Source organism: Prinia subflava, chromosome 1 (assembly GCF_021018805.1).
Source record: "Prinia subflava isolate CZ2003 ecotype Zambia chromosome 1, Cam_Psub_1.2, whole genome shotgun sequence".
NCBI lineage: Eukaryota > Metazoa > Chordata > Aves > Passeriformes > Cisticolidae > Prinia > Prinia subflava.
Window position 1 is genome coordinate 43,737,839 of NC_086247.1, and position 269,315 is coordinate 44,007,153.

General features: G+C 40.9%; 4 protein-coding genes and 1 long non-coding RNA gene across 14 annotated transcripts; 3 read left to right on the top strand and 2 right to left on the bottom strand.

Moving 5' to 3' along the window:
• The first annotated feature begins 24,284 nt into the window (after positions 1-24,284).
• LOC134549259 (ras-related protein Rab-10-like) lies at positions 24,285-56,609 on the top strand. 6 transcript variants are annotated; one of them, XM_063394828.1, is made up of 7 exons: positions 24,285-24,612; positions 30,564-30,624; positions 33,768-33,906; positions 42,118-42,207; positions 47,028-47,129; positions 48,424-48,474; positions 56,228-56,609. In XM_063394828.1, exons 1-7 carry the CDS (start codon positions 24,441-24,443, stop codon positions 56,300-56,302), a joined length of 690 nt encoding a protein of 229 aa, XP_063250898.1. In that variant the 5' UTR covers positions 24,285-24,440; the 3' UTR covers positions 56,303-56,609. The 6 variants fall into 6 exon arrangements, with proteins under 6 accessions (XP_063250898.1, XP_063250921.1, XP_063250914.1 ...); XM_063394851.1 differs by lacking the exons at positions 48,424-48,474; positions 56,228-56,609 and adding an exon at positions 49,700-50,622 and having other exon boundaries at positions 24,294-24,612; XM_063394844.1 differs by lacking the exon at positions 42,118-42,207 and having other exon boundaries at positions 24,295-24,612.
• A 7,939-nt stretch (positions 56,610-64,548) lies between these two features.
• Positions 64,549-167,093, top strand: GAREM1 (GRB2 associated regulator of MAPK1 subtype 1). Of its 2 annotated transcripts, XM_063394870.1 has the most exons (6): positions 64,549-65,120; positions 87,742-87,882; positions 142,323-142,453; positions 151,835-153,013; positions 158,044-158,210; positions 161,618-167,093. In XM_063394870.1, exons 1-6 carry the CDS (start codon positions 65,000-65,002, stop codon positions 162,528-162,530), a joined length of 2,652 nt encoding a protein of 883 aa, XP_063250940.1. In that variant the 5' UTR covers positions 64,549-64,999; the 3' UTR covers positions 162,531-167,093. The 2 variants fall into 2 exon arrangements, with proteins under 2 accessions (XP_063250940.1, XP_063250947.1); XM_063394877.1 differs by lacking the exons at positions 64,549-65,120; positions 142,323-142,453 and having other exon boundaries at positions 87,745-87,882.
• Positions 167,094-178,903: 11,810 nt separating this feature from the next.
• LOC134562269 (uncharacterized) lies at positions 178,904-180,246 on the top strand. Its single transcript, XR_010083137.1, has 3 exons — positions 178,904-178,984; positions 179,088-179,183; positions 180,090-180,246. It is a non-coding gene; the product is annotated as an uncharacterized LOC134562269 (long non-coding RNA).
• A 5,702-nt stretch (positions 180,247-185,948) lies between these two features.
• On the bottom strand, positions 185,949-211,093 carry MEP1B (meprin A subunit beta). Its single transcript, XM_063396988.1, has 15 exons — positions 211,031-211,093; positions 206,364-206,382; positions 206,128-206,178; positions 205,988-206,031; positions 204,919-204,991; positions 203,876-203,993; positions 199,734-199,912; positions 198,051-198,269; positions 194,877-195,029; positions 193,918-194,133; positions 191,163-191,630; positions 189,461-189,643; positions 188,778-189,015; positions 186,920-187,121; positions 185,949-185,966 (listed from the first exon to the last, which is right to left on the bottom strand). Exons 1-15 carry the CDS (start codon positions 211,091-211,093, stop codon positions 185,949-185,951), a joined length of 2,244 nt encoding a protein of 747 aa, XP_063253058.1.
• A 16,248-nt stretch (positions 211,094-227,341) lies between these two features.
• Positions 227,342-239,096, bottom strand: RNF138 (ring finger protein 138). Of its 4 annotated transcripts, none has more exons than XM_063394903.1 (8): positions 238,637-239,096; positions 238,313-238,459; positions 237,600-237,765; positions 235,958-236,073; positions 233,046-233,114; positions 232,448-232,553; positions 231,562-231,669; positions 227,342-230,176 (listed from the first exon to the last, which is right to left on the bottom strand). In XM_063394903.1, exons 2-8 carry the CDS (start codon positions 238,348-238,350, stop codon positions 230,108-230,110), a joined length of 672 nt encoding a protein of 223 aa, XP_063250973.1. In that variant the 5' UTR covers positions 238,351-238,459; positions 238,637-239,096; the 3' UTR covers positions 227,342-230,107. The 4 variants fall into 4 exon arrangements, with proteins under 4 accessions (XP_063250973.1, XP_063250966.1, XP_063250971.1 ...); XM_063394896.1 differs by lacking the exon at positions 238,313-238,459 and having other exon boundaries at positions 227,342-228,370; positions 230,076-230,176; positions 238,637-239,085; XM_063394901.1 differs by lacking the exon at positions 238,313-238,459 and having other exon boundaries at positions 233,046-233,111; positions 238,637-239,093.
• Between the last annotated feature and the right edge of the window lie 30,219 nt (positions 239,097-269,315).

The window sequence follows — 269,315 nt, forward strand, 5'->3', positions numbered from 1 at the left end:
AAACCACCAGCAGTTCTGGTTTTCCCTTTTTAGCTGATCTCCAGCTGGCCCACATCTTCACCTGCACAGTACCAGGAGATTTCTGTCTGACTTACAGCAATGCAGCCCAGGGTTGCAATGGACTGAAGCTTTGCAATGAGGTCTTTCCATCCCTAGGAAACTTCCCTGTAACGCCCAGGTCACAACAGATCAGACTGATATTTTGGCACTATGCAAGACAAAACATCCCCTTACCAGCACTTCCACTGAAGATAAGGATGAAAGCTGTCATGTGGCTGTGCGAGATTCAGGTAAGGAATCCAATAAATTAGTAAGTGGAGCTTACAGGACTGTGTAAAGATTAATTAAGCTCCTGTAGGAAAGTGTGGCACTTTAGTCAGTGGCTGGGCACTCAGAAAAAAAAATAATACTGATGTCTTTTAATCTCTTTTGCTTCTCCTAGTGTAATAAAATGAAAGATATTGGTGAAGAATTATGTCTGGCACATCATCACCTCTTGTGAAATATTCTCGAAGCATTCACTTTTGCCATGATATATTCCACTGGTTTCAAGAGCTGCTGAGCACTTCCAGTACCTGAACTAAAAAGATATATTTCTCAACAATGATCTGTTTTGACTAGCACAAGGGTGTCATGCTCTGGATCACCTCCTCTTGTTTTTAGGCAGTTGCTCAGAGCAATTATTTCTACAGATAGATGTATTCATGCTTCTGAAAAACACCAGCTCTTTGTCTAGTAAAAAATGTCACTGGACATCAACTTCAGTTGATTTCAGTGTGGATACTTACTCCATCCCTGGCCCTACAGTTTATTCAGAAAACCTTTTGTTGCAATCCTTAGTGATACTGGATCTAGTAACTAAGTCTTTGCATTCTGAGTTGCAATAACACTGGCCATTCCTCTTACAGTGAGGAAAAAACCCAAAGAGTTGTAGCTTTGGTCTGTAAAGTGAACTGTGTATTAGACTCCATGCCTAGCCCAACCCAAAGCATCACTGAATGAAGTCTTGGACTAGCCCACACCCCAAGTCACTACAAACATCACATTTCCATGCCAGCCCATCGGGCAGGCCACAGGCTGTGTGGCTTCACTCCCTCCTCTCTCCTCCATTCCCTGGAGATACACGAGAGCTCTTCCAAATGCCCCCTCCCTGGTGTCACTCCTGGTATTGCCCAGGCTGTGCTCAGCCCTGCAGGACCTGCCGTCACTCACGGATGAGCAGCAGGGCTGGCATTGGCCATGTGTCAGGGACTGCCACTGTGCCCTGACCGTGTCCCTGTTTCAGATGAAGTAATTAAACTTCGTTGCTTTGGGGAATTAACTGTGCAGACATTTTAGGACCCAGATGCAGAACAGAATTTACATCCTCGTAGTTCACCAGAGGGCACTTACTGATAGTTATGGAGAGAACTCACAAAATAATTTTTAAGACCTGAACAACACTTAACAGATGAGAAAAAGAGTTGTCATTCTGTACTTATTGGTTCCAATTAGAGGATGAACTGTCCTCTGTTTTCCAAAGCATGTTTAATTTTGAATGGGTTTCTCATGACCAGTGGGCTACCATAGGCAAATCTCATTTTGACAAGTACTAATTATGGACAACGCAGTGGCAGACTGTAATCTCTGTCATGAGAGCTATCAACAGGGATGCAGCGAAGGCTTTAACAGTGGGTGGCAGTACTCTGGGTCAAATTAATCACCACCATAATGACAATGAAATCAGTAGAGCTTTGGGATGTTAAGTTTGATAAAAGAAGCCATTCTGTTCTCTGTCTGGCTATTTACATTAAAGCCTGGCCTCAGTTTGAGCTAATCCTTTGTCACAGTGTTCAGGGCTGGATTTTTTGGCATGGGGGAGAGAACAAAGAGCAGTCCTCCTTGCAGAAGAAATGTTTTCATGTCCAGATCTGAGTGGCTGAAAATGGATTACCTAAGTGTGAAGGCGACAGCCCCAGATTTGAACAGGCTGCTGTTTTGAGGCACATGAAAGGACTCAAAAATATAAGTGGGATTTTTGGGGGTGCAGCATTGGAAGTGCTGATGTGCTTGAAGTCATCACCATTTGGCTTTGGATTCTTGTGAAAGAGCTTTAGGAAGGTCGGCTTTCCTCCTTTGCCTCCCTTTGCCACAGCCACAGGTTGAGGTCTGAACAAGTAACCCCCTGGAGCACGATGTAGGCAACTGCCAGACAAAGAGAGATGTAGTGAGTACAGACACAGCTGAACAAAAAGAAGATGCTAGGAATAACCAGGTGAGACAATTCTGCATGTAATGATGCTACACTAAACTGTGTCAAATCTAAACCCAAGTCAGCCTTGTCCTACAGCTATGGACTTGCTCACCATGAGTGCTTCATAGTGCTTAATTCTCCTTTAGATACATGTTTCATGCTCTGCTGCTAATGGCAGTTTCTATACCAAGCCTTGGAACATTCCCTAGCAATGTTCCATGTACCAAGACGCTGGTCAGTGCATTCCAACAGCTCCGTGTGGACACAGACACGGCGAAGGGCTGTGCTGCTTGGGTTCTGCTGTGGCACAAACATAGAACACCTCCTTGTTTAGCCACACAGGCCTCCCCCATCCCCTGTCCTACCCCCCCTCAGGGTTATTGCTCCATGTTCTCTGCATCTTCTGGCAACTTAACAAATACTGCTTTGATGAGGGTGGTGTAGCCCAGCTTTTTGTCTGGGGCTAAAATAGAGAATTTTCATTCCTATATCCACAGTCCCATATAAATGGAAGAATCAAATGTAGAACCGTGTCTTTCCATTCACCTATTTAGTACCAGACTGGTTACAGAAATATATAAGTACCCTAAAATCCAAATAAACTGCCAACCATCCGGTTTTGATCCATTTGGTAACTGTGCAGAATAATCTGTTATTTTATTAGAGTGGTTAAAGGAGATTTAGAGGGAGGAAAGAGCATGGTGACTTCCAAGGGAAGAGTGAGTGATTCAGTGCAAAAAGGGTAAATTTCATCTGCACATTCTTAACTGCGAGGACATTCTGCACATCTCAGGAGTGCACTAAGTGGTGCAGTAAACCAGTAAATTAGAAGAATGTAAATTCTTTAGTAGGAATTGCACGCAAGGGAAAAATGCTTCCTCATGCTCATATTTGTTTTCATGAAAATAATGTACATTCTTCCTAAAATCATACTGGTACAGAGCTGAGTAAGACATCAAAACCAGTAACAGATATTACACTGGACTAAGAAATGGCAATGACACAATTATCTTCTGTGTTTCTGATGATCACCGTGATAAAGCCAGGAGCTGGAGTACTTAGAGCCAGCTTGTAGCCTTGTAGCTCCCTTTCCCTCTCGCTCTGTCTGTCTTATTTATCTCTCATTAAACTAAATTGTATTCTTATTGGCTGACTGACCTCTGATACTGTTATTAATTGATTTATATAGTGCCTTTTGCAAGCCTCAAGGCACTTCAGAGAATTGAAAATATATATAAGGATCACTTCACCAGTCACCTCAGTGCAGCCACCTCTGGGCTGGAAACTGGTGGCCACTGCAGTGGCACTGGGAAGAGTTTGGGTTAGAAAAGGAGGCAGGGTTGTGGAACCAGCACTTAGCAGTTCTACTGCCAAGCTGCTGCCTGCTATCAGACTTCAAGAGTCAAAAAAAGAAAAGAAGGAAAAGAATAGTCTTTTAAGAAAAAAGACTATTTCTGGCAAATAATGAGTCAACAGAATGTGTTCAAAAACAAGCTTGAGGCAAAATGTTTTCCTGGTGAATTCAGTGCCCAAGGGCAGTGGCAAGGCCTGTGCTTTTTCAGGAGGTCCTGAAGACCACAGAACTCCCCATGGCATCATTCCCTCAGAACTTCTGCCCAGCATCACCCTCCTTGCAGCACTGACTGACTTCCCCACTGGCCCCCATGTGCATGTGCAGCATGTCCCCACAAGCCTCACAGTGCCCCAAGGGCTGCTGCAGGTGCTGCCATGAATAAATGCCATGTGCAGGCTTGAACACTGAACAACTGCTGGCAGCCAGGTCTGCTGCTTCCTCCTCCCACCGTATCAGGCACTTGGGAAGCTAACAGGGATTTCAGAGCGGAGACTGGGGCTTCCTGCCTGTGTGAGCCCTGTTTAGCTCAGGACCTAAAGCACCCCAGGCAGTGTGGGATGGCTGCTGGCACTGCTGCCACATTTCCTTGATGCCTGCTGCAGTGTTAGGAGTAATGAAGAAAAAAAAGTAAAAATAGGTAAACACACTCATAGTGGGTGGCCACCCTGACAGGAAGGGATCACACACACTAAAAAAAGGATGCAGATCCTCTCCACAGAAGGGCACCCAGCCCTCTTTCCCTTACCCTCAGTGGTGAGTCCCAACACCACAGCAGAACCATACCTGTGGTCCCTGTCAGCACTGATGCCATTTGATTCTCAAATGTGGCAAGGCTGTAGTTTTTCTGTATAATAACTTGAGCATTCACAATAAACATTTTTAATACTTTCCCATCAATCACAGATGAGAAGGCTTTGTGTTTTTTCACAATATTATAGTTTTGTCTTCATTTGAAACATCTGAATGCCTCTAATTAAAAAAAAAAAGAAAAGAAAAAAGAAAGAAATCTTTCCAAAGGTGCAAACATAACAGAGAATATTAGAAATCTCCTTGATTATGTTAGGTCATTGAAGCTACTTAGCTAAATGCTTTATATAGATCTGAGTGTTTTGAACTCTTCCCCATTAAAATGAACCCTGAACATGAAAGTGTGCACCCCTTTCCAGAGCAGAATTAATTTTACTAACTCCATTAACAAGCAGGTCTGCTCTCCTCTTATCTTTCAAGAATTCTCTACCTGATTGCATTTATGTTCTCATTTAGCATCTCAAAATGGGCACTTTCTCTCAAGAAGGGTTAGTGCATGACTCACCCGCTTAGTTAATCTGACTAATTAGCATACAGTCACCCATTAACAGCATTAGAACAACAACTGTAGCTCTCACCACCTCGCTGTCTGGAAAACAGACCTCTTTTAGTTTGCAAGGACATTGGTTGCTCCCTGTCTTTTGACAAGTGTGGGGTTATTTATCACACCAGCACAGGATTTGCAGATAGCTCTGGAAGGGGTGATATAATTCTTAATATCCTGCAAAACCCTCAGCCCATAATCTTTCCTAGCAACTTATTGAAAATTATTCTAAAATTAAGTCCTTAACTCTGCAAAAAACCTCTCTGACATCCAAGTTGCTCCCATGCACCTCTTCCAACTTCAGTGAAAGAAACCAATGGTGGAAATTAAAAATTTTTTTCTGATGTGCGATAAGTCACAATAAATGTATCAATATTAAAATATTTTGTACTTCAACCATTCACAGTGGTCTTGGACTTACTTCCCACAGCTATTCTAGATATACCAAGACAGAAGTAAAATTTGTGGGCGCTTAGAAGCGTAATTTTCTGGGAAGCATGGCTTGCATACCAGGAACATTTTTATTCATGGAGGTTCTGCTGAGAACAGCAGGTTAAAGGACTGAACTAGGGAGGCAAAACCAGCAACTGCCAGAACTCCTTAAGAAAACGGCAGAGTGCCCAAGGTACTCATGGAGATTTACACACCCAATTTCAGCCTGCCCCAAATAGTCTGAAAAGCTGTAGGACCCAGATAGGTGTGAATTTCCTTTATTTATGTCAAAGGGTTGTTCACAGGAAGCCTAATTTTGGTCACTTAAATGCCAGGACAGTTAATCTTTCCACTGCTGCTCACCACACCAGAAATCCCTATCATCTAACAGACTTCCCCTGTGCCACCAGCACACAAGTGAAACCCAGCTGTGCCTTGACACACCTTCATACCCAAGGAATAAACCTGCAGCCGTCTCTGCTTCAGATGGTCCTCAAAGCATGAGGGGAAGTACTTAAACCCCCTTGCTGTTAGTATGAACGTGATGGGTGCTGGTGTTTGCCTGGGTTTTTAAAGGGCGGCTGGCTTTGTTGATGCCTTTCAGCCAGATCTGGTGCCTGCAATACCTTGAGGTTTTGTAACTCCTGTACCTTGCCTCCTCCTCAGCCAGCAGTGAGAAGCAGCAGACATAATAATTGAAAACATGGGTATTCAACACAGCATCACAAACTTTAGAAATCTGAAATGCTTAGTGGACCTGCAGGTTTTACCTGATGGCAATGTCACTGGTCACTGTCAACAGCAAACCCAAACTTTGAGTGGGCTCAGGCTGGACAGGGCCAGAAGTCGTGCTGAGTGAAGTTTCTAGCTGCTTTTGGCAAAAGCTGAGCCACAGATCCCCTGACCAAAGATCCCTCACAGGAGGTGAAGCTGCTTGTACCCCCCTCCTGCTGTGCAGCCATGCAGTGCCCCTTGTAATGACTGTCCCTGCCACAGCTGGGACCGAAAAGCAAAAGCTGCTCCTAGCACAGATGGAACACCACCAACGTCCCAGGAATCTGAGTCAAATTCTGGTTGCAAAGTGCCCCTGATGGCACCAACAAAGATTTTGTCCAACTCACATTATCAGTTAAACTAGTTTCAGGACCAGTGGAGGGCAATATTGCTTTGGCTTCCTTGAATAAAGGGATTGAGGCACCAGCTAGGGCACAGAGCTGCTGTTTGCATGGCAAAGCCCTTACTCAGGGCACAGGATGTCACTTTTTGCTCCACAAGAACCAGCCCCTAGTGTGTACAGCCTCTGGAGTACCAGCACTGCCTTGTGGAATGCCTCACTCGCTGAACTTGCTGGAGAAATTGATGCTTTTGAATAGACACCATTCCCCCAGACTCTTACACAGGGAAAGACAGAGGTGGAAGCAGCTCCAGAGTGAAATAGATTCTCTGCAAGTACCAGTCCTCTTACAACTTCTGTTGTTTTCCTCATTAGAAGCTTGACTCAGCATTCAAAAATTCCCCAGTTCTGCATTTACCACAAGTTCATGTCTCAGTATATATATAAAGGAGGTCAAAAAACAGTACTTAGGCTGTATTTTGTGGAAATAAAGTCTAGTTAAGGCAGGACAGCCTTGCTGAAGTCAAGCTGAGCACGCAGGCAGGATTCGTCCAACTCACCTGTGAAAGCTGAGAAAGAAAATATTCTTTTCTTCTATTGCATTTAGTGTTCCATTACCAAAAATATTGAATTAGACCTTTATTTATTGTGACAATTATTAATTGTCACATGGGTCTTTAGCTCATTTGTGCATACAATTATCTTCAATTCACAATCCTGTTGGCTTTTAATCCATGACCACAGGGAAGGACACCATACATCCTCAGGTTGTCCTCTGACATGTCTGTGTTCCTCAGACAAAGGTGACTCTAATGAAAGAATCACTAAACTTCTAGTGGCTAAGAAAGTCACAGAGAGAAAAGAATTTATCATTTATCAGGAATGGCATCTCACACTTCTGCAAAACTGGGAAAATCTTCTCAAAGAAGTGAGCTTTAGATCAAAAAAGCCTTGTTCCTTTAATCTTGTTTAGAGGAAAATAAAGAAAATTTCCAGATCCACCTTCCTTCCTTCACCTTCATCTTTAAGTGCTAAAAGTGTTCAAAATGGGACACCATTCTCCAGCTGAACATCACACCTGCACTGAGCAGAGGAAGAAAATTTCATTCACACTGCACACAAAGGGCATGGTTTAAGATACGTTTCGGTACAATATTTGCCTTTTTGCCATATCATTAACTCATATTCACTGTAACTTCCAGATCTTATGCATGGTTTTTATAGTGTTGCAGCTATTTCCAGGTTTGTGGGGTTCGAAATGCAGGTTCTCATTTCTGAGTGTGGAGTTTTTTGTTATGAACTCACACAGTGTTTTTTTCTTATCTCCTTCTTTAAGACACCAAGTATAATCTAGATCCTAAGTCTGTCCTGAAAACTGTGTGCAGCTCTCTTAGCTTGGTGTTTTCTGCGAATTTAATAAATATGCTATTTACTTCATCAGCCATGTTTCACTAAAATTTACTCTGAATGAATATTCAATGCTAACACCAGGTCCATGACAGATCTCTGGGACATTCTCTCTTGAAACCTGCCTCATTGTGACAGTGATCTACTAATTATTCCCTTTAGTTTTTGAAATGGCATAGGACTGATGTACCCAGAGTGTATTTTCCTTGCGTGCTTATGGGAATTCCATGTGTAACCATGACAAAAATCTCCCCGAAGTTGTGATTTACAGACTCTTACTCCTTCTTCCCTAATCCACAAGGTCTATTATCCTGTCACAGAGAGAAATTAGGCTGGTTTAATACAATTTGTACTTGACAAATCCCATTTGTCCTTGCAGCTTGTTTGATTATTTGTTCCTTTAGTCTCTGGCTCTTCCTTTCCCTGCTTTCTAAAGATAAGCTTTACGTTTATCATTTTCCAGGCTTATCCTGTGTAACTTATCTGGCACACATTTCATTACTTGTTTTCATCTCCAGCTTCCTCTGAAGGTGAGATTTGGTCAACTTCACCGGTCATCAAGCAGCACTCTTTTAAGCTGACACACTCCTGTGCACTTTGTAATGTGCATGATCAATGGCTCCAGAAGAGCTTTGGAGCACTCCTTCAGTGCTAACTATCCTTACTTCATAGAAGATATCAGTGCTCATGCTTGTGGATTAACTACAGCCACAGCTGCCTTAGTCTCCACAACCACAGCACCACTTGTCTGCTCTGCTTTGCTCAGCCACAGCCTGCAGTAGCCCACGGTAATTTTGTTCCTCTACCTTAACAACCACAAACTCCAAATTTCAAAGTCACCTTCAAGGCAGGTCACTTCTTGGATGTTGATTTAATTTAAGAAATGCCACTGGTACAGCACAAACAACTGTGGTTTGTAAAGGATGGAAGGGTCTAGTTTCACAGTCTGCTTCAATTTTCTAACAACTCACCAGACCCTGTGTCTCCCATTCTGGCTCCTCCATTTCACTAGACCCTACCTATGTCTTGTGAAGCACAATGTTGGAGAAATATGCAAGGTGGAAAACCCAGGAGGGTGTGGAAGATGATGGATGAGGCAGTGAGGAGAGCTGTATGCAACATCTGTGGTGGTGCATTCCACCCACAGGCCACCTCCACCTGCCTCCCATCCCCCCTATTCAATTTCTGTTGCAGCATGAAGCAGAATTTAGGAAGTCTCGGGTTGGTATTCCCGAGATATATTGGTTTAGAGTCTTTTTTCCTTTGAATGCCTGTGCCAGAAGCAGAAGAAAGAGTTGGAGTTTGCCAGCTCAGGTTTCTCAAGGTTGTTTATTGTTTCTTATCTTTAAGTTCCTTCTGTGCCCAGCAAAGGTCCTTGCTGCGGCAAGAGCATGAGGCAACTCTCCCCAGGTTGGGCATGCTGGACCTTTTGTACCCTTCCTCTGACCCAACCAATTTGCACAACGTATTTCTTATTTACAGTCTATTACCAATACCTACTACCTATACTAGACATGTCATTTCTGTCCTAAACCAATCCCTTGTGACCCACCACAGCAGAAGATGGAGGACACGGACAAGAAGAAAGAAGAACAGGGCCACACTCTGATTCCTCCATCTTGCCTTCTCCATTAGCACCTGGTGATTAGCTACTGTTTACATCAAACTCTTGGGGTCTGTAGATCTTGGTGCAATGCTGGTAATTTTTCCCATGGGCTGAGATCAAAGACTGTCACTTTGGGCCCTGTGCCAGGGTCTCAGATCTCCCTGCAAGGGTCCCAAACCCCCCTGTCGGGGTCCCAGACCCCTCTTCCAGGGTCCCGGACCATCCAGGGCAGCCAGAGGGATGCCCTGGACTCCAACAAGGAAGTTACAGTTGATTTGAAAAAATGACAGACTGTGTCCAGAACCATTGGTTTCATCAGTTCAAAAACAAGACAGGAGATGATGACTTGCTATGGATTACTGGTGCTTAAATGCCAGCATGGCCCCACTAAGAGCTGCAGTACCCAATGCTGCAGCTGCACTACAAGTAGCCACACAACCATGGATGGCAGCACTAGATAGAAAAATATGATCTTTATGGTCTCCTTACAGGAAGACAATAAAGAGAAATTTGCTTTTACTTGGGGAGGTGTGAAACGTACCTTTAGCAGACTCCCATGGGGGTATAAACATCCACCCACGATTGCTCATGCCATGCTTGCTGAACTTGCTGAACTTTTACAGACAGTCTCACTTCCTCAAGATACGAAATTTGGTTAATACAGATGATACTGTAATTGCAGGAGATTCGCCTGAAGAGATGGGAAAGCATCAGTAACAGTGCAAACCCTGCATAAAGAAGGTGAGATCCCACCAGAAAAAATATGTCAAGGGCCAAGTGAAGAAGCAAAGATTCTGGGTACTTGGTGGATAGCAGACAAGGCAGTAATTTTTCCAGACACCTTAAGAAAAGCAGAACAGCTGCAGCCATCCCAGTCTAGGAAAGAGTTACAAAAGCTAATGAGAACTCTAGGATATGGGGCAAAACAAGTACCTGGATTTTCTACCACTGCTTGCACATTATAATTGCTTTTATGAATGGGATAACCGCGGAGGTGGAATTCAGAACATGAAGACGCAATCAAAACCTTAATACAGGAATTAAAACCATCAATCACCAGGATCAGTATACCCCCACGACCCTGTCATAACAGAATGGGGATTTGCTGAACAGAGTACTTCCAGTAACCTATTTCAAAGTGTTTCACTGATGCTTCAGCAAAAAAGATAAATGGTAAGTGACAATGTAAGGCTGCTGCACTAAACATTAACACTAGCAAACAAACAACAGAAGAAGGTGAAGGTAGTACACAAGCAGGAAAATTGAGGGCAGTTATTTTGGTAGCAGAAAATGGAGGAAAATTATATATGTGGAGTCCTATGCTGTGTAGATAGACATCACACAATGGTCCATTCAATGGAAATGTCTGAACTGGGAAGTGGGCAGATCTTCAGTTTGAAGAACTCAAGGCTGGCAATTACTTCTTGATATAGACAGGAAAACATCATTCATAATGGGATGGGTGAAAGCTCATGCCAAAGGTAATAAACCAGCCACAAACTGTCATCAAAAGGTGAATGAATTGACTAAAATTAGGGAGATAAAAATAGGGAACTCTTTAAATCCTGAGTGGTATCAATCGATAGAATAGTCACATAAGAAATTAGGTCACACTGGCAAATCAGCACGTTATTTTGCTGCACAGAGCAAAGGCTGGAAAACTTGTGGAGCTACTCTTACAGAATGGCTGCAGTGCAGCTTAAAATACAATCAGATCACCCTGCTAAAGCATCGCCTTACACATATGTCAAGGGAAAACTTTATGGGAAATTGATTGTATCAGGCCATTCAAACCCTCTGTAGGATATCAACCTGTCCTCATAGATTGTAGCAGTAGTCTTCCAGCTTAGAGTGACTAAGTGCTGAAAGGCTGATGGATGAAAGTTAAGAGGTTATGATCTTAGTTCTTGAGTCTACTTACTCCCCATACCATTCAATGTGATACTGGCTCACACTTCTCATGTACAGAGGTGGAAGAATAGGCCAAGCAAGAAGAAATTCAATGGGTGTTACACACTCCAAATTACCCTAAATCAGATGGGATGGTAGAAAGACCTAAGGGATTATTGTAAAGAAGCGTTAGGACACACAATGTTCTGTGGGATACTTGACTTTTCAAAGTGCTTCATCAATTGAATAATCGGCAATCTGTGAGTCAAGCATTCTCTGCAAAAGCTGAACTTGATGCTTTACATTCCAGTGAAAGAAAATATCAGCATTACAATCATGACAACCCATTATGGTAAATTTACCACAAGTGGGGAACTGTGCCTATGACTCGGACTAAACCCTATGGCTTGTTTGCTTGGGAAGCTACCAATAGGAGTGTTGAAAAATACGGAATCAATGCACAGTGGATTTATTTTGCATCACAAAAGGGATTCACTTTCCTCATCAAAATCTTTTATTTCTTTTCTTTTACAGCAGAAAAAGAATCTATATTGATAGCAGTGAAAACAGCTGTATAGCCCCAACACAGTCTTGGTTTTCCTCTTCATTGAGAAAGTATAACCCCTCCAGATCAAACACGAAAGCCTTGGGATCATGCACTACATTATGCTGGAACATTGGGCAATCCTGCCAAAAGATAAGGCAAGCTTAAACATTGCTACTTTGTTTATACATTGAAATGAGGTATCTAGAAGATAAGTGAAGATAGAACATGTTACATGGAAAAAGAATTATAACAATAATAATTGTAATACTATTACTAGGAGAGGAGATAAATAATAAGAATAAAAATAGGGTACTGGGCAATCAACGGATCTACTCCAGAAAGTCCCATCAAGATTAATAAATACTATACTGATTTTTTTCAAGCCAAGAAATAACAAGAAATCCTTCTATAAATTCTCAGAATCAGACCGTTGGTTCAATTTTGCTTTTACACAACCCATACTCACATTTTGCCTCTGGATAAATGCAATGTAGAACTATTATTTGATTTTATTATTGTTAAGCACAAAATGTGGAATATGTGTACAACAGGGTGCCTATGGGTTGATGCATATGTAATTCTAAATGTAGCTATGCCTGATCTAAATACATCAGCAGTAGCACTACACAATAACATCTGCTTTTGTAGGCAGGAATGGATTTGTACAGATGAAAAGGATAACCAACAAATGTACATGGACCTACTGGAGACATTATTTTTACAATACTTTGGAATATACTATAAAAACAATCATTGTGATGGAATTAAATCACCATGAAACTATATCTGATAGACCATAGACTATAGGGCCAACAAAATTGGCACAAAGCTGTTGACGTTGGTGCATGTATTGTTCAGAAACAACAGGTATTTATTTGTGGAAGTAAAACCCTTACAACCCAAGACATTTGTTTGATACTGAACAACTTGTTTGTCATTTTGAAATGTATCCCGATGAAACCCCAAAATTGTACTTGTATATGTTGGAATTGGATTTTGGGTATTTTGAGAATACTTTGTGATTCTATACTTACAGATAACACCACTGTAGAGACAACCAATCAGTCAAATATCTGTGTCTGTAATTTTACCAAATTGGGATGCAATTTTAACCATTCAGGTCCTGTCACAATCCACCAATTATTGCAAATTCACTGCATCTCACATCAAGATTTACCACCTACCCCACTGGCATGAATTTCACCTTGGTGAAGAAACTACTAGAAAAGGACAACCTGAGTCAAAAACCACAACATACATGTCTAAAACCATGGACATAGAACTCTAAGCACTGTTCATTAAGACACAGAAGATACACACCCTGTCCTAGAAAGAGCAAAGAAGAACAGAGAACATCACTAGTGGGATACTTTATTTGGGTGGTTCTCATCACCAACAGGAGCCCTAAATTGAATCCCATCGTAATTTTATTTATTTATGTCATATTGTGCTTGTTATTTAACAGTGTGGAAGATAGCTAGATGGGTGGCACAGCTGCAAAGTCCTCCTTACATATGTAATACTACTCAATCATGTTTAATAAAACCTAAGTAATTATGTAACAACCAAAATTTCCCTCAAATTACAACTGGAATATGGCATTAATCTGTTTATAGGCCCAGAGGCAAGAGGTGACCCCAACACCACTGTGTGGAGCAAGACGAATTGATTTAAATCATGGGGTGGGTTGTGGTGGTGCATTTCCCACACCCTCACAGCCCCCTTGGACCTGCTCTGTGACTTCAGCAATTCCCATTAAGCCTTGACCATACCAGCTGGGTGGTGAAGTGTCCCTTGACTCTATGAGCTGCGCAGTGAAGCATTCCTTGACCATACCAGGAACTCTTGAATTGCACAGCTGGGAGTGGCACTGTTCCTACTCAGGACATCCATTTCCTGAACAAGGTGGAGAACAAGCGATAATCAATTATCCCCTGACAGCGTTGGAGCATTACTTAGCTGAACTGCAGCCCAAGTGGAATGGTACCATTGTTATCAGACTTCTGAAAAACTTCAGTAGTTACCGACCTGGGTTGTGGCCAGGATTATGGCCATATTGATTAAAGTCAGTCATTTTGTGACCCTGTAAACAAGGGACGTAGGTGAGGCTCTTTGATGGACTGTAGTGGACTGTGACAGCACCTCTATGTGAGGGGGATGCCTCTTAGTGCCCACAAACTCTCAAGTTTGTGATACTTGAGGGACCATCACCAAAAGCTGATGGGGCATGGGCTGATACCCTCCACTCTTCTGATGCTCAGCCCTCACCCTTTGAGAAATGCATAGACATTCAACAGGAGTATTTCAATGAACTCAAGGGGAATTTTTAGAAGGCACCTTTTTATATATATACACCTCTGCATCTGTGTGTATGCATTTGTGAATTGATCCAAATGCCCTCTACCAGGTATAGTATGAATGTTGCCATCCTCAGTCTATACTTAAAGTAGTTGTGAGTGTCGTAAATCCTGTTGGATCACTTTATAATCATTAATCAGTAATTGTGTGCTGCTAAGCCCTTTAGACATAAATCATTGGTCAGACATGGGATTTAGATTGGACTTGGCTACATCTAGGATCTCTCACGAGTTTAGAAAGCAAGGAGGTCCTCTTTGAACTTTGTGACTTAACAGAAGGGTCTCCCTTATCCTTTTGCACTATTACCCTTTTGCATCCTCAGTCTCAGTGGAAATCATTCTAAAGTAATTCTAAACTGACTTTCCTTTGTATTTTTCTTTTCTGTAGTGAGTAATAGAGTGAACCTTGCCATTGAACTCTGTTAAGCCACACCTTTGCAAATTCATATTAAAACCTGCTTTTGCTAATACCTTTGGTGATGATTTTTTTTTAGTGGCCTAAATGACTCATTTTCAAGAGTGGCACATGGGGAAAATGCTCTTTGTGGCATACCGGGCAGCACAACATCAGCTGCCTCAGCCATGCTCCTTTAAAAAGTCCTAGCAGTGACTTCAAAATTTCTGGTGTACAAAAAACCAGAGAAGGTTAGCACTAATAATATTGAGCAGAATGGTGCTCCCCAAGAAAGCACCAATTTCATATGGTTGGATTGTTCTGCAGCAATCTTAAAGGTTTCCAGGCAAACTGTGAACATGAAATATTCTGAAGTGCAAAACTGATAATGTGCTTTCTGTTGAAAAGGAAGAGAGCTTATTATGCAGGTGTACAACTTGTATGTCCCACTGCAAGAGTCTGTTTTGCCAAACAAGGCACATGCAGCCTTTCTTAACATTTTTTATTCTCTCTCCAAATAACTTTCAACTGCTGGATCAATACTTCAAATGATGTGCACAATCATTCCTTCACCTTTGTGTGTGGATAGGGACCTAGGTGAAAGTTTGGGGTTTAACTGTAAATCAAAGAAAATTTTCTTGATTTAAACATCACTTTTACTTAAGGGAAGCATACTTTTAAGAAGGTTAGACTGAGTTAGAAGTGAGCATTGATTATTTCATACCTTTGTGGCAAAACTGCACCTTCTGTTTTTTCTCTCTTCAAGAGGTATTAAGTATTCATATTTCATATAGCTTCCCTCCCTTGCATACCACCCTCAAGGCATTTTTAATTTTTTTTTTTAGACAGGAAGGGGAAGATGCCATCCCTGTTGCTTAGGAAGCTGTAGAGACCAAAAGTATATTTATTTATTCTTTCTTGTTTCACAGTTATTGTTCTAATAAGTCATCAGAGGGTGTGATTACATTAATTACATTTTACTTTCACCAAGTGTTTTATCTCAAAGAACAGAAGAATGCTAATCCCCAAAGAAAGGCTTGTGCACCAATGATGTCACCAAAAAAACCCCTATGAGATAAACCATCAAATTTTCTCAAATGCACCTACAGGTGCATTTCAGGCATTCTGTCTCCAGATTCCCAAGGAGCAGTACCAATGACAAACTGATACTGGGTTATCAGTGGTCAGCCTGTCAGCACTGCTGGCCTGACTTCTTGTGCAAAGTCCCCTAGCTCATACTAAACATCTTTAACTGTATCCAAATTTTCTTGGAAAAACAATCAAAATGTAAATGTTTTACGTGGCTTCATGTGGGCAAAAATCTTTTTTTTCCACCAGGGCAACATGGAAGCCATCTACTCCAGCAACAAGCAATTGCATCTGTGTAAGTGACAGCAAGTAGAAAAGGTGGTGTGACCACAGCAACCCTCTCAGCCTTTATAGGAGCACTATAGGGCTTGTCAGTCTGTGACCAGATCTGGGCCCCAAAGCCTTGGATCCTGACGAAAATTCCAAGCATCAGGAAATCCACTACACTTGTATTGCTCACTTGAGACAAAACATTACTATGCAAGATACAGAGAGCTAAATTAAATTTTTTAACCTCTCAACATATTTAAGATACTGTTAAGAAGTTGTAACCATAAGTTATATCATAAATTTAAAAAAAAAAATCTAAGGCAATAGCTTAATATTTTGAAGTTATCATTAAACAGTGAAAGTTTACAATTTTTAAACACTGTAATTTACTGAATAGTTTTATCTGCTTTCAAAAGTAGCCTTAAATAAAAGCTGCATAAGAGCTGAAAAATCACTAATGTTTCCCTGACGAAACAAAGTTGTTTCAGTCAAAATTTTATATAAGAAATAAATAGATTGCATTTGTTAATACTAAGAAAACACTGTATCAGAAACACTATTTGTCCAAATGGTGCAGGCAGCAATACCAGGGAAAGGGAGAACTTCCAACAGTCAGACTACATGGAAAATTATGGGGAAAGGAAAACAAGTTAAGAAAGAACTAAGGAATAAAATATGCCCCACAAAAATCCTGCATTTCAAGGGCTGAGGTTCTCATATTTAGAATCACTGCTTCAAACCTGTAAGGAACAAGTGAGGCATATAAGAGGGGGCTGCAGCAGTTAGTTTCTGTCTGTCTAGCATATTATTATTTCATTTTTACAGAACTGTCAGGTTCCTCAGCTTCTTCTCTGTTGACCAAATATACTTCCCTTCAGCTGAATCACGCAGTACAATCCCAATATGTCTTCTTTCCAAGGCTGTTTTCTGCAGCCAGTGCTTTTATGGGACTAAGATGAGGTTTTCGTGATTCATAGCACTTAAACTACTCAAGAGCACTTTTTCAATTGGAAAATTCACTTGAAGTAAATGCATCATCAGCATGATTGTTCATGCATGAAAGAACTACAAGCAAAACAATGAGCACCATTTTTTAAAACCTACACTTAAGCCAAGAAAAACAGTTATCATGAAAGATATTAAAAGATCTTATTTTTCAGTTTCCATGAATCTCTCATGGAAAACATGGGTTATCCTTGTCTCTGCATCTCCTATTCTGAGAATCCCAAATAGCAAATGAAAAGAAAATATAATATGCACATTGGTTTAGAGTCGTTAACATGATATATAGCAACATAAATTAGATTATCTACAACAGATTAGGGTACTACTGATTAAGCCTCGTTCTTCTACCAATCTTTTCCAGGAAAAAAGGCATATAGGATCTAGGCATCAAATAATCTTATTATTCCCTACTTTGCTTTCAAAAGGCTAAATATAAATAAAATGCAATTTAAATCTTTTTACAATTAGTGGAAGATGCTCTGGCATTGCCAAGCATTCTGCATTTGAAGAATATGTCAGATACTAAATGAAAATGGAAGCTTGAATTTTTTGACATTTATCCCAAGGAAAACATGCTCTCTGGGGTTATGTATGTTCAAGTGCCTATGTGGCATTTTCACAGATGATTTGGTAGCGGTACTTCCAAAATATTTCTACTCCTAATAGCATCAATGCAATCTTTCACTCTTACTCCATTCTGCAAGTGTTTATTTATTTATTCAATTAAATAGATTTATATGATACATAAAAAGGTCTGTCTGCAACTCTGAATGCTTTTGATATACAGGAAAATATTGCCAGGCTGGTGAAAACAAGTATAAACCCAGCAACATCCATTAAATCAGAAAAGAGTCACTGAAAAATAAATTAAGAACCACTGCCTGCTCCAGACAGTCATTCAGATAACCTCCACTAACCAAAACCATAAGGCCAATTGGAGAAGGTGGCTTCAAATCTTAAGAGCACTTAAAAAAGGAGGCTCACCAAGCCCCCAGCTCTGAGTGCACCCAACCCAGTCCCAGCTTTCCATAACTAGTGGGGACTGGAGATGAGGCCGTCAGATCTGAAGGTCAAAGGAATTAGGCGATTTCACAGGGGAATGGTACAGCCCAGATGAGAGACCTCCTCACCAGGATGAAAAGGAGAAGATACAAGTTCATGTTGCCCTTTGTGTATAGTTTTGGGGTAGCTGGGTCCTTTTGGACATGGATGGAGACTCCCACCGTGGAAAGCTGAATTGTCTGGAGAGCTGCCAGCTACTGTACAGTTTGCCAATCAAGGTTCAGAGGATTACACACCACCATCAGCAATTACCAACACCTCTTCTCTAAAAACACTGCTCCACCAAAGGCACTAGGGCTGTGGCCTCAACAGTCTGTGATGCTGTGACAGCCACCTCATAGCTGGAATAGCAAGTCTGGACATAGAGGAGGAGCATGTGGCATGTGATGAGTTTGCAGAACCAGCTGTGGCACAAGACATGGAGACAAGAGCAAGCCAGTGAGTGACAGCTAGGGGAAATGAGCTAATGCCTACAGGGCAGATGGAGCATTTTCACTGGTTTAGTCCTCCAGCAACTTTGCTTGGTGAACTTGAACTGAAATATGGATATTTCTACTGAAGGTGATACAGATGTAGCCTTTCTGTTCTCAGGCTCATCTATAAGCAGTCTGCTTGCATGGTTTCCTATTTGTTTCCATTTACTGGGTAAAAAAGTATTTGGAAGAGAACGTCAAAGCTTACCTTCAAAGATGACTGTCACAGCTGCCTGGCCTTTAGTTTGTGACCTCTCTAAGCCACACACTCCATTTAGATCCTCTAAAATTGCTGTAGGAAATCATTCCCATAAATTGTACCTAAAGGCCCCTGCAAGGATGAATTCAGTCCTTCACCTCTACATCTGCTCTAATTTTCTACTCTCCATCCCCCTGATCTGGAGATCAATCATCTCCCTCAGTCCACACTGCTCCTGAAATTTCAGGTGCCAACAAAAATCAGAATAAGCACATTTACTTAGTGTCTTCCTCCTAGTCTTAATGTCTTGATGATAACATACCTTTTCACTCCTATTAGAGGGCTCTTTTTGTGATGTTAAGAGGCTTCCCAAGTGGGGTTTTTTATAATAATAGAGATTCTTGTGGCAATTCCTGTGGATGCTATTTACCAAGATATCTTCTGTCATGTTTTTATATAGCCAGGTTTTTGTAGGTGGGGCAGGTCACATGGGTGGCTTCTGTAAGAAGATGCTAAAAGCTTCCCCCATGTCCAACAGAGTCAAAGCCAGCTTGCTCCAAAATGGACCTGCAGCTGGCAAAGGCTGAGCCCACCAGCAATAGTGGCAGCACACCTGGAACAGCGTTAATCACAGAACCACAGAATGGTTTGGGTTGGGGGCCTTAAGGATCATCTTGTTCCAAGCCCTGCCCTGGCATGGATGCCATTCATTACACCAGGTTGCTCCTGGCAATAATCCAACCTGGCCTTGAACACATTCATACATGGGCCATCCACAACTTCTCTGGACAACCTATTTCAACGCTTCACTATTGTCTTTTTCTTCCTAACATCTAAACTAAAGCAGCTTTCAACCAGTTTAAAACCATTGCCCCTTGTCCTGTCACTATCTGCTCATATAAAAAGTCCCTGTCTCTCCTTTTAATAAAGCCTCTTGAAGTACTAGACGGTCTCCATGAAGCCTCCACAGCTTCAGGAGGCTGAACAACCACAGCTCTCCCAAGTTTGTCCACATCAAGAAGGCACAGGGGGGAAACCCTGGGCAACCACAGGCAGAGAGAGGAGTGAGAATATGTGAGAGCAACAACTCTGCAGACACCAAGGTCAATGCAGAAGAATGGGTAGGAGGTGCTCCAGGCACCGCAAAGAGATTCCCCTGCAGCCCATGGTGCAAATCATGGTGAGGCAGCTGTGTCCCTGCAGCCCATGGGGATCCATGGCAGAGCAGAAATCCACCTACAGCCTGTGGAGGAACCCACGTGTCAGCAGGTGGATGCCTGATGGAGGCTGTGACTCTGTGAGAACCTGCACTGGAGCAGGCTTCTGGCAGGACTTGTGACCCTACTTCTTTCTTTGCTATGTATCAGAATACTTCTTACTTGTCTTTGTAATTAAAATATTTCTCTGAGCCTCAACTACCTCTCTCGCTGATTACAGAAATCATCACATCTTTCATTTATTCTCCTTACTGCTCTTCAATCAGCTGAAATTACCTGTTACTGTGACCACCGCACTGCCTCTTTAAAATATATTGAGAAACATGGCTTTGAATCCAGAGACATCAAGGGATACAAGAACTGAGGATAATTGAGCCAAGGCAGAATGTAGTGACAACTTCTGTTGTTGAAGAAAGTAAAATTAAAACCTATTGCAAATCCAAAGTGGATCATGAGCAGCCATAAACAATGGGTAGCTCATCACAATCACTTTTCAGCAGTTTTTATCAGTAACCACACATTTGAGTCATTCTGATGCAGAGAGAGATGTCCTGTTCTCTGATGAAACCTTAAAAGGTATATTCTGGTTTGACAGAGACTCTTGTCTTTTAAATAACTAAAATACTTTACAGTTGGCCCAGAAATTTCATTTAAGGATTAGTGAACCCTGTTTTGCCTATCATGAGTAATTTACCTCAATTTTGTCCACTCAGAAGTAGTTTTATCTTAACAGAAATGAAAGCAAAAAGTTCCACTTTGGCCACTTAAGAGAATTTATTCAGTAAGTAATCTTAACATGAGCAGAGACTTAGTACTGAGCATTTTAAATCCAAATTAAGCCTCGTTCTTTCTTCTCATTATAATTTTTAGCTTATATCTCCAGCTCAGGAAAACTTTCATGAATATGCTGCTAATATTTGTAATTGTATTAGTATTCTAATATTCCATCCAAATAATTTCAGATGGAAATACACTGAACCACTTTGCAATATTTTGTAAGTTTTACTTCATTAAGGAGGAAGCTTCATTTATTAAGGAGGTTTTGGCATCTGTAACAATACCATTATGTTTCAAAAGAATGTTTCTTCATCTTTGGTTCACATTTATGTTCTTTTCCTAACTTTTTTTTTTCTTTTTTTTTTTTTTTTATGATGGTTGCTTGCAAGTATGTGCAAAGCAGATTATGCTGCATGGTTTGCATGAAATATTTTGCTGAAGAATCTCTCTGGTTCCTTCCTGCATTCAGAGTACTTTACATTACTTTCTGTAACTGCAGTGAGGACTTGCCCACTTTTGTGGGGGTTTGGCTCTATAGAAAATTAGCTGCTGTATCAACTTATCAGGAGAGACTGGGGCCATATGCCACAGTAATGCAAACTAGGAGGTGTGAGCAGTTTGAAAATTAAAAATATGGCATTATCTGCTTTGCCCAAAGTATTCTGTACTCAAAGTAAATTAAGCAGTTATTTCTAAACGGAACATTTCGGGTAAGAAGCAAAAATGTAAGAATCATATGTATGAGAGCAACTGCAACAATTTACAAATATTGAAGAAAAATGAATGTGATGTTTTCATAATCTAACATTTTATAAAATTAAAATAATAATATAATAAATCTAGTCATTATAATAATAACAAATCTAGCAACTTTTCTATGTGAAAAGTCAAAGATCTCTTGCTAAAATTCCTTTTTAATTTGTGTCTTCTTTACTAGTACTATTCATCAAGTTTTTGTACAGAGTCAAGAAATTTAAGTGAACAATCCAAAAAGCTGAATGAGAAGAAAACACATTTTTTCCAAAGATACCTCAATAAACATAACGGAAACTTCATTTTGTGCTTTGCACTGATTATTTTGTAGCCACAGTCGTTATTTTCAAGTCATTAGCTTCATTAAACTAACTTTGCTTATGATTAACTCTGTAAGTACAGTAATATAATATATACAAAGAGCTGGAACTTTTTTCTAAAGCATGAAACGTATTTAAAGAAATAAATTTCATCCATTGAATGGTAGTTTTTCAAGGAGCTAACTTTTAAATGGTTTTAGTCGGTGGTAAGAGATGGAAAGACTGTCCCCTTGTGGATAGGAATATGAGGAAAAGTGATACTGTAAGACACCGAGAGCAGCAGTAACTCTGGGTATTTGGAGTCTCATTAGGAATTTGGCTAGAATCCTGCATTGCGCATGGCTCATAAATCAACACTCGAATGTACAAAACACTAAGGAGAGCCTTTTTATTTAAAATGGTTGGCCTGATAGACAGCAGAGGGTAAAGACTGAACTAATATAGCATCCTTATTAACACCATCAGTCCAGGCTAACACGTAAATCTAACTGCTGCAGGCAGCTGCAGCATTGCCTGCGTTTGAAGAAAGCTATTTTGAGAAGGACAGCCTCAGAGCAGACAGTCGAGAAGGCTCCACAGTAAAGACAAAGCCTTAAGGTGTATTTGTAAAGCAGTGTGCTACCCAACCCGTGCTACAGCACACAGGACACAAGAGACAGCACCATTGTCCTCACACCAGCAGCCACAGTGACAGAGGGACCAGAGCAGGACTGACACACAGCTGGCTGGAGACACTGCTGATATTACATTATCGATGTTGGAGTTTCCCCATACACATCATCGCCTCTGACCCATGGGAACTACTAGAAATGACAGCACCCTATCTTCCTTTAAATCCGGATTAAACAATGGTAACTTCAAATTTCTGCACGGGGAAGCAGAACTTCATAGGACTGCTGAGATAGCAGGGGATCTTTCTCACAGGAAGTGTTCTGGTTTATGAAATCTAGTCTTTCCCTATTGCAGGCAGTTACAGCCCCCCTAACACGTTCTTCTCATTTTGCCTTTATGAAGAATTTTCTCCCAATTACCTCAATTGCAAGAATTTTCCGAAATATCATTAGAACCCTCACAACTTTTGGCTTAGCCGTATTCACGGTCAGTGTATATCTATCTATTATCTATATTATTCTTTATTTTATGTGGCTTTTTTTGCTTCCTTTGAGTTGAATCCCTGGCAAAGAGTAACAATATTCTCTCCTAGCCTTTATTTTGTTGAACTAAGCAAGCCATATGCCTGTCACATGCCTGCTGCTTTAATTATTTGGGAGGCCAGGCTCCCAAAACATCTTCATATTGCAATGTCACCCAAAAGTGTCCTGTGGGCTCAACATTTCCCACTGAGAGTCGCTCAATAATGTATTCAGACTCATCAATACACAACCTTACTCTGTCCCTAATGGAAACACTTCAACTCATGCATTCTTTTCTAGTGTTGGGTTTTTTAGACAATCACATCTCAGAGGTCCCTCCTAAAAAGCCCACTGAATTCAGTAGTTGATTTCCTAATCATTATTTCTCAGCTTATAGCAGAAATTCTCATTTTTCCAGTTATGAAGAAAATTGCACTGATTGAAAAACAGGTTGATGACATCCTTTGGAGATTTTCCACCAGAGTCCTAAAGGTCACCAAGTCCAACACCGGCAAGCTGAGGTGCAGGTTGCCATGATGGATGAAGGGGACCTAAGCCTGAAATAATACTAGGCCTCTGATAAGAGGACATTTGTGGAGTCAGCATCCCTGGAGGTATTTAAAAGGTGTCTGGATCTGGTGCTGGTGATACAGTTTAGTGGTTTAAGGGTTACAGTGGCAGTGCTGGGTTGATAATGGGACTGGATGATCCCAAAGGGGTCTTCCAACCTTGATGGTCCTGATTCTGTAATTCTGAATCATGTTAGTGGAGCTCACTGAGTCATAAATTGTCCTCCACAAAAAGCTCTGTACATAAACTCATCAAGCTGTTGCTTGAAGGGTTGAAGGTTACAATGTCTAATCCCATGGGAAGTCACTGCAGGCGTAGATAAGACACAAATATTTTCAAATCTACATTAGCAGTTTTCATTCAAATATATCCTGTTCCCAAATTTACGACACTGGATGAGTTGTGTGTGCATGCTGGCTAAGGTCCATGGGCCTTATAATCTGGACAATGTGGGATTCTAGTAAAAACATCCAGACATACATGCAGCAAGCCTACACTGTAGATACAAGGGGTTTTGGTTTGGTGTTTTATGTTTGTTTTGGAGCGGTGGTTTGGATTTTTAGGGCTTTGGGGGGTTTTGGTGTGTATGTGTTACAGGTCACTTTGTCAGATGTCAGTAAAATCTGTTTCCTCTGCCTCTGACTTAACGCTAGGAAGCAATGTGAAACCAGACTGTTTATTTCTGTACTTCACCGGGGAAGCGTCATGGGGGTTGTGCAAGTTCCCCACTTCCTCTCTGGTGACGAAACTTGAAAAAAAGAAGCGTGTCCGTGCATAATTTCATAGCGCGGGCTCGGGGCACCGGCTGGCGCGGCGCTGAGGAGGCTCCGGGCCCGCTCCCGCCCCGCCCCGGCGCGGCCCGGCCCGGCCGGCACTGGGCGCCCGCCATGGCGGGGCTGGGGCCGCGGCCGGCCGGCGCAGGGGAGCCGCGGCCGCTGCTGGTCAAAATCGTGATGGCCGGAGAGTCCTGCGTGGGGAAGACCTCCATAGTGCGCAGGTACACGGATCCCGGCTCGCCTCCCGCCGGCTCTCCCTCCGCTTCGTACATGGCCACGATCGGTGAGTGCCCGCCGGCTCCGTGCGCCTCGGCCCGCCTCGCTGCCGCCCCTCGCCCTGCCCTCCCCGGTATCCGCGGCTGTCACACGGCCAGACCGGCGCTGTCAGCGCCGCACTGCCGGGCTGGGAGGTGTCAAACCTCCCTGCGCTGGGCTGTGCGTGTGTGCAGCCGCGAACAGCAGCTTAAACTTTGGCCGAGGTGTCGGGACACGTCACGCTGGCTCCAGAGCCACTGCAAAGTGCTGCCGTGTTACACTGTCCTTGCTGTTTGTGCGGGCATTGCGAACCTACTCCTGGTGTAAACTTGTGAAGACTTGTTTGTCACGGTTTCTTATTGTCCCCTGAGTCCCTGCTGCTGTGCATCGGTGCAGGTGCAGAGAAAACAATACAGAGCCTCAGATCAGCGAGGTTGGAAATGACGTCTGAGATCATCGAGTCCAACCTGTGACCAAACACTGCCATGTCAGATAGACCATTCACTGAGTGTCTTGTCTAGTCTTAAACACCTCCAGGGTGACTCCACCACCTCCCTGGGCAGCCTATGCCAATGTCTAATCACTCTTTTTGGGAAGAAATTCTTTCTAATGTCCAACCTAAACCTTCCCTTGCACACAGCTCGAGGCTAATTTCTCTTGTCCTGTCACTTTTTGCTGAGAGAAGAGGCTGATCCCCCCATTGGCTACAGCCTCCTTTCAGGTTCCAACCTCAGAGAGTTGTCAGATGTCAGTAAAAAGCCCAGTGCGTCAATATTTCAAGCTAGAAAGACCTTTAACTTTGTGTTTATACTTTTAATGGTATGAAGATATCTTCTACTGTAGTTAGTGGTGTGGGTGATGATTAAAGCAGAGCTGTTGCAATGATGGAAATCATTAACCCTGGCAGACCATGTCAGTTCTGCGCTGGCACCGCACGCTGCAGAGGACAGGTGATGGGGAACTCCCCACTGCCTTGGCACTCGCAGGCCCTCAGAGCCATGGGTGATGGCAGGATGACTGTCCACATGTTGAAAGCCTTGTCTCCAGCATGAAAATGTGTTTGATTTGAATTCTTGTGGACATTTTCCAAAATTCTCTTTGGGAAATTTTAATTTTTAAGAGTTCATGTGTAAGAATATTTTTTCTTTGATTTGATTTGACTTTATTTGATTTTGAAGAGAAAACTAAATTATGCCAGGAAACTGTGTATTCCTGCTTTTGGAATATGCATGGTTTTGGCATAACAGAATTAAATGCCAGACAGTAGCTGTGTCAGTAGTTGGTCCAGGGAATACTTAATGTACACGAGATGACTTGACCTGCCCACATTAAGAATGGCTGAACTTTAACTGCTTTTTATTTTCTTGCCCTTTCTTACAAAGCAGTTTCTGAAGCCAGCACAAAGAGGGAAGAACACAACTAACAGTAAGGCACAAAATTGATCCTAATAATAGGCAGCTTGTTACCAAACTTAGCCAGAAAGCCCAAGAATGGCTATAAAAATAAGTAACAGCTTTGCTGATGTGCTTTACATTGAGATTCCTGACCACTAGGTTATTATTTTGAGACATAATTTCTTTTACTCCTGATTCAGTCCACTGCAGACTCAAAAAACTTTAATATTGTGATGATACTAAGAATATATTTCCCGAGTTGTGACTTGTACTATTTCAAGGAATAGTGAAGATAATAGTTTATGTGACAGTTTATGGACTAAGATTAATCTCTTCAGTTTCATTATTGACACCTATTATTTAAAAACTTTTAAGAAAAGCGTATCTGAAATACAAATGCATAATCCAAACATGGTATTTGTTACTTGAATGTGTTTTTAAAGTTATTTCTGGAATACTGTGTTCCATTTACTTCCATTTTACCAGGTGTTTTAGAGCTTGGACTTTGAAAACAGATGGGACTATGAGTGGTATCTTCCAAAAGAGTAATGTTGGAAGTGGAAGGCTCCTTCTTCATGGAGGCAGCTCCAACAGAGGGATGCCCTAGAGATTGTGGCTCCTAGTGGTGTAAAGGAAGAAGACACATAGTGTTTTCTCTGTGATGTCTTCTTCCTCACTGTTGATAGCATCAGAACAAGTACCTGTTTTTATCTGGATGCCTGTTTCCTAAAAGTCCAGTCAAATGGTCCCTTTCTGTTGTAGAGCCTATTAAATGCTCATCTGCTGTCAGGTGATTTTTCACCTGTCCTATTGAAATGGTGATTTGAGTAGAGGGAAGATTATCCCGACTATGCAGTCTTGCAGCTTCCTGAGTTCCCTGACAAAATCATGTGCCATCATCTTCCTTGGTGGAAGAGGGTCATAGGCACAGAATTTAAAAGGTTGTTGGAAGTCTCATTTCTATGTCATCATGAATCACAGATTTGTGTTACTAGGAGAAATGCTAGTGTTATTGCGGAGGAAAAAAACCTGGGGAGCATTTTATAGTAGGCTCCAGTAGTAGTGAACTTTTCTAAAATTACATCATTTATGAGAAAATGCAAAAAATGAATCCACCGTAAATTTTCATTGAAAGGTTTTAATGCAGCACTTAAACACTCAAGGCCAGGTGCCCTTCCTCCTCTTCAATTACATAGTTTGGATAAATTATAAGCAGTTATACTTTTCTAATTAAACTTATACACATCGTAAGGCAGATGCATTGTGTTATGAATAGATTATAAAGAAAAAGTGTTTTTGTTTCAGCAATGGTAGGTATTGTGTATAAAGTCAAAGAGAAGGTTTATGAACAAAAAGACCTCCTTGTATACCAATGAACAGAACTGTGATCTCACAGGCTGTGAGGTTATTTTGCTGTATTACAGTTGCTGTGGTCCTTCAGCACGTGTTTCCTGTGAGAAATATTTTTGCAGAGCTGTGAGTCCTCCCAAATCTTTCATAGTTGAAAGTGGTACAACTTCAATATTAGGATTAAAAAGTCTGTGTAGATTCCCTGATATTAACTTTAGAAGGGAATAAAGTAATCAACAAAAATGAACCATATTGAAGGTAAATGTGTCCTGTGTTAAAAACACCAGTGGCAATCCACATCTTAATTTTTTGGTTTTTTAACAGGACTGGATTATTTTGCCACTCTTGTTTTCCTAATAAACCATCTTATCCCATGAGTTGCTTTTTTCAGCAAACTAGGAATTATCAGTACTTGTGACTGCTCAGACGCCTCTCAGCCTCAGACATTTCTTGACATGTTCAGAAAAGAATCTGCTGCAAGCAATGCACCAGCAGCTAGGAGGGGTTAAGTATGGGTTAGGAGTAACAGTGGAAACTCACCCACCACATCTCACTGGGCTCTTGCCCAGTTTAGGCACAGGAGCTGCTAGGAATTGCTTCCCTGTTTCTGGAGTTGAAGATACTGTATGACAGGCAGTGGGCTGGGTAATACCTGCTCAGGGGCATTCACCACCCTCTGTCCATGCTTTCACTGTTGCATCCTACTAAGCTACTCAAACTTGCATTTTCACTGGACAGACATATGGTTTTGAGCAGTTTCTGTCAGAACCCACCAGCTCTGTTTGGGTGAAAAGTGTGCTGTAATTTCCAGGCCAGCTGCAAGAGACCTCTTTGAAGAGGACTTCTGCAGATGGCCAAAGGGAGGGAAGAGAGGGGCATTTCACAGCTGAATTACCCTATGGCTGACTATTTTTATGCTTTTTAGACTTAATTGTCTTTCAGATGCCTCAGTCCTAATATGGGCATTATTTACTCCTTGAAATATAAAGAAAATAAATTTTCATGGCTCTAAAAGTTGGAAATAACAACCAGAATTCGAACTTGCACCCAGCATCTCCCTTCTTGGTTTTATTTGACTACTTAAAAGAAGCAAGTACATGCTGTTGCATTCCAATAACATTTATCTCAAGAGCTGTAATCAATGCTTGCTTTGTTATGTTGATCATGTTGTATACCAGGTAAGCCTAAAAGCATCTGAAATCCGTGAGCTGTCTTTGGTATTGTGTATCTCATTTTTCTTTTCTGTCTTTCCAATTTGCTAAGTTTGCTGGAAATTTCATATAAAGACATGAACGATTCATGCATGCAGAACATATTGACTTCTGTTTTCCACTAACATTCATTGACCTTTTAGGTCAATAAATTTTGAAGTTGACTTAAGAAGTCAATATGCCTGATTTTAATTTAGATTAAGTTTTAGTCTGATTCAGCACTCTGCTTCCCTTTTTACAATTTTTTTTTAAAGCTTATAGCAATTTATTATTAAAATGTATGTCAACTAAGAACTTTCCTCTATAGTTCTGGGAATCTCTGTCTGGAATGTAATTTTTTGCTGTGTTCCCAGTGCACCATTTGTAAGTGATGTTCCAGCCTCCCAGTGTATACTCTGTCCCTCTCAACTGCTCCAACATCACTTGTAGAAAATGATACAGATAATTAAACAAAACCATGTGAATTTCAGGAGCAAATATTTTCCATCACATTGGAATTTCATCTTACATGAGCAAATTTTACTTAAATTACATTTCCTTCTGACATTATTAATTCCATCAAGGAAGCTTTGTGTAATATTAATTACAGATACCAATTATATAATTCATCTTTCCTTTTCATTGAAGCTTCAATGAAAATTCATCAAGTGAAGGACATGATTATCATAATAATTTTTAAAATCCACCTCAACTCCCTTACCACATACACACAAAAAAATAGCATTGAAAGTGCATGTGAGTGCATGCATGTGGGACTGGGAGTGTACTTGTCAAAATTTTATGTACAATACATCTGTCAGTACAAAGGAAGGGAGCATTTCCTCTGCATTTTTGGTTTGCTGCCATGAGTACTTTCCTTTTATGAAGTAATTTGGCTTGCACATTCTTATGGAAATCACTACAGTGATATTAACTTCAAATATTTGTGATTTTTCAGTCTGTCTGGTTCTTTCCAATGGCATTACTACTGGTGAAAGACAGTGTCATTTTAAGTAGCTATAGTTCGATCTTACCGAATTTTGCCTATACAGTATGGTCAGCTTGTCACAATGTTACCTTAACTTCATTTACTATAATTGACAAAAAGAGACTAATTGTTTTGCAGTGGGGGGAAAAAAGCAATCATGGAAATTATCAAATGGTATTTCAGACTTCAGCAATGAAGTAATAGGGGAAACAATGCTTTACTCTGCAAAAATATGTCTTCTAAGATAGCAGCTGATAGCTGGCAGATTCTAATTTTAGAACTGGAACTTCAACAGCTCATAAATCTAGGTATCATCTAACACATCTGAAGCACTAATTTGACAGTTTAATAAAGGAAGGCACTATAAATCATAAGGAAAATATCTTTAAGGAAGGAAATGTAGGGTATATAGAGACAACATTCTGCATTGATTTTAAGTGTTAATACTTGCTTTTAGCATTGGCTGGATCTGATTTAGCCTGTAGAGCCAATCCTCTTCACTTTGAATTAAATCCCGTGTATGTTTGTCTTTGCCCTTACTGCATAGAGCCAATTCCTATTGCTGTTCATGTAACCCTGGATAAATTTTTTAGGGATTTGGAAATAAGGACAGAGAAATTGTGTTGCACATGTGACAGCTTTGTAAGCATTTGTACATTCCCATTCGTAGCTGCCATGCTCTTGAAAATCACCTCTGTATTTGCACAATGTACTGTTGTGCACAGGCTGTGAAACTGCTGTCACGTCCCTTGCCAATCCACATAGTCATACTTGTAGTTTCAGAGTATCTTCACCTTTGCTTTGACATGCCCCTTCTTTGTTTGGTGTTGGCATTGCTCTGCATTGTATTTGTGCAATGTATTGGCACTCAGCAGTGAATAATTTCCTTTTACAGCTTCCATTTTGAATGTATATGGTTGGCTAGTTATTCTTTCTGTGGTATTGTTCCTTTTCACTTTCTGTTTGAAATGGCATGATAACTAGAGCTGAGAAACAATCTTCAAAGGCAATCCGTGTTATTATGAGAAGTGTTACAGATTTTCCTTTTTTCTTCTAGGCATTGATTTTAAAGTAAAGCCAGTAATGTTTAATGATACAAGAGTGAAACTTCAAATATGGTAAGTTTTAATTAGTATCACAAAAGAAAACCAAATAAATTGCATTATTACATGAAAAATCTCATCTACTTTTAATTGTGTGTCTTCATAATGTGCAGGTGCTTCTACTAGATTATTTTAAAATTTGAATTTAGCATAGGAGAGGGGGTTTTTTCAGCAGTTAATGTAAGTTTAAAAAGAGAGTTATCACTGGGTTGCGTTAGCAATAAAACTTGCAGCATACAAACAAGTGCAGATCTGTGATCCATGTGAAGTATATTTAATTGTATAGGAACATTGAGGAAAGTGACAAAGCAAGATCTTATATTTCATTACCCATCAAATGTCTGTTCAAAAGAATCACCAAGAGAAATGACTGTTGATAAGATGAATCTTGGGAATGTACACTGTTTTTTGGTTTGGAAGTTTTTCTAAAGGTTATGTAGGGCTTCTGACACCTGGCACTCCAGGCACTTATACTGAAGATTATCTCCATTACTCCATTTATTTGACTTCTCAAGGAGTAAATCAGTAAATGAATTATCTGACCAGTATTGGATCTGCAGTTATTCCATCTCATTTTGCATTTAATGCAAAAATATTAGAGGGTTGTTTATAGCTTTCTTAAGGCATAATCCATAGAATCATAGAATATACTGAGTTGGAAGGGACTCATCAGGATCATTGAGTCTGACTTCTGCCCTTGCACAGAATACCCAGAATCACACCATGTGCCTGAGAGCATTTTCCAAACACTTCTTGAACTCTGTCAGGCTCAGTGCTATGACCACTTTCCTGGGGAGCCTGTTCCGGTGCCCAGCCACCCTCTGGGTGAAGAACCTTTTCCTGAGAGCCAACCTACCTGCCCCTGACTCAGCTTCAGGCCATGTCCTCAAGTCCTGTCACTGGTCATGAGAGTGAAGAGTTCAGCCCCTCTGATTCCCCTTGTGAGGAAGCTGTAACTGCAGTGAGGTCTCCTTCCAGTCTCCTCCAGGCTGAACAAACCAAGTCACCTCAGCCACTCCTTGCATGGCTTCTCCTGTTCTCATGGCCCTCCTTTGGGTGCTCTCTAAGAGCTTAATGCCTTTTTTATATTGTGGCACCCAAAACTGTGCCCAGCACTCGAGGTGAGGCTGCCCCAGTGCAGAGCAGAGCGGGACAATCCCCTTCCTTGCTGAGGTGGCAATGCTGTGCCTGATGAACCCCAGGACATGGGTGGCCCTCCTGGCTGCCAGGGCACTGCTGGCTCATGTTCAGCTTTCCACCAACCAGGACCCCCAGGTCTCTTTCTGCAGCCCTGCCTTCCAGCATCTCATTCCCCGGTCTGTGCACACAACCAGGATTGCCCCAGGCGCAGAATCGGGCATTTGCCCTTGTTAAACTTCATGCAGTTGGTGATTGCTCAGTCCTCTCACTTGTCAAGGTCTCTGCAGGGCCTTTTTGCCCTTGAGAGACTTAACAGCTCTTCCTAATTTAGTGTCATTGGCAAACTCATTGAGTATCCTTTGAATTCTGCATCCCAGTAGTTAATGAAGATGTTGAAGAGAACTGGGCCAAGGTTGGAGCCCTGCAGAACCCCACTAGTGCCCAGACCCCAGCCTGATGTCACTGTAACCCTTTGTGCCTGACCTGTGAGCCAGTTGCTCACCCATCATTCAGCATAGTCATCCAGCTGTGTGCTGGACATTTGGTCTGGAGGCTACTGTGGGAGACAGTATCAAAAGTTTTGCTGAAGTTCAATGAGATCATATCTAATGACTTTCCTAGATCAGCTAGGTGGATTACCATTGTATAGAAGGAAATCAGGTTCAACAAGCAGGACTTTGGCCTGCTGTGCTGGCTGTGACCAGTGACTGTGTTGTCATCCAGGTATAACTCCCAGAATAATATTTTTCATTATTTTACTGGGCACTGAAGTGAGACTGACAGGCCTGTAGTTTCCAGGGTCTTGCCCTTCTTGAAAACTGTGACAGCTTTACCCAGCTTCCAGTCCGCTGGGACCTCTCCAGACTCCCGAGACTGCTCAAAAACTGAGAGAGACTTTGTGATGACATCACCCAGCTTTTTGAGAATTCTCAGATTAATCCCATCAGGCCTCATGGATTTGTAGGGATCCAGCTGGAGAAGCAGATCCCACACAATTTCAGGGTCAACTGGAAGCTGATCATTCGCACAGTCATGGTCCCCCACCTCAGGGCATTGAGACCCCCTTGGTCTGTCATCTGTGTTGAAGACAGAGACAAAGAATGCATTAAACACCTCTGCCTTGTTCATGTCCTGTTTGGTGAGGTGACCATCCTCATCCTGCAACAGGCTGATATTTTTCCTACACTGCTTTTTGCCATTCATATATTTGAAAAATCTTTTTATTGTCTCCCATGTTTCTTTCAGCTTCAGTGTAGCTTTGACCACACAGACTTTTTTCCCTACGGTTGTGAACACACCCTCTGTATTCTTTCCATGTCACCTAACTTTGCTTCCACTGGGCATGCACGCACCTTATTCATTTTATTTCCCATCAGTTTTCACTTATGCCAGGGATGTCAAGTCTGGGACTGGGACAATGCATGGAGCTTATCTAGTTTGTTCCTCTTGCTTGGTATATTAGTGTAGAAACATTTCAGGTGTGGTATTTTGTAGCCAACATCTCCTGAAGCAGATTGAGGGATTCCATTTGTGTTTATTTCCTCAAGTTTTGGCATTATGTGTAAGAATCACTGTGTCAGTGTATTTTATGGCTTGTTCCCAAAAGCTGTTCTTCTATCTAAACCAGGTTGCTGTTCATATCATGGTTTACAAAGAGGCTGTCTGAATACGGGGATGTCATCTGGCATCTGAATTTTTTTATCACCTGCATTATTTATATAAAGAGGGAATGGTGGGCTTGACATTACTCTCAGGTTTCAGCCACTGGCTTGCCTTCCCTAGTAGGGCTGTATTATTCAGAAAAAATTTCCAATGTATTTCTCTTATTGCTGTATCTGGCACCCAAATTTTCTCTCATCTGTGATTTTTTTTTATTCCTTTCGTTTTAGAGTACATAATTTAAAATTTGGGCAATAGTCCTTAAAGTAAACTAATCTTTCTTGGGGATTCTGTCTGTTTGATCATCTCTTTTTTGTTTGTTTGTTTGTGTGTGTGTGATTTGCTACAATTTCCTTCAGGGATACTGCTGGCCAGGAGCGGTTCCATACACTTAGTACCAGCTATTTCCGTGGTGCACAAGGCTTTGTTCTCGTATATGACATCACAAATCTCAAGAGTTTTCAAAGCATAACAATCTGGATGAACGACATATATGAGGTAAATATATCTGTCAGTGGTTGATCACTTAATGAAGGAAATTAATGTGTCGTTTTAAATGACTGCATGAGATGTATTCTTGTTCCTGTATGTTTCTATCAGAATTTCTTACATTTAACTCAGCACGCAGTATGATAGTAGAATTACTGTCAACTGAAACTGGAACATGGTTTATATTTAGGCAAGCCCATGTTCATGGAGGAGTGTTTTCTTAAGTACTTCTAAAACATAGCTTCAAATCCCTCTTTGTGCGTGCTGAGTTATGGTGCTCTTGTCATTGGTGTGGCTATGCATGAATCAGTCTACATGAGCTCATCCTGGGATTTTAATTAGATTCCATATCAAAATTCCGTATCACAACCAGTGATTTCCCTTTCCTAATTTCATTGCTTCAGTGTAGTTACCTCATCCCAAGATCAAAGGAATTAAATATCGTCTTTGTCCTTGCTGGATATTCCTTGAGAGGATGATTTCAAGAGGAAGTGGGGTGGGAAGCTGTTTGGTTAGCCAGCTCCCATGGTGCTGCAGCCAGGAATACGTGCTTTCATGTGATGTAGGAAGTGATTCAAGGGCACATGGCTGCCAGACGGGGTATGTGTTCCCACTGGAGCTTGTCAGAGCCCTCTGTGCTTCACCCTGACTTCCTAATGTGGTAGAAAACTAACACAGCAAAAGAAGTTGAGTAGTTTTTCTGCTCTATCAGTGAGTTTGAGAGGCTCATGTGAAGGTCTGACACTTACTGGAGCTGGAGTAAGGTAAACAGGTAGGAGTAGGAAGGCCAGAAGAAGAATGTCTGGAAACAATGTGAAGAGAGGGAGGAATGAATAAGCCCTTAGACACAAGATCATTCAACTGACTGTAATCCTATATTCCAAGTCTTTTCTGGTAGGTCTCTCTTGATGTGTTCTCTCTTTGCTAGAGGCAAGTCAGTTTTAGAACGGAACGGAACGGAACGGAACGGAACGGAACGGAACGGAACGGAACAGAACAGAACAGAACAGAACAGAACAGAATAGAATAGAATAGAATAGAATAGAATAGAATAGAATAGAATAGAATAGAATAGAATAGAATAGAATAGAATAGAATAGAATAGAATAGAATAGAATAATTCAGCTGTAAGGAACCTTCAGTGATCATCTAGTCCAGCTGTCCAACCACGTAAGCACTGACCAAAAGTTAAAGTACATTATTAAGAGCATTGTCCAGATGCCTCTTAATTTGGTTTGGGGAGTTGACAATGCTGTAGGAAGCCTGTTCCAATGTTTGACCACTGGCTCAGTAAAGAAATTGTTCCCAGTGTCCAGTCTGAATATCCCTGGCACAGCTGGAGCCATTCCCATGTGTCGTGTCTCTTCATACCGGGGAAACAAGATCAGTGTCGTTCTCTCTACTTTCCCTCCTGGGGAGGCTGATATAGTAGGGAGCACTGATACTGCCCCTCAGCAGTAGCACAGCAGGTTGTAGTTAGTATGCTTGTGGAAGTTAGTGTAAGAATACAAGCAAGGTAGTGCTCTCATTGATCAAAATCAAGTAAAATTTCAGGCAGGTTTTTAAATACTCTTGTGATTTGGTGGGGATGGATGGGAGAGTTCATCTTTGGAAAGGGGGCTTGAAATAAAACCATCCAAGTGCATTATTTTCTCTCTTCACAGCTTCAGTATACAGCTGATATATGTATATGTGTGATCATATGTCCAATATCATACATGGGATATCATATACCCTTAGGAAGACATTATATTCACATTATCTCATTTTTAAAAACATTTCTCTGGTGGCCTAGTACATTATTGTTCTTGACCTTAGAGCCATCTTAAAAGTCTTAGTGGCAACAGAGCTGAACTTCAGTAATGTGTTATAAAGGAGATTCAATGACATGATATTCTTATTGGCTTGTCTGCACACACTTTAAACTAACACATCTGTTTTATCATTTTGTTACAGAAAATGTGCCTTTCCTCTGTTGGACAAAAAAAAGTCACAGCTAGATATGCCACTTGTTGTGCAGTTTCATGGTTAACAAAGATTTAGTTTGGCAAACAGTATGATAGGAGTTTATTGAAACTGTAAATTAAGCAGAAAATGTAAATTATCTGCATATATCCATTTATATCTATCTATCTATCTATCTGCCTATATATTTATATTTCAATATAAAATATCGCTGTGGCTTCACACAGTCTCCAAAGGGGTCACTTTGTTCTGTCATCTTCAATTAGATCAACAGTGTGGTTGATTCAGTGGGCTGCAATGCACAGCCATAAAAAGCAAGAAGGTATCAGGGCTGTATGGCTAGAGTGGAGGGAAGGATGGGACTTGCTCCTGTGGCCACCATGCAGGTTTAAATCTGCTTTAGTCAGTCAGGAAGTGACACCTGTACAAGCCTGCTCTCCATTTGTGACATTTTAAAAGCTTTCGTGTAAATGTGCTCAAGGTATTAATACTTTTACTGTTTAATCTTAACCCCTGAAGGTACTTCTGTTAAAGTTTTAAAAATGGAAAAATACTCAATCTAAAAGAATTTCTAGAAATGTAAATTGCATGATTGATTGTACCAATCTCAAAACTAGCAATTAGTGTTGTAATAGAGTTAGATAGTAATAAAAAATTTAATTTAGTCCTAGTGGGATATCAGTTTCTGAAGTGTCTTGGTGAAAATATATGGGGCCATTCATTGCAAAAGAAATGTTTTTAAGCAATAACTGTTAAAACACAGGGCATTTCATGAAAATTAATTACTTCCTGGAGGTCAGTGACATTACTTGCATTTGCTTTGCTCTGTGAATGCAAACCAGTATTTAATTCCCTTCAAGTACCCAGAATCAAAGTGACTGTTTCTACTGCACCATTTAAAATATGCAAGCATAGAAAAAATAAATAAGTTTTAAAAAGCGAAATGGAGAGAATACAGACTTCACTAAATATCAGACTAATAGGTGTAAAGCTTACACCTGAACCAGTCAAACAGGAATTTTTGAGGCAATCCAGTTATTCCATTATGCTCTCATTTTTTCGTTCTTTGCATATAAAGATTTTAAACAGAAAGTCTTTAAAAGATCTGTTCAGTTTGCTAAGCCATTTTTGCAACAGTTGAAAATAGCAATCCAAGCAATTTAGCATTCTTAAAAACTCCCATTGATTTTATAAAAACTGGCCAGTCGGTGCAATTACAATCAGATTACCAGTAATGTTCTCATTATATTTCAGTTAGTTTATGTGTGGAATACAGCAGCTTTACTATTAAAAATGAAGTATTGTCCAAGGAAGTACAAGACACAAATATGCTGCCATATCTGTACTGCTGTAGAATTTGAATTCAGAACTAGAGGAAACTAACATGACTGTACTTTTAAAAAGCTTACGTGAAAAATATACTCAAGTCACAGATTAATATCTTAGGACATTTTTGGCAAGTCCAATACAAGGATATTGGATTTGTAATGCATTCATTAGAAGCATAATAATTGCAGGAAGATAACTTCAGAACTTGAAATCATTCTTTATTTAATAGGATTGCAGGTTATGTCCAATTTATTAAAGTGTTCCTCCTGCTGACATGGCTTTTAGCTACTGGATACACCTGTTCTGAAAGGCTGGTGCTGTTTGGCCTTTGAAAATTAAGTAACTACAAGCAGCTGTGTACCAGATCCATTTGCAGAAAACAGTTTTTTCCAGGATGTTTTGAACAAGATTCCAACTAACCTTGGCAGAAGATTCCTCACAACAGAGTGGTTCAAATGGTCAAATAGGTGCCAGAGAGGATCACTTAAAGGAGACACTAAGAACTCCATTCAAGAGGGCCTTTAGCAACCTGACCTGATTTTGAAGTTGGCCCCTGTTTGAGCAGGGGAGTAGTCCAGCTGCCTTCTAAAAGTCTTTGCCAACCAAATCACGCAGTTATTCACAAACGGTGTCTGAGTCTCCAAAAATTGTTGACATAGAGGGTAGGTCTTAATTTACTTCTAAATACCTTGGACTGGTTTTAGTTGTGCTAGTCTCCTGGTATGGCCATGAAGGTGCCAATACCAGCTCCTGACAATTATCTCTGTGCTGGAAATTGTGTGCCATCACAGAATTTTCTGCATGAAGAAGATAATTTTCTTTTCTTGTAGAAGTCTTGGTGACAGTAGTTGAGTGTTTTTGAACACATTAACCTTCTATTTGTCCTACCTGAAGAAGTGACCCCTCAACCAGGATATGAACTGTAAGAATTGTTGAGTGGCTGCTATTTCTGCACAGTGCCCTTTTTTCGTTTGGTTCCTCTGGTGCATTTGGCAGACTAGACTGTCTTTCAGTGTTTCTGCATCATACTTAAGTAAAAGCAGCACAGCAAACTGCTTTACAAATGTAAATTAGTTTGACTTGAAACTCTTCTGAGTTTTTCTTCCTCAGATGGGAAAGCTTGATGTCAAAAGATCAAATTGTCCCAGTTCATAGATAGGTTTGTCATAATAGCTCTGATTAGAACTTAAAAATCTTGTTCTTGTAATTTTACTAAATTGATTTGTCTGTAGTCCTAGGTACGTTTTGGGAAAAATTGGTTTATATCTACTGTTACTATTCTAAATTTGCTAGTAGACAAATAGATTTTATCATTCATTTATTTCCATTGAAGTCCTGGAAAACAGGCATTTGTAACTGCAGTCTTAAGGTGGCACTTAGAAAAAATATGTGAAAAAAGGCATGTTTGGCAATCCTAATATAAACATTGCCCATGTGATGCTCTCAATGAGACTCTGAGGACAATCTAACAAATTTTTCTTCGGTATGACAAAGGATAGGTTTCTAGTGTCATTGTCCAATGAGTAAAAAGAAGAAGCTTCACAGTTTCATGGCTTCCTCCAGCTCTGCCTTCATCTTGATGTTTGACCATGTACATACTCAAATGTGAAAAACTGTATTAATGCTACGTCTTTGTCAAATACAGACTATTTAAGAATTCCCATAGTGTATTTATAAGGTATAGGTTCTCAATTTCACTGTTTGGACTTACAAAAACTTCCATTGCCTTTTCCATCTGTAATTAATGAGAATTGGTATCACACAGCACTTCACAGCTACACCCTGGAGGTGTGGTGAAGGGACAAGGTGGTGCTCTGGAAGATGTATCCCTGGATAGATAGCTTTATATGAGGAGTCTCAGTGAGCTCATAATCATCATGGTCAGTTTGATGCAGGGGAGGTTGGATCATTCTTGGTAGGCCTATGTTCACCATTTAAGAGGTGAAGGGGTGGTTTCTTCCAATAACCTGTAAGTACAGATGTGGTGTAGTTTTCTTAGAGAAAAGATATTTGCTACTTTTCATACTCACATAAATTCACAGCACTTCTGGAAAATAAAAACTGTAGAAAAAAGCAGAGCTAACATTTGGAAAGAAAACCCACCCAAATCCCCAAACAACTTACATACAAAAGGGAAGAGCAAGATGTTTTCGCTTTTGCATTTTTGATTTCTGTTAAGCAGCCTCATAGGTTGTGTATTTCCTTGGCTGGGTGGACATTAAGCAGTGGGGAGAAGGGCACAGGTGGGTGGCTCCTGTCAGCAGTGAGCTGCAGGGGCTGTGGTTCCGTGATGTGAGTGTCCAGTGTTCCAAGTCCAGCATGTGGCACCGCTGAGTTTGAGCCTCTGCTGCTGCTCCCTCCCGTGGCCACTGCTCATAGCAGCCTGGCTCCTGCTGCTGCCAGATCCCGCTGCCTGGGAACCCTTCTGCCAAAACCTGGTGGCTCCAAGCTGTGCCAAGCACTTGAGAAAACTTGGTCAGTCTCAGTAAATCTCTTGGCTCCCGTTTTTTCAGAGAAATACAGTGACGATGTTTTCCTTTTCAGAATAAAATAGTGTTGGTATTCTCCAGGTTCAGATTATATTTATTTTAACCTTCAGTAAAATGTGAACTTTGCAACCCAAAGAAAAACTGAGAGAGTGAACCAAAAATTGGCATTTTTGAGATACCAGAGCAAAACTTTATCTGGAAAAATAATTCTTTTTGCCTTGATGAAATTGATGACATTTTTAATAGTACTTCTCCATAATATGTGGTCAGAAATGTTTCCCGAGTCTATGAGCTTACTCAGTGCTGACTTGCATAATAGGATTTTAACAATTGTAAAATAACCTTTTATCTTCTTAGTTGTAGATTTTGCATTTGGAAAGCTTATTTCTGAGCTATAAATAACAGAGTATGAAAATACACAGTGAGCTTTTGAAAGCACTGAAAAGCCATATTTTTGGCCAGTTCAAATCAGTGTACCCATGCAGTTTTTATGCCAGCTTAGCGTACGGTCAAACTTCTGCCTAGTCGTATTTTTAAGACATCATACACAATCCATAATCAGTTTTCAGAATTTAAAATGGACATCATTTTGACTAACAATTTTCAGTGTTCTAAATGCAAGAAACTGCAAGATACAATCTTCAGGAAAGGAGAACTATAAGTGCTTTGATGGAGCATCCAGACAAATTGAAATACATGGACACATTATATTGATGTAGCAATAGTAGTTATTTGCAGAAGTAAATACTTTATGATTGGTAGTACTAATAAATACTTGCTGAAAAGCCTGGTACCTCAAACTTTATTTAAATTTTGTTATTGTTTGAAGCTGTTTAGATAGAACATACCTACTGCAAAAATTTGTACTATTTATACAGAAATTAGGTTACAGAATGAATTCAGTGGGTTTGTGCATGCAGTATGTATTTCCCTCTAACCTTTAACTGTAGAGTGAAGTCAAATGTCACTTGTAAAACCTTCATCAACATTCAGTCTTCTTCTAAATTAAAAGTTGATTATATAATTGTCTATTTACCCTGTTTTAGGACTGATGTATGTGATTTTATGTAGGAGAACCACTGATCTTAATGAGTGAAGCTTCAGTGCATTCTTAAACAGCCAACATTTTGGTCTGTAAGTCCAGGTTAGATTAACTCATTATTTTAGGCTTGTACTTCATACTCTTATGAAGTTTACTTCGTTTTATTAAACTGTGGGTATGAAAGAAGTCTAGATGACTCTAAGAGGAGAATAGATTAAAAAAAAAAAGAAATAGTGTTCCTTAATATTAAATTGTGTCTAGTGATGAAGACTTCAAATTGTTGTAAAAGTAGAAATAGACTAAAAACAGTGTTCTCCCATCCTTTAATGAATAGAAGTTTTTCTCTATATGGTTGTGATGGATTTTGCCTTATGGCAAAGTTACAAAAGTTAAGGATTTGACAGAGATCAGAGATTTCATCTGTCCCTGTAGAAAGATCTACAGCCTGAGACCAGGCTTTTTGAGTCATCAGGGAAGCTGTGGGAGCATCTACCTTCAGAAAAAGCCATGGCATCAGACTACAGTAGCTGCAATTCTTTGTAGATTGAGACCCTCAGTGTTGTCCATTTAAGCACCAAAAGTGGTTTTAAATATTACGATTTTCACAACGAATGTCAGTTTTCAAATTCCACATGCTGTTGCAGAACTATTCCCTTTCCTTGTCATTCCAATCACATAGTTACAGTGACTTATTTTAAGATAACATTGATGTTAAAAACCCAGTGCATTTCACAGTCAGTGTACATGTGAGTGGATTAGAGGAACAGAGAAGGAGACAAGGTCAAAAAGGTATATTTTTCTTCCTTTTGAAATCAATGAGGTTTTAAAATTTTACTTCATTAAAAATCTATTGCCTTCTTCCTAGTGTGTTGGAATAATCAGACTTTTATGTTGAGTTTGAGCACTTTAAAAGTAATTTTTCTGTCTATGTGGAAAAGTGAAGCACAGAGAGGTGCTCTTTCAGGTGCAGCAAATTCCTTCCCTTTTACTTGTGAGTGCTGGATGTAGACCAGAGTCATATGCTAATCCATGAATCTATTACTTTTAGGAGGGCAGTGTCTGTGAATTCCAGGGCATTTCCAGTCACTTTAGAGCCTCAAGCTGAAGCATTCATCAGAAGATGGTGCCTATGCACCATATACTTTATACCTTACAAAAGGGTTGGAAATTATATGTGGCTCTTTTAGGTCGCTTTTTTCTGCTCTTTGCATTCTTGCTGTTTTCCTCCAAATCCCAGTAACTGGTGGAAAATACTTGCACATATGAAGGTCATGACTGAATTTAGCCTTTACTAATGGAAATGGAGTGCTGAAGGTTAGTGTGAGCTGAAGGTGAAGGGCTTTTTTTGTTTGCTTTTTTCTTACTTGACACTTATTAATGCTGGTTCTCTTTTAGAAAGCAGGTGATGAAGTGGACGTAATACTGTTGGGCAACAAGTGTGATAAGGAGTCAGAACGGGTAGTTCCAAAACAGAAAGGAGAAAAGGTATCTTTGGTACTTTCTTTGGGTCCTCCTGAGTTTCTTAGTACGTGACTGAGCTGTTAAACTGAAAATGGTAAAAAGCTCCTGAATTCCAAAAATTCCATTAGGGCTTGCTCTAGAAGAACAGTTGCGGAGTTCTGGAGTGTTAGAAATACATTAAGTAATTCCTAGCTGATCTCTTCAGAATACTGATTTTTCTTTTAAAGGTTAAAATGTACTTTAAAAGCTTTAGCTGCTACAACAGAAATCTTTATATAAGACTGCATTTTCAGAGTACTGTTGTAATGTGAAATATTAAAATGTAATACATTCTGAACAATTTTTCTGATGCCACCCATCAGTGATATTTTTCCTACAGTCTGATCATAAAGAAGTATTCTGGCAGCCTATGAGAAGTGATCTGCAGTGTTTGTCAATGGCCTTAAATAAGACTAGACAGATAGGGAGCATCAGCTCCCCAAAATTGTGTATGTGATAGTTGAGGCTACAGTAGGGTTTCTAGCTGCTGACCATGGGTTCAGGAAGAACTTACTGAGTGGGGAGTGCTGTTCTGAAGAGAAGGGTAAATGTCTCTCACTGAGAGCCAGTGAGGAAATTCAGAAGCCATGCTATGAGAGAAGAAATTGGGATAATAATTAAATATTGCAGGAGAGCATGTCCTGTATGCTAGTATGTTTTGCTACTGCAAAATGTATGCATCTCTTCTCTGGAACTTGGAATTAGCCCTCCTGTTCTGCTTTCAGGCATGGTGAGTCAAGCAGGATGTCTCATGTTTAAAGAAAACACTAATAGCTTCTTGCCAATTATATAATCCCAGATTAGGGAACTTTTAAAAAAATAATATCACCTTTGGACAACATTACACTTCTGAAAGTTCATAGTTCACATGCAAGATGCTTTCAGTGTTAATTTACCATATCTGTGTACAAGTAATAAGGTTGCTGAAAAATACAAGTTGTAGTCTCACACAAAGGATGCACTGTCAGAAATCTAGAGAGTCACTGGATGCATGTGCACCAGAGGGCAGCAGTAGGATTTTGCTCAGGGTATTAAGCATGACATTTTCTGACTTCTGGGTTCTTAACCGTGCAACCAAAATTCCTCTTAATGTAGTTCTTTTTTTTCAGAAACAAATTATTACCTCCTCCCCAGTGAGTCTGCTTTCTAGATATCCCCTGTGTTTTGAGGCAAGGCAACTCTTTAGTTGTACTATTTCCTCTTTTAATATGATTTACATCTGCTAAAGGATCTGACTGAATGTCCTGGAGAAAGATTCCATTAGCAGAGACAGTAATTGTCCTCTCACTCTAAAGAAGAAAATATCCCTATTAAGAGGGGAAAACAGTTTGATTCTAACATTGACAGATAATAATTTGTAGTTATTTATTTCAAATTACCTGATAGTATGAGCTTTAAGTGTTATTCAGTCTCTTGCACAGAAGAATTCTAGATTTCCTGGAATCTCATCATCTATATTGGCATTTCTGTAAAAGTCTGTTATAACTGAGTGGCTGTCGTATATAATTTCATTTTATTTCAATTTAATGCTGAGAAATTTTTTTCTTATTTCTTTTTGTACAAAATCATGTAATAATTCATTTTGTACAATCTTATGTAATTGCAATCACTCAGAAATTGAGATATTTAATTTTAACACTAGGAAGTATAATTTTCTCGTATTAACTGCTTCTTATTCACTTTGATAAAAGTTTTAACTCAGCCTTCTTGGGCTCCTCTGTTCACCCCCCAATATCATTATCTTTTTCATTTAAAGATAAAAATGTTGAAGGTCATATGTCTTGGTAGAATGTGTGGTTGTTTTTCTCCTTTCAAATCTTTCCAACAGAAAAAGCCAGGTAAAATCTTTTTTTTTTTTTTGCTTTTGCTGTCTTCATAGCTGAAGCTGATTTATAGTTTCAAAGCTGATTTTTCACGTGTAATAGAACTCTGCACAGTTTCAGAATATTTCAGACATATCTCTCTGATTCAGCACTAAGAAATCATACCAGCACTTTGCTAGGAAGTAGTATTAGCATTACTTATTTTATTGTTGTTGGTAAGATACAAGCTTATTTCACACAAGATCGCCAAACTGTTACCAAGGATATTATAAAATATAATTCCTCAATAGTATAATTCCCACAGGTTTGTAAATGTATTTAGATATTTTATTTATGGATCTATTCAAGAGGCTTCTAAAGAAAAAAAAAGTAGTTCTTTGAATACACTTTCCTGTTGCCTTTCGGAGAGGGAGTTGCCAAATACATGTTCATACTTTCAACAGCTTTACCACTGGACAAGTGGGGTTTTTTCCACTGAGCTACATTTTTGGAGGACTTTCTTGCCACAGTGTTTAGCAGTATGCAGGGTAAAGTGAAAAAATACAATTATATTCTCTGACCAATAATGTGTTCATATAGAGAAAATGGGGGTGCACTGATAGATGTAGTAGGCAATGTAGTAACATGATACACAGCAGGCTCAAGTACTTGAGGTTTTTTTGTTTGATTTGATTTTTCTTTTCTTTGGTCTTCACGAATAGAGCTTGCTCCCAGGCCTCCGCAGGTACTGGCATGTTTTGGGAAGGAGCAGGTCAGCCAGGCAGTGGGAAAGCTTTGGATTAGATTTTTTTGCTTAGGAAAGTTGGATGCACCCATAGATGTGATGAAGTTTGCCCAGTTGTGCTTAAAGGGCTGGTCATTGTGATTTGAGCCATTGTCAGTCAGCTCTGAAAAATCATACTGGTTGGGAGAGATCCCTTTTGACTAGAAAGATGCCAGCATGACGTGTATCTTTTAAAAAGTCAAGGAAGAAGGTTCAGGGAACTATAGGCAGTCAGCCTTGCCTCAGTCATATTGTTTAGCATCTTCATGGGTGATGTGGTTGATGATAAAAGGAGAATTGCATGTGACATGAGATTAAGGGAGTGTGTGGCACACGACATTGGAGAACACAAATTCTGTGGGACCTTGATAGACTTGGGAACTGGGCCTGCAGAAACATTGTGAAGTTCAGGAAGTGCAGAGATTTGCAGCTGTGACGGAATAATCTAAGGCATGAGTCACTGCCTTACTATGAAAGACTGATGAGTTACAATAAACACCAGCTTGAATATAAGTCATCAGTGTTCCCTCATGGCTTTAAAGGTGCTGAGCTACAGTAGAAGGATAATGGATGGTAGATCTGGAGAGATTATTACCCCCCTTACTTAGTGTTGGCAGGGCCACATGGAATATCTTGTCCGGCTTTTGTTCTCCCGATTCAAGAAGAGTGTTGAGAAACTGCAGCTTGTCCAGCAGACAGGTATAAGGGTGACTGGGGTCTAGTACTGGTATTTCAGGAGGAGAGGGAGCTGGGTAAAGAGCAGGCTTAGGAGCAGTTGCTGGTCTACAGCAGCTGAAGTGGCACTAAAAAAATGACAGAGATAGACTCTTCTCAGTAGAGACAAAAACAGGGGAGTAGCAAACAAAAGTCCTGGCTTGGGAGGTTCAGGTTGGAGTTGAGGACAACCAGTTGCCCTAGAAGGTTGATGTAGCCATGGGAGAGAGTCCCATAAAGGCTATAGAATCTCCATCATTGGTGGATTTCAAGACTTTTGTAAACAAAGCAGTAGCTGACCCAATATTGTGTGGGCAGTAACTTCATTTCAAGTGGGGTTATCTTTCAAAATTATTTCTGTGATTCCACGAATAAAAGGGTGTGTTTGTGTTCAGAGTTTGTACATAGGTAACCTCTAGGAACCTGTTACATGATACAAGGAAGGAAAAGGGCTATTTAATAGTAGTTGCTGTGTACTTTATAATCAGCAAACCAGTTCTCTTAACTTTATTACCCCAGTATTCTTTTATTGCTTGTAGTTTTCTTGCTGAACCCTTATGCATTGTCGTTTTGTACTGGCAATAGTTGAATGATCTTAACTTTCTGTAACAGGTTGCTGCACTACCAAAAACAGTTCACAGCAGTCCACTGAGTTTCAGAATCCCTTACAAAGTTATGAAGTGGTCTCTGTCTAATGAATCAGTTAGATCTCATCTTTATTTTCAGAACTACATTTTCTTGTTGCATTTTGGAAAGGAAACCATTTTGCTTAGTTTGTTGTTTGTTTTTTTTTTTTTACCTTTAGTGTAACCTTTATTGTATTTTGACTAAAAGTTTGAAGTCTGTATATTGTATATGTATTGTGTTGGGGTTTTTTCTTCATGCCAACATAACTCAAAGCTTTCTGTATTGGAAATACACTGGAAATAAGACAAAGGAGTAAATTAAGTAAAACTGACCAATGTAAAGTCTATGCTGCTCTTCTGAGTATTTTCTCTCTTTGCCTTTTACCATAATATCTTTTTGCATGCATATATTTTCTTTCCTTGTCTGTTAACTCTGTGCTTCTCTCTGTCTAGCATAAAGGAGCATTTCATTTTTGTATTTCATCATGCCACCTTTTTTTAACAGTTTTTGTCATATTTTTATCTGTAGGCACTCCATTAATTTCCTCTAAATGATTGCTTAGGAGACAGCTCATTTTCCAGATAAATCAAAACACTGAGAACAGACCCAGTGGAGTTTATTCTTGTTATTTACAAGTAAAGATTGGTTAAAAAAGTTGTTTTGAAAACACAAAAATTTAAGAAGAATGTTTTAAGAAGTACCTCAGATTTATAAACTGAGGATGAATATAGAGTACTTTACTGAGCAGTCATGTACTTAATTAGTGTTTTTATAGTGTGTTAGCAGTCAGAACACCTCCATATTGCTTGCAACTAGTATAAGAACTGGGTTTTTTTCCCTGAATAATGTTCATCCCATTTCCTGCATTCGTTTTTCAGCTTGCTTGGGAATACGGAATGCCATTTTTTGAGACCAGTGCTAAAGACAATGTGAATATTGAGCATGCATTCTCTGTCTTGATTAAGGAAATCCTGGAAAAGGTAGGCTTCTTTTCTAAGGAGAAAGAAAACAGGAGATTTTTCTTGACAGGTTGGGTAAATAAGGTTGTAACTACAGAATAGTTTCAGCAGAGCACAGCTGATGCTGGTTTTGCATTGTGGAGTTAATATTTTGGGGGGATCCTATAGCTGCAGGCATACAGAGGAGGAACATGGGGGAGAAGAATTGTGGGAGAAGAGAAAAACAGAAGAGGCAAGCACGTATGATACAGTTCAGAGAGAAAGCAAAAATTCAGGAAGAATGCATTTGTGGCTTTATTTCCCATACTTTTCTTTAAGGGAGTGGTTAACAGCTCCAGAGTAGTTCCACTGTTGTGCCAGGAAGATTCCTTTTTCCTCTAGGTGTCTGCACAGTATGCACACAGTGAGGATGCTGCATGATGATGGAATCAGTGGAGCTCTTACATTCAGCAATCAAATGTTTTATCCTAGGTTCATAGCTGTTTGTTTGCCTGATTTACACTAGTGCTTTTGAAGTTATCAGGGCCTAAAGATTAGAGTTAATTAGTGGTAGAATCAATATTGTAGCTGTCAGAGCCAGCATCTCTAACTTGAGAGTGTTGGTTTAAAGGTCCTTACTCCTCAGAGTTGCAGTTCTTTTGTAGGGCTGAATTATTGTTCATTAGCTCCAAAAATGTTTTGCATTGCAATTTATTTTTAGGCAGTAGAATATTATTTTAGACATTAATAGATGTTCTTCATGCAACGTATTATCACTGCCATTCATCACCAATATTAGTTATACAAAACTAACCTTCCACTCCAAATACTCTTCAAGTCATAATAAAGACAAATGAGCAAAATTACTGACAAAGTCACAAGTAGCAGTGTTTTGATTAAGTAGCCATTGGGGATGGTCAGAATAATAGCTCAGGGTTGGACTGCTTCTAAATCAGAGTCCTGTCATACTACGTAGTAACACAAGCTGTAGTTGGTTATTGTGGGAGAGGAAAAAAAGGCAAAAATATTTTTTTGGTTACTTTATCATGAAAATGAAGCTCAGTAACTGAACAGTCAAATATTGTTTAGAACAGGAGAATAATAGCAGGCCCTTGAGTTACTGAGCTTGTTGTAAAAAAGTCTCAAGTAAGAGAACTGATTTTGTTGTAAATGAAAAATACATTGTCTACTATAAATAGAGAATTGTTAGTATGAAACACAAAAACTACAAAACAATAGCTAAGATCATAATTGATGCAAAGACAAATATGTGCAAAGTGAGCATTTCTGCAGAGTGTGTTTGGATGATATCTAAGAGAATTCTCTGCACATGCAGGAATTATGTTGGGGTATTTTTCACATTAAGATTGCCTACACTTATTTTATGGTAAGTGAAACTTCAGTATTCCTGCTGACCTTCATGAAAATTCATGGGATTTGTAGTGTGGACATGGCAAAAAAATTCAGACCACGATGAACATGTTATACTACTGCTTGGTTTTAATTAGAACTGCTTTGAACAGTTGTATGCTCGGCATGTATGTGTGCTTGGAAAATGTGCCCATGAGAATTTGTCATATTTGTCTGTAGTAACATTTCACCTTAGCTAAAAATATTTGGAATCCCGATGAGGCATCATGTACCATTACTTTGGTGTTATAATTTGCCATTTTTAGTAAAATGCATTTGTTGATTTAAACAAGAACCCCTTTAGGCCAATAGGTTTTACCACTGGCCTGATAAGAAAGAGTTTGCTGGGGAAAAAAATCTGCCATACCGTTTCATCATGGTTTTCAGGTTCAACAAAATAATTTGCCTGTTCACAAAACTGTGAAATCTGAATGTAGTGCTTGAATTTTAACCTCCTCTAACTGATGAAATTTTGGAGAATGGAAAATGCAGTAGCAAGTGTGACTAGTAGCTGTGAAAAATTACATGATAGATGCCAGTCTGAGATAATTTCAGTCATACACCCATTTGGTGAGATGAAATATGTATTTGCTGATTGTAAAAGGGAGATACAGCCTTGCACAGTGTTTTGGCCCAAGGCACCTGTGCCTGGGGATATGGGGCCTCCCTGTGCTCTGCAATGGACCATCTGTCCCAGACTGATGAGATGCTTCAATGGAAGCACATCTCTGCCTTCCCAGTCCCACAGAGAAAGGAACTCCCTAGAACAGTCTATTATGGCCATGCTTTTGGGAAGTGCGTGAAGCTTATTCAGAGGTAAGATAAACAAGCAGGACAGGCTGGCAGGCAGTAGACCATTCTCAGATGCATTGCAGTAGACTGTATTAATCTGAGGAAATCTAGGACTTCTTTTGTACGTTATTGCTTGCCATCTACTGTGGACATGTCCTTAGTAACTTAATTTTCACAAAACACTCCTGTAGATGGGGAAGATTGGTGTTCAGAGTACTTCATACAGAAGTACTAAGCTTCCTGATTCTTTGAAGTTTAGAACAAGTTGTCGTTCAGTGGTGGATTGAGGAAAAAAAAACATTAAAAAGTTTCATATTAAAGACATTTAAACAACACAAAACAAAAAAAGGCAAGTGTTTTAGCATATTGTCACTATTTTGTGCTGCGGTTTCCCGTCTCTTGTTTTGCAGTTTGTCTTGTAGTGGAGAGAGAAGACTTCTGTATCCCAGTGATCTGGATGACTGAAGTGCTGCTTGACCTTTCAGTTACTTTCCATCTCAGCCATTTCATGCTGTGTCTACAGATCTGAGTTAGATGGGCAGTCTCATTAAAACCATCAGATTTTTTTTGACATCTTACACTGGTAACAGCTAAGCAGTCATGCCATATTTCTGAGAACTTGAAATTTTCAAACCAATCAGTTAATAATAATTGAATGCAGTACTTGAGTTTTAACTTCCTCTGACTGATGGATTTTTGGAGAAGGGCAATAATAACCAATTTGATTGTATTTGAAAGGCTGCAGTGGAAATAAATGTTAATGACATAGATTATTACAGGAGTTTGCTTAGACATGTTGACAAATAACAGTATTTTATTTAGTCACAATACTCATGAATTTCAGATATGCCTAAACCTGTCATTAATAGATGACAGCTGTTCTTTGACAATGCTTCTGGTTGTCACTGAACTATTTGGATAAGTGAGTCAGTCCTCTAAAAACGACCGAAACCAAAAAATACCACCCAGAATGCAGTTAGCATTTGCTCTTTTGTGTTCTTTGGTTTCATGTCTGGCAAGCAGTAGTGTTCTCAAGTAGGTTTTCAAAAAAATATTACAAGCCTTTGTATATGTCCTTTTGGGCGTGATTGTTGGTTTTTGTCTAAACTAGGATCAGGAGAGAACTCCTTTAAAAAAAAAAAAAAGGATAATAAGAATGAAGTTATCACCTTTTTCTGAAAACTGCAATAAAACTAACCAAAACTTATATTCTGCCTACCTCCCAAGAGTGATTGACAACTAAGATTATTTTAATCATATTAAATAAACATATATCTGCTGAGCAGAGAACAGTGAAAATCCATTTAAGACCTTGCCCTGTTGTTGATAGTAATATTTAATGTTTAACAGCTGGATGTCATTTGAGATGAACATTCAGGAGTAGCAGGCCCCAATTTTGCTATTCCTTCATTTCTTTACATTTCTTTCCTATGGCAACAAGATTGTTGAGATCATACTGTCTTTTCTATTCCTTTGCTCTTGAAGTACCTTTGGAACTTGGTAGCTGATTTTAAACAAATTTAACAGATCAAACTAAAAGATAGTTAAGTTCCTGGGTAGTTCTTGAAAATAAGGTGAGAGGCAGAGTATTCTGCAGAAAGGAAGTCTCCAGGACTAGTTCATAGAATATCAGAGACCACTACACAGAAAGACTGAAAAATGCTTCAACCAGCTACTCCAGCTGGAGCTTGCATCACAGATACCAAATTTAATTCGCTTCAAGACCCAAATCCATAGGAAATCGGATTTCATTATTGCTGAGGTTCATGGAATTGTTAGTTTGTCTAAAAGATGCCTGTGTCTCCAGCAGTGCATACTCAGTGGTTCTTTATTATCCTTAGTCATGTATGGAGCCCCAGGCTTTATTTGCCCTTTTTCTATCTTGTACTGACCACAGAATAATAATTCCTTCAAGAGGTTTTTCATAATGCTCGTCCTGCTGTACTTTAGATCCATTTTAGATTTTTATCTCCTTAACTTTCTTAGTAACATTAGGTATATTCAGCATTGCACATGTGGGAACCGAGGTACAGAGATTAAAGCAAAGAGGATAAATGGTACCAACTCAGTGCTGGTGCAATGTAAGGCAAAATTTAACTATGCTATCTTATTTAATTTTATTTAAAAGTCTGTTCTGGACATTGAATGAGGCAGATATTCTTCTGGAAACAGTAGCATGTAATTAGGTCATGTAAATCAAAACTTAATCACAACCTCTGTTTATATGGGATGAGATTCATCTTAGCATGCAATCCCAGCCAGCTAAAATTTGCATGACTGGTCTGGTCGTCTGGAATCATCTCTATTCAATGGAAAGAGATGAGTCTTTAGGATAAAATTGTGTTTTGGAGGTACCTTTCTCCCTCCATTGATTACAGAGGCCTCCATATTTCAGCCTGTATGGTTTCATGTGATTCAAATTAAATAAATTAAACTCTAGGAGAACAAAAGAAAGTTACAGACTTGGCTTACTTCTGGCATTTGCTCCTTCTGCAGGATATTGACCTGGAACATATATATTGCTCTCTTAAATAAAGTTTTTATGATGCAACTATATTAAATCACCTAGATGATCTGTACGGTTGAGAAACCTCTCAGGAGATCCACAGCTGTCTTCTCAAGCTTGTGAATAACAGTATAATAATATAATATAATAATATAATAACAGAAAAACAGAATAATTGCAGTACATTGTTTCCGTCTACATGGTAGTAACAGGAGAGGGAGATAGAGCCCCGTGCTTTGCCAGTGGGTTAGATGTTTCAGACATGGTGGAATAGCAGGCTTTGGGAGCAAGACCTTCATCAACATTCCTTGAGGAATAGATGATAGAGCTATTAGATCTAGCAGATAGATCCTGCTGTGCCAGACCTCATATCCTCCGCTCCTGTGCCTGTTCCCACAGTGATTGCCTTCCTTGCTAACATATCCCTAGCCCTTGCTTAATACTGCTTGTGCCATGTCCAGCTGGTTGTGATTGTGAGACGACTCTCTTGCATTTGAACAGGTAATTTGAACTACAGAATATAGGGGAAATACATTAAAAGTGTCAGGACTATAAATTGGGATCTCTCCAATGGCAGGTCAGGCACTGAAGTCACATGGGACTTTGTTGCATGAAGTTCTCTGCCAGTCTTTGTCAACTATCGCTGTTAAATATAAACAAAATTATTGCAGTAATTAAATAGGATCGTTTTTTAATTAGAGTAAAAATCCTCGAAATTTAAAGAAGTTATAAATAACAGTAACCTCAGTTACAGTCTCTTTTGTTTGTTTCTCCAAAGCTTCTAATTTTTCAGCAAGCACTCCAGGTCTGACTTTGACTGGGAACATCATATGGATAAAGCAAAATCCTGTCATTCAAACTCACAGTGAGCCCCACTTTCAGAATAACTAGACCAGTATCAAAATACCAAAAACAGGTGCTAGAGAAGGTAGATCCACCATTAATCTGTGCAATGGACAGCTGAGCTTAATGAAGATTTATATATTTACTCCATTAGAAACTTTTCAAAGAGGTTGTTGGGATTTTTTTATTACATTTTCCTTCGTATCCTACCCTAGCTTTCTTGACTTGATGAAAACAAAAAATCGGTAACTGAGCCATCTCATCACAATTCCTGTGTCTAGGTATCTATTGATACAAATTCTGCTTAGAAGTGGGCAAGAGAGACAGCCAGAAAGGGAGTGTTAGGTGAGACGTCTGCTGTGCTATTTAACAGGAAAAACTAGTATTTGATAGCAGGAAGTTTCAACATCTCACTGAAATCACTGCAGGGTACAGTGGCGTCTGTGTTTGTGGCGGTATTTTCAAAACTTTGCCCAAGATACTGAAGTGGAAACTCCAACTTCTTGGTGCCATCTTGTTTCTTCTCACCTTTTTCACAGTTTTTTGCTGTTTGTTGGCTGACTTTTGGGGCAGTGAGTTACAACAAGCTGAGGTGAAATGTGAGCTGGAAGTGTTAGTTTTCATGGAGCCCTGGAGGAGGAATGCTGCCTGCCTTGTTCTCACAGGTGGGAGAGATTTGCATACCTCCCTGCTATAATTTCGGGAGAGGGGATGCCCCACCTCTTCCAAGGCTTGGCTGAGGCTTTTGAGATTGCCCAAATCTGATTGTCGCTTCAGCCCTTTATGCAGGACTTGTCATATTTCTTTAGATAAATGTGTGTGCAGCACATTTGCTTAAACGGATCCCAGACTCTAATTTGCTTCATAAAGACCCCACATTGAATAGTCTTACAAACTGAAGTAATTAATAGCCCTCAACTTTTAAATGGATTTTAAAATGGCAGTTCCTTATTTGTGGAGTGGTGGTTCTTGTCTGTCTGTCCTGGCTAGTTTGTAGATGAACTATCAAATAATGATTTTAGAGATTATAAGAACTGTTGCATTATCAAATATGTTTCAGCATCCTTAATCACTTAACAGTACTGAGGATTCTTGCAAAGGATATGTTAACAGCTTACTTACCATCTAAAAGTACTATTAAGTAGTAAAATGCTAAGGATGCAAATAAGTATCCTCAGTGTTTAAGGAAACGTAAGTTTCTCCCCTTTGACTGAAAGCATGAAGTTTGGTCTTGAAGTATAATCTGCAACATCTTCAAATGACCTGTTTCCTCTAAGCAAGTGAAACTTGAATTCTGAAACTGTTCAAACAGAGATTTTCCTAGAACTCTTTTACTGCTTAAACTGATTGTTTTCTTCTCAAGAAAAAGTACAGGTGAAACAAAACCTATTTAGCTGATGTTCACAACAATCAATGCTCAGTGTTATTTCTTGGTCTTAATTGAGTGAAATTACATTTCTTACTGTACTTCCAAAGCTTTTATTTTCTCTTCAGAATCTTATCTCTAAACTAGAGTGGTATCTTGTTCCTTGAGATGACAAGGTTATGTTTGTGTACTTTTGATTCTGCCTTGTTCCATTCTTTAAAAAGGTCTTCATACTTTTAATTTACTGTCTGTGCTTGCAGAATACCAAATACTGTCTCTGCCTAGCAGAAATCATAATAGCTACTGCCTGTACCCCCCACAACTGTGTAAAAAGTTAAAACTAATCAGAAGCTATAAAGCTGTATGTTGGTATTTGTCAGAATTCTCAAGGTTAGTAAAAATGTTATGTCTCTTGGTCCTTACCACTCAAAAAATAAATTAAAAAAAAAAGAAGAAAAAAACAAGTGAAAGTGCACCTGCTGTATTTCTTCATTATGTGGAGAATTCATTATGACAAAAAATTTCTAAAATCAGTAAGCCACAGCGTTCAGGTTTCCAGTCAGTCGGTATTTGCTAATAATTTTACTGATGACAGCTTCAGCATCCATCCTGGGGTTCAGACACTACAGTACATTTCCTGCCCTCTGATCCTTCCTCTATCCATCACTTCTGATCCCTTCTCAGATGTTTCATCTTCTCCACCCAGCATCAGGCACTGTGGAAGCCTCCCTGGGTCCCTGCTGCCTCAGGGAGGAATGAGCTCAGCCCCTCTCTTTCTGGGGACAGCTGTGGCACAGGGCAGCCAGCATTCTGGAAGAGCTGGAACTATGGCTACAGAAGGAAAAAGGAAACTAATTCCATAATCTTCTCCAGGTTTTTAAGTAGTGATGAATATTCTCAGCCAAAGAGGCATAAAGCTTATTTGTAGCACAGGGGAGACTTTATATTTTGCCCTCTGATGCAGCCAAGTAATTTTAGGTGAATCCTTCTGGATGGAATCAATGTTCAACTACCCTGTGACTTTGTATGTCTAAGTTTTCAATTCTGAATCATGATTAGTATTGTACTCCATGATGCCTTTTTTCCCTTCTTCCTTTATTTTTTTCTGCGCTTTGGATTTCATTCATTCCAGCTCAGAGAGCTGTTGTTTCTGGAAGCTTCTCTTTATTATCAGACATAGTTGTTTATGGCTGTTGGGTTTGGGTCGAGAGAGGAATGTGGTGAACCCAGTGGCTGCACTTATTTCTCTATGCTTAGTTGGTAAACCTGCCAAGATACAGGCAGAGTGGCAGGTAGAGAAGTTGGGGCTTTCATTTTCCTGAGCGTGTGACAATATTCTCTGTGTCTTTGTGCCCTAGTTCAGGGTTCAGTGTTCATAGTTTCAGAGAACAAGATTGTGACATGCTCTGCATTGCACAACTGGGTTTGATTGTTTCTCTGGTCAACATTAATTATCTAGTCGAGTTCATTGCTGAAAGGAAGAGTCCTGGTTTTGATGATTTTCATTTTTATAATCTGCTTTTAGAATCAGTACATAAATTTTTACTAAAGTGGAGTGCTATTTTGATAGTTTATCATGATAAAGACTGAACTGTTCCCATGTAGGGGTATTCCTGGTTATTAAATAGAGGCAAGAAAACGGAATTTTAGTGAATTTCACAAAAAAAAATATCATCTTTTGTAAGAGTTAATACCCTGTGCCATTTTTTAGTAAGTACTTACATTCTATATTTCCTGTTCCTTTCAATTGGACTTCTTCAACCATGCTCAGTACTTCAAAGATAAGCATAACTGAAAGGTAGCTAAAATGGGTATAGTCAGCAGGAGAACCTTACTTATAGAACAGGTCATGTGAGTAAAGATTTACAGGATTGGCACATACGGTTTGTAGTGACTCCTGGAAAGACACTTTCTGTCACCTTCAGACTTAGGAGAGATGTTTGAGGCAGCTAAAGAATGCAAAAATGCCAGATAGGACTTGTGTGGGCATCAGTATCCCTCTAGTTTATTAGAAAACATATATTTCATTAAACATATTTATATATTTATATATAAATATATAAATAAAGTATATAAATATAAGTATATATTTAATTAAATATTCAAAGGAAAAACATATCCTGTGACTGCACCGAATATTTTACATTAAAGTATGTGGAAAAGCAAACTTTTCAATAGTTGTGTTCTAGTCATTTTAATGAAGTGTTTGCTTTTGTTTTTCAGAAATCCTGTGCATTGCATGACTTAGACGTTGTGTCTCTAAATGAAACTAAGAAGAGAACCTGCTGTGCATTCTGAAATACTGTTTCTTACTCAGTTTTCTCTTCAGGAAATACTAAGTGTTACAAAGGAACATAAAAGATTTTATAAGTGAGCCTATAATCCAAAAACACAGTGTTTAGGCATCCTTTGTATTACACAGACTTTGTTGCCAAATTTTTTTATATGTTTATATTATATTTTCATATATTTAATGTGGAGATAAAACAGTTATCTGATTTTGGAATTATTAGATGCATCACAGGGTGACAGTGCTTGAATGCAGATGTTTGCAGAAATGAAGTCTACGTGTACTAATTTTCTGTTATTAAAAAAACACCCTTCACTTTTTTTGTGTGTGTTATTTATACCAGATTTGTAATACAGTGAGCACTGACATCATGACAGAAGCAACCTTCTGATATATGAAATCATATAACATCTCTTTAAGTACCTGATATCTACTGCAATCCCATAAGACAAGTCTCAGAGAATTTTTGGCTAAGTTTCTTTTATACCCATTTCAGACACATATGTGCTACTTCAGTACCCTTGGATAGGGATTCTGCAAAGGTGAGGTCTGAGAGAAGGGGATAAACCATATAAATATTGGTGTCATAGAATGGTTTGGGTTGGAAGAGAGCTTGAAGATCATCTAGTTCCCACCTCCCTAATATGGGCAGGGACACCTTCCACTAAGGTATGTTGCTGGACCTTCCTAAGAATTCAGAAAACATGGAACAACAGAATGCATCCAGTAATAATAATGTTCCTGTTATTTAAATTTCATAATTCCTTAAAATAGTTTGCGCAGGTGTTAGCAGCATACCTGCATTTTCAAATGTTCTTTTTGTTATCAAATGATCACAGTAAAAGGCCTTCTTTGATATTATATTTTTATGTTATTTTCTTAGTGTTAATAGAGGAAGTATCTGATTCTCATGTAGACTTGTTTTATACAGACTTGTAATATATTTAAAATCCTTGGAGACTATATTTAATTTTAAACAAGGACAGAATCAGGATGCTGGTTACTTTTTCTTTAACCATAAGCAAAGCAAGCACAACTCAAGCCTGAAAGATAAGCAGAAAGCAAACACAGGTTGAGAAATCGGAAGAATTGTGGCAAGTATACTGTCTTTTTTTTTTTTTTTTTTTTTTCCCTGCATAGGAGATGTGGTTGTTTTATCACCATTTATGAACGACTAATGCTGATGTGCAGAATTGTGTTTTGATCCACCCCAGCACATCCAAAATAACTAAGCCCTCTGGCTTACTGTTCTGAAATGCCACTAACCTAAAATACGTTTGTTTCTTTTTTGAGGGCTGTTTGCAGATTGTCACAATATCAAAATAGTATTAAATTTGATATTGAGAAAGGGAGCTCAGCTGGAGCACATGGGACCAAATGTGCCTAAGCATAGTGCCAGGTTCATCTGCCCCTAGCCCATTTAGTGTGCCTGAAGAAATGGATGGGCTGGGCTGAGTACAGCTGTTCCTGACTACTCGTTCTGGCCAGCCACTGAAGTGCTTTTCACAAAATCTGAAAACAAGGAACACAGGATAATCCTTGCCTTCATTAAAACCATAGGAGAGGAAGAAAATAGTGCTGGAAGGGATTTTGAGAGCCTGGGTTCTCATCATATCTCAACCGCTGATCAGCTCCCCGATAAAATGCAAGAAGATGGTCAAAGACCTGCAGTGCTAGGGATTTCAGAGTTTCTCTGAGTGGCAACAGTCCTTACTTAACTGGTCTGGTAAGCAGGAAGTTTCCTAATACCTAACCTAACTGGTACACATGGAAAGTAGGTTCTCGCTTTCCTCTTGAGGTGAACTCCTCTCCCTCTCTGTTCCCTCTCCTCTCCTCAACTTCCTACCTTCCCTTGTAGTTTGGGTTTTCAGAATGTTTGGCCTTTTTGTCTCCCTCCTCTTAAGGTTCTTGAGTTTGTTCTTAACTATCCTGGACTGTAGACCTGAAAACTCAGCAGACTATTCCAGTTTAAATAAAAACAGCTGGATAGATGTAATTTTTTTTTTTTCATTATCTTACTTGTGATACTCCTGTTTATGCATTCCAGGATCAGCATAATGCAAAGTAGCCTAGTATTCTTGTGATCCATAGAACTACATTTTTTTATCCTGCTACATGTTTGTGCAGTTGATTATTCCTTTGGATGTGTAAAGCCTTCTATTACTCCTTGTTCAGTGGCATTTCAGTTGCTCCAGTCTGCATAGATCCCTCTGAATTGTAATGCTGTGCTCGAACATAGTTGGAGCCTCTTCCTATAGATAGTCTCCAAATAGAAGTGTACTCTCTTCAGTCATCAGTGATGTTGACAAAGGTCCTGGATAGTTCTGAATCCAAGACCTAAGTGAAATCCTGTTCTATGTATCCTTTCAGCTTTAGAGTACTGATTATTTCCAAATAATTCTGTATTTAGACTGTTCGTTTGGGTTTTGTTTTAAGAGCACATTATAAGAAACTCTTATGCTCCTCAGTCTTTGTCCCCCATCCACAAAGCCTGTTAAATCCTCTTTATTTACTAGAAAGTCACTTGATCAGTTTCTATGGGTATTTCCTTCTATCCTTTGAGAGAGATGCAATCTCTTCTGGGTTTTCTGGAACCTCATTCTGTTGATTCTTGGAGATAATCAGTAGCAATTTTAACACAGTTTGAACCATAAAGGAGTTTCACCAGGTCCAGTCTGTCAAAAAATCTTTAACCTGTCTATGTATTTTCCAGTTTATTTGTTCCTTTTTCTAGCCATAGACTTTTGTTGGTGGTGCTAGAGTGAAATCACACTTCTGCTAAAATTGAAGGCTGAGGTTGAAAGTATCCACATCATGAGTGATGATTAGAGTTTCCCCTCTGTGGAATAACAGAATAATTTTTTTCTTACTATCACCACTATGCATCTTATTGACAGGCTTGCTGTCTTTAAAATCCAATTTTCTAGCTTTTTTTGGAGCTTATCTTTCAGTATTTGTCCATACATAGTCTATATATTTATTAATAATTTATTAATTTGACCTACTTTCTATTTTATTTCAGGTCATTGAAGATCTCATGATTCATCCAACTTAATCTTTATCTCACTTATTTCCCTGCCTCTGTATAGATCAAATTCTGCAGTTTTGCCTTTCAGCAGTAATCTGTGATGAGTTTTCAGCTGTGCTGAACTCACAGTTCATCTACTAGTTCTCTAGGTTTAAGGCTCCATGTAATTTCTCCTTCTTTTTCAATGAAAATAGATTTAAAAGGGTCAGATTAATCTGTAATTTTGACTTCTCTTTATAGCTATAATTTCAAGTAAGGAATTTCTTCTATACATTTTTCCTGTGTGCAGAGTTTCCTACTACTTGTGCTTAGGTATGATCCAGTCCCATCTGAGAGAGATGCAGATATTCGGGTTCCCATGGCAGTTTTTGCAGGATGCCAACTCCTTCTAGCTGAAGCTTCACCTCATGCTCCACGAGCACCATGAGTGCTCTCCAACAAAGGTTGGGGTTGGACATCAGGAAAAAAGTCTTCATGGTTGTTAAGCATTGGAACAGGCTGCCCAGGGAGGGGTGGAGACACCATCCCTGGGAGTGTTCCAGAAATAACTGGATGTGGCACTTAGTGCTGGGGTTTAGTTGACAAGGGCAAAAGTTGTGCTCGATGATTTTGTTGTCTCTTCCAACTTAAATACTTTTGTAATTCTGAGATTCAGAGAAAGAAATTGAGGATCTGATTCTGAAGTGATCACTGCATTTTCTGTTATATCCCACTGGATTTGTAAATATTAGGAAAATCGGGCCTTTGGTATAAAAACAATCATATAGGAACAAGGAATACAAATTATTGGGGCTTTTTTTAAAGAAATACCAAATATTATGGTTCCTCATGAAACTTAAGGAATAAAGTTCAGTTTTATTTGATGTATGCACGTGTCATGGGTTGGCACTGGCCAGATGTTAATGCACCTATGAATATGTTTTTTTTTTCCCTAACAGCTACTGTGGGATGTGATCAGGAACAGAGCAGAGCAGGCTTAAATCTTGAAAACAAAAAAAAACCCACCAAAACTTTATTAATTACATAAGAACAGGGACAGAAATACTCTTAAACACACACAGAGACAGAAATAAAAACTTCTTAGACATTTCTTCTCCCAGTTTCTACCTCCCCACACATCACTCTTCACAGACTAAACCTTTGGGTTTTAGATCAAACAATCACCACTCAAAAACAAACCAATCTTCAATTCAGCAAGGGAGAGAGGAGTCTCTCTCGCACCACAGACTGTTCCTCAGAAAACACGGGTCTACCCCTTATGTGTTCCCATGTCACCTGTGGCACCACCCGGAGAAGTCTGCCAGGGTGACACTCTCTTTTTCCTATGTCCAGCGCTCTCACCGCTGTCTCATAGGCCAAAACTACATACTGGGCTTTTTAAGGATGCTGCATGCCGAGCTCTCCCCTTTTCACCCAGGGGCCGGGGTTCCAGGAGCAGGTCTGCCCTGAGGGCAGAGGGCGCCACCTCACCCTCCCCTTCTTTTCTCTGCTGGCTCCACTCTTCAAGTGCCAGTCACTGTAGCAAAAACAAGGGCAGCTGTATCCACCCAAAAATGCAGTTTATGTTCAAAAGAGACTCAAGTTCAGTCCATGGCTGACATTATGCAAGAAAAGTCTAGCTCCGAAGGCTACTCTTCTCATTCTTTGCTCATCAGGTTCTTTCCAATCGTGCTTTATCACCTCGGTCCCAGGCCGCTTCCTTCTCTTTTTTTTCCAAAATCACCAGTCATGAGAATCAATGTCTAAGAAAAGTTTCTTTCTGCCAAGCAAGGGTTAACAGTTTCTATCTCCCAGCAGGGTGCAGACACAGGCACTCCCAGGCTTGGCAACTCCCACGTGGCTGGGCACCTTCTCCCGGAGTTTGGGGGGAAGAGGGTGTGAGCACACACAGAAGGCACTTCCACAGTTTTCCACCCCTCCATCCTGGACGGGGCAGCTCAGTTCCAGTCTTGTCCACTCTCTTCTCTTCCTCCGGGGCTCCGGCTTACCTGAGCCCGACCACGTGTTTCCCCTCCCCCACCCAGCCTCGTGGCTGGGCAGGGGAAGGAGGCCTGAGACCTCTCTGCTGAAACCGGGATCCAAAAAGAGACCGAACCCCCTTGGGGTCCTGCTTTTAACTCTTTGTGTCCTCAGAGGCGTGTCCAAACCTCCGAGTGACCAATCCAGGTGCCAGCAGAAAAGCTGATCACTGATTGGACTGCCCACATCCCCCTGGAAAAATTCACCTCCCCCGCAACCAAGACAGCACGCAACACTGTAAAGCATGTTACCAGACTCATACTAAAATGAATTTGTTGTAAATAGTTCCCTTTCTGATGTTAGCACATATATGAACTGAGGAAGATCTGAAATGCTTTAAAAATAATGTTACTGGCAGTGGGATACATATATACAACAGACTTCACAGACTTGCATAAATGTGTTGTGAAATCAGTGTGCAAGTCAATTCAAAATGCATTTAAGAAGAATTTCAGGAATTATTCTGAGTCCTTTTGCCACTGCTTATGGTTTTATGGCAAGAATTTTCTGTTGATTCATAAAGACTGTCCCTGAACACCACCTGAAAGGCACATAGACAAAAACTAAGACGTTGTGAAACTGAGGCCCTGGCCCTAGGGTGGATTTGCTCTTCAGGTCTGGTCGCTTCATTAGCATTTTACACCAGTAGGAGACTGGTAAGAGATCACACTAAGACATTGCTAGACATCAAGAAAATTATCTCTAAAGTGTTAATTATACATAAGGTGCAGTTAAAACAAGAAATTTCTGTTATGTGCTGGTGATTTGAATGCCATTTATGTACTATTAGAATATATTCCAAGGAGATGGAGCTGAAGTACAGTTAGGACACATAAAGTGACTCCAAGAGCAAGACATTTAAATACTAGTGAATATGATGAACTCTCTGCCTGGAGACAACTGAATGAAATTTAGATAGTATCTAGAACTTACATTGTTTTAAAATGCACATTGTTCCAGTAAAATGGTTAAGAGTGGGCTGGGTTTTCAGTGGTTGGAGAGAATACAAACACGGTTATAGGAAAGCAGATTTAAAGGCTATAGGACATCTAGTACAGAAGAATGAAAAAATGTTTCAGGAAAAATCAGCAGTAACTATTTCTGTGTGAAAGATGCTTTTTTTCCCAGACAGCAGAAGTGCATGATGTCTGAGAGAGACATATGCTGTGAGATGGTATCTCTCCTGGAATTAATGGTACCCAAGATAGAGTTTAAGAACAATTCCTGACAGACTAGTGCTTCAAGTCCTGGTGAATCTCAATCTGATCTGATCTGCTTTGCTTTACATACTGCACCTGGAAACCTCATCAAGCCTGGGTGAGCCAAACCCATGTGTTCCATGTTTCAGCAATAGTGCTCTTAGCCACAGTGCTCAAGTTCACTGATGACACAAACCTGTGAGGAGTGGCTGATACCCCAGAGGGCTGGCCTGCTGGGAAGCAGCTCTGTGGAGAAGAACCTGAGGGTCCTGGTGGACAAGGAGCTGTCCATGAACCAGCAGGGTGTCCTGGTGGACAGGAAGGCCAGTGGAATCCTGGGGTGCATTAGGAACAGCATTGCCAGCTGATCCAGGGAGGTGATCTTGCCCCTCTACCCAGCCCTGGTGAGGCCACATCTGGAGTGCTGTGTCCAGTTCTCAATACAAGAGAGACATGGAGCTCCTGGAGTGGGTCCAGTGGAGGGCAACAAAGATGATTAAGCGGCTGGAACATCTATCTTATGAGGACAGGCTGAGGGAGCTGGGCCTGTTCAGCCTTGGGAGAAGAGACAACCGAGGGGACTTCATCAAGTACCTGAAGGGAGGGTGTCAAGAGGAGGGGGCCAGCCTCTTCTCAGTGATGCCAAGCATCAGGACAAGATGCAAGAGGCAGAAACTGATGCACTGAAGTTCCACTTGAATATGAGGAAGAACTTCTTTACTGTGCAGGTGACCACGGACTAAAACAGATTTCCCAGAGAAGTTGTGGAGTCTCCCTCACTGGAGATATTCTAGAACTGTCTGGATGCAATCTTGTGCCCTGTGCTCTGGGATGACCCTGCTTGAGCACAGAAGTTGGACCAGATGACCCAATGTGGTACCTCCCAACCCAGTCTGTGATATTAATTTGCACTTCAATAGCTTAATTCACTGCTGTTGTTGAAAAGCATTTGGTGAATTTGGTAAAAGGAAAACTACTTTGAAAAGAAGTATCTTTAAAGGTAAATTTTTAAAAATTTTTAAAGCCAGCTATTCTGGTAGGTAGGATCTAACAGCAGAAAAACCTTCTTCGTAAAGAATGAAGGTTTTTCCCAGTGTTGGGAAAACCCAGTGCCACACTCTGTAGCTAAAGCATGGAGCCACAGCAGGATGAGCTTCAAGCCAACCTTTATCCACTTAAAGCAAGATAATTTGGGGTTTCTGTAATCTTCTGTGTCAACTAGTTTCCACGGTCTTTGTTCAATCTTGGAGACCATGGATGAAGTCCCAGCCTCTGCGGAGAGCAGAACAAGAGCGTGTCTGTCTCAGCGCTCCTGGTGCTGGCAGTGCTGTGGCACCAGCAGTGACAAAGGCATGCAGCAGTGTCTGGCCCTTTACCCAGCCATGGGGAAGGGTGAGCAGCAGGAGGGCTCTTGGTACCACAGCTCTTCCCGGGGCTCTGCCATCCCCGGTAGTCTCAAGGATAGTTGGAGAAGCTGGAGCCTGGAGAGAGATGTTGGCTGAGGATGTTGTCAGTCGTCTTGCTAATCACTGCAAGGCATTTTTATGTCTCTAGTCAACAGTAAAGGCTTAAATGTTGCCAAGTTTACTGCCATAAAATAAACTGTTTTGACACAGAAGTGAATGAAATAAACTTGAGCACAGTGCAGTGCAACCACCCGGGAGTTTTTCTAGTTTAATTTGCCAGAGTTTCTGTAGTCTGGCAGCCTGGAGATCAAAATGCATTAAATAAAGGATAACATTAAATGAAATATCTTACGAAGATCATACAAGATTTCATCACATAAGCCACTTTGAAGAACGGATGTCTACAAACACTCTCATGGTGTGAAGAGCTTTGAATATGCAATATATGTAATACCTGCGTGTGCAGTGACAGCGCGCACAGCCTGTATACATGAACTCACACGTACATACATGACTCACAGGTGAAAACTAAAATAACAGCTCCATAGCCCAAGTGCGGGCTGCACGTCGGGCGAGCGGTCGGAGGGTGGAGTGAGAGGGACGGGCTGGGCGGCTCTGGCAGCTCGGGCTCTGGCTCTGCGGGCGGGCGGGCAGCCCGGCACTTTCCTTTTCGGCGCGGGGAGGAGCGGCAGCTGCGCAGGCGTTGCTCGCACCCTGTTGATTAGTCAGTGCTGGGATGGCGCTTCCTGGGCCAGGCGCGGCGGCGGCGGGCGGCCCCAGCCGGTCCCGGGGGGCGGCGGGAGCAGCAGCAGCAGCCGCAGAGGCAGCAGCCGCCGCCGCAGCAGCAGCGGCCGCCCGGCGGGCCTCCCTCTCCGCCTAGCCCCGCGTGTCCCGGGCGCCTGGCGCGGAGCGAGCCGCGCTCCCTCTCTCCCTCCCTCCTTCACTCCCGGCGCCCCCCTCCGCCGCCCGCCGCGCCGGCAGCCGACCCGCCGGGTGGGAGCACCCCGCCGGCGCTGCCTGTCTGGCTGCTCCCTCCCCTCCCGGGCCGGGAAGATGGACCCCGGCCCGCCGCTGGGCTGCAACCTCAAGGACGTGAAGTGGAGCGCGGTGGCCGTGCCCCTGGACCTGCTCGTCAGCACCTACCGGCTGCCCCAGATCGCCCGGCTGGACAGCGGTGCGTGGGGCGGGGAGCGGGGCCGGGCGGGCGCCGGGCTGCGGGCGGGCTGCCGGACACGGTCCCGGGAGCGCCCCGTGCCTCCGCGGCTCCCGGGAGCGCTCTCCCGGCGCTCCTGGAACGGGCATCTGCCGGGCTCGCCGCGGAGTGCGCGCGTTGCTCTGCACCGAAATGCCGGGGTGATGTGCCCCCGTGCCCCCTCCATGTGTGCCGAGGGCAGCTCGGTGAGCCCGTCTGCTGTCAGCAGCCTGACCCACTGAGAGACGTCCTCGCAGTCCCAAATTGAGCGTGGAAGGGCATTTTCAGCACTAGAGACACGGTGGTTTGATGAAGTGATATTACAACAAGGCCGAATAAGAAGGGATAAAATACACCCAAGTGGGCTAAATCCCTCGTGTAACAATTCCCTAAGAAAGCCACGGACACGTTAAAAAAAAAAAAAAAGAAAAGAAAAAAAGAAGAGTAATTTAGTAAGGCTAAGAAGCCTTTGCAGTCTCCAGATAACTTTTTATTACAGTTCACTTGGGTGCTCACCTGCCGTTTCCAAGTCTGCAGCTTTTTGTTTACTCCAGGAAATATGAATCAGGTCTGACAGAACAGCTATGACAGCACCGTTTTACTCTTCCTAGATCCATGTCTTGGGAATTTTTTATAAGTGCTCAGACAGCTGCTTTGTAATAATGTGTATGTGCATTGCATGGTAGCTCCATGAAAACTGTCCAGCTCTCTAAAGGAATGCAGAAGATAACTCACAAATTGGAAAAAAAAAAATCTGGGCTTTTTAATTCATTAGCTTATGCAGTCACCGTGTACTTTTATGATGTAATAGAGTAGTTCTTGATTTAGCAAGTTTTGTATTGATTTGAAAAGTTAAAAATGAACATAGGCATCGTTCTCTGTTACTTCCCAGTGTACAGGTCAAGACCAAGACTGTTTTATTACTCAACTGCAGTTTCCACAATGCAGTGGTGATTTTTGACTTTGCCCCTGGATTATGCAGTATTTTTCCTTTCACTCGTAGTGCTTCCTCAGAGCTGGCACTCAGGAGCAGGTTAAAGAAAATGGTTTTTTTTCTTTTTTAACTGCATCTGCCCGTTCATCATACTGTCAAATGTATGTTGTCCTGTGAGAATGGCAAAGCTGGTGAGTTAAGGAGCTCCCCGTGGTAGCACCTTCTGTCACCGGGAACAGCTAAGATGGCCTCCAGTCACTGCACTTAAGGCTGTTAATTTACGTTGAGGCTCCTGGCACTGATTCAGGTTTTAACAGGATGTATGTATTGATGACTTATTAATTTCCCTCTCTGTATGTTATACCTCCCAATCTCCCTGCTCCTCTTGTCTTTCTTCATTGGAAGGTACCTGAGAAAGCTTTTTGGGTAGAGAAAGTTTATGGGTTTTGAAGCAAGTGGCTCTTGTGGTTTTTCGGGGGGGGTGGTGGGGTGGGTGTCTTGTGTTGGAGCTGTTGATAGGAATATCCTGTAATTGTTGGGGAGACAAAGATGATGTGGCTTTTGTGCAAAGGCTTCTTTGTCCCATGTGCCAACATTTAAGTGCATATGCACAGGCAGGTGGATGTAAACAGACCTGAGCTCTGTGCCCTGAGATGGCCAGACAGGAGGCAGCTGTTGGTGTAGGTGTCCTGCAGTAGTGGTTCAGCCCCGCTCTAAGCCCTGCCAGGAGGCAGGCTCAGGTGGAGCTCTCTGTGAAGGGCTTCGGGTTGGACCTGATTTGAGTCTGCCCGGTTCAGCAGCTCATGGGTCTGGTTTTGCCTACTCAAATGCATGTATTTTTAACTTCGGGCACTACAGACAGCAGACAGATCAATATTTTATAAAGAACGCAGACGCCATGGTCTTGGGGATAAGAAGAGAATGCTTTTCCTTTTTCCAGAGGAGGTTGTCTTGCAATAGGAGAAAGCAACCATGAATCAGCGCACAGCCTTCTAAAGGAGGAACATTGGGAATGTGCAGTGCTCGTGGAATTGGCTGTTGTGTGGTGGTTGCTCTGCATCCCGGTTCTTGTCTTGCAAAGTCAACAAGTGGAGGTCTGTCAGAAAGTTTCTTGATGCAACGCTGAAGAAAATAAATGCAGAGTCCAATCCAAATGTGTGTCCTCTAGCGTTTAGGAAGTTTAAGGCTACCTCTGTTAGCAAGGTAGTGTCTTGTGCCAGCTTTATCTGGGTGTGGCTGTTATATTTGGGTCAGGGTTTGTTTGCACAGAAATGGTCTCATATCTTCTTCAGGTGCCAAAATGCTCTCCAGGTCAGTGGAAGCTGCGTATGTTTCATGCTGTTGAAAATCAAACCACCTGTAGATGTCTGTCTTCAGTCACCTTTTGATTCTGTGGTTGGCCTCTATAGCATCAAGTTGTTTTTTGGCTGTTGTTTCAGTTTGCACGAGGTTTTGTGAAAGCCAGAATATGTTTCTTCTGGCAGACCAGGATGTAGCAGAGGATTGTAGAGCTAGAGTTGTATTCTCTTCAGAAGATACCAGTCTTACTGTGTTGTTTCTACATTTCTTAATGGAGTTTAGCACTTGGTGGATAATGTTCTTAGATGACACCCACACAAGATGTCCAGGTTTGCACTGTTGGTTCACCTTGTGGCCTTTCAGTATGAAGCAGAATGGGTATGATCCGTTCAATTTTATTCTTCGAGCTTGGATGTGCAGCTCCTGGAAAATTGCCCTTAAGTAATTCGGTTTGATTTCTTGACAGGATGAAGTTATGAAATATTTATGTGCACTAAATTTGGTCCTATGCTAAGAAGGGAGGGTTTTTCTTGACAGTATGGGAGGAAGTAGTCTTTTGTTACATCAAGATGTAGTTGGAAGTAGTTAGGCATTCATGCCTACGTTATCCATCTAGAACTGATAAATATGTCAACTTCTTGGGGTTTTTTTCAGAGTTTGAAAACCTGGGAAACTTTTCAGTTTCTTTTTTTTTAATTTTAAGACTGGTTGTGTTTCAGGTTATGCTTTTGGATGCTGTTAAGTCATAAATCAAATGTTGTTTGTTTCAATGTATTTATGTGTTTTCTTGTTTTGCTGGCGAATATTCTTATATTAATTGAACAAATAGACTGATAAAACCCCAAACCTGTCACTCCTGAAGGTAGCAAATGGGTTTTCTATGGTTTTTTTTTCCAACCTCCATAACAAATATTTCTAGATAACCACTCAAATACAAAACTGCTGAAAGAGTGCTGAGCACCCTACCAGAGAAAAAGCATGGACTTGATCTCATGCTGTGGAATTCACTGAGTGGGCTCTTTCAGATGAAAAGAAGCAAGACTTGAAGAGCGAGAGAGGAGCGAGCTTTGTGCTGTGTTTTTCCTGTCCTCCCCCCTTCCGCCCCCCAGTCCCGATTTGCATTGTCACAGCCGATGCCACCCCAGTGAGAGCCTTGTGGGTGGGTGCAGAGGGGGAAAGGTTTTGCTCTGGGAGCCTGCGGCAGAAGGAGATCTTATCGCAGTGCGGGTGTTGCAACGGGGCAAAAGGTGAGCGTGGCTGGCCTGGGAGAACCAGGGCTGCCCGTGGGCCTGGGCTTGGCTCTCCTCACACCCTCAGGAGGAAAAGCTGATGGCCAAGCTGGGCTTGGCTCTCCTCACACCCTCAGGAGGAAAAGCTGATGGCCAAGCTGGCCTTGGCTCTCCTCACACCCTCAGGAGGAAAAGCTGATGGCCAAGTTGGGACTGTCTTGTTGCTAGTGTGGAAATGACGTGCATGGTCAGCTCAGGGCTTTACATTTCTGGTAATTATTTTTCTAAGGATAATTTTGGAGGGTAAAAGAGAATTGCTATCAAGGTTAAGATCTAGAAAATGTTGCTTTGCATAGAGCTGAGCTTCAGGCCAAGCTTTTTTTTTTTTTTTTTTTTGTAAGCTTACTGCTCCCTTCAGACTCCCAAGAGCCTGTCATTCTTTTTCTCCCTTTTTCCCAGACAGTCTTGCTGTGTTTTCACAAGTAAAGATCAGCCTTTGCTTATAGTTATTTTTTACCCATATATTGATATGAACTGGAAGAGTTCACAGAAATTCCCAGTTTGTGTACAAAGACTAAAGTTTATGGGATTAAAAGGCCATGTGGTCCTCTGTTTTGTTTTGGGTTTTTTTGGGTTTTTTTTCCCTGAGTGATATCTAGGAAAAAAAAATGTGGTGGTGCTGTTGGGGATCAAATATAGTGACACTTGACCTCATCTCACAGAGAAGTGATTCCCTACTGTGCATGGCAGGGAAAACATGCTGAACTTTCCTGCAAAGGGAGCTGGTGGATCAGCTTCCGACAGTGAAGGAAATTCTTCCTTATGCAGCATGTAAATGTGCTGTAAGATGAAATGGCAGAATTGGTGCCTGTAAAGAGCAGAAAAATCTCTAAAATGGGTAACTGATTTAAAAGGTGATTTTCTTCTTTCTTACCCTTAGGTGAACTCCTGTGCATATCAGTAGTGGGTGAATAATGAGTTTGTACTGCAGTTGCTCCTGGGGACAAAGAGATTTTATTTAGTTTTATTCAGGTAACTCCTCTTCCATTTCAAAACTTTCTCACGGTGACAACTGTCTACCTCAGTCATGTTCAGGGGACTGTTGTTCTGTTCAGCACATTACTGTAGAGCTGATTTCAGTTCTGGAAACTAAGCACCCTCACATCTTATCAAAGAAGATCGTACTCAATAGAACAGCGTGGCCGTGTACATAATGAAAATTTTGCATTGCGTCACTCCGCAAACGCGGGTTATCTGTGCAGCTGAACAATACTTTGAAACTACAAAGAAACTTATTCTTTAAAGGTCTGAATGCTGCTATCCGTACTTTAATTGTCTTGAATGACCTCCTTCTTTTGAGAAGCTAGTGCAGTGTGTCTCAGTAGTCTGCTATTGAATAAATCTTTAAAAGGCATCATGTGGGAGTAGGGCAAAGCTTTTTGAACAGACCAAGAAAGAGGTTTCAGATATGCTCAGACCCTAGGCAATGGCCCTGTTCTGATTGCCCACTGTAGGTGTGGTTGCCTTGTCCAGTGAGGTGTGGTAGGTGATTGTTCTTATGTATGGGGCAGGCAAGTGTTTGATTTGACAGAAATATCCTCAAGATACCTTGTATCTGCATGGCTTGGTTTCTTCCTTAGATGCTGAACAGCTTTGGAACTCTGACTGTTTATACTGTGTGTATACTGTATGTTCTGCCATTAAAGAATAATCCCAGTAGCGTCTCCTGCTTGCTTCCTCTTCTTTCTACCTTCACTATGCAGTCGGCTTTTCCCATCAAGACAATTGAATGAAAAAAAAAAAAATTGATAGGTTGCCACTAACCACTGCTCCTGGGTTTTTGTTTTGGTTGGATTGGTTTTTTCCTTTTCCCCTGCTGGCAGAGATGTGTTTTCTTTTCCCCTGCTGGCAGAGAAACATTTTAGTGAAAAAGCTTTTAATTCATTTAAAACCTGCAGCTACTGAATGGTGTCTCTGAAGATTATCATGCCTTTCTGGAGACGGAGGCCAGCACCTTGGCAAAACCTGTACCCAGGACTATCCTGGACTTCCTCACCACCAATGAGGTAGATAAGGAGTTCAGCATCATACTTGTTTTGGTAGTGTGTACTGTGTGTTCTTAACCAGACATTTGAACCCTTGGTAGTGTGTTAGGGTTGGTAGGATGGAAAATAGCTACATTGCTCTTATTTCTTGTGTGTTTAATAAATGTTCATATTCTTCTCTGTTATTCAAGGCATGAAACTACTAGCTCTTTGTTTAAGTTTCTGAAGTTTTGACTTTGTGAAGTAAAGCCTTCGTGTACATAATTGGATAAACACTTCCGGGATAATTGTGTAGTTCAGGTATTGGAAGGTGAAATACCATTAGTCTTTTCTTAACTGGAATTCAAGTGCTATGCTATAACTTTAAATTCTATCCCCCATTTAAATTACATCTATCTTTCAAATAAAGCACAAGATACACATAAAATCTAAGGTATTAAGGTGCCTCAAACAGTTAGTCAAACCCCTAATCTTAAAACAAATGTAGTGTGATGAATCATATGCTGCTGTTGCAAGGAATGGTACAAGTCTAGCATAGGAAAGAAGGGCTTCGTTGTTTTCTGCTTTGTCTGTAAGTGCTGTTCTGGAACTAGGTGTTCCTGGCTTCAGTGATTATGTGAACTGGCACTCCCTGTAATGCCCCAGCAAAGGCAACTATGCCAAGATGAAGTGCTGGAGGATATTGGACAGCATGGTCTGGTGCAACAGGATTTGATGGAAGTTGTGGGAAGAGCTGCAGTGTGTTCCAGTCATTCCAGTGGTGGTTTGTCAGAAGTAAAGGGCATGGGTGTTGCTGTATTTCCTTTTGGCATTAGGAGTAACAAGTTGGTTGGATTAGGGCAACTTAAGTCTCTCCCCTATAGGAAAATATTCATCATCTTAATGTGGATTGCATATGACTCAAAACCAACCTTCATAAAACTCAGTGAGCCAATATTTCAAGTCTGAAATTTTTTGCTCTTAATGGTGCTTCTCTTTGGAAAGAGTTTTACATAGCATTTGTGGTTTGTGATTTTCATACCATTTGCAGGATGAAAAACTTGTGGAGTGAACTTCACTGTGCCTCCACCTATAAGCCACGTCTGCTCATCTAAAGGGCTTAGCACAGAAATGCAGCATTGAGGTGTATAAGCAGATTGGAGAGTGTCTTTGCTGAGGATTAGAGCCACATCTGCACTGCAGTCACTGAGTCTCTTTATGCAAGTTGGCATAAAACTAATAAATCACAGCTTTGCCAGGGCACCTGTGTACTTGGCTGAGGCTTTGCACCAACAAGAATAGCTGCTGTGTCTCAATATCTCCTGTGCCGCTGCTAGGGGATGTGTTGCCCTGCCAGGCTTGGTGCTAATGGGGGAAGAAGGGTCTTCCTGAGGCTGGGGAGGCTGTGGAGCCCAGCCTCATCACCAGGTTGCCTGTTATGTGGAGGGAGATGCTCCTGAGTCTGCAAGGTGCACTCTGAGTGGATCGAGCCACGATGAAGATGTGAAATGCTGAGCAAAAACTGCCAGAGCTGTGTGTTTGAGGGGCCCTGTGCCAGGGATTGCAGCATCTGCACACCCAGGCAAGAGCTGATGTGCTCTCAGCAGAGGAGTGGATGGTGACTTTCCCAGGAAAAGCAGCAAATTCTTTTGTAGTGGGAAAGGTCACTTGGAGCTTCCTGGAAATGCAAACCTTCAAGAAATGCAAAATTACTGAAAAATGTCCTTTTTGGTTTTGGGGTTTTTCTTTCAGGATGTTATAGTCTTGTAATCACAGAGAATTTGGATGTGTGTGGATTTCCTTGTTTTGTGAGAATGTCACTGGGCTTCTAAGAGAACCAAGAATTAAGATTTAAACATTGTCTCAGAGGCTGGAAGATGCCCAAGAGCTCAACCTGATGAAGTTGATACTGCAGTTGCTTCATACCAGGGCTGAACCCTAGTGACTCAAATGTTATATAAAACACAACATGCTGCAATTCTGTTTGTGAAATGAGCAGGGAATACATTGTGGTGGTGACAAGGAAGTTGAGGCATTTCTCCTTACAATCAGAGCTGGGGGAGTGGGAAGAAAAACTAAGTAAAGTCAAAAGCCCCTTTTGATGGGCCATTATGTGCCATATGCTGCTTTGCTTTCTGTCTTGGTGACCTCATTCTAAAAGCTTTACCTGGCATGGATAAGGATGTGGCTCCGTGGGTGACAGGTTTCCAGGGACAGGCTGGGGGACTGCAGCCACTGTTTAGGGGAGCACCACCTTTTGGTTGGGGTACAGTGTGGGGATGTGCATCCTCCAAACTATGTGTGTTGGACTAGAGGCTCTGTGGAGACCCTGTTCTGCTGTGCAAGGAGGATATGTGCTAGTTGCACAGAGTACAGCGATTAGCCACCCTAAACAGAGGGCATAAGCCTTCACTCTGTCCTGAAGGGCAGGCTGTGTGCCCAAGGCCGAGCCAAGGGCACAAGTGGAGGAAGGTCCCTGTGTGCAACATGGCAGTCATTTCAGAACTGCCCCCAGCTCGGTGCTGCACTGCCAGGGCTGCTGCTCAGTGCTGCAGGAGCTGGGCAGCTGGACTGAAGCACAGCATGTTTGCCTTGCAGCTGGGTTTGTAACAGCTATGCAGTCTAAAGACTCAAGTTACTAACTTCCAGGAGCTATTTCCAAGTAGCCCACAAATGCTTGGATACCCCCTCTCCTGTGTTTGTTTTTCAGTTCGCAGCTTTTCTGTTGTTGTGGTTCCAACTGGCAGTTTTGCTTATTTGCCCCACTGAAAGCTATTCTTGTTGCTTCCTGGCACCTCACCATTTTGGAGATGAAGGAGAGAAGATTCAGGTGGGAAAATGAAGGCAACTTTTTCTTTAAGGAGGGAGAGGAAAAAGGAATTTGTGCACAGATTTCTTCTTGTCCAGCTTTCTTATTACATCTTTCAGTGTCTCCCTTTAAAGCACACTGGGTTCAGGGAACCCTTTGCTCCAATTTGTGTCATTTGTTCCATGCCCCAGTCTGTAATCCTGCATTTGTGGGCTTCCAGGAGGGGTTGCAAGGTAATCTGCAAGGTTGCTGTCAGGTAAAACTCCCAGCACAGTGCAGCAGTGGCAGAATGGACCAAGGAGCTGCTTCTCTTATCCTTTCTATCTTCACATAGGGTAGTCCTTCCTTTCACTCCTTCCATCTGTTGTGCTGTCTTCTTCCAGCACCTGTACAAGCTCTGCTTCTTCATCCCTCCATACCCTCATCTTTTTGCTCTGCCCTCTTCTTTTTCCTGCAGTGTGGAGGAAGTTGGGGTGTTTCTTGGACCAGAGAGCAGTGTGGTTTGCTGTGTGTGTTCCAGGAGGGATAGCTGTGCACATGCTACCAGAAAAAGCAAGCAGGCAAAGGTATTTTAGGCATTTCTAGAGACTTCAGTGTTTCTGGTCACTGGGAGCAGAAACTGGAATTGCACCTCGTTGCTGTTAGAAGAAGCTTCAATTCCTTCCCCACAGCAGAGGTGTGGCTGATACCAGTGCAGAAAACGTGGGATCTCCCCCTGTGGAGTCCTAGACTTTGGTGCTGACATGATGTTTTGTTTAATTTCAGTGAAGGCAGTTTTGCTGGCAGGACTCCAATGTGAATTGATAGGCTTTGCATGTGATGCTTCCTTTTCTTAACCCACACTGATTGCTGGCTTGACCTAGAGAATGAGAGGGGGCATGGTGTGCATTTGTAAGAATAATAGTAATACTTGCCCATTTGTGATATGATGTGATATGAAGAGAATCTTAGATGTGTATCCTTGCTGAAAGACTAGCTTCCAAAACATTTAATTATTTCTTAACAGTTCTTGTTTAGGCTTCTATTCAAAGGAAAAACTGCCCTGTTTCCTCTTTGAAGGGGCCACTGGCACACACATAGAGTTAAATCTGAGATCTTACCCAAGTTGCATTTACATAATTTCATGACGGTCAGATTTTTTTTTCCCTGTCTTAATCTCTGAATGGTAAGCAGAAAAATATAAAAAGCATCAGTGCATGTGTGACTCAGAGAGGTGAGCGGGCTCAAAATACAAAGTGTAATGACACACACGTGTTGCTCCAGCCCCTGGACCCAGGATGTGGCCGCAGACCAGCAGCAAAGCTGTGACAGCACTGCAGCCAAATGTAGGGCGAGCTGGAGGAGAAGATTTTTCTGTTGCATGTCTTATGGGTTGCAATGTCAAATATCATTTGAATTCCTGTCAATATATAAAAAATATCTTAAGACCAAATTGCCTGCGGGCAAAGATAAATGTGCCCTCAAGGGGAGAGAGAGGCATGATGGGCTTTTCTTATTCACTCTGTGTTCTGCGTGCTGCTTACCCAAAGTAAAAGCTTTCCTTTCCACAAGAGGATGGCTTGTTTTGGGGAGTTTTTTGTGTGTACCTTCTTAAAGTGATAGAAATATTATCAAAGAGCTGTTAAGAGCTCTTGTCCTTTATGTTTTATTAAAAGCAAATCCATTTTTTTATACTTTACAGCTTAAGTATAGATTTCTCTGAAACAATGGAAATAAACTGCATTCAGGATTAAGACTGTTCTTGATCAGAAAAGCTGTAGGGGCTGCTTTAAATGTATTCTTCCTGTTAGTATTCCCATATAGCTCAGATACTGTTCCAGGATGTAAGCAGACCAAAGAGGTGCCTAATTAGAGCTGAAATCCATACTTCTGTCCTTGCATGCAGTCAGTCCACGTTTGAAGAGGCTTTACCTGCCTATTAGTGATCCTCGAGTTCTTCCAGGCTGAGCAGAAAGGGTATGGTGGATGTAGCTCAAATGCAGAGGCAATGGCAGCTCCAGCACTCGGGTGCCGTGTGTGCAATCCATTAGTGCCTGCTGGGACTGTGAGGGCACAGGGAAGTGGGCCAGGCAGCTGGGCAAGCAGCCAGGTGGCAACCCCACTTCAGAGCAGAGCTGAACTTTTGTTCACTTCCAGCTGTTCTTACTTCGTCCTTAACCCAGGCTGCAAGAAAGATGAGAGACAAATTAAATTGTAATGATGAGTTCTCTGAAAGCCAAAGAAAACTGTGCTTGAGCAGCTCCTGCATTTGGGCTACTTTATTTTTAATTGGGAGCTTATCCAAGATGCCCTAAGTTCAAGCAGGGATCACTGCTGTGCAACACAAAGTGCCATAGTGTCCCTGTAGGACTTGGGCTACATAATGAGAGGATAGAGCATGTTTACTTGGATGCTATTTCAAAATATCATCTAATTATAAATAACTGTCAATGAGAGCTTCCCAGCTCTCATGCTGTGCCCAGGAAAACTCTGAATGAATAGTCTGTTTCTCTGTCTGCCAGGGCAATCTGGAATCAAATTCTAGCTCTTAAATCCATGAGGTTGGTAGGGTTAAAATTTTCTTCATCAGCATCCAAACTCTGGGGAGCTTTACCCAGCCTTCCCTGACCACACTGCCTGAGACTTGTGCAGCAGCAAAGGTGTGCAGCTGCCTCTGGCTTAATCAGCTGAAGCAACCACTCTGTGTCTGTGCTTGGCCATAAAAAGGAAGTCAGTAACAGTGTGTTGAGTGCAATACTAAATGCTGACCTACCACCTCTTAAGTATTAAGCTTCTCCCTCTGGGTACCTGATGCTAACCAGGCACTTGGAAGTGTGTCCTCCACTGGACCTCGCAGTATTTATAGACACATCTGAGCAGGAGCTCTCTAGAGTGGGGAATGCCTGCCTCTAGTGAAAGAGAACCTCAGTTCTCTTAATGAAGTATTTAAAGGAGCTGATTTGTATGGCAGCAAACTGCTCAGAGGTCTCATTACTGCTGTATTTTTCCTTTGGTCAGGTAGTGCTGTTGTTCTCTTTACCCATCAGACTGCTTTTGAAAGCTACTCTTTGCATTCTTCATTTTCGGGCCTGGTGCCTTGATTGCAAAGGGCAGATAAATATTTTAATATTTTAACCCCTCGACTTTGGCCATGAGAATTCAAAATGGAAACTTAACTACATATGGGATCAACAGAATTCCTTTCTCTTGCTCCCCATGGTAACAATAAACTAGGCTGGAACCTCTCTTGCATGCAATGAAAAGTTACTTAGCGTTCTCCTCAAAATTTCTAACCTGTCACTGTTTTAAGTGCAGTTAAACTTGGCATTCCTTGCAATTATTCTTAACACTTATGATTTGTGGTCTTAGATGACTTCAAAACCAGAGGGCTTTCTTCTGTAAGAATCTCATTTTTTTAAGGAATTGAGAGGTTGTAAGATTTTTTTTTTCCTTCCTTTTTTTTACTATCACAAATAATTGCCACTAATAGTTGGCACATACTCAACATATTGCAGAATATCAGATTTGTTTAAAGAATTGCTGATATTTTCTAGACTGTTGTAAGTAACCATGGTGTTTGACTGTTTTGTTTAATCAATCATAGAACTAAATCTGTCATGAGGATACAGCAAATCTGCAGTTACATCTGATGATGCTCAATATTAATTAGAAGAATAATTATGGTGGCAACAGAAAGTTACTCTGTTTTGGAATACGAATTTTAAGATGTTGCTGTAGTGAGTGGTTTTTCCCCCTGTGTGGGAGTGAAGAGCAGTCTGTGTTGAAAGATATGTTTTGGCTTGTTTGGCTTGAATTCATAAAAAGTAAGGTTTCTCATTCTGGGATGTTGGTTCTGAAGGCTTGAAATAAACACAAACAAAGCTCAATGAAATCTGTGTTGTTACTACTCTTCCTTTTTTTTTTTTTTCTCAGTAGTTTTCTGATGAGCACAAAGAAAGCAAGATTGCCAAGGTTCAAACTGTGAGATTGCTGAAGTCAGCAGAGAGTTTACCGTCAGTGGCAGTGGCACCAAAATTCCACTTACTGCTTATTTAAAATATTTGTTCTTCTCTTCCCTGCACTAGGTCAAACAGGATTTTTTGAAGACTCACTGAGATGCTGTCTCTGTATATTTGCAGCCAGGGAAAAGCTTGCCTTGAAACAAACTGGATTTTTTCAGTGGATTAATCTGTCCCATAGCTTTGTAATGAGATTATGGTTTATGCTGATTTCTTGCAACAGTACTGGTATATCCAGTCATTCCAATAGCAAAATGCTAATCCTAGAGAAATAAATCTGTCCTCTTACTGGCAGGCATAAAAAGAATGGGTAGTTGGGAGTCTCTGCTCTCTTGTTAGGTATTAGTGGGTGATAGCTTAAGTTCAGCATCAGTTGGATTGAAACAATTTGATTTTATCGTGCTTTTGCAGAGGGATTGGGAATTGCAGAAATAAAGCCTTATCTCCTTTCTCTTGATTGTGAAATATTTAATGGTTGCCCAGAGCAAAGTCTGATCACAGTACTGTGAGGCTGAAGGATTACATCAATACACAAAGTACCCCAGGTAGTAATATAAGGCACTCTGAGGGTGATGCTGTCCTTGCTTCTTCCTTGCTCCTTCTTTGTTGAGCAGGTAGGGTCACTGAGCAAACTGGATTCCCTGTTCAGACAACTGTAAATTGTTGCCGTGCAGCCAGCTGCAGTTGTGTTTCATCCAAGGTGTACAGTGGCAAGAGGCTTCATCTGGGACAAACTATTTCTTGGGTAGCTGCATCTTGCCCAGCTCTCCCAAAGCTGCAGGAAGATTCAGTGTCCCTCCCTCCACCATCCAAGGTGGAGACAGCTGTAATTGCTGGTGGCAGACCTTGTTGCAGATGGAGAGCTTTTGGGCAGCACTCTGGGCAGGATGAGGTTGGACAAGTCTCACAGACATTTCCTGCATTGTCTGAGCAGCAAATTAACAAAGAGATGACATGAAACAGTTGTTGAGTTTGTGAGGCACAACCTGAGCTGGCTTAGATGCCTAGCTCTCAAATAAAAGTATTTTTAAAACCTCTTTTTTTAACCTCTTTTGTAATTAAAAAGCAATTCTGGAGTTGCTTTCACCCAGTAGGGTGAATCTTAATCTTACAGACAGCACACAAAAATTTCAACTAGTTTTGCCTAAACTTCCATGCTTTCAAATTTTCCCCCTTCTTGTTTTTGGCAAAAGAAGGAAGAGTATAAGTCATCTTAAAATCAAAATATGTATGAATCCTTGTGCTACCAAAGGAAACTTTTTGAAGCCATGAAATCTGTGATGCTGATGGAAGGTCAAGTCAGTATTACTTTGGATTTTTTTTGTTGGAGAAAGGAGTATTGAGTTGCAGTTTGAATCGTGACAGAAATGCTCATTGATCTCCATAATGGGAAGCAGCACAAATGAATGTGCTGCAGGAATGAAAGTGTTAAACAGAAGCACATATTGAAAACTCCTTGGGAATTTGGGAAGGAAGAAGGGAAACTGAAAAGTGAGGCTAATTATCAATAGCCCTAGACATAACTGGAATTTTTTTCTAGATCCTTGTGTTGGAAGCTCAAAAGATTGTGTAGCTGGGTTCAGAGCCTTCTGCTTTCATCTTTTCCACTGTGCTCAGACATGGAAAGTCAGTTGAGACCACTGTCAGGCTTTCCTAATGAATCTGCCCACTTTAAATTAAAAATTTAGTACACTACATTATATAGCCCTGAGATGTTTAAATTTTAATGTGGTTTGTTTTGGTTGGGTTGTTGGGTTTTTTTTAATCTTACTCCTAGAAACTAAAATATTTGCTCCTAGAAATTACAATATTTACCCTTTTAACTTGCTGGCAGTCTGTATTTAGACTTTGCATGATACACTCCCACACAAGTTGTTATGCTTTCTTTTAAACAAGGAAGTTTCTCTGATCAGCTTGATTTTAATTTTTTAATCAACCCTTTTCTGTGTCTGTATGGAATCAAAAAGTCAGACTGATAACATCAAGTGGCTTTCAGAGAAGGTTTTCCTTCAGTAGAAGTAGCATTTTCTACAATTGCATGCTCTTTCTGCTTCTCTGCCATTAGATATTTTATGCAAGAGTAACTCTTTCAAGCATCTGTTCAGTCATAGTGACATTAAAAAATAAATTCAATTTTTGTAGGTCTAATGTTGCTACAAGTGGGCTTCATCATGTAGCAAAATATTTCTAGGGTTTTCTTCCCCTTCCTTTAACGAACATTAAAATGTGAATTTTTTCCCTATAAATTTGCTTTGCTACTTCAGACTGGAAAATTCAGGTGCTGTTCTCTACCTAATGAACTTTTTCTGCTGACCTACATCCCTAGACCAGTGCTTTTGCTGAAGAAATAGCACTGACAGGCTGAACAGCTCAATGGAGATTTGACTCAGTAACAAAGGACGGTGCCAAAGCTTAAGCAAGCGAACCACCCTAATTTAATATTTATTAGTCTTTGACATTCATTGAGGTGCGTCTCCATAGATAAAATACCCAGCAGATAGTCTGTAGTATGAAGCAGTGTGCAGAAAACAAAAGGTATGACTTTCTCCCTCCACCCTCCCTCAGAGTTCAGATGGGCTCTCATAAGAAGAGGTGGCTCAGACTGCTAAATAGCAATAAAATAATTTGTCCTAATTCAGACTTAGTAAAGACTTTTTGTCTCTTCACCCAAAATGCAAATCCCAAACTCGTCCTTGTGAAAGAAGAAAGCTCTAAGTATCAGTGAAATGATCTGTAGGAGAAGAGGCAGCTGTTGTGCCAGTGAAATGCTATGGCAATTGTACAACCAAGTGCTGCCAAGTGGTGAAGGATCATGTGTTGACAGCACTGTGCAAGTCAAATGCAAGTTGTCCCTGTCCCATGCACTGTTGCAAGGAATTTGGAATTCTCTTTCAATAGCTTATTGCCCATGCTAACTCCCTGAGGGGTTTTTTTGTGTATCTTTTTTCAGAGAACTTGTATTCTTAATACCATGAGAGCAACATACTCAGTGCAGTGCTGCTTGAGTGCTAGTGGTGCTTCTGTGTGTCCCTGAGTACAAATTCATATTAACAGTGAACGCTCTCTGTAATGCAACCTGGTGTACATCTTCTTGTTTTGGCTTTCTTGGTTTGTGTGGGACAAGAAGTTGCCATCTGCTGGTTTTTTGTGGATGTTATGCCTTCTTTTTATTGTGTTGTATTTTAAGAGATCAGAAGCCCAGACAACTGGCTAAACAAGAACCAAAGTGCAGAGACCTCTTTGAAGATTATGTAAAGGATTAGCCCACCAGTGAGAGGAAACAAGGACTCTCAGATAAGAAGGGCTCTTGAGTTGTGATTGATCTTTTCTTTCTTGTTTTAGTTTTTTTAAAGACAAAAGAATGTTGTGGTACCCAGCCTTGTTTTAACACCTGGTGGTACTGCAAAGCATAGCTTGGAAAGGGTTGCAGGTACCTGTGGTGCTTCCAGACCCTCATTGCCAAGGAGAATGAAGAGTGTGTGATGCCTGCAGTTCCCAGGTGCTGGGTGTTTCTGACCTGTGTGTGGTCTCTTCAGGTGTGCTGTCTCATCAGTGCTCAGCCCTGGGCTTCCCAGTTTTACATGGGGTCCCCATCAGCTTTTGTCCTGAGAGGAAGCCTTGGCTTCATCTTTTACCTTCTGTGGATCTCCCAATAAGACGAAAAGAAACTGAATTCATCTTACGGTGTTACCTTGTGTGGGAGCTATGTGACTAGCTATGTCCGTAGAAACACAAATTTGCCTTTCCAAAAACAGGACAGCTTTTATTAGTTTGCTAGTGCCAGGTTTTGTAGGTTCCTTGTTTTGCCGTGAAAAGGCAGCACTGGCATTTATATTTGTGCTAGTAGTGTGACCTCCCTCTGACCCAAAACATTTCTTTGCACAGAGCCATGCAAGTCTGTAACACTGAGTTGTTTTTTTTTAAAACAAGAGATAGGTTATAACTTCATTTCATTCAGTGTGGGTCTGTCCTTTTGTTCTCATGATGGGATAGGGTAATGCCAAGGTTTATCTGAATGCGTGGCTTGTTTGGTCCTCGGCTAGGGAAAGTCCAGGGAAGCTGCATGCCCAGTGAAGCAGACAGTGTAAGTAGCGTTCCTCAGTGCAATGAGAGCATGATGAATAAGTAAGAACCTCACTTCTTTCTTTTCTCTGGCTTCTAATAGTTTTGCTTTCTCTTAGCTTTCAGTTGCTTCCAGATAAACCTCCTTCCTTTGTAACATTAGCCACATGCTGACAGTTCTGCCTAATTATTTCACAGCATAGGTGCTCACCTGACCAGCCAGCCACCTCTTTTTCCAGTTAACACATCATTCCTAGCAAATGTTTGTGCAAACCTGAGGGGGAATAAGGTTGATGTTATTCTTCTGTGTGGTTTGGTAGGTACCTGGCTGAGCACCCAGTTACGATTTTTAATATTGCTGAGATTTTTCTATGTAATGATATGTAATGTGATTATGGAACATTAGATGGAATAATTAAACTCACCACCTACTTAACTGACCAAGACAGTCCGGGTGATGCACTTAATTGTATGGCATCTGCTACCTTGCATGCAGATGGTTCTCAGGCTTAATGAAAACACATGGCCCTAAGTCTTGCTGAGTTTTCCTCTGGGGTTTTCACAGGCACCTTTTTCATCAGTTATTTCACAAAAGCCATCTTAAGTTTGTTGTGAGCTCCCGGTTCTTTTCCGTAAGCCTTTTCGTTCCAGAAAGAGCAAATTCAGTGTGCTTGAGCTGATGAGCAAGGGACAGCATTAAGCTCACTGTGCAATCTTCTGTGATGAATGAGAGGAGTGGAATGTGTCTGTAACCATCTTCCTGGCAGGAGGAAATGGTATCTAGCTCATCTGGTGTGTGTAAATGGAATCTGTTGTGTTACTGGAGCCTTGCATGCGACGACTTCTCTGAATTACCTTGCTACCTACTATTTCAATGTCTCCAGACTCAAAGCTTGTGCTTTAAGGCAGTGATGCAAACTCTTAGCCACAATGACAAAGTGTGTGGCATTATAAAGCCTTTATATTCCTGTACATCACTGCCTATTTTTAGCAGGGTAGTTTCAGTGAGTGAGTCATATTGGCCTGAACATTTTGCAGTAACTTGAATGTTAGTTTTTCAATATTAGGAGAAGAACCTTAAAAGTTTTGTTGTTCTTTTGCTGTTGGTTCTTTTCATTTGTTTCATGAATTTTCTTTGGTGGTTGGTGTTGAAAAGTCATTGTTGTCTTTGGCAAGCAGAGTACATGGGACCTGTGTGAATTTTCTTTTGTGGATTGTAATGGGACATTAGGAAATTGCTCTTCTCTGAGAAGGTGATCAGTCACTGGAACAAGCTTTCCATGGAAGTGGTCAGGGCACCAGACTTATCTAAGTTCAAGGAGTGTTTTGATGATACTTACCCAGGTGGTTTAGTTTTAGGTCTGTGAGTCCTGTGAGAAATGAGCATTTTGGCTTGATGATCCTTACGAGTCCCTTCCAACTTGTGATATTCTATGATGCAGGATACAGGAGTGCTCAGATCCTTCAAAACTGAAGTGGTCTTCAGTTCTGCTCCCAAGGTTGTGGGGAATTCACAGACATTTTGGAATTGTGAGATGCTAAACTAAATAAAAACGTAAGTAGTGAGAAAGTAAGCAGTGGCAAGAACTTGCAGAGAGGTCTCCTTTCAAAAGAAATGAGCTTCTTTCTTTGCTGCAGCATAGACATACATCAACTCAGTCCCTGTATGTAGCTGACCTCTGTTTCCTTACCTGGTTCTTAAAAAGTGCAAAAATACTGGAAACAGAATTTCATCTCTGATTTTGTAGATGGGGGTATCCTGTTCCTCCTCCATCAGTCTTGCTACAGTTGTTAGCTGTTAACTTGAAATTGGAGTGTTTACACTGGCAGAGCCAAAATTTGCCAAATGTGGATGATCCTGTTTTGGAAGTAGAAAGAATGATTAAAGTAGTATTAGCATTAATGTAGATAGTATTTAATAAGCATGAGACTCTTGATTAAGCAATTACCTTTTTTTTTTTTTTTTTTTTTTGTGACTTTATCAACATGCGAGTTATTTTCCTCTCCTGATCAGTGTTTCCTCTGCAACTACCCTTCAACAAGGGCGGTGTTGGCAATATTAGAGGGTTTTAGGAATTTTGCAGAAATGGGTCATGCAGTTAAAAAATGATAGTGAGTTGTATTTGCAGTGAACGTCTGAAGACCTATTGCAGTGCTGCTTTGCTGGTGCTGTGTGAAATACCCAAATACTGATTGTAGTCACAGTGCTTGTGGGAGATCAGCTTGTGTTGGAACATACTGGCTGAGTTTTCAGTTCAGAGGTATGAGGCTTTTAATCTCAGGCAAAGATGGGTTTTGACACTTGATTTAGGGTTTAGGAGCTGCTAGCGTATCATGGCTATCTTAGTCTTAGGGCATTACTGTGAATAAACTTGACTCATATTTTGGAAGGAGGTAAGCAACTTGGGGAAAGGTGAGGAATTGCATGTGGTAGTTCATTGCTTCTCTTGAGGGGTTTTTTTTTTTTGGTGGGGGGTAAAAGACCAGCACAAGTATTTGCCTGTTGATTCTCTTTGTAGTGGTTTAATTATATTGCAGGCATGTGGGGTAGGGAGGAGAGGGTGAAAAGATAGAGCAGCTAATACATACTGGATCATAGGAGACAAAACTGTTACTAAAGATGAGTGGCCTGTGTTCTCTGTTTTCTCATGGCATCTTATTTTTATGTAAGCAGCAGTGTAGGAGTGTGTTGAATAGGTGAGAACCGAGTTGCATAGCTGGTGAATGTGAGGGCTGCCGAGTTCTCTCCCACACAGCTAAAATGTGATTAATGGAAGGCTTGCATAACTTATGCCACTGTGGTGGGGGGAAATCAGATTGAATGTGTGTGGCTGTTTTGCAAGGTATGGTTGGCTGAGAAAGGTGTAAAGGGCCAATTGTGCCTGGGCTGGGTTGGGCTGGGGCAGGAGTTGTGTAGCAAGGGTCAGAGGTGTCTCCAGCCTGGAAGGTCCTCCCCTCCAGGAAGAAACCACTTTAAAATCAGTAAGCAAGTCTTATGGGAGGGACAAAGTAGAAGAAAAGGGAAGAAAGATGTGAGTTGCTTTGTTGTCTTCAGTCACATTTTCCTTGCATAGCTTGGAGACCATGATTAGCCAGGTGTTTTTGAGAGTCCTTTCATTCCTTGGTGACAAGGAGCAAACCTATAAGAGCAAACCCCAGGAATCTGTCTCACCTATGGTTGGGAAAGATCAGGGCTTGGTAAGGACAGACATGCCCTTTGTTAAGAAGCAAGGGGGAGTGTCAACTCCCTGTCACATCTGCTTCACCTTGTCTCCTCCAGTCTCCTGTGGCAGAGCACAAAATTCATTTCCGATGTAATCGGTTGCAGCAAAGAACTGGTGTAATGTGAATTGTGGTTTCCATTTCCAAGGTTCAGTTTAAAAGAATACAGCTACTTCCAGCTGCAGACTCAATCACATAGTTACACTCTTGGGCCTGCCTTGCTAATCTCTTTTTACACTCACCTGTCCCACCCAGTTTTAGTGGAGCAACCACTTAAACAGATCACAGCATGTGAGCCATGGCCGGAACCACCTTTTCATAATGGGTGTCTTTATTTTCCTGAGAATATCTTCCTCAGCTTCTTCGAAGGTGACCCATACTGTAATTATTTCTCTGCAATCCTGGATGTAGAGTGAAGCCAGCCTTTAGGTAATATTCTGAAATTATACCTACAAATTACAAGGCAGAGAAAAAGTATACCAGAGATGCTTTGTGTTTTATTCCAAATTTGTTCACCACTGTCAGTGAAACCAGTAAAATACTAGGTTCTCCCTTAGGTATCACTGGTTGGATTTTGTTGTGGGATAGAATAATTATTTGTTCCCATGGATTATAGGAAGCATGAGTGTAACTGTCAAAATTGAAACATGGGTTTCAAATAACACCATTTATGATTGTTGTTACTATTATTATTATTATTATTACTGTTATTGTTTTTATTATTATTGTGCTTTCCCTCAAAATTGTAAAGTTTTGCAGCAAGCTGAAGGTAATTTTTATACATATTAGAGGTTGCCCTGTGAGCAGAAAACAGGAGGTGCTCGAGGTCTGATAATTTGCAAAAAGCTTAGTGGATACATAATTCCTCAGCAGATATATCTGAATTTCTTTCAAGATATGGATGGGAAAAAGAGTTTTCTGGTGCTGCATGGTAATTTTTTCCACTCTTCCCTAGGCTTTACGAGATCCCTTATCCTGGTGTGCTGTGGGTGGAGGGGTGGTGCTTCCCAGGGAGCTGGTGTTAAGCAGCCTGCCTGTCTGGGCTGCCAAGGATGTGGTCCAAGGAATGCCTGGAAGCCAGTTCAAGAAATGGCCCGTTTACCTGGAAGCTACTTCCTGTGCTGTGGAAAAGAAGGAAACCTAGAAATGTACTTTCATAGGAGCAAGAATAACTGGTATTAAGGAGCTTTGTATACTTTCTCACTTCTTAGTTTGTTTTTTTGTTTGTTTCTCCTCTATACCCCCATCATAGCAGTTTACCCATGCTTGTAAGTGAAAGACACAAATGGGCAAAACAGGAATGTTTTTAAGGTTTAACAGGCCTGGAACAGCAGACCCAGGGAAGTCCATCTATTGGACTCTGCAGGTTGGGCCATGCCTCTCCCTTGTTCAGCCAGATCTGAGTTTCTGGAGGAAAACAAGCAGAGCCCTTTGGCCAAAGAGTGTCGGAGCAGATGGTCGTAATGGTCTCTTCTGATTTAAAATCTTAACAGTTCTCACACACACCAGTTGCTCTGTTTTAAATCGTGTAGGAGGGTGCTTTCTGATAGAATGGGAGCATGAAATCAGGCAGGAATGGGGTGTGTAGAAGCTGTTGCCTGCGGTGGAAGAGTGCCTGCTGTGGGCAAAAAAAACCACCTCAGTGGGAAGTAGCTCTCCTCTGCAGAGATTGAACAGAGGAAATGTCTGCTGCTCCAGGCTGAGGAAATTCTCATTCTTCCACTGACTTTTAGGAATATCAGGACAATGAGGAGAAAGTTCAGTTTGCTCCAGTAGCTGAAGGGGATAGGTTTTGTCCAAACTTGATTCCAGGGCTAAACTATTTGCGTTATTTTTGGCTGTAACTGCAGAGGCCTGGTGGGAGGGAAGGAAAATTAAATTGAAAATTTCATTTTTCTTGGCCCATGTTTAGTGTCTGCTGAGTGTTCCTGAAAGTCCAAGTGACTGCTTCAAAGACACATGGAGAAAGGCTGGTTTTTTTAATGTACTGAGCACATTTTTTAATGGTTTTTTGGACTGCAGGTGTGTGAGAGCAGTTCTGTGATGATACAGAACAGTTTCCTGCTCTGTGAAATTTTGTTCATATATCATACCATGCTTGAGATGTGTAGCTGATACTTTAAGTGGTCTGTCTGATATGGCTCTTGCAATTGCTGGAAAACCTAACAAAGCACTCTAGACCTGATCACGCGCTGCAAACTGTAGAACAGCGGAGGATACTCTGCAGAAATGCAGATTTGTTAAGGGCAAGGGAAGACAGGAGAGCTGGATCTTTGGCTGTGTTTAGGATGGGTTTGACAGACACCAGAGTACAAGAGCACGACAGACTGCCTTAGAAAGGTGAGCTACATACATATTGTCTGGATAGGCTTCTGATTGAATTTCAGTCTGAGAGGGGACTTAGATGTTTGTGATTTTTTTTTTATTAATATTTATATATGTATTCATTTGTCTTCCTTAAGTGATAGGATTAAGTTTATGGGCATCTGAATGGCTAGTTAAGCACCAGCCTGCGAAGAGATAGAATGACAAAGATGAAATTTCTGTATCTGAAAGTGTGATATCCAGTTACTGCTGTATGGTAGTGTGATGCTTCTCTTTTAAAATATGAAAATGTGTTGGGGTTTTTTTTCCCCTTTATTTAAAAACTAAAAGACCTCTTAAGTATTTGTATTGACTGCGATAGGCAGACCAAAATAGAAATGTGAAAAGTGTGTTTATTCAGAAAGCTGAAAAAGGAGCCCCAGAGCCACCACTCAGTAATCTGGATTGCATCTCTGTGATATTGTATGCATGCACTGAGATATTTTGCTTCATGTTTGCTTTCTGGAAGGTAAGATGCTTAAGTTGCTAAAGTGAATACTAGATAGAGTTGAAATTTACTTAATTGAATTTTTAATTATCAAAAAGTCTGGAAAAAAATGAACACCAACAAGAATACAATGCTTGTGATGTTTTCCTAATTTATCATGCAGTAAGTGTGGTTTGTTTTATTTTTTAAAAAAAACCCTACATGTGTTTTGCAGGAGAAAGTGTAGAAGGTCTTCGGGAGAGCGATTATCTTCTGATTCATTCGTGTCGGCAGTGGACAACAATTACAGCTCACAGCCTGGAGGAGGGTCACTACGTCATAGGGCCAAAGATAGAAATCCCTGTACATTATGCAGGTAAAGCTATTGTTGACCTGAAATGCAAATTCAAAAATAATGAATTACCTACCACTTATACTGATCACTGTATTTGAGAGAGTGAAGCTAAGCCTCTTATGCCATTTTCTATGAGTTACCTTTTTAGTAATGTTACAGAGCAAGAGATACTGACTTGCTCACAGGGCTGCTAAATAGATATTTCATTGAGCAGCACATTGGCAGAAGACGTAGCTGTGTAGAGGAATTGATTTCAATTTGAGCGTAATGAGTTGCCACCACTTCTCATGTGTGAATATGGAGACAAAAGTGTGAAAGTTTGAAATTGCCTTGAAATGTTTGGTCAAAGACAGAATAGAGTTTACATTCAAGCTGGAGGGGATTTTCTGACATTTCCATGTTAAACGCCAGGGACTCTTCATAATAATACTGCTGTTTTAAACTAATGTTTCTCAGTAATGCCTTGTCTTTGTCTGCCTTCTTGGGTGATAGAGTAATAGTGTTGTTCCCAACTAATCCATATTTATTTTATGATTTCAAATTATTTTTACTTTCCTAGGAAATTATTTTTAATAGTTTTTCCTGCTGTTTAGTGTTCTTACTCACCAGCTGAACAGAACAACACAATGTGAGTGGGAAGTGCTTATCTTACAGCAGTAGATAGAAAACTTTTAAAAGCTGGAAAGTGTGAACCGAAAGAGCCATGGCTCCAAAATAAAGATGTGGGCTTCGTGTTTTAATTATCATAATTATCATAATTATCATTAAATATCATTTAATTATCATATTATAATTTTAGTTACCAATTGAATAATGTACTTGGCTCTGCTACAGTCTCCTTTCAAGCACTGTGCACTGAGGGTGTGCTGAGTTGGACAAGACCTGGCTGAATTGCTTTATGTCAGTCACACCAGTGCTGCAGCTTCAGCAATACACCCTATTCCAGTGATGAGAATTACACCTCTTGCCTTCTTAGGTACTGTTTCTCCTTGGAGTTTTCTCCTGGAACATTAGTTTTTCTAAGATACGTTCAAGAGCTTTGGTCTGATGGCATATAGTGTCATAATGTATGCAGCTTTAAAACTCTCTGAAGTTAACTTTCTTAGCATTAACATTTTCTAGTGCTTATGCTTAGTAATGTTGATTTTTATTTTTTTACACCTCCTGGCTGCATAAGCTCCAGTGGGGTGGACACATACACTTCACTTCCTTCAAACTGAATGCCATGTTTTAAAATCCTTACACTGATTCCTGGAAGAAGGAGAATGGAAAATAAAATGGTTATTGGCATGAAAGAATATCTTAAGGGGTTATCTGAAGGCTTGGTTTGGTTCTTTATTTTTAAAGTCAACAAAGATGTCCTAAGCAGGGTTTCCTGACTCTTCATGTTTCCTTTCATTCATATCTTAAATTTACACAGACATCAGTGTGTGTAAATGGAAACAAAATCAAAATCTGTCTCCTGATATACTGTAAAAGTGTCAATGTGCTTTTCTTCCTGGCTTGTGTTAATGCAGGAAAAGAGGGTGTGTTTAGTTAGCAAAATACGTTTTGCTGTCAAAGAAAGTTCCCTGCCACAAAACCCTCATTAATGAGATGAAAATACCTGAAAGTTCAGAAGCTTCCACCTAGTGAGGGCACTTACTGAACACGTGATGCGCTCCAGTGTTGCCAGAGGAAATTCACAAAACTGGTCTGTGCTAACTTGCGGAACCAGAGCGTGTCTGATGGGCTTACCTGCATGAAAGGAGAGAGGAATCTACGCATGTGAAAGGTTAGTTGGTGAAGCACTGCAGTTTGGATGCTGACATCCAAATGCAGTTAGAGGTGTCTTCCATACCCTGAAGATAACTTGTGCTGCTGTGGAGTGCCACACAAAGGTCTGTGAGCTGACACGGAGCGTGCTTTCAGTGCTGCCCTGTGCAGTGCCTCAGGTTCACTGCTCTTGGGATGCAGAACCCCCCGCTGGAGAGGCCAAGTTTAACAGAGCTGCCTAAGCCAGCCTGCTGGGCTGGGTGCTGACCTGGATTGTAGGACTGATTTTTGCATGGTTAAACTTTAAACTTCTGTCAGCTAAGATGTACTGCCTACCAGAATGACTCTTAGAGATGGAACATAAGAGTTCATTGAAATGACTTTCTGGGTTTGTTTTTGCTTTAATAGAATAGCTTTTTTTTTTTTTTTTAACCCTAGAAGAATTTCAATGTCACGAATTGCAACATGATTTTGTAACAGTTGAGCAGGAAGAGACACTGAAACTGATTTTATTTTCCTGAGATTACAGCTTAAGTACCACAAAGTCATCAGTCATATGTATAAATATGAGCATAAAGTAAATCTTATTTTGCTACTTGCTAAATCAGGTTTTGATACACTTATTAAACAATACAATAAAACAAATACAAAACAAATATAATAAAGCCTTACTAAAAAAGGGGAATGCTGTATTTTACATTTAAGTGAAATTTTATTACCAGAACCTGAGTTGTGCAGTCTTGCTGGTGGTGCTTTCCCCACTATGAAAGTGCTACCCTGGTTGTTTCTTTTGGCAGACATGGTTAATTTTTGCTGTTAAAGATCATATTTGACAGCTGTACCCATTCTCTCTTGAATCTTCTCGCCAGTCTGCTTCTCTTTAGAGTAAAAGTCAATGTAGCATCAAGTTGAATTTTTATGTAATTAAAACCAAATAACTATTGTGTTTCTGACACTTAAAGCAACCAAAGTCTTCACATGCATATAGAATGGAGAGCATATCAGAATTAATGTCCTGATAGTGCCCTGTCTTGGCATGAAAGAATGAGTTTCACAAGAATCCAATGTAAACCATCGGCAGAGGGACATTCCTTTGGTGTAGTTTGCTTTCTTCAGGTACACAATTCACACTTGATACTTATAGAAAGGTCTTATCAGCTCTCTGTCTGAACTAGTTTTGTTTTGATCCTGGTACTCTGATCCCTAATTTCTACTCTAAAAGCAAGTGTGTTACCAATACCCTCCAGCTGATGTTAAATACTACTGTTACGTTTTGCTTAGGCAGCACGGTAACCTTTGCCTTGATAAATGTCTCCCCTGGTAGCCTCTGGAAAAGACTGGTTTATGAGCTCAGTTTGGAAGATACAGGCCATGTCAGTACCTTGCAGAATTTCACTTTGCTGTGCTGCAGCTTGCCAAGAAGGATACTTTTTATTCTTCTGCAAAAGTTCTGCATAGGAAGTTGTGTCCCAAGGATATGCTGGTGACCTCATCTCAGATGTATTCTAAGATAACTGAAAGGCACTAAAGACACTATCTCAGGGTTTTAATACAGTGGCCCTGGGGTGTTGTCTGATTCTTCTTGCATTACCTTCCAGGACTCTACAGCTCAAAACTATCAGAAGTGTTTCTGAGGACTCATCAGCTCAAGCCACAGAGGTGTTCTGCTCTGACTGTAAATGGCTTGGGCTCAGTCTGCTGTAAATGCCTGTGCTACGTGGCCACAGTTGTTTGTGTGTGCAGACTATTGATGTGAAAGTGGATGATCAAGTTGGATGTGGTTACTTAAAACCTGTTGCGCAGGAAAAGTGGCACAGAAGGCTGTGGAGTGTGTGCATACCCCCACCTACACAGTGCAGTCTTTTCTTTCAAAGGACATGCTAGTGTTGGTGAGTGCATGCAGTGAAAGAAGAAAGTACTTTGGGGTGAGTTGGCAGCATCTAGGTAATTTTGCCCTAAACGCTCACACCCACGTTTAATCAAATCATAACAGGACTTTTAATGTTGGGGGTTTTTAGGGCCTTATCTCCCTTGTTGTAACTGATGGTTCATTTTTCTCAACCGGTTGGTTTTTTCATTCTGAGGGGAAAGCTGTTCCTTTGAGATGATGTTTAAAATAAAAGACAAACACACCAATATAAAAATCTTGTTCTTTTTCTGTAGTCTTCTACTCAGTTTTGCCCAGAGTTCGTTGGGAATGCCTCTTACGTCTCTGTTGCCGTCTCTGTGCACACAGGAGTCAACTAATAACAAAAATACTTCTATAAAGATATTCAAAAGTAGCACCCTACTCCAGGGTGTGCCACACTGTAACACATCCAGGATGTTGAAAATTCTCCTGTGAATTCACACCTCCCTACCACAGAGTGAAGGTGTGCAATTGCTAAAACAGAGTAATCACTGGTGCCCTGCTCTGGTTGCTTACCTAAGTGTGCTGATAGCTTTCCTAATGTCTTTTAAATGAGGAAATATAAAACCTTATCCTGTGAACCTTCCCCAGGTGGGGTGTTGGATGGGAATGAGTCAGAAGGCCCTTCCGTGGTGTTGGGACTGGTGTACAACAAACACCCCACTGGAACCTGTTCCTACTGGTTTGATTTGTTAATCGCGGAGCGGTGCCTGATGGGCCTGCTCCTCCCCATCCTGCTCACACAGAGGAAAATGCTCTCTGCAGGTCTTCTCAGGAGTGAACTTGCCTTGGCAACAGGAGAGCAGGACAGCTCCCTGAGAATTGGCAACACGCAGCTGCAGGAGTTCCTCTCTCAGGCCCAAAGTCATGGCTGCCTCCAAGGCACAGTTTGGCCATTCCCCTAGGCCTGTTGCAATCCACTCTGGAAGGAGCCATCCCTGGGACACTGAGGGAGGAGAGCATGGTATGAGTTAGGTATCTCCCAGTTGTCTTGAGATGATGACAGTGACAGCAGCTGCTGTTCTTTGTTAGCCACCCTGAACCTGGTGCATCCTGGTTTGGAAGGTCTGGAAGAGCTCTGATTTTTCCTTCACTGATGCTGAGCACTCTCAGATGTTTATAGTATGTTGGGTCTTCTGTGAGTTTGCTCTCTTCCTGGTCCTGGGGAGGAGAGCAAACATTAGACTGGCAGGCATCCTTTGCTACTTGGCATTATGGTATCTGTTGCCAGCTTGTGTTACTGTGGGAACAGAGCCTGCTTAAGTTCAATTCAGACTCTCCACTCCCTCAGATGCAATTTAATGCTGTCTGCTGATCAAGGAAGGTGGTGCTGGACAAAGAGCGCTTTGTCCGGGGCTTTGTCTCCCTGGGTGGTGCCAGGGAAAGCTATGCCTGTTCTGAGTGAGTTGAGCAGCACAGCTCTGATGGGGTAATTTTAAGTTCAAAGAGTTGGATGAGATCTAAGGCGGGGAGGGACACTGCCTTAGAGTGAGAACTGAGTAGAGGACTCAGGTGAGTCCTTTCCAGCCAACAGGCACACCACTCCCTGATATGAAATGTTTTGCACTTTAATTTGTGTTTTGCTTTGAACTTGAGCTGGCACCGAGCTATCACATAGTTCTGCTGAGGCTTTTGTGCTCTGCAGGTGAATATCACTTTCTAGAGAGTAGGGCCCAAATGCGGTGCTCCTGAGAGAGGCAGGCTGCCATGTGTACGTGGGCTGGTAAATGGTTAATGAATGGATATCCTCAGAAGAAAAACAAGAAAACAACCTACCCACACATTTAATCCCCCCACTACTCAAGTTTTGTTTTGTTTTTTCTTTTTTTTTTTTTCTTGAAAAGGGTTGTGCATCTGAAAAGCAATTGGAGGTTTGAAAACTTTTCACAAATACTTCTAATAAAAGAAAGCATTGCTACCAACATATAGCCTTCAAGCTTTTAAAAGAGCAGTATGATTTCTGCAGTTCTGAATACTTGACCGTTTGAAGTTTCTTTAGAACAGCAACCTTTCTCTCCCCATAAATATGTAGAAGAAACTGTATTTGGTATTCATTTAAAAGTCTGATTGTAAAGTAGTGCCTGAATTGCAGAGAGAGAGAAAGGGTATTCATTTTATTGAACAGTTTGCACCTCCTCAACTCTGAGATCAGTAATGTCTATAACACTTGTAGTTGCTCATATAGCATCATTACATGCTTTTCTGGAAATGTTTATGCTTTACAATATATTTATTGACTTGGTTTTAGTTTGCTGCTACCTCATTTTGCCCACAAAGACTTTGTTTTAGTCTAGGAAATCACAGCTTTGTAGTCTGGAAATTCTTCATATTTCTGACTTCTGAAACCTGTCACCTTGAAAAACTGGATGAACTCTTCTTATAAACGAGCAAACATCCATATTCCTCTTCTTTTTTTTTTCCTCAGAGAGTTACCTTCATGTTGTCAGACTTTCTCATGGTCCTGTCTGTTACTTCACTTTTTGTGCCCATTTAAATTTTGGCAAACACTTCTCCATTGATCTACAGTGCAATATCAAATTGCAGAATCAAAATGCAGTCAATGAGATTGCTGGCAAAAATTGCTCATTTCTTTTGCATCTCTGGGTGCATTTGTTCTTCCTGTTCTTTCATCTCCCCGGGTTAGCCGGTCTGGTTAAGCAGCAGCTTTTTTACCTAATTTTAATGAAATGTTCCTCTTTTGTCAGATCACCTGTGTTGGAGAATCTTGTCTACTTCTCAATTTGTTTCGTAACTGCTACAGAAAGTACACGTAATCTTTCTTTTTTTCTTTTTTTTTCTTTTTTCTTTTTTCTTTTTTCTTTTTTCTTTTTTTTTCTTTCTTTTTTCCGTTGTTTTTTTTCTTTTTTTTTCCTTTTTTTTCCCTTTTTTCTTTTTGTTTCTTTTTTCCGTTGTTTTTTTTTTTTTTCCCCCTTTCTTCTACGTGTGCTGATAGCTTCCCAGAATGGAATCAGCAGTACCTTTTCAGTGTGGAGAAATGATTCAAATTTAGTGTCAAGTGAAACAACACTGTACAATTCTTCATCAGCTTGCATGGCTGAGAATGTTTCACTTTTTACTTCACCTCTCTGGACCCAGCCCAAACTATTTTTGCTGTGTCTAATTTCCCTAAAGTCACCATCCTCATAAGTCAAAATCAGCAGACTGTGAAACTGTTTCTTTCTTTGTGTATATACAACCTTGTGTCTATGAGAGATTCCTGGTATGCCCTACAGAACTTGTAGAATTTGCTTGATGTTCAATTTAGTAAGTGGATATACAAAGTTTGTATCCAGCTTTTTAATGACACCACAGTCAAAACTCTTTTAGTTCCAATTTACCTTTCAGATATTTCAGATGGGCCAGACAGCAAAACTGCAACTGCTGTAAGAGTCTGCAGCCCTCAAGGACTGTTGCTCTTTGATGTAATGAGAAAAGTAGGATTAGTTCACAGGGTAGTAATATTTCAAGCAATGGAGGAAATGTCTGATTGTGTCCCAGAAGTTCATGGAAAGAAAACACTTGCATTTGCTCTCTTGCTTTCTAACCTGAAGTAAGAGTCTGTGGTTTGTAGACACCAGTTCTACTATAAAATATGCTTGGTTTCATGGGATTTGCTTGGTGCCTTAAGCACAAAAGGACCAAAAGCTTGTGATGACAGGGATATTTTTCAATCCTATTACAGTGAGGTACTAGGTGGGAAGAGGTGTATGCTTTTAGGTACACTAGTCTTGATCTCTTGCTCTCCTCTGCTTTGATTTCAGGACAAGCATAATCTTATCCTTGTCCTTTTTAAAAAGAAAAACCCTAAGATTTGCCTCAGCGTTTAACTTTGTCTTTTATTTGTGAGAAGGGGAGTAGGAAGGGAGAGGGAAACTTGCAGCTTTTACAACTGATGACTCCTAGTACCACATGTTCCTCTCAGACTTCCACAGTTCTTGGCTGTTACTCAAAGTCTGCAAACTTGAAACTTGCTGAAATTCAGCTGTGACCTTACAAACATTCTCTGTAGGGTGATGGTGGGGTTTTTTTTATCAATTTGTTTGCTTGTTTCAGATCTCCACAGGCAGCAAAAAAGCCGATTGGAATTGTATCAATTAGGAAAAGGTTCTAGAGCCTCATACAAAAGAAATTAACTGGGGAAGATGACTTTTTGAAAGATTGCAATTGAGGGAAGGGTGGAATAGCAGCCAGGAAGCTGGTTCCCAGAAGACTGGGAGATGGCCTGAATCACACAGGATTTGCTTGGCATTGCTTGAATTACTTTGCCTTGGCTCTTGGCTGGTGCAGTGGAGTGCTGGGCTCATTTGCATGATGCTGGAAAGACTTAAGTGCCTGGGAGAGGGTCTTAAAAGCTGCCTGACTTAACCACTGGGAAGCTGAGAGAAAAGGCTGATCCCCACTGGGAATCTGAGGTGTATTCAGTGCTGCACTCAAGGGTCTGCTCTGATCCCACATTTCTATTGATCTGAAGCTATCCCAAGCACTAACTACAAGGAGATTGGAAATGTGGCTCCTGAGTTCTCAGGAGACAGCTGTTCTCCTCTTTCATGGGGTCTAACTTCAGAATTCAAAAGGGAGGAGTTGCCTGAACACTACAGGCTGTCCAGCTGGTGAGCGCCTGTTTCTAGGCACTGAGCAAGGCATGAATAAAGTGAGAAGCTGCTTCACCTCTTGCCTATCTCAACAGTCCTGTAGAAAACCATACGGTTAAAAGTCCTTATGGATAGTTAAGCTCAAAGAGGGTTTCTTATTCTATACTCTGTAATTGTAATCTGGAATGTCACACCAGTTTTCCTAAAGTAGGAATTTTACTGTTTTAATGCCACCCATCTGGCCTTAAAGTTATCCCTTAAGGAGGTAAAGAATAAAGAGAAGGAAGTTGTAAAGGCTATATTTAATCAGTTAAAAAAATGCTTTCCCTTCTGTGCAAACTCGAGGGAAGAATTTTATTAAATTCTGAGAAATGGTATATTTTGGGTTGATGTTTCCTATGGGCAGTGATGTCTTTTGTTAATCTCTTATGTAACACCGCATGAATTTTCATACAGAGTACCAGGTGCAGAAGAAAGCAAGCACATGTGACTGCTAGGAATGAAGCAGTCAGCAATGCAGCTATCCCATGACTCTTACCTGGATCACAATTCATGCTAGTAGTGGATGAAGACTCTTGCAAAGAAGTACAGCCCTTAATGCTTGGGGAATTTGGTTATGGGCTACTGCACATTTCTTTCATTTAGGTGATTCCTCTGCTTTTGGTTGCACTTTGTTTCAAGTTCATCCCCACTTTTTCCTTTACTGATGACTTGTTACATGGACTAAATCTGCATGGGAACTTGTGAGGGAAGAAATTGCCATGAGCTTTCTATAATTAGTCTATGAAATCTTTCAGACAGACCGTCCCTTTTCCTTCTGGGGGCTGGAGGGGGAACCTTTACAACTGAGCTAACATGGCAAACAAGCAAGGCAAAAATTATTGATGTCTTTCCCTTCTGTAAATACAGAACTCAGCTGGCAGGAATGTAGAGCAGGAATTTTGATAGGTCATGTGTGTTTAGGGAGGGAGCTGCAGAGAAATCTTGTCCCACAGGATTATATCATCCTGTGAATTTCTGGATGCCCAAACAGATGATTTTTTTTCCCTGCTGGAAATTCCTTCAGTATTTGCTGCTGAGGACAACTGATAGGAAGTGTGGTAGGAATTCTTTGGTCAGCATCTTCCCTATGGAAACAGGCACACTTCATGTCTGGGAACGAGAGCCGGTCACGTCAATGCTGCCAGTTAAAGCAGCTGACATCATTGATGTCCTAAGCTTTGACTGAACTACTGTACCAATTGGTGCCAATAGGAAAATAAAACCGTGCTATTTAAGTCATGTATAACTGTTTATATGGAGAATGTAATTTGTGTGTTTAATTTAGCCTGTGATCCAAGGCAGTGATTCTGCTGTGTCAGGGAAAGGCACTTCTGCGAGCTTTGAAAGTTAAAGAAGTGGAAAAACTGGCGTTTTCCTGTTATGGGCTGTTGTGCAGAGATTTTCTGTCCTCAGTTGGCAGAGATGAACTTGTTTCAGTGGCAGTGCTGGGAGGGGGGAGCTATTAACACTAATAGCAAAGGTGACCATTATTACCTGCATAGGAGGAACATGGGTATTTAACTTCTTGCTCTGAAGGACCTGTGCAACAGAGAGAAACTGATAGCCTGTCCTTACTTTCTTGCAGCTTTATGTACAGACATGAAGCTCTGTCTTCCGTTCATCCCCTTTACTGCAGGTGAACCTCAACTCTTCTGTTGGACCCAAGTGTGCAGTTTGACTCCAAATCTGGGTGGAGCAGGGGCAAAGAAGGAAATCCATTGTACGCTGTTAAGAGGGCTTTCATAAGTGTCCTCAAACAAGAAATGCCAGGCTGCTGAGCCACCTGTCACAAAATCTACAACACTGACAGATGCTACTGTCATCTTGGATGGTTGATAGCCTATGTAGAGTAAGAAAGACCTTTTAAATCAATGTGTTAAGGTTCTGTTTTTCAGGGGAGGCACCTTGACATCACACTCTTTAAATATTTGTCACCAATTCAACCTTTCCGGTTCATCTCACATGAACTGTGTATTGCAGTGGACTGGGAATAGCCAGCCAAGGCTGGCTGGCTGCATTTGAGTGGCTGAAATAATTCAAGTTGGCTGCATCTGTTCACTGTTGCCTTGTTTCATGGCACTCACCTGGTCCTTCTTTTGCTGTGTGTGGACCAGCTCATCATGTGAAAGGTCCCATTTTTGTTATGATGGCTGCACACATGCTGAGAAAAGAAGAGGGATGTGTGAATAAGATGCAAGATCCCACCTGAAGGTCTTCATCAAAATGATGGGAAGTGCCTTTGTTGTGTTCTGCCAGAATAATTGATTTGTGTAATTATTTAATTTTTTAAACGATTTATAACCTTTTGAGCATAGACAGGTGTGAAGTGTGTGTCTGTGGAGGAGAAAGCATTCAGCATAAAGTACTGACTGAGGAAAGCTGTCTCTGATAAAATGCTGCATGGTCCTCTGCATTTTCAGACACAAGAAGTAAAGTCTGTGTAGGCCAAGTGGGATCACTGTGAAGCTTGATGGGGAAAAATGAAACCAGTGAGATGGATGGGCAGGGTGACTTGAATAATCCAGTTCTTTAGCTACTATGTCTCTGCTAAATTACTTACTAGGGCTCATAGTATGTGGGAGAACTAAGATACTGGCTCCACAAATGGCATTGCCAAAAATAGAAGAAAAACAAAGTAGTGCTGCATTAGATTCATGGATCTGAGTTGAGAGATTCTTACAAATGTGGCTTAGAAACCCAGAACAAACTGCTGGGAAGGATGTGTCCCTCAGAGCTAGTGCAGAAGAGCTAAAGCATGTCCTGGGGTGTGTGATGAGAAATGCTCTGAGTAGGAATGAAGTTGTGGTATGATACTAAATCAGCCTTAGTCTTCACTAGACACTGTGGGACTTTGGATGGGAGAAATGGGCAGTACTTGTAACTGTTCGTGGTATCAGATTTTTTCTATGCAGTGCTGTTGAACCATCCAAGAGGAGAGTTGCTATAGAAACATAACACGTGAATTTAGACAAACTTTCTAAATAAAATCAGCAAAAACCTGAATCTGAGTTCAGACTAGTAGTGTCTTAATACAGCATGTAAATAGAAGAGAGTGACATCTATAATAATATCTAGTGTGCATATATTCCTATCTGAAAAACTGCTTTATCTGAGCCTAAAATGGGGGGAATGATGGTGGAGGGGAAGTAGACGACAGTAGCAGCAGCAGCATGGGTGGTGGTGGATGGCAGCAGGAGGAAGAGATGGAGGGACAAAGGCTCCCCACTGGGAGGGCAGGAAACACCAGCCTTGCAAGGATGAGGCATTCTGCCAACCCCACTTTGGGATTGGGGCTCCCCTGTCAAACTGGTAACTCGCTCTGAGCACCAAGTAGCTCTCAACACTCTGCTTAGGAAAATTTCTGGTGCCATTTTAGCAAAAAGTTGCTTTGCTAATCTGCATTTCTGGTTAAAATTCTAATGACTAGAATTAGTCTGTCTAGAAGAAAGAGACATATGGCAAGCAAATGGCCTTTCTTAATGAGCCTCCCACTCAGCAGTTGGCTGCTCATCCAGTTTGTGTGTGGCACAGTCTTAGAGCAGCATCTTCTTGCCAGATAGGAAAAAAAAAAACCTAAAATCCTACTTTTTGGTGAGTTTCCTTTCAGGATGGGGGTGGGAATCATCGTAGTGTAACTATTAGAGAAAGACAAAACTTCACTGTACCTTCTGCAACAATTTGTTACCAAAGCTGTAAGAAAGTATTCCAGAACCTGGTTTAGAAAACTGGAAAGCACACAGTTCTTTACCTCTCCGTGGTAGCTGGGTACCCTATATACCTTTTTAGAGCATATGAAATTTTCAGTGATAAATAAAACAAAGTAACATAGTGTCTAACTTCTGAAAGTCATGGTAGTCTGAAAGGATGTAGTAAATCATTGCAACTGGTCTATAAAATCCTATTAAAATTAATTCCAGTAAATACTTCTTAGAAAATACTATATTTGGTAGCCAGTAGTGGGTTTGGAGGATTGATGGGACCATTGTTTCTAAACCCTGGGTGCCACCAGTATGGGAGCATAAAATTTATGATGATCAGTCTCTGCTGTTAGTAATGGCTGTGTGACTGTTCTGAGAGAGATTCATTGCCAAGGTGTAGCTGTGTAAGGATTCATGCAAGTAAAAACTTATTTATGCCCAGCTTACTCATTCAGCCTTATGACTTCAGGTGAACTTGTGGCAAGGTCAGGCTGTCCTTCAACACTTAACCTTGCCTGCTGAAGAATATTCTGTGCTGTGGCAATGACTTTTAATCTTGGCTCCGACGTTAATGTTTGTTCTCATGTTGGAATTAGTTTGTGTGTAGCAAAGGGAGAATACCTCATGCTCCATCATCTTGTCCGCTAACCCCTTCTGAAGTTTGGCCTTACCTCTTGTTCAGTAGTGCTGCTTTTCCTCCTTGCTGTGATTTCTAACACTTTTCTTGGCCACTCAGTGATTGCTTTGAAAGTGCAAAGTACTTTGCTGCCCTCCGTGTGCATTTGTGGCTACCCAGCCCTCAGCTGAAGAGTGAGGGCTGCTTGTGCAGTCCTTTATCTTGAGCACTGCCACTACACGGTAGTTTTGTTGGATCCTCTGTAGGAAAGAGGCTGGTTAAGTACTCCTAGAAGAAAAAAAGAGAGATGTGTTTCAGACCTGTTTCAGTAGGACTGCCTGAAAAAAAGAATGGGAGGTACTGGAGTTCACTGGGGTGGTAGCAGCAGCAGTGTGCACCTAACCCTTCATCTGGTGCTATTTACTTTGTCTTTAGTTGGCGTGACTAAAATCCTTGTGGCTCTTTCAGAAGAGAAAAGGAAGCTATTAGCAGCAATGACTGTGTTCATCCGGCTCTTTTGATAACGTATGAACTCGTAATTGCAACTTAAAATAACTTCTCCGAGTCCATCCCTTGGCTGCACAGTTGTTATCTAAGCAGCCTGGGAACAGAGCTGTGCTGCTGGCCTCAGGCACTGCCAGGTCTGGTGTCTGACAGACTGCTTCGAAATCTGGGGATGAGCTTTTCAGCTGGCCCACAACAGTCTGGGTGTTGGAGGTCTTTTTGTAGACTGTTAATCTTCAGTCTTGCAGGCTTTCTTCCAACTGTGTGTGTCTAGCAGGGACTCTTGGGAAGCTCTCCCTCCCCAGGCCTTGCCTGGACACGTGCCAGCTGAGTGTGAACATACAAATCTTTTCTGTGTCACATTGCTGGTGACCAATTATAGCAGCACAATATGGAACGGGGGAGAGCGGAGGCATTTGACCCTCTGTATTTGCCAAGTCATATTATCATAGCAAGGTGTGAGTAATAGCCTCTCTCTCTCTCTCTCTCTCTCTCTCTCTCTCTCTCTCTCTCTCTCTTTCTCTCTTTACATATATATATATATATATATACAGCCCAGTATCAGATCTCACTTTGATTTTATTTCCAAAGTATCTGTATACCCAAAGGCAGACTACTCCCAGATACTTCTTTGTGTGTAAGCAGTAAAAAAATCATTCAGTGTGGGTGGGTTGAACTTCTTGGGGAGTGGGGGGGGTGTGTAAAATATTTTAAGGAATGTATGCTCTTACAGGCAAGTCACTAAGAAAGCAATGTAGCAAAATTGCCTACCAAATTTTCCCAATGTGGCTGAGCTAAACTGTGTTCTTTGCTGTTGGGATGCTCATGGCAGGATTTCTTTTTTTTTTTTAATCTAGGTTTTGCATTGTAAAGAGTAAAGGGTGTGTACACTCGTATAGCATGGTGAATTAAATAGGATCAATAAGGAGCTGGTATGTCTTGCTGACTGTACAGTTTAGTTGAGAGTTTCCTATCTGGGAGTAAACTCATAAGGTATCTAGCTTATTTACATTGTTTTAAATTCATCTGTAAAAGGGTAAAGAAAACTGAATGCAACTCAAAATCAGGCTTTTGCACTTTCCATCTCTGGTTCTCCAAAAATAGCCCAAAGAATTCTTTCAATGTGCAGTCTTCAACAATACTGCAGTACTTGAATATATTTCAGTATTTCGTTTAGCTTCAGGTCTCTAATGTCACAAATTTTGAGAGCACAGAATAAATTTAACTGATGTGTTTGAGGGAGATGGCAAAAGAATTATGTGATGCTGTGAAATTCCTCTATGACATGTTGCCACAACATCTGAGTGAGTGTGCAAGGAAGCTGGTGTTTCCATCAGAAAGGTTCTGCAACAGAAGTTTGGAGTCCACACTTTGCATTTTGGAAAAAGCTCTTAAGGGAGTGGGGAAGGAAGGTTAAGTCCTAGAATTAGAAACTTAGGAAGTGTTTAAGGGCTACGGAAGTTAAATTTTTCTTCCCCAGGTTTTGAAAACCAAGCTACTATATGAACGCTTCTGAGAGGATTGCTCTGCCCAGATCACTAACAGTTATCTGATGCCTTGCATAATATAAGGCTACTTTTTCAGGGCAAGAACATTTTGAGCTCTAAATGCCTGTTGTGCTCATAAGCTGTTCTGATGGATAGGAATTGTACTGTATGTAAACAGAGACCCACACTTTGAAGGGCCTATGTTATAGAAGCCATATCTGTGATTTATGTGCATATTTCTAGTGTTTGCATTGTTTGTGGTCACAATGAGTATTGATTGTCTTTCCATAGTGCTGGTCTGGTCACAGTGATGTTTAGATGCATTTATAAAATAAAGTGGAGGAGAGAATAAGCATTACTGCTGGGACCTCCCCTTGAGCACCAGTAAGCCCTGCTCATCCAAATCTGAATCAAAAGTTTCAGCTGTTGTGTTTTGAAAGACAGCACTTGGGTAGTACTTGATCTTGTTCATAATTTAGTTGGATCGGTTTAAAACATACTCTTTGTAAAGGCTTAGTTGTTTATAAAGCTCAAAACCTTGTTTGGATAGCTATTTGGAAAACTAAAATGAGGGACCTGGTTGTTAAGCATTTGCCCAAGGCTTCAGTATCATTGACTTCAAAAGAAATCAACAGTAGAAACAATTTGGGCTGGTTTTGGCAGATGGGGCTTTTTGTTTCTTGCTTTCCTCAGTTGCAGGGATGATCTTGGGAATAGAGACTGAACACTTTGACTAGCATTGTTATAAATATTAGTCTCCCTTGTAGGAATTCTCTGTACTAAACAAATAAACAAAACTGTTTTAAAAGTTTGTTCTTACATGTGAGGAACCATTAAAATGAATACAGACATCCTCTAACCTATGTCCTCAGACAGTTTCTCTGAAATAGATTTAAAAATAACTTTGTGTGTTGTCTTTGTACATTTAGGCTCTGCTTGTGGTACACAGCCGCAAGTCCATGTTGTTGCATGCTACAGCATGTTGTATCATGGCTTCTTAGGCCAGAGGAGTTTCACAAGTTAATTATGCTTAAAATTAACAAATGCTATAACTTTGACATTTGTCTTGAGTGATTGATTTTATTATTCTAGGGCTTAGTAACCCTCATCAGGTAATTCTTCACCAAATATTGTCTTCATTTGAAATGCTCATCAGGTTGTTGCCCTTGGTAATTCCTCACTGGAGGAAAAATTCTTCTTTCTCTGCCATAAGAAGGACGTAGCTATGGCATGTGAATGATGTCAGAACTTTTGGGTAATGTTTGGAAAAGCAAACAGCATCAGGGAAGGATAAGATGAAACTCTTCACTGGCCTCTCAGGAAAACTTTTGTGGATGTATGTAACATTTCCTTAGTGGAGCCACTGATTTATTTTTTTATCTTTCTCTTTTTTCAAGACAGTGATAAAAGTCCCAGTAATTTCAGTGGGAGCAGAGCTGGATTACTGATAAGGGCTCTTGAGAAGAGCCTGCTTCTGAGTATTTGAAAATACTCGGATTCTCTGTCTGGTATTCCGCTCATCGTACTATGGTTCAAAAAGTGAGAAATATAAGGAAGCAATGTGGATGGCTTTTGATTATTTGAACACAATGCCCTGGATCTGTGGGTTCACCTCAATGAGAGGAGATGAAGGCTACGAATGGCAAGGTTTCCAAATCTTACTCAGGGACAACTAAGGTTCAAAAGCCTTTTGCCTTAAACATTGAAACTTGATCCAGTGGGTGTAAAAGAACACCCATCTATATACAGAAGTAAATTACAGCAGTATTAGTTTAATGCCCAGGGATGAATGGAGATAATGCAGATGAGAGGGTGCATATATTCGTTTAGCTGATTTCATATAAAATGTAGTTCATATGTAAAGGCAGCAACAAAAAAATGTGCCCTTACAAACTTGGAACATGTAAGTACAATTACTAATTTTAAATGTACTGAATTAGTCACTCCCAACCACTCACAGCAATGGATTTATGAGTGTTACATTTTGGGAGCGCCATTTAGGTTCCTTACTCTTGGCTGCTGTGGCTCAGAAACACTGAGGAGTGAACAGTATAAATGTGGTTTCCACTGAAAAGAGCAAGTACAAGATCATACACAAAGGATTTGTATTATTTAATGAGAGCACCTCTTCTTGAAGTGTTGGAACGCAGACTCTTTGAACCATATCCAATCAAACATTTGGGAACAGATGCCTTAAACTGTTGTTTCCTCTCTCTTTCCTTCCAGTGGATAAAATTGCAAACATTAAAACTAGTTGGTAGGGGTTAATACTGTATGTTAACTTTTTAGTTTGAAAAAGAACATGAACAAAAAAAAAGCCACACACATCCAAACTGTAGTAGTGAAATCTCTTTGTTTTCATGGCTTTGTACATTTGTAGGCTATTTCATCATAAATAGAATGTACCATGCAGAAATCAGTAACACAGTAAATGTAAAACCCAACAGTTGGGTTTTTTTCACAAGTACTGTTTTCATTGATGTCTTTCAGTCCAGTGGTAGATGTTTTCTTTCTTCCTTTTCTACATGGGAGTTAGCACTTGTGATTTGTGGAGACCTATTAACTTAAGTGTCTGACTATTCCAGAAGGTCTGACTAATAGAGATGACAAAATTTTGTCTGCAAAGTTACAGAAGGAAGTTCAGGCCAACATGGAAATCAAACTTTGGGTGTCGACACCAGTATTCTTTTAAATAGTGTAAACAACCAGACAGATTATTCTTAGCAATGATTTACAAACTCACCAGAGATTTGATTGCATCCAGATTATAATGCAACATTTCCCTCTGAGCTGCAAAGTCAGTTATTTTGTCAGTAGAGGTTGTTAGATTACCACTGGGGTTTTTTTCCTGTTATTTTGTGCCCATGAGTGGTATCACCCTTATGTTTTTAGCTGCTTAACAGTCTCACAGTAACTAAAGCAAAATCAAAGTAAACATGTGAAGAACAGCTAAGAGATTGCTAAACTCGTGTAGAGATTTGGTAAATTTCCCCAAACGAAAAAAGCATTTCTTCTGTGCCTGGCAAATTCTTTTACTGGACTCTTTCCCCTTATGTTATCAGACTGATTTAACTGTTTATTTATTTAATTATTTGGGGTTTTTTTCCTCTGCAGATGTACTGGCTCCAGGCATTGGCGAGTAACCCGAGTTATATTTGTGGAGCTGATGTTGTATTGTATTGATTGTGCTATTCCTAAATATAGCAAAGTCACTTTTAGACTGTTCTCTCCCTCTGGTTTTGCAGTCATTCAGAGATACATGTTCATCTGTTAAGCACCACTGTCCTGCAAGTTCAATACCTTAGCGTTTAAGTTTTGAGTAAAAGCTTTATGATCTTGAGATCTGTGAAAAGCAGTAGTGGAAAAAATACCTTTATGCTGTAATTGACTATGAGAAATTTGTAATGATATTTTTGAATAGCTGTTAATGTGAGAGTAGATTTTGGCCATTTAAAAATTGTGCCGTTAGCAACACCGACATCTTATTTGACAAAAGCCATTATTAATTTCCTAAAAAGTTACTATAACTATATGGTCTTAAAGAGTACTTTGTGTTAGAATAAATCCTCCTCAGGTCCAGAATGGTGGCACTAGGTTTTCTATGGTTTTTAAGTTCTGTAAACCTTCCAGTGAGAGGCTACTTATTGGTGTGGTCTTGCAAGAACAAGACAGTGGGGCTATTCCCTTGGTTCTTTGTGAGAAGAGCTGCATTCTTGGCTATGAATGTGCTGTTGAAAATCATGTTCTGAGGCATCTCAACGTTTAGACCCTGCCAGGAGAACAGGAGAACTTCCCAAGTGAAACAGGAAGGTGGATGAGACTCAAGTTCCACAGGATAGACACACAGCAAGAAAGTGTTATAACCCATGTCTAGATAAACTGCTCCTCTTAGATGAGAAACTCTGTATTTTTATTTACCAGATGCTACAGGCTGAGGTGATGGAAAATGAAGGGGAATTCCTGGCTCTGTGCTGAAGTATTTGTGTGGGCTTGTGTAATAGAGACCCAGAATTAAGAATAGTAACTGAACTAGCCTGATCCTGACCAGAGACCAGCTTTAAAAGTACTTGGTCTCTGGCTAGAAAGGAATATTTGTGAGAACAGTTGCAATTTGGCACTGAGTCGCAGTGTATTCGTGAACACAGATGCAAAACTAGAAGAGCATCATGTAATTCCAATGGAAAATATCTGCCCAACCATTTCAGAAGCAGCAGCAGCAGCTTTTGGTTACGTAGCACTGGGTCCTGAATCCGTTCACGTGTCCCAGCTGTGCTCAGCTCTGGAGCTGTCCTCTGTGGGCTCTGCAGAGGTGCCCCACTGCTGGCGTGTGGCCCGTGGTGGCCAAGTGGGGCACTGCTGCAGGAATGCAAAGTGGAACACCTGCTACAGGCTCCTTGCATGCTGTTTCTGTTTGGTAAACAGAATGTAAAGCACTAGAGGAAGTAGTAAAGACAGTCATTTATAATCTCTTAAATTCATGATGTCACCAGGACTCTTGCAAGAACAGATTTTGTAACCATTTTTCCTGTTTTATTAGTATTACTTTGTATTGCAAAACTCTTCCCATTATCAGATCAGTTTGTAGGTATGTTTATTCTTAGGGGCTGGGACGTCTCTTTCATCTACAAACTGAACTGTTAATGTCTAGTGTATTTATGTTACACCCATTTGCCATTTTTGAGTTCTTGCAAGATTGCAGTCTGCAGTTTAACATTCTTCACTGACCATATAGTATTAGAACTTTCTTGAGTCTGATTTATATGACCTTTCAAAAGAACAAGCAGCCTAGTTCAGTTAGTTAGAACATGGTGTTAATAATACCAAGGTTATGGATTTGATTTGTGAATCTGTATGATGCATTTCCTTTGAAAGTGCTTAATTCCATAGCCAATTCTAGTCTGTTCTTCATCCTGCTGAAACTAACTGGTAAAAATCTCTGTATGATCTGTATCTTGACTGCTTACACATAAATGTGGATTGAACAAAGCAGTTTGTTGTTCATCCGCCGTATTGTCTAACGGACTGACAAAGGTTTTGAGCAGGAGTGAAATCAAGCTAACAAGGGCTTGAATCATACAGCTAAGGGACATGAATGCAAATTTGTCAAGTGTTGCAGCCCTAATATCTAAATAGTCCTCTAAAAAAACCCAATTGCTCTTTGTTGCCAAGGTCTTATTGGGGAGGGTTTTTTTGTTTCTATTTCTTCAACAGAGGTGGGAAATGTTCTTTGGCTGAATTTTTTCCCCTCATCTTGGAAGGTAATACATCCAGAAGTACAAACGTGTACTTCTAACAACTTGTTTTCAAAAATGTATCATTTAAAAAAAAAAATCTTTGTGCTGCAGAACATTGTAGGCACCCAGAAAAAATGCTACTGTAATTTCAGAGACTTCTTGCTTGAACTGAGCTGTGACTGGTCTTAAGTTGTATTTAGTGGATATTTTGAAATTAAAATAATACTTGCACAAGCTGGTCAGAACGTGGAGTCAAGAAACTGTTTTTTATTTCATGCCTTAGTCTTGCATGCTGACACAGTAGCAAGAAATGTGTTTCCGGGTGTTTGTCCATGTGTATATGTACACAGTAATATCCATGATCAATCACCAGACTACAGCTCATTTTCTTAAATCTAATTCTTTCCTGAAGAAAAGTGAGGATCTGTATGGCATGTTCAATTTCAAACTTGGTTTAACCAGTTAGAGAGCTTGACAGTCCTTTATTATTTCTCTCTGTAGAGCAGCTGTGATACCTGAAGCACCATTCAGATACATAGGCAAATCATCCTTGTGGTGGGAAACTTTCTTCCTGTTAAAGGCAAGTAACAGAGGAGAGGTGAAGAGGAGATAGCAACAGAGTATATATGTTCAGGGTATATATAGGCAACTCTTTAGAGCTGCATTGATCTTCTTCAAATGGCTGTATGACTTCTTTTTTTTTTTTTTTTTGTTTTTTTTTTTTGTAATCTGGCAACCTCTTCCTCAGCTGAGTGATGCTTCCTGCCTCCCTTTCTTGGTAGGGAGCCTGCATGTTCTGCCAGAAAGCAGCTGTCACTTGACACAATCTGTTCTGTGCTCCGGCGTAGGCTGGCTGCTCAAAGGGGAGCTCTGTTGATTCTTACACATTAGGAGATTAGAGAGTGACTTCAGCCTCCCTTGGTTATTAGGGCTTAAAGACCAGCTGCAGAGTGAAATATTTGGAGCGTGTTTCACTAGCTTTCTGCAGTGAAGTGTGTCAGGGTTACGTGTTGAAGGAGAGAGGGGTGTGCTATTCTGACATCTATTCTGACATCTATTCTGACATCTACAGATGCTTTAAATGTATCGTGGTAGATGTGGAAAAGGGAAAGCTGGGGGAAGGAAGGTGTGAGATTAAGAATTGATGAAGTGGGATTTTTGGTTTTGTTCTTTGCAGGGATTTGATAGGTAAGGTCCACGTTTTAAAATTTATATGTATGTATCTATTGTCCACATATATACTCATATGCTCATACAAATGCAAAAGTACACACACATCTATGCATACCTATTGTCTGCATATATACTTATATGCTCAGACATATCCAAATACACACACACACGTCTGTCTACCTGTCTGTCCAAAACTGTGATACCTAATTACTGCTGCCACCCTTTTTTAGTGCCTGTTAGCAATTCAGAGTTACACAATGTTCTTTCTAAAGGCCAAGTTCTTATTACAAACAGAAGAATAATGGGGTAGTAATACCAAGCTTCCTTAACAGCAGTAAGTGAAAGAAAAAAAAATACTTTTGCAAAATAATTAAGCCTGTTTGGAAGGTGATGAGCTCCAAATCACATGCCAAGGCCCAGTTGCAAGGGGTTTCTGAGTTACAAGAGACACTTGTATCTGAGTTTAATTCTCTAGAATAAGCTTTAATTAATAATTGGCAGTACATGGAATTTTGCCATCTACTGAATCATCTGGGAGTCCTGTCTAAAATATCTCCTCAGGACAACTTTGAAAGAGTCAGTAGTACCCTACATAAATATCTTACCTAATGCTCTGTTTCTGTGATTACTGTCCAGACAGTGTGATATGAAAGTACCAGCTTTGGGGTATAGTAATTAAATTTAATTGCAAAGCAGTGTAGCTGAAGGATATAAGAAGAATTGATTATCTTTTGGCGTTTTTTATATTCCTAAATCTGAATGAAAAAATATTATTTTTGTGTAATTTTAAGGCATCCTTACATTTGCAGTATATACAGCCTTAAATTTAGGAGAATTTCTTCTAAAGACATCTTTTTTTATTCTTAACATTTATCATTCCATGTAAAGACAGCACAATTTAAGCCTATTAGCTAAACTAAAGTGGTTTAAGAAGGTAATGTGAAAAATCAGACTTCAGTGTATATTTAGAGTTCTGCAGTGGTCTTATAGGAAAGCAGATTGTATACAATTAGATCCATTTATTTTAGTAGAAAAGCAATTGTAGACAATATGGGAATGACTCTCATCTTGGAAAATGCTGAAAAATGTTTCAAAGACTGCAAATGGCTCAACAAAAAAAGTTGTGTTTAAATGCAACCTCATCTTTAAATGACAAACTGTGACATTTCTTGGTTTCTTGAAGAAGTGGTTATTTTCTCCTTCAGGTAGTGAAATTGAGATTTGTCACAATAACTCAGAAAATTCATGAGTTCCACAGACATTGTCCATGACTGTTTCAGCTGTTCAGCATTGTTAGGGATCATGAGATTGAATCCTTCTCGCCTCTCTCCCACCCCTTCCCTCTGTTCTGTCTGTAAAGGCTGTTTTGTTTGTGTAGTTCCTTGGAACAAAATCCACTGACAGCAGTCTCTGCAATAGATTTATTAAGCAAATACAGTAGCTCCTTCTGTAGCTTCCTTCCCTGTATCGTGCCTGTGACCCCTGGAGTTTTTCCAAGATAATGTCAGTCTTATGCATCATAGTTGGACACATTAATTATGCTTATGTGGAACTGTGTGTCTTAAGAGTTCATTCATTTATTGACTGCTACTCTTCACAAATCTTGCCAAGTTAACTGGTTCCTAGAGGTGTTAGGTTCCAGCAGAAAGCCTTTAGGTTATGCTCTGTCGGACCACCTGCTAGCTGGTCATTGGTGAACTAACAAAGTGGTGGTGACACCATGCTGCTTCTTGTTTCCAACTTTTGCCTAACAGTTGAAAGTTAAAAAACAGGACTGCCCTGGAGGCTGTTTTTGTGCAGCAAATTCATGCAGGCTTGTGTAGTTGGAGACAGTCATTGTAACTTCACTGAAGAGGTTGGACCACTTACCTGCTGCTGAAGTTGTTCAGGGTTCTCTTTTTAATGTTATGTCTTTGACCCATTTGAATATTTTTTTTTCTGTAAAGATCCTGATATTTCTCTGGCCAATATAAGCTGAATAACAACAGCAACAGAAAAACTCCTTGCTTTTCACAACTGCACTAAGTGTAGTCAATAAAATATTAAAAGCCATTACTGCAGGGCTAACAAATTTGAAAATCTTCCTCTTCCCTCAAAAATTTCTTGTGTATGAACTGTGTGTACGCTTAACATAACTTCTCTAAGCTGCTGCAGGAAAATATAAGGCAAGTGGTAGAAAATCAAATGCAAAGCAAAAATTAAGGGTCATGCCTCACTGATTAAACATACCTGAAAAAAGTACTTTCTCTTTTAAGTAACGTGATGATCATCAACTATTTATCAAGCCAAGTAAAAGACAAATGTGTGGTGCTCCTCACCATGTTCTGCTATTGTAGGTGTGAGGTACTTGGTGCTGCAGACCTGGAAATCTTCTGCAAAGGTGTCCACTGGGTACATTTTTACTTAAGTGGTGTATAGGAGTAAGAACCTGAATGAAAACAGAGTGGAAGCAGTGATGGAGCAAGCCTGGCAATTCTGAATGATGACATCTTTCATGGGATGGGAGGAACAGGAAGCGCAGCAGAGTAGGAGGACAGAACCGAGCTTTGGTTACTAAATATGTTGATTGCTGTCACTTCTTTGCTAGTCTAATTCTTCCCTAGTGGATGAGTAGGATGTGCAGAGCTTGCTGCTCTGTAGGTTATTTTATACATAAAAACTGTAGTTCCTTCTCAGGCTGATGTGTGCTTACATCAAAGGACAATCTGGTCTAACTTAGATGATGAAACTTCTTTTTATGAAGACTCTTGATTGCATATTGACTCAGTTATGCCTAGCTGATTTTGATGACACTGTACCTCGTTAAATTTGATTAATTTGCATATTACCTCTGGAGTAATCAAGAATAACTATAACTACCAAGTGCTTGATTTTGTCACATTATTACTCTGAAGCATAAACTTTCAATAGTGACAAGAATGGAGAAGAGTAGATTTCCTAGCACAGTTTTCCTGGAAACTTGAAGTTTTTGCTTAACATGTATTTGGGGCTAATGGATTTGCCCCATTATTTTAAAAGTAGTAGATGGCAAATCATAGTCTGTAGTAGATGCTGATTGCTACCAGTAAAAGAATTGTTGGGGGCCTGCCAAAACATTCAGTTATCTGGCTTTTTCCAGGTGTGTTTTTGTTTGTGAATTCTCTTACTTTACTAAATGCTTCCTAAGGGCTTTCCTGGAGATTCAGATGTTGTCTGTAATCTTATAAAGCAGTTTGTAAACACATTTAATTAAAATCCATATAAGGACTTAAGGTTTATGGGTAATTATGGTGTCCTGCAGCAAATGAAAAAGCTGCCTGACAGTTTTGCATGGGTGAATAAATGTAAGTAGACTGATGAAAGCATCCGATTAAAGCCTAAAGTCTCTGCTTTGTCCTCTGTCTGAATTGAAACTAGAAGCTCCTGACTTATATGTGATACATCAGTTCACACTCAGAGGCTGTAAATCCTGCACACATGAGCCAAAACTGAGGAATACTCCCCATAGCTTGTATTAACAGGAAAACTAGCTTTTGATGAGTGGCCACTCTGTCCTTTGAGGTGGTTTTGACCTTCTGTGCTCAGAGCAGAAATTCAGCCTTAGGCGCAGGTCCGAGACTTACAAATGCTGACAGATTACTAGTACTTGGCCTAGTTCTAGATGGGAAGGGAGTTCAGGATTAAAATCTTATGGGATTGACTCTTGCTTGGTAGCAGTGGTAGAGACCCTACTTGGAGCTACAGCTGCCTCTTGCAAAAGGCACCCCAGGAGGCTGAGAAGCCAGCCTGGCTCTGCAGGGAGTGTGCTGTCGTCTTTGGGATGTGAATGGGTTGCTTGGGAGAAGATGGAGGCTACACTTTTATAGGCTGGGTGCACAAACCTGAGCCACTTTTCTGCTGAGGCTACATCAGAGAGCTGCATCACAAAACCATAGAAGGGACCTTAAAGATCCTCTAGCTCGAACCCTGCTGCCATGGGCTGGGACATCTTCCACTAGACCAGAGCCCCATCCAGCCTAACCTTTAACACTTCCAGGGATTCTCTGGGCAACCTGTTCCAGTGCCTCACTACCCTCACAGGAACAAATTTATTCCTAAAATCTAATCTAAACCTTCTCTCTTCCAGTTTAAAGCCATTCCCCCTTACCTATGACCACACATGCCCTGGTAAAGAAGTCCCTCTCCAGCTCTCTTGCAGGCCCCCTTCAGGTACTGGAAGGCTGCTCTAAGGTCTGTCCAGAGTCTTCTCTTCTCCCAACCCTCTCAGCCTGTGCTCCAGCCCTCTGATCACCTTTGTGGTCTCATCTGGACTTGCTCCAGCATAGTCCTCCTTTGCTACTTGCAGCAAGGGCAGTACAAAATCCCTCTGTGTCTGTGCCCATAATGAGACCCTCAGTGGTAGTTGATTTACTGGCAATTTTGGTGGACTACAGAGCTGTTACTGTGATGATCTGTGATAGATCAGAAACCTGAACTTAATGGCCATGGGGATTTCCAGTCCCACATCCAGTTTCTGTGGATTCTACATCTTGCTAGTGCCAGAATGCCAGCTGATATTTGAGGTACCAGAGAGCAGAAGGCCTTTAGCAAGCAGTCTGAGCAGTTTCTGGCTTTTTCCTGTGAATCAAATACCTGACAGCTTTTGGGGTAACTGTCTAATCTCTGACTTTAAATCTTAGCTAAAGTTTTAAAGCCTGGAATGTCCTATTTCTTTCTCTATGGAAGACGTGAGGAGGAAGGAAGGGAAAATGCCGTCAGAGAGGGTCAGTAGCTGTAGTGTTTGTAGGTATGTTGTCTCACTGTGACAACAACTTATATAGAGAGGCATAATATTTTTGTTAGACCAGCTGGAATTTCACAAGATACATTTGGAAAAGGCAGGCAGACTTCTGGGCACATGGTTCTTAGGGAGGAACAGCTATTTTTGCACTGCATGGGAGGGATGAGACACATGGAGTCCTTGGCGGGAAGAATAAATGGAGGATTTGAATCTTGAAGCAGGAGGGCAAAACAGTTTTACGTAGAGCAGAAAATGTTCTCAGCATCTAATGTCACCTTTACAGGGTGAGATTTTACACTTTCTTTTCTCTGTGACTGGGCATTGTTATTACTAGCAGATAGCAGTGGGGAAAGCACCCAGTTTAGTACTCTGTGGGCACCACTCTGTTTTCTATGCACAGAGTGGTTTGGCTTGGATGGGACTTTAAAGACCATCCAGTTCCAAGCCTCCCACCATGGGCAGGGACACCTTCCGCTAGACCAAGTTGCTCAAAGCGCCATCCAGCCTGGATGGAAAGTGGTGCATTCAGCTAAGACGAGTTCTAATTCTTGGTTCTTCAGCATCTGGGAAATTTGCATTCTGTGGGAAGGTGCAGGTGAGGAGAGGAGGCTTTCTTGTTACACAGGGAGAAGGAACATAGCTGTGTTGGAGACCTCTGCACAGGTAGCCAGCAGTGCTTACCTGAACATGAGTCATCTCCACTTCAATACCTGGTCTAGCTGAGTGGAAAGACAGACTTCTTGTGTTCCAGGGGAGCCTGATGACAGCCTGGTTTTTGAGGCATGAAAGAGAGATGCTGCCTGTACTCCCAAATCTTAGAAGTGAACCATGATAAAGGATGTTGTAGTAGAAAAATCCAGTGAAGATTTCTTAGAAATAACCATTATTTTTTGGTTTATACAGTTAAAATAGATTTTTTTAAATGAAGGAATTCTAATAATATTTTAAAAAGCAATCAAAAAAGCCAAACAAACCCTGACTAATGTATCTCTGTGCTGTAATATGTCACTAATTGCATGTGACATATTCTGTCCTCTTCTATCCTCTAATCTTCACCAGTCCTCCTTCAGAAGACTTAGGATGGTTGCATACTGTATAGTTTTACACTTACTTGATTGAAAATGGATTGAAGGGGACTTCTCTAAGTCCTCAGCTTGTAACTGTCCTGTAATTCCTCAAAAGCATTCATTTACCAGCTACCAATATAAGAGGGTTCAGAGAGTGAGCTGGGTGAATGTTGTTTTTTTATACTGTGCATGTGTTCACCATCTGTGATTAATCTGGATTAAAGAGGTCACACATGCAAGATTTTAATCGAGGCACTTTAACCATGTGAAAAAACCCTACTGGTGTTTTCTAACAGGACAGAACTCAGAGTGATTTCAAGAAAATTTTGATTCTCCAAATAACATCCTAGCACTATTTTACCTCACATGCTAAATATTAGAGTCACTATAAGCATTGTATGGGAGGCATGTGACAGAAGATAAGTGTGTTAAGATGTCTTACATGCATATAGAGTTCTAGAGTTTTTTCGTTAGTCTTTATTGGGAGTAGTAGGTGCTCAGTAGTGTTTATGCAAACAGCATCCTTAAAAGTCAGATAAGCCAAGGAGTTCTGAAAGATGCTTGTTGTTGATGGTTAGGGGGCAGAGGGATCTAATCACTTGGTTTAAAAAACATCCACTGGACATCTAGAAATACTTCTAGAACTCAGAACACTTTCCTATGGTGTTTCCAGACAAGACTGTTGTGGAAATTTATATAGTGTTTATCTTCGTAAAAATAACACTGCTTCCATAAAAGACTTTGAAATGTTGGCTGTGGTTAAGTCAGTTTCACCCTACAGCTGGAAATAGGTTCACATCAGGAAAACTGGAAAATTTATGTTTTAATAGAAAACTGTTTAGTGAAATGTGAAAAACAAAGTTGTAGTAAAGGCTGAACTTTGTTCATTGACAGAAAATGCAATTCATGTCTGTTGGTCTCATGTAAGTCAGAAACATCTTTCATTATAAATGAGTGTGGTTTTAATAATATTTACTACAGTTTAAAAGTACTTCCCTTTCCTGTCAGATTTGAGTGTTGCGCAATGTTGGATTTGGACATATTCAATAAAATCTGCCTTAATTAGCAATTCAGTAATGAGCCAGGCAGGCAGAACTGTTGCTTAAATGATGTTCCCTTCTACAACCTGGGGACATGCACTGTGTAGCTGCTAATGCTCGAAAGCAGCTTTGAAATTCAGGCTGGTTTAAGGATGGCCTCTGCACTCCATGTACAAAGGACAGGAGCTGGCTCACTTAAACTCCTTCGTGCTGCTCTGGTTTATACCTGTTGAAAGAAGAATCCAGGGATTTTTATCTCCTGCTGGAAAGAAGGATATTGCTAGGCCTGTAGCAGCTTCTAGAACTTGTATGGGTATATGAGGCAAGGAAAATATTAATCATTACTTGGGAGGCACCATAGAGATGTCAGATTTTGTAGCTCTTAATTTTATGGCTCATTTCTGCCTTTTATGGTATTACTTCAGCAGTTATTTCTGTAAATTCTTACGTGTTCTTAATGCTTCTTGTGACTACTTTCCTTGGGAGGGGAAAAAAATAGAACTTGTTTGCCTTACACATTTCAGAAGGAGAAACACATTTCAGCAGAAGCTTCTTTGGGTTTGTTTGTTCGTTTCTTGGACTAATTAAGGAGTTAATTAATTAATTTGAGGAATTCAAAGCCCATGTCAGAACCTGAGGAAGATTTTAACAACGCCTTACTAGGTGATGAACAAAGACATAAATTCAATTGCTTCAAGCAACAGATTGTCTGTCACTATCTGTCTGTCCAACAGCATTCAGAAAAAAACAGGAATATTTTTTATCAAAATGAATGCTTTTACAGTTCCTTCATAGTGTTCTTTTATCTCCTTCATTAGGAACTATTGAGACTTAAGACACACTTACATAAGTGTGATATATCTCCTACCCAATGCTTCATGTATTTAAAATGCTTCTTTTGAGTCTTCCTCAACTCACTGGCCATTTCACTGCTCTTACATACCATCATCCCTTTTGGAAAACTATTGTGATGTTTAATACAAGCATTATATATTCAGTGAAGCTGTAATGCAGTGCAGTTTGTAATGCATGTTATTTACACGCATTTGTAAAACATGGGGAGTGTATCTGAGATGACAACAGTTGTTATATGTAAGGAACACAAGCTCTCTGAACTCAGGAATGTTATAGAGGGTTGAGTGCTCCCTTGCTGGGTTTTATAGACTCATTCAGTGTTACTACAGAGACAGACATCTCTCTGTACTACTGAACATTTTGCTTGTTTACCTCAGAGATGATTGCTGGTGCCTCTTTTTTCTAATTGTGGGTCAGTTCCCCAAGACGTTTTATCTGACTGAAGCTCTAAAGAAGAGGGCAGATAAAGAACGTGTTTCTTTTGCTGTTCTGTTTGACATTTGAGTTGATTTTTTAAAAATACTGTGTTTGCCTTCAGTAGCTCTTTCACACTGTTCTTTCTTTGTTGTTTATTTTAATGATAGATTTTCTCTTTCCTGAAGAAATAGCAGATAGTGTCCATTTGGACTTGTTATGTTGGAGGTGATTGGGGGCAAAAAAAATGAAATGCCCTTTCACCCATACAGACAAGTGAGATTCAAGCAAGAAGTGTTTATGCTCTGCATCTACTGCTCTGCTCTGCTTTTTTTTATTATTTATTAAGAAAGTGGTCTTTTGATATGTCTGAAAATCAACCATCCAAGCTCCTGATTGTTCCAGTTTTAGAATTCTTGACAGCTGAAATGGAATCCGCTTTAGAACAGGAGCATGAATAAAGGTTAAAGGCAGGCATCAAGCACATTGCTGGCAACATACATCAAAGATTTTATTTTCAGCTGGATATTTAGGGATGGAAAACAAATTTAGTAATAGTTTACTTCTGTTTATAAATCTGAACATGAGTCACCGGTGTCATGCTGTTGCCTGAAGGAAAGAGGAGGGGTGAAGTGTCTGAGATGGAACTTGGTCTGTAGGATGACACGGTTCTGCTCTCTCAGCTGTCGGTAAGGCAGGAGCTGAGCAGCATGTTCACTTCTGACACCGAATATCAAGGAAAGTGCAGGCAACTGGAAATCCAGATGACAGCAGCAAGAATAATCAAGAGCTGGAAAATACAGCCTTTGAAGGGAAGAGTCCTAGCAAGGGAGATTTAAATGAGTTATTCCAAGTAACCCAAAAAACTCGGCATGTGAGGAGTGCTACACATTGGCTCGAAGTGCCTTGACACTTTGAGATATCTCCTATGTTAGAAGCTTCAAAAACAGGTCAGATATTTTCCAGAATTGGTTTAGATATGACAAATTCTGCATTGGAAGTGGGAGAAGGGAGGGAAGAAAGAACCTTTGGACATCTGCTCTTGTTTCCTGTGATTTAAGAACTGAGTTATTATAAAGCTCCATTCATAGCCATTCTTTCTCAAATGTTTGTGTGGTTTTTAGCATTTTTATTAAGGAATAAATTTCTGGGAAACAAGATCAAGCACATGTAGAAAATTAATTTAGGTTAAATATTATTCTACATTAAAGCAGTATTTATTTCATTTATTTCATTGTAGACAGATACAAAAACCATGTATGTAGGAACAAAGGCATGTAAGTTACATTTACAAGATCAAGAATCACTATGTTAAGAAGCATCGTTTCTGAAAAGGTCTTGATTATCCACTGTGAGATTTTTAAATCTGATTTCTGTGGTAAATGGGCCTCATGGTAACCAATGGGTGGAGAAACAGAGGCATATACAGATCTCCCTTTGGGACTGATGTGACTGCAGCCACAATACCATTTATTTCTAGTTTTCATAGTGGAGGAGATACGAGGGGAAAAGCAGGATTCCTAGAAGAGGCATGTTAACATGATGGGCTGGACAATAATATCGCTTGTGAACTCTGGGGGCTTGGAAGGAAGGTTAGTTTTATTCAGCTGTAGTCTTGAAGAGCTTTCTCTTAACAAAGCAGTGAAGCTAAGCCGTGTAATGGTAAAGCTAGAAGAGCCTGCCAGGCCAAGTCACATCAGAACTGGAATCAAAAGTAAACAAAATGGTAGCAATCAGCATGAGGACAAAAACATTAATTTGAGGGTAAAACTTCCTTCTCTGGAAACATTTCAATCAAGACTGACAGGGAAATTTTTTTCTTCCCTTTTGGAAAAAGCAAAAATCCATAAGCCTTAACTCAAAAGAAATAATTCAGTGCAATCCTCTGGCTTGTTCTATCAAAGAGATAAAGACTCAGATGATTACATTGGCTCCTTCTGGCTTCATAATTTATTTTGCAAAATGAGGGAGAGGGGGAGGATTAAATGGGAGATTAGCAGCTCTGGTGGGAGTAGAAGGAGGGTTTTCCCATGACTGGCATTTTGTAATCTCTCTCTGAAAGTGGTGTCTTCAGTCTTCGTGCCTGTTCTTTTTAGGTCATTAGTATTTCTATTTATTTTCATATCAGAGAAGTATATATTTTAACCTTTATATTTCTCATAGGAGAAGTTCATTTACCATCAAGGAAATTCCCCTCAATTCTTGATTTTAAATTTTTTTTTTTTTTTTTTTTTTTGTAATTGTTTCATTTGTTATTTTGTTGGACCCCATAGTTTCTGGAGTTATGTAATTACTGGTGCAAGCTTCTTTCTTAGTAAAGAAACTACTATACAAATATGTCCTGAAAACTGTAAAATCTGACAAAAAAGCAGAGCCAAGTAGTTGGTGGTGTGGTTATTGGACGTCTTAAATATATCGTGAATTTTTGCCGGGGGTAGAAGAGCTTGGTTTACATTTCCAGTATTCAATCATTTATGGATAAAAACCATGAAACTATACATAGTTCACGTTGAGAGAAATGGCAGTGACATAGTGAGAGAAATGGCAGTGACATAGTATATAAAGGGAATGTCGAAGAAGGAAGGTTGCTAACTTCAGAATGAGCTTACTGGCAAGCTTATTTAGCTGTGAAGAGGTCTCTGCAAATTTCAGTGTATCTGGAATTAGTAATCAGCAGGAAGAAGTCACTGGGATAGCTGGGGACTGTAGCATGTGGTGTTACGAGAAAAGCTGGAGAAGTTAGGTTTGTTCAGCCTGGAGAAGAGAAACATGAGGGGTGACAGTGTCCACCAGCTGCAGGGAGTTTTGAGAGAAGACAAGTGAAACCCTTAGAGGGGCACAATGAAAGAGCAACATGTGCCATGTCCAACTGGGAAACTTAGACTTGGATGTAAGGAAAAGCTTTGTCACCGTCATTGTGGTTAAAGCTGGGAAAGGATCACCCAGAGGTGCCATGAAGTGTCTGTCCTTGGACACCTTCCAACCCTGATGGAACTGGGTGCTGTGCTCCACCTGTCAAGTTAGTCTTGCTTTGAGCAGTTCATGACTTCCAGAGGTCCCTGTCTGATTAAGGACATTACAGATTTGTCTTGTAAGGACAGACATCACTCCCCTTTATTTCCTGCTTATTACTACATGCTGAATCTCTAGTACTGAACTTTACTTTAAAATGGACAATTATATTCTGATGTTTTTCTTGTTTTATGAGATGCTCTTAAGAGTTGGACAGCAAGATGAGGAAAGGAATGAACCAGTCTTTATTACCTGCAGTACACTGGTGACATTTCTTTTTGTGGGAAAGGAAGTTTGATGGTGTACCACAAGGTGTAGTGGTAAAGGTTGTAGCCATCTTGTTTCTCATGTGTCCCAACCTTCTGAATTACTGCCTGAAATCTGGAGCTGATGTTGAGGTTTGCTGTTTTCTCCCTTTCTGCTAGGAGCTGGGGATATGTGTGGGAGGCTTTTTGTCCCACTCCCTTTTCTTCTTGTATTTCTCCAAAATAGTTCTTCCTAAACTTCACAAATGCTGCCAGGAGAAATTTTGGCATGTACATACCATTTAACTGTTCACTTATTCCTAATTGATGAGAATTCACCTTTGAAATTACTAAGAATGTTTTGCTTTGGAATTGGTTGTAAGGCTTATTTTGTATCTAATTTGTGACTAAGTGGCTACAGCATTTATTTTAAAATAAGACACCTCCATGTTTATTTTTTTCTCACAGTTTTGTTGATTTAAAGGAATTTTTCTGCTTAGCTGTTGGCGTTTTCTGGACACTTCTGTGAATGTTTCAGCCTCGTAAGGGCAGGTCTTGAGTTCATAGCTGAAGTTCACTTAACAGATGGCCTTCCTTGGCTAACTTGCTTGTTCTCCTCCCCCTCTCTTCCCTTCTCTGGAGAGAGAAGGTCTCTCTGCTCATGGCTGTGAACTTGTGAAAACTAGATTCTACTGGTTTAAGCTCTTATGCATCCAAGCTGGGAATACTCAAGTTCATCTGAGTAGTTGTGCTGATGTGCACAGTTTTCTTTCTTTGTCAACCTCTTTGTTGTCTCGCTTCCACCCACAAAATCTTCCCCACCCTTCCAGGTTGCCTTTTTGGCTACCCAAACATCCACAATTTTTCACAATGCAGCTGAGTGGTTTTCACAAAGCAGAAACTATTTTGGAGGTTTTTTTAAGAATAAACAGCCTTTTTCCTATTTTTCTTACCACCTCCCGTAAACTATCTGTACACTCAAACTTTCTTGCTATCAGATGTAATGACCCTGATATCCTTAAGCCCCATTGTTTCCTATTTTAAAAGTGTGGGTCCAGATTTCCCTCTTAACTGGGGCATCAGTTGATTCATTGGAAACTCTTCTTTATGTTATGGTGGGTTGGGGCTTCAGACAGGGGTAGAAAGAGAGGGCTTAGCAGTTCTCTGGGATGGATGCCAAATAGCTTCCTCTGAATCCTCACCTCAACTCTTTTCCCCTCATTTCTTGGAATAGAATAGATTCACTGTGCTAAATAGGATAGAGCTTCCAATTTGTAGCTGAAAGATCATGATTTCTAAGCTTCATAATTTTATAATTTTATGTGAATTTAGTTTCTTGGTAGATATAACCATTAATATCACCCATCTTTCTTTTTCCTTTTCTGTGTTCCACAATTCTTTGTTGCAGTGCTGATAATGACAGTTGCCAAGAGTTGCTAATAAAAGATAAAATTCAATACCTCTCAGTGCAGAATTTCGTACAAGAGTGAATCCCATGTCTCGTAGCTCAGCGTAGGTGTCCTTACAAGGTAGGTTAGTCATACATTCTCCTCAGGGGCAAGCGCACGAAGTGCCAGTACTGTGTTTGGGAGCATTTGGGTTCAGAGACCTGGAGCTGACAAGTATGACTTTAAGATGCCAAATGAATAAATGAAGCCGTAGTGCTCTGAAGGAGTTCACAGGACATTCTTGCTTTAGCATGCTTGAACAACGCTGCACTCTGTCACACCTGCTTTGCACACCGGTGTCCAGCTTTGCACCAAATGGCAAAAATTTGACATCCTGAACTTCCTTACTGAGCGATAAATTCCATCCTGTTTAATGAAGTACGAACTGAGGTCTCCTGCTGATCATGTTCAGTTGGTTTTTTTCTTGAAATTAAAGGTGTCTTTCTGTTTATTTTACAATACTTGAGAGCAGTATTGCTTTAGTGAGCCAACTGCTTTATCCTTTACCAGCCTGAAGTGCTCCGAACTATTTAATAGTAACCAAACCATTTTACAAAAAGCGCTATCTCAAAGTAAATTCAAATGCGGCTTTACCCAGGAAAGCCATGGAAACACATTTACTATTTTGTTTTTCTTATGGAAACAAATGTTCTGTTCTTGTACCATGTGAAACTGGAATAGATTCAGGTCAGGCAATGCGTATTCATTCCTTGAGACTCCTTGACAGTTTTAACTACAGTCATTTCCCTCTCCAGCCCACTCCTTTCATTTCTAACTATGAGAATGGGAATTCCTTCATCTTTTGGGAATTGTGCTTGCATGTCTCTATGCCTTTATGGATAAAAATCTGTTAAACTTTATCTACATGGAACAGATTTAGTGTGTGAATTGTGTTCTTGGGTGTTGCGATATAAAAACATCAGCATTCACCAAAAATGGCTTTCAGTGGTAGGCTTTTTTTCTGGATTATTGTGGGTACTTTTATACTTCTTTCAGTACTACAAAATTTGTTATGGGAAGTATTAATCTGGGTGACTCATGGTAGATCAGCAAAGGTTCTTTGGCTCTGATCTAAAATGTCACTGATAAGGCTTAAAATCTTTTTCTTACATAAATGAAGGTATCCACCAGTCTGCAGTGATGCCAATTAGTCATGTCCAAGCAGACATGTAATGCCTTTCCTCTCTGATCTTCACCAAACATCTGATGGGAAATCTGTTCAGGACAATAGCAACTGTCTCTTTTCTTGGGAAAGTTGAAAAATACCCATAGGGAGCCTTTGTATAAACTACCAGGTGTGAAAAATATTCAGTAAAAGTTTTTACTAGCCCTTAAGCTGGGATATGACATTACACCCAAAGGAGACTCAAATCAGTTATTTCCTTTATTAATTTCAAAATTGTTCTCCTCTCGCCTGTGTACAGTTTGAGGGTTCAAGTGGCAGCCTTAGGAGTTGAGAAGGCTGTATTGTACTGAACAAAATGAGGGCTGTTCTCCAAAACCCTGTTCCCTGCTACACAGGGTCCATCTATACTGAAGGAAAAAAGAATAAGTAACAACAGATTAGTTGTGCAGGGAACCACACAAAACACATTGCCTGTGTGGAAGATTCAGGCCTCTTCTGAACACTGAATTCATCTGCTGCTGAAAAGGTCTCCCCTCCCCCCAGCTTCTGTGAACCAACACCTTTTCTTTTTCCTTTCCTTTCCTTTCCTTTCCTTTCCTTTCCTTTCCTTTCCTTTCCTTTCCTTTCCTTTCCTTTCCTTTCCTTTCCTTTCCTTTCCTTTCTTTCCTTTCCTTTCCTTTCCTTTCCTTTCCTTTCCTTTCCTTTCCTTTCCTTTCCTTTCCTTTCCTTTCCTTTCCTTTCCTTTCCTTTCCTTTCCTTTCCTTTCCTTTCCTTTCCTTTCCTTTCCTTTCCTTTCCTTTCCTTTCCTTTCCTTTCCTTTCCTTTCCTTTCCTTTCCTTTCCTTTCCTTTCCTTTCCTTTCCTTTCCTTTCCTTTCCTTTCCTTTCCTTTCCTTTCCTTTCCTTTTCATGTTTGTTACAGAACCTTAATGTGCTGGAGGTGGTTGGATATTTTTCTCATTAAAATTTATGGTTTTGATAGTTACCAGGTCACCAAACTGGCTAAATACAAAGAAGGAGGATTTAGCTGAGTTTGAGCCAACCTTTCACAAATAAATCTCTTGGGATCTCTAAACACTGGTGAATCTCAACATCACTTTGATTTGAAGGCGGATTAAGGATTATATTTAATATATTATAAATATTTTATAAATCTGTTTTTAGCTTACTGCCATTTCATGCAGGTGAAGGATTCAGTGCTACTTTTTCACCCTTTCTTACCTCTAGCAGCAGACTGGAATGATTTATTTGGATAGGCTGAAAAATGTTAAGTGTTTATACTCTGTCTGTATCCAGTGGATAAAAAAGTGCTCAATGATGTGGCCAGGAATGCATTGGTACAGAACCCAGGGAATTTTGGTATCACAAAATGGGGAAGCCATGGAAATAAAGGGATTGCCTAGTAAACTTCTTTTTCACATAAATCGGATGTCGATGAATAGTGGATGAATATTTTCAACTTTCATGGCTCTTTGTCTTGAGTCTGGATACTTGTGCCTGATTCCCACTCAGGAGAGTAGTCCCAGTGGGATACTGCAACTCCTTGACACATCACTCCTGACTTGCTCTTGTGTCTGGTAGGGAAACATCTCTTGCCATCATCCTCTTAGATACAGGGATTTCAAATAACAGTAGAAATTGCCAGGTGAGTCTATGTAGGAAGAACTAAGTGTTTGAATACAAGGTGATGGACCTGCTTTCTCCTACCTTATATGTGATTTGCCTTTTCCAAACTTCCTGGAGCCTGTTCTGGCAGTGTGAAACTGCAGGAATTCTGTGAAATTCTGTCACAGAAAAGCCCTGTCCACAGGGCTGCATAATCAGCATCCTTTAGTTCCCCAGTGTATTACACCTTTTTCCCCATTCCCCTCTTTGTCATCTGCACCAGTTGTTTGAACCATTTTGCTCTGCCATGTAAATTCAATTCAGTCACAAAGCAGAGTTGGGAGGGGTGGGAGAAGGCATGATGACTCCCATTTCTCTGAAACCTTCATCATTTGGTGCTTAATAAATTTTAGAAATAAAATCTTGAGGTGATACGTAAATGTTAAGGAGCCTTAGCTGGACTAAAGGCATTGAGATTTGCCTGCAAAAGCCATCTGGATATCTGTCAGCACAATGTTTGTTCTTCGTATTATTCTTTCAACCTGCTGTAAACAATTTCAATGGCTTCTGGATTTCCCCTTGATATACAAATGAATCTTCAGTGCTGATCCTCCCTTTGACTCTCGGTATCAGTTCTGATGCCAAGTGGAAACAAAACTCCCTTCTGTGTTACCCTGAACTGTGTGCTCCTGTGAGACTAGCCCTGACAGGGAAGGAAAGGCTGCCCCAACCCCTTCTCTGCCACCAGCCTTCAGGAAAGTCAAGCCAGAAGAGTGCAGAAAGTCAAGGTGGAGACTTGATCCTTGAAACCTGTCTCCAAGGCATCAGCTCTGGCACCCCAGGCAAGGAGAAAAAACAGGGCAGAGGGTAAATTGCAGCTTGCCCCTTCCACAGCTTTGTGTAAAGCCTTTGAACCCTTGCCCTGAGGGGAGCCAGGGTGCCCCTGCAAGGCAGGGGGCTTCTAACAATGTGCCCCTTGTGCTAGCTGGCTTCTCCAAATGCTGCAGCATCTTGGATTATCTTGTTAATTGCTTCATCAGAAGAAACCCCCTTCTGGTGTAAGAGCGATTTCCTACTCCTGTTGCTGGATGGAAGCTGAAATAAAGCAGTTTAATCTTTAGAAAGCTATCAACCCTGAAAGAGTTGGGCTATTATTTTAAGTAATGTAATGAGCAAATGCTGCTTGGAAATCATTAAAAGAACATACTCACAGCTCCAGACCCTGCTGTCCAATGTGTATTGATGAAACTTTTCCTGAACCAGGAGGATGCAGGTTAATTTTTTCTGCTAAATTGACAGTCGTGTGGGCAAGATATTTTGCTGCTGCTATGTATTGCATTTCCATCACAGGAAATTTGTAGTCAAATACAGGCTATTAGTGTAAGTGTGGGTGAATGGTATGAGTGAACATTCATAATGATTTCTTTGTAGAGGTTTGAAATTAGAGTTGGCAGAATTAATTTTTAGCTATATCATTTTTTCCTGGGAATGTTGAATGGTTCACACTTTTGTAGCATGCTGAGTTCAGTCTGAAGGTAGGCTTGTGTTTTGGGGTGTTTTTTTCTTAATTGAAAAGCTTCTCAGGTCTGCTATGGAAATAGAAAATTGTACCCGTAATAACTAGTGATTTAAAATTCCTTCAAATAACATATAAGATGTGTATACTTGTGCATTTCCTGTCCTGCTGGATGTGGAGCAATGATTTAAAATTTGCTTTCCATGTTCACAGTTCCTTGACCATACATAATCAGCTACCCTGCCCCAACGATTGTATTTGGAGCAGTTGTGGGGGTTTGTTTGTTTGTTTTGTTTGAGGGTTTTGTTTGTTTGTTTGATTTGGTTTGGGTTTTTTTAATATTCTGAGGTATGTACAGTTCTGAGTGTAGCTGAAAGATTGAGCTTGTACCAGGGATGTAATAAATTCAGGTTGATAGCTCGAATGAAACAAAGGAGTAGATTGAACTCCAGCTGCCCATCAAGATGTAGGGTTTTCTAAGCCTAGTTGGTGGCACTGAGTGATTGAAGGCATCCCATACAGGCTTCAAAGCACGGGGAAAGTATCTCAGAATAATTCTGTTGCAGAAAAAAAAAGAAAGAACTCTAAAACTTCAGATCAGTATGAGGGACAGAAAAGTTAAACCAAGTTTCTGAATACAGAATTTGTCTGTACAGTCAGTGAAAGAAAGTTTCCAGAGTAGCTTCAAGATCCTTTAGAAAGAGGGGAGGCTGCTGAAAAACATGGCAAGCAAATTGCTAGCATAAGGTAAAATACAGATGGAATATGCAGGCTTGTGTTCTTCCTTCAGAAAAGCACTTTTTTTCTTTTGGTGTTACAACTTTGTAAAATAACACCTACAGGAAGTGTTTTTTGGAGTTAAATCACCACGTCCATGGTGCTCCTTTGTATAGATGTTCAGCTGACAGGAGCTGGAGCACTGAATATTTCTGGATGCTCAGGATGGGCAGGTTTCTAAAGCTCATTGTGCTTTGTGTTGCTCAGGAACAGCAGGGGACAGGTGATGAAGGTGACAGATGAGCTGATCCAGCAGAAGCACTGTGTCATTTCTTTGTCTGTACATTGCACATGTGCAGTCTTTCTGCAAGGGTTTCTCAAGGAGACAGCCTAAACTAGTGAGAGAGCACTACAGCATGGGAGAAATTGCCTAATAACAGCTGAGATCCTTATTAGCTGTAGACATAAAGAAAGAAAATTAAGATGATTTAGGATATATTTTTGAGGGAAAAAAAATCTGATTATTCTTGCATTTCCCTATTGCCTTCACCTGTGAAGAAAGAATTACTTTATTCTAAGATTTTTAGTATTTGGAGATTGAACTCTCAGCTAAAAGGCTAAAAGAGATGACCCAATACTTGTTCTTTTTCACTCGCTTCTTTCCATCAATGCTTCTTGTTTGACCATGGAGGTAGAATCAGATTTCATAAGGGAAATGAAAATCTCATTTTCAGACAGATGTTGGATATCAAAACCAGACACATGTTAGTAAGCTTGATCTGATGAGCTATGCATATGGTTTAATTTTTTCAGTAGAAAATGTAATTAAATCGTCTGGTGTTCCTGGATTAGCCCGTAGAGCTTCATGCTGTAATCTTGTATGAAGATCTTAAGTGCGTGGTTTTGATATTTCTGGTATATGTAAGTGTTTTTTGTTGTGAAGGATTGGTATCTGGCTCAATTTATTTACTAATTAACCTTCCTTTTTTCACTGATTGTCAGAGTTAGTGTGCTTTGTGGTCATGGATAAACTTATCCTCTGTTGTTACTCTGGGAAGAATGCTTTTAAAGGTTGATTTCTCTAAATATTAATGCTAGCTGTGATGGTAGAATAACTGTTTTGTGTAGCACAGATTTCTTTACTGTATGTTTTCATAAGATTACTATGAAATTTGGGTCATCCTGATTCCTGGGTATGCCACTTCCTAGAGGAGAATCACAGAAAATAATTTCAAACTTACTCTTGCTTGTTTTTCCTTTATTAATTGTGGACGAGGGAGAAGGGGAGCAGAGAGGCGTTGGCAGACATGATGTTTGTCAGGGAAAGAGCGAGTAAATAAAATGCAAAGGGCCATGCTAATCCTTCAGCTCTGCAGGAAGATGTGTGCAGGCTTTGCAGATCAGACTTCCTCTAGAAACCCTGGAAGTGAAGCGTGTAGGGTGTGCCCACATACCCGCATGGATGTGTAAGAACATTTCTTTGCCTGTTTAACAACAGCGGGGACAGAGCAGCAGCCTGACACCTGATGGCAACCAAGGTCTGTGTGCTGGGCGTCCCTGGGAGGGAGGCATCCTGTGCTGCTCAGGGTGGAAGGTGGTGCTGCCATGCCTGCCTTACTGCTGTCAGACATGCTGGCTCAGGAGAGCAGGAGTGTATGATGTGACACTTGTATGCTTTCATCCTGTTTGGATGTACCACTCATCTTCTCCACTCTGGAAAATGAAAACAGCCACCTTTTTCCCTTGGTGCAGATGTTTGTCACTTCGTGGTGCTTGGCTACCATAAGGCTCCTTTAATGTGGGTCAGATGGAAAGTGTGCAGAGTGGTTTTCTGACTGCTGTCCAAGGAAAGCCTTGTGTCAGCTGGCATACTGCTTTCTGAGAGCTGGCCCAGCTGAGTCTTCCTAGAGCTGGCAAATGAGCTGCCTGTTCAGCCATGAGGAGCTGGCAGCAGGCAGGGGTGCATCACTGGGGCACGGCATGGTGCAGGGTAAGACATCAGGTAACTGCTGTAGGTATTCCGACTCCCAGCCACTTGGGCAATTCCAGCTTGAGGGGTAGCTGAGGAGGCCAAAATAATACGTGCTCAGTGCCTGGAGAGAGACTGCAGAAAGGAAAAGTGAATTGCCTGCTTTGCTAGCTCTCAATCAGAGAGCCCCCAGCAGACAAAAAGACAAAGATTGTACACCGGGTTGTATCTGGCTTTTGTTTAGGTGCTCACAGTATTTCTTGTGATATAACTAAATGTGTTTTGTGCTGATTTATAGGCAGGCACTGAAGCTTCTTTCTGTGAACCCTGCACCTACTCCTGGCCAAGCTGAGACCCTCCCTTTCAGTGGCAGGGTTTTGGTGGCAGGGACACTGTCCCCTCAGTGCAGCTTGGCGTGGTAGAAGGAGGTGGCAGAGTGAAGTGGTAAAAGATGTGTTGGTCTGCTTCCTTGGGGCAGGTGAACCTTCTCCAAGTGACCTGCTGCAGCACAGTGACGACTGTGCCACTGTGTCTGTCAAGGCCCTGCGTGCTGTTTGGTTTTGCTTTACTGGGTTTGCAGGAGTGCAGTTGAAAAAAGGAAGGACTGGACTTTTTTGAGGAAAAATGTGCTTCCAAAGAGCATAATTGATGTCATTTCAAAGGCAGGAGTTTTCAAGCATCTTTGTCTCTCTGTTTCCTATGTTCAGCAATCTCAACTGAAGCAGTCCTTTATGTTAAGCTGTTGGGAAAACTTTGTAACTCTGGCAGACTGATCTTATGATGAAGTTTTGGTTTTGAGTTACTTTTAGCTTAGGATGTCCCAGTTTTTCTGGTCCCTAAGCACCATCTGCCTCCCTTTCTAAATACCTACAGTAACCAATTCTAATTGTCTGAAACCCTAATATCCTTTTTTCCCATCCATGCCATATTTACAACTTTAAATCTCTGTGCTAAGGCAAACTACCTGGTATGGATTTAGCTTCATTATTCAAGGAATAACTTTTTCTTTTAATGAAAATTTTAATAATATTTTTCCTAATCTCAGAGGCAGATTTAAGATCACCTTGATTTACAAACCAAGTTCTTCTGCAGAAATTTAAAACACAGAATTTCCCTGGAATATTTGCAGCTGCTAATGTTAGCTTTTATACTTGGAAATCAGTATGTAATAATATATCTCATGATAATCTAGCAGCTGGGGAAGACCATGTGCACTCAAAGACAGGAGGCCAGCCACCCCGATAATTACCACTTCACAGCCCTTTCAGTGAAAGGATACAAAGTGGGATTGGTGCAAAAATGCCTTTCAACGGGAGGTGCCCCATATTAGTGAGAAGTTTTCAATAGAAACACAAAGACGAAAAATATTCACTAGTACAACTCTTTAACTCATGAATTATCATTTAGATGGAGAAAACAAAATCCCGTAAGTGGTGGTCTGAAAACATTTTTGGAATTAAACCACCCCATGTGTAGTCTGTAGCATTTTTTTCCATCAAGCTGTTTTAGGCTAGGCTGGCAGCCTCTAGTAACGGGTTTCATTTGGCTCTCAGCAAGCTGGCAGGCATCTTACAAGAGGGAAAAATTGGCTGGGCATTCTGTTTCTTTATACCTTTTGGATTCAGCTATGGTAAGTTGAACTGCCAGAGACAGGTTTAGATGGTACCCTCCTTAGTTAAGGTAGCGAAACAAGATGTGTGTGACGGAATGCATTCAAGAGAACTGAGGCAGATGCATATCTTGCTTAGATCTGCATTTTAGATTTATCATCTTTGTTGCCTTCTTGAGTAGCAGTGAAAATTAAATGAAGTGGCAGTGCTGAAGCAATGTGCTCTTACTCATCATCTCTATTCACCCACCTTTTCAGCTCATCTCTTCTTTCCCTTTTTTTCCCTTTTTTTTTTTCTTCTCCTGGTGACACTTCAGCACATGCTGTGAACATATGCCAAAATGCTCATTCTTAAAAGCTGCCTTCATTCATCTTGAGCTGTTATCAAGAGCTTTGTCTGCTTCGTGGGTAAATTGCACAGTGCTGAATCAATGTCCTCTTGTTCTGGAAACCAGACAATTCTGCCAAACTGTTGCGTTCATAGGGAGTGAGTGAAGAGATGGCTTAGCTCATGCAGAATGCAAAGATCAAAACACCTTCTGCCTCTCAGCTGAGGCAGTGATACAAACGTGACTGCTGATCCTAAACCAAAAAAGATTAGAAATGTTTGCTTGCTGCAAGTTACTTTGTATGCTTGATAGATATTCCAGCATTACAGATGAGAGTTTTTGGAGCATAAACTCCTATGTGTACTTCATCAAGGTGATTTTCAGATCATGTATTATTTTGGCTCTACACTTGTTTTAAATTCTTCTTAATGTAATTTTAGCTGTAGCTTGAATGTACTTAAAGCTGAATCCTCTCCTTGACAGGAAACCTCAGATGAATAAACCAGACCTATTGTGTAATTAAAGAGTTTCTCTGGAAATTGGCTTCATTTCAGTTTTTAAAATGTTGTTTAATTTGTTCCAGAAGTAAAGTGAACTTTTTTTTCAGAACTTGGTGATGATTACTGAGGGTCGGAGCTATAATAAATTTAATTCCTTCCTAATAAATTTAATTCCTTTCTAATTTAAACACGTTGTAAGTATGTAAACTAAGCTATAGTCTGCATTGACAGGCATTGACAATACAAAGTGATAATACCTTTCCAAAGAAAATTGTCTTTTTAATTACATAGAATAACAGCAACTACTTCTTTCCATTGCAGACACACAAATGTTGGGAACTTGTTTGAGTGACAAGTTCTGCAATAATTTGAGTACAATAGTTTAGTAGATTTATGTTGACGGAGAGGGGAGAAGAGGAAAAAATACAGGCTCTGCTAGAAACTACATATATATTCAGCAGGCAAATGAGATACAAGCTTTGAAACAATAAGCTGCTCTATAATGCACAGACAGTCTTTCAGGATACCAAGCCTCAGCTCTGAAGTCTCTCTACACATTGATAAAAATGTTTAACTGTTGAATGAAATAAGTTTATTCTGTCTCATGTTAAAGCCCTGTTAAGCTACTGAGAACTGACTGAGCTTCTGACTCAGTCATTGTTCCTGTTTTTTACAGCTCCTCCCATTCAGTTAATTAAAAAACCTGTTCCTGAGCAGGAGACAAAAGCACTTTTTATACAGAATTGATCTATGTGCATTTTAAAGATTTCTGCTCTGTGAATGCACTTTTTCTTTGGCTTTGTTTACTGCAGCACAAGTGACTGCCAGGGGCAGTGCTGTGGATGTGACTGCCCTCCTTGGGTGGAGGACACACCGTCCTACACTTGGGCCAGAGTGTGGTGCCCACGGGATGGGGTCAGAACCTGAAAGGCACAAAAGACTCTCAGTGAGCAAGAAGGCAATGAATGGTGCTCAAGTCAGACCACAGAAATGGGGATACTCATGTGGGAGTAGCAGGAGGAAAAAGATCTGTCAGCAAAAGAGCAGAAAGTGTAAAGGATGGTGGGTTTGCAGTTGAAGAAAGTGTCTTTGCACTGTGGCAGAAACATTAAGAGCTTGAGTTTTGGTGAGTGCTGGCTTTGAAGGTTTTGCCAAATAAATAAATAAAAACTGTTACTCAGTAAGGCCGAGTTAATGATTAAGATCAGAGATTGCTGCTGCTATTTTAGTGAAAGTTTTGACTTAGCAAGAAATAGAAGAATGTGTATGAATTTGTTTGGGAGAGCTGCTTTCACTTTGCAAATTTATTTTTTAAGAGATGGATACCAAATCAAAAAAAGTTGTCTGGTGTAAATCCACAACTTGCTTGTGGTTAGAATCCCTGGAATCCATATTGTGGTAAAAATGCACTTCTGCACATCTTAAATCTCTCCCTATAATTGCAACCTCTCAGTCTTTTAAATCCAAGTGAAATGATAGGATTCAGAGAAGGCCTGACACAGAGGCTGGAACCTGCATGTTTCTCATTTGCAGAAGTTGTCTCTCATCAGTGCAGTCAAATTTTGGTCCCCTAAAATTATTAGCCCTGTTTTCAAACTCATCTGTTTCTCTAAGAATTAAGCCTCTTCCATCTGTCACTATAACATTTTTCTGTTGCCACAGGTGAACACAGTTTCTTTTCTGAATGCTGTCTGGTTTTTATCTTCCTGTCAGTGCAAAAATTAATTTTCATCTTTTTGAACAAACTTAGGCACTGGAACTAAAAGAAACTGTTCCTCTAGAGATGCACGGAACTCAGGTCCTGAAATATTGCTACCCTCAGAAAATGCTCCAGTTTCTTTCATTGACACTTCATTTGCACAAGGAACTGAAGTTCACTGTTTAGCAACCAAAATGACAGGAGTGAAAGGCGGATTTTCTGTGAGGAGGCATCTGCTGAGGCAAGGGAAGGATGTCATTGGGTTTCTGTGCTCATTAGGTACTTGCAGTGCATAATCCCCATGCAGATTGTTGCTGCTGCAGACATCAGTCCACAGGAACAGATTTTGTTATTGTGTTTTCTCCAAATTCTTAATTACATTTTTTTTCTGAAATAAAAGGGAAAGGGATTTTCTCTGTCAACATTGAGGAGGAAACCTTACGCATTCATAGTTTCTTCTGAAATCAGTTTTAATGAGATGAGTAATCTGTGGTATAAAGGCAAAATATTTCAATGCAGCTGTGATACAAAATCCCAGCATGCTTGACCAACCTTTAACAGGTACTCTGCTATAGTCTGTTTGAACCTGCTTGAAACTAGTAATATTAATTTCCAGTGTTAACTAGGAGTTTATGCTGTTACTCTCATCTCAACTTTCTTCTGTGCTTTAATTAAATGTTAATCTGTTGTAGACAACCCATTTCTATTATGTATGTATGTCTTGAGTTGGATATATACTGATGATCTGGGGGGAGATCACCTAGCTATGACCAGATCCAAGGGCAGATTAGGTCTGTGTTGCTTCTTACTTGTAAAGGTATGTGATGTCTTTCACTAAAATAGAAAAATCTATGGGCACAGCAGTGTAAGGTTCTGTTAAGGGTCTTATCTGCCACCCAGTGCAAGGTTTGATGTTCAGTTTGCATTGACATATCTAAGCTCGGTCTCTGCTCCTTAGAATTGATTTTTAGCCCCAAATCAATGCTAATGCATAAGTGAAAGCAATGCATTTACTTAGTAAGGCAAGTGTTCCAAAGTATTGTAAGAACTGTAACCGTATGAGTTCTCACTTTTGATTCTGCTCATTTTCTTTTCTGGTAGTTTTTGCTAGAGGCTTCTAAGTAAGGGATTAAGTAGTCTTTACCTTCTTTACAAGTCTTGCTCTCTGGTGGCAGGCTGTTCTATTGGATGTTCTCATAAGGATCCTGGATGCTGCTACAGCAGGTTGGAGCCATAAGCTTTCAGTGACTATTAAACATTGCCATAACTGAGATCTGCATGGCTGTTATCCACTCCAGTACTCCATTCCAGTAGGGAATGATGCTCATACTCATACAAGGAAAGCTTTTGTCATTTGGCAGCTGCTGTAAAAGATAGTCAGCTCAGTACTGTTTCATGCAAGCTCTGGGTTGGTTTAGTTGGGCTTTCTGTTAACTTTTCTCTCTTTCTCTCGATCCCTTTTTGAGCTGTGATCAGGGTAAGTGCTGATACTGACCAGCAGAGCATCCCATCTTCATGTGTATGTCTTTATATTCTTACTCTTCGACAGGAAACTCACCAGCTTTTGTTAACAGCAATTAGGAAAATCAGTGTGGTACTCACCAGAGTCCTCTTCATGCTAAATTGAGTGTGTGAACTAACACATTGCTTATGGAACATACTCTGCATGTCTGTTGGAAACACGTGGGAAAAGAAGAAAATTATGCTAATTACAGGTTAGATCGATGATAATCCAGTAAGTTAAATCTAGTTAACTTACAGTCCAGACACTCAAAACATGTGACCCTGTAAAATGGAACATTTCATTGTGGTAATCTTGTATTTGTGATGATAATAACTTATGAAACAAAGGTTGGAGGTTAGGCTTGTTTTCCCTGTCTGTCTTTTTACATCATCTGTAACCTAAAATTCCCTCTCTTGCAATATCTGTGAGTTAAATCTGCTTTAAGCTATCATCAGTCACTGTTTGAACTGATTTTTCTTTGTTATGCTGCCAACAGAATCTTTCTCGGGTTTTTGTTTTTTTTTTTTGTTATGCTACTTATGAATCATAAAAGTAAGATAAGGAAAAAGAGAGTGCTAGGCTGTACCATCCCCTTTGCTTTGCCAGCATAGGATTAGAGGGTTTGATTAGCCATCATTGCCTTGCTGTGTGGGAAAGCTGGCTGGATTCCCTTCCTTGATCTCTCAGATGGTGTCTGCGTACGCACAGGTGATGTGTCAGTGGGCTGAGGCTCTGCTTCGACACGTCTCACCAGGTTGGGGTGCCTGACTCATTCTCTCTTGCTTGATTGGGTGTTTGTGCCACAGACATGACACAGTGAGGAATAAAGGCATTTAAGGCTTCATAATAACTTCCAAGAAGTAAAACTATTCATTCTGCAGGGCTCCTTCCCCATGAAATGTTACACAATATCTGCTGACTGAATGTGCCTTTGTCCCTTGCCCTCTGCTTTGCAGTGCTGTAAGTTTAGCTCCAGTACACTTGATGAATTCTTCTTGTGTTATGTTTACTTAGATCTGTCCCTAGTTCATGTTCTGTCTGTTTTTTTAATACATTCCCAAAATTTCCGGAAGATTTGGTATAGATTGGGACATAGAAGGTCCTCTTCTTCACCCATCTCCTCAAGAAAAAGTATTGACAGGCAGTTCTTTAAAAAACAGAAGGAATATTTTGGTTTCTGACAGCTGTTTCAAGGTGAGTATGCCTTAAGAATGAATCTAGTTTGTGTCCCAGTTGTCATCCTGTGGAAACTGTGCACCGAAGAGGTACTAGTGTCTTTTCCTGTTGTATTCTTCCCCCTTTTATAGTTTCCTGTATGCCTTCAGCAGGCTACAATGTGAAAATAAACAAAGTTCTCATGAATAGCTCCAAAAAATATCCTCTCTGCCCCCAAGCCTTTTTTTCCATAGCTCTGAGAAGCTATTGGTGTGGCAGATAAGGGTGAACCTGTGCCGCTGGGTTATCTTGCTCTTTCTTTGACTGAGGGGTTGAACTTACCATGGCACTGCATCCATGTTAGTTTGCTTCCAAATCCCAACCTCAGATGAAATCAGCAGCTCCTTCAGTGGAGAGTTCAGAGATAAGAGAGCAGGTGATTCACTTTCCTGTCTCCTCTGTGAGCAGTGAGCCTGCCTGCACTAGTCCATTTGTGGACTACTGTCTGCTCCTGCTGTTAAAGACAGCATTCTGTAATTCCATTTACACTTGCAATTTCTCTCTTTGCAGTGGGATTCTGCTGCTGAGTGTGCCTGCACTCTTCTCTCCTCTGGAGAGCTGGGAACAAATGCTCACTTTCAACAAGCTGAAAGATGGAAAAGGGAAGCAAGGCATTATTTGCCCCTCATCCTTACTTCTGCATGTCCTCCAAACCCTTGCACATTGGCTTAGTGATAGGTCCCTGAAAGAGCTTCAGTATTTTTTACACTGTGGTCCCAGTTAGCCACATGATAGCTCTGTCAAAGATTGTGATGGGTTCTTCTTCCTCTTCTCAGGTCTAGGCAACTACAGCCACTGCTAGGACAACACTTCTTGCAACAACAAAATGCCGCATTTAGGTGCTATGCAAAGACATGTTGGCAAATGTCAATTTAAATTAAAAGTTGACAATTTTTTTTAATTGCAGGTCAGGCTGAAGTGTTATAGCTTAATCTGTTATTTTAGAGTCTTTATTTTGCCATGCTCTCTCTTGATGGGCTAACTTATCTAAGGAATAGTTAGGGATGAAATAGCTCTACCATATGATCTAGTTGATGGGCTGACGGGGAGACCATAAACTGAGATTTCCTTCCATTGTCCCCCACTAAAATGAATTTATATCTGTATCAGGCATTAAGGAGAGTTAAGATAAAGACTGTTCAGGTGCATCTAAGAACCAGATGGGCTGAAATGTACTTTTGGCTTATGCTCTTCAACTCTGCCCAGTTATATCAAAGATCATCATTTTGTGGAAAAAAAAACAAAACAAAACAAAACAAACAACTAATTTGCTATCAGTGTTATGCACAGGAATGCTGAAAAATGTATGCAAGAACTGTCTTTTTCCAAAATGATGTTATTCTGGCAGGTAGAGCCTTTCCTTTTTGAGTAGCTCCGCAGTTCTTTGAAATACTAAAATGCAGTCAACAAATAATATGAAACATAAACCTCTGCAGTATTTGCTACCCTGCTGTGCCGTCTGCGTGTTCTTGAGAAGCACTGGGCCTTGCACACAGTCTCGTAGAGGGCTGTGAGACTCACTAAGTAATCAAAGCTGCTGAAAGACAATACAGCTCCTGCCTCCTTGGAGAAACATTTAGCAGCTAAGGCAGCTGAGCAGATGTCTCAGGGACCTTCCATGTTTCCTATTGATGACGTGCCTTTTTTTTTTTTTTTTAACAGAGTTTATTTTTCCAGATTTTCTTTTTGATGTTTGAGCATAAACGTCCTCTCATGCTTTTATATCAATGAAAACTTGACTGTTTGTCCAGGCAGTGAACGCCTACCATAGATAAAGACTGCCTGGGTCTAGGTACAGTACAGACACTGTACAGAATGAATATTTCTGTTTTGGAAACACTCCGGACTTCTGGAAACCGCTGGACTGTTTGAGGGTAAGGGGTAAATCACTGCGAAAACCAGGGGATCTTACATCACAGAAATAACCTGGATGAGCTGGGTTGGAGTTAGGAACGTATATAAGCCTGCAAGAGCCTCAGCAGTGGAAACGGCAGAAGCTGGGACAGAAAGGGCTGATTAATGCCCCTGCTCACAGCCATTCCAGGGCCAATCTGGCCAGAAGGAAGATGGACTGAATCTTCCTGCTCCTAATGGGTTTTAATAAATGCCTTCATAAACTAGAGAATAAGCACTGGTTTAGGTCCTTCCTTGCCTTTTTAGCTTTCCAGACTCATTTCCACCAGTAGTAGATTTACTGTCTTTGCTGTAAGTACCTTCACAGAGAAATAAGGATTTATAATCTACAGAGATAATATATACTAGAATGAAACTGTTCCAATACTGTGCCTGCCAGAGGCCAGACAGAAAGATAAAGAGATATAAAGCTTGCAGTAGTTGTTCAGTTCTCCCTTGCATTTGTCTGCAGAGGAATAGCCATACCTGCTCAGTGGACCATGCAGGTATTATGAATCCTTGATCTTTCTGAACCTTCGCTGATTTACTGCAGAAACATTTCATTATTCTTTTTGTGCTAGTGAGAGAGAAGGGTGAGCTTCTATAAAAGTATCATTTTAGTTTTATATTTGCTTTTTTTGTTGTTAAATTCCTAATTGACACAAAGTGAAATTTCCCTGTTGTTTGTTCAAGCTTGCTGTCAATTTTGTAAAGCCTCCCAATTAAATTGTGCCTCTTGCAAAGTATGAGAGATTTCCACTTTAACATGCAGTCAAGCCATACTTACGTCTATTAAACCGGTGTTATAGCTGTGCTGTCTGATTTTTATGGAGGTTTGAATGGAGACCAGGGAGAAACATAATAAGAATTTGTCTGCTTTCTCTCTGCTAGTTACTGACGTCTGGTTCAAATGTGTATTGTAGGCTTCTCTTTAGCCCTTCTTTCTCTCCTTCCAATAAAAAAGTCGTCTTTTTTCAATGAGGAAATAAACTTTTTAAAACTGTCTATAGAAAATCTCAAATTATAAACCCATCTTTTTCAAGGAAGAGGCATTTTAACATCTAGCACTGACAGCTCCCATGCACAGCATACTTCTTGATTTCGTAACAGGCAGAGATTAATGCTGCCCTTCTATTCTGTGCTTTGGGATCTGTGTGTACTCCTCTGTCGTCAGCCTCCTCATGAACTGCTGCTTATTAGCAGTGAGGGCACAGACGGCTTTGTGTTTGTGAGGCTCAGCTGAAGGACGGGGAGGATGGCACAGATAGCGACACAGACAGCTCTGAGCGTTGCTTTGTACCGAACCAAAGCTCCCAATGAGCATTTTCTTTTTCTTTTATTCTTTTTTTCCTTTTTTTTTTTTTTTTTTTTTTGGTTTTTTTTTTTTTTTTTTTTTTTTTTTTTCAGGAATGTGTAATTCTGCAGTAAAGAGCAGACTCTGCTCCCAGTTGCACACAGCCTAAAGCGTTTGTTCTGTGCTGAGGAATTTGAGACTTTTTTTGTAGAGCTTTGGGTTGCAGGGAGTAACTGGCCTTGTCTCGTCACTGGAGTGGCTGTGGTTAAATATATTACACTCACAGAAAAATAGTATTGTTATGCTTTCAAACAGAGGAACTAGAGAACCTAGAATTTAAGACCACTGTCTCGTTCAAAGGGCTTCATGAGTATTCTTCGTATCATGTATTACTCTTCAGTATTTTGTTTTCCTTCCTTGCTCATGTGAATTCATACTTTGTTACTATGCCCAACTCAGTTCACACTCTGAAGTGATAGTTCTCAATTTCTTTATGAACCAGCAGAATTTTATCACTGCATTATATCACAGTTTCAAAAAACTATATAGCTTCCGTGCAATATCGTATTCACCTCCATTCTGTGCAGTATCAAATCAGAAGTAACTCCACTGAGTTTAGATCAGTCTGAGGTGACATAAACTTGCTGTGGTTTGGGTTTGGGATTTTTTGCCATTAAAAACTCTAGACACAGCTTGCCACAAATGGCAGCCATAGCCAGGAATCCTGCAATTCAGACCCCTGGATCCCAAATTGGGCAATCCCAATTGGGCTGCATCCCAGTGGCTGTGTCAGTAGTCAAAGGGGATAACATTCAAAAAGAAGCACAGCCTCAGGTCAGCCCATGGTGAAGGAACACTGTATGACATCTGTTAAATTAAAGAGCATCCTGCCCTTAGTGACTATCTGACTACATTTACTGGCTCTGTGCTTTAGAGTAGTGGTTTCTCTGTGCTGTCCAATATTTCCTGGTGCAGCGTATAGTCTGCTGCTACACGATGTCCTGGCACATCCTGACTCCATGCACAAGGGCACCTGATTTCACTCAGCTTCCCAACTCCTCAGTTTCTTTTAGAGGAAAGTGGGGTGCCTGTGAGGGAAAGGACCTGTGCAGCTGGGGAATGTATCTTCCTCTTGGTTAGGCTGTGGCTGACAGGGAGATCCTGAAGACAGGATTTTCATGGTCTATGGCAGACCACGGATTAAAAAGCACAGTTCTCTCTGCATCTCTCCGTGTGCGTGCTTTGGCATCAGTCATAACTTTCCAGCATCAGTTAATGGAGCAGCCTTTCTGCTTATTTTTCAGATTCCCTTAGCCCAAATGTGTTGGCTGCCTGGCCCCTCTATTGCTTTGCATCCAAAAGGGCTCTAAGCGGACAGGCTGAGGAATTCAGCTTTAGTATGCTGGCATGCTTCTGTTGAGGATGTGAAGCATTTTTCCAAATGCTTGTTCTGCTGTCAGGTTTCCTGTGGCTATCCATACTGTCAGCCAGGTATAGCTTTATCACTCCTACAGTTTGTAATCTCAGAGATACTTTAAAGTTTGTGGAAAAAGAGTTTACCAAAATTTCTCAAGATAAGAGGGCATGTCTACAATGAAAGTTTTTGATACCTTCAGTAAGCAATTAAACAAATGTACAAGGAAGAAAACCTCTGCAGCTGCTAAGCCCAAACCCTCTTCCCTGCTCTGGGCATCCTTCAGCCATGATTTCCTCTGAGAGCTGTGAAGGAGATTCTGGGTAATATTGCTAATTGTGTGTTAAGTCCAACCTCCTTACATGACTGATGCTTACTCCTGTCTGAGGTGGGATGCTGCCTGAGACTTCAGTCTGACCCAGAGAAGCTATTCCTGCTTCTAGGAATGCTTGTAGTGGTACACTACAGGAAGGGCTTCCTCAGGTCAGACCAAAAGTCCTGTGGCTTCTACCCCAGTGCTGGTCTCCAAAGTACATGAATTGCCTTGAGTGAATGTCAAATCATAGCATGTCCTGGAGCAGACGCGAAATTGGGAAAACTCAACCGATTTTGGAAGCGTGATGAAAGTTACTAAAACACTGGAAAAATAGTCCTGCAGTGAGAAATACCAGCATCTCTAGTTACCCTGCTGATACTTCAAAACTACCATGATCACTTTAGACAGACAAAACATATGGAAGGGTATAAAGGAAGTCCTCTGCCTCGCGAGTTGATACTCAGGGTTACAACCACAGAGCTCTTAACATACTGATTAAAAGGGTGTGCACTTGGCAGCAAGTGCTAGGGATGGGCAGCAGTGCTGAGCCTCTTACTCTGGCACCTCTCCTGGAAGGTGGGTGGGTAGGTGCAGATGTGTGCACACACCTGGCAGAGGGGTGGGACAGCTTGCTGTCACAGGCATCGGGGCTCGCTGAGTTTGCGTTGTCTTCTGCTGTTGTGTGGCCTGAAATAGTTCAGTGTGGGTGAAATCTCCAAGTATGTCACAGAAGTCTCAAGCCTGATGGGATGTAAAGGGGCAACAGCATGTTGAGCACAAGAATGCTGAAGGAGTGAGAAAATATTTCTGTAGGTGGCTGACATCCTCATGTACTGATTGTATTTTAATTAAGTTGAGCACTATTTGGGAACAATAATCTAGTGCATGCATTGTAAATTTTAAAATTTGCAGGTTAAAAAAGGAGGTGCACTAACCATAGATTTTATTCAACCTTTTTCTCATTTTCTAAAATTGTTTCTTACATCCAGTCTTGCTGAGACCAGCCTTTAACTTAGTAGTAGTTACCATTTCTAAATTTGGAAATATCACTCCACTGATTTTAAGCTTAAGTCATGCAAACAGTAAGCTGTCTCAACTTTTCTTATCTCTCTTTTTAAAATAAAGTTTTAAAGCTTTGTTTTCGTAGTACACACAGGTGATTGATGTGCCTGGCTGTCCCTGGAAGGTCTGCCTGGGGTGGCTCCCTCCATGTTAGTTCTTGCCTTTTACAAGAGATAGAAAATAGCCAAAGTTTTCATGCTGGGGGGAGGTAAAGTTAGCAAGAAACACTTCTTTCTTGCGCTTTTCTGAGGACAGACACCTTCAAAAGAGTTTTAAATGTGTGTGGTTTAATATCTTACATTAGTTAAAGTTCTCAAAGGGTTTACTTTATCATTAAGGAAAGTTAGACGCCATTCCATTCTTAGACAACCCCAGAGGTAAAAGGGCTTAGGTTTAGCCTACCATTTTTAATAGCTGTTTGATGATGCTGAAAACAACCCCAAACTCCTAATGTTTATTGTTTTGGGGTTTTGTAGTAATGGGTGAGGTTTCTTTCTGTAAGACTTTTAATATTAAAGGCCCAAAAGTGCTATCTGTACACAAACTATGACACTGAATTAAGTACACAAATGCAAATGCCTCCATAATTATTTACTATTTCTAGAGACAATCTTTTTTGATTTCACTTTGGCTGCCACATGTTCTCTTGATTCTGAGCCAGTGAAAGTGGATGTCTTTCATGGCAGGTTCAGGAGACTCTACAATCTTTCGTCTTCTTCTTTGGTTGCTAATAACTGGAAAAACTGACCGAGCAAAATGGTGAAAAAGTTGAGCCAGCAGTTGCCACAGTGACAGTTGTCCAATATAAATATCTTACAATTCTTCTGTTTATCATCTGTTTTCAGGGCAGTTTAAGCTGCTGGAACAAGACCGAGATATTAAGGAGCCAGTGCAGTATTTTAACAGTGTGGAGGAGGTGGCTAAAGCATTTCCTGAACGAGTTTACGTCATGGAGGAAATAACATTCAACGTTAAGGTAGTCCCTGAATAAATATTTATCCCTGTCTAAATGATTAACTGTTGCAACCTTTATATACATGGCAAGTGAGCAATGGCGCTGAGTGGGAAGTGTGATTTTTGAGACAAACGAGCCTTTAGTGTTCCATGTTTGGTGATGGTGCTCTTTGGGATCATTTTTTCAGTCTTAAATCAACATGTCGTCTAAGGGCTCTCCTGCCCTATGGCACTTTGGGGAGCAATCCTGATGATCCATTCAATAATTCATCTAATTAGGATGCTCCTGCCAGATTTTAAACAAATGTTGTTTGTTGCCCCCTGTCTCCTCCCCCTCCAACAGTCTGAATTTCATTCTCTGCTAAGCAGCAGCTGCTTAAATCCCTCTCCAGAAAGCCTCTTTCTCAGAGAGCACACAGGGTGAAATGATGGGGTTGCTTGTCTCAAAATCACTGCAGCTAAAGAGCATTGTGAATAAAATAACAAAAATAACAAAACAAAACAAAACAAAACAAAACAAAAAAAAAAAAAAAAACCACAACCCACCAACAAACAAACAAAAAAATTAAAAGACACAGTTGTTCTCTGTGTGCATGTGTGTGTGTTTGTGCTCAGCTCTTGGGCTCCTGAAAGGGTCCCTGATCCCAAAAAGGGTTTGCTATCACCAAACACACTGCAGTGCAGTGGCATGAAACAGTGAACAGGAACATGAACAACTTGTTCTTCTTTGTCCTACCTACATGTGTGACACTGCACAAGGTAGGTCGGCTTTACTGTGAGAGCAGAGTGGTCTTCAGGCTTATCTGGTTGGTTTGAGCAGCAGCACCATCTCAGACTGGTAGAAGAGCATTCTAGAGCTGGTGTGCAGTGGTGGAGATCCACATCATGTACCCCGCAGGGGAAACCAGCTGATACTGCTGGTGTAAAACCAGTCTGGAATTTCCTGGTCCTATGTGTATCAGCATGGGGTTTATATAACAACATTTTAATGCCTTTTTCCTCTTTCTTGCACTGCTACAGTTGGGAGACAGCAGCTAGTTCACAATTTCTATAGGTGTAGGTGGTAGAGCTCATAGCTTAATTTACTCAGTGACAAAGACTCACTCCTTGCAAGACAGTAGGTTGTTTTTGTTTGTGCTCTGCATTAACCTGAGCCTGTAAAACAGAGGGTTTCATGAATGAAGGCTATGTGATAAAGTTGGAACACTTTTGTTTCTTTAGGTAAGGGAACAAGAAAATTTCATCTCTGCTCAGAAAAAATCCTTGTGACTGCTAGCCTTATCCAGAGCTGTGCTGTTATTTCTCTTTTAATCAATGACCAGACTAAGAGAATGGTGCAGTAGAATGTGCAGTTTTGATTTTCTAGTGCAAAAAGTATTTTTCTATAGGCTTGTTTAAACATAAAATGCCATATCTTGAGTTTAATGTGAGTGTTTTTAAAACCCTTTTTCATATGTAGCAAACTGAGAAATAAGCATAGCTTACTGTTAGATATCAAATCCGTTTTTAAAAGGTTTTATAGTGATACTCCTTAATGTAAATAACAGTAATAATAATCCAGGTTTAACCTAGTTACACAGTTATCTTGGCAGTATTCCTCTTGGCAGTTTTTCCAGTTTCATAGAAGTCTATTCCAAGGTTATCATCTTCCAAAAAATAAATGAACTTAGCAGGATTTATTAAAGTGTTTAATAACCCTTTACATGCAAGAGAATTATGTACGCTAAAATTTTAATATAGGAGAGATTCTGTCAAGCTGATTAGAGCAAAGGGAGGAATACTAAGTACGGTTGATTCCTGTCCAATGCAGGGTGCCTGTTTAAATTCAGGAGAGAGTATCAGAAGGTAGCTAATCCGATATAAAAAGAAAAAAGATGCCTAAAATATCTGATGAAGCACTTAAGATGAGAAGGAGCTCTGAAGTCTGGGAACTCTTTCTTGTTCCAAACGCTCAAGTCTTCAGTGGATAATTTTTGAAGAAGGAGCCTTAGAGTTACAAGGTGACCAGACAGTCATTGCCTGCTTTTGTCTGTGCTTGTTGAGGTGTGCCTGCCTGTGCCAGTACACCATGGTTATGATTCCACTCGGTGTGAACCTTGCTCCTGAGTGTAAATCCTTGGCTACTCCGGCAGCATTTCACAGCTACTGCTGCCATTCACCAAATGGCCTTCTCGCTGTGATGGGCTGAGAGATTATGTCCAAGGGGCTTGCTTTATTTTTGCTTTGTAAGAGTGGTTTAAGGGAAAAAACAGCCACCGTATCCTGGCGAGGCAGGGGAGATGGTTCTCCTTTCCTTCCCTGTGGTTTTGCAGCTGGACAGGCTTTCTGGGCAGTGTCCTGGGCAGGGGGTTGAGGACCTGCTGCGTGTCTGAAGGACAGCTCTTGCACATGCCAGCAAGTGCTGCTAGGAGGGAAAGGGGGGATCTTTCCAGAGAATGGCAAACAAAAATTACGGATGAGTACAACTTCTGTCATGGCTAGAAGTATTTACCAGCTTTTTTGTCCATACGTACTGTTCTTGGATACCCAGTTGGTTGTTTCAAGGGGTGGCCAGCAGCATCTACAGGCACAGCAATTTAGAGTGTCCTGGGGACAAGTGAATTTCACTCAGTCAAGAGTTTCATCTGTTTCTGATCAAAAATTAAGAGTCATTCTGTCCTTTCTTCACTGACCAGATAAGTGAGAACCTGTTTTGTATTAATACTCAGTGCATAATTGAAGAAGATTTTGCTTATGTTACAGCATTATGCTACAAAGATGAGAATTTTTTGGTTCTCCATTGCTAGGAACAAAGTACTAAGAATGTTGAGTTACCCCAAGACCTGTTCTTTGACTGAAGCAACAGGAGGAGATTTCTGCTTTCAAGTGCTCTGGTCTCATACAGATGGCAATGTGTACAAGCACCCAGGAAGCTATTTGCACTAAGACTTAAAAACAAAACAAGGAACAACCTGACCTCCTGCCCCACCCATCACACGGAGGGAAATTCACAAGAAGTTCCCTTTAAAAAGCAGCAGGATTATGTGATAGATTGAACATTGGACAAGCCAGGAATTCCTTCACTCTAAAAACCAGCCTGTTTAGTGTTGCAGGACACTTCAGATCCTCCAGAATAATATTTTTCTTCTCAAGATATCACTTGATCTCTCTGGAGAGTCTGTGAAGCTGTTTGCAGACACTTTCTAGGATGGAAAAATGGGTTTGTGAATAAGCCTTATAATGATTCTTTTCTTACTTATCAAAGATATTGTATGACTGGTGTGAACTTTTGATACCTGATTTGTTCATCTTTTTTAATGTAATCCTCTCTTCAGAGTGATTTAACCATGTTGGCCCATACAATGTGCATCTTGGCAGAAGGAAACCTGTAGTGAAAAAAACCACTTTTTTTCTTGTTTCTTTTTTTTTTTCTTTGGCAGGTGTTAATGCAGTACAGTGAAGCAAATTTGATCTCCTGATGGTAGTTCTAGTGCCCCTGATAAACTCACCCTGAGTTGCCATAAAGCACATGTAGAGTAGGTTGTAAATTACAGTGACATTCTTAAGTGCTGCAGTAGTGAAATGAGGTGGTGTGTAGATTTTGGCCCCAGACTTTCAGGCAATCCATAATACTTCACCTCAAGAATTAGTGCTTTAGTGGCCTTGTGGCTTGACGCCAGCCTTACGAAGCAGCAAGAGTCAGCTCCAAGCACTTTGGTTTTTTCTTCATTTTCCCCTTTGCCCCTGGTACACACAGGCTCAACACCTCAGTGTCTTGCGTTGGCATTGCAGTCCTGTGGCTGCCTTTTTTCCTGCTGGAAAAAGGTGGGTGGCTTGAGTAAGAGAAGCAGAGGAAGCAGAGCTGCTGCTGCTGCGTGCCTATGTTGAGGTACCTGTGGGAGGGGTCCTGCTCTGAAAGGAACCTGGATGGCAAGCGCCATAGCCTCGGTGGCTCCTGACGTCCCACACAAATAGACGCTCCATGTTACAGCCCTGCAGTGTTACCTGCCACATTTTGGGACAGTTTTAGAACACTGATTTATTTTAGACATCCTAAAAGAGCACTGAAGCCAGCTGTTAATGTAGCAATTAGGCAAAGCTCCTCTTATCCCAGAGGCAAATACATGTATTCTAGTATGAAGGCTTTCACTTGTTAATTCTTTTATAAGGCTTTCATAAAAGAAGAATGTGATACTGTCCTGCTGAATTTAGCCAACTTCCTTGAAAAAGTTTGCTCATTTTTTTTCTGCTAATAGCTCTTCTGAAGACTCTCTTTTACATTTAAAAAATCTTTTTCCATTTTTGTGACCTGTAAAAAAAATAGATCAGGTATATATTATCTATTAAACATCCATTGTGCTGTGATTGGCCCCTTGGCTCTAATAGTAAAAACCATATGCTATACCTATGAATCAGAGACGTCACAGTTACAAAGAGTTCTAACAACAAAAAACAATCCTAGTTGTATTTTTAAAGTGAATGCAATGCTTCCATTACTCTAATAAAATCTAGCAAGTATACCAACCAATGTAAAGCCACAAATGATTTTTATAAAGGTGTCCAATTAAAGACTTCTCCTTCGAGGTACAACAAATTAGAACAATTGGAGTCCAAGGCAGCATATTGACTCAGGTGTTACCAACATCTATTACTCCAAGTTAGCTTTTCCTTAAGCCAAAGAAAGAGTATATCAGAGTTTTTCCAAAAGAACGTTTCCTAAATAGTCATTCATTTCTTTTCTGATGCCTGTCTTCTGCAGGACTTAGAGTTGGCTTTTCAATGTTACTGGAATTGAGTTAGTCTTAAAATAGAAAATGTAATAGTGACTTAGACCACTGCTGTTTTGCAGTGTGTTTTGTAAGGTGTCTGTATGCCTGTAAACTTTCTGGTCAGCATCCTGGCATCAACAGTGAACAGATAGTATGGATCAACTTCTGGCAGTCAGAAGGGAGAAGGCAAGTATAACAGGAAGGAAGTTCTGGTTCTGTGGGTCTTCTGCATTCATTGTTCAGCTTGAATATCTACTAGTGATTCCTGGATAGCTTTGGAATGTAGTGTGGCAAGCACTGCCTCTGTCACAAAGCTGGGATCACTGGGTATTATCACCTGTTACCAATGAAAACTGGCTGGGAAGAACAAAAGAGGAGTGACTGCAAAGTAAAACTGCAGGAGTTGTTCTTACAGTGCATTGGAACATTATTGTTAAAATGTATAAAGCTCTCATTGGACATGTGATGTAGCTGAGTGAAAGCTTCTTGGGAGTTTTCTACCTTCTGTAGCATACCTCTTTTCCAGAATTATTATGAGACTTCAGGAGCTTACCACAAAAATGTGTGATTATTTCTGCACTAGTCTGTGATCTGGATCACCTTAACTGCCATTCTGCACTGCTGTCTCATGTCTATCATATACCAGTGATATGTTTTGTCACATTTGCTAGCTGGGAGCTGCCACTAGCAGGTCCCAGTGTCTGAAGTAGTGTAGGGCTCTGCTACATCCTGCTGCATTCCAGGTGCATAGCAGGAAGAGAGGGTGCCCAGAGAATGCTTTCAGCAGGATTGTGGAGATGGAAATCCTGCTGAGTCGGTGCTGAAAGCTTAGAGGGTAGAGGGAGGTGGGTCTGGTGTGGGACTACCCATCCTGCCTTCTAGCAATAATTTATGATATGCACTTCCATGTTGTCTATAAGTGTACTATTTGGCATAGAACCATAGAATCATTTAAGTCGGAAAAGACCTTTGAGATCATCAAGTCCATCCATTAACCCAGCACTGCCAAGTCCAGCAGTAAACTATGTCCCTAAGTGCCACGTCTTCACGTCTTATAAATGCTTCCAGGAATGGTGACACACCACTTTCCTGGGAAGCCTGTTCCAGTCAGTGACAACCCTTTTGGTAAAGAATTTTTTCCTGATATCCAATCTAAACCTCCCCTGGTGCAACTTGAGGCCATTTCCTCTTGTCCCATCTGTTCTTAGGAAATGCTCTGCATGACTAATTCCTGGGCTTCTGGAGGCCCTGTGAAGCTCACCAAAGGCAGTGTAAAGCCAAGCTAAAGTCCATGGCTCTTGGTTGATTTTTCTGTGAGTTTTGTGGCTGTTGATAAAGTGAAATGTTTGAGTGAACAAGACAGAACAAGTCTGATTTTCATATGTCATTGTTACAAGGACAAAGTAAGGATCATTTAGCCTAATGATCTGAAGAACAAAAGCTGAGCAATATCTGTGCACTGTTATGTGTATTGAGAGAGATAGATATGATATGTATGGTGTATCTTCATTGTCAATATTCTGGAACACATATTTACCTACCATTTACCTACCCATTTTAAAGTATATGTAGCCTGGTGGGATTTATCAGCAATCTTAACATCACTATAATTTAGTGGATAGAGATAAATTTCTGGGGTCTTAGACTTTTAATTTCCTGTTTTCAGTTTTTAATATAATTTTGAACAGCAACTAATACCTTATATTTTTTGTTTAGAAGGTAGAATGCAGAAAAGAATTTTTCTCAGAATGCTATAGTAGGACTATGACATCATCTTTCTTTTCATAGAATATCATAGAATGTACTGAGTTGGAAGGGACCCACAAGAAACACCAAGTCCAACTTACTGTCTTGCACAGGACACCCCAAGAGTCACACCATGTGCCTGAGAGCATTGTCCAAATGCTTCTTGAACTTTTGTCAAGCTTTGTGCTGTGACCACTTCCCTCGGGAGCCTGTTTCAGTGCCCCAACACCCTTTGGGTGAAACACCTTTTCCTGATGGCCAACCTAAACCTCCCCTGACACAACTTCAGGCCATTCCCTTGGGTCCTGTCACTGGTTACACAGAGATCAGTGCCTGCTCCTGTTCTTCCCCTCATGAGGAAGTTGTACCTGCAGTGAGGTCTCCCCTCAGTCTCCTCTTCTCCAGGCTGAACAGACCAAGTGACCTCAGCTGTTCTTCGTACAGCTTTTTCTCAAGGCCCTTCACATCCTCATGGTCCTCCTTTGGATGTTCCCTAAGAGCTTAATGCCTTTTTTATATTGTCGCACCCAAAACTGCCCCCAGCACTCGAGGTGAGGCTGCCCCAGTGCAGAGCAGGGCAGGACAATCCCCTTGCTTGCCCAGCTGCTGATGCTGTGCCTGATGCACCCCAGGGCAGGGCTGGCCCTCCTGGCTGCCAGGGCACTGCTGACTCACCTTCAACTTCTCATGGACCAGGAACCCCAGGTCCCTTTCTACAGTGCTGCTCTCAGCATATCATTTCCCCATCTGTGAATACATCAAGGGTTAAATTCAGTCTTACTTCACCTGTAGTGATACTGTGACTGTATTTTTTTAACAATGAAAGAATGTTTTCCAGTGTTTTTAGTTGAAAATAATTTTGTCTTTAAACATGCCGGTTGATTCTAGAAGCCCATTTGCTGTTTGGCTGGTTGTAGTGGATGACATCAATCAGTAGCTGCTCCTCAAGACCTTCATTGTAGAGCTCAGCTGTTTAGTTACCTCTGTGGTTTCACGTCTGACCCACCGTTTCCTCCTACAGTGGCTTGTTTGTTTGTGAATCACCAGGGAACTCTAAGTTGGCCAAGGAGGAGCTCCCACAGCTGTAGGTTGTGACACCTCCCTCACTCCAGACAGTGTCCCACGAGTAGTGAGGAAAAGCTGTGATCGTGCAGCATCAAGTGACGAGTCCTGCAGTGTAGGTGGCATTGTCAAAGCAGCTGTTTGCAGGGACTTGTTGATTCTAGAAACCAATAGTCTTAGAGGAAACACCCTCTCAGAAAGAGAAGGGGGAGGTTGCATGGTACAGGCACAGAGCCGTGTGTGTCGTCAGCCCTTATCAGTCCCTCGAAGGCAGGGCTGTGTGGCTGCAGCTCCAGTGCAGGGCTCTGTGACAGTTCAGTGAGAAACCAGCAATGAACGTCACACGGGCGTTATCGGCAAAAGAACGCCCCCGTGCTTTCCTTTCACGCCGTGGTGTTTCAAACTGCTGTCAGGCCAGCAGTGCAAACTGTGAATGAGTACTACTACCATAAATCCTAGTGGTTTCCTGGATTAGACCAATTAGTGTTTGTGTAGATAATTCAGGGTTTGAATGACTTCCTCTCCGGAAGCCCCGAGCCTGAAGTGCTAAGGCAGCACACCTCGCCTGAGCTGCCTGTGCAATTGCTCCGAGAGGCTTGCAGAAGATAATCACAGTTCTGCAAACACGGAGGGATTGCAGGTCACATCTTACAAGAGGAAGCATTATTCACTGCTCTTGTCAGTTATTAACTTGCTGCAATTACAGCTTTGATTTCATGCGGTGGCTGTTGTGTGATGATACCAGGGTTTGAAGCCTGGAGTTCGAATATCACTCAAGTCCATGAAGTCTTTAGGGGTTTTGGAGGTGAGGAAGGGATATACAATTTTAGCATGTGTTTTCATTGGCAATTTCTTTAGCATGTTCAGTTTCTCAAATAAAATGCTCTATAACAGATCAGTGGTGTTTATCTGGTTCACCTTCATTTATGAGTAGGGATTCATTATCTGCTGCTACCAAAGAATTGGGTGGGTTCTGTTAGGTCCCTGAAAAGGGCTTTTCATGCTAAACCACTCAAATATGAGGCAGAGCGATCTTGTCTATAAAGAGTTATTTCACTCGTAAGGAAATAACTTCAGGAGCAAATGAGCCTTGGACATCTGTTTTGTAGGGATTTTTTTCCTGGTACAATTTCCATACTAGAAAAGCTCACACATGGCTGTGCATATGTTGTTTAATCTCTTAAATTGCAATTATGATCAAAAAATGAGGAAGGAAGTGTATGACTAGGAGAGCAAAGCAGGGGGGGAAGTTAGGCATATGGGATAGACCGATATTCTTGATTTCTCCTTCAGGGAATAGATGTCATCTGTCATTCTCCTTAGCCTGGAAAGGATTATATCAAAGGGAGATGCTTCATCTGTAATGATGAAATCACCTTTTCTGCTCCTCAGGGAGCTGAAGATGGTGAAAGAAGTTTGTTTCACTCAAGAGCCTGGCAAATAATTCTAACAAACAGCAAAAACAAGGGTGTGGGGAAAAGATACCCAAGGGACTCCAGACACGGTCTGTCATAGCTGTGTGACACAAGCAGGTATTTGAACTGCTGGGATATATGGATTTGCCCTTTCTTTTAAAATGATTATATTTGTTCTCACACCTTCTTTGACAGTTTCAGGTGGCTCTTTCCTCTCAAGTAAGATGCAGTAATGTGCTGAACAATTTAAAAAGGTTAGTTAGCTGAGCTTCAGGTTAATCACCTTGCACTTGACCAGTTGGGTGTTCAAATAAAGCTACTTTCATTTTTTTCCTATACAGAGTCTTGTAAGTTCAGTCTCAAGAGATTTGATGTGATTTGAAGTATTGTCTTCACTGAGGGGAAACCAAATTTTTTATTATTATTTTGCAGGTAGCTTCAGGTGAATGTAATGAAGACACTGAAGTTTACAACATTACCCTTAGTACTGGGGATGAGCTCACTTTAATGGGGCAAGCAGAAATCCTTTATGCAAAATCTTCTAAGGAGAAGTCACGGCTCAACACTATCTTCAAAAAAATCGGGAAGCTTAATTCAATTAGTAAGCTAGGCAGAGGCAAAATGCCCTGCCTCATCTGCATGAACCACAGGACCAACGAGAGCATCAGCCTCCCTTTCCAATGTAAGGGCAAGTTCAGCACCCGCAGCCCACTGGAGGTGCAGATGCAAGAGGGTGAGCACACAATTCGCAATATAGTAGAGAAAACCAGGCTGCCCGTTAACGTGACTGTGCCGAGTCCTACACCAAGAAACCCTTATGACCTGCATTTTATCCGTGAGGGGCACAGGTACAAATTTGTCAACATTCAGACCAAGACTGTGGTAGTTTGTTGCGTGCTTCGTGGAAACAAAATCATTCCCATGCATTTTCCCTTGCACTTGACGCTTCCGAAATTTATTCTACCTGATAGCGTGGTGAAGGGGGAGCTGTGGCACGAACCCCTCATCCAGCACTGGTTTAACATATGCCAGGAGCAGTTTGACATAGACGAGTATTCCCGCGCCGTGCGTGACGTAAAGACTGACTGGAGCGACGACTGCAAGAGCCCGAAGAAGAGCCGGTGCACGGGGCACAGCCACGTGCCAAACTCCCTCAGCTACGCGCGGGACGAGCTCACGCAGTCCTTCCACCGGCTCTCCGTGTGCGTCTACGGGAACAACTTGCACGGGAATAGCGAGGTGAACCTCCACGGCTGCAGGGACTTGTGTAACGAGTGGGCCCTCTTCTCTCACGATGCTCTTCAGTACCAGGAGTCCGGGGACAGTAGCAGTGATTACCTTTTCCCTGAAGTTAGCGAAGAATCGATGTTTCTGCCTACGAAACCAGAGCTTCCTTACGAAGAGCTCTGGTTGGACCAAGGGTCTGGAAAGGGTGGTGATCAGCCTCTCTCCTGCTCGCTAAGTGAGAAGAGCAAGTGTGACAACTACAGAGGATCTTTCCGATCAAAGTGTGGTACTGCGTCTCTTCCTGTGCCTGCAACTGTCGGAACAGCCACAAAGTCTTCAGATGTTTCCCTACCTCCACCTCCAGTGCCTCCGAAATCAGAAGCAGTAAGTCAGGGTTATTTCTGTTTGTTTGTTTCTTTTTTTAGGTGGTGAAGAGTTTGCATGCAGATCTTTTTAGGGAATACTTGGTGGAGGGGGGAAGGGCACATACAGGGCAAGGGAACAGTCAAACTTTGCAAGATGTGCCATTTCAACTGGTTTCTTACTGTGTGTAAGTCATGTCTTTAAAATCACAGGAGTATATTTAGTATTACTGATTTAGTAGCTTAATCCTGATACTTTCAGGAGGTACTTATTTTGGATTTCTTGCTCACACAAACAAGGTCTAAGAATTGCTGAGTCACTTCATTCTCTTGCTTTCCACATCATCTCTCCGTGTGACCTCCATGTTTTCTCGTATTTTCTGAGGCCAAAGTGTATAGGCCATGACCCCACTTAGAGACGCCTCAGATTGCCTTAGTGTGTCTTCAATTAACAGGCTCTGATAATGAGAACAGCTAGAATTTTCACAGATTTGAAGTGTTTGTTAATGAGAGATTCTCTTCTCTATTATGAGCCAATAGATTTTGTAGAATATTGTGTCATTGTCCTCAAGGAAACTTTATCAAACTAGACCTGAACTAATCACACTGTACTGCTTATTGAAAGAAAATATGCTTAAATAGGAACTCTGCAGAACTGGTAAATGAGCCTTCTAGAGGACTCAGTTGTAAACAGAGCACATTTCCTGGCCTAAGGTTTTTAATGAAAACCCATGGGAGAAATGACTTCTCCAAACCTGAAATGTCACGGAGAATTTTGATGGAAAAATGCAAAATGTATTTTATCAACAGGAGCTTATGTGCACTGACTGGAGAATCCACCCCATTATGCGGTCTCTTGGTATAGTTCTAAGAATTATTTAAAAAAAAAGAAAAATAAAAGAAAGGAAGAAAAAAGGTTCCCCTAGGAAAGAGTGTCTAGGAGTCTTTAGCAAAATGTCAGTGATACATATATCCCAAGAATCTTGGTGTATATCATTATTTAACAAAATTGTTTTGCAGAGGTTTTTCTGGAATTAAAAAAATGCCATTCCGCTTGCAAGCCCTATGGTGATTACAAGAGCATGGCTGTACAGTAAATTAAGACTAATTTGAGACCAAACTGTAGTAAACCATGATAATCCCATACCTTTCCTATTGCCGTATGACAGTCCTGTAGTGTTGGCTGTAGCCTTGCCCTCATGAGTCAGGTCACAACCTGGTTGAAAGCTAGGATGTGTTCATTCGTGCTGGGTTAGCCTGCACTGGATTTCTGTGTGCATGCCCCTGGCCAGGCTCTGTGCTTCCTGGGGAGGTGCAGCAAGGAAAGGGGAGGAGGACACCATGCCCAGCTACAAAATGCCCAGCTACAGCCCTTGGGCTGTGCCACCAAAACCTCCCCAAAAAGCAAATGCAGCAGCTTGAGCAGCCGGGAAAGGCAAGATACTATGTCTTCTTAGCAAAGTGTTTACGTGCAATGTTAAGAGCAGGAACCCAAGAGCACTTCCTTGCCTCTGAGGTCAGGTGTGCACTGACACATTGTCCAGACTCTTGGACAAGTGCCCAGCAGCACCATATCAGGATGAGGCTCCCTGCACTGACGTTAACGGCGTGGGGCTGGTCCCACCCTCCTCCTCGTCCTCCTTTCCCAGACACATCGTCCTGGCTTCCCTTTTGTGCTGGCTCTGGCACTCCTGTGCCTGGGCAGGCAGCCAGGTCTGATTCTGGAAAATGATTCGTTTCCTGCTGCTTTCTGTGAGATGAACTGCTTCTGCACAGGGTCAGAGGAGTGCTGGAGTGCTGGGGTGGCGTGGTGGGGGAGGAAGGCTGCCCCCTCAGCGAGGTGAGGGCAGCCTTTGTGGCATGAGGTGCTGACTGCCCAGGTCATGCCTGAGACATGAGGGTCTTATGGTCATCCCTGAGGTGTGGGCAGTGGGGTGCTGAGAGAGCTGTGGAGCACCTCCACAGCATCAGTGTGGGCCCTCATACTGGGGAGTCCCCATGACTCCCTTCTGGGGACAGCAGGGTGACACTTGAGGTAGATGTGTCCTTCAGTTATTTTGGAAAGTGTGCAATTTTGTCATGTGTGTCTTACATTACTGAGGTAATGTGTGAGTGCTGTCAGCGATTTTGGTGTTGCTTCTAGCCATTTTGGAGAAGTAACTTCTGCTAAAGATATTAGCTGGGATTTAGAGGTGGGCAGGGGGTGTAGCCCCATTAAAAATAAAACCAAAAACCTATATTTCCATAGATTATAATAATTCTGACTTGCTTTTATGGCTTCCTGGAACAGCTTTGGAGTGAGTGTTCAGTGACCTACAGAATTCATCTGTGGGCTGGGGCCGAGGAGATGTTTGCATGGTTTCCATGTAGGTATTTATAGAGTAAGTAGATCTCAGGAGCTGCTGGTGAACATGCGGTTTAGTCATCACTCCCTCTAGAATGATATTCCATAGCATTTCTGTGTAAAGGTTGGCTGGCAATTGTATTTTTACACTAAATTTAAAATGTGTGTCCAGGAGCTGTTTGCAGGACAGGAAAGGACATCTGGGTATTCCAGAAGCTGTTCTGGTTTTCTTCTGCAGCAGGATGAAGCGTTGTGATATATCATGTGTATTTTCTAAGTACCTTTCAGAAAATCAAAGTAGCGTGAAGGCAGAAGTGGAGGAGGGGGGAATAACCTCTGAATTAAGGCCTGTAAATTAGCAATTTCTTCATTCCCCAAACACTAATTTGCATAAAACCAGAGGCTGTTTTCCTGATTGATACAAAGCACATCCCTAATGGAGTGTGCTGGAAGTTCAGGCTCCTGTGGGCGACGAGTGTGGCTCTGTGTTATGCTCCCAGTCAGGCTGGTTACAGAGCAGGTTTTATCCAGGCAGCCTCAGAGCTGGTCACTGCAATGGGCACCCATGATGCCCAGATGCAGCAGTGACACCCCAGGGATCAGGTGGTGCTGGCAGGGCTTGGGATGGCAGCAGGGAAAAGGAACAGAAATCTTAAAATCAATGTAGGACCTCATGGCATTAGAAATGGGTCACCATTCCTAGGTCGCAGGAAGGAGGGTTGGAGAATGAGAGAGCTCAATAGAAGTTTCAGGTTGTGCAGTGTAAGTGTGTTTTATCTGTATCTGACAGCCATGTGACACCTAGTGCTTCCGGAGCAAAGAGTATTTCCAGCTAAGAGCAGCAGCCATCGAGGTCATTGTCCTGTCACACTGTGGCTGTTCCACTCATCTCCGGTTATTTAATTGCCATTCTCTTGGATCTAGTGAGCATGGCTTTCCTGAAGTATCTCCTTGCTCTTGTCAGTTTAATCTGCAAAATCTCTCCTTTTTATTCCTCTGCTGGGTTTCCTGGGGGCTGTGTGTGGCAGCTGTAATTGTGGTTTTGTGACAGGGACCAATTGGGACTGCAAACAGGTATTATTTATGGCTTCGTTCTGATCTGCAATCTGGGTCAAGCAAGGGAGTTTGGCACAGTTTGTTATGCCAGCACCTTTGAATTCCTCAGTCTTCCCAGGAAAGAAAAGCTTTAAGCCTGTAACCATCTGCTGTGCTCCAAGAGCTCCCCTGAATGGTCTCTCTAACCCCATGGATATATATTTAATAGCATTCAGTGTTAACTTTGTCTATTCTGACTTGGGGGGGAAAAAAGTCTTCAGGCATTCTTGGGGCACAACACTAAAATGGTTGAAGAGTTTTATGCCTGAATTCAATAACAAACATGAATAAAATTGATTCATCCCTTTCCTTGAAAGAGCAAATAAGAACCCTTAGAACAAGATTTATTTCAGTATTTTATGCTGTTGGGCATTTCCTGTAATTTTGACTTGTTTTGAATTAGGGGAAAAATGTACTACAATGTCCTAGTCCCCAGTTTTCCATTTCACAAAAGTACTAAATATGTTGTTACACTTTGAAAGCACTGAAGTGAATTGCAAAAAGTTCCACATTTATTTTGTTTTTAAATAAATTAAATCACTTTAATTGCTAATTATGTGTTGCAGAATTGCTAAGATAACTTTTAATTCTGCAGTGTTGTAAAATTTAAAAATAAACCTCAACTTTCAAACAGAAAAATAATTTCCCTTTTCTGATGTATCTAAGACTATTTCAGACAAGGAGAACATAGAGGTCTCCTCCGGCCCAGGGGCAGGTGGTGAATCGTTAAAAATCCTGCCTGGCAGCTGAATTTTCAGCAGCCTTCTCACCTCTAGCCCTACTAAATAAAGTTGCTCTCCCAAATATGTCCTGATAAGATTAAGTCCTTAATTCCATCATATTTTTCTATGAGGATGGATCCTGACAGTGTGCTTCTACACAGGCACACCACACTAAAATTCAGGTGATCAGTGCTACAGCTGTGTTTTTTAAGCTGTGAGCTTGTCTGGCTGCACAGAGCAGACTGTTGGCTGGGAGTACACCTTTCCACTTACACATTTTGGACAGCCTTGTCCTGCCCTGCTTTGGCAGCTACAGAAGGCTTGAAGCTCCAAGTTTGAATCCAGAAGCTGGTAAATATGAGATAAATGTACTATTCCTGAGGGAGGGAGGCTGGGAATCATCTTAGAGTTGGATGACTGACTGTCACTGGTGAAGTAAGTCAGGAAGCATCAACATATATTGAGATCTTTTCATTACATCAGCTTCGTTTATTACATCTAAATGAACAACACTAATGAAGTTTAGGCGTAATGAATTGCTCCTTACAAAATGTGTAATATCAGGAACAGTCTGTCTGATTTTCTGTTTTACTGGAAGGTTCTTTAACATTGTTTCATTGCTGCTACTTTTAAAATGAGTGGATATCAAACTGCTGAAATGTGCTCTAGAAAAGACTGATGGTCATTCTGCCAGTGGCAAAGTGTTCTTTTGGACTTCTTTGACAGCTACATACTGTTGCAAATCTATATACTTTTTCATTTCTCTCTTCTCCTCCCTTTTTAATTATTTCCTTTCAAAGACTAAGGCAGAACCAGATGTGCTTCATCTGGTTGAGGCTGCTGTTGCCCAGATTTTCTTGCTGCTTGCTTACATGTTCTTCTTTTGTGCAGGTAAAAGAGGAATGCAGGCTCCTCAACGCTCCCCCGGTCCCACCACGGAGTTCAAAGCCGTCCTCCACCAGTCCCTCCATCCCTCCTCGCTCGGTGAAACCTGCTCGGCAGCAGACCCGCTCTCCCAGCCCCACTCTGTCCTACTACTCTTCAGGACTGCACAACATGTATGTGTTTGACCTGTGGGAGCACCACGCTAGCACTTTATAAGAAAGTTGAATTTAGCACTGAAATTTTGAAGGTGCTTGTTTCTAAGGCACGGTGCGGTGTCAGACTTGCTGACTTTTAGTAAAACGGGCTAACCTGTCAAGTTACTTTTAAATATTCAGAAGGAAGAAAAGCTGCAGCAGAAACTATGCTTTACTAGCTAGGGCATAGCAATTTGTATTAAACACCTGCACACACTCTAGAAGCAATATCACTCTAGGTGACACAGACTGTCTAGTTAAAAGTCATGTATAGTTCCCCATGTTTCTTGAAAGGCTTGAATCTTCAAACAAGACCACCTCAAAGCTAGTTTATGGGTGGGATTTCAGTGCTGCTGCATGCAGTGCAGCCAGCTCTGGTAATCAGGGACACAAAAAGAAGGTGGTAATCCAGAAATGTGTTGTGCTAGCTATATGGGAACCTACAGGGTGGATGTGATGGAGGACAGAAAGACCAGCAGGCACCACTGAGTGCAAAGTGAGGTGTAGCAGAAGGGGCCAGACAGCTTCCACATCAAACACACCTCAGCCCAAACCCAACCCACAAACTGGAAAATCCACCCAGGCTAGTTGAAAGTTAACAGTAAATTCTGAATTATGTGGCTGCATAGCTTTTCTCAGTGATACAGTGTCCTTTCTCTGGCTTTAGAAAGTATGTGCACCTTCTGAAGCGTCACCTCCTTTTTGCCTTGGATGTCCTCTTGCCTTTTTTTTTTTGGTATCCCTTCAATGACACAGTCCTACCTGTGTGGATATTACAAATTCATCTGAAACATCACTGAATTAATTTCAGCCTGGATGCAGTTGGTAAAATAACTTATGCTGGAATTGCCTTACTAAGTCATACTGCACATTTGCAGCTTAGTGTTGTGGATCTGGCAATGATCTCTCTAGATCAAGGCTGCTTGCTTATTTTATGGAAGCCTGTTGGGTAGTTCTGTCAAGGTCTACTCCACAGGAGGCTGAGCACAAGACCTCCCAGCTTTAGGGGCCCACCAAATGCTGTTTTCTCTTTTTGTAGCTAAGAATACATCTGCCTTCCAAAAAACTAGGAAAACAGAGGTGAAGTTTCTCAGGAATGCAAGAGGTTGTAGTGAGTTGGGGTCAGTCTTTTCTCCGACTAACAAGCAATAGAATGAGAGTAAAAGGCCCCAGGTTGCACCAGGGGAGGTTTAGATTATATGTTAGGAAAAATGTCTTCATGGAAAGGGCTGTCAAGCATTAGAACAGGCTGCTCAGGGAAGTGTTGGAGTCACTGTGCCTGGATGTGTTCAAAAAAGGTGTGGATGTGTCACTTGGGGACATGGTTTAGTGTGGACTTGGCAGTGCTGGATTAATGGTTGGATTGATGATCTTAAAGGTCTTTTCCAACCTAAACAAGTCCTTGGTTCTATGGTTTGCCTTGACTTTCACAGTATTTGCGTGAAATTCATCTCCAGCTGGGTCCAGACCAGACGTCTCCATTTTGGTAGAGCTGACCTGGTGTTGCAGAGGAAGCTACTAGAAAATTGCCATTGTGTGGAGTAACCAGATTGCTTTGCCATTTATATCAGTGGTCTTGTTTTCTGGATCATGAAGAGTTGCAGACAATATTTTAAACAGAAAAAAAAATCAGTATAATTTGTCCTTATCTGGCTCTAAAAATGCCTGATACCTTACTTCAGCTGTATTTGAGGCGTGCCTTGCATCCTTTTGCACTGCGTCCCAGGCAGTTCATTTTAGTGGAAAAATAAGGAAGCACTTCAAAAAATGTTAAAATGTTACTTTATCAGTTTTCAGAAATTCTATTAATCTTTGAAATCAATAAACTTTCCAGTTCTAGTATGGAATTAGAGGACAGAAAATGGGATCAATCAATTGAATTGCTCTGTATGGTTGGTTGTTTACACCACCTCACTGACTGTTTTCTCAGCTTGATGGCTTGGTTTCTGAAAATTGCTTACACTGTGTGAAACACACCAATTGGCCTTTAAGTAGCCAGAAGTGACTAGTTGATGGTGTATCCCTGTGGAGGGGGAAAAGCCCCATCTCTCCTATTATAAACATCAAGCTGCTTTACCTGTCAACTTGTATTAGTGACATAAACAGACAAGAAGTCTGGAAGGCACAGAATGGAGACTGAGAGGTGGTTAGAAAAAGGGAAACTGCATCTGCTGGGACAGATATTTTCCAGTGATATAGGCTAGGGCTGTTTTTACACATCTGCACTTTGTATTTGATCTGGGTAAGTCCAGATTGGCTTCCTCTCTGATCCACTGTAAGCACAGGGGACAGTAATTTTGTGTCAAGCCATTGAAAACTGTGCTGTTTTTTTGATACCTGCTCCATTCTCAAGCAGTTTTCACTGCACTGTCATGGGGTGACTATTGACTTTCTTTCTTGAGTAGTTAGTTTTCAGGAGAGAGAGGCAAGTAATTACACACTTTTTTTCAACTGTTGGTTTCTGTCTGTTGTGTTGAGTAAGGATTTTATAAGTCTGCTAATTGTTTTTCCAGTGTTCTGGTTTAGTTGACCAAAATTCCAAAGATCAGCACAGTCTTTCAGATTTTCTTTTAGAAAGTGGCATAAAATCAGCAAACATTTGCTTTTGATAACAGGATGCGTGCTTTTGTTGTCATCTCCATCTCTTGGGAACACCTGGATATAAACCATCCGTTCCCTTGGACAGGCTGAGCTTAGTTCACCACCTGGAAGTAGATCCAGGGTAACTTTCTTTAGGTGCCTTTGAAGAGCAAGTGTTTAACATCAAAGCATTTTAAAGATCCAGACACACCAACAAGTTACTCTGGGTAAGCTTAAAGCCTGATACTTCAGCACGTCCAGCCAGGGGTGCTTACCCTTCCAGCTGAAACTCTTCCTTTGGCAGTGAACATTCACTCCATGTCTGTGTACTCTGCACTGGTGCACATGGCCTGGTGCAGTGGTGACCTACCCTCATATGAGCTTTTGCATACCATAACACATCTGTGGTGTGTATATATAGAAAAGCACTGGATTAGAACATCTTTCTAGTGTATGTGAGACTGTTTCTTACCCTGGCGGTATCCCTCAGGAATTCAACAGTGGAAAACTGAGTATTTGTGAGATGACACAGAACTGAATAGAGACATCTAGTTTTTTATGAGCTTGAAAAAACAAGACATGAGGCTTTGGGGTATATCAGCATATTGTCAGGCTTGTGGAAGGGGTGAAGGAACTGTCAATGCATTAATTCAAACATGTTAATTCAAATGTGAAAAGTTCTGCTGGAGGAAAGAAGATTCTTTCTTTGTGACGGTCACCCTCTGATGCTGTCAGATGATTTATGAGTTTATTGAAATGACAATTTTTTTCTTACTAACAACATCCTTTCTGTTTTGTTCCTTAAGTAATGTCACAGAGAGCGACAACACCAACCCTACTGAGGGCGCACCTGTTTCCTGCTACCCTTGTAACATGATGAAAACTGAATCCAAAGAGCCTGAGAGCACAATGCCTTTGGGAAGCCCCTCAGCTGAAGCTCTGCCTTCGAGGTTGTCTTGGCCAAACCATTTTTCAGGAACTGCTGAAGGCCTGAATAGGAGTGATTTCCTGCTTGATCCAAGCAGGAGCTACAGTTACCCCAGACAGAAGACTCCAGGTACGCCAAAGAGAAACTGTCCAGCACCTTTGACTTTTGACTTTGATGGGTGTGAGCTCCCGACAGGGTACTCCCCGCTGACCCCAGCAGAGTTCACAAACACCATCTCCAGCTGTCCAAAGTCAGCAAGTTACTCTCTAGACTGCACTGATGAGAAAACTCTGGGAGTCAGCAACACAAAGCAGAGCCATTCGTGTCCTGCCTTACCTCCTCGGGCACCGAAGTCAAGTGAAGATAAGACAGTTACAGACATGTGTCCCTTGCCACTGAAAATAGATGGTGCCGAGGAGGAATCAAAAGCTGGCTCTCCAGTCGTCTTGGAAGATCAGTATCTCGCTAAAAAGGGCATGCAGGATACGTTCTCTGTGTCTTACCCCTTCTCATCTCCCCTCCACCTCCAGTTAGCACCAAGGTCTTGTGGGGATGGCTCTCCCTGGCAGCCACCCACAGACCTTTCTGGACTCTCGATAGAGGAAGTATCTAAGTCATTGAGGTTTATTGGTCTGTCAGAAGATGTCGTATCGTTTTTTGTCACGGAGAAGATTGATGGCAATTTACTGGTTCAGCTCACAGAAGAAATCCTATCAGAAGACTTCAAGCTAAGCAAATTGCAGGTTAAGAAAATATTACAGTTCATTAATGGCTGGCGGCCCAAGATGTGACGCTGGCTAGCTTTTAGTGGAACTGTACTTGATACATTGAGCTAATACATCACTTCCTGGTTTTTTGCACTAAAGATCCTTCTTGTAAATAGTAGTAGAAATATTCTTACTATGCAGATAAACATTTTTCAGTGGTGAATGGACTTTTTTTTCTATGTCAATAATAAAGAGAATCTGCAGAGGTGTGCCTTTGTGCATCCCTGAACATTCAACAGCTGCTAAAAACTGGACACTAAGGGAACTTTGACTACATAGTCTGTTAAGACTTAGTTGTATTTATTACTGAACAATTTGATGCTGAAAGACACACACCAATCCTGTTTACAGTTTTGTGTTAACTGCAAAAAAAGGTATTTCTTACGGGATTATTTCTGTTCACATAATATTTGGCAACACGCTGTGACTTGCAGATATACAAAAGCATTGGTTTTGACACTACATCTGAAAACGTTAAGAATTGCTGTGAAGTGCCACTAATACATTATTCTTGCAGCATTATTTTTATTAACAATATCTTCCTTACTATCTGTAACGTGGATGCATTTTCCATGTTACTTTGAGCAAAAAGAGTTAAATGTTTTTAAACCAAGAGTCATGCTTAGCTTGTTGCCCAGAGGGGAGGGAGAAAGGGGATTTTCTACTGAGCCACTCTGCCCTGGCCAATTAAAAGTTTATGACCTGTAGATTTCAAAAGTTGCTTTTGTAGTCGGATGACTGGAGTAAATAGCATGAGTGCTGGTGGTGCAGCTTTCTCATGGGAAAAGCAGTTCAGTGCACAGGCTCTTTTCTCAGCAGATCCTGCCTGCTGCAGCAGCCTGCTAGCACAGCCCTTGCAGGAGCCTTGCTGTGGTGGAAGGTAACAACTCCTTGTGTTTCCTCTGCTGCTATTCTGATTGTCTGAAAATGCACGTGGTCTGCTCCCCTATGCCTGCAGTCAGACCTGTGTGGGAAGGTGTCAGTGCTCCTGTGTCATGCCCTTGAATTAAAGTGCTGGCGAGGTGGGAGGGAGCGGAAACAGAGCATGGCATGCTACTGAGAATGGGCTGAGGGAGGCTTTGGACCATGCCACAGGAAATGCTTGTGGTCTTTTCAGTTCACCTGTTTTGTTTGCAGTGGGCTAGGAGGATGTGGGTGTCAAAGTGGGAGGGTCTGTAGCATCAAAGGATGTGCTAATTCAGTTGCCCAGGTGCAAAACTCACTGTAGTAGATGTTATATGGAAGAAGCAGTTAAAAGGGAGCACAGAGATGGTAAGCAGGCATTAGTCTGCCCCTGGAGACCTATCGAATTTAACTGCTCAAAAAACTAGGAATAGGATTAACTTTTGATAGTCCTTTGTGGATTTCTTGTAGTTGACAGTGCTCTCTGAAATGTGTCTAAATAACCCCAGGATCCCCCTGCCTTTATAAACTGGATTTGAGGATTTTTGGAGGTCCTCAGGAAACAGTCTGTGTTATCCCTTCCTCCTCAGCAAGAGTGCGTGCCCAGGATCCTCAGGTGATTAGAGGTAGGAATGCTAGAGTAACTTCACCTTTACTTACTGCTGAGCAGAGCCCTGGCCAGAAGAGCACTTGCCTTGCTTACCTTTTTGATGTATTAAAAAATATCTCCATTGTAGGGCACATAGTTGGGAGCATCAAGAGAAAATACAGAGCAGAGACAAAAATGCTAGATTTGCGTGTTTTCTAAACCATATGGACTAATTAAAAAGAATTCATTAGCAAATAGAGCTTTCTGTTGCAGGGACACATTTCATATCAAGTCACCATGCCAAAGCCAAGATTCATTATTTGTCTTCCAGTAATGCAAACCACCAGTTGCCAACTGGAAAACAAAGCCCAGTTGTTGTGGGTACTATAGAGCCAACAAATATCCCAATAGAAAACCCCCCAAGAGTTCATACTCCTGGTTTTTGTAATGTATTGACTTTAAACAACAGATCAATATCCTTCTCCAAATGCTTTTTAATTAGCAATCTAAAATATTTTAGCTTCGAATAAGACTAGGTCGAATTCAGATACTGTTCAGATGTGTATGCATGTTGGTAGACCACATGCAAGTTGAAACCAGCAGCATTTTAAAGCTCACTATGTCAAATGAGTGTTCAAATATGAAAGGGCCAAATCGTTAATGTCAGGTATTGGCCATTGTTTTGTTCAGCTTGTTAATTCTAGGTAAAAAAACCCTAAAATATCTCAAAAAAAAAAAAAAGAAAAAATATTGCAGTCTTGGTAGTATTAACATTAATTATTGCTAATGCCTCCCAGAATATTAACATCTCTGAGAAAGTAGTTTTCTTTGACTGTGGATCCACACCTATTCTGTTATCTCTGCTTACCTGCTTGAAGTGGTTGTTCTTGCAAAGAGACTGGTGGAATTTGCATTCATGACCGTGCTGCATTAACATCCTATGCGCATAAACCAAAATAGAACTGGCCACAGAAAGGCCTAGAAATGCACATTGATTGCAGAAGCTGAGCCTGTGCACCTAAGTACAGCTAAAATCTCTAACTGCAGACTTGCTGTTGATGGCCTTCCAGTTGTCTTGTTCTGGCTTGGTACTGCTAACTTGCTTTTATGCATAATGTATTAGCATTTAACTTTTTCTTTTGCCCTTAGCCACTCACTGCCTTCACTTTCCAACCCTTTCTGGAGATTTATGTGTTCCTAACATTTGTATTCTGTGAATTACATGGCTCCGGTGTCAATCCACCTGCTGTGGTACACAAGCTGGACTGAAGTATCTGCTCTGCTGAAATGAGTAGAGTGATGAGCAAACTGGGCATGTGGAGTGTTGTGGGACAGCCTTTGGATCCTAGGTTATGGAAAGAGATACCTTTCAATAGGTAGCCAGGCTGTGGCAATTCCCAAGCGCAGCACGGAAGTCAGCAGTGGGGAAAACCAATCTGGTTTTGGGCAGTAGTGGAGTCCAGCCATGCTGATGGGAGTTGTGTTGGTTGTCTTTGGGGGCCTGAGAGCTGTAACTATTGAGCATTGTGCCAGTGATAAAGTCACTTATGTTTTCGAGGTAGTCCACTAAAATAGTCCAGTCCTAACCTTGGATTTCTTTCCTCAGATTAAATAAACATAAGGCCTATGGTGCTTACTTGGTTATCGATGTCTGAGCTGTGTCTTATCCTTGGGGTTTTTCTTTGTCTGGAGGTTGCAGAAAACACATCCTGTCATTCTGTATGGAGCTGCCTCTGTCCTGAACCAGGAAACACGTCCTTTCTATGCAACTGTCACGTGTTGGCACAAGGACTGATGCTGCCTTCAGCAGTGAAAGCTGGGTTCTGGCATGGAGGCTTTTCTGGAGGTGGACGTCAAATTGGGCAGGGGAGGGATGGAGAGGAAACTTGAGGAGAAATGCTAGTTTCTTTCAAACGCTTATTGTGCCTAGGATTAAGATTCTTTGTCTTGCTGCCTGCCTGGCTAACCAAAGCTGTGTTAACAGCAATTCAGAGTGCATGTTTGTGTTCTTATTCTTGCCATACTGTAAAAATTGCCTGCAGCTAGAAACTTAGACGGAAAACATTTGGTCCATCCAAAATTAGAAGGGAAATACATTTCGAAGTGTTCTTTTCAGCTAGAAGCAAGAGTTAGAATTGACTGTGTATTACTGTGTATTTTCTAATAGAACAGGTTTACTTGCCACTTAAAAGAGCTTTGTTCCACAACAACAGCTTCAAGAGAAACAGTGTAAACAACGAAGCTGCCTGAAAACGCGCCGTGTTTCAAATCTGGCTATAAATAATTGTTTTCTCTTGTGTTTTCATCTTGAATCAACTTCTTGATTGTCCCTCCACAAAACAAATTGTGATGGCACCAGCTTCTTGTGTGCTTCCCAGTGGGTTGCCTGCCTGTAACACAGGCCAGCCCAGTCCTGCCTGCAGGCCAGGCAGGGGGTTACACCGTGGTACTTGGCAGCCAAATACCAGCCCTGTGAGAAGACTACAGCTTAGCCCAGCTCTCCTGGCTCCTCCTTCTGATGTTCTGAAATTGCAGCATTCCTGTATACAAGCCAGAAGGTACAGATGGAATCCTAATAAGCAAGAGGGATCGTCCTTTTTATTTATAGGGATGGCAGGGCAGTGGGGAAATGCAGGCCCCTTGCTGAGACCTAGCAATAAATGGCTCTTCATTTTGTTATGTCTTAAACTCCTAGTAGTCTGGGAGTTGTTCAGACTTCACAATTTTTGTGTGTAATAACCAAATTTTCAGTGTGAAAATTTGCAGAGTGATTCTCTTGACTTGGACAATCTTCTGAATTGTATTAAAAATACGTTTGTTCTTAGCTCTTTAGATTCACTTTGGGTATGTAAAAAAAGTTACACTTGGGAAAAAAAAAAAGAAAAAGCCCCAAAACTTTGGCTTAGTACATTTCCGTTATAAAACGAAGCATGGAATTCTGTGCTGTTTTGGGCTTTTGTGTAAAAGGCTGAAGGCAGATTGTTATTTAAACCAGGTGCAAATAATATCCCTGTAATGTATATGAACAAATTTAAACTGCTTATTGTAAGTATATAAACTGTATATTAAAGACACTATTTTCATGATACTTCAAATGTGTTCAGAATTTGTTGTACTAAATTGGTTGGGTTGCATGTATTATATAAAATATATATATATTATATATATTTAATTTAGTAATTTCACTGACTTATCCTCTTGCTCATCTCAGTATAATTTGGAAATAAGCACTTCTCAAATAGTGAATTTCACAAAGTAAGATTAGGATAATTGAGACGAGTAATCAGGCTTTTGCATTTAACCTCTCAAAACATGTTACTTTTTCTTGTCTTGTAATTTCACTGATTCCCCTTCAGCAAGAATATCAAGCTGTTTCCCCAAAGAATTCGTTGCCATACAGCTTGCCTGTCTCTAGCAGACATTCACCTAAAACATTATTTTCCCAAGCCCTATTATCTTTGTTTTGGAGGAAAGCATTTAATTATCATTTGAACATGCTTTTAAGTGCAAGACCATGTGCAAATATCCCTGCTCTGCAGAAAGTTTCTGAGGCATTTACTGGATGGGGAGGAAATCAGAGACAAAATAATGTTGTGCTGTAGGTTACAGGTTTCCTGTTCTCACTTCCTTTGGTATTGGCAATGGAGGGAAATGTCAACTCTACAACCATCAACCTGTTATGCAGGTAAGTTGCTACTGTGCTAGATTCCTTTGGGCTGAAGCTTCATTCGCTGATACCAGGACAAGAGAAAGTTTACTACAGCACAACAGTAGTTGTGGAAGGGTTTCTGGAAGGAATCATTAATATATGTTTATGAGACATAAAGCAGGGCAGAATCTGACACAGTAGTTGCTGTTGGATTTGAGACAGATGGGGTTTACTTGCCTCCAACCCTTACATCTGGTAAAGAAGTGTGTCTGGAGCAGGATGTGCATCACAGGGGGCGAGGGGAGGGGCAGAGAGAAGCAGAATTGCTTTCACAAGGTAAGAAAAATCTCATTCACCATAAGCAGGTCTGTCTAGGGCACATGTCTGCTCCCCTCTCCTAAGAAGGGAAAGAAAAATACTTAATTTTTTTAATGCTCCAGCCAACTGCCTCCAGCCTGAGCAAAAAGATCTACAAGATACAGGATGGCATTTGCTGCATGCAGGGAAAGTGAAGGAAGGGCTGTAGCCCAAATCAAAATATGTCCATCTCCCAATCAGGAAAGAGGCATAAACATGGTTTATGTTCTAAACCATGCAGGTATATATATTTTTATATATATATACACACACATATATATATATACACATACATATATATATATTATATATATGTATATAATGTATAGTAGTCATCAGGCCTGACATAAATCTCCTGATTTGTCACCATGGCTCCCTATAAACATGAATAGAGGCAGGGTTGGGACCTGAAAACACAGCTCTCTTTGGAAAGTGCAAACTTAATGCTCTCGGACATGCTCCTCCTCTTGGTGTGATACAATCTACTAGAGCTCTCCTGGGTCTGTTAGGTGTGTATATTCCCTGTCCTCCCTCTCACTGGGGCTCCTGTCCTTGAGCTGCTGTGGGACCCGGGGTGTTGACAGAGCCTGACATCCCTGTCTCATGTTGCTGCTGATTAATCCCTGAAGTCCTTGGTTGCAGAGGACTGCTAGCTCAGGTCGTCACTAGCTTGGGGCACCCTACACCACGCTCTGCTGCCCAGGTATAAACACATTTTGTGTCACCAGATGCACACGTCACATGCAACCAGTTTCTCGTGTGCACTGAGTGACTCAAAGCTGCAAACTTGGGCAAAGCTCTCATGTTCTCCCCTTTCTCTGTGCCGTGAGCACATGATGGGATTTGCCATTGCAGAATGAACATAAATCAGTCCTGCTTGGGCAGTTGCCCTTGGTGATTTTCCTTAGGCCCTCAGTGCTGCTGGACCATTTCCCTAGCAGCCTCACTTCCATGGCAGCATTATTTTTAGGCATACTCTTGGCACCCTTTGCTGACTACCTCTGCCTGTATGGGCGACTGTTGGAACACCAGCTCTGGTAGTTCCACAAAAACTCACTATTAATTGTATTCTGTATTGTAGAATTCTTTTCTCTTGCCTGTGATTGTCACACTGAATGAAGATCAATTTTTTTGAAAGCTGGCAGTATTTATATTTTTTTTCAGTTGCCTGGATCTGGCATTTCTCCTTTTTCCCCAGGATAAATCATTTTATATTCATTTTTATCTGACATAATGAAGACCTGACATGAAGAGTGGCTTTGAGATGTAGGTGTCTTCTCACCATTCTCTCCATCAGATTCCAAAGGTGGAAAGCTCAAGTTGGGTAACCAGGCCACCACAATGGGACAACAGAAATATGACTCAGATATTTATTTATTGCTCAACAAGACCTCAAAATGCCCTTGACTCCAAGGGACATTTGGAACAAGGGTGGGACAAAGGGAATCTCTTGCCAAACATGCTTGGAATAAATGAAAACCACTCCTTGCAGGGAGTCTGGGGTAGGAGGAAAAAGAATAAAAGGGAAAAAAGAGGGATAAAGGAGAAAATATTTTTAAGGTGCCAAGCCTAAGGAGCTGGCAGTGAAGTGGAGGGATGTGTCCCCTGGCTGTGTGTGGCAGCAGCTGCTGTAGTACTGTACGTGCCACACTGTGTCAGACTGGCACACAGCTGCAGAGGATAGAACCTGCTGGAGGGGCTGCAGAGGGTGATGGATGGGTTTAGGGACCTCATTAGGATTCTCTGCTAACCCCACAAAAGCTCTGTCATGAGAAGGAGCTGTTTGAATTGTGCTGGTGTTGTTCCATTGTACACTATCAACAATTACTGTTAATGAATATGGGGGTCAGTAAGGCAGGTCTCTGGGGCTGGGTTTCCAGTGGATTATTGCAAACAGAAAGCAGGAGGAAATTCTAGTAAATCAGCAATGTAAAATGTCTGGCAAAATGTCTGGCAGAGCCCTGAAGAACTGCATCTGTCTTGGCTAGCCTTATTTATTGAACTGCAGCTCGGCAAGTGGGAGAAACCTATGACAGCTAGAAACTGTCCTAAGTGCTAGTCCTAGATGGTAGCCTCTGCTCCTGAGGGATGAGCTTTGCCCATCCTGGTAACTGGTGCTCCAGTTTCCTCATGAAAAACATGAGTGTTTTTGTCCCTCAAAAAAGACTGAAAAATCACACTGGATTAGTACTTCACTGAGTGATAGAATCATTTGGATTGGAAGGGACCTTAAAAGATCATCTCATCCAACCCCCTGCCTTCCACTAGACAACGTTGCTCCAAGCCCATCCAACCTGGCCTTGCGGACTTAAAGAGATCCACAACTTCTCTGGGCAACTTGTTCCAGTGTGCCATCATAAGAATGTCCTATCATTCTTCCTTATGTCCAAATTTAATCTACCCTCTTCCAGTTTAACACCGCTGCATTTTGTCCTCTTGCTACAGACCTGATAAAAAACCTCTCTCCATCTTTCCTGTGAGGCACCTTTGTATGTTAAAAGACAGTACTAACGTCACCCTGGAGCCTTCTCCAGGCTAAGCAACCAAGACTCTTGGCTTGTCTTATTAGGAGAAGTGTTTGATTTTCATGGCTCTGAAATTTCTCCTTTCATAACTGTCTTGGTTTAGAAAGATATCTGACAGGGAAAACTAGAGCTTCCCTTGGAATGGAGAATGTAAAAACCCTCCCTCCAAATTATTATAATTTTGTAATTAAGGGGGTTTTCAAGCAAAGATATGGGAATAGGAGTAACAGCTCTTTACTAGGAATATTAAAATACAAATGTAGTAATACAAAAAACAAGCAAACAAAAATCCTAGAAACCCTGACAGAGTCAGAATACAACCTGACACCCTCTTGGTCAGGGTGTTGGAAGCAGTCCAAAATAAGTCCTCCTGGACTGACAGATGTGGTTCTGTTGGAGTAGAGATGATCCTGTAGAAGGGTCCAGTGGTGATGAGATGGGTCCAGTCTTCCTCTACGAAATCCAGTGGAAAAACAGGCTCCCTTAGTGTTTTAAATTGCAAGTTTTATCCAAGTAGAAATGCTTGGCTCCTCCCACTGGGTGGAGCATCTCACTATGGGATGATGTAATGTTATCAGTCATGTGGTGAGCCTTAATTGCTCATTAACAGCAGATATCCCCCTGGAGGGAGGATGGGTCATGGAAGAGATAAGGAACATTGCTCCACCTGGTTTTAACAGCTGGCCCATTAACAGAAAGACACTCAACCCCTCCCCCCCAGAGTTATGAGATAAAGACAAAACACCTCTTCAACAGATTTGGAATAGAATACATGCATTTGATTACATCTTGCATTGCAACCCAAGACAATAACAAATCGGTGAAACTGCAACAGAGATGAACACACTGCTCTCGCTGCATCTTTGTAGGTCTATAGTTACTCTTGCCTTACTGTTGATTGCTAAAATATTTTTCTCTTCTGATTCTTTTAGTAAAAGGCAGGGATATATAAAGTTTTATCTATTGGGTAAAGCTTCCAATGACCCTTCCTTCCTGATTTAAAAAAAAATAACTATGGGCACATATTGTTTCTTCTTCTGCTTCTTCTCTGCTACATCTGGTTTACTGAAAAATGAAGTGTCATTTCACAGATTCCACAATGTTCATTTTTATTTTATACCATTCAATCTGAGCTCCTTGTACAATGCTAAAAATTAGGACTCAGAAACTGAGCCTCCAGCAGGAATTTGCAGGCCAAGGATAAAAAGCATACAAATTTAAAAAGCAAAAAATACTACCAATCCGGGTTTCCCAACTTAAGCTACAAACCCAGCCCAACATATCTTTTCATTTTGTCACCTTCCTTTGCTACCCTTTGGTCTTCAGAGCCTGACTAGGTGCCTCCTGCCATGGGTGATAGTGTGGTTGCAGGAGTGGGTGGCTGCCAAAATCTAGTCCCACCTGGGCTCCTACTGCCATGTCCAGGCAAACCTCATCCTCTTCCTGATCTGCTGCTGCTGTCTGCACCCCTCCTCCTCTGAGATCTTTAATCTCTGAGCTTCCGCTGCAGATAAACATGAGTTTGGCTTTCACCATGCCTGCAGATCCTGAAGGAATCAAGTGCAATGATAGCCACATATAAAAGCAGGTGAGTAATGTTTATAAAATACCCCACAGCTGTTTCAAACACAGAGGCAAAGCAAAAGTAAAATGAATTACATTCAGGCAGCAGGTTCTTCAGCTTGAAATTTTAGGCCTGATCATGGACCTGCCCCAAGCTGTGAATTTCCATATACAAGATGCAGCTTTGAAATCCTTTTCAAAGTCTTGCATTTGAACTGTGGAAAACCAGGGATGAGGAGGCAGTTTCTAAAGGAGAGAGGAGAGGCCTCTCTGTTGCCCTGCACCTTTCATCTCCAAACATGAAAGACCAACATACAGGAAAAGAACAAATGTAAGCCAAGCTACAGCACCTCAGCCTGAGGTTGCAGCCTGGCATCACCTCTCTTACAGCAGCCCCAAGCACAGGGCATGGCAAAGGAATGGGAACAGGAAGCACAAGAATGTTTTTTGTAACTGCTTTCCCTACCTCCATTGATTTACATCTCAAGGGCTTTAAGAGACAGCAGTGGTATTTTGTGTTTAAAAGTCTCTGTCTTCCCTAATGAGTTTTGAAATGTCATGCTAAAATGCAAATTTTTACCTGTAGCTTATGTTGGATTTTGTTCAGAAGTGCTAAGCAAAGATCTAGTTTATAGGAACAGATGCATTCCAAGGCCCCAATGCCACCACTAAAACAGTGTCAGTATAATGTGTTTGTAAACAGTATGTGACACTGCCTCTGGTATTTTCGTCCTTGGATGCTTTTCTGAGGCATGAATGTGAAGTTCTGTGAGTACCAACAGAAAGTTGTAACACCTTAGAAAAAAACCTACTCAGCAAGAAATTACTCGGAGAGAAACTACTAGGCAGGAAACTACTGGTCAAGAAACTACTTGGCAAGAAACTACACGGAAAGAATACTACTTGGGAAGAAACTACCTGGAAGAAACTGCTCAGCAGGAAACTACTGAGCAAATACTACTCGGGAAGAAGGTACTCTGCAAGAAAGTACTTGGGAAGAAACTACTCTGGAAGATACTACTGTGCAGATGTCTCTTCAGATCCTGGTGTCCTTACATACCTTTCAGGTGTTGGCTGCAGCTCAGGTTTAGGCAGGCACTGGAACAAAAATATGGGCAACTTTTGAACCATTGCATCCTCCTTTCCTCAAGGCACCATTTTGCAGCTGCCAGAGTTACCATCCATCCTCCTCAGTGGGAAAATATCCAGATACCCTGTGTCTCAAGAGCAAATGGTCTGCTTGCAATATTACAGATATCATATGGATCATATTTACAGAAAAATCAATTTCTTTTGGCCAGTGCACAGGAGGAATAAGCTGCCATAAAACTCTCCATGGACATGCATGTCAGCAGAACAGGCTGTCATCAGCACTGGCTTGGGAAGAACCACGGCAGGGACTGCCATTTACCAAACAGTTAAAAATTTCTTCTCAGTATGCTTCCAGTACTTAGAAGGATCCCACTGTTTCAGACCAGGAGCTCGCCTGGCCTGTGGCAGCCACTGCCAGCCACTCCCTGTACCTGTTGGAGATGGCTGCCACGCCACCAGTGGAGCTCACAGCAACCCTTTCCACCTAATGCCATCTCCTATTTGACAAATCTCCTTCCATTACCTGGCCCTTGGCCCTCCCCAGTAACAACCTGATTTCCCCTGAGTTGTGTCCCTGCTCTTCCATGAGCCCTCTTTGGAGGAGCTGATGTTGGAACTTCATTGAATCCTCTTGCAGTGTGGATTTCACCTGCTGAGCCATAATAAAATAGAGAAACCTAATGATTGCTTTGATTTTTTTTTTTTTGTATGGTGTAAACAATGGTCCAGTATTTATTTAATAGTTAATCTCATGACATTTTTCTGCATCTGCAGGAAAATACCCAGGACAAGAATGCTTCCTAATAATATCAAACTGATGAGCAAAGAAATAACACCCACATTCTCAACTGACAATGTGGCAAAGATCAAGAAATTCTGCAAAACTCAAACCAAAGTAAGATATAAATTGCACTAATACTGGCTAATGGATAATGAGATTGCATTTAATGTTGGTAATGTGCAATGTAAGTGTTTGCTGTTTCTTAAATAGGGTATCTTTGACCATTTAAGCAAGCCTTTAGCACCAAACGGTCATGGCCATGAGTATATTAAAAAAGTCATTTTGTGTATGCGACTGCAGGGTAATGAGAAAGTTCTCAACAATGGGACATGCATTAAAGGAGACATCAATATCTTATTATTAGTAAGAGCGTGTAGAGTTAATAGTGCATTGATAAGTTATTTTATTATCCCCCATCCTCATCATGCCAGCTTAGTTCTGTTATGCAATATTAGCAAGAAAATAAACGCCAACCCAGTACAAAGACTCATTTTGCCTTATACAAGAATGTTTGTTAGTGTCTCAGGATCAATTTATTTTATCCTTGGGCACATTTTTACAATTATTTCTGTTTTGTCCCACACTTCCCTATTTACTTGACATCTGTTCTATGTTTCTAACTAGTGCTGGCGTGATGCACAATCGAGTCTAATCCTGCGCTGCTCATTCGGGTGAGACACCCACTGATTTCAGCAATGGGCTTCACTTTATCGCCGAAGTTGATGGAACTATTCTACTTCTGTCACTTGTAGTCACGGTAGCTGTTCAGTTGTGACTTCATTCCTAAATGCTTTGTTATCAGTACCCATAATTAAGTTACATTAGCTGCAAAATCTAACCTGCTCCAGAACAGCTCCTGACAGAGATGTTGTCAACTTCCTTACATAAATCAAGCTCTTTGTTTCTCTGCAGAGTTTCAATCAAATATTTGATAACTTGCTTTAAAAAATAGATTAACGTGAAACAATAATCCTTGTCAAATCTTTTGAGTATGTTGTTTCTCTCCTCAAGAGATAAACTTGAAACACTTCCTCCACAGAGCCCTGCTGTGGCATTTTAACCATGTCAGTGCAGGTGGGATCTGCTGCCCAATAGCCCCTTGTCCAAAGCACTTGCTCAGCACCTGCATTGCCTTGCTGGGTACTCAAATGTGGCACACGTGGAGACACAAGTGTTCAAAGCAATTGTCTAATGGCATTCAATAACATGCTGATGGATCTGCTGCATTTTACAATCCAAAGGATTGTCTATTAAAGCTTTAATAAAGCCATAAATTGGTCTCTTAATGAAATACAAATCTAGGTGGGATATAGGAAAGCTTCTTTGAAATATGGAATGAGATCTTAAATTGAAAAAAATAATGTTTATTCTGGAAGGAGTCTGAAGAAAGGACTCTAATTAAAGGAAAGTACATTTTGAACATTTCTATGTCATTTATTGAAACAGTAGAATTTCTGAGGATGGCTTTAGTACCCACCGGTGCTATACTATTGTCCAGAGGAGAGTTGGGTATGCAATAATACTGTAGTAATATAAACCTTTCCATAAGAAAACAGATTTAGTTCTTTTTATATACACACACACACATATAATTTTTTTAACAATTTTGACCTTAGAAATGCCAGCCTCTGTTCTTTTCCTTCTAGTTTGAGACTGAAATGAAAATTACAATCACAATACACACCAATACTGTTGGTATAACCTTACAAGTAATTAAGCAGTTTAGAAGCTAATTAGTGTTGCAAGATTTTCAAGTTTGCAAGGACTCAGGAGCAGTCTAAAGGGAAAATGCTGAAAAAAGAAAAAAAAAGGCAAATTAAAATTCTATAACCAGAACTCTTCAACTTTGGGAACTTTAAGGCCTGAGCATATGTTTCTCTAATGCTTTTTCTTCTTCCCATTGCCTGAACCTGTGCTTTTGGAGATCCTGGTGAAGCATGACAGGCTCCTGTACCTAGAACAACAAAAAATGTTGATTTGATTTGCTCACAATTTTCTCCTGTTGAGCTGAAGCAGACGGGACATTTATGACATTCATATGGAAGCTGTGGTTTTAAATAACGAATTAAATAAAAGGAGGAATAAAATATGTAGTAAAGATGTTTCAAGGTTTTTACAAGGTTTAAGTGAATGTTTTATACTTTGTAAGTTTTGATCTCCATTACTTGAAAACAGGAAAAGCTTTGACACTTCTCAACGTGCCTGGAACACTATCAAAGGCATCTTCCTCTTTTCACAGTGAAGGAGGTTAGAAAACACTGAATAAAAAAGTACTTACTATGAAGATCAGGTGGTCTCACATAAAAGCTGACTATAAATGTCATTCAGCTGCCTGGAAAGCTGCATTTTTTTTGACACCACAGCCTCACATGCTTCCTTGGATTTAGCAAGATCAGGGTGAGCATCCTTTGATCCCTCATCAGGGACTCCTGGTGCCACCACCTTCATCTAGCTATTGAGTCTGCCATCTAACAGCTGTGGGATTTTGAGGGCCAGGGGAAAGGAGTGTCTTGTCAACGATTGTGGCTGTGGCAGAGCAGCACTGACACAGGTCCAGGTTTGCTCCCACCCGGTGGAATTTCCCTGGTTGTGACTGCTGGACTAAACTACACCACTAGGGCAGCAAAATGTCAGACCAGCAAACAGGTGCTGGTGGGTTGCCTTTTCTCAATCTGATTTGACAGGAATTTATCCTGTGCCCTTAGTTAAGCCTACTAATAGTACTGACTTAACTCTTTCCAATAAATGAGGAAACTGATTTCCCAGGAGTATTTGGGTAATTAGTTGTAAAACTACTTTGTAAATGCTTGAACATTCATCTCACTCAAGTTCACTCCTGCCAGAGACTGAAGCATCAAGATTCTGGTGAACTGGGGCAATTAGCCCAACGTCATAGGTAAATATTTAGTACCTATCCCTAATATCCGGTTCAGAGGCCTGGATCTGCATCCTGCAGTCCCTGGATCTGAAAGAGATGACCACAATGCTGCTCCTGCCCTTTCTTTTGCACATTCATGGAGAGGAGTCAGGACTCTGGCTGCTGGGATCCACATTTCCCTTACATAGAAGGTTTTCTTTTGTGTATTTGTATGGTGTTGCTGTGCTCTTTGTCTTGGTTTGGAAAGACAGGTATCTGTCAGGGAAAACTGGAGTTTCCCTTGGAATGGAGAATGTAAACCCCTCCCTCCAAATTATTACAATTTCACAATTAGGAGATTTCAGGCAAAAAATATGGGAATAGGAATAACAGTTGTTTACTTGAAATATTAAAAAAAAATACAAATGCAGTAGTATAAAAAAAACCAAACAAGCAAACAAACAAAAGTCCTAGAAAACCCTGATGGAGTCAGAGATACAACCTGACACCCTGTTGTCGGGGTGTTGGAAGCAGTCCAAATAAGTCCTCCTGAAGTAACAGATGTGGTTGTGTGAAGTAGAGATGATCCTGTAGAACAAAGGGTCCAGTGCTGGCAAGATAGGTCCACTTTTCCCTCAAGAATTCAGTGGAAAAACCGGCTAAATTGGTGTTTGGGATTGCTGGTTTTATCCCGGTGGAAAGGCTTTGGCTCCTCCCACTGGGTGGAGCATCTCACAATGGAATGAGGTGATGTTATCAGTCATGTGAGAGGCCTTAAATGGCCCATTCACAGGTGATGTCCCTCAGAGGATGGGTGGAGGAAAAGATAAGAAGGTACTGCCTTATCTGGTGTTATCATTTGTCCCATTAACAGAAGGCATCCGCCCTCTTCCCCTGCTGGAGTTACAAGAGATAAAGAACAATATCTCCCAACCAGTTTCAACAGATGAAAATAGAATACACATTTTTGGTTACGTTTTTCAACCCAAGACACTCTTACAGATCACTGAAGTCTGAGGATTAATGACAAATAAACCCTTCTACAGATGGGAAAAGATCTTTGGCAAGGGTAATCCTGTTAATGCGTGGCTCCATCTGAGGTGATCCAGACCCTTGGGAGTACACTGCTGTCTTAAACAGTGACCTTTGACAGAGATGTCCAAAAAATATTTTTGCTTCACCAGTAGCTACTCAAATTTTAAATGCTTTCAGCATCTCTTGTGACAAAAGATAAAATGGTGGGGAAGGAGAATTTCCTGGACTCCTGTATAATAAACTAAGAGAAATCGTGCACTCACAGATACTGCACCAGTTATTTAGCACAGTTTAATCATTCACATGTAAGCGGAATAAAATGGTAGCAAAGAAAGGTCAGGATTTCTCTGCTGCTTATTAGGCTGTTTAGATTTTTCTGTTCTTCTAAAATCAGTGTGGAAAAGGCTGGAAGATGTCAAAGTGCTCTGCTTTCCCCTTTAAGAGGTGATCTTTGTATTGCGAAACATTCCCAAAACCACTTCCACCATCAGCAGGGGGTTGCCAGGAAGGCAGTTGACAGCAGCTGTAACTGCTGATTAAAAAACTGATGCTCAGCCTTGCATTTCCAAAGATATCAAACTTTCCATCTTCTGAGCTTTAAAACCCTCCTGTGGTGCAAGGGGCTGCACACTGTGCACCCATGTGAGCATCAGCCAGCACCCACTGTACCTGAGCTCCTGCAGCCCAGCCCATGAGGGTTTGGGTAACAAAGCCTCAAAATGGTTTGGATGGTACCTAATAAGAAGTAGGAAAGTGTTTTATAGTTGAAGAATGTTTCTTTTACAGCTGAAGAATAGAAAAGAAAAAAAGTAATTTTAACCTAGCCTATCCTAGTCCTCCAGATCATTGAGGTGCTGTGGGAAATAAGTGAGAAAGCAAATACACAAGTGAGCCCAACCACAGCCAATCTGAGAGCAATCCCACACACCTGCAGAGTGGTTTGTGCAGTATGGGTATAAATCAATGCAAGTGGAAGCCAAGATAGCTTGCTTTTATGAAAACAAGTAGTACAACTGGATCTTGGCACCCAGGTATTATTATGGAGTGAAGAGAATCATTTTTATTACTTTCTTAGCAGAAAGGGTGGAGTGGCTTGCTCGTTTGAAACCCCAGGGGAAAGAAAAAAGGTAAATAAACCTCTATTTCTCCACATTTCACTTCAAAAATGTTTTAAAGGCTGCTGGGGCTGCACTTAAAATGGATGCATCTCTGGCTATCTGTATTTTTCAGAAACTCAATATTCTTCCAAAGCTCAAGATACCCTCCTGGGAGAAAGGTGGTTGCCAGACAGAGCTCTGCAGATCTTCCATGGACAGGCTGGGGGAGGTTTGATGTTAATCAAATTGATTTGCTGTTGCTCCCACCATGTGATTTTGTGGGGACTTGGCCAGGGAAGCCAGCATGGGGCAGGGTGCTGGGAAGGGCCAGCCTGGCCTCCTGGCAAGGGATATTGGATGTGGGATGGTGACTTCCCTCCCAAGGGAGCAGGACAAAATCTAGTCTTCAGTGTCTATGTGAAACTGAGATTTGGGTTCCACTTGTTCCTCCAGCAAATCCTGCAAGGCAAGAACCACTTTTGTTTATTGCTCCCAGCTGCAGCTTATGCAGGGACGAGCCCTCCACAGGGACACAGCAGAGCTGGCACAAGGTGCTACCGCTGGCTTTGTCGATAGAAAGGGTTACATTTTCAGGTTTTTCCTCAGTCTTCCAGCTCCCAGTGGCTAAAGTCTGTTTTGTGTGATGCATATGCCATCTCTGCATCTCCCTGGCTGCCAGTTTCCCAGCCCTTCCCAAGGGACTGAGCTGCCTAAAGAGGCTTTGCAGCCTGGGATTTGGGCAGCTGCAGGTTTCACTTCTGAGAGACATGGGCATTGCTGTAAGCTGATGGGAATAGTTTAAAAGGGACACATGTAGTGGTAATTGATCTTGTTGTGAGCTGGCAACCTGTGAAAAGCAGAGCAAATGGATGAGCTGCTGGGTGGGAGGAATCTGCTTGGGAGACACGGCCAGTGGACAGATTATCATGCAGTGGCTCACGGGTATTCACTATCTCAATTTAAGTTTCTTTCTTTTCCTTAGAGGTCTTCTTCCCTTAAGAAAATTCACACTATGTTATCCCACCAACTTTTATTTTCCCATTCCTCCCTATTGCACCTGTTAAGGCATAAACATGGTCATTTTTCTTTTGGTCAAGGCAACCCTTTAATTTTCTTTTTCTTTCCTTACCTACAGCTTACACTGACAAATCTTTTCTGGTGATGAAAGCATGATAGTAGCTGCCAGAATGAAACCTGACTCTTCTAAGGAGCCTCTAAAACAGAGATTCCTTCCACAGTTAATAAACAAATGTTATTAAACAACTTAATAACAACCAAACTCAATAAACTAATAGCTTTCTTAACAAGCAAAACTGGAGTTGCAATGATTTTTTATGACATTTTTAATTATTAATTTTTGTTTTGAACAAGCAAATATTTAAATGAGTGAAAGCTGCCTCCAAAGCCAAGTGTGAGAAGTATGGGGGCGGGGAAAGGTAGAGATGAAGAGGGAGATGTGCCTCCCTCTCGCTCTGGGAAGTTTTGATCTGGTTTTTTGTAGCATAGACTTTGTAGATCCAGATGGAGTTAAAATAAAAAAATCAAGGGCAAGTGCACATACACAGAGCTCTAGCAGAGAAGGTGGCTGGTTCTAGTTACATATTAGTAACTGTGAAGTAGAAAGGCTAACATTAAGAAGTTAATCAAAATAGTCCATCAAATTGTTTAGAGATAAGATTCAAATTCATAAAGAGCTCACAGGTCTTTTTCCCCATGAGTATTGCATTGGAAGAGTGACCATGTTTATGTATTGTAGGATTAAGCATTGCAACCTTGGGAAACAATGAGGTTTGGTTTTGTTCTTTTAAGTTCTTGACATTCCAGTTAAACTTCTTTGATGCTATTTTGTTTTCACAGTAGGTGAATTCAAAGGCATAGATCAAGCATGGAACTTTTCATCTCCAGCAGAAGCTTAGGAATTTATGAGCAAAAGAACTCCAATGTAAACCTGTCTGCAGCCTTTATGATACCAGTTAGAGTGTAAGTAGTAATCAGTCTGAGTGGTTGTGGTCATGGTTTTTTCCCAGTTATTTCTGTTGATGCTCAGAAAAGAGAGAAGACAAAGAAAGCAACTACATGGAATCTGTCTGCTGAAAAAAAATCATAATATTCTTGCATGAAATAAATCCTTAAATCTCAACTTTAGAGTTGTCTTTTGTAATAAACTAGAATATATGTCGTTGAAAGAAGTGGGAAAATAATATCACCATGTATTTCTTCATACTTTCACAACACAGAGCAAAATACAGATATTTTGCCATTACTGCATCAATACTACAAAAGTCTCTAAACAATAACTCTAGATTTGAAGAAAAGCATTGGCTGCTTCAGAAAAGGCAGTTTAATTGTTGGTTATCTTCTCCTTTTGAGACATAACTATCAGTATCACTAACCCCAAAGATAGCTTGAAAATGCACTCCAAGAAGAGAGGAGAATTAAGATCCTATTTATCAGAGTCAAAGGTAGTTCAGCTGATGGCATCTGTGTCTTAGCAAAAGACCCTGACCTCTAATAGCAGTGGATAAAGAGGCCTGAGGGAAAAATAAAAAGGAAAAAAACTACTTCTCTGTTCTGAATTGCACCTAAAGAAAATGACAAGTCATGACTCCTGCCCTGCACCCTGGGACCGTGTCTGGCGTGGGTGGCACGAGACACCTGACACACGCAGCTGAAGTAGGAGGGCTGGTGTCTAAGATCAGTCCCTTTTTTGCATTTAGACAATGCTGTGCCAGCCAAACTGAGACATTATGACTCAGTAACTTGCTACTTGTGCAAAAGCTAAACTGAGCAGAGCTGATCTGTGTGATGCCAATAGCAGTGAGTTGGTTTGCTTGTATCAGGAATAGGAGGCTGCTTATCCTGTTTAGCACAGATAGTCAATGGCATGACTAAAAGGTTTTCTGCAGTGCTGAGATTGTTGAGGAAAGACCAAGAAGTAGCTAGAACGATGACCTACAGGGTTTTTTTCGTTATTATTCCACACCTGAGCCACTGCCTTGAATATCTGAGTGAGTTTATTTTTAAGCCCATGCTGTGACTCCTGAAAGTGGGAGTTGAGTCATGCACACGGATCTGGATACGATGTGCACATACTCTGCTGGGTCCAGCTGTACAGCAGATCTGGAGCTCAGAAAAGGAGGAGCAGAGAAGAAAACATTCACTTAGGTCTGGTTTTCACTAGAGATGCTCTTGAATGAGGAACAGAGCAGGGCAGGCAACCCAAGGAGTCAATGTCCACAGCCCAAACTCTTGTCCTGCATATTGTGGGAACGTGGTAATAAGGTTTTCACAATAGTTCTGGTGTGTAGAGAGTGAAATGTGCCTGAGCAGGCATGTGGGCAGAGTAAATCCTTGTTGCAAATCAACTTCAATCACTACAGTGTGAGAAGGACAGGAAAGATAAATGGATTGGTGCAGATTGGACTGGTGGTGTTAACTATCCCATTAGTATCTCAGTGATTTTACAGAGAGATACTTACAGTAAAGATTTTTAGTAAAACTTTCTGTGAATAAACTCGCTCCAGGAAAATAAAGTAAGCACTCAGGCTGCAAGCCCATGCATAGCTCTTTGACCAGCCAACACAGTATCAGACTGGGATAAGTATCCATATTATCTGTAAATGTGTAAAGTGCACCTCTCCAAAATTAAGATCATTAGGTCGTTTTTGCTAGAGCTTTTTAAGAAAAATCTATTTGTTCAGGGACTTGAGCTAATAGCATAACTTTTGTGATAAACAATAAAGTGTAATATTGAACCTCATTCTGCATTTCCTGAGTGATTTTTCTGCATTGTAAAATTGAAAATAGCTTACTCCCCTGGAGTACTTTTAGGTCAGTTAAGGACATTTAAAAACCTCTCTTTTGGCTTCATGGAAGTGAGTTGTTCACACTCACTGACTGGGAGATTCCTGTTTGAAATTAATAACCAGAAGCTTTTTTTTTTCCCATGAAAGTTTAGCATTTCAGGATATGGCCTATGGAATTTTTATCTTCCTTAATGTATTGAAATTACATTGTAATACGGCTCTGTGTATTTAGCTCTCTTCTGAAGAAAGTACAGGTAAGTGTCTCATGTAATCTGGATTTCAAAAATATAAATGATCTCTACAGTCACAAATCTGGTACTTCACATTTGAATTTATCAAATGCTCACAGTTTACAATGTTAAGAATTGTAGCCAGGGTTGAATTTATGAACAGTTTCATTTGTGTCTTCTTAACTCCATGTAAATCTATGTGCATATCTTAATTGAAGGCGCATTTGGAGGATTATTTGCATGAAAACTGCTGATGAAGATGTGTGGAAATAGGAAAGTTATTTTAAGACAGCTATAGTAGGGTATTTTCCTATCCAGGAGGTTTGTTAGCTCTGACAAATCTTTGTTAATTTTGTCTGTCTGTTTTCATGAATCTTTGGATTCCAACAAAAGCTAATAAACCCAGCCATGAATGCTTTAAATACAACTACATTTCAGAGAATATGAATCAGAGGACTACATATATAGCGTTGATACAGAAGAATACACATTTGTTGCTTTGTGCTGTGCAGTAGCATTCACAGGAAGACTTGCTCCCTCATCAAATTTCCATACATTTGAAGTGCTCTTGCCCAGAGTTAGGGTAAATTGCATGACAAATGTTAAAATCATCAACACCTATCCCAGGCAATCAAAGTAGCTGCTGACCTTTAAATGTGAACACGTTCACGTACCAGTCTACCAACCATCTGGTGTGACCTGACATTTCCATTACTGGCACTCCTGTCTCTCACAGCCCCCCTCCAAAACACTAGAAATGTGATGATTTGTGCCCGTGGTGGCTGCCATCTCCCTCTGCAAAGTGTCTGCAGGGAGGGATATTTTGTTTCTTCTGGCCCTTTTATTTCCATGCTTACTTTTTCCTCTAAATCCTACTGAATTGTAGCTCTATTTGTCAGGGGTGTTAAGGGAGCCAGTGAATCTCCCAGACCTGGGATGCAGCTCCCCAGCCAACATGCCCAGCCAGGAATGGTCCCAGGTGATCTGGACATCCCTGTCCTAAGGATCTTGCTGCTGCTCCTCTTCCAGCTCGCAGGTGTGGCTGGCAGCAAGGTTGTGTCCAAGACACACTGACACTCTCACACAGGAGTCCCTGAAGTGGCTGGCAGGACAGGCTGCTGCACACACACAGGAGCAGCATGGGCAGCACAACCCCTCTGTAATGCTCCCCAAACTCACAGAAGGGCACACAGCCCTGTCCTCCTCCTCCCTTCCAGGAAATCAGAATGCAGGTTCTCAGGTTTGTGTGCCCTCTTCTCCACATCCAGAAACACACTCAAACATGCAGGAGCCCCTTAAATGTTAGCATGACGTCTAAACCTGTTAAATATCCATGCTTGGGAGTTCTGGCAGTGGTATACAAGTAACTTTCTGCTTGCCAGATAGGGCAGTGTGATGTTTGAGTCTTCCAGATGTGGAAATGTTTCCTTCACCTCACCAGCTACTCCACCTTGAAGTTTGCTAGTGAATTATGCATGCACTCACACACACACAAACACAGGATTAAATTCACTGAAGAAATACTAACACACACAGATCTCTCCAGCTGCCAGCACTTAGACCTCTTACACATCAACACCCAACCTGATCCCTCCAGCTGTTGCTGGCACCTTGAGCTTTCAAGACACATACAGAACACCCATGCCAGTCCCTCCAGTTGCTGGGTTTTAGATCTACAAGCCCCATGGCTAACAGTCCCTATGGTTCCTGGCACATAGACCCTTTAATGCAAGTTCCTCCGTGTGCTAGTACCTAGATCCATGAGCCCTAAACCTGTGGTCTCCTCTGGCTCTTTTGCAGGTAGGTCTCTCCAGTTTCTGGCCCTATTTTCCCCCACTTTTCTTGGGATGTTCTGATCCTTTCCCTAAACACCCCATAGTAATTTTTACATACATCTACAAGCCTTTTCTTATAGCCTGTATCTCAAGCAGCCTCAACTTTTCCACAACACTCATGTTAATCATATTCCCCCTTCCTATCAGTTAATAATTGTTCAGGTTTGAAATAAATCCTCCTTTTAACCCCTCCAAAGTTCCAGTGCTAGCTCCGGCCTTAGAAGGCTTTGGAGGAATATTTCATGGACAGGACCCAAAAGAGGCTCTGACCCCCAGCTGCAGTTCAAGATGTTTATTCCAGGTGGTGTCCAGAGAGGAAAGAGGGCGTGCACAGAGGGAGAGGGTCTTTTCTCAGCTCCTGCCAGGGAGGGGCAGTTTGGGACACAGCCAATAGGGTCAGAAAGGGAAGGAAGGGTTAAACTACATGGTTAGAAACTCTAGGGGTCCCTGAGGGGCATAAACCATTTCCACAGGGGAATGTAACACAGGTTGACTTTCTTGAGGGTTCTGCCTGCGTATTTCGTCTAATGGACCATCAATCAGTGGCTGAAGCATTCTGGATCCTCATTATTATCTCTACTGTCTTCTTCATTAATGTGTCTCTTGAGGTTCATTTATTACTTTCTCATTACTTGTTACTTCTTTGATAGTGAGTAGATCACAACCAAATAACATAATGAACCAGACACTCCCACACTCCACGAACTCTCATATTACTGACTGTCAGCTGCAGCAGGAAGAGAACTGCTGGGTACCCTCTGAATACAGGATCCAGCTCCCCTTTATTATAGAAAACTGTGCAAAGATAATACAGCAAACTTAGACTTTCCTGTGTTGACTGAAATTTAGGATGCTCTTTTCATGTTTTCTTCATATTTAGGTAGACTTGAGGGACAAGGCAGCTGTGTGACACAATGTATTTCTCCATTGCATGACAATACACAGCACTGTCAGACACTCCATTGACTTTAGTGCAGTATTTTATCCAGATGATGAATTATTTTCCAGACTTCACAAACTTTTATCATGATGGTTGACATAAAAGGAACAGAAAGAATGATGACGTAGTTGTGGTTTTGCAGTGATGTTCATCTTGTGTCTTTGATGCTTGTTTGCATTATCTTCAGAAGGATGTTTTAGTCTAAGTGGAAAAAAAAAGCCAAACCCACATCTTAAAAGCGTATAAGGAAGGGAAGTATGTGTATAATGTAAGAGCATTACTTGCAAAGAAACCAAAACTATTTATTGGAAGGTCATGAAGTAGCAGTGTCAAGTATCTGACACTCCACAGAGGTACTGCAACTCAATGGGGTATCACACAGAGAGTATTAGTACAAAATTAAATGTGGAACTCTGCTTTCTGGAAGGACACTCCTCTTCAGTTTGTTTACAAAATTTCTCCTGCGAGTCCCTCTAAACTATGTAATATTTGTTATTTCCAAGACAAGATTCTACTTAAAGTGGGAGGCTCAGACTGAATGAAATTTCCTGAGAAAACATGCCCAAATGCTGCTTCTATCTAGTACATGGCACTCATGGCACTTCTGACCCCGTCATCTACACGGTTTTAACCTGCTGTCTTCTTAACCTTTCCTTAAGTCAATATTTCCATGGCTACTTCATGCCTTGCATAAAAAATGGCCTTTGAAAGTGAAAAACTATTTTTAGATTTACCTTTTGTTTTGATATCCTAGGATGCATTTTTAGCACTATATCCAGGTATTTTAAGGGGAGATCTTTAGTAGAATAGGCAGTTGTAGATGAAATACAAGGTTACTGAGCAGAAAATATGGTTTAATTACACATTGAAAATTAACCCCTTTGTTCACCCTATCCCACTCAATGTAGGCTGTCATTGGGGCAGAGTGGAGGGGGATGAAAGAGAAGAACAGGTTTTGAATTAAGTGGGGTTTTGGTTTTTGATAAATTAGAGTCACTTAAAGGAGCTCTTTAATTCTTACCCTGGAGTCTTTAGGCTTCAAAAAGGTGACATCTTCCCATTTGCTTCTTACTTAATTTGATTGTTTACTTTTTAATGAATATAGGTATGTGTGCATGTGTCTGTATATTTGTTGAAAGAGGCAAAGTACTTACTTCTTCTAGAGTTAGGTTCTCCTTATTCTGCTTTCTTTGCTTGTATTTCTTTTTAAGGCACACTGCAGTCGTGATGGTGACAATAAGCATTACAACAAACACAGTTATGGTTGAAGAAACAGCTATTACAGTATTTTCTCGAGTTGAGCCTTTCCTTTCACACTTTTCTCCCATGTACCACCAGTTGTCACCTGCTGGACATCTAGAAAGCAAAATAACAAACATGTGTTAACTCCTAAAGATTAAAGGTGTGAAAAGGTCTGCCTCAGAAAAATGGCATCTCTGATGCAATTTCTATATCCTAAAGCATACGGAAATTACCTTAAAATGGACTTCTATTTTAAAGTTGTCTTGAGTGGCCTGAGTGGTCTTGCACAGCTAAATGTGCTTCTTTAGCTTCCTGATATTTCATAGGTTGTGCTTTCAGAGAGAGCCTTTGCCAGAAATCCTAAATTCTTTCCTGATCCTCTTGACCACTTAGTGCTTGGTTGCAGCTGATCTATGGAGCTTCTCTTTTTTTTTGTAATTTTCGAATTTAAAGAACTTGCAAGAGCTGCCTCTGACCTCACCCAACAAGCAGGTAAGAAAAGAAATTAACAGCCTCATGTCATCCATTTTTAGGAGTGAAAACAACCTCTGGGCTTTGATTCTATCACCTTACCCAACACCACAGTCAGCACACCTGCCCTCATCTTTCAAACCTTGGTTGTTCCTTATGTATTGATTTTCTAGCTCCAGTCTAAGCCATTTATTCAGGACTACCTCAGCTCTGAAAAGAAGTATGTTTTGTAGTGTGCTACAAAGATATTGCCTTCTGGGGGTACTCCAGGTGATTCAGCTTGAACAAAGGTATCACATTCCCACCCATTTCCCAACAGAAAATTGGGGTGGAAATGGACTTCTGGTTGCACATTTCCATAGGACAGAAATTAGATCACAAAGGCACTAAAGCTTCAAAGGGTCCAGAGATGTCAGAAAATAAATGTTCTCTTTCCATAATTTTGAAATGAGGCATAACATTCGGCTTATTTTTTATTTTTGTCTTCTTGAACCTCTTGACATTTACTCATATTTGTGACCTGCTTCTTCTGAGTTGCACAAGAACTATTTTTTAAAAGGTTTCTAAATGGGGATACGTAACACTTAATGAGTCATCCTGACTCTTGTGGCTCTTGGCCTTTATGTTTTCCTCACACCATTTCCCCAGTCTACCTGCCCTGGCACAGCATCTAAGGTTACTATCTTCAGCCTCAGAGCTTATCTGAGAGCTGGAACAATGCTAATCAGGCAGGTAGATTACGTAAACGTATCCACAGAGAATTAAATAAAAGTTGATATTAATCTTCTTGCAGGGCAAACAATCTTTTATTCCTCAACCTTCACTGCTGATTTCAAAGGTGAGCGACTACACTTTGATAATTCACTGTCATAATTTGCACTGTACAATATTTCTGAATCAAATTTTAAAATAATGTCTATGCTGCTTCCTACATGATAAGTATTGAAAATCTTCCCTAACAATATAAATGCTCTTTTCTTTCAATTACATTCATTCAACTCTTCTACATTTTGCTATAGGGAATTCTAAAGACCTAGAGTAATACATTACTGAATATAATAAATGCATTTAAAATATAATTTACAGGAAAGTCAAGCAGAGTACTTCAAAATGATGAAATGCAGAGGTTAGGAGCTTTGTTGCCCAAATTGGCCATAAATTCGGTCTCACAGGAACAGTTGCAAATACTTGCCTTAATCAGCTACAGCCTTCCTTTTCATTAGGAGCAAAGTTGGATTTTATTAGAAACTTCCATTACTCGTCCTAAAACTGCATTTGAGAGTGAATAAAGGCAGTTACCTGCACACGGGTGCTCTGTTTACCATAACGCAGACACCGTCGTTCTGACAGGGGTTGTCTGGGCAGAATGCTGGCACCTCTGGATCCTGGGTGGTGGGTGCAGTGGTGGTGCTCTCAGTGCCAGGGGGGGGCTTGCTGGTGGCAGTAGGGCGAGGGCCAGGTTTGGTGGTGCTGGCACTGGTAGTTGTAACAACAGGGGATGGAATGTTCGGCTCAGTTGACAGGAGATGCGATATGTCTGCACGATGAACCCACAGGAAATAAGGTCTTTGCTTCACATTATTTTTGTTCTTATTCTAATGATAATTTCTAATAATAAAGAGCAATAAACCTGTCCAAAGGTATAATCAATAAACAGTCTTTTTTGCCTTTCAGGAGCATGATGTATTTTGGAAAGGTCCTCTAGAATTTTTCCAAAAACAGTTTTATTCAAATTAATCTATTCAAAACAACTTGCACAGGATTAGCATTGTTTTATACACCTTCACATGAGATAAAGGAATTGTACTCTGTATGTACCTGTTCACAAATTTATTCAAACACATGATTTGATTTTAGATACAGGCATAATTCAAATACTGCTCAGGTGCAAAGTACGTCGTGCATTTATAACTACAGCACTGGTGACTTAGTATCTGACACTGTTTACTACATTGTAAAGAGTATCAGCTATGTTTACATACCTTCCAATGTTAAAAGAATATAAACACCATCTTCTTTAATAAAGTTGCGGCTTCTAAGTCTGTCATGAGTTAAAAATGCACTTGTTCCAACTCCTGGACCTCTCATGTATTTAGTTCCATTGGGAAAAGTTGCTTCAGATCCCACTTTATCTGGCCTATCCCAAGTAAATTTTGATGAGGATTCTGGGGAAAAGATAAAAAAAAGAGAGAGAGAGAAAGAATATGAATCCACTGCTGTGGATTTGTCTCTCAGCAGAAATCTCAGTCACCTGAGATTCCCCACTGATGAGAAGCACAAAGCAATGGAGATCTTCAATGATTTGGTTTAGCCTGAGGTACTGAGAAAAGAATGTGCTGGAGATGAGGTTATTGGAGAGCTAGTTGAAAACCTGTTGTATTTTCTTTTTAGTTCTTTAAAGTGAGGTGGTCAAGAAGATAAGTAGCACATAAATCATCTGTAAATGAGTTAATGCAGTGCTTCTCAAAAGAGAGCATCTTCTGCAGCAGATGTGAGGCACAAGATATTTGAACAACCTAAATGATCACAGATCACTGATGCTGCTTCATCAAACCCTGTTCTAAAGCTCTGAGCCTGATTGTCCGTGAAAGAATCTGACAGAAGGACAAAGAACTGCCTGCTCCAACACCTCTCTGGTTAGATAAAGAGTGTGTGTTACAAGGCTTCCCTTGGGAATCGTGGACTATTTGCAATATATGAATAATCAAGGGAGAAGGAGCAGGGGACAAACAAGACTGCATGTCCACAGGGTCAGAGAAGGAAAAGGGCTGTGCAATGGCTGTAACAGCAGAAGCACAAGGAAAATATCTTTTTTCAAACATCTATGGAGGATACGGTGTGGTGTGTCTTTCATTTACAGAGAGGACATTAAGTCTTTCTAGATTACCCACTTGATTTTCATGTAGAGCCAGTGTCATAGCAAATGAAATGTAAAATATACTGTTTTAAAATAATAATAATATGAATTGGATGGGTTTGTGCCTTCCTTCCTTTCTAGTCTGAAAGTCCAGAAAACTAATTCAGTGGCAGAGAAGATTCCTTTCAGCAAAAATTAGAAAGTCATTATGGCTTTAATCCAAACTTTCTCCAATGCTGAATGTGGATGTTTTCTCTCATGTCTCTCTCTGTAGAGATTCTTACCATTTCTTAGAGTTACTTTTTAGTCAACTGCCACTTTCCAAGTTATTGTGGACCACGGCCCTTATCTTTGCACATCTTGAACAAGTACAGATTACATAATTTGAATCAGTACTTTGTCCATCTGGAGTCTTGTGCTGACATCACTGTAACTTTGACAAGGAGGACAGGGATTTGTTTGATAGTTGCTGCACTTTTATCTGGTATAAACTGCCTGTATTGTTAATTCAGTATTTTACTTTTCATGACTTCTGGAAAACTTCCATTATCATTAAAACAGAAATAAGTGTATCCTTGCAACACATATGAAAGAAACTTTAGGAATAGATCATCCACTTGTTTCTTATGCAAATGCAACTTTGAAATCCAGAGTCCCAGCTTAACTTGCTTGTAGGTTTGATTTTTTTCTTGTCTGTGGATCAATACTATTGTTGCTACCAACATATGAAACATTCCAGAAACTAAAAAATATGCATTAATTTACACATAGAAGAGATGTGATCCCTTGTCTTTTGTCTGTGTTTTACATGTTTGATTTTAACTAACCTGATAATCTCAGAGGGTCTGTTGTTACGCTTCTTTGGTTTGACATCCGTTGACGAATATCAGGATGCTGGTCAAGCAGGATCATGGTACCTTGTTGCCATGGACAGGGCCATTCCAAATGATCGTCATTTGCTCCAGAAATCAAGGACAAGTATATTCCTAAATTAAATGGGTTGTCAGTGGTACCATTTACATACAAGGTGATCTGAAAAGCATATCCTTTACTGGAGTAAAAAGGTGGACTGTATATAATCCCATCTCTCCCTGCTGGACTCGTGTTGAGGAGATGTGTGAAATTTCTGATATGCCAGACGTGGTGGGGACACTGAGTTTCTGACAAGTTGATGTCATCAATAGAGAGGCCTCCATTTGACAAGTCACTTCCTCTCACGCCTTCAAACACAACCCGGAATTTACTTGTGACATTCAAAGAAACATGATGGAGCTGCCAGTGGGTCTCAGGTGAGCCTGAAAAACAAGGGTAGAGATTTCTGATCAGAGTTCAGTCAAACACTGACAGGACTGTGGACTCTATACCAACACTGTGTAAGAATTTTTCCACTGGCACTGATGGAATATTTCTTCTGTTGATGTTACTTTTTCAGTTCAAGATCATATTTGCTCAATACAATATTTTAACAGAATTAATATGCATAATAGTGCTTATTGATGGGTTTTAAAACTGCTTTTCCTTTTACTTTTTAAATAAAATTTCTTTAAATTAATCCGGATGTTGTAATTATTAAATCCACAGAAATAGTTTCACCGGTATTGTTAAATAGAAAAAATTCAGAAGTTATATTCAAATAACTGAGCAACAATACTCTACAAAAGTATGCCTCTGCAAAAAAAAATGCTCCAGAGGATTCTGGGAACCTGGAACTACAGCACTAGTTCATCCATTTGTTTTTGTATTTTTAAATGGCTTCTTGGAAGCTTGCCTATGCAGAAGCACCATTCACCCATCACATGATTAATGGTACGAAGGTCAAATTAAAGCCACTCATTTGCAAAACCTACTTTGTGCAATAAAACCTCTCTGCAAGTTTGATGCTGCATCCAAAAGTGCCTGCACTAGCAAATTCCTCTTGACTCCAAGAGCAGTGTACACAAAAGCAAGGACCTCTGCACAGGGGCCTTGTGAGATCAATGAAAGTAGAACACCCTTTTGTAAAAGTGTGTGCACCAAAACACTTTCTTTTGCAGCCTGGTTTTGGTTCATCTGCACAGAAGACCAGCTGCATTTATTGAACAAGCAGTGCCAATTCCAGGTACAGAACTCATGCATCACTCTCCTAACAACTCTAAGCAAAACACAATGGATCTCAAATACAAGTCTTGATTTATTCATATTTTTCATTACTGTTATAATTAGGAGGGAAAAAATTAATGCAGAAACAAGAAGAAAAGTACCCCACTGTTTCCCATGAAATTGTCTTCTGCATAAGCTAAAGAATTTTTACATGTAATGTGTGCAGTTCAAAAATCCCCAGCTGCCACAGACCAGTGGGAAGGGTTCAGGGATTGTTCCTAAGCTTCTTGAACATCATAGTTCAGTGCAATCCCATGAGCAGTTCAGCCAGTGTGTCAGATCATGGATGGAAGAGACTGTAGGGTCACTGTTACTTCCAGGTTATTGACTACACTGGTGAGGATAACTTCTCACTTGAGAGAAGTGAAGCATGGAGGGGGAAATGATCTTAAACCATTCCTAACAGTTTTGTCACAGATTGTCAAAATAGGGTGCCTCTTTGGACACACTTACGAGATCAGAGTCTTCAAAGGAAATTATGGACTCAAGAAAGCAGGAATGGGAGATGGGGCCTCAGACACAAAAGAGTGTTTGTGAGAAAGGCTGAAGTCTGGAGAAATTATTCTTGGCATCAAAGTAGGATTTGAAAGAATTTGGAGGGCTCAAACTGATGTGAAGTCTACACCTGCCTTAGCAACTCTTATGTTAAGCATGCCTGTTAGCTCAGAGGGCACAGAGGGTGAAGCCATAGAGGTGAAGAAAAGAGTGGAAAAAAGAAAACAGATACTGGCAGCAGCTGAGCCTAACAGGACAAAGAGACAGAAATTATATCTATTTAGTAAAAGAACTTGCTCAGATCCTTCTGAACTAGGCGTGGCTGAAATGGAGACCACATAATAGTTAAATATTTGAGAAAGTAATTTAATCATAAGGTGACTTTGGCAATTCTAGCTTAAAGACCTCTTGTCCAGTAGCTGACCTCAGCTGATCATTCTGTAGGCCACAGGCTCCTAAAACCACAAGAATTTAGTCTTCAAACCACAACTTAAATCATGATCTGCTGCTCATATCTTTCAGTTATTTAAATTTTATCTTTTTTTAACTTATATATTAGGTATTCCAGGGCACTTATGCTTTCCATTTGTTTATTATACTTTCTTATTAATTGTAATTTACTGTAATATTCCAGCTTCATCAGCTGCTATTGATACCAGCAATTCTAGAACAGTTAAAATGATTGCTCATGGAATTTTAGCTAGTTTGGCAAGAAAACTATCTTGATAAATACAAGAGTTTGAAATTTGTGGTAATTTATTATATTATAGGAAAACAGCTGACAGAGGATCCAACAGGTATAATTTCAGCAGCAACGAATCAATTACACAGATAGAGAAGAGGCCAAAGAACAGCACTAGGAAATGAGTGACTTTGCCACAATAATTCCCCCAGTACTTTGAAGAATACTGAGTATAGATTAAAACAAAATGCAATTTTGTTCCATACCTTTTATCTCTTCGATGAATCTCAGAGTGCCATTTGGATTGGCTGACGTGTACTCCCTGACCCAGACATTCAGCCGGTCATTCTTGTCACCACTGTTATATAAATAGAATTGTAAGCACTGGAAACCTCTTTTGGGATACAGAATTCGGCTCTCCAGGACAGCTGTGCTTCCTTCTCTTCCAGCACCGGTGTTGAAATGCATGAAGTAGCCAGAATCTGCCAAAATTATGAGAAATGAGTGGTAGAGGGGAGAGAAAACAGAACTGTCCTGGTATCCTGAGTTTCTCAATGCTGTATTGTACTAACTCTAGAAGACACAGTCAGGTCGGAGTTAGGTAGATCCTGTACAAATCTCTGACTTAGGACTGTTACCTGTTCATATTTTCCAAAGGTAGAACTATTATTCCTGTATCTTTTGTCCTCATTTCATTATCTCTAGCAAATTGTACTCAAAACCAATGGTTTTTATTCTTTACCCAGTGCCAGTAACTCATAGCTGACTCTCTGCAGGATTGGTTTAAGCTCCTGAACTGTTGGACCATTCCGACTGGTTGAGATACATCTAGCTAGATCATCAATTGATTTTTCACCTCAGCCTTGATAATATACATTTCAAAATCCTACTTCTGTCCAAGGACTTGTTGAGCAATTATTCAGAAAAGCAGCAATCTATTTGGTGTGCCTTTATCACAGGTTCAATGCTTTATATCACTCTCATGACAGGATGTGACTCTAAGAGAAAAAGCAGATCAAAAGAGATAAGGATATTCGATCTTCTGAAATAAGCAGAAAATCAACATATCACATGATGTCCCTAGGTATGTAGATTTATGCTGCTTAGTTAAAAAATAAACTGTAATTCATCAAAAAATAAACAGATAACAAGGCCAAGCTTGAAGCAAACTCGCATGCCTCTGCAGAAAACACTTCCCCAAAAGATAAGAGTTTTTTTCTCATACCTTTGCATTCTCCCATATTAGTGTGATCAGTATTGGGCCCAGCAGGAACCTGAGACACACGCTGCCAGTCACTGTTATCATCTGAACTTTGAATCATGCCACATATATTTTCAAGTTCAAAACTGCACGTGTCCATGAAACTTAGGGAGGAGGCTATGACATTAAAAAAAACCAAAAAACTTTATTATATAACACATTTTAACTCTGAAGGTCCAAAGCCATGAGCAGAGAAAGACTAAATGCAAACACCAAGTAATCAGTGGCTTCAAATATGATCAGCATTCATACATACAATGTTCAGGAACTCAAAACACTTGGTGATTAACACTGACAATAAGATGTCATCAGGAACACTCTGGTCCCTCAGCAAGCACAGGAGGGCATCTGCTGATTATCATATCACATCTTTTATTTATAAAAGGAGCACTAATACCAACCCAAGTGACACACCTTCATATTATAGTCAAAAGGTCCTGAGACTTCCCATTCTTTTTTCTGCTTTCTTTGGGCCAGTGCACACATGGCCACAGATTTTGATGCAAGCTCACTAACGTATCAGCTGGAGTCCTTATTTTGAAATATAGAAGAGGAGAAGCTATTTGACTGGAATAAACAAACCTTGGTTTTCCAATTGTGGAATTGAAAGAAACAAAATAACACATTTGGCAAAGGTATATTTGGGACCAGTAGATATTTCATGTCATAACAATTTTACAATATCTTTCATATAACAAGTGAAAAATTAGGTGAAGGAAGACTGTGAAGTTAAATATGAAAGGGAGAACATCATATGAAATATTTTCTCTATCTAGAGCAAACTTGATAGGTGAGAGATAGCACAGTCCAGGTTTATCCCTGTTTTCATTTTTGTTTCCCATTGTGCCATGTCTGAGCTCATGTGTAATATCAGCCATGATTTGAAAACAGCTAAGTTAATGAAATGCTTTTTAAAGTACGTATAAAATATTGTGGCTGAAAGGTTTAAAGGTTTCATTGCATAACAAAAAGACCTTGAGTATCAGAAAACTCAACCTCAATAACAGGCCAAATGCTTCACTTAAGCTGGAGCTCTGGGAAGTATTTATTATATATTTAAGTATGAACTGCTGCCAAATCAGTTCTACTGCTGAGATACTTTATGCTGTCCTCACAGAAAGCTAAAAACCCTCTAGAGGCTGCAAGGTAGTCAGAAGTGTTGCATGAGTGATATTTTTTAAGATACAGGTCAGCACAATGTTTTAAAAACTAAGAAAAGGCCATCATAGCAAATGTTGTGTAGACTGCTGGAGAAAGAAGGTAAGTAAAAATGGAGAATTATTAGACAAAAGAACTCTTTGAAATCAAAATACAAAATAAAACATGAAATTGATTTGGTCATACAGGAAGGAATTAACCTAATGGCCTTAATTAGAAAGTGCTGGCTGGCATGGAGTGTTGACCTGAATGCCAGGAAGACAGAAAAGCAAGACTCAGTAGATTATGATGTATTTCTGAGATTCATTCCTGAAACAGGCAAAGGGGCAATGAGTGAGGCAGGTTGTGAATTCCATCTGCACCAAAAGCCAGATACTTCCTTGGTAGGTCGTGAAAGACTAGACTTGGAAGAAAATACATGGGGAAAGACTGACAAGTCCTAACTTCCAGGGGCTGAGGGAAACCTCATGATCAATTCTGTCAAGCAGTATCCTCCAAGGGGAGAGCAGACTAAAATCTACTGCTATCACATGGCCTGAAAGACAGCAAAGAATTACAGATTGGAGCAGCACTAAACTATCAGTCAGAATTTCTTATGTTGTGCATTGTTTTCTTCAATGTAGGAACCAAGATCCACATTTTTAATGCAATTTCCTGTCCACATGGGCCTCTAGCAGACATTTAGTTCAAACATTTCCTTAAATCATGTCCAGCAAATGAAGTAATCTTTTGCGTGGGTGAGGGCTGGGAGCACTGTCCTCCCTGCCACAGATGGGTGATCTGACAATATTTCTGTCTCTGCAAATATCATCCACACTACACACATCATGTGAAGCCAAGAGAAGCACTGGGGAGCAGGGCAGGTCCTGATTGCACTGAAGGTGGTGGAAGTTTTGTCACTGATTTCAGCAGGACTGGGCCTTTTTTTCGTTTGGGGAATGTGCCTATGGCACTTTATTAAGGAGCAAAGTTTTTAAAAAAATCATGAAGTATTTCTGTAATGCATGAGAATGCTAGAAAATAGATAAGATTAATGGAAAGGGAAAAGGACCCTATCCCCTGTTAAAGACATCCTTAGCTGTAAGCACTTTTATAATGCCTAATTGACTGTACAGCAAGTGCTAGAAGCTAAGGCTGCATGTGTGTGTTCAGTTTAGACCTACATGAATGGAAATATTTTCATCAGAATTTTACACTCAAAAAATGGCTCCATTTTAATACACCAGTTTGATAATTGTTTAAGGAATCTGTATAATGAGGCTTAAAATATAATTGTAAGCCAGTACTCACTACTTGGGATATTGTCAAAGTTTCATTCTGAATGCCAGGGTACATTGAATACAGCAACAATTACAGAATTATGTTCCAATTTGATAACAGAATTGTCTAGATTTCTCTGTCTCTTACCTTCATTCAGCTTTGTAAAATAAACCCCACCTGAGCAAAATAACTCTTTTGACCATTTTTGTTAGAGACCAGGTTTGAAGGTAAACATGAAAATTTAGAAAACTTGCATTTTATTCAGAATGGTACCTATTTGCATGAATACCCACTCTGTCTCACAGATTCCATGGAAGTGGAGTAGGTACAACAGCCACAGCAAAGACACTCATTTCTGTGCAGTGTCTGAGCAACAGCTCAGGGAAAAAAAATACAGGGAAAAAACCAGAAGGCCTTGTGCAGAAGCACACATTTTAAACAGCCACCCAAGGGATGAACAAAAATCAGCTGCTGAGCAAAGCTAGTTTTTAACTAAAGGTCAGATAAAATTGCACAGAAGCCTCTGCTACTCAGCAGTTTTCTGCAGGAGGTCTGTTATTTCTAGCTGCACCATTATTTGTGGTGTTCTTAACACAATTCACTTCTCTAAATATGTTAGTATCTCTTTCACTTGTGTCTGGATGGGTCCAGCGTGTATGTATCAGCCTCATTTCTTTCAAATGATTCTTTCAAATAATATAAATAAATGGGGAAACTTACTGCAGTTGTAGAGCCGGTTCAGTTTCTGGAGGTCGTACTCACTGAAATCCATCCGCTGTCCTATGACATCAATGAAGTCTGGTATGTTGGTGATGATGGTGGGCTCAGTTCCGTTCCTGAACGCAGTCTTGCTGTAGTGCATCACAGAATTGTAGTCATAGGGAACATTCAGGAAGTCTGATCTTTTATCATCGTATTTATTGAAATTATGTTCTTTACCTAAATGGCAAAATTGAAAGGAAAGATTGTCTGTTGCTCAAGGGAATCAAATTTTGTTGTAAGGACTTACAGTGACAGAGAATCTATCAGATCTCAATTTTTTTTTTTGTAGTTGTTTACTTGTACTTACTGTTCAAAACAGTTTTATTTCCAGTCTAGGGCTATTTACTTTCCTTTTTCAGCCACTGATGACTTCTGGTGGATGAAGCAAAGTTTTTGCCACCTGAAAATTTTTCCTGTGGAACTACTTGTAAACTTTGATGGACTTGTGATACCCAAGAGTGGAGAGAGTGTTTCAGTACTCAAATTACTCCAATTTGCAACTGTTTCCAGTCTGTATTCTCTGATGTTCAATTGCTAGTCATTTTAGGTAACAATAAAAAATTTAGAGTTGTAATCAGATAAGCTTCCAGATTTTAGCTTTACAGATGTTTTCTGGAGTATGAACAAAAACCCAATTGCTTACTACCCAATGGCGAGTCAAGATTTAAATCAGTCAAAATACAGTAACTGTATTCTGGTCAGTGTAAAAAAAATTGCAGCAGTTTCAAATGTCTCACAATACTGCAGCTTGTCAACAAAGAGTCAGCAAAACATAATGGAAATCAAATAACAGAGTCTAAGTAATTTTCTGTAATATATAATTGCATATGCACCTGACTATTGGTCACTACTAAATAAGAATGCATTAGCTTTAATCATTATCTAATTTTTCGGTCTTCTGTGTGTACCTGTGTTAGGAAAACATCAAGTCTGTGTATAGAACTTTGTTTTTGAATAGCCTGAAGGTCACAGAGGACCATGACAAGCTAAAGAGACAGAGACAGGGCAAAGTCCTGAGGAATTCTGTGCCATCTCTCAGGCTTGTACCAAATATACCAACACTTACAGTTCACAAGCTGCATTGCTAAAGTAACTGCTGGTATGACACAGACCCTGAAAGGTCTCTCCTGCCTGCTCAACCCCTGCACACTCTGCTCTCTCAGCTCTGCTGCCTGCACCAGGTGTAGCAGACAGGCAGAAAGAGAAAGACCAGTGTTTTCCCTGGAGGTTTTCTACTGGCTTTGGTCCCACTGGATTTTTTAGACAGGGTGAAGGGTGAAGTTTAGTTATTTTTATTTCATTAGGGGTTTCTAGAGTAAGTGTGCTTTTAGAGTATTCATTTAAACAAACTAAATTATCCTCTTTTGCTGCTCTGTGGTACAACAAGTAGCATAACAAGATCCAGATCTCTCATTAGAGCTTCAGAAAATGTTGTGGCACAAGGGGTGACAACAGCAACAGCAAGGGAGAATTTCTGTTTCAAACAGATGTCCCTTTAGATCTAGTGTATTGATATACTGGCTTTGAAAAGTAAGTCCAGGTGAGAGAACAACATGACCACCAAAAGATGGCTGGAAGGGATGTTCCACAGCTAAACTGCTAACACCAGAGACTGAAAGGAAAAGCAGAGGAGTGACTGACCAGATTGAATCCTGTCCCAGACGATGGTCACATAGTCATCCCGGTCAGACCGTGACTGCTCATGCCAGAATCCCAGGGCATGCAGGAACTCATGCTGGATTGTCCCAATCCTGTCACAGTTGGCTCCAATGGAGAGTTGCTGCAAACCTATTTGCATGTTTCCCACTGAGGACCAGCAGCTGGCATTGACATAAAATGAGAGAAGGCTCTGTGAGATACACACCATCCCCATGCCATGCACACCTCAAAACCAGTCTATTCAATGGGTAGATTTTTAACCTGAGCATTGAAGTCACATTTGGTTACAGAGAGCACTTTTCCACTGATCTGTTCCTTATCATGCCCCCTCCTCTCACACTTATCTCTGTTTTGATGAACAAGATGTTCCTCATCTCTGGCCCTATTAGAAGAAAAATGTTACGCTATTTGTGACAAAAGAAAACTGATGATGATTTCTTTGGTACTCTGGAACACCAAAGGTTGTGGGCACATAATTTAGAGCAATTAAATTACTGCAAATTATCAATTTTCAGCTAGACCACTAGCTAGACCAATATGTGACTGTGAGCACACTCTGAGCCTGTCCCTATCATAAGGAGAAGTGGGTTCATGAACATTCTCTCCTCTGCCTGCTTTTCTCTGTACTGTTTTGGCCTTTTACTTTGCATGGAGCTGTGGCTGCCAGGCTGCATGATGTGTTTACCTTCTAACAGGTTGGTGGATTTGACAGTACTTTTCCCAAGCTCTTTTCTTTGGCTCTCTGTGAGCTGCCATGCTAGACCATTTACTGCTCTCACACACTTCCAAGTAAGAGCAAAACTGCAGCTGTGCTGCAAGTTTTTTATTAAAGGGTGAAAGAATTTTGTGAGTCAACTGCACAGGCCAATAAAATGGCACCCCATGTCCACAAAGTAGCAGGCACAGAGAGCTACATTTAAACTGATATTTTATACAGCAAATAAATCAATACTTACTCAATAAAATTAATGGGGCACAAAACATGTCATAGGATTTGTAGTCCTATCACCCCAGAAATTTAAAAATACAAGCACACTATGTGCTTTCAAACTCTGTGACTTATTAGTGCAACATATTCCCCAGTATTTCATTTTCCACAGAGTAACACAGGCTTTGCCTATTGATTACTCATTAAAATCACAACATGAGACATGGTAAGGAGCACATGTAGCTCCATAATTTCAAGGTCTTTCCTTGAACAAGGCCTCATACTGATTCTTGTGTTGTGCAGAAGTCCATCACAGGCCTGGGTCCACCTCCTACCAAAGCCACCCCTGGCTGCCTAGCTGCTGCTGGGTGCACAACAGCCTACAGCAGGCACATCCAAGACATTTGGCAAAAGTAGCATCCAAACGACAAAGATGCACCTGCCCCTTGCCTTTGGCCTGCCAAGTGCCTACAACACTGTCATTCAACAACCACAGAGGGAGTAAACACATGGTCTGTGCCATGCTGCACTAGTAATAAATCTTAGGTGAGTGTGACTTGGCATTCCTGAGCAGTGGGCACATAGAACCCTGTGTCAGCAGTGTCTTCTGGAGGGGAGAAAGGAGAGGGAAGTCCCAGCTTTCCCCAGGTGTGTGAGAGCTGTATTGCCTGTGACTCAATGCTTCCTGCATTGCCATCAGAGGCTGCAAGAACAGGGAAGTACTTGCTCTGACTAATCCCACCATCCCCTTTTGGGGCTGTAAATAGACACATGCCATCAGTTGCAGTGATACCTCTTATTTCAAGCACATTTCTATACTAACATCCTGCTACTAATTTTCTTCCCATAGTATCACACATCACCCATATCAGCTCGCAGACACCTGGACTTACCAGCACCAAGCTGGATAGCCAGGGATCTGTGTCAATCCAGTCCTACATGGATTCCCTTTGCCATGTGCAACAGTGGCAAAGAGCTGACATGGCCTCCCAGGAGTGCTCCATGAAAACCTGATTTTCCATGGGGAAATACTAGAGATGGTTCTCATCCTCCCTGGTCTGTTAATCATTTGATTCTACCACACCATGCTAGTTTTCCTGCTGAATGAATTCTGCTCTTCATGAGAAGAGTAAGGGAAAATGGCTCATCCATTGCAGGTTTCCAGACTCCTCTGTGAACTTTTCAGTCACGTCTTGCCACTTCTGATTATCCTTCATTTCTGTGATTCACAATTACATCCCTCACGTGTTTTGCTCAGCACACAGGTGGGAGTTAACACAGTACTGGTAGTAGCCAAGGCTAATGATAGATGAAGAATGTGTACAGGGAGATGGCTCTTTATATAGAGTCTTGATACACTCTGTACATACACCAGAGACTACAAATGCATTTTTACACAGGGCAGTCAATACAACAAAGGACAGCTGGCTTCTTTTGTGGCTGACTTCATTTGAATTCAAAATGGTAATCCAGATGAGGACTTTATGGCCTATTTCAAATACTTTTGACCCAAAGTTCACCCACATTCCTCTATTTTATAGATGCAAGCCAAGATAGAAAGGCAGAGATGTGATTTATCACCCTTTACTTGGTGTGGTAAAATTTTATGTTGCCAAGAACTTTGTGTGCCAGTCTACACTGTACCCTCTGGACAGAGCTCTTTAGTCTGCAGATAGAAGAGTCCTAACTGATTAAAAAATCTCCAGAACATTAGGGACAGAGCAAAAGTGGGTTGGGTTGCCCAGCTTACATTCCACTATTACACCAGAAGTAAGGAATGGCTTGAAATGAAAGCAGTTCATTCAGGATCAGTCTTGGATTCTTTGTACAACCCAAGATGACTCACTGAAACTGGATAGACCTTTTCAGGAGACTGCACCATTTAGCTCCAATCTTTTAAAAAGTTCTGCTGTGGACATGTCAGCTAAGGTGATGGAAACACTTCAGGGCAAGCCACACACCAAGCAGTGAGGGCAAGATATGTTATCCAGCTAGAAGGATTCATCTTCTTCATCACCATGACTCATCTATTTTTAGTAAGACATATAAATGAAACATTGCACAGAGGCCTCCTACTTGCCATAGGCTAAATATTGTGGGGTTTTTTCAGGTACAATTATTAGCAAATTCAATGCATACTTTAGGGGATGAAGGATTACAAAATCCAGCTACTTGAGTTTTCCACTTAGTTCAAAAAGCCGGAGTCATTAGCACAGGAAAATGCATTGCTTCCTGAGTCTCCAATTATACATCTTTTAGAGCTGAGTTTCAGTGTCATGTGTACAGCATGAACAGCAGCAAATACAAAGACCCAGACACCAAAGAAATTTTGAAACAATTATCTGCTACAAATATCTCAGAACAAGCCAAAGGGAAAGAGAAACATTTTTATTATCAGAAAATCTTTTCCCATTTATGAATACATTCTCATATCAGGAAATGAATTTCTGAAACTAAATTTCCTCAGCAGGCTATCAAGCTCTCCCTGTTCTCTTTTTCTATAAGAGAAATGGTTCAGCATAGATTGAAAAATATATTTGTTCTCGTTGCACTGTTTTGACAGAGAATGTCTTAGAAGGGAAGAAGTTGGGAAAAATTTGACTTCTTTAGTGGAGTTTTATTTTGCAAAATTTAAGATTAAATAATTGCATGACTATTCATCAAAAGAGGTAAATAAAATAAAACATCAGCAAAATATCTCAGTGCTGTACAGAATTTTAAAATATTTCTCTTTTATCTGAATGCTCATGTGATATTGTTCAAGTGTAATTCCATTGTTACATTCAAACAAATTCACTGCCCTGCAGTGAGAACTATCATATTTATCTTGTTTTTTCTTTTCCCCTAGAAGCCAAGGTACACTAGGAATGACCAGCTGAAAGTGATACTTTATGTATCCAATGATCAGTCAAGAACATAATATACTTTGTTTCTGATGTCTTCCACCATGTCCAGTAAATTACCTCTTAAGGAACTTGATTTCTTCTTTTATTTAAGAATAAATATCAGTAGAAATTTTTCATCACTACTAAGGTAATATCTCTTCTGGGAACTATGACAGTTTAAAAAGGACTGGGAAAATGGAGACTACAAAAGTAAAATTACGATCGAATATACGAGTTTTAGAGTGAACTCTGGCCATGAGAATAGTCTGAAAGCAAACAAAATGAAAGTTATTTTGAATCGCTTCTCTTACCCACTTCCTTTGAACACAGATATGTAATTCTTCTCCCCTTCCCAAGGCTTGAAGTCAATACAGGTTTTCAGCCGATACTGTTCAAATGCCTTGAGGATGACTCCCTTAGCATTCATTTCTGCAAAGCAAACAGTGTTCTTGTCAATACTGAACTGAAAGGTTTCTACTATTACCCATATGGAGCAATTCCCAAGGGCGGGTCTTGCTCCAGCAATCTTTGATCAAAATAAACATACTTTTTGTTGGATTAGGACCCAAGGGGGAGAGACCCAGAAAACATGAATTAGAGTCTTGCAACACTGTATCTTGCTCTTGGTTCGCTCCTGTGTAATTTTTCTTAGGTACTTATGTATCAAATATGACATGATGAGTATATAGAAGGATAGTGTGTGGTAGTTTTAATTTTGTAGACTCTTTCATTTATTTTTTTCAGATTTCTATAAACAAGTATTAAACAGCTAGGAAATGAAGACTTCATATTTTACCTAGTACAGAATGTAGACTACAGATCCCTCAATGAATTTCTCCAGGACTTGACTTTCTCAGATTATATCTGTGTTATCTCCTCTAAGCAACTTGCATAGTTTCAACACAAAGATTTAAAGGATGCAATCAATTTATGATGTGTCTCTGCCTCACATTAGGGAACTTGACAATGTGCCAGTGCAAACCCTCAGAATGCCATTTTGCCTGCGCTGCTGTAAGTGACGTAAATGGCCAGGTAAGATTCCTGTCCTTAAAAATATCTTCAGTGCCCTCTTTTCACTTCTGCTTTGTAGAGTTTCATGTCTCAGACACAAGATTTCAAAACTAAAACAATCTGCTGGGCCGTAGCAGGATAATAATTCAAGAAACAAGGTGAGTTTGCCAGCCCTGATACCAAGATTATAAATCCTGTTTGTGCATGCTCAGCCCCATTCCTGCCGTGGGAAATGGTCTGCTCTAGATTAAAAGAGGAAAGGACACCACAAGAGCTTTATCAACCCGTGTTTAACAGTTCAACCAACACAACATACAGACATTGTGAAGGGCAAATACTGTACCCAGGCTGTTATCAAGGACATAAGGGATAACATGGGGCCACCGATAGTTGTCACCAATGATGGAGTTTCGTTCCTGTATCCAAGAAAGAAAACAAGTATGCAGTCCTCAGTAAAAAGGGATTTAGCATCAGGGACTACAATAGTGGTAAAGCAAACCTACAATTCCAAGTAAGACATAAAGGAAAACAACGAGCTCAAAAACCTTGAAAGGTTACTCAGAGGTCTGAGGTTGGGGTTTGAAATGCCTTCATGCCCTTCTAGCTGTGTCTTCAAGTTCTACTGCATTTTCTCCATAGAAATTACCCAAGCTTTTGATGCATGTGCACGAGAGCTTCTGCTCCTACGGGAAGCCTTAAGATCTAAAATCCTGAAAACTGTACAGAGATTAACAGTTTCATAATTTTTCATAATGCAAGGGTTTGTTTCTGTGCCTTTAGCAATTACTGTGCTTGCTTTCAGTGACATATTCAGCGTATCTCCCAAAGGAAGAGTAAAACACTATTTTCAGAATACTTGCAGAGTACAAGACACATTGGAAGTTTCCTACTAGATATTTTGAGATGTAAACATTTTCTTTTTCATTGATCAGATAAGGATGCTGGCCAGATGCCTTAAAATGTGGTATTAGAGATCAAAATTTTTCATAAGTTTTAGTCAGTCTACTTACAGGATGAAGGTTTTGCAGTGTTGCTCAGTAAATTTAACTGGCTCAGAATAAATATTGTTCAGATAAATGAAAAATTCTTTTTATACAAACACGCCTGGATGATGATCAGTGCTGCCTAATCTCTTAAAAGTGACTGTGTATAAAAGGAAACAAGAAGCTAATAATATTGATCTAATCACTGAAGAGATCTCATGCTGGATAATGTTTCTGCAAATGCTGCTGACTCCTTCACTGTCTATGACATTTTGTAGAATTCCATCCCCAATCGTCTTCAGTTTATTGTTACATAAACAGCATTTATTGTTTGTAAGAGCAGGATGCATCTATTGTTTCCATGCCAGTGATACTTTACATTTAAGTCAATGACATATTTTTGGCATTGTATTTTATATTTGAACTCACCCCAGGAAGTTTGATGTCTCCCTCAAAAAGGTCTAGTCCTAAAGCTAAAGGCAAGAGGAGATTAACATTCAGTTATTATATTGATCTGTGACTACTATAATGAAAATAATAAAAAAATAGAGGATGAATTTTAAAAAAACCTTCATTTATGTCAAAGATGTCCTGATCGATTCCTCCATCTACATCTATTTCTGAAAAACAAAAAGACAAGTGAGGTAGGACATTAGCCCTTGCTGTTATCTTTATGAAGTGTGAAAATTAATGCAATAACAATAACAGTAATTATAAATCTGTGTCTGTCCTAGCGATGTTTATGAGCAGCTGGTTTTGGTGACTGCCTCCCCTGCATACAAATAGATCTCTAAACAGAACTCACCAGTTGTCTCTGGAGCAGGCTGGGAAGGGGAAAGAAAAAAAGATATTATTAGCAAGGCACATAATAAAATGCAGCTCGCGTTACTTTCTCAACAGTATTAGGGATGTGATTCAAGCTCAACTGACAGCACTTAGCACGTGGCTTTGTATTGGACTGACTGCACCCACTGCCTCCTTACTTGACTGGAAATCTGCATTTGCTCATGTGGCAGCTTTGTGCCCTCCCCACCTCAGGGTGCCCAACAAGTAATTCAGCCAGTACTGCTTCTCTGGAGATTTCACAGCTGCTTTTTTCTCACAACTCAGGTAATGCTAAATTGTCCATCACAAATGGAAAAAAAGGAGCCTGTTACTTCTATGGAATCAAGTATTGCTGCTTGTCAGCAGCTGTGCAGAACCTATGGAAGTTATGGTGAACTTCCCATCACAAATCTGAAGACTGGGGGAGAGAATGAGTGGTCTGGCATTACACAGCGAGGCTTTGAAGGACTTGGGTACACAGCCCAGGTCACCTCAGCCCCAGCTCAGTGCCCTGCCTGGACCCATTTTCCTGAGTAATAACAACTCTAACGCTCCCTTTGCAACATGGAGAATCCACAGACCATAATGAGATAAAGCGACACATGATGAGATATACACAGAACAATTTCCTTGCCATAACATGCCTATAGAATCTAATCTTAATTCTCTTATTTGACTGGACACTTCATTTTTGGACTGCCTTGGACATAAGTGACGTAACACTACATGACTATTTCTTACATAGTGAGTAAAATCATGAACAGCCTTTCTAAGCAATTGCTCCTGGGTGTCTTGTGTTTGTATGTTTGACTAGAAGTTCACAAAATGAAGACAAAAAAAAATCTTTATATTCTAAAATAAATGTAACAGCAATTCTGGAAAAAAGTGTGGGATTTTTACTTTTATTTTTACCACAGTTTCCCCCCGTGTTTCTTTCTCCATGTAAATAAATTATTTTCTGTACATGCAGCTTTGCATGTAGGAATTCTTTTTCCAGTCTGATAAGCATCTGCAACTTTCCACTAGAAGTAATGAGCAACACAAATAAGAATGCTGAAAACCAGCAAAAATCAAGTCCATGCAGTCCCTAGGAACATTAATCATGGTAATCTCTAACCTCTGTACAATGTGTAAGAGCACACTATGGTCAGAATATTCAAGAGGGGTTCAAATGCACATGCTCTAGATCTGAGTTTCAACACATCATGATGGGAACAATTTTGAAGGAAATGACTTTGAGCCCTAGAACTGACTTCCTATAAACATTTTAACCAAACTTATTAAAAAAATCCTACCTTCCATGAAATTTCAAGGTTCAGAAAGAAAGTTTTGAAATTGTCAGAATGCCCTGGTTTAGCTTCCTAATGAAAGATTAATTTTTAATCTGAAATTACTGTCTTTTAAAAACTTCAGCAAATGGCAGAAAAAATATTGTAAATACAAAGGCCAGAAATCTCATTTTATGATTCACCTGAACTGAAATTCACTCAAGGTGTTGCTTCACATTTTTGTCAGATTTTTGATCATTTAATCTGGTTGCCTAAGAGAGGAAAATCATTTTTTCCAAACCAAGTGGAAACTATTATTTCTGTGTTTAAGAAACATAATTCCTAATTGGTATCAGCTGGCACAGTAAACATTTAATATCTAACTGTTATATAAATAGCCAAAGATTTTAATCAGCTTCTCCTGCTTCCTTTTTCTTTTTTTTTTTTATGCAAACTACCACTCACATATGTCCTTGCCCAGTCTTAAGTGAGGATTTTGACCTTGAAGCGTCAGTTACAGAAAACACTGAGTAGAATCTGTTTCCTGACTGAATTTCTCCTGAAACAGCCCTGCTTCAGCACTTTGCATTTCTCAATGTTTTTAAGTTTGTCAGGCTTTAAGCATGGTGACTCTCAAAAACTCTCCCAGTATCATTGCAGAAAAGTGACTGATTCCATTGAAAAAAATGGTTTCAGAGTTGGACAGATGCAAATGCTAAAGGATTGATATTGATCTCACATTTCAAAATTTACTGGTATCGTTCAGGTTTACATTAATACATGAGAAATAAGGATGGGGACTTCAGAAAAAAAACCCCACAACCATATACACATACAGTTTAATAACTGCAGGTATCTTGTTCAGACAAGCCATCCATAAATCTGAAATCAGTAGACTCCTCCCACGTGTTGAAGGAGTGGGAGTTCCTTGCACATATATTGTACCATCACACTTTGTTTTTACTGCATAAGACAATTCATTATCAGTGTGCATAAAATAGTATCTACATATTCAAGTTTTGAAATGAAGGTGCAGCTTGTAAAACAAGTTGCAAGTACAAGGACAAAGTGTGCAACACACGTTTTAAAGATTTCTTTTGCTTTTAAACTCCCTTTCACACAGATTTTTGAGAAGAAAGAAAGAATTAAAAGTACAGCTTGCAATATTAAAAAAAATAAAATTATATTATTGCATTTTATGTTGAAAATTGTTGATGGAGGAGAAGAATCACACTCATATATGCTGAATCCCCTTATAATCATTAACGGGTAAGTAAAAATTTTCTGCAGTTCCAATAACTATAAAGAACAAAGTACCCACATCTATTTATCAGAAAGTATAACTGTCCTAAAGGTACAAACTGGGTAATTCCTGGAAAATTCCTCTAGCAGCAGCAAAATCTCACAAACTGAGATCAGTAGCTAAGTACTGTGGTACTTCTGGTGCACACATCAAAACTTGAATCCATGACTGAACAACACCAAATGCAGCAACTTAGTGAAATCCAGGCTGGTCTTCAGTGTCTGAAAACTGCCACTGAATGTTTTATACTGAAGGAATACCTTCTTTCTCTTCTTTCTATTGTGTTCCCAACAAAACTAGGTCTTTAGTTATGTGAATCTGAACAGAAAAATACTCTGTTTCAAAAGGAGCATCTCTGCATACAAGTATCACATGGCAGTGACTTTGGTTTCAATACCAGCCTGACAAAATATATGATGCATTTCTAGTCTGTACAAGTATCGAAAACACACAACAAATACACAGTTCATAGTGTTGTACAGAGGAAGGTTGTGTTAGCTGAAGTATACCAAAGAGGAATCTACTTTAGTCTAATCTAGACACACACAAATTTCTGATCATTTTTTGTATCAGTCTCTAATTTTGGATGTGGACAACATGTGAATTAAGACATTATTATGCTTGATTAAGACATGGCTTGTGAGAGCACATTTGACTGACAAAATATTCAGGTGCATCTTGGACAGGTGGGAAACATCTCACCTATTTTAATCATGTAAAAATCAGGTAAAGAGACTCACTCAGTAATCAATCAAGAAACAAAGAGATAATTCTTATGTGCCAAGAGTATCTATGGCACCACCATGATGCCCTGGCATCACCATAAGATGATGCACCTCACGTGGCCTGGATGTCTATTCAGATGGAATATACTCATCTGGTTTGGATGAGACACCTAACTCAACCAGTGATTTCTCCAGACTATATCATTTTAGTATTGGCATCCAGAAATTTGAAATTTGCTCTCCTTGGCCATAGAACACATGGAAATGAAACAATTAGCCCTGGTGGTCAGAAGCTCCTCTCTCACACAAGCCCTAGTTTTTAGGAATTGGTTTGATGTCACGTAACTTCTGATGTTAGTAACACCCTGCATCACCTACTACAGGCTTGAACAAAGCCTGCAGTGGAATCTAAACAAGACTGAGGTTTGAGGCTCCAAAAGACTGGGCCAGAGGCACAGGTGGCAGGAATAGTAGGGAAGGATGGGATTGGGGTGATGGGGAGTACAGGAGGACTATGGGAAAGTTAGGAATGTGAGGCTGAGTGCTTAAGGAGATGTATGAGCATGTGTCAGTGGAGAATAAGATAAAGCTGCCACAGATAGTTACATTGCATAACTTAGATAATGTTATTGCACTTAGGTGGTGTCATAAAAAGTAATACCTAACTCTGTACATTACCCTGAAGATATGAACAGCTGAAACAAACTTTCAAGAACCTTTTGGGTTTTGTTCTCTGAACTAATTATATTGTGCATCACCAAAAGTTCCTGACCTCTAACAACAAAGCTTCCCAACATGAGCAAAACATTACATTTCACTAAGAAAGACAGGTAATATAAAAATCTCAGCCTGTCCTTTTTGACGTGAAGTATTTCAACTGGATTGGAGGAATAGGGAGCAGTCATTTCTGAGTACATCCAGTGGCTAAGAAAGCATAAATTTCAATATCAATCATATTGTGTTATAGTAAAAACAAAACCAACCAAACAAACAAAAAAACACACAAGCAAACCCCAAACAACAACAACAAAATTCAGACATTGGACAATTGAAATAAATTTCAGTTCTTGATTTTAACCCCAGACTTGCTGTTCTGGTAACTTTGAATATTAGTGGACATTTTGCTTAAATGGGGAACACAAGATAATCTCTTTCCATGTATAGCCAGATATATGAAAAATAGCAACAGTAAGACCCCAAGGAAACAGAAATAATTTCTCTCTCCCATGCAGGCAACAATAGAATGACATTGATTCTGCAAAATAAGAATTAAGTGTTTTCTTCTCAAGCCCATCTTAAGCTGCATTATTTACTCAGTCATATAAAGAATATATATTCTTTGTTTTCTTACCAGGCTCCAGACCACCTGAAGAAGAAGACAAATTAGAAGCCCAGGCACAGCAAACAAGCCCATGTTGTTCTCCAGTCTACAGATGCGTGGACAGAATTTCACATCAACTTTGTATTTAAGACAGTAAATATCATAAATCAAAACCTTTGTCCTCTCAACAATGATTAACTTACCTACCTTTTTCTTGTCAAGTAAGCACATCATTGTCAAGTAAGTCCATCATTACTGTATTGCAATAACTAACAGAAACACTTTAATTATTTTTAAGAACTCCTGTGAGAAAAAGCATTGGAGAAAAATTGAAGTACAGGATGAAATGGAAATAAGAATAAGGAAATACAGGGGAAAGATACACTGAAACACAGGAAATTCCATCTAAATTTAAGAATTTTTTTTTCTCATTGTGTTTTTAAGCACTGGGACAAGTTGCCCAGAGAAGTTGTGGAGTCCCTCTCCTTGATGACAATCAAAACACAACCAGACCCAGATCTGAGTGACCTGCTGCAGGTAACCCTGCAGCATGACTGCAGGGGAATTGAACTAGGAGATCTCCAGAGGTGCCTTCCCACTTCAGTCATTCTGTGATTCAGAGAACAAAGCTGGCACTAAAACCTTTTGAACAACAGAAAACTAGAAGATATTAATATATTAATAATTGTGTATTTTTTGACAGAAATTGAAAATGAGAAACATGTGTGCGTAAAAAAAAATCTGTCAGCAACATAATTTCAGTATCCTGCTTTTGGAAAATGCAGAGCTGTTTCTATTGTTGATATATGTGAGAGACTGCATTTATCATTAGCGTAAATAATGGCATCCTCCTGGATCACTTAAAGATTCCATTCAAATGAATTTTTTAAATGTCAGTACCGTTGTACTGTCACCACTGTCTGTGACTCTTGGGTATTTCTTTCAACTTTAACCATCTCTTTCACTTCCTAGCTGTCAGTGAGTGCAGGAATTGCCACAGCTCCTTCTTAAGCTTAAACTGCAGGTATTTGTGGTAATTGTATGGTCAGGCTTTGCTAAACTTTTAGTTTGCCAGACCAACTACTTGTCTAGACCAACACAAACATTAAGAATGGCATTTAGATTTTTTAACAGACTCACAAAATTATTTTATCAAAGTTAATCAGAGGTTGCATTCCATTTTAAGTATTAGAGCTGATAAGAAAGAAGGTCCTAAGTAACGAGGACACCTAAGCCATCTATAGCTGCTCAGAACCATACTTTTTTCATTGCTGATGCATTGAGAAGTAGCAGTTGTAGATATTATTGTTCTTATAATGGTATGGTCATTCTCTGTGAAAGCAACTAATTGTTATAATCCCCTACTCACCAATAATAGATAGGTCAAAAGTTCTTTTGCCAAGACTTCTTCTGCAAGTTCAGCAGCCCTTGAATTCTGCATGTTGTTATCTCCAACTGCTGGGAGATGTTTGGTACGGGTTCTGGAGGATACCCGTGCACAAAATACCTGAAACCCAACTGTGATTGCAAAGCAGATTTGGTTTTATTACATGCAGTAGCTATAATACATACCAACCCCTGGGTTTTTTGAAAAGCCACTGAGCAGGACAAGGAGATGGAGCATGGTGCTCAGATGGGAGGGGCAGGCAGGCACTGCACCTTCAGGGAGTCCCCTGGATGGAAATGGCGTGCATCTTGTCCTTTTCAGCCCCTCCACCCCGGAACCACACCTCATATCTCCTCCTCTTGCAGTGGAATTTTTCCAGTTACAAAAACATCTCACACTTGGCCAGAGTGTGAGATGAGGCCATAACGGCTCATGATACCAACTCCATGTTAACAACAGCTCCATTGTGTGTTGCTCTTCTTTCACAGGTTAAGCTCCAACACATTGTTTCTCTTAAGGGTCAAGTTCCCACCAGTTAAACAATAAGGTTTTCTTCACTGCCTTTTCTTCATTATCTGGTTGACACATCCAGCAGCAGGCCCAATATGGCAGGGCCTCAGACACAGCTTTGGTCCCTGACACATGCGACCGCGTGATCTGCCGTTGAAACATGTCAATATTCCACCACATGAACAACACTACAATGCAACATGCTATCTATTAAAGACCAGTTCAATGATACAAAACTAGAAATACAACAAATAATACATAGAAATCAAACACTTAAGGCACAAAGTAATACTAATCCCTTTTCCAACCAATTCCAACTCCATGTCCCTTCAGCAAATGGATTCCAACTCGTGTCTTCTACAAGGCATTAAGTGTCCGTAATTCCTGTAGTTGTGCACAGACAGACTTAGAATGGTCACTTAAGTTTATACAACATAACTTATCAAAATCTTCACACCCGTGCTCATGTGTTAAAAGCTAAAAATCAATGGTTGATTTTATAGCATAGCATGTTTAATGCTGTCTACATCAATTAACAAGTCAGATATAGCTGTGCTGGTAGTATTGCTAAACTTTGCAAACCAACAACTAACTCTATTCAGGCTCATGAGGGCTTGTGCACCTGCAACCCCAGGAGCTAACGAAGAGGCAGTGATCGTCTTGGTAGTGTTCTAGAATTTAGCATCTCTGTAGAATGTATCTCTGTAGTCAGGAGTAAAAGCATGTATGCTCTGAGTATGACAGTGGTGAGTTCGGTTTTGTTGGATCCATGCTGAAGCAGTCGCATTTGGAGATAAGAGGGTTTGTTTTCTTGAGGTGCATGGACTACCTTTAATTGCCATTGGCACTCTGGCCTAGGCCCAGTCTCTGCAGATTAAGCTTATGGGAGCTGCATACATGTACTAAAACTCAGGGTTAGCTGTGCTGTGGTTGAATTATACCGCGTGAAGTATTTTAATACCATGGTATTGTGGCATTGACCCACCAAGTTAAAGGGATAGTTCTTGCTCTGTGTGAGGCTGGTTGACCCCCTTGTACAGATTCCAGACCCCCATGTCCGGTCTCCAAACCCTCCAGGGTGGTCAGAGGGATGTTCTAGACTCCAACACTAATAAATTTTAAGATGGTACAACTATCTGCATTCAAGGTGCCTAAAATCTGCAATTCCTTTGGGGTTAAAGCAGGAGATTTCCCAAGGTGGGACAGTTGTTGCCAGAATCCGGTGGCCAGAGAGGCCACAGATGCAGGAGTGCTGTTACATAAATGTTGCAGCTCGTGGGCGGTGAGAGGGACACAGGTCAGACACATCCTGAACGGGTTCTGAGGCACAGCAGTGCTAAGGCATCATAAAGTCTGGTTGCCATAGCCAGAGTCATCCAGATGTTTTTTCCAAGGAGGGGTATGAGTCTGAGGTACCCTGTTAAAACATAAACAAGAAAAGTCACCTCCCTATCCCTTTGCCCATTCCCACCTGTTAATCCTGCCGACATAAGTGTTTAGCAGGCACTCAGCACCCATGCTGTTCCCTGGAATGGTGATAGTAACCTGCTTTGCTTCTGCTGCTATCACCTCAGCAGCCATAGAACCAGTTTCCATGGGGGGTTGATACTATACCTTTGCATCTGAAAAGTAAAACTGCACAGGACCTTGAATGGATAGGGAGGGCATAATCCAAGAGAAAATTGACCCAATAGTTCTACTGGGCAGTATATGAGTAGAAGGAGTGGTGTTCCTAATGCCTAGAGTGGATGTTAATTTTCCTATTGTTTAAAACAGTGCAACTATAGAATAACTCCTCTGAAACAAAGGTAAAATCAATTTAAAAAACAAACTATACACTTCTGAAAATGCCTCTGCTTTTCTCATCCTTCCTCTACACAAAGAGGCTTTTAATCAGGAAGATTTTAGTTTTATCCAAAAGCATCGAGACCATATGCGCCAAAACCATCACACAATGATAACCAAAGTACAGTCAGTAGGGACAATAGAGAGTGTTGTTTCAACATTGGCATACACTGGGAAGGACAGGAAAGATAAGTTCCAGAACAATAGCTTTATTCAACAATGGTGAGAAATATGAACCAAGTTTTTTTAAATCAATAGTGAAGGCAGTTCAGTATAATATTACAAGTCAAAAAATAGAAAAACTATGAAAATTACTTAAATTGATGATTATAAGTAAAGCAATACTATTAAAATGTCAGATCAAGCTACAGAAAATGTTTTTTTAAGTTTCTTGTGCTGCTCTAAGCCTTATTTTCCTTGTGGATAGGCTTATGACTAAGGCTATGAAAACAGCAAAGGTCATAATTTTCAGACTGGATGAAACTTGGGGATTTACATTAGAAGCACTAACAACTCCAGAAAACTGCTGTAGGAGCTGGGTAATCAGCTCTGTATCCCATGATACTCCAGTATGACATATCTTTCAGCAGATGAACTACATCACACCAGGACCTCAGAGGACATGTTCAAATTGTGGTTAGCTCCTTGACAATCTCCCAAGTAGAGGTCACCTAGCTACCTGGCTCTCCAGTTTTCCTTTGAAGGAAATCAGCTACCTCTGTTCACATCAAAGCACGAGGGCAGCTCTGTGGATAGCTCACTACCAAGCCTTCCCAAAACATGTCCTGGACCAGCCTGCACTCTGTAGGTTCTGCTCAGCATAGTTCTCCAACAGTATTGCAAAAAAACCTCACACACTTTTCTGTCATACTCTAGAACCTGCAGCACATACTTTAAGATTCATATAATGAAACCTCCACTCCAAAAGACTGAAACACAAGTTACATGATACACTTTGATTGGAAAAACACTAAAAAAGTTGCTATAAAAAATAGCAACTTGTAAGGCTGCTCCTGTGCTGTGTGTATACAGAATTTAACACTAGAAATCCACTTGCTACTAATGCAGGGTTGAAAGCAAAATATAAAAAACACTTGCTTGCAACAAATCATAAATAGTTGCTTGGATTTCTTTATCTCTTCCTGGAACCTTCATTCTGGCGTGTAGCCACCGTGTGGTGTCAAAAGCCCAACTGGAAGGTTTTTTTCCTATTCCCAGCACTTCCCCACGGGTTCCACTCCGCAAGGTTACCTAGCAGCCGTATTTTTTCAATTATCTCACCCTGAGGATTTCCTTAATCCTTCATTTCATTAATCAAAAGGGTCATTATCACATTTTTATATGCTGGGGGAGTGTGGAATTGCATTTTATGGAAATGGTTTGCTCCTGTTCACCCCTGGAAAATGTATGGTTTATCTCAAGTCTGTACCCTCCCTGCACTATCCTGTATCTGTAACCTCATTGGCTGGAGAATGTTACCGCGCCCCTTTGAACCTCGGTGTTAAGAGTGCTAAGGCAGAAGGCTCTGCCCTCTTTGCCCTTCTTCCCCCTGGAGGCCTCCGGACGCTCCCCTTCCCTCTTCCCCTTTCCCCTCTCCCCTTCCCATCCCCCACTCCCGCAGGACCATGCTCCCTGCCTGGAGTGAGACTCTGAATAAACCCTCACCTCATCAGCACCTCAGCAGCCTTCTGAGTCTCTTTGCCTGCCAGCACGGGAACACCCATGACCCTTAGGACCCAGGGGTCTCCCGGGGGACCTCCCCCGGGGACCCCCCAAAATTTAAACAACCACAAACGGTGCCCAACGTGGGGCAGACCACCATCGGACCCTGATGGACCACGGCAACATTGCTTCAGTGCTGTCTCCGGCAGAGCGGCTGTCCCAGGCCGCCGCGGGCCGGGGCGGCCCCTCCCCCACCGCGCAGAGACCTCGTGAGCCACCGCGCCGCTGTTCCACCACCGCCGACCAGCCCAGCGCGGGCCTGGGTCCCGGCCCCTTGGGGCCCCGGCCCGCCTCGGCGCTGCGCGGGCTGCACAGCCCCGCCAGGTGGCGCGGCGTGAGCAGCGTGGCTCCACCACGGTGAGGCTCCGGTGTGGGCCCCGGCGCGGCGGGACCCCCTGCTGCAATGCGTGCCCGAGAGCCAGAGGTGGAGCGGCCCCGGCCCGGCGCGGCTCCGGCAGCAGAGCAGCCCCGGCGGCAGAGCGGCCCCGGCCCAGCGGGACCCTGCGGCGCGGGGCAGTCCCGGCGCGAGCAGACACGTGGTCCCTGCCCCACCGCAGCGCGCGCGGGCCCCAGCACCAGAAGAAGCCGCGCGGAGAACAAGCGGCCCTCCCCCTGCCCGGCAGCAGCGGCGAGAAGAGCCCCGCACACCGTCGATCGAGCCCGAGCAGCCAACACCCCTGGACAGCAGCGAAAAGAACCAAAACCCAAAGCTAAAGTGAATTTGTAATACCAGTTTTACAGCCTTGTATAATTGTTAATTCTACTTTCCCCATGAAGTAGTTTTACAATTATGCCTTTCTAGTTTTTGTGTGTGTGAATATTGCAGATTCCCCTGTTTTCTGTTTTAGAAAGCAGAGGCCTTTTCAGGTCACAAGGGTAGATCCAAGGGAAGCAGTTTTTGAACTGTCTTCTTGTAAGGCGTGATTCAGTGGTAGACTATTGAATCAGTAACGCTTTTGGGTTTATGCTGTCCTCAGTTAGTTCTGAGGGTGATTGATAACCTGATAGAGTGTCTGAGAAAGTATTTGACGGTTTTTGTAATATTTTTCCTTTTGTTTTTCTTATGATGACCTAAAACTGGGGGTCTTTTGTTAGGTCTCTGACACTTCTGGTGCAACTATAGACGAAAAAAATCCCCAATGGGTACATATGGACAAATATAAAAATTGCATGCAGAGTGTAGGTCCTTTCAGTTGAACCAGTTGGAAAGTGAAAGAAGTGATTTGGCTCAGATCCGTGGGTGAGAATCTGAGGCCGTGTGTGGAGCCCGGGGAACTCCACGTGTTTTCCTGTCCCTAGAGTAGGAGCAGAGCTCAGCACCTCAGCCTAAAACTGGGGGCTGTGGTGGTCTGAAAAGCCAGTTGGAAAAGGCTAGACACTATTAGGCCAGTCACGCTGAAAAGGCTCAAACAAATTTGTTAATTTGTTTCAAATCTTGCAATATAAACCCACATAACCCGTTAACTGCAATTACAAGGTCAGATACACTGTTCACAATATAACATAATCCTTACTGCAATTGTATTTGGTTTCTTGCTGCAGAACTGTGTAATTACTGTTTCATTTTTAAATTGTTAATTGTCATATGTCATATTTCTCTTCTCACATTTTAAAGAAAAAAAGGGTGAATTGTGAAATTGCATTTTATGGAAATGGTTTGCTCTTGTTCACCCCTGGAAAATGTATGGTTTATCTCAAGTCTGTACCCTCCCTGCAGTATCGTGTATCTGTAACCTCATTGGCTGGAGAATGTTACCGCGCTCCTTTGAACCTCTGTGATAAGAGTGCTAATGCAGGGGTCTCGCCCTCTTTGCCCTTCTTCCCCCTGGAGGCCTCCGGACGCTCCCCTTCCCTATTCCCCTTCCCCCTCTCCCCTTCCCCCACTCCTGCAGGACTATGCTCCCTGCCTGGAGTGAGACTCTGAATAAACCCTCACCTCATCAGCACCTCAGCAGCCTTCTGAGTCTCTTTGCCTGCCAGCACGGGAACACCCATGACCCTAGGACCCGGGGGTCTCCCGGGGGACCCCCCCGGGGACCCCCCAAAATTTAAACAACAACAGGGGAGCAGTCTTAATCAGTTTATTTCTTATGGTAACAAAGAGGGATTTTGCATCAGAGTGTCAGTGTCCCCAGTAAAAATCACTGCTTTCATTCCTTCCTCCTTCATTCACTGTATGCAGTCTCACAAGGTATACCACGGACACTCTGTCCCTGCTTAAATATTTTCTGTGGTCTATTTAATAGTACATCCCTGAGTAGCTATGGCTAGCCAGTTAGTATCCCATGAATTAATTTTAACCACATTCTCTTCGAAAGATATTTGGTCTTAGCACCAAGAATTTCTTTCAATCCCCAGCATCCAAGGTTATGAACAAGAGTTAGAGATTGCTTAAAGAATCATCAGCAAGAGTATCAGCAAAAACTAGATTTAATATTAAGTGACAGCATGGCAAAATCTGTTGACAAGATTCACTCTACTACTTACAGAACAGTTAAGGCACCCCAAGTTAAAACAAGCAACATCAAAGCCAAATAAAAGGCAAATCAAAACAGAATTGAACCAGGAACTAGCTCTGTGTGTATAGGACAAAAGGATAGTGAGGCAAGGATGAAAAGGAATGCAGCTTAAAAGCTTAATATCACTCAACAGTACTTTAATTTACACTTTAAACTTAAAAAATTAACAAAGGAACAAAACTTATGCCTAACTTAACTTATAACCTAAGTTATACCTTAACTGTAACCATTTAACAAGAATCACGATTAAGAGCATTTAAACTAACTTATAATTTAAAACTTAAACTTACCTACAGGCCTAATTTACTGAGATCTCAGATTGCAGTGCAGTAGCAGCAGCTACAAAAGCTTGCCTTTGCAACATTATCTTGGCCCTCAGCTGTTCTATGTCCTTGTCTTTTTTGACTGTTTTTCAAGCTCTGTATTCTTTACAACTGCAACTTTGTATACAAATAACAGCCATTCAGCCACACATCCAGCATGAAAAAGCAATTTGCTAATTGCTGCCACTCTTTAGAGCATTTTTGAGGAGTTTGCACAGACTTTCCCCAATATTTCAACACTCCCATGAGGTCTCCAGCCTCCCAGGGGTTGGGCTCAATACCTGTACAAGTTTCTAGCTTGTCCCACCTGGTTTCGGTGTCCACCCTGATTGCTCCACTGGGGGAGCTATGGCTTGAGGCTCCTTTCTATGAAACATCTTCACCGATGCACTCACATAAGGATATGATAATGACAACAAATATAGTGAGAGCAATAACTCTCTTCTGGTGGTACTGTCCAGAGACACCATAAGTGCAAAGGACCAAGAGTTCCTCCTAATGGAATCTGAAACGTACTTGAGCTGCATTTACAACACACCATACAACAAACAGCACATGACAGTGATTACACTTTGGACACAGAAAAACATTACTAAGTTCCCACACATGGCTGAGTACCCAGCCCAAGTCTTGACCTCCCATATGCCACACACACACGGAACAGTGTCTCTCAGTACAGCTATGCGTTTCACTCTCTTGGTGTAACCACATGCCCCACAGCCCAAGCCCTGTCCCTTCTTTGCATCAGTTTTTGTACTCCAGACATCTCATCCTCATCGCCATTAATGTTATGGGTTCTGGAGGATACCCGTGCACAAAATACCTGAAACCCAACTGTGATTGCAAAGCAGATTTGGTTTTATTACATGCAGTAGCTATAATACATACCAACCCCTGGGTTTTTTGAAAAGCCACTGAGCAGGACAAGGAGATGGAGCATGGTGCTCAGATGGGAGGGGCAGGCAGGCACTGCACCTTCAGGGAGTCCCCTGGATGGAAATGGCGTGCATCTTGTCCTTTTCAGCCCCTCCACCCCGGAACCACACCTCATATCTCCTCCTCTTGCAGTGGAATTTTTCCAGTTACAAAAACATCTCACACTTGGCCAGAGTGTGAGATGAGGCCATAACGGCTCATGATACCAACTCCATGTTAACAACAGCTCCATTGTGTGCTGTTCTTCTTTCACAGGTTAAGTTCCCATCAATTGACCAAATACATTGTTTCTCTTAAGGGTCAAGTTCCCACCAGTTAAACAATAAGGTTTTCTTCATTGTCTTTTCTTCATTGTCTTATCTTGTCAACGTGCATAACAGTGGACCAAATATGGCAGGGCCTCAGACACAACTTTGGTTCCATTCACAGTGAAGGTAGTGCTTGTGAAGGCTCCCTGGGTTAGACTGGCCATATCCACAGCAACCATTACTTCAAACCAACTGGAACAGATCCATACATTGAAACATCTGGTGATAAGAACCTGGCATCTATGCTGTACAAATCTCCAAGGGTTCTGCTTTAGTCTGGCTCTGATTTGATCCCAAGGAGTGGACATTAGTGGTAACAACTGGACTGCATTAGGCAGGGATCTGTAGAACATATTCTGGCTTAGTTTCAAAACACAGGGATTCAATTTGTACATGCCAAAACTACTCCCTGATGTGAGCAAAAGCATGGTAAATAGGAATTGTGATGATGATAATGCTTGCTTAAAAAATACACTCCTGGTCAAAACTAAAAAACTGTATCCATTCTTTCTCTATTAAAGTACCTTACTAGAGATAGTGAACTCAACAGAAATAGCACAATTTTGGTCTTACTACTTGATGTTGGAAGAAAGCTTAATACGCTGCTTTTTTGCTCCCCTTTAAATGGAAATAATCACTACAATTGCTCCCTATTTCCCATCCCCACTTCTTCTCACTACTAGGAACTCACACCAAATTCTTGTCAATAGGAGACAGAGGGATGAAGAGTTGTATGAACTTCTGTGTCATGACCACTGATGCTTTAGGACTGGCTAAAAAGTGAGTTACCTAAAGAAAATATTAGCAGGTGTGGGAATTGGCATATAGTGACACCAAAGACAGAAGGCACAAAAGTTATATGCTAACACACACTGCTGTTTAACTAAAAAACTCAAGAGTTTTGAAACCTCAACTGGTCATCTGGTAAAATAAAACAAGATTAAGTGGAAAAATAAATAATATGCTGATAACAGAATATCAGGACTTTTAAGATAGAAGCTCCTGGCAGAGAATTCAGTGTCACCCAGTAACTAGCTAAAATGGGCTTTTTAATACTTTTTGAGAAGAAAGTAACTCATATAGGGGCAGTCTTCAGGAAGTTTTATTCTGTCTAACCATGGAAGATCTTTTTAACAGACTTTATCCACTTTTGTGACAGTGTTCTCTACAATGACAAATATCTTGCCTTATTACTGACTTACTGTCTATGTTCAGGAAGTATACCTACCCCTTATTTTTCTTCAGGGTTTTCATACAGGGCTCCTTGCATTTTTCTTACTAGATGAATACAGCCATATCATATCTCCAAGACTGAAGCCCACAGTAAGAAATAACTGAGTATTACTGGAGATTAATTAATAAAGAATAGTGCAACCTATTTGAATAGACAGTGTGAATTTTCAGAACAAAAGGAATGGCAGTCTTAGATTATGTTTTTGTTCCACAGCAACCAGAGCATATATGTTGAGGAATGTAGTGGATCAAGGTAACAGCTTGCAAGCTGCAGATTGAGATTCCTGAGAGTCTTGTGAATGGTCAGGCTGAGAAGTTTCCTTAGAATAGGACAGCCAAAATAATGCATGTTGTTTCTTGACACAGGCAGGGACCTGTGGAATTCAATAATGTTATTTCCATTATCATGCAGATCAAAATGCTCTGAGTTTGAAGAAAAATAAAAGCATTAAATGCAAAGGAAAAGGAGGAGGTCTTTAACTGGTCGATTGCTTTTTCCTTTCCTGCAATTCTTTGCCCTGAACATGTTTCACAACTTTTACGAGTGCTAAGATATCTAATGAGCCCTGAGTAACTATAAGAGACACCTGCAAAATCTGAGCTTTTGCCAGTCAATTACATTTCTTTCCCCACAGACTCTCATGCTTACATTGCTTACATGCTGCTGGGAGAAACAAGGAAAATGAAAGCTATCAGAGCTTGTTGTTGAGCTTGCTGCAGATCCATTGCAAGTGACTGCCTGGATCTCCTGCTGAGCTTACTTTGAGAGCATCAGAGAGATGGAGAGCATCCCAGAGCAGACTGCATGCTCCCTGGGACAGGCACTCTGTCATCATGCCTTCCTAGTGGCACTGATGCCTGTGGGCTCTTCCACAGCACAGTAATAAAGATACTGCAGTGCTTTCCACCTGCCTTGCTGCAGAAGAAGGAACATTCATCAGGCATCATCCAATGCAGATGGGAAGCATCACCTGTTTTACTATTCTTTGTAAAGCTACAAAGCTTTGTAATAATCTGGGAATGGGGGCAGAGAGACTGAGTGGAGGAGGGCAAGACTGCTCTTTTAAAAGCCAAAGGAACTTAATTGCAAAATGCAATTTCAGCTAACTACAGAGAGCCATAAACCCAAGTAAAATTAGCTCCATATATATAGTGACTTTTTTGAATTTTTGGTAGGTAGTTTCATATTTGAGAAGTTTTGTTAGTCTTCTGTAATGTAGCAGAGATTCTTTGGTAATTTTGCTGTCTGTATGCTGCTCAGTAAACAATGGTGATTCATGAGTGCTCATTGACTTTTGGGTGGAACCTGTCTGAACACAAGTTTCAGTGTCAGCTTCAAGTGATAGGGATTCATTACATAACATGAAAAGTGCTGGTTTGCAAAATATTGTGTATGCCACTCACAGCAGTGCTCATAGTTCAAATGGGAAAAGAGCAGGAAGATACTTAGATGGTGTATTACTCTCAGATAGTGGATTGTCCCTTGCCCTATCTCAAGCTTCCTGCAGTATCTTGCACAAATTAGGTTCACTTTTTCAGATAATCTCCCAAACAGAGATACTGTTGCAGTGTTATCTCCTTGGCTGATGAGGCAAAAGCAGCAATGAAGATAAGAGTTGTCAGATAAACCTGCAAGATAACAGACCCTCAATCAAATCGAGAATGTTACAAGTTGACCAACCTAAATATTTAAAGTTAGGAAGCTCCAGTGTTTACAAACCTAGCAAGTGTCATGTGGGTTGTAATGTAAAAAAGTGAAAATTACACCAGATACAAGTGTTTCAACTGCTTGGAGAAGAGCAAACAAGGCAGGTTTGCTTTCATGAAACAAGAAAATGAAGCAGCTTCAGCTTCCTCGCACTGCTTAGCTACAGGTAAATTAAAAAGCAAGGTTAAAACGCAAATGGCAGAAACCTGGGTATAACATTGCACACCTTCCTGCCCATTGCCACTTCAGACACACTTTAACCATCATTTTTTGTACGTGTAAGAAAACAGTATTTCATAAATTAAATAACTACTCATAAGGGATCACACCTCCCTCCCTTGCCCAGGGTGATGAATCATGATGTCTGACATGTTTTTACACAAACACATTTCACGCTAAATAGGAATCAGATTACGGCGTGAAACGAACTGTCGCTGATCAGCAGCTACTGAAGTGCCCGTGGCTGCCCACGATCATGCCACTGCAGAAGCACACCCCAGGGAGACTTCATTCTTTCTCAGATGAGGCAACAGAAGCCTGAGCTGGTACAATTCCTCCCTTCATACCAGAGGGCTGTCCCAACCCCGGACTACTGCGAATGCTAAGAAGGGATAACGCAGCACGCCTGGACGGGCGCCTGGCACACCTCATAGCACCGCGGCAGACGGAATCAGCGAGGGCGATGATAGGTGTGCAGTCCCCCCAAGCGAGATGTCAGCAATGAGCACTAACCCCTTGTCACTGTCACAGAATGCATCGGTCCCCAGCTGCCCCCGTGTGCCTCCCGCCTGCACTACAGTGCCCGAGCTCGGGAAGCCTCTGGAGAACGCCCTTGGGCAAGGAGAGGTCTCGCAAGCGCATGGCGTCTGCAAGAACGTGTCCCATTCCGTGTTCACTCGTCAACAGGGGAGCAGCTCATTCTTCCCAGAGTGGAGTCCAGGGGGCAACACCGCTTACTTACCACAGAAGATAAAGCAACGTACGTATATCTGTAATTTCAAGATTTTAGTTGCAAGTATTATTCCTGTAGAATGGAATGACCCCCGCCAGTCTCTTAAACCCCCCCAAATCCTTAAAAGATTTATTGCATTTCATGAAACATTAGGAAATTCCGTATCTAATAGTGTTTCGGAGTACAACAACTTATTGAATTATCACCCTTGAATGCTTATTTAAAGAGTACCCAAAAATACTCAGTGCCCTCTGGTGGTTTGAATTATGAAAGACAAAAAAACAAAAAAAAACAAAAAAAAAAAAAAAAAAAAAAACTACTCAAGTTTGATCACTCTCACAGCAAAGGTGTGCACATGAATCTCACCTTCTATGGCATTAGGGCCACAGCAGTTACCCTGGAGGAAAAAACATCCCACACTCTTCAGTCCACACCTGCAAAACTAGAGAATCTGACTACAAGGTTTTCCAGGCAAAAAAGGGTGCTATTAACCAAAGAACTGGGCTTTGTGAAAAGTTTTTGATTTTCAACCTAATCTCTCCAATCCTAAATCAGATCCTTCCCCTACAGAAAACAAAGTGCCTTAAAATATATTAAAAGCAATAAAATCTATCTGCTAAGACTTTCAGATTCTTTCCAAGTGCAAACACGTTTGAGAAACATTAACTCCTCTAGCCATAGAAGTAAACATGTCTGGAGAACTCTGGAAATTATTGGTGCTAAGCTTCTTAGTTACTGTATTTATATTTACCCCTGCAGTCAACACCAGCCCCATATTAAGGGCACAGCCAGAGGAGCTTATAAAACATACAGAATATGAAACAATAATTAGTAGCCAAGTAATTTGTGGCAATTTAATTGCTGACTGCTTTAAAATAGAGAAGAGGGAGTGGGAGGGAAACAGGTAGTGTATATTTATGAGAACTGCTGTAGGGAAATGCACATAGAGGAAAACAGGTGGTGAGACACTGGAACGGGTTACCCAAGAAAGCTGTGGAAGTGTTCAAAGCCAGGTTGGATGGGGCTTTGAGTAACCTGGTTTGGTGGAAGGTGTCCCTGCCCATGTGGAATGATTATCTTTAGGGTTCATTCTAACCCAAGCCATTCAATGAAAAATGAGCGATTGAAACACAACAGTAGAGAAAGAACATAAAGTAATAGTGAGAAGCACTTTTCTCAGTGACTACACATGCTCATAAGACTAAGCAAGTTCATAAAAACAATATTCTGTCTCTAAACCCTGGGAAATAACCTATAGCTTCACAGAGCTGAGGAATGCCTCAAAATGTATACAGAGCACTTTAAGGCACAGATTTGAAATAGAATTAAATGCTATTCCACAGAATGGAGCAGTAATGACTCCTCCCTCCCTCCTTGCCCTCAATTTCCTAACAGTTTGAGAAATACAAGAAACAGTACAGACCTACTCCACTCATTAACCAAAACCCCCCCATGCTTTGACCTTAGTAAGTCTGGCAACTTCCCACAAAGCAGAAGTTTTAACATTATTGAAATGCCTTCTCATTGCAGACTCCCTGAATTTTGTCTCTGATGTGTTTTCAAATACAGCCAGAACGGGAAACAAAAGAAACCTGATTTCTGGAGCAAATGTACACTGTATGGAGAACAGACTAAGTAGTTTTTGTGCCCTTCATTGCTTGTTTCTCCAGTTCTATAAGAAACCTGAAGACGCCTTTGTCAGATATTCTTGTAGCTCTTCTGTCTTACATAAGGCAGCCTTGAATATCAGGTTCTGCAGTCATTTCACAAATATGCACTTTACTACGTGTACTAAACAGTGTCCCATCCCCTAACTGTGATCATGAATTGGTATGTCCATTTCTGCACAAAACAAAGGATACAAAACATACACTATTCACCCTTTTATAACAGAGTTACCACAGACACTCACTCAAATCTCACCAGACTCAAAAGTCTAATCTAAAAAAGACGGACCCAGGAATGTTTCCCAAACAGAAAGCCTTCTAGTCTCAACTACCTGCCAGGAGGTGAACTGAGTACACAAAAGTTCCCCCTCTGTCCCTGGGAACGAGGCCCCAGCTTAAGACTGGAGAACAAAGGGTAGTATTACAGAGCTCAAGTATCCTATAACCAAGATACTGCCAATGAGAAATAAACATCACATGCATTCTCTCTAAGTAGTGAAATATGAATTGCTGTAATAAAATCCAATCAGATGAAATCTCTAACAAAGGGCTAACAAATAGATTCAGAAGATACAGCGGTTTACTTAGAGATCAGAAAATTAGATTCTATGGGGAAAGAATAAATTATCAAAAAGGAAATTTACATAGTTGTTAGATTTCTGTCATTTAAAGTAACACATTAAGTCAATTTTATTACTGTCCTACCATCTGTGTGCCCTTAGAATGCAGAAACACAAGGAATTTTTTTTTCAAGCACAAGCACAACTTTTTTTCAGCACAAGAACAAAGGGCAGAAGGATAAATCATCGAGCTGCCACACTGGTGGTTAAAACTTGAAACCAGCCCAAATTTACTGGCAATTCTTCCTTCAGAAAAGCATTAAATCTCAGAAAACCTACCTTTAAATAACAAGGTTTGTTAATGACCCAAATTGATACATAAATCTTTGCTTCTCCTTTTAGGATGTTATTTCTCTGTTAACATTACATGGGACAGTAACAAACAAACACAGAAGTGAGAAAATATGTACAACGTACATTTGGGCCAACCTATAATCTTTTCTGCTTGCTGGAAATATCCAAGGTATGATATAAGGTAACTTGTCAGCTCACAGATGCATCACCAGTCACATCTCATCATTCCAGCAGCATTCACACCATTCTAATAACTCAAAGTGTGCAGACATACAACTGATTGCATATTTAAGTTTTTGAAAGCATCTGGAAAGGAGGAAGTAGCACCAAGGGAACTGATCGTCTTTATTATGCAACAAAAAGACAAATAGAAAATAAAAAACTTTTAATAGGAAAAAACTCAGAAGGTACAATTCAAACATAACATATTGAAACCACACATAATGCAACGTCAACATGAAAACATTGTTAAGAAGCAATCTTCTAGCAAAGATTTCATGTTTTGGGCATCACCCTTCACAAATACACAGCTTTTTGCGCATGTTTGAGTTTCAGTGAGAAAGATCATGACCAGCAGCAAGAGATTCAAATAGTTTAATTTTCATTAAACGCTTACCTAGTGAATGTATTGGATGCAATTTCTTAATATTAAAAGTACAAAATCTTAAGCAAGGCAGCACCTGCCAATACAGATTTTAAATAAAGAGGATAAACATTTTGAAAGGTACTTTTGTATTGCATTAATACACATTTGTTGCTTTAAAATGTGTATTGAAGTCTCTCAACATTTAAATATGACTAAAATGCCAGCAACTATGCATCAAGTGACAACTAATTATTGCTATAGAAAAAATTGTTTCCCAGAGTTTTAAAACAGATGTCATTTCACTCGTAATTCCGAAGATATATTCAAGTAATAGAAATAACTAGTTCCAGTCTCCGTGAGGCATTCAGAATCTGTATTGGCTATAGGCATTTATTGCCAGATCATATAAACATTTTATTGAATCTAAAAAGTTAACTAAACTTACATGTAACTGTTAAACTCCTTAGGAAATGCATACAGTAATAAATCACCATAGTATGTGGTTTTATTTTAAAAAGGTAAAACTTCAGCATCAGGTGCCTTGATGTTCTTGTCTGTATAAGGGCACTGTTTCATAGTTGGCTTTACAGAGCAAAAGTAAGAATCTAAATCTTTTTCTGTTGGCTCAGTGAACCACTCCAAATCAGTATGTGGTCGCACAAGCACTAGAGCTGACAGACAAGTGAGAATACACAGACGTCTATGGGGGCAAAGAGGAAGACTGGAATACAAGCTCCAAGTGCGGTCTGCTGTCAAAACACTGTAGTGAGACAGTAACAAAATGCAAAAAATGTTGTTATATAAAGGATGTAACATTCAGATAAGGTTTTTGAAAGAGACAGCTATTTCTGAAATAGACAACTTGCTCTGAATTTTAGCCAGCAATGCCTTCAGTAATGTTTTACACTCATAAAAAATTAAGATAGAAAAGTCAAGTTAAAATGTATAGTGGGTTAGTTCCAACACTCAATAAATTAGAACTTTCAGTTCTGAAACACATGACATTGCAAAATGAGACATTTCAACCTTACCAGTTTAGGAATATGAAATATTTCAGCATTTAAAGAATAATCAAAACCTCTATTTAGGGAGGAACAGGGCACAGGAAGCAGACTGTACTTTGGCTGCACAACTGATATTACTACACCTAAATCACCATCTAGACTACGAAAATTACTGGGGATGTTTTCCAAAACATATGCAATGCTCATTAATAACAATAGCTAGACAATGGGTGATGGAAACACAGAATGTAGCCAGTCCTAACAGGTGTATGTTCAGAACACTTTGTATTGAAAACTCCAAAATGTATGCTGTGCAGCCTTCTTCCCCTTTCTTCCTTTTGGTATTATGTAAAAGATCTTAAAGCTTTTATAAACATATTTTCCATTTAAATACAAAATTGCATTATTACTATTTTCTCCAATTTTAATGATGTTTTTGCTGGGAAGGTGGAAATCTAGAACAGAAATTCTTAAAATATGTTGGTAACTATTTTAGAATAAGTTTTACTCTTCTCAACTATTTTTTCGAAGCCTTTGGATGCAGATGTACAAGTTTTAAACAGCTTTACTAAAATAAAAGAGTTTTGGTAGGTGTGAAGCCAGTTTACTGATTTAGCTACACAGCCTTCCATGAAAGACAGGACAGACCAAAACTTCAATTCCAAATGCAAAACCAGAAGTTCTTAAAAAGCTTCAGCAAAATCTGGTCATAGACATAGGCCAAAAAAGTGTACCTTTTGCATGTCATCCTGAATTGCTCAGAAAATATATAACCTTCCTTAGGAGTTGGGAGTACAGAGAATACTCCTCACTCATCACATTAGTAAGCAAGCATCCTATTTTAGTTATTCCCAAAGTGGAAAAAACAGATTTAGTTATTCGTAGGCAATGGCATCAATTCTTTCTCAATGAAAGGTGAAAAAATCCCTGCTCTGCATTGTTGATCTACAGAAAAGAAGTATTTTAAGCTGTTATTTTCAGTCACATAGGAATAGTAAAAACAAATCACAACATCAAAATAAAATTAGTTCTTGTCAGGAAAATGCCTGTCCTTGGTAGGAAGAGAAAAAAATAAATTATCACCTCATAAGATACCTTAGAAGACAGCTGAACTTTAAGAAACCCAACAGTGCAACAGAGCATCATTGCATGTCTTTCTAAAGATACTTTCAAAGCTGGTTTTGGTGAATTAGAACATCCTACAATTATCATATGAACATGTAATTAACAGAGTAATTAAAGTTAGAGAAAATCAAGACAAGAGTGAGAAGGTCCAAAAATGTCCTCAATTCCACAGGGGCAGAACTCAGTTAAGATGTCAAGCTTGAGTTTCTGCAAAATCATTTACCAGAAGTCCTTATGAGTGTGAAAAGAAGCTTAGCCTGAAAAGTGGTTACTGGACAATATTTTTATTAATATACCCATTGGATCACCAACAGAATAAAGTAATTTTTCTCTCACATAATCAGTATGAAGATGAAGGGGGGTTTACTTTAAAAGTTCACATGACAGGATTCTTGAACTGCATTTTGGTATTGAGCTTCTTCATCAAGCTGAAGATTCTAAACAAAATGAAAACATTATCAAAATGGACAGATATTCAAGATGTAGCATAGTCATTAGTTTAATCATTTATCTGCTGTTCTTAGATAGGAAATGACACCTAGACAAAGACTCTTTATCTTTATGGTACTAGATCATTGTTTTATTGCACAGAATCTTTTATTGAACCCAGTATGAAGAGACACATGAGACAGGAGAAGAATCCCTTGAGTGGGACATGGCTCAGGAAGCAGAGGGGTCCATCTCCTCTCCCTGGCTCAATTACATTACAGAACAGCCAGCTCAGGAAAGCTGGTTGTGTCACGCAATTCTTCTAACTGAGCTTCTAACCAGCCATAACATCCTCCATTCATAAAACCAAACTGGGATCCCCAGACAACAGTAATCATAGAATGTTGAGAATACACTGCTTAAAACGAGAAAGCAAACACAGAACACCAAAAGTCTGCTACTTTTTGCAGAAATATCCTCCAGGTTCTTAATATGCCAGAGTAATGAATCTTTTAAGTGCAATTCTGGCAGTCTCCTCAAATCAGAATTCCCATCAGCAGCTTTAAGTCATCAAACATGCATTCATGAAGAGCCCAATCCCCCCTACCAAACCCTAGCTCTTCAGGCCTCTATCACAGCTCACTCAACTCAAAGGACAAGATAGATCATCTTTGCCATCCTGACCCACTGAGGTTGCCTGTGACTCAAATACTATACCTGCTGCACACCCCAAAGCTGTCAAACTGTAGAAAAAGCCACAAACTCTCCAGCTCTCTGATCCCACATGCAGAACCCAAATGGTTGGCTTGACTTACGAATCAGCCACTGACTACATCTGTGTATATAGTCCTGCATCTAATTTAAGGTCATTAACTCAAAGAGAGCCTGAAAAGAGGCAACCTAAACACTGATTAAATGACACATCTCTTTTTCAGTCTCTCTCACAACATACAGAAAGAGTGGCTGCATCAGCAATATCAGCTAGTCAAGCTGCACATTGAGTCCTGAGAATATAATTTCACAATTTCTGCATTAAAAGGTCAATAATGTCCATAAAACAGAGTAGCATCTATTTTATTTCCCACAGAAACAGAAGTAATAAACTGTTCTGATACACAGTTAAAGCAATAAATAGTTCAGATTGAGAACACTAAGCCAAATACTTAACTCATCAGCTTGGAGCAGTTTAACTATCGACAACACCTACTCCCAATAGCATTTCATGTTGATAATGAAGTTTAAGAACAGACAGGTCTGCTTCTGAGTTCCACAGAGAACAGGAACACAGCATGTCCAAAGAATATGTTACGTACAAAATTTTTATTTGGCATTTTGATTTTTAGAAAAAAAGTTACCATTTATTCCTCCACACATCAAAGAAGAAAAAGCTTACCACAAATTCTCCGTAGTCAAACCGGTGTCTTAGATTTAGATGGCTAACAAGATTTCTAGTAACCTGGTTAGTATCTGCCCAAGGAAGAGATACACAAATAGGACAGATCTGAATTTGGAGGGGGAAGGGAAGAGACAGAATGAAAACAAAGTTATTGGTAATACAGAATGCATTAAAGACATGTTCTACAGGAATAACTCATCTATTGCTCATCCACTACCAAAATACAGTAAGACATTAACATCAAATCATACTGCTAAGTGTGCTTTTCCTCAATTGTGTCACATTCAAAAACTATATTTCAACTTGGTTGATTTCTAAAGTGTTTCTCTTAGGAGTGGAAGATTATCATATCTGTCTGAGTTAGTTTAGAAAAGAAAGTGACTATTTGGGAGATCTTTCACACAATTGAGATGATCAAGTAAGCCAAATGAAAAAATAACACACCCTATACAGATGAAAATAGTAGACAATCTTCTATTCTACATTTTTCTCTTTCAGAACCTTTGGTTACCTTGGATTACTTTTCAAGTAACTGTAGGTTTCACATGAAACAGTAGTTACATTACAAATGGGATTCTATGGAAACATACCTAAACTACTAAATAAAGAGGAGTTAAGCATCAGGCTCAAAAACTGAGTCTGTTTCACATCAAGATAAATGAGACAGCTAAGTCAGAATCCGTTAGAACCAGCAGGCTGGACATGAAACGTTTTCACATCAAAGTCACTCCTCAATTTAAATGCACTGCATGAAGTATATTGTTTGTCTTTCTCCAGCCACAGTGATTGTTACAGATATAGAATAACCACTACACATTTAAAGTTGTCCACATAACTACAATGAAAGTAGCTTAGAGAAACATACATAGGCAACTCTACTTACCACAGGAACGATCTGATAAAGATGTCTATTGTTACAGTGATCTAGCAAGCGCTGTCTGGTAAAATTGGCTTCCTGACACAGGGGGCATTTGAAGGTTGGGTGTCCACTGTAAACAGAAATACAACGGTATTAAACAGAAAAGAGAGGTTCAGAAGTAGTGTTAAGAAAGCATAAAAACGAAGCTATCGTTTTCCCTTGCTTTGACAACAACCAAACCGCCCCCACACACCTCCACTGACATATTAGCAGATCTAAAGGAGTATCAGTGCTACTGCCAAACTGCAATTTTGAAGTATATTTATAATTGGTACGCCTAACTGTACTCTTCTGAGACTTGGGCTTCTTTTGTTCCCACTGCACCTACACTCTGGTTTTGCTTTCTTGTAACATCACTTACTGCATCCTTCAGGAAAGTACTAAAATACCCAAATTCTAACAAATAGATACAAGTGTACAAGAAACTACAGGATTCTATAAATACAGCTCCTAGTGGTTTTGCATGTTTTTTGTGTGTTTTGGTTTTTGCATTAGCAGAAGCCTGCACTGTGACTATCAGAATTTTATTTCAGTAACAACTATAGACAAGTAAGCAACCTACCTTGTTTCTCCTTGAAGTATTTGATTATTAGCCATCTCACCAGTATCAGATATTGCATCACTCCTGCTACTTTAAAGGAAGGAAAAAAAAAAAAGAAACTTGAGATTATTTTACTCAACTGTCAACATTTTAAAAGTTTAACAGTAACAGAGGTGGGGGGAATATATGCATTAAGTCCCATGAATTTCAAGGCAACATACAATGGCACATATCCTAACCCTCACAACTTTTCCTTTGGATCAAGGTATGTCTCAGTATTTACAGAACCATCAAGGCTGAAAGAAACTTTCAAGATCATCTATCCAACTGTCAACCCAGGTACCACCATAATCACCCCTAAATCACATCCCCAAGTGCCACATCCAGACACCTCTTGAACACTTCCAGGAACAGCAACTCCACCACCACCCTGGACAATTTATTCCAATACCTGACCACAGTCTCAGTAAAAAAAGTTTCTACTGTCTAATCTGAACACCACCTGGTGCAACTTGTTCTTTCACTTCAAGACATGACAGAAGAAAATGACCCTCACCTCACTACAACCTCCTCTCAGGTAACTGCAGTACTGAGGTCTTCCCTGGGCCTCCTTTTCTCCAGGATAAATAACCCCACCTCCCTCAGCTGCTCACCACAGGACTTGTGCTCCAGGCCTCACCAGCTCCCCTGCCCTTCTCTGAACTTGCTCCAGCACCTCAATGTCCTTCCTGGATTCAGAACTGAACACAGGATTCGAAGTTTGGCCTGGTCTGACTGGTGCTGAGTCAGGGGGACAATCACTGCCCTGGTCCTGCTACCCACACTACTCCTGATGCAGGCCAGGATGCCACTAGTCTTCTTGGCCACCTGGGCACACTGTGGGATCATGGCTCAGCCTCTTGTCAACCAGCACCCCCAGCTCCTTTTCCATTGCATCACTTTCCAGTTGCTCTTCTCCCAGCCTGTGGTGCTGCCTGGGATTGTTGAGACCAAAGTGCAGGACCCGGCACCTGGCCTTGTGGAACCTCACACCACTGGCCTCAGCCCATTGATCCAGCCTGTCCAGATCCCTCTGCAGAGCCTTCCTGCCCTGCAGCACATCAGCACTCCCACCCAAATTGGTGTCATCTGCCAACTCATGGAGGGAGTACTCAATCCCCTCATCCAAATCATCAGTAAAGGTTGTCAAACAGGAGTGGCTCCAAACTGAACCTTGGGGAACACCACTGGTGACCAGGGGCCAGCTGGATGTAAGTACATTCACCACCTCTCTCTGGGCCTGGCCATCCAGTTTTTTCACCCAGTGAGCACACCTGTCCAAGCCATAGGCCGCCAGCTTCCCCAGAGGAGTACAGTGGGACGGTGTCAAATGTTTTCCTGAAGTCTAGCTAGACAGCATCCACAGTCACTCCCTCATCTACTAAGCAGGTCACTTTGTCATAGAAGGAGATCAGGCTGGTCAGCCGGGACCTGACTTTTGTAAACCCATATTGGCTGGGCCTGACTCCTGCACAAGCCACATGATGGCACTCAGGATGCTCTGTTCTATGACCTTCCCTGATACATCCAGGTCAGCCTGACAGGTCTACAGTTCCCTGGATCATCCTTCTGATCCTTTGCGTAGATGGGCATTACATTTCTAATTTCCAGTCAGCTGGGACCTCTCTGAATAACTTAATTACCATGGTGATGCTTGGTGGCATAGAACACAGCTTCACAGGAAAATGGTATATAATACAACACACATTTAGTCAACAGGATTGGCAATGCAGGTGACAGCCAAGTAGCTCAAAACGCATTATGAACTATATGAATGTAAGACAGGTAGCAGTTTTTAAGTTTTTTGACTTAGGAAGGTGTAAATAGGCCTTTAACTGCCACGTATTCACACCAATAATTTGCAACTTTCAACTACAGCAAGGTAAATTTTCTTATGCTGAGCACAAAATAAACTTTTTTCCTAAAGGAGGAGTAAAGCAGAAGAATATTTTAGAAAGTAAATTTGACCATATATGCACCTCTAGCTGAGCCAGAAGAAACTGTACAGACATGCTAAGAACATGAATATTTACAGTCACAAATATGGTAATGGTAAATTTTTTTACACTTCTGTATAATCACAGGTATTCTACTGTGGCAAACTGCATAAATAGTGATAACAGAATATGCAGACACTTCCGTGAAACATTGCTGCAGCTAATTCCAGTAACAGCTTCAACTTCCAATAGACTGACGGGTTGAAAACCAAACACAGAGAAGTTCAGACTGCTAAAAATAGAAAATCAATGGCAAAAAAAAAAAAAAAGTGGGATACATACATAAAATAAAGCTCTGTGAAATGAACAATAAAAAGCTTTCCAAAACTAACCAAAAATCCCCAAACCCTACCATCAGTGAGAATATACGAAAAAAAAGATTAGCTTTACTGCCTGAAAACAAATGGCAAGTGTCATTTGATTTTATGGTGTGTAAAATACTGGAGTTCCTTATATATTTCATAAGAGATCTGTTCAAAATAAATTCAATCAGAAAGCAAAAGCTTGCACAGTAATGTTTTGAAATGGGATATCCACTAAAACAAACTTAGGAAAGGGGAGGGAGAATAAAAATAGACAGGAACTTCTCCAGAGGTAAATATTATGAAATATGTTACAAAGTAAGCTACTCAAATGCTGTCAAGGCAACAAAAGCAAGCTACAAATATTAAATACTTTTTAGGAGAGTCTCTAGAAGTCCTTTCAAAGCCATAATGCAGAAAGGTTTTCTTCTGTCTGCTAAAAGTAGAGAAAAAGACCTGGAAAAACTTGTATTTTGAAGCACAAAATATGGATAATAATTAATGCAAAAAGAAGGAATGCCCTGAAAAAAAATACTTTCCATGGTGTAAGGGGGTGGGAAAAGAAGATGCACTACACATAGAACACCCTGATTACCTGTTCCCTGTTGCATCTTGGGAAATCTGTAAGTTTGGAATAATTGAAGAAACACCATATTCATCCTGATACTTCTTACATGTTTTATAATGCTGTCTCATCCATGAAAATCTAACCTGAAAATAAAATGCCAAATTATTGAAACCATACTAAACAATCCAGGGATAGACAGAAGGAAGAGATAATTCTGCCAACAGAAAGCAATGCATGCAGGAATTATTTAGACCTCATCTGCAGCTGAAACCAGAACTTGTGTCTCCCTTCTGAGCACGAACACTTTTCTTCACCAACAGGACATCTCCAATTCCTCTCTCCTCAGAGCCAGTGTAACACTGTGAGACTGGAAAATACTGCCACTCAAACTGCTGGACAGCTGAGAACTCTCTCAGGGACAAAAGATGCAAGTAGACACCATTTAACTGAAACAAAGTCGCTGGAACTACACCTCCCAGATCCGGGATCAACAGGTGATGAGCTGTGGCTGTGATGATGTGGCTGTGATGAGTGGCTGTGAGGATAAGCACCACTGCTCCTTCAGTCTTCTCTGGCCTGCTGTTACCTCGTGCAGAGGAACATTTTCTTTTAGCATTAGGTATGTTCCTTTACTTATTGGCAGGGGAGAGTAAAAAATAGGTGAATGATCACCAACTTAAGGCTGCCTATTGACCTTTAATGCAAATTAAGAGAATGAGTTGCTTAGATTTGTCAGAAGATAGCTGTGTTGAACATGCCTTAAATCTGAATTTAAATCTGCAACAGCACTGTCAGAAGGTGCTCACAGATCTAGAGGCTGAACAAGATCTTATCTCACATGTCTGTACTTAAATTCCATAAAAGTTATTCTGTTTGGTTCTTCCTTCCAGTTTGGTTACTCCTACCAACTTGGAATCAGTTTCTTTCTCCCTACTTTTCATCCCAATGAATCGTGTGGAACAATGCAAGCAACTGAGGATTCCATTAGTGCTGATCTTCACATTGGCAGAAGTCCCAAGTGAAATGAAACCAACATAAAGACTACCTGGATTTGATGCATTTTGTTCTAAACAAAAAGTGTGGCTGAAATCCTGCATCTGTTTATATCATAAGAGACACTACTCTTGATTTCAAGTAGGGTCAAGATTTCACCCAGTGTTCTACAAATAATGATCCCTTTAGAAAGGAAATTAAAGGAATGTAAAAGGGCTGATGGGGAAGGAGGAAATTACATATGATTGATCATGTGGGCACTGCAACTAATCAACTCACTTTTTTTTTGGTTTTAAATTAAATTTTAAGGCAGATCGAAGCAGTTGCATTTCCATACTGAGAGTTTCTGAGGTTTTCCATATATCTACAATTTTCATGTTCAGCTCCTTAACTTTCCTTTTCCCAGTTTTATAGCTATATCCATTTTTTTCCATCTTTTTAGGGAAAAACTGGCACTCCACTTAAAATGCCTTTATTGACCATCCAAGATGCTCTTTCAGTTTACACCTGCTAGGTACAGCAGGGACTGCATGCCCAGTATATGCACAAGCCATATGAAGCTAAGTTCAAACTGCTACAGGCTCTTCAGCTCCAAGATGAGAATGATACAGAGTAAAGGCGTGTCCAGACAAAACCACAAAAAATGGATTCAACTTTTTTTAAAGTTTTACTCTACCTGCTTCTCACAGCATCTACAGCCCCCAGAAGCTTTCTTCATACTGTTTTCAACATCTAGAGCCCTTTTGGGATACGTTCTTTCTTTTTTAGTCACGCTCCCCCGGCAGAGAGGACAATGTGTTCCACTTTCTCTTATAGCTGTCAAGAAGCACTTCCTGCAAAACCTAAATTGAAAAGTTACCACAAATACAGGTTAGCAAAATATACAGAGTTAGATACGTCATCCTTGAAAAGAGCTGGATGATTGTTGGGGGGGTGGGGAAAGGAGACGTTATCAGAATAAGTTTGCTGAATACAAAGTTTGATATTTAAAAGAAATACGAAATAATGGTGCTTATGATGATGCATATGGAAGGAGGGGAGCTTGGCAATGTACTCTAGGTAAAACTCTTATTTATTGACTAGCATTACCGAGCTGCACACCAGATTGATCACTAACGAGATATTAAATGGTGCGGCAAGCACGTGATTTTGGACAATCTTATCAAAGTAACTCCTGTTTATTGTGCTTAAGCAGAGCCAAAACCACTGCAAAGCTTCATTCAGCACGCGTTCCCAGAGACCTCAGCTCACCAGCTTTTGCAGCTCTCTTGCCTTACGCACCAGCTGCCAAAGCTATTTTGCTTTCCTACAAAGTAGCACGTTGTAATCAAACGTCTCTCTGGAAAAAAAAATGCTGAATAGATGAGCTGAAAAGAGAGAACAACTCACACTACCGTCCTTGTTCGAAAAGGAACGGGGAAAACCATGAAGTTAAAAACCGCGAGTTAGCTCAGACAGCACAGCAGAACTCCCCCACCGCCGAGCAGACACCCGGGGCGGCGGGGGGGCTTCTCCTAAATGACCGGTCCTCGTCGGCTACAAAAGAAAGAGGCGAGGGGAGGCTGGGGCAGCGCCGGGCTCGCATCCTCACCGCCAGCGGCTCCAGGCCGACGGTCCGTGCGCCGGGAGCGGGGGGAGCCGAGGGGCACAAGGCGGAGAGCCGGAGGCGGCGAGGAAAAGGCTCGGGAAGGGGCGGGGGGTCGGGATACCCACACGTGCTGGCAGTTGGCGGTCCTCACGGGCGTTTTGAACACCTCCTGGCACACCGGGCAGTAAAAATCATCCTCGCTGAAGCACGCCGGGGCCGCCGCGGCCCCCTCGGCCATGGCAACACGCAAGGGCCTCTCCGTCAGGATCGGGGACGACGAACAAGCCCCGCCCTGGCGGGCTGAGGAGAGCCCGGCCCCGCTTCGCTCCCGGGGGGCGCTGCCAGGGGTCCGAGACCGGATGGCTGGGGGCAGCGGCGCCGGGTGGGATCCGGGCCGGGCTGCGGCGGGGCAGCGGAACGAGCCCGGCCGGCGCTGCGCCTGCCGCCCCTCGCGGCTCCTCCCGCCCGGCCCGGAGCGGCCCCCGCCCCGCGCTCTACCTGGCGCTGCCCGGGGAGGAGGGACCCGGCAGCTCCGGCCGCGCTCCCGGCGGCACCCGGGGGGGCAGGGGCGGGGCCGGGGTTTCCATGGCGATCGCCTCCCGGCCCGGCTGGGCTGCTACGACACGGGCCCGCTCCGCCCTGTCCGTGAGGCTTCCCCGCTCCGCCCACCGCGCTACGTCCGGCCCGCCGCCCCTGCGCGGAGCAGCAGCGCTGGTAAACCTGCATGGTGACAGTGCTCACAGACCGGCACAGTGACACCGCTCACAAACCCGCACAGTGGCACCGCTCACGAACCCGCACAGTGACACCACTCAGAAACCAACACTGTGACACCGCTCACGAACCCGCACAGTGACACCGCTTGGGCTCAGGGTTATTGCTAGATCGAATCGTCCAGTCCCCCTGTACTCGGCACCGGTCAGGCCGCGCCTCGTATCCCGTGTTCAGTTCTGGGCGCCTCAGTCCAGGAAGGACACTGGGATGCTGGAGCGAGTCCAGAGAAGGGCAGCAGAGCTGGTGAGGGGTCTGGAGCACAAACGGGGAGCGGCTGAGGGAGCTGTGGTTGTTTATCCTGGAGAAAAGGAGGCTCAGGGGTGACCTTATCACTCTTCATCTGAAAGGAGGCTGTAGCCAGGTGGGGATCGGCCTCTTCTCCCAGGTAACGAGTGACAGGACAAGAGGAATTTGCCTCAAGCTGTGCCAGAGGAGGTTTAAGTTGGACATCAGGAGGAATTTCTTCAGGATGATTAAACATTGGAATGAGCTTTCCAGGGAGGTGATGGCATCAGCATTCCTGGGGATGTTTAAGAAAAGATGGGACATGGCACTTAGTGCTGTGCTACAGCTGACATGGTGGAGTTCGGTCATAGGTTGGATTTGATGATCTCAGAGGTGTTTTTCAACCTGACTGATGGAATTCTGTGACTGGCAGTAGCAGTGATTTTATGGAGTGGTTTTAGTGGTATTACTGAGAGTTGGGGCAGGTTTTCAGCCTCCTGAATGATCCTGACCGAAAAAAAAAAAAAATCTTAATTGGGCGGTATGACTGCACTTTTCTTCCAGAATAAGGACTTTAAAGAATATCTATGTAGCTGTATGGTGATGCCAACAGACTTCTCCAGGTAGAGAAGATCTTGGACCTATTAAATACATCTAGCACTGACCTCATCCGAACACAACTCTTGGCATATAAACAAAAACTAAAATGTTGAAAATGCTTTAAAAAGAAAGAGATTTGTACTGCGTATATCAATTATATTAATTTGTGAAGGTTGTAATAATAATAAATCTAAGATTTAGAATAGGCTTGGTGTTTTTTGCCCAGAGATTATAGAATGGTTTGGCTTGGAAGGGACCTTAAACATCATCTAGCTCCATCTGCTCTGCCCTGGCCAGGGACACCTTTCACTAGTCCAGATTGCTCAGAGCTCCATCCAAACCTGGGTTTGAACACTTCCAGGAATGGAGCATCCAAACTTCTCTGGGCAACCTGTTCCAGTGCCAGGACTGAGAGAAAATGGATCCTTCATCTTGGTTTCCCCTGTCTCCTTGACTGCAGCTGTCTGTACCATAGTTAGATGTTCGGAAGAGATCTCTAGCTGGGGAGATCCCCCTCTCTTTCTGACCTGGGGTTAGATTTTAGGGAAAGAGAGAGTACAAAAAGTTAAGAGCTGTGGTTCACATATGCTTTCAGATTCCAGCATTTCAAAACTGAATGAAAGCCTAAATGCTTTAGACATCCATCAGAGCTGCTTTTTGTAGCTGTTAGTGATCAGCAGCAAGAGGCAATGCCCATGACACCAAGTGGGCTCATGTTTTGGATGGGAAAGGGTACTGCAGGGAGTGAAGCTGAAGCTAAGGTCTCTCTGTAGGTAAAGATGAGAGATGAGCCATCCTGTGATTCTGTGAAGGGTGCTGGCTCTGTGTTCTTGTTCAGTATCTGTCACAATGTCTATTACCTACTAATGTTAGTATCTTCCTAAGGAAGAGCAGAGACAGCAGAACAAAAGCCAATCACTGCCCTGAATACCTTCTTTTTAGACCTCATGTAGACAAAATTTGCCTGCCTCTAAGTACTAAGAGTTCTGAAACTCTCAAGGGAAGCACTTCCAAAGCCTTTGGCCCTAAGTGAATTAAGTTGCCTGGGCTGGGATATTTCCTACCCATGCTTCAGGTTGGGAGAAAATCTGCTGGAAAAGCCAGAACTCCTTGGGCAGGGATCTCCCAGGGCAAGACAGGCCTGGGATTTGAGGTGTTGTGTCCTCCTCTGGTTACGGTGGCTGTGCTTGCTCAGGAGATTACTGCTATCTTACTCTTGTCACTGCTGCTAAGGGTTATTAGCAGGCTGTTCATAGGCTGGCAAAAGCCCCTATTGTTTAAAGTGATTATCTTCCATGACATGAAGCAGGAAGGCAGACCAGTCAATCTGAGTGGGTGATTAGCAGCAGTTGAGTTGGCAGTAACTTCATCAGCACTGCAGGGACAGCCAGAAGAAGACTAAGAGCTACACTTTAAGTGGTAAGTAGCCTGCAGAGTACTTCTTATATGTGCTCGTGTCAATGAGGATGACACCACATCTGTATATCAGCTTCAGAGGCACCCTAGCCAGGTCGTGACAGTACATGAAAAGGAAGAATTACAGAAGCCTCAGTTCAGATGCTCCACAACTACCATTGGGGTACGGGCAGCATGGTCTTCAACCTAAGCACACGGGAGGCTGACCGAGATGGGCTTCCAAGGCTTTTACTCTTCTTGTATGACTTCAGCAAAACATGGCCTTATGCCTCAGTTTCTCAATATTTAAAAAGGAAGCAGGTTTTAATCATCAGATAAGGATGCTAGGAAGTTTAATTACTGCAGCTAACGAAGGTTATGTCTTTTGAAGGCAGGTGTTAAACAAAAGCAAAGATTTATTACTAAAGCAGCATGATAGATCCATTTGAACTTTGTTCAGGAGACTGCAGTATTTATCGATTAGTAGCTTTGGCAAGGGAGAAATTGTGCAGGTGACTTCAGGGGAGTAAACTACAGGAAGGTGTCTGTGAAGGCATCCATGCTCTTCTTAACGTTATTGTAAATCTTGATCCTTTAATAAAGCTGTGACCTTGCAGCTGACAACTGGTGCGCCATGGAGCAATATAGAGCATGGCAGCAGCCTTGTAAATCTTACGTAGTTTTTGCCATTCACATAAACAACATGTAAAGAGAAATCAGGCAGCTGAAGTTTATGAAACACATTTATTTGAAGGAGACCATTTTAAATCAGACTTTTTAGAGGAAATGAAACCAATGGCCCTTCCAGCTTTTTATTCCTTGTGATAAAATATGTTTGTGAAAGGAAATCTCAACAGTGAAAACTTCTAGAACTGCCCATAAACTACTGTTCGCAGGGGTGATCTGCCACTCAAAAAGCACACTTTAGATCACCTTTGCACAACTATTGTACAACTTTATACAAATATTTTTTGTACAACTATTATTCTGATTGCTTTCTTGACAATGCTGGTGCAAGAACAGCGCACTGACTTGGCAATATGAAAAATGCAGAGATTTGTTCTGTGGGAGCAGTCAAAGATGGATGTGAGCAGAAGGGGAAAGAGACAAAGCTATGTAGCTGCAGAGAGGTCAGATGGTACCATGTGCAAGGAGTAGGACATCTTTTTTGTTCTTGCTAGGTGTATCTGCAAACACTGGCCACAGACAAAACTAAGGACAACACTACTACAGCTTATTTCATACATGTAAAAAGTTTTTTGGATGTCCAGGAAGCCATAAATAAAATAAATTTCCCCCTATGTTTTAGGCTACTTTGCTCTGGCAGACTAGATTTTTTTTAGTTACACAGTGTTCCCACCATATCAAGCAACTACACTGCAAGCACATACACTGCAACACCTTTGGAGCAGCATGTCCATTTTTTTGACTGAGAAGTTTTCTTTCATGAAGCCAGTTCTCAAAGAAAAGAAAAACAACTTTCCCAGGCACGTGACACATTGGACCTTTCTTTTCCCAAAAAGGAGTCACTTTCTGATTCCAAACCCTTAAGTCTAGAGGGCAATTTCCTTGTTAATGTGTCACCATGTGAGTAAAGCCACTTTAATAATTGTATATGCTTCAATGAATGAACATGAATTTCAATTTTTTACAGATCAAGTGCATCTTTGAAAGATACTATGTTATACTGTACATGTAAAAAATGGACATGCTTTTTTAAACTTACACAGTAAGAATAGGGGTTAGTTAAGATTCCATTCTCTTGAACAGGGTTCTATTTTTTCTTATTATAAATACAATATTCAGTTCTTACTATCCTTTCAAAACAGCTTTCACTTAACCAACTTTGCTTATTTTAAGTCTCATCTTGCCCTGTAAATGGACACTTACGTGCAGCCCTTGGCAGTGGGTAGTACACCCAGTGCTGTTTTGAGGGTGGATTTGTTCCAATTTGTTTGGTCCTGTTGCCTCAGAAATGCTGCTGTTTGTCATCTACCTCCATTGCATTGTCATCCTCAATACACACGAGACTGGCCTGCTCCTGCAATGGGGCTGCAAACAAATCGGAGAGGCTGCTGTAAAAGCCAGTGTACCTGTATACTGTACACATTAAAGCATTAACTCATATAAAGGTGCAGACTGTATACACTCTGTGTGAATGTTTCCTTTCATTTACTTGGGGTTGTGTCTCTTCTAGGGTCATGGTTAAAGTGGTGAAAATTAAGCTGTGGTGTTAAAAGGAACAGAGTGTGTTCCCCCATCCTACCCACCATGGGAAATGGGAGTGCTGGTTGATTTGTCTACAGGCCCTTGAGTCTGTAACCTCTCTAAAACACCTCTTCTGTGAGATGTGAAAGTCAGAGTCTAATATGCCATGGCAAATAATGATCAGAGAAGTAAATTACGTTTGTTGAGATCCAAGTCTACACCCTGTTGACCTCAAACCTACAAATGGAGTCGCAGTAAGACCTCACAGCCTCCATGAACCTTCAGAATGAAGCCATTTATGTGAAGTTTTCAAAACTGAGAGAAAAAAAGGTTAACCTTCTCACTATGACAGACTCCTATACAAGACCACATAAGCAGTTATCAAATTATAACTTCAAAACCCAGACAAGAATGCACAGGAAATGGTACACAAATCTGAGTTAGGTCAGTGGAAATAGCACATGCTGGATTTAAAATCAGGCAAGTCACTGAACAGAGCTCTTTGACTTGGCTATAAGTAACTGTTGTATCCATTGTAAGACTTACTGTAAATTTTCAGTGATCCAACCAGCACTCACAATGATAAGAGTGCTAAAATTTTAAATATTGTGTGCTATGCTATGAGAGATGGGGAGGGGGAAAATATAGGTACATTTGTCCTCTGCTGTCAAAACCAATTAAACAATTAATATACTTTCTCTATTGTTTCCTATCAGCAATAGTTGCTGGAATTAATCAGTTTAAAGTGCAAATTCAGTAAAATAGTATGCTTATGGACATTACTACTGCTGTCCCTTCTGATCTGTGATGCATGAGACATGGCCCACAAGCTCACCCTCATCGAGTTTGCATGGACAATAAGGAAAAGAGGATCTGGGAATAAGAAGTAGTATGTTTTTAGTGGATGCTGAGTAACTGATACATTTTTGGTACTACAAACCATAAAAGAAGTATTGAGATTTCCTTGGCCAGACATCATAAGGATCCTTCTTTTGCCATGCCAGACTGCAGCACGGGTGTGGAGCAGGCACCTGATGGATGCTATGCTGGCAAGAGGTCAGCCTTGCTAATGGATTCTGCACAGAACTGTGCCAACATGTCAGGATATCGATCCAGAAAAGCACTCAACTTATGTTATGGTTATCTATGACCTTAGAGAAGAACAGATGAAAATACTGATCACTACCACTACAGGCATTTTCTAAAAGCATCATTTAATTGCTGTGATATTCTTGGAGCAGGCGTGACTAAACTATCAATTCTCAGGAGTGCTCATTGAGCATCAACACATCTTAGCAGAGGATTCCTACTCATTTTTCAGTACACAGAGCATGGTCTTGTTGCATGGTAGAGACAATTTTTCAGGTTAGTGCAATTTTCAAGTGTGTGTGGACAAATATTCAAGTTTTTCTGAGCATCAGAACAGTAACTGATAAGGAGATAAGTCAGTCTTCAGCAACCTAAATAACATGTCATTTAGGAATTTATATAGCAAAGAGTATAGGGACTTCAAATTCATAAATAAAAACATTTCAATAATTATATCAAAATTGCTTCTTATCATTAAGGGACAAAACTAAAGGCCAATGAATTTCAAGAGCCAAGTCATTTTAGAATGGCTACACAGTAAACTGAATTCTCTAACATGTCCTGCTCTGAAAGAGAATAAAAGGAACAGAGAATTTGAACTTTTGACATATAACATACATATATTTTAAAAATATTTTTTATTTCTTTATACTATATATTAATAAGAGCTGCCAATCTTCATAATTCAAAACTATTTGTGAAGAACAAATTCTTAGGAGACAGTCAATTACATTTAGATAATGATCAGTCTTATTGAACATTTTCAAGGAGTTTTATTTGAAAATAAACAATTCTCCCCCAAGAAAAACAGCAAAAACTGCTGACTTTTCAAAATATGGCTGTTTCTAGAAAGCAGGTCATATGGGACTAAATTCTATCAAACTACTAAATGCTAGTAAAATGTGTTGTTTTGTAGTCATACACAAAAAATAGCATCCATCTTAAGTACTATTTCAGTATTATAATTTTAAAATATTAGTAAAGGATTCGTGTTGAATTGCATGAAACAGAAACAAGTCCAGCTAAAACAAAACAAACCAGAACAAAATCAACAAAGAATTCTTCTACCAATTTGAATTTACTATGTTGGGATAACAACCTTTTAAAATGTCTTCAAGACCGAAGTCTACCTTGTTACAGCAAGTTCAGGCTTCTGTATAAGTCCGTATTTTTTGACATATTTTTCATAAGTTCTTAAATGAGGTCTTATTTTGCTCAAGCATACCTGAGCAGTGAGAAGCAGCAGCTTGTTATGTTTCATACATGACTCATTCGTGCTAAATCATTACTCAATGTGTTCTAATTCAAACTTTATTACAACATTGTGGCTATACCTAGGGAAGAATATCCTTTGACTACTGGCTCAGTTCCTCAAGTATTTTATTTCTAGGTGAGTATTGCACTAATATGTTATATAATAATAACATTCAGATTATAAAAGTAAAGTCCATTTGGGTGAAATAATTATTATTTTGTGGTGAATTTATTTGTCCATTGTGTCAGCTCTTAATATTTTTTAATTAAATCTGTAAGGCAAAAGGGGAAAATTTTTAGTTTGGAAAGGGAGACCCTCCCAGATCATATCTGGCTCTTTTTTTTTTTTTTTTTTTTTTTTTTTTTTTTTTGTGATGAAAATCTAGACCAACTGTGTCAAAAGCAAAAAACATTCCAATGTGAGGGCCTGATTCTGGCCTCAGTGTAGTCTTCAGCCAAACTTTCTTACAGATCCATTAAGGATAATTGAGGTTTGATATTGCTGCTGCTACTGGCTGTCTGATTTCCAAGAACTCAGAACCTCCATATAACAGTGAAGTACCAATCATGAGGTATTTTTTGTCCAGTCAAAGCCAATGTAGTGGGTCAGGAAGATTCAACTCCCATAGGTTTAGGTCTGAACTTAATATTTACAATGGCACTGGCAGAATGCTTTAGAAGTCTTTTAGATATGAGCTTCATGAATTACAAAAACTTATTCTTCCATGATGCTGGTGGAATTTCTATTTATACCTGTCATTAAAAAGGGTTTTTAATAGTGTCAGTTCTCATGCATGGATACATCTCTGGAATTATTTAGCAGATAATGTTCAAGGCTGCAAACCCATGTTTTGCATTCTGTTCAATTTCAGTATGTACTTTCTGTCTTGGCAATATCAGTGGCTAGAATTCCTTCAGAAGGAAGATAAGTGCACCAGTGAGGACACATCCATGTCATATTCTTTAAACTTGTGACAAAATCTATACATAGAAAGAAACAAAACCAAATGCTTTAAAATAGGCTTTCAATAAGACAATGTGTATAAAAAAAATAAACATTTTGCACCATGTCATCCCTGGTGTAACATGCAGGATATTTGCTTTTCTTAGAATATGTTGTTAAAATTATGCTAGTTGGTCCTGCAGCCCTGCTTGCGTCAAGCAGAACACTGAGAACAGACAAGCTGAGCCTCCTCGTAGCACCAAAATGCACAATGAGTGTGAGGATTCACTGAGAGCAGAAGTGAGGAACTCATTCCCCATGGGTCAGGCAAAGCCTACAGTCAATGATTTCAAAACCTGACATCACAGCAAAGATTATTTCGTTTTTGTAGTGTTGCTGAGCAATGTCACAAATATGCACATGAACAGCTTACTGAAAGTCTTCCTGAGCCCAGAAACAAAAGAATACTTCATGCTGCTCCTATAAGGGACAATCATTTTGAGGCTGTCCTTTGCAGGGCCAGGAGCTGGACTCCATGATCCTGTGAATCCCTTTAAACTCAGGATATTCCATGATGCTATAAATTATCCAGGTTGTTGAGACAAGGGAATTTCTCCAACACATGAAGTCAGGAAATGGAGAGTTACACTCGGGGCTTTAGGCAGAAGTTGCAGGGGAAGCTTTAGGCTGTTGTGTGGCAAGTGGTTCCTTGATTTAACCATCTCGGGGTTTGGCTTGGGTAAAGGCATGCCTGCCTCTGGGAGAATTTTAGCCACATCTCTGGTTTTAGGAATAACAGCCAATTGAATTAGTGGTCACTGCAGCTGCTTTTGAAAGCTTTTTTCAGCTTTTGTCAAATTTGTCAGATATGATGGATAAGCTTTGGTGATTTTTCTTGCAGAGATGTAGAAAAAACACTGCTGCCCTCTAAGTGTCTGAGCACTATTGAAATGTCCTGGTGCTAATGGGAGAGGAAAAGGCCTTCCTTTACACTTGCTTACTGCTTTCCACCATGTCGAGATGGGGATCTGAAGCTCAAAATAACAGCCTGGGGCTGCATGGAAGGACAAAAGAAAGGATGCACACTCACTGACTCACTGACAGCCCCTCTGGGTTTGGAGGAGCTGGAAGAAGCTCTTCTACAGAACTGCAACCTTCAGTGTAGCACAGACCTTTCCTCAGATACTTCCACTCAGTTGTCCATTTTAGAGTGAATCCACATGTTTTCCCCGTTGCTGAAATGCTAATCTCTGCATCAGAACTGCTAAGGCTGGGGTTCACATTGCTCCCACCAGCTCTGCTATGTAGAAGGCAGCTCCGGCAGAGAGAGGGGCTGGATACTGAGGCAAAACCTCAACCCACTGTAAAACAACCTGCCAAGCTTGCCAGAGCACTCTGCAACAGCATTTCTAACATACTTAACAGCCTGCGATCGATCTATAGGAGGATTTCAGATGTAATGTCTTCTTTGGAAGCCACCATCATTCTACAGCTCCACGGAGCCATATAAAATACAATCAAAGCCTAAATCAGACAAAAGGTGGTATTTTGCAGTTATTTCACAGAAGTATAAATGATTGCACAAGGTGCAAATAGGGTACAGCAGAGACTCAACATGCTCCCTGTCCAAGGATAAACTCTAAATTGTTACACACTGTTTACCCTCAGGCAGGTTTTAACTTAGATCATTCCATACTTTAGACAGGGTTGAAAAGGTTTCTTTGTTTCCCCGAGGAACAGATGAATCTTCTATAAATAACCCTGTACAAGGTTCACAAATGCTGTCTGAGAGCTTTCCCCTTTTAATGTAACAGATTATAAAATCAGATTACCCTTTGCCAGTTTGTTCACCCTCCCTCTAAAACTGTCAGTAGCAGGGAAAAAAGTTGATACAAAGGATAGAAGAATTGGTGAAGAACTCATGCATTATATGCAAATGGTCTTTTGCTGTTAGCCAGTGGTTTCTTCACTTGACTATAAAAACAATTTGCAGAAGTTTCAGGTTCATCCACAAAAACCCCTCCACCCTTAACCCAATTTATCACTTTGTTGGCTCAGGCTGCACCTAAACACATGAAACAAATAAACAAACAAAGCACAGTGCAGATAGATTAAATAAAACCTAATTATCTCAGGATATTGACTTCGAAGACTGCTGAAGCCCTACCATTTTTTCCCTTCCTGCCTAGCCTCCAAACAATTGCCATGAGTCTCTAGCCAGAGGCTGCCTAATACTTCCCAAACCCAACAAAAGCTAATACATTAGTCCATCTAGGAGATACTGAGGCTGCTCTAAACAGCTGCACTTTTAGATATGCATGCATATATTTGTGTGTCTCAGCTGAGGAGCACCTAATTTTCCACAATCTGTGACCTGGCATAAATAGTGAAAACGAGCCCCTCCAGATGAATAGCGGAAAAGGCGCAACTGCTCAGCCAGATACTGTTGGGAAGGAACACGGCAAAGCTGACTGAGCTTCAGAGGCCAGCGAGAGATGCTGGAAACAAAGGAGCTCAGAAACATGCAAGGAAGCCTTTCATCCTTTTTTCTCATTTTTCTCCACCCAGAATTATTCCTGAACATTGGCTTAAGTGACAGTTCTGCCTGCCATGATCAGCAGAAGGAGGCCTGTGCCAAGTGCCAGGCTTGGAAAGGGAGTAACTGTGGAGCACAGATGTAACTCACAAGGCATTTAAAATAGTGGTAGGCAGAGGCAGGTTCTCTCAAAGCTGATCATTCAGTCATTGATTACTTTTAAAAACACATTTCCATTAGCACTGGAGATTTTGTACCAGCATGATGGACCATCAACTAACTTTGTCAAAGAAAAGAGTGAAAGGCTTAATGGCTAAATGTTACAAACAATGGCAATAGATATTTCAGAAACATTTATTTTGCTCTATTTGTAAAGCTTAGGAAGCATTCTCATTTTTATCTGATTTCAGCCTGTTATTTCTTTACCCAGTACTCTGATGATAGCTGTGATGGGGATGTCTGTGCCAAATGACAAGACAGGGCAACAGAAGAGATGAGACATGTCCTTGTGTTCTCTAACAGACACAAATGTAGGTTAATTTTAATTGAAGTTAAGGTGCTCAAGGAGTGCTGAGCTGTGGAAACCAAGCTGTGATTTTTCTTGTCATATTCTCTCACATCATTCATCCCTGTGCATGAGGCTTCTCTGCCCACAGTGGAAATGAGTGCTGAAGCCAAGTGAAAATCATGGAAGGAGTTGAACATGTACAAACATCACACAGTGACCTTAATGCAGCTGTCAAAGCAATCTACCAAAGCAACTGTTGGATTGGGCTTGCCTGTGATGAAGAAAAAGAAAAGCAGATTCCTTCTAGGTGTCCTCAGGCATGTGAACACTCAAAGAACAAAGATAGTGTTCTACTTATTTCTGAAGGTACTGGAAAATATATGATACATTCAGTAATGCATATAAGTGTTTTGGGATCTATCTAGGTTCTTCTCATTTGGCTAAAAGTTGCATCTGCCCCATTAAATACAGTTGGAATAGGCTGCAATATCTTTTGGAGAGTGTCTTTTTTATCATGACAGATTTTTTTTCTTTATTATTGAGAAGATTTGAATATAAAATCATAAAAAACTAATATCTGGCAATGTATGAATATGTTTTCCAGTATCCAATGTATTTTCCACAGCTTGATATTTTTATAGGAGCAAAGGCAAGTATGACCCACTTTTGAGTAAGAAATAAAATGGGAAATGCAGTAGACTTGGCACCTCCAAGATGAAAGCATCAGCATGTTCAGTTATCTTTCAGGTTGCATCTGGCCTGCAGTAAAACTAGTAGTCTCCTGTCAAAATGATTTTCTTGGAAATTTCCATCACAGATTTGGTTTTGGAGAAGTTATCAGCATTTTCTGGGCCCAAACTCTGTATTATATGAGATTATTATCTCATATAAACAGCTTTTACAGTCATGTTATTGACTTGCTAAATCAAACATGTAATGACAGCAGAAGGACAGGAATACTCCCTGTGCTTGCTATTTACTCCTGTGCTACCCTCCTGATGAATAATAAAAGCAGATCTAAGAAGAATTGTATGTCATCTTAGGTAAAACCCAGGATAGCAGTATGCATTGTTATAAAAACTGCAACAAACTATGTTCCAGCACATGTGAAATCTTGTCCGCCAGAATCAAATCAATGAATTTCCTCTGACAGCTTCTGGTTTCCTTTAGTATCCAATAAATCAGGAGGAAAATAGTAATACCATGCCACTGGCTGGACTCTAATTTTGTCTATTAGTGCATTACATTTGGTGTCACTTGGTTAAGATTTAGATCTGAATTACACCCGAATTCAATTTCTTTGCATGTGACTGCATTAATAATCTAATGTGATAAAAGGTCATTAGCCACTCTAAGATAATTAAGTGCAAAGATTATTAAAAAAATCAATCAGGGACTAAATCTGTAGGGTTTTTCTTCTGGTAAATCACACATGCATTTAAAATCTGACTTAATGTAAGAATGAATAATATATGGAAGACATTAAATCAGTAAGGTTAAAAGTAAAGAGCCTTTTTAAAAAAAAACAGACCAACAAACCAACATTAAAATACCCAGCAAATAAACCCTTAAGTGCCTGTCAATAATATGTGAAAACAGAAATGACATTGTCATTTTTAACGTGAAGAATGGGAGTCTCATAAAGATAGTGGTAAAACTGCATTAGAGATTTCAGGGATTACTGATATTTTTCCAGTACTTAATAGATGGCACACATGGAAACCTGACAGTGGTGGGGAGGTCTGGAATGAGCACCAGGCTGCAAGACTGTGGTGGCCTGAAGACACAATGCTCACAAGCAATTACATCAAATGAGGTCATACGGAGAACAGGCTCAGCCAAGCTCTGTTACGTGTGTTTACAGCTGAGTAGGCATTCACAGAAGTGTTTGCATTTACCAAGGATACACACGTACAAATAAATTCTACATATGCCTGATTTTAAGTTTTCTAGAAAAAAATAAGTCAACAAATAAGGAAAACTGAGACTGTATTAGATGAGAAAATTAACAATATTAATGAAAATTAGAGTGTGTATCAGAAGACTTCATTATGAGGTGTTAAGCAGTATTTTAAATATTAAAATGAACAATTTTATTTAAAGCCTTTTCTGGAAAAGGAAGGAAAGACAATAGTTAGAAGTAGATAGCTAATATAAATGTGTCAATAAAAACTACCACAAAAATCTAAAGAAATTTCAAGCCTAGTAAAATAAGGGACAACAGAAGGAAATCTAAAGTAGAAACAAAAGAAGGTAAAACTGCAGGTAAGATTTGGTGCTAGATTGATAGTACTAATGTTAGAGTACTAATGTTAGCTACAGTATTTGGTAAGGAGCAAAAGGATGTGTTTATATCTGATCAGGGTACTGGATAATTTGCTAGGAAATGGAAAATGGAAATGTAAGTTTTTAAATGCACTAATAAAAATTCTGAAAAGAAATAATTATTCTCAAAGGCAGGAAGAGAGAAGTTTCATACAATAACCCCAGATGAACTGTCTGAAGAGTTTTCTGTCTTGCTGTTAATCATTGTTAATAATTCTGATCATGCAGTGGAAGTCCTCCAATGCTGGACTCAAACAACATGTTTGACCTCATCAGTTATAAAATGTAAAAGATGAAGTACCATCCATAGAAGTATATTGATGCTCACTAATTTGGTTTTAAAAACAGGACTTGGCAAGATCAATTCAGGTTGTACTCTGATGAACTTCAGTTATAATTGGATTTTGTAACTGTGCTGATGTAATAAACTTCTATAGGGTATTTAACTTAGTCTTTCATGGCCTTCAAACTAATATAAATTTACATTATACAATATAAATGAGATACTTGGGAAACAAGAAATGCTATTTGGCAGACCTTACAAAGTAGCACCAGAAATGTTACATACATGACCTTACCAAAAGTAATATTTTTATGGACATTGTGGAAACAAATATACAACCACCAAGTGACTGTATTTGCAGATGCTGGAAGCTGAGATGAAGAGATAAATCACGACAGCAATGTAGATTGCACAGCACAGTCTGGATTCCAGGATAAATTGGACCCATTCAGAGAAAGCAGATACTAAAATGTCAAGTGCATTCTCATATACCCAGGGGAAAAGAATTTGTGCTATACTTCTGGAAGATTAACTAGTGGCTGAACACAACCTGGCAGCAGGGTGGGGAAGCAGCTTGCACTTCCCTGGTAGCTCTGCTATCAACGAAGCCAAATGACTTCTGATGGGAAAAACAACAGGATAAGCTGAAAAATAGGATATTTATTGCATTGGATTCACTGTTCCTAAATGCAGAGCAAGTGAAAGAAACTCTGCTAGTGCAACTTAACTAATATTTTTTCTTACCCAAGGCATAGCATACATCAGAAAACTTGTGCCCACAGATAATCTGCACAACGACAAGGGGATAATCGAAGGGGATGAGAAACAGGGCAATGTTTCCCAAGCAGACGATCTGGGATACATTCTTCTGGTGTAACTTGAGCATGCATATAATGAACACTGCTGTTGAACCACAGGGCATTTTCCCACCCACACAGAAGCCGTGGTTTTACAGTTGAGGATACATGCTGAAGCACAAGGGATGTTTGTTGATCGACCTGAAAAGAGTACACCAAGTTGCCTTTCCTTTTTGTTCCCTTGTCCTAGTTGAAAATGCTAAGGTTGAAGAGGATTTCCTTATATAAGTTTCCTGTCATTTATGCAAGTCAGAAAGGGGCAAGGATTTCCTACTGCCAAAAAGGAGACATTACAGCATGCTTGTATGTCAGGCAGCAGTGCTATTGCCTGGAAATGTGAATTTTAATTTCTGTGAGCTTATTTGCATCATGACCCTTCATCTATTTACGTGGTTTTAATGACACTATTATATGAGAAAGTAATCTCTGACAATTATATTATTTGGTGTAACTTTCTAAAACCTTAATTTCTTAACCTTTGTTAGAGTGAGTCATATGATTAAGTAATTGGGCAAGGTCAGTTGAAGTAGACCCATAGTGCCTGGTGAAGGCATGTGTTGACATGAACCTGGTTTTGTAAAATCAAGGTGTAATTTCTAGCTTCTGCTTGTGTCTTGAGAAACTGTAGTTTCCCCAGGGAAAACCCTTGTGAATAAGAAAAGATGGCTGAAAAGATAAGCCACATAACAGCCGATATCTTTAGTGGCTAGGATTTTAAGAGAAGGTTAAAAATACTTTTGTTAATTTGCGAAATCACTCCTTTCATGGTAAAGTGGCAATACAGTGCTCAAAATTTACTTTTTGGTATCAACATATAGGAAAACTTTTGAAATTTCTTTCAGTATTTTGATTTCCCCATTCCTTATATTTGCCTCAAGCTCTGATCCTATCTGCAGCTAGGCTTCCACACAGATTCATGGACCAGCCCACTGCAGTCAGCAGGACCTTCCCTCCTGTCTTCCACTTACCCCCAGAGTATTGCTCTGTCATCCTCATCTAACTGAGATTTGAGTCCAATGCATTTTCCTTGCAGTATTGTCCTTCCAAATCCACCTTTCTCCATCAGTGTATTTTTTTCTCCCCACCCATGTTTCTTTGCAAGTTAGTAATCCATGTCTGCTGGCTTAGCTTTCTAGATTTGTTTATTGTTTTGTCATGTAGTATTGTCTGACCAGTAGCACTCACTGCTTTCCTGATCAATTTAAAGTAGAAATTATTTGCAATGAGTTAATTATTTTCCTCCATGCGAGAATGCATGCTTGTGTGAATGTGCAATTTTTCTCTGTACTTACCTTCCAATTTCCTCTGAAGAATCTTCTGGGAAGAAACCAGCAGGCCTGAGTTGGTGCCTAGCTGAGGGATCCAGACAGTTTGATTGATCCACCAGGCTGGGCTTTTGGAAAGTGAACCAAAGTGAAAAGAGGCCCTGGGGAATCATGAATAGAAGGGAAAGGGGAAGCAAGCTATCACAAAAACTTCAAGTTGCCTTACAAGGGCATAGCCACATTCAGTGATCACACTCAGTGCCATTACACCTCTTTGCCAGCCTCAGCTCAGGAGCATATGGTAACTTTGATAAAATATAGTAGGTGTAGAACTAACAGTTAATTTCTGTTCCTCAAGAAATTACCTCATTAAATTTTTCCCCTTAAACTGGAAGAAAAGTTGAAATTTCAAAATCTCCTACCAGCTGGCTTTTCGGAGGTAGAAAAAGTCAGGAATATGGAAAAGCTTTCTGAATTAAATAGAATTACTAAATACAAAAATTTAAGCAGGCTGTTTAGAAGTGGTTGGAAAGTTTGGATTTTACCTTGCCTTGTCTAGTACAGGACACAAGACACAGAAGAAAAAGTGATTATATCCTCTGGTCAGGGCTTTCTAATTTGGGAACCAGTATTGTCACGCTGAATCTATCACACTCCTTTCCTTCCTCCATTTCCCTTCCTTCCCAGACAGCAAAAATATAATTATGCATTCAGTTCTAGTTCTTGGTAGGGAGGATGGTTCTCTCATGTGTTTGCATTATGCTGTCTGGAAGCTGCTGGAGTGGAGTGCTCTGATTTTTTATTCACTTTGACCCCCTTCTCTCCCCAAGATGAGGTCTATATCCCTAAAAAAAAAAAAAAAAAAAACCACAAACAAAAAAAACCAAACAAACAAACAAACAAACAAATATATATATATATGAGCAATTATGGCTTGCACATTAAATCCAGTGGTTCCTGATATAATTCAGATCAGAATTAATTCCTTTGTGCTTCAAATTATAATGCAGTGATTATGATGTTGAATAATATCATAGACTAAAATACACATGATGGCTCCTAAGATAAACGGTATTTCTTTTTACTGCTGATCTTATTCAGCAAGCACTATGGTTGAAAGCTATATTAAAATGAGGAAACCTTATAGATTTCACAGGCTATTTGGACAGTTTTATATTCTCCTAATCTTCCCAGGCACAGAGAATATAAGGAATATGTAACTTGAATGTTTCCCAAGAGCATTTTTGATAATGCCATTAGTAAAAAAATAATACATCTCTTGAGCAGCATTTCTCATTTGCTTTTCTCTTCCTCTTCAATGACTTTTTTTTGCCAAAAATAATAATTTACAGTGACATAGAGTCTAAACAAGGCACTTTCTAGGAATACAGCAAATTCTATTAACTGGAACCCAAATAACCAATTATTTGTTTGGAAACACTACTTCTCACACCTTTAAGCATACAATAAAGACAGTTTTAAAACTTTCTTGTCTATTCAATCCCCCTGTGATGTGATAGATGAATTGCCTCTACTTGACTATTGCAACTGGTAAACTGTCAAACTCCAAATGTCCCTTTTATGCCTACCTATGGTTTCCAATGCACTGAAATACATTTTGCAGTGAAAATCTGAACTGTTGATTCAAAGACAAAATTTCTTTAAGTGACAAGGAAAAGTTTGTTTAGACTTTTTTATTTGTTGGTCTCTTAAATGTAGTAAAAGAAGTATGTTTGTGAAAAGACTGAGAGGTGATTCTTATCAGAGGAAAGACAGGAAATCTCAAATTGATTTTATCCCATGGAGTAATGTCTGGTGAACAATGCAAAACTGATGTTATCATCTCACGGCATTTTATTATTGTTTTATGACTTTGCACTATGTAGCACTGTATTTATGTATCTAAAAACTTCAAACTCATTGTGAACCAGGAAAATGCTGATTTCTAAGTGAGAAGCTACTGTTTGGTTCAATTTTATCTTCTGTCTCCAAGAGTAATTACTTACATATGTTGAACATAGAAGAGAAAATCTGTTTGAATACAATAATCATGTGCCATGACTCATTTTTTAGGAAACAAGACAAGAAAAAATATAGTACTAAGATGTCTTGGCAAATTCCTCTGCATAAAGCACATTGCCATTTGAGTTAAAAAAAAATTATATGGATTCACCTCAGGTGAACAGATGTAATATATTAATGAAATCACATATCCACTTGCATTTCCACATTCCCAGCTATCATTTCTCTAATTATTGCTCCTGTGATGGCTTTTTCCCTTTATCTTTATATTGCTTACATTCAATATCACTCTGATAGCTAAGCTCAGTGAAAGCAGAGTGGAATCTGAGGAACCAGATTTAATTAATCCGTTTTAATTCATACTCTCAGTTATTTGTCTACATCTCTGTGTATGCATACTGTAACCAGTGCTTGCCTCGCATCCACCAAAATGTACCTGCTTGCTTTGGATCACCTACAAATCAAAGCTGCACACTATACACACATACTAAGTCATAAATACTGCAGTAGACACCCTACATTACATGTAGGGCTTTTGCATGTGACTAGGACTGCAAAAATGGAACTGCTTTGTATAAATTAGTACAATGTTGCCTACAAAGAAGAACCAGTTTGTTAGTCCTTTATTAGTTTAGTGACTCAGTTTCGGCAAGTGGCGGGCAACAACCCCAGGAATTTCCCTGACAAGAGACCCCCTCCGGAATCAGAAAGATTATCTGACTACAGTTTAAAAGAAATGAGCAGCAAGGATGACAGACTTTAGGTAGAAACCTCTGAGATAATTAGGAAAAAGGAAGTATGACAGTGTGTGAGAGAGTGAGCATGAGAACTTCACCTTTTCTTACAAGGAGAGTGGCAATATTTACATGCGTGCAAGGTTTTGTGGTGAATGGATCCAAGGACTGAGTTTTGTTGCTGAGTTTTGATCCACTTGTTTTACTAAATTTCTTCTTTTTTTCTACTTATCTCTCTCTTTTGTTACGGGCAAAGAATAGAAGATTGCTGCTAATCCGGGGCTGAGTCAGGGGGTTGTAGACGGCTCGTTCTGGGGAACAAAAGAGATGTTATTGAGAATGATTACTTCGGAATTCCCAGTCAGAGCAGGATCATCAGGAGCTACTCCTAGCTCTCTCTAAATACCAGGAGCTGCTCACTGGAAGAGCTGTATTATCATGCCTGGAAGGATTACTGCACGATCATCCATTCCCATCCCGTGCCCATCAAGGGCACTGGAATCCCGTGTGGTCAGGGAGAGTGTACCATTGATTCAGGAGAGCTGCAGATCGACCCCTGCTACCACCTTGAAGCATGGCTGGGCAAACCTTTCCCATTAATCCTATTAATCCTCGCAGCTTCAGATGTGACCTTCTGCTTCAGTCCGCAGACTCTGTCCAGAATCACCTTGTTATAAACGCCAGGACAAATTTATTGCCAAATTCAATAGTTTGGTTTATTAATATCCAAATCACAAAATTTAGAATCAAATTATAACAATTTCAAACAATAAAAACAAAACAATACGAACCCCACGAACAGCAAACTTACTTGACCGAAGTTCTCCCGGGAAAAGCAGAGTCAAGGGTGACCCCAGGGACACAGGACCTGGCAGCCAGTGCCTCTAGCTGGGTTCACAAACTTGCCCACCTAAAGACCCAACTTAAATACACTTAGTTTCCCCCTCGGCAACTTTCCTCCCATTGTTTCTCTAATCATCGACCATTAACTTTATTTACATTAAATCCCGAAAGGGTCCCTGGGCACATTCAAATGCTAATGTCCAGAGTTAGTCCTTGCTTTGAGTAACTGCCGTAGAGGTGTGTGATGACCGGTGTAGCGTTTGACCGTTGCGAGTCCCGATGAGCTGAGCTGCACGTAGGCAGGAGCAGGTCGTTCTCACCTTCCATTTTTGGAACCCGGAAGATCAGGGAGGTGCTTTCCAGAAGTTCGTGAAACGTGCGAGTTGAGCAGACACATACATATCTTTATATAATATATATCACAGTTCCCAATCTATAATTATTTATAAAACATGAATTAAATAACCATATTTCCCACAATTCCCCCATTTCTTTTCTTTTGTCAATAATTTTAATTCATGTTTTGTATTTTACTTAATTGTTTTTCCTCCTTGGAGAAACACCTGATCAGCGATTCCTGAACCATGTTTGCCTTTTCTGCTTTTCTTCTATCTTTCCAATTCCCATGTCCTTGACTGCCTCTGAGTGCCAGCTAGTTACTTGTGCCTTAACAGGGGTAACTTTTTGGAGGAGCCTTAGGTCACAGGGCTAGCCCTTCACCAAGCGCACAGCCTGGTTCACACTCCCTAGAGTGATCCGCAGAAGCTTCCCTCTGTCTGGCCCAGCGTCTGTCGGGTTGCAACCGAACAACGGGGAAGTTTCTTCACGACAGCAGGGGCTCTCTGCTCGGACCCTCGGGGTGGTTCGGACGGCATACCTCCTTTTCAAAAATTCCCCACCGAGATTACTTTACTTGTTCTGGCACTACATTAGTTCGACGGCACTTCGTGGCTAACACTTGGGCCTTTAGATCCAATTTTCCCTTTAACCCCTTTTCGTATATTGAATACCACCCGGGATAATTTGGTTCTATCAATCCCAAACGTGTGGCACAGTTTAAGAATCGCATAGTCAGAGTCTGTTTTTCCTCAGAACACCTGGGGCATAACCCCAGCGGCCCCCCCACCCCCACTTGCAGTGCACCACCCAAATTTCAAGACAATAATTGTATTTGAAATGGATATATGGATTGCAGGGGCATCCAGGTTCAGAGCAGCGCATGGATATTTCTTCTGCCATTTGTTTCTGATATCCTGGGGTTGGAGTTCTTTCTCTTTAAATTTCTGGAGCTCCGGATTCACCCTTCCTGATGTTCTAACACCTTCCTTCTGGTTACCCTTCCCTCTCTCAGTCCTTCTTGTCGGGTGGTTATTAAGTTTCCTTTGAGGCTCCTCTAGGCTGCAGCTTAATGTTTCCAGGGTGTTGGCATCCTCGGTGCAGCCGGACCCTCAGATCTCCGGGGGAAGAGATGACCTTCCATTCAGGGTTTTCCCTCGGGGCTGTTAGTTTCTTAACCCTGGAAGCGTGTGTCCAGCCTCTTTCAGCTGTTCGGATGGCTGTATCTGTAGTTAAAAGGACAAGAAAGGGTCCCTCCCAATGAGGAGTTAATGACACCGCTTTCCAAGCTCTGATCAGTACTTTATCTCCTGGTTGTATCTCATGAATATACATCGAAATCCTGCAACTTCCTCAGATTGAATTTACCTAATACTACAAGAATATTGTATAGAGAGAATCCCTGTCATGTCCAGAAAATCTGAATATTAGAACAAGTTATCTAATAGTACATTCACACCTTTACCATAAAAACAATTTTGTCCCTGGATCACTATGATTCTCACCTCACTGTTCACCCAATGTACCATACAATCCAGAATTTTCCCTTTTTTGTATTGTTACAGGAAAAATTAAAATTAACAGAAAGAGAATTTTACTTCTTATTAAACGAGGTTTATACTGAAACATACAAACAATTCTTTTTACATCCTACCAATACTTCTGACAATGTCCACTGGATATATAGCGAGCAAACAATAAACACTAAGACTACTCCAAATCCCATAGTATTAACACAGGTTTTAGCTTTTTAAAGAAAAATTCAGTTTAAAAAAATCATAGATGAGCACAAACAATTTGGGCTTATTTCAAGAATCAAACTCAGCACATTCAGAGTGATTTGGCATACAGACAAACATTCATAAAACCCAGTATCCTACAATGCTCGGTGACAACAGCAGTTTCTAGGACAATCAGCTGTTAATGTTACACACATCCTCACTCAGTTTCTACAGTCTCAGTGTAATGAGTCTGCACTACTGCTAATTAACTGAACTACATATTTATATTCCAGACCCCTACCCAGCACATTCTCAGATACACACAGCCAAAAGAAGGACGCAACTTGAGTGAGACAATGGGACTACCTTGTCTTTATTTTCGATGTGCACCCTGCCATGGCCATTCTCACTCAGCCTCCAAGAAGCATCTGCCTTCACAACTGCTTCTCACCTTTGCTTCAGCCACCCCTAATGATCAGCAAAATTAACACAATTCCAGAAGCACTATCGGACCTTTCAGCTCTGCTGTTAGCTTGATGGCGACACTTCTTATTTTGGTTTGTAATTCCACTGCCTCGTAGCAATTGTGACTACACTCCTCAGATCCTCCCCAGGACCGAAACTGAGCGGGGTTTCGAGCAGCAGCAGTACGGAGTTCTAACTCCGGGGAATTTACCAGAATTGCCTCATATTTCAATAGCCGGGATTCAGTAAGCCATTTAAAACATACCCCACCGGTTTCCTGGCTCCCGCCCACTCCTGTGTAAGAACTCCATACGCCGTGTGATTGCTAACATCCACGAAAAGCTGGAACTCCCGGTTAATATACCGGGGCAGTTCCCGTCAACTACTCATGCAGATCCGTCTACAAACCATTTCTCACAGACAGGATCAGCTGCAGACCCCTATTTCAGCGTGGCAAGATACAATCCTGCAGCAGTAGCTGAAGTGACTTCTTCACTTCATCAGAGAGCCAATTCAAACAATGAGTGAGCAGTAAGCAAAATTTGTACAAATTAAGAGAAAAACTTAAGACCTCACCCATAATCCTGGGGGAGTATTTTAACAAGACAGAAAAAAACAAAGCACACCAAATAGAAGAAACTATTACAAAGAGCAGAACTTACTCTGTAATAAACCATACATTACTTAAATTCGGAACTTAAAACCCAGAAAAGTTTTCCAAAGCCAGGAGTCACTGTAAACATCAGGCCCCGGTAATCAGACAGCTTTATCTAGTACAATTATCAGAACATTAACACTACTGCTTTTTACTTCAGTCCAAAAAACTTCACAAACTTAGCCTTTCTTAACAAACAAACTCGAGATAACTTGTGCCTAATTCCCAAAGTAAAGCTCCTGTATTTGCTATCCATTCTTGCGTATTATTAAACTTAGATACACAAGCAAACACCGACCAAACTTAACACCGGTGACAAAATGCTGCCTCTCATACCTCACTTACTCTCCACCCCTGAAAACACTGGCACCAGGGCAACCTCAAGGTTCACATCCTCCAAATTGAGGAGCAAGTAAGAAGACATAATATCAAAGGGACAACACAAACCATCTCCTTCTAAGGAGTCAATAATTAAAATTAAGAATCCCGGTTCCCAACTAGATAAAATACATACAGAATAGGAACTGCAAAGAATAAAGAAAAATCCTGTAACTACCAACACAGAGAATTATACCACTTTCCCAACTTAATACTAGAATCCTGACTCCAATTACCATTCCAACACAGAAAGATTTAGTTTCCTGCCTCTCAACAGCCACTTTAATTTTGGCTTCACCGGCCACATGCTTCAACCTTTTGAAAGAAAAACTGAAACACACAAAACCCTTGCAGTACACTGTCTGCCAACACCAATGCCATATTCCTGCTCAAGCTAACAATCCGAATTCAAAATGTAGCAATTGTTTTAAACATAGACGAGCTACATCCACCATACTATCAACCTTTTGATCTGCACAAAATCCTCACATGCAGCAGACAGACAACTAAAAGGAAGATATATTTTCAGCTTTTCAAGAACAAACACCTAGGTATTTCCTACGCATAAGTATAGCTCTCATTCTTGGTCTCTTCTCTCAATACTTTTATCCATTTTTGCTTCCTATTTCGCCTTACAGGGCGGTTTTCTGCCCCGGGCAGCCTCGTCTAATCACTTTAAAGCTGCCGCTTCCCTTCGTCTCCCGGCAACCATGGACTGACTCGCCCTGCCGCTTGCGGGAAGGGGCGGGTTTCGTTCCATTCTCACGTTAGTGAAAAGAAGAAAAAAAACAACTCCGCCGATCTCGTCCAGGAGGAAAAAAAAAACTCTTAAAGCAAAATACACAACTCTAGGGAGTCTCCAAAATGTATTCAGCCTGAAGTAAAAGATCTACCACCACCAAGGAAAAGAGTAGGCAAGATTCCTTTTAATCCCTTTTCTATCTTTTTCTCCTTTTGCAGACTCACGTGAATTCTCGCATTTCTAATTTGCACGCTTCCCAACACCACTAGTTATTCTCTAATGCATTCCAATTCACCTTTGGTAATTTCTGTTTTGCTCTACTGTCAAATTTCTTACGGGAATGCTTCTTTTCCCCCATTTTTCCTCCCGGGCCATTCTTGCTCTCACACCAACTGTCCCACCCCGAATCCCTCCCGGGCTCTTCAAGATCTCCTTCGGGGGTCCTGGTTTTAGCCAGGGCTCTAACTGGTGTATACCTGTCTGGTTTATTCTTCCACCCTTCGTTTTCCTTACCCTTCTTCTCTTTTTCTCCATATTTTAGCGTCGGTGGCCGAGGTGCGGGGTCAGGACCAGAAACGGGGGCAGGATTCCCTCTCGGGAATCTCCTTGAACGGGAGGGAGGTTTCTGGAGTGGCCGCTGAGCTCGGGGCTCCGCATGGGTCTCGGATGGCAGTGCTAACTCTGCCCCTGAGAAGGCCAGGGAGGAGGAAGGGGTAGGGGTAGGGGCTGGCAGGACGGGGGCCACCGAGCCGTGAGAGAAGTTTATCCCGTAGTCCAGTTCATTCCGTGTTTCCCTTAAGGAATCCTCCCGATCTCTGCTGAGATCTGATCCCATACTCCCCGTGGCACAGAAGTTATGGGATACCAAAAATTAAATCCCGAGTTTCCGAACTCGATGCCGTTAACTTAATGATCCAGCGGATGACCGTTCCGTGGATGTTCGGTTAACGGCGGGGCTCTGTAACCGCCACCGAAAAAATTAAGCGACCCCCCTGGTCGCGGTCAAGAAGGCTTACTCGTCCCCGAACTCAAAAAGGGACGTCCTCTTTCCTTCAGGACCCCTGGTGACCTCTCCCACCCCGTCGGGTAGCACTCACACACGAAGCGAAATATCACGCGTTCCAATCGCTTCCCCGTCGGTCGGCCGTGTCCCTCGCGGGAGCAGCGGAAACGCGACCTTAAGGTCCGCTCTCGCTTCGTGATAAATCACGTCTCATTCACACACACACTCACACGCACATACACGTTCTCAAGCACTTGGTCACCCCCACTCAACCACGCTATACTTACGGTCCTTTTCCTGCGTGGATTCTTCGTGCACTTAGATTTTTACGAGTGAAACAATACCGCGGTTCCAGGGGAAAACCCCTGCTGAGTTCCCGAGCCCCCCCCAAGCTAGCTTGTCTTAATGCCTAATCCCTTTGCTGTTGTGGGTTCTGGGTTCGTAAAGCCAGTTCGTTCTTCCGGACTTACCCGCTCTGCCAGGCCGCTCTTTACGGCGGGGCGCCCCCCGGTCAGAAGCAGGGATCCGTAGAATATTCAAAACTGGCCCCGCTGTTGGGCGTCAAAATTGTTATAAACGCCAGGACAAATTTATTGCCAAATTCAATAGTTTGGTTTATTAATATCCAAATCACAAAATTTAGAATCAAATTATAACAATTTCAAACAATAAAAACAAAACAATACGAACCCCACGAACAGCAAACTTACTTGACCGAAGTTCTCCCGGGAAAAGCAGAGTCAAGGGTGACCCCAGGGACACAGGACCTGGCAGCCAGTGCCTCTAGCTGGGTTCACAAACTTGCCCACCTAAAGACCCAACTTAAATACACTTAGTTTCCCCCTCGGCAACTTTCCTCCCATTGTTTCTCTAATCATCGACCATTAACTTTATTTACATTAAATCCCGAAAGGGTCCCTGGGCACATTCAAATGCTAATGTCCAGAGTTAGTCCTTGCTTTGAGTAACTGCCGTAGAGGTGTGTGATGACCGGTGTAGCGTTTGACCGTTGCGAGTCCCGATGAGCTGAGCTGCACGTAGGCAGGAGCAGGTCGTTCTCACCTTCCATTTTTGGAACCCGGAAGATCAGGGAGGTGCTTTCCAGAAGTTCGTGAAACGTGCGAGTTGAGCAGACACATACATATCTTTATATAATATATATCACAGTTCCCAATCTATAATTATTTATAAAACATGAATTAAATAACCATATTTCCCACAACCTGGACCATGTCCCAGGCACCCTGGCCTTGGTACGCCCTTGAGGCCCCTGCAACAGTTCTTACCGCCTTGCTGTCTAAAATCTTCCTTCAGAAGTGGGTTTTTTCCTTGTCTTTTGGGAAAAGACAAGCTGTGTTGATTCAGCTTAGGAGGAATTCCTCTTTCTTCTGTGCACGCGTTGTTTTTCCTTTGTCTTGCAAGTTGCAGAGGGGCATTTCAAGAACTTTCCCTGATCTGTGGAAGGCAGTGAAACTCAGAGGGCTACTGATGCATGGCAGACTGCAGGAACCACAGCTTCACTCTGGGAGAATTCATCTTCCATACCAGTGACTGCTGACACAGATGACCACATTGTTCAGGTCTGTGAAGGTCATAAGCAAATCCAGAAGTTGAGAAAGCAGGGCCCCAGATTACCCTTGAGGAGTTAACACACAACAGCTAACTGGTTGTAAATCTAGGTTGGTACTGAACTTGAAATTATTTGTATTGCTGTGGTTTATTAAAAAAACCTCAACCAACCAACTCCACCCTTCCAATAGATTGCTTCTTTTGTGATTTTAGCTAAATCTTTAAAATTTCATTTCAAGTTATGCTGCAGAAGGTTGCTGTGAAAAACATTAATTCTGTAACTCAGAAATTTGAACTGAACATAAACTCAAATGTGCAGCTGAAGTTTGCAAGGAGCTGAGAGTCCATGTTGTAAACTTTCAAGGACATAGTTTAGCCTGTAACTACCACAGGGAAACAACTGCATTCCATATTTAAATGACTGCAAATGAAAGTACTGGATTCAACCTGAGATTGCAGCTCTTGCAATTCTATATTCTTTTTCCTCTGTTTTAAACCTACACAGTAATACAACAACAATTTTATCAACAGATGGAAAAACCCTTTCAAATGAACTTCCTCAGCAGTAGCTGAGTCCAGCAGAAAGATCTAGCTTGGTTATCTGCATAAAAGAATTGCAAACTTACAAGTTCAGGAAGCTTCTAGCCCAAAGGAGTACAGAAGCACAACTGACAGCAGCAAAGAAACAGCAAAGGGTAGGGACCAAGCAGTTTCTGCTCCAAATTTTACAGTCATGGTCTGATTATTCTTACAATTGAAGTGGTGGATGTATTTTTGTGTCTCAGTGATGTTTATGCTTCCATCTATTTATGACACTTTCTTATTATTTGTTCTCTTTTTCTATTCCCTGATTAGGCCTCCCCTGTCCCTTTCCATCCTATACTCTCTGACTTCTGTGCAGATACCATTTCCTTTGATCCACTGCTTTCTCTGTAATAATCAGTATTTTCAATTAAATAATTCAGATGGTTAAAACATGGATTCATGACATTGTATTTTCCCTTTGTACTTCTGTTCACTGTCTGTCCTCTCTATTTGTACATTGTCAGAATCTGAAAGCACAATGTTATGCACACATTGCCAGACTAGGGGTGCTACAAGTCATTAGCAATGTTATATTATATTCCTTCCAATGAATCTTCTGCCTTGTAAATAAAGGTGTTTGAATCCTAATTGACTAGCCCATTTTTTAGTAGGAGATCTAGGATACAACAGCCTGAGCTGCTGTGCTCGTTGAAGATGGGGTTGTTCATCCCTCCTCAGTACTCCAGGCAAGTCTGAGGCTGCACCAAAAGGTTCTCAGTCACCGTCCCTGGAGGTGTTCAAGAAATGACTGGACACGGCACTTGGTGCAGTGGTTTAGTTGACAAGGTGGTGTTCAGTCAAAGGCTGGGCTCAATGATCTCAGAGGTCTTTTCCAACCCAATTAACTCTGTGATTCTGTTACCTTGTCTTAGGAGAGCAGTCCATGGGATGGCAGAGCAGCATTAAACTGACATGACAAAACCCATCCTGTAGACAGTGTCCTACTGGCAGAGATCATCCAAAGAGAGAGACACTCAAGGCAAAACAAACAAACAAACAAACAAACAAACAAACAAACAAAAACCCTGCATAAAAAGAAAATGTGTACAACATGTTTGCATTCAAAGAGAACAAATTCTGAGCACACAAATAAAAGTTTAGAGCTCCTATAATAAAAAAAACCTCAAACACAATTACAATTAAAATGGATGATTTATCATTCTGTAGTGGCTACCAAGGATTGATAATAGCCACATGAAATTTTAATCTCTGCCAGAAGCTTAAATAAATAATTGAATCTCTGCCAGAAGGACATGATGATGGTCAGAATTTTAAAATAAATTTTAATCTCAAGTCATGTGTGCACAGAGGCTTCTGATCCACTTCACTCTGCTGGATATAACTCATGTAGTGTTCAGAAGTAATGGATCAAGAGGAATGGGAGAGAAGCACCATTCTCCCAAAGTGCCCGTGTGAAGGTCCTAGTTTAAAGTATCTGTGAAAAGATGATTTTGAAATAGCTCTGGGGAATTTCCAAATGTGGATAAGCCATAAATATTGTGGACGTTTGCCTTCCCCTTGTTCTAATAATCTATCAAAGCAAAAAGACCCCTTTTCTGCAATATTTAGTTGCTTTTAGATGATATACCCAGGACCCAATCCTGAACAACAACAACTTGTATGGCCAAGTAGATTTTTTTCCTTACAGTCTACATTAAAACCAATTTTTCCATTCACACAGGATGGGGGTTTTTTTTATGTTTATAAGCCCTGTCCTAAGGACTGTCCCTGACAGGGTGATAAAAGTGAGCCCTACTACAGTACTCCTTTTTTGTAAATAATATGAAGAAAAAGAAAAGAAAGAAAAGAAGAAAAGAAAAGAAAAGAAAAGAAAAGAAAAGAAAAGAAAAGAAAAGAAAAGAAAAGAAAAGAAAAGAAAAGAAAAGAAAAGAAAAGAAAAGAAAAGAAAAGAAAAGAAAAGAAAAGAAAAGAAAAGAAAAGAAAAGAAAAGAAAAGAAAAGAAAAGAAAAGAAAAAAGAAAAGAAAAGAAAAGAAAAGAAAAGAAAAGAAAAGAAAAGAAAAGAAAAGAAAAGAAAAGAAAAGAAAAGAAAAGAAAAGAAAAGAAAAGAAAAGAAAAGAAAAGAAAAGAAAAGAAAAGAAAAGAAAAGAAAAGAAAAGAAAAGAGAAAATAGCTATTTCACCCCATTTGAATTTCGTGCATACAATTGAGCAGTGACAGGTCTGCCAGAGAACACACAAATAACTCTTTAATTTTTAACAGAATCACAGAGTGGGTCAGGTGGGGAGGGACCACAGTGGTCATCTGGTCCAACCTCCTTGCTCAAGCAGGATCATCCCAAAGCACATGGCACAGGATTGCATCCACACTGTTGAGTATCTCCAGTGAGGGAAACTGCAAACCTCTCTAGAAGGTCACAACAGATCCACCTACACAGTAAAGAAGTTCTTCCTCATGTTCAAGTGGAGCCTTCTGTGCATCAGTTCTGGGGGGTTTTGTGTGTTTTTTTGGTGATTTTATTTATTTATGTATGTATTTATTTAGGTATTTTTTCTGTTCTTATTAGTGTTGTTTTGTTGTGGTTGTTGGTGGTGTGGGGTTTTGCTTGTTTTTTTCATTTTTTAAAAAAATAAAACTGACAGAACTGCTTATATTTTGAGGAGCTTTTGGGGCCAAATGCCAGCCCTTGTCCCACCCCAAAGCAACTTCCTGGTGGCAGGGAATGCCCCAGGACAGCTGCCCACCACACTGCAAAAGGATTTCATTTATTATCATTCTTTAATGGGCAAAGGTTTAACAGTGAAGCTATTTTGCCCAGTTTGAATGCCTTGCATACAACTGAGCACCGAGAGATCTGCCAAAGAACATCCCAGCAACACTTTATTTACTTTTTAACAGAATTTCAGAATGGTTAGGATTGGAAGGGGCCTCTGGAGACCATATAATCCAACCCGCTGCCAATGCAGGGTTACCTGGAACAGGTAGCACAGGAAGGTGTCCAGGTGGGTTTGGAAAGTCTCCAGAGAGGGAAACTCCATTACCTCTCTGGGCAGAAGTCCCAATGCTCTGCCTCCCTCGTGGAAAGTTGTTCTTCCTCCTGTTGAAGCAGTTTTAGTTTATGGCTAACCATTCACGGGTTTTATGTGTGTAGTTTTATTCGTGTGTGGGGCTTTTGTTTTGGGGGTTATTTTGATGTGTTCCTTTCCCCCTTTTTTGTGGTGGTTTTTGATTTCTCTCTGATTTGGGATGTAATTGTGATGCTTTTTGTTGCTGTTCTGTGTATTTTTCTTGTTTCACTTTGGGGTTATTTTGGTGTTTTTATGGTTGTTGCTTTGGGCAACAACCCTTTTTTTTTTTTTTGGTTTGGATTTTTGTTCTTGTTTACTTTTCCTCCCTTTGAGATAATTTTGGTGGTTTTTTTCCCATTTTCTTGTTCTGATTTGTTTCACTGATACTCTGGCACTTTTTTGTTGTTTTGGGGTGTCGTCCCCCCCTTTTTTTCCTCCTTATTTTGGGGTAATTTGGGAGTA

What these genes read in the sequence shown, in the direction of transcription:
- LOC134549259 (XM_063394828.1), top strand. Translation starts at nt 24,441, where the DNA reads ATGGCGGGGCTGGGGCCGCGGCCGGCCGGCGCAGGGGAGCCGCGGCCG. An exon ending in CAAAACAGAAAGGAGAAAAG is followed by an intron (nt 42,208 to 47,027) that starts GTATCTTTGGTA and finishes TTCGTTTTTCAG; the next exon opens with CTTGCTTGGGAATACGGAAT. An exon ending in TTGCCTACACTTATTTTATG is followed by an intron (nt 48,475 to 56,227) that starts GTAAGTGAAACT and finishes TTTGTTTTTCAG; the next exon opens with AAATCCTGTGCATTGCATGA.
- GAREM1 (XM_063394870.1), top strand. Translation starts at nt 65,000, where the DNA reads ATGGACCCCGGCCCGCCGCTGGGCTGCAACCTCAAGGACGTGAAGTGG. An exon ending in AATCCCTGTACATTATGCAG is followed by an intron (nt 87,883 to 142,322) that starts GTAAAGCTATTG and finishes ATCTGTTTTCAG; the next exon opens with GGCAGTTTAAGCTGCTGGAA. An exon ending in TCTTCAGGACTGCACAACAT is followed by an intron (nt 158,211 to 161,617) that starts GTATGTGTTTGA and finishes TTGTTCCTTAAG; the next exon opens with TAATGTCACAGAGAGCGACA.
- MEP1B (XM_063396988.1), bottom strand. Translation starts at nt 211,093, where the DNA reads ATGGGCTTGTTTGCTGTGCCTGGGCTTCTAATTTGTCTTCTTCTTCAG. An exon ending in CTGGGACAGGATTCAATCTG is followed by an intron (nt 198,270 to 199,733) that starts GTCAGTCACTCC and finishes TTTGCCATTTAG; the next exon opens with GTAAAGAACATAATTTCAAT. An exon ending in ATTCATCGAAGAGATAAAAG is followed by an intron (nt 191,631 to 193,917) that starts GTATGGAACAAA and finishes CTTGTTTTTCAG; the next exon opens with GCTCACCTGAGACCCACTGG.
- RNF138 (XM_063394896.1), bottom strand. Translation starts at nt 238,749, where the DNA reads ATGGCCGAGGGGGCCGCGGCGGCCCCGGCGTGCTTCAGCGAGGATGAT. An exon ending in ACCGCCAACTGCCAGCACGT is followed by an intron (nt 237,766 to 238,636) that starts GTGGGTATCCCG and finishes TTTTCAATTTAG; the next exon opens with GTTTTGCAGGAAGTGCTTCT. An exon ending in GTAGATGCTGTGAGAAGCAG is followed by an intron (nt 236,074 to 237,599) that starts GTAGAGTAAAAC and finishes TTTTATTTTCAG; the next exon opens with GTTAGATTTTCATGGATGAG.